The 257,585-nt window shown below is 39.6% G+C and overlaps 4 protein-coding genes and 1 non-coding gene across 8 annotated transcripts; 2 read left to right on the top strand and 3 right to left on the bottom strand.

Annotated features, from left to right (window-relative positions):
* Nucleotides 1-5,518: 5,518 nt before the first annotated feature.
* Nucleotides 5,519-22,048, bottom strand: THAP2 (THAP domain containing 2). The gene is made up of 3 exons (XM_069584011.1): nt 21,322-22,048; nt 14,043-14,238; nt 5,519-9,448 (listed from the first exon to the last, which is right to left on the bottom strand). The coding sequence occupies exons 1-3, from the start codon at nt 21,390-21,392 to the stop codon at nt 9,062-9,064; spliced, it is 654 nt and encodes a 217-aa protein (XP_069440112.1). The 5' UTR covers nt 21,393-22,048; the 3' UTR covers nt 5,519-9,061.
* ZFC3H1 (zinc finger C3H1-type containing) lies at nt 22,032-72,061 on the top strand. 3 transcript variants are annotated; one of them, XM_069584004.1, is made up of 35 exons: nt 22,032-22,903; nt 27,684-28,100; nt 37,463-37,527; nt 39,986-40,181; nt 40,383-40,606; nt 41,914-42,037; nt 43,839-43,936; nt 45,271-45,480; nt 45,672-45,836; nt 46,947-47,084; nt 47,690-47,811; nt 48,209-48,358; nt 49,721-49,895; nt 50,134-50,265; nt 50,623-51,165; nt 51,251-51,360; nt 52,262-52,393; nt 52,502-52,623; nt 53,523-53,624; nt 53,824-53,943; nt 54,744-54,927; nt 56,213-56,399; nt 57,593-57,781; nt 58,347-58,584; nt 61,429-61,534; nt 61,621-61,819; nt 62,374-62,468; nt 66,173-66,283; nt 66,545-66,649; nt 66,766-66,931; nt 68,050-68,150; nt 70,041-70,142; nt 70,685-70,724; nt 70,986-71,048; nt 71,178-72,061. In XM_069584004.1, the coding sequence occupies exons 1-35, from the start codon at nt 22,309-22,311 to the stop codon at nt 71,313-71,315; spliced, it is 5,964 nt and encodes a 1,987-aa protein (XP_069440105.1). In that variant the 5' UTR covers nt 22,032-22,308; the 3' UTR covers nt 71,316-72,061. The 3 variants fall into 3 exon arrangements, with proteins under 3 accessions (XP_069440105.1, XP_069440104.1, XP_069440106.1); XM_069584003.1 differs by having other exon boundaries at nt 39,983-40,181; XM_069584005.1 differs by lacking the exon at nt 66,545-66,649 and having other exon boundaries at nt 39,983-40,181.
* Nucleotides 72,062-88,506: 16,445 nt separating this feature from the next.
* LOC138437186 (small ribosomal subunit protein uS12) lies at nt 88,507-90,238 on the top strand. Its single transcript, XM_069584012.2, has one exon. The coding sequence runs from the start codon at nt 89,792-89,794 to the stop codon at nt 90,221-90,223; it is 432 nt and encodes a 143-aa protein (XP_069440113.1). The 5' UTR covers nt 88,507-89,791; the 3' UTR covers nt 90,224-90,238.
* A 6,350-nt stretch (nt 90,239-96,588) lies between these two features.
* On the bottom strand, nt 96,589-229,643 carry LGR5 (leucine rich repeat containing G protein-coupled receptor 5). 2 transcript variants are annotated; one of them, XM_069584006.1, is made up of 18 exons: nt 228,740-229,643; nt 170,406-170,477; nt 153,288-153,359; nt 143,155-143,226; nt 127,210-127,425; nt 125,410-125,481; nt 121,334-121,402; nt 119,886-119,957; nt 116,546-116,617; nt 116,330-116,398; nt 116,117-116,188; nt 112,525-112,590; nt 110,544-110,615; nt 104,405-104,476; nt 103,356-103,481; nt 102,188-102,333; nt 100,414-100,497; nt 96,589-99,186 (listed from the first exon to the last, which is right to left on the bottom strand). In XM_069584006.1, exons 1-18 carry the CDS (start codon nt 228,949-228,951, stop codon nt 98,099-98,101), a joined length of 2,724 nt encoding a protein of 907 aa, XP_069440107.1. In that variant the 5' UTR covers nt 228,952-229,643; the 3' UTR covers nt 96,589-98,098. The 2 variants fall into 2 exon arrangements, with proteins under 2 accessions (XP_069440107.1, XP_069440108.1); XM_069584007.1 differs by lacking the exon at nt 153,288-153,359.
* On the bottom strand, nt 143,441-143,547 carry LOC138438428 (U6 spliceosomal RNA). The gene has a single exon (XR_011256363.1). It is a non-coding gene; the product is annotated as a U6 spliceosomal RNA (small nuclear RNA).
* Nucleotides 229,644-257,585: the final 27,942 nt, after the last annotated feature.

Below are 257,585 nucleotides of genomic sequence, written 5' to 3'. Positions count from 1 at the left end.
AATGGCTACCCACTCCAGTATTCTTGCCTGGAGAATTCCACAGACAGAGGAACTTGGCGAGAGAGTCCATGAGGTCGCAAAGAGTTGGCCAGGACTGCGCAACTAACACTTTCACTTTCACATATACATGTCAGACCCTGAAGCCTAAAACAAAACACACACACAGCCTTCAAGAAACACAGAAAATGAAAATATATGTGTAGACAATAATAATGAGATGATGACTTTATCCAAGTTATGCATAAAACAGGACTTAAGGAGAGAAGTGCTTATGTTACTTTGATATAGGAAAGTGTCAGAGTGGGAGCATCAGAGCTAATACTTAAAAAGATGATAGCGAGTTTGCTAAATGACAAAGCTAAAGTATAGGCAATATATAAAGATTTAGTGGTTAAAAGCATGAAAACACACGTTCATGAGAATGGAGTATTTTGAGATAACAAGGTCTGAAATAACTAAAGAGCCTCTTGATGAAAGTGAAAGAGGAGAGTGAAAAAGTTGGCTTAAAGCTCAACATTCAAAAAACTAAGACCATGGGATCTGGTCCTATCACTTCATGGCAAATAGATAGGGAAACAATGGAAACAGCGACAGACTTGATTTTCTTGGGCTCCAAAATCACTGCAGACGGTGACTGCAGCCATGAAACTAAAAGATGCTTATTCCTTGGAAGAAAAGTTATGACCAACAAGACAGCATATTAAAAAGCAGAGACATTACTTTGCCAACAAAGGTCCTTCTAGTCAAAGCTATGGTTTTTCCAGTAGTCATCTATGGATGTGAGAGTGGACTATAAAGAAAGCTGAGCACTGAAGAATTGATGCTTTTGAACTGTGGTGTTGGAGAGACTCTTGAGTCCCTTGGACTGCAAGAGGATCCAACCAGTCCATCAAGAGGAAATCAGTCCTGAATATTCATTGGAAGGACTGATGCTGAAACTGAAAATCCAATACTTTGGCCACCTGATGCGAAGAGCTGACTCGTTTGAAAAGACGCTAATGCTGGGAAAGATTGAAAGTGGGAGGAGAAGGGGACAACAGAGGATGAGGTGGTTGGATGGAATCACCGACTCAATGGATATGAGTCTGAGTAAACGCCGGGAGTTGGTGATGGACAGGGAGGCCTGGCGTGCTGCAGTCCATGGGGTGGCAAAGAGTCAGACACGACTGAGAGACTGAACTGAACTGAACTACTTAAATAACTAAACAGAAAAAGACAGGCACATATCTGCTTTCTTGAAGCTGAACCCAAAGTTTCTTTCTTTTTTTGTTTTTACTTTTGGAGCACAAATTTTAAAAGCCTAGGCAGCTAAGGCTGATATGTTGTTTTAGATTCAACTTATTGTAAAAGGGTGATAGGGAGATGGTAAGGCAGGAATAAACAAATAAAATATTCTTTTCCCTACAGACTTGAGGATAGGAATCATGTTCATTATCGTTTGCTTAATGTCTTTTAGTGAATGTTTAAGATAGTGTTTTTAAAATTAAAGTACTAAATAATATTTAATAATCAGAAAAATTAATAAAATAATCTTATTTCCTTGTTATGCAAATAATGCTATAGTAAGCATATCAATTGTGATCCACACAATCAAAGGCTTTGGCATTGTCAATAAAGCACAAATAGATGTTTTTCTGAAACTCTCTTCCTTTTTCCATGATCCAGCGGATGTCGGCAATTTGATTTCTGGTTCCTCTGCCTTTTCTAAAACCAGCTTGAACATCTGGAAGTTCACGGTTCATGTATTGCTGAAGACTGGCTTGGAGAATTTTGAGCATTATTTTACTAGTGTGTGAGACGAGTGCAATTGTCCGGTAGTTTGAGCATTCTTCGGCATTGCCTGTCTTTGGGATTGGAATGAAAACTGACCTTTTCCAGTCCTGTGGCCACTGCTGAGTTTTCCAAACTTGCTGACATACTGACTGTAGCACTATCACAGCATCATCTTCCAGGATTTGAAATAGCTCAACTGGAATTCCATCACCTCCACTAGCTTTGTTCGTAGTGATGCTTTCTAAGGCCCACTTGACTTCACATTCCAGGATGTCTGGCTCTAGGTGAGTGATCACACCATCGTGAATATCTTGGTCGTGAAGATGTTTTTTGTATAGTTCTTCTGTGTATTCTTACCACCTCTTCTTAATATCTTCTGCTTCTCTTAGGTCCATAACATTTCTGTCCTTTATCGAGCTCATCTTTGCATGAAATGTTCCTTTCGTATCTCTAATTGTCTTGACGAGATCTCTAGTCTTTCCCATTCTGTTGTTTACCTCTATTTCTTCGCATTGATTGCTGAGGAAGGCTTTCTTCTCTCTCCTTGCTCTTCTTTGGAACTCTTCATTCAAATGGGTATAGCTTTCCTTTTCACCTCTCTTCTTTTCACAGCTATTTGTAAGGCCTCCTCAGACAGCCATTTTGCTTTTTTGCATTTCTTTTCCACGGGGATGGTCTTGATCCCCGTCTCCTGTACAGTGTCACAAATCTCATTCCATAGTTCATCAGGCACTCTATCTATCAGATCTAGGCCCTTAAATCTATTTCTCACTTCCACTGTATAACCATAAGGGATTTGATTTAGGTCATACCTGAATGGCCTAGCGGTTTTCCCTACTTTCTTCAATTTAAGTCTGAATTTGGTAATAAGGAGTTCATGATTTGAGCCACAGTCAGCTCCCGGTCTTGTTTTTGTTGACTGTATAGAGCTTCTGCATCTTTGGCTGCAAAGAATATAATCAATCTGATTTCGGTGTTGACCATCTGGTGATGTCCATGTGTAGGCTTCTCTTGTGTTGTTGGAAGAGGGTGTTTGCTATAACCAGTGCGTTCTCTTGGCAAAACTATTAGCCTTTGCCCTGCTTCTTTCCATATTCCAAGGCCAAATTGCCTGTTACTCCAGGTGTTTCTTGACTTCCTACTTTTGTATTCCAGTCCCCTATAATGAAAAGGACATCTTTTTTGGGTGTTAGTTCTAAAAGGTCTTGTAGGTCTTCATAGAACTGTTCATCTTCAGCTTCTTCAGTGTTACTGGTTGGGGCACAGGCTTGGATTACTGTGATATTGAATGGTTTGCCTTGAAAACAAACAGAGATCATTCTGTCGTTTTTGAGACTGCATATAAGTACTGCATTTCGGACTCTTTTGTTGACCATGATGGCTACTCTATTTCTTCTAAGGGATTCCTGCCCACAGTAGTAGATACAATGGTCATCTGAGTTAAATTCACCCATTCCAGTCCATTTTAGTTTGCTGATTCCTAGAATGTCTATGTTTAGTCTTGCCATCTCTTGTTTGACCACTTCCAATTTGCCTTGAATCATGGACCTAACATTCCAGGTTCCTATGCAATATCGCTCTTTACAGCATCAGACCTTGCTTCTATCACCAGTCACATCCACAGCTGGGTATTGTTTTTGCTTTGGCTCCATCCCTTCATTCTTTCTGGAGTTATTTCTCCGCTGATCTCCAGTAGGATATCGGGCACCTACCGACCTGGGGAGTACCTCTTTCAGTATCCTGTCATTTTGCCTTTTCATACTGCTGATAGGGTTCTCAAGGCAAGACTACTGAAGTGGTTTGCCCTTCCCTTCTCCAGTGAACCATATTCTGTCAGACCTCTCCACCATGACCTGTCCATCTTGGGTGGCCCCACACGGCATGACTTAGTTTCATTGAGTTAGACAAGGCTGTGGTCCGTGTGATCAGATTGGTAGTTTTCCGTGATTATGGTTTCAGTGTGTCGGCCCTCTGATGTCCTCTCGCAACACCTATCATCTTACTTGGGTTTCTCTTACCTTGGACGTGGAGTATCTCTTCACGGCTACTCCAGCAAAGCGCAGCCGCTGCTCCTTACCTTGGACGAGGGGTATCTCCCCACGGCTGCCCCTCCTGACCTTGAACGTGGAGTAGCTCCTCTCAGCCCTCCTGTGCAGTCGCAGGCACCACTACTTGGATGTGGGGTAGCTCCTCCTAGCCGCTGCCCCTGACCTCGGGTATGGGGTAGCTCCTATTGGCCGCTGCCCCTGACCTTGGGAGATGGGTAGCTCCTCTTGGCCACACTTCTGCGGGGTCTGTCACAGTTGGGGCGCTTCTGTGGAAAATTCTGAAAGAGATGGGAATACCCGACCACATGACCTGCATTTGAGAAACCTGTATGCAGGTCAGGAAGCAACAGTTAGAACTGGACATGGAACAACAAACAGACTGGTTCCAAATAGGAAAAGGAGTACGTCAAGGCTGTATATTGTCACCCTGCTTATTTAACTTCTATGCAGAGTACATCATGAGAAATGCTGGGCTGGACGAAGCACAAGTTGGAATCAAGATTGCCGGGAGAAATATCAATAACCTCAGATATGCAGATGACACCACCCTTATGGCAGAAAGTGAAGAGGAACTAAAAAGTCTCTTGATGAAAATGAAAGAGGAGAGCGAAAAAGTTGGCATAAAGCTCAACATTCAGAAAACGAAGATCATGGCATCTGGTCCCATCACTTCATGGGAAATAGATGGAGAAACAGTGGAAACAGTGGGTGACTTTATTTATGGGGGCTCCAAAGCACTGCAGATGGTGACTGTAGCCATGAAATTAAAAGATGCTTACTCCTTGGAAGGAAAGTTATAACCAACCTAGATTAGCATATTCAAAAGCAGACATTATTTTGCCAACAAAGGTCCATCTAGTCAAGGCTATGGTTTTTCCAGTGGTCATGTATGGATGTGAGAGTTGGACTGTGATGAAAGGTGAGCAATGAAGAATTGATGCTTTTGAACTGTGGTGTTGGAGAAGACTCTTGAGAGTCCCTTGGACAGCAAGGTGCTCCAACCAGTCCATTCTAAAGATCAGTCCTGGGTGTCTTTGGAAGGAATGATGCTAAAGCTGAAACTTCAGTACTTTGGCCACCTCATACGAAGAGCTGACTCACTGGGAAAGACTCTGATGCTGGGAAGGATTGGGAGCAGGAGGAGAAGGGGATGACAGAGGATGAGTTGGCTGGATGGCATCTCTGACTCGATGGACATGAGTTTGAGTGAACTCTGGGAGCTGGTGATGGACAGGGAGGCCTGGTGTGCTGCAGTTCATGGGGTTGCAAAGAGTCAGACACGACTGAGCGACTGAACTGAACTGAAGCATATCTATGGTCTTCCCTGGTTGCTCCAATGGTAAAGAATCTGCTGCAATGCAGGAGACTTAGGTTCAATCCCTGGGTTGTGAAGATACCCTGGAGAAGGGAATGGCTACTCACTCCAGTATTCTTGACTGGAGAATTCTACAGACAGAGGAGCTTGGCAGACTCCAGTCCATGGGGTCGCAAAGAGTCGGACACTACTGAGCAACTTTCACCTTCAAGTTTATCTACAATCTGTGTGTGAGCCTCAAATTATTGAGGAGAGACATAAATTTTTATAGTCCTTCATATTTCTGGTGTAGATTGTATAACCAGTATTTAAAACAGTGAAAATAAACTATAATGTGTTTAGATATAACTTGAGCCATAAAATGAAATGATAATTCCTCTTCTAGGCTTTACATATCTTTATTTTGCTTACAGTTTGCTTCAATTTAAGGAGAGGGACTTCTATTAGTATTTCAGGGGTTCAATTTAAAGGAACAATTTCCACAGAAATGTTTATGTACATATTTTAGAAATAATAGGCATGACAGTAATTTCCTTAGAAAAGCTTTTAGTATGAACATACTCAGAATACATTTTTTTGGTGAAAACAATATGCAGCTGTTTAATATATTATAAATTCCTTAATTTTATAGTTTTCAACTGTCTAAATACTAAAAGAATCCCATAATCTGACATAAAGAGGAACCATTTTCTATATTATACCAAAATTACAATTTACCCGTATTCTAACATTGAGAAGTGAGATTAAAAAAACCCCCAGCATTATAAAGTCTACCTAGAAGGATCAACAATGACTTCATAGACTGTCTTTAGTGTATATCTATGTATCTATCTATATTTATACACACAATATTTTCTTAGTTTTTTGAGACACATGACCTGCCCTATTTTAATGATGTATTTAACAGAGGGTTATAATGTAGAGGTCAGAGAATAGGATTTGGAGGCTGAAGACCAGTGTTCAACCTAGAACTTTCTTGATCACTGCATTTCTACCCTTTGTGCCAGATACATTATAAATGTCTGAATAATTACATTAACAAAGATTTCTTCATCTATAAATTAGAGATAACACCGCCTACCACACAGAATATTTGTAAAGAACAAGTAAGATAACTAATTGTTGCTATAGTGCATTGTTAACTTGAAGACTCTGAGTTAAAACTATTTTTTAAAAAATTTGTGATAGTAGGGCTTGTTGTTTAGTAAAAATATCAAACATCAAATAAACTCCAATCTTTTCTTTGATATAATAATCACTTAGTTATGTTTTCCTTCTAACAAGATGTAAACAACAAATTTGTTCAGTGTTCATTTTAAAAGGAGGAAAGTATTACAATTCATTAAATAAACACTATGTAATTCACACCCATGTTCTACAAAATCTCCTTTGGTAAGTCATTATAAGAAGAAATCCATTTATTTCAAAAGAAAACTATTATAAAAAGGTCTAAAGTTTATATGTTCTCATTAAATTCCAATTTAGTGGCATTTACCAAAGCACCTCACACACACCTCTTTCACAGCATTTACCATATCGTATTATAAATGGTATTTGTTTCTCTCAAAAGACTTTGAGCAACTTAAGGGCAGAAAAATGTCAATATTCATCTTTATACCAAATTCCTAGACTTTGGCTGGTTCTCTGTAAAGGTTAGTGCCTACCAGACACAGCATGAATGATGAACATAAAACAGGATATATGTGTACAGCAGAGGACAAAGAGCTACTATAATTTTGATGAGTTTCATGATATACAGGCTAAGTGATGTTTATCAACAAACTGAGAACAGGATTTTAAAAGATTCCTTTAACTTTTAAAGTAAAACTAAATTCCTTGGATTTTCTCTATGAATGCAAGTAGTTTTAAGGCAGACAGATATATGTTAATGTAACTTGATGCAGACAGAGTTTGTAGCATGTTATCAGAACAGTGACATGAAAATGACACGGGGAAAAAACAGCAAAAAATGTACTGAGTGATAGTTTATTCAGTGCTCTCAAATAATAATGAAGTAAAGTTAATGTGCCAAAAGTTTGTTGTATTTTATAATGGTTCATTTTTGTGATTTACAAAATGTTATATTGAGATATTAAGGTACTATTGTACATGGGAATCAGCCTGCATTGGTGTTTTGTTTTGTATTGGGGAGGGGTGGTGAACCACGTGAGAGTTTATATTTGGAAAACATAGTTTATGTTTAAATGATTATTTGCCCAACTTGTTTTGAAGTATAGAAATGGTCAGTAAGTGTTGATGATTATGTTTGAAACCATATAAAGACAGTTGAAAACATGAAAGGACAATTCCAAGAAGTGACATCCAGTATTAAAGATAACATGACTAATACGGTTTACACTATACACAAAAGGATTTTCTTAAATATTTACTTTAAGTGCCTGATGAAAACTAAATGGGATCCTTCCTACCACTGCTTTTGTAACTCTAGTAGGCACCCCTTATTAAAAGAAAGGGTGCAAATAATGTAAAAAGACTATTGCTAGGATTCAAGCAAATGTTATAAAAATTTTTTTATCATCAAGGAGCCATGACCTTATGGGAAAGATTTACAGTAATATGTGATTATACATATTGTATTTTCATATGGTGTTGTCAGAAACTCAAGTTAGGCCTGGTTAACCTGATTGTACATTAATAAATTTTTATATGATTTGACCAAAGCTGTTTGAAGGGCTCTTACTAAATGTTTATCTGGCAAAATAAGGCAAACCCTTTAATTGTTCAAGTGGAAACTCTAAGAAGAGTTCTGATATTCTGTTGTAAAATAATTAGCACCTGAATAGCTTTAGCACAGACACATGTATTTTTATAGAGATCTACACTTCATTTCCCGTATGCAGTATGGTTACTATACTTTACTCTTACGAAAAGAGATAAAAAGCAAACTGATATCTAAGATAAATTGAGTCCATTTTAGGTTATAAGCTGTGGAGATACAATCTGGTAAGTATTTTTCCATAATTCAATTCTATTATGGGTTTAAGGAAAAAAAGAAAGCTTAAGAATTTTGGTATCAGTACACATGGAGACAGAGAGAGTATTTCTAACATGAAACTTTGTAGCATGTTTGCCTATCAATGCATCAACTTAGAAATTGAAAATGTATTTTTATTTATGAGAAAAACGTGGTATACATTTATCTTTGTGTTCAATTAAAGTAAAAGCTAGATCTCATTCTCCATGTTATTTCATAGTATGTTTTCTCAGAAGGTGACTATAACCAGCTACCAGTTTTTAGTAGTCTGAGGTACTCGGATAACTCAAAGGTACTTCACATTTGAAAACACTATTTTCAAAGTATTTTACAAGATATTGCAAAAGCTAATTTTGTTATGATGGAGGCCATGATTATCTTATTTTACTGATAAGAAGATATACAAAGTTTAAATAAAATAATTTGCCCTGTATTTCAGGGGGTTTTTCCCTATAATTTTTCCCAATCACAGTGCCAATAAAAATAATTCAATAAAAAACTGAACAGTTTTACAGTTACATGTCGGTTAATCCCTACTAGGCAAATTACTTAGAATGTACTATCTCAACTTTGGTACAGGAAAAAATTTTTTTATAATATAAATTAAAAACATTACTTGTAATAGATTGTTCTTTAAAGAGGTTAAAAAAACAAAAACACAAAACATTCTACAAACATTAAGTTTTCTAGCAAAAATTTTAAGTACATAATTCTCACAATAAGGCACTTCTATTCTCATTTAAATGTTTCATAGAAAGTTCTCCATTTTTTTGTAATCAAGTCTTCATAAATTATACAGTAATATTGTTACTTCAAGTAAAACTTTATTAACTACTCAATTTGGGAATTTCTTTAAATGTTTTTACTTGTGAATAGAATGGAGTTTGAGTAACAAATCCTAAATGAACGTACTCTTGGTCTGTTTCAGATTTAGAGAACTGATGTTTTACCCTGTTGATCTTGTTCAAGAATCTTGAAATCTTCCAAAGCAAGACTGTTTAAGGCTGCTGGTAAAATGTATTCTGATGTGCCCTTAGGTAATACATTATTTGTTTCCAGATTCTTCACCAAGCATGCGGCTTTAATCCATCTTCGAGTCGCTCTGCGTTCTTTCTGTAGGCAAGTTTTCATTTTCCTTCTTAAGCTTGCTATCTCCTTTTCCAGTTTAATTATCCTCTTTTTTGCTTCCATAGGATTCCTGAAGGCATAACTGTGTTCAAGTAGTACTTGCTGACTACTAATGCTTGATTTTAAATTAGATGGTCCGGTTGGTGTACAACTGTTGTTTTTCTTCAAAAGATTCCTTGACTTGAGTTTCTGAGCCAAATAAAATTAGAGGGTTGAGCATAAATTATGGAATATCACAAATAAGCAAATTCTGTCCAATTTTGGGTAACAGTACTTAAACTGCTCTTTTTGGAACCAGACAATGCACTTCTCAGGTTTCTGTCAAATAACTGAATATGATTCTGTAGACTTAAAAAATTTATTTGCAATATTCTCACTAAGGCCAATATAGAATTCATTTAGACATTTATTTGTGATACTGATTTGATCTTTTTAAAGAAAATACTATTCTCTCAATTTGATTAATATTTCAGACCTGTGATCCTACCTAATAAAAACATTCCCAAGAATCAAGCTCCTGAATAGTTTACTTATTAATTATGCACAGTTTTATCATACTATCAAGGATTTAAGATGTGGATAGAAAACTTCTGTCCAGATAAGAAATCTGAGGTCCCTTTTTCCCCTTTAAGTTCTTTCATTCAGGTAGTCATCAAGTCCTATTAATTCTACCTCCTAAATATCTCATCAGGATGTTTAGGATCCTCCCATCATTCTTAATGCTACTACCCACATCAGGCCCATTTCATTCATGTCTAGCTTGAATATATTAAAAACTTTATTGATCTCTGGGCTTATTTTAATCCTCATTAATCTATTTCCCTGACCAATAACACTGAAGAGCTGAATTTGAATAGCTCTATGAAGACCTACAAGACCTTTTAGAACTAACACCCAAAAAAGATGTCCTTTTCATTACAGGGGACTGGAATGCAAAAATAGGAAGTCAAGAAACACCTGGAGTAACAGGCAATTTGGCCTTGGAATACGGAAAGAAGCAGGGCAAAGGCTAATAGTTTTGCCAAGAGAACGCACTGGTTATAGCAAACACCCTCTTCCAACAACACAAGAGAAGACTCTACACATGGACATCACCAGATGGTCAACACCAAAATCAGATCGATTATATTCTTTGCAGCCAAAGATGCAGAAGCTTTATACAGTCAACAAAAACAAGATAGGGAGCTAACTGTGGCTCAGATCATGAACTCCTTATTGCCAAATTCAGACTTAAATTGAAGAAAGTAGGGAAAACCGCTAGGCCATTCAGGTATGATCTAAATCAAATCCCTTATGGTTATACAGTGGAAGTGAGAAATACATTTAAGGGACTAGATCTGATAGATAGAGTGCCTGATGAACTATGGAATGAGGTTCGTGACACTGTACAGCAGGCAGGGATCAAGACCATCCCCGTGGAAAAGAAATGCAAAAAAGCAAAATGGCTGTCTGAGGAGGCCTTACAAATAGCTGTGAAAAGAAGAGAGGTGAAAAGCAAAGGAGAAAAGGAAAGCTATACCCGTTTGAATGAAGAGTTCCAAAGAAGAGCAAGGAGAGATAAGAAAGCCTTCCTCAGCAATCAATGCAAAGAAATAGAGGAAAACAGTAGAATGGAAAGACTAGAGAGCTCTTCAAGAAAATTAGAGATACCAAAGGAATATTTCATGCAAAGACGGGCTCAATAAAGGACAGAAATGGTATGGACCTAAGAGAAGCAGAAGATATTAAGAAGAGGTGGCAAGAATACACAGAAGAACTATACAAAAAACATCTTCACGACCCAGATAATCACAAATATGGTGTGATCACTCACCTAGAGCCAGACATCCTGGAATGTGAAGTCAAGTAGGCCTTAGAAAGCATCACTACTAACAAAGCTAGTGGAGGTGATAGAATTCCAGTCGAGCTATTTCAAATCCTGAAAGATGATGCTGTCAAAGTGCTGCACTCAATATGCCAGCAAGTTTGGAAAACTCAGCAGTGGCCACAGGACTGGAAAAGGTCAGTTTTCATTCCCATCCCAAAGAAAGGCAATGCCAAAGAATGTTCAAACTACCACACAATTGCACTCATCTCACATGCTAGTAAAGTAATGCTCAAAATTCTCCAAGCCAGGCTTCAGCAATACATGATCCATGAACTTCTAGATGTTCAAGCCGGTTTTAGAAAAGGCAGAGGAACCAGAGATCAAATTGCCAACATCTGCTGGATCATGGAAAAAGAAGAGAGTTCCAGAAAAACATCTATTTCTGCCTTATTGAGTATGCCAAAGCCTTGGACTATGTGGATCACAATAAACTGTGGAAAATTCTAAAAGAGATGGGAATATTAGACCACCTGACCTGCCTCTTGAGAAACCTGTATGCAGGTTGGGAAGCAATAGTTAGAACTGGACATGGAATAACAGACAGGTTACAAATAGGAAAAGGAGTATGTCAAGGCTGTATATTGTCACCCTGCTCATTTAACTTATATGCAGAGTACATCATAAAAAAGGCTGGGCTGGGAGAAGCACAAGTTAGAATCAAGATTGCTGGGAGAAATATCAATAACCTCAGATATGCAGATGACACCACCCTTACGGCAGAAAGTGAAGAGGAACTAAAGAGCCTCTTGATGAAAGTGAAAGAGGAGAATGAAAAAGTTGGCTTAAAGTTCAGCATTCACAAAACGAAGATCATGGCATCTGGTTCCATCACTTCAGGGCAAATAGATGGGGAAACTGTGGAAACAGTGGGTGACTGGGGGGCTCTAAAGCACTGCAGATGGTGACTGCAGCCATGAAATTAAAAGATGCCTACTCCTTGGAAGGAAAGTTATGACCAATCTAGATAGCATATTAAAAAGTAGAGACGTTACTTTGTCAACAAAGGTCCGTCCAGTCAAAGCTATCGTTTTTCCAGTAGTCATGTATGGATGTGAGAGTTGGACTATAAAGAAAGCTGAGCGCCGAAGAATTGATGCTTTTGAACTATGGTGTTGGAGAAGACTCTTGAGAGTCCCTTGGACTGCAAGGAGATCCAACCAGTCCACTGTAAGGGAGATCAGTTCTGCGTGTTCGTTGGAAGGACTGATGTTGAAGCTGAAACTCCAATTCTTTGGCCACCTGATGCAAAGGGTTGACTCATTTGAAAAGACCCTGATGCTGGGAAAGACTGAGGGCAGGAGGAGAAGGGGACGACAGAGGATGAGATGGATGGATGGCATCACTGACTCAATGGACATGAGTTTGAGTGAACTCCTGGAGTTGGTGATGGACAGGGAGGCCTGGTGTGCTACGGTTCATGGGGTTGCAGAGTTGGACACGACTGAGCGACTGAACTGAATCTATTTTGTGCCACTAGAATAATTTTCTAACAGATTTGATGTTTGAATACTGACTACATTCTTCTTTGCCTCCCTATTTTCTAAAGAACTAAAAAATCTTTACATGGCATACTATACCATTTAGGATCTCACCCCATTCTGCCATTCACCACCCTAATTTTCATTCCAAAAATATTAAAACACTTTTAGTTCCCACATTATCTCATCAATTTCATAACTTTGTGTCTTTCATTCATTCAACAAACATTTATTGAGACAACACAACAGTGAATAAGTAAGATAAATATGGTTCCTGTCGTCATGAAATCTAAAACTGGCATTCTTTCTGCCTAGAGCAATTGGCAGGAGCTCCTTTTCAATCTTTATATTCCCAGCAACTAACTTGGATTTCAACATATGTAAAGCCCAGTAAGTATCTGTTGAAAGAATAAATGATCAGTGTCAAAACCAAGGTATACTTCAAATTCAACAAACATCTGAGTGTGTACTATGTACCAGGCACTATTTGAGGTTCTGAGGATTCAGAAGTGAAATGCTTGCCATCCTGGAGCTTTTCTAATATCTGTGATGTTAATATTAATAATTAGTTTACCACAATCTCCTCTCTCTTCTCTCCCATTCAGATATTAACCATGTAGATTTACATATTTACCCATCAAAAATAACTCAAGAAAGCAGTGGGTTTTTTCCTCTCTCAGAGGAAAAGATATCTGTCGTTTTCAAAGCTAAATTTTTTACTTTTTTTTTGTTGTTGTTCATTCTACCCCTTAACATTTCAGTGATCCTGCCTTCGCAGCTAGCTTTTCTCTTTCTGGTCAGATCTTCCTTGAGTAGATAAAACATTGCTTTAACACATTCATACTATACCTTAAATTTCTCCTTCTTTTTAAATATCACTTACTAATACTTATTTTCCACTCATCCCCCAACTCATTAGTTTTTGTTCTCATCGTACTACTGCAGCTGCCCTGTGCAAGGTTAAGAACTCTCTCCTAAGTCCCAAACTCCAAGCTCAAACCCAGTCTAAATGCCGGAGTTCTACCAAGTTTTCTGTTACGCCTCCCTCTGACCTTATATTCTTTGGTCTGACTCTGGTATTCTTTGGATGTGCTGCCATGAAAGCACTTATCACACATTATTTGTATGTCATCCTAAAACCAGGGCAGAATGATGCTAGAGGTTTCATTAAGATTTTTCAGTTTAACCAATGGGTCAGTTATTGACAATAATTAACAATACTGTAGAATTCCAATATGATAAAAACAGTTTGGATTGGGAAAAGAATAATAGAATCAGGAGATCTGAGCACTAATTCTAGCCTGCATCTTTACTGCAATTTTCCAGTTTCCTTGTACAGTATTATATTTGAATTTCAATAAATTCTGAATCATTCCATTTTACAAACAAAAAAGGATGGATTCTAAAAATGGAGTTAAAGAAAAGTAGCATTACCTACCATGGACTTTATATGGGTACAAAAATCAAAAATGGTTGGAACAGCATCCATTTTAAGTCGTCTAGTTTGTCCTGTTAGGTCAAAACAGGAAGCTTCAAAGTGCTTTGAACAAAGAAAAGTATGTTTTCCTGGCACAAAATTTTTGCGCCTAACCAGGCGAACCCATTCTTTTCTTCTTTTAGGATCCAAAGGAAACCTTAAAAAAAAAAAAAAAAAGGGCAACTCAAATTCCAACTATCACACACTCTGGTTGCACTAAATAGTCAAAAGAAAATTTGAAAAATGACAATTTTAAATGTCTTCCATTTATATAACAAATTAAAAATTTCTAATATCCAAACACTGGAACAGAAACCAATTCATGTTCATTTTTGTAAGTTCTTAAAACGTACAAAAAACTAACTTAAGTGAATCAGTTTTTCAAGGTCTTAAAAAGAGACATCTCTTCCCAAACTAGTCCTTAACAAGGGAGAAAAAATAAGTAAAACTAAATTTGATCTGTATCAAATTTATGTGGAACCACTGTAAGCAGTAATAGTTTCACAATGATTTGATCTACTGTTGACATACAGGGTCAAGACAAGTCAGATAATCCACAGATTGAATTTTATCAAGATAGACTCTGGTATTCCTTCCTCTTTGTTCATTATGATACTTACCACATGCTTTGTAATTTTTTGTTTTAAAAAATTTCCAGTGAAATGAATGATGATCAGTTTCTTGAGGACACAGATCATTGTATCTTTTTATCTATCTTTACCACTTAGGTATTGCCTTGCAAATAGTTGGGACTCAACAAAAATGTGCTTAGTTACTATAAATATAGAATATATAAATTAATACTATACTATACTACTTTCATGAAGTTAAACTGCATATATTTTTGAAAAATGAACTCTTAAGCTACGTAGTACAGTTGAAAGCATAATTACTACAAGAAGTAAAACGCTGATGACAAGCCAGTTGGAATGTTTTTCCTGTTTATTTCAAACATAAAATACAGTGATACCACCCAGTGTACGGCTGTTAAGGAAGATAAAAACATAAGGGGCTTCTAAAAATTCTGACGGTAGCTGTGCTGTGAAGTGAAAGTTGCTTGGTCCCACTCTTTGTGACCCCATCAACTATAGAGTCCATGGCATTCTCCAGGCCAGAATACTGGAGTGGATAGCTGTTCCCTTCTCCAGTGGATCTTCCCAACCCAGGGATTGAACCCAGGTCTCCTGCACTGCAGGTGGATTCTTTACCAGCTGAGCCACCAGGGAAGCCCAAAAATACTGGTGTGGGTGGCCTATCACTTCTCCAGCACATCTTCCCAATCCAGGAATTGAACCAGGGTCTCCTGCATAGCAGCAGATTCCTTAGCAGCTGAGCTATCAGGGAAGCCCGTGTTGACTGACTTGGAAATAGAAGAATCAACTTTTACACACAATAAGTTTGAACTGAACTCGTTAGTTTGACTACCTTATTCTTTAAGTATTAAAGGATACTAGTGCCTAAAAAGAGCCATTAAATTTATGTTAGAAGATCCTGTGGCTCTGAAGCCCGCAGCTGAAGATTCACTAGAACAGCTTTGGCTATATTAGATATACTAGGGTTGCTCAAATTACCAGCAGGGAGGGGCACAGAGATGAAAGCTCAGGTTTACTTATACACCCTGCCATCTCATGTCCCCATTCCCCACAACCTCAAAAACACCCTGATCTGAAGACAACATTTGTATGTTACTCTGCTGCTAAGTCGCTTCAGTCGTGTCCGACTGTGTGACCCCATAGATGGAAGTCCACCAGGCACACCTGTCCCTGGGATTCTCCAGGCAAGAACACTGGAGTGGGTTGCCATTTCCTTCTCCAATGCATGAAAGTGAAAAGTGAAAGTGAAGTCGTTCAGTCGTGTCTGACTGTTAGCTGCCCCATGGACTGCAGCCTACCAGGCTCCTCCATCCATGGGATTTTCCAGGCAAGAGTACTAGAGTGGGGTGCCACTGCCTTCTCCAATGTCACTCTACAGTTCCTGTATTTTCATAAAGTACGTTTACTCTATTTCACTAGACACTTCTGATAGAGAATTAATCTACTCTGTTACCTCTCAGTTCTTAACAATAATGTATTCTCACTTCAAAGCTCTGTTCCAATATTTAATGATCTGAAAATTCTCCAGAGGACTGAGCTAAAAATTAAGCTATTAATTCATAAGCACACTTCTTGTTGGGACCTCAATAAAGGCTCAGAATAAATAAGTACTATCAGTACTATTATATTATCATTTGTATAAGACTCTTCAGATATATAAAGACTGTCAGATATTATTTTTCATACCCACCTTTAGCTCTTTTTTAAATAATGAAATCAATGCCTGCAACTGGACCTTAACTTCATCAAATTCTTCTTTTAAGACTCAGTTTAGGAATCCCATTTTCCTAACAAGTTTTTCATGATCAGAAGACTTGGTTAGATGTTTCTGTATCATATAGTGCTAATATAACTGTATTCTAAGGGTTTACTTTTGTATCTCCACCACTAGATCACAGGTTTTTCCTGGTTAGAAGCTGTTTATTTCACTACTTTATCCTGTTAAGCAAGCATTCAATAAATTTTTCTGCGTGAATCAATGAATATACAAGTTAGTGGAGTTAGTTTGGCATTACTAAATAATCTTCAGATTATCTGTGTTGAAATAAAATAAGAATCATCAACACTTTTATATTTTATTTTGGATAATGTTTTATAAAGTTAACTCTAATTATTTTTTTCACATGTTGTTTGGATTTTTCCCAGCAAATCCAAAGGGTGAGTGAAATAGCCTGTAAGCTGAATTTAAGTAATAATAAATCCTGTAAATATTAGTTTTAAATAAGTGAAGTAGTGTTACTAGATGGATATATTCTTGCCTACACCAAAATAGAAGCATGCTTTCAGAAGCATTAGATGTTCTGGAAAATCACTCAGTATTTTAAACAGTGCTACTTTGCTAGGTTATTTAATAAATAACTGAATGTCTCTAACATTCCAAGCACTGTCCTGGGCACTGAAGACATGGTGGTAAATAAAACTGACCTACCTTTATGATATCCCCCTTTTTTGAGGGTATACTGTAATGAGGAAGGTACAGAATCAAACACCTTGATGTAGCAGAAAAGAGTGGCCGAGAACAGTTTCTCTGGAGTCAAACCAGGTATCAATACTGGATCCTTCACAGAATAGCTGGGTGACTTTAAGAATGTTGTTTAACCTTTTTAGGCCTCAGTTTTAATGGTACCTAGTGGGGTTCTAGGAATTAAACGAGACAATGTGAGTAAATGCTTAGCTCAGTGCGTGTGTGTGTGTGTGTGTGTGTGTGTGTGTGTTAGTTGCTCAGTCCTACCCGACTCTGTGACCCCATGGACTACAGCTTTCCAGGCTCCTCTGTCCATGGGATTCTCCAGGCAAGAATACTGGAGTGGGTTGCCATTCCCTTTTCCAGGGAATCTTCCCAACCAAGGGATTGAACCCAAGCTTCTTGCACTGCGGGCAGTCTCTTTACCATCTGGGCCACCAGAGAAGCCCAGCCCAGTGCAGATTACATGGTAAATGTTAAATAAATAGTTTTTATTATTGGGTTGGCCCAAAAAGTTCATTCGAGCTTTTCCATAGCATCTTATGGAAAAACCTGAATGAACTTTTTGGGCTAACCCAATATTATGAATGTAATTACAAGTGTAATTATATGAACTTAGAAAAGGGTAAGTACAGGATTGCATGGAACCATAATAGGAAGAGCTAATCTCATCAGGAGGCCTTAAGAGAGTATGGGAATTAGCTAGGGAAATGGTAGTAGTGAAGAATGTTAAACAGTATCTTGGGTACAGGGAAGTGTTATAACATGACATGATGATGGAGGGCTTGCTAAGATAACAATGATTTTGAATTTTATCCAAAATGGTATTGGTAAGTCATCAAGGGCCTAATTTAGGTGTGACTGTTTACAGAAAATATTTTAACTAGTTGTTAAACACAGACATGATTAAAAATTATGTAAGTTTGCATTTAAGTAGATTAAAAACAAAGGTAATACATATTAAAAACCCACCACCTAGTTATTTTACTATTATCTACATTTAAGGTTACTTATATGTATGAAACCTGTATGAAATAAGTGATACAGAATAGGGTAGTATTGTACATTTCTTCCCAACTCCAAGATCAGTGATGTCATGTTGGTAGCTTAAAACCAGTTATGGTTGGGAATACTTATATCCTGCAAATTGGACAAACACTACAAATCAGGGTTTTTGCCCTTCCCCGGAGATCCTGTTGTTAAACATTTAGCAACACACCATTTACTACAAAACAGCAGTTAGATGGACATGAATGGAAGCAGTGAACCACTTAAGAAGTTGTTTTAATACTTCAATTGAGAGGGAATGGTGAGAAGTCAAGGGAGGATAACCTCCCAGCTTCTGGGTGGCTGGTGTTTCCTTTTATGAAAAAGGAAATATGGGAAATGTAGTTTTTGGGGAAGGACAAGTTCAAGAGTACAATTTCAGTATGCTGAATGTGAGGAACTGAAGAGATGGGGGATATAATTGAGACACTTCATCTAAAGGTTTAAAACCCATTGGAGATTTGGACTGAAAGTACTGATTTAGGAGGCATCAACAAGTAAATGTTAACCAAGACCGTAGGAACAGCTGCAATCCTTTTGATGAGAATGGGCTAGGTGATAGAGTGGTGGAGACTGAAGTTAGACCAAGGAAGTAAGATGAAAATCACAAAATTAGTGTCAAATAATTCAAAGCAGAGAGTATTTCAGGGAGGAAATGATCACATGCCATGAAGAAAGATGTAAGTGTGACAATTCATGTTAGCAAGAACAGTTTCAAAAGATTACTGGGGAGACAGTCTGGAACGGGCTGAGGAAGAGAGAAGGAAAATGGGGACAATAAGTGTAGGCAACGTAAGCTGTATATGGGGATAAAGAAGTCTACCAATGTCCTAGGAAAGGAGTGAATTAAATGTTAGTTAGGAAATAGGAATTAATTTCATTACGAATAATGCTATTTTAAGGCCTAAACTGCTGAGGTTACACATGAATATGTTAATTTCATAGCAAGCAAATGGTCAAACATGGAAAGGAGGTATGTATGTTCGTGTACCACCACACATCTCCTAAACATTCATTGTTGGTGCCGTGACTCCACCCTCTTCCTCATCTTCCAAATCAAATTACCATATACGATAATTTCTCCTCAAACATTTCTCAAATCTGTCTACTTCTTCCCATCCCTACTCTCAGTACTACTCTAGTCTAGACCACTGAGTCTCCCTTATTTTATTACAGGGTCCTAACTTTTTCCTCTATCAATCTAGGGCTGATTGTGTCAGCATCAGAAGTACACTGTTTAGTTTCACTGAGCTGCATCAGGATCTCCTTGTGAAATAGTAGGTATGTTAACATTCTGTAATAAGCTCCTTTCTTGTCAAATTCATCTCATGATGATGATTAAGCAGCACTTTAGGTAACACTGTAATTCTCCACACTGCTGAAGGCTTTTTAATGTGGAAATCTAATCACTCCATTCTTTGTAAGCCTACTCAAGAACTCACTGGATAAAACAGAAAATCCTTATAAGTATTGTACAGGACCAGATATATGTCATCTTTTGGTCTCATTTGAAATTTCACATCCTTTGAGAAGTGTTATTTGACTTTTCAAGGCTAAATTAGGACGCCCTGAAAGTCTTCTGTGGCATTTAACCATAATTATTTATGTCAGTCTTTCTCATTCCCAGTCCAGGAATTTTCTGGATCCTTAGCACCATGTCAGGTGCTAAGAGCTTGGCACACATTCAGTTCAGTTCAGTCATTCAGTTGTGTCCAACTCTTTGCGGCCCCATGGTGCCACCATGGACTGCAGCATGCCGGGCTTCCCTGTGCATCATCAATTCCCCAAGCTTGCTCGAACTCGTCCATGAGTTGGTAATGCCATCTAACCATCTCATTCTCTGTCCTCCCCTTCTCCTCCTACCTTCAGTCTTTCCCAGCATCAGGGTCTTTTTCAGTGAATCTGTGCTTCGCATCAGGTGACCAAAGTATTGGAGCTTCAGCTTCAGCATTAGTCCTTCCAATGAATATTCAGAACTGATTTCCTTTAGGATTGATTGGTTTGATCTTACAGTCCAAGGAACTCCCAAGAGTCTTTTCCAAAGCCCTGATGCTCCAACAGTTCAAAAGCATCAATTCTTCAGTGCTCAGTTTTCTTTATAGTCCAACTCTCACATCCATACATGACTACTGGAAAAACCATAGCCTTGACTAGACGGACCTTTGTTGGCAAAGTAATGTCTCTGCTTTTTAATACACTAGATGGATCAATGAATCAAGCACTACATTTGCATGACATACATGAAAAACATAAACACCACGAGGATTTTGTTTTTTAGGTGGTAACTTTTAATGGGGAGTGCATTTAGTCACAATGAGGTGGGAAGAAAGGTCAAGGATTTTATTTTCTGAATTCTAAGATCTTATTAAGTTGCAAAGTATATAAATGCCGAACTGTTTGCACTTAACTTTTTAAATGCTTCTTTTCTTCAAGCATACGGCAGGCACTTGCAGAGAAGGCAAATGTTTACCAAGTCATTATTTCATGTAGTATTCAACGTGATTTAACCGAAATCACGTCAACCAAATCAGGTCAACCTGATTTGACCGAATTAAAGACTTTTGACGGCTTTTCGGCAAACGAAAGAAGAACGTAACCTGGGTTCTTTGTATACTACTTTGTTCTAGTAAGAACAGAAAGCTTATCTTTTCCATTTTCATTCACATATTTTAATTCTACTGCTCTTAATGACAATTTCTCCGCAGTTACCGTATGTGACTATCAGAAATCTACGCTTCTCGTGTCAATATAGCTAGTGAGAACTAACTAATTATAACGGGAACGTAGTCGTCTTTTTAGGTGATTGCTGACTTGAAAAAGGAAGATCTCGCTTCCTCTTATGGCGTCATTAACATCAAGACCTGGTCGAATACATAGGAAATAAAAGAGCAGAAAATTAAGGTATCCTCCTGTCGCTTTCTAGAGAAGGACTAATCACTGCACAGAACTTGAGTAAACCTTCCCCGAAGGGAGAGAAAAACTGGACAGATTTGAGAAACACAAAAGGCAAAAATGATGCGTTCCTGCTACTTAATAGCTAAGTTAGAACTAGCAGAATCCTCTTGTTCTTTTCACACAAGTGATACCCAGTGTAGGAACTCCCGTTTCCGTCAGCCCCACTCCCGGCCCAGGTTACCTGTGGAAGCTGATGTTAATGTGCTTGTTGTAGGTAGTAGCACAGCCCGCCGCGGCGCAATTGGTCGGCATTTCCCTTTCCACCTCATTCGGCGCTGTCTTAAGCCTGATTTGAGGCGCGGGATGCTACGCTTCCTTCGGGCGGACCCTAGGCAAAAGAGGCTGGGGAACGGCCCACCGAGCTGAGTTGCCAGAGATGGCTGGGAAGACGGGGTGTGTGTGTGTATGCGTGTGTGCGTGTGTAGCAGGCGGGGGGCGGGAGGGGTCAGCCTGCCCTCTCTCTTTATTAATATGGCGGACTTGAGCCAGCAAAGCCGACGGTCCTGGAGCTCCAGTCGCCCTCGTTTGTCTTCACCAACATGGCGGACGCAACCCGCCCGCTCCCCGGCTCCCGCAAGGGAGTGGGACTATACAGCGTCTCTTTAGCTGCGGGCCACCGAGCAATTAGACGACGTGTGCCCCGCCACCCCCCCTCTTACTATGAAACTCTCTCGAGGCCAAGATTAAAAACAGGCCCGCCTACCCTGCCACGCTCCCCAAACCCCCAAAGGCCAGTCAGGAATAGGTACGAGCCTCAGACTGGAAGGATAACGTCAAAGCGAGCGGCAATTAAAAAAAACACTACAACTCCCAGGCAGCCATCGCGCTGTCCTAATTATTATCGCGTGAACTGGGACTCTTGTTTCCGGCGTGCCGCAGGAAGTGACGGCCGAACAGAGCCACTTCCAGAGCCACTTTCTCGCGAGGCGGAAGAGCTCCGATCGCGGAGGAGCAAGGGGGCGCTAGGGTAGGGAAGTGGGTTGCGACGGTCCGGCGAGAAAGAGCTGGGGTGCGGGGAAGTTGGGGAGCAGAGCCCGTTAGGTCTCCAAACAGGATAAGGCCGCACCGACCGGGTCCGTTAGAAAAGAAGGAAAGCGGAGAGGAGGGCAGTAGTCGGGCGGATCCCCGGATAGAGGGCTAAGGTTGTGTGGAGAGCGCTGCTCCCGGGATGGCGACCGCAGATACTCCGGCCCTGGCTTCCAGTGGCCTCTCGCCCAAGGAAGAAGGGGAGCTTGAAGATGGGGAGATCAGCGACGACGATAATAACAGTCAGATACGGAGCCGGAGCAGCAGCAGCAGCAGTGGCGGCGGGCTGTTACCGTACCCGCGGCGAAGGCCTCTTCACCCGGCCCGGGGCGGTGGATCCGGCGGAGGCGGCGGCTCCTCCTTGTCGTCGTCCTCTTCTCAGCTGCAGCTGAGGAATTTCTCACGCTCGCGGCACGCGTCAGAGCGGGGCCACCTCAGGGGACACAGCAGCTACCGACCCAAAGAGCCATTCCGGTCTCACCCGCCCTCCGTGAGGATGCCTTCCAGCTCACTGTCCGAAAGCAGCCCCCGGCCGTCGTTTTGGGAACGGAGCCACATCGCCTTGGACCGTTTCCGTTTTCGAGGCAGGCCTTACCGGGGTGGGAGTCGCTGGAGTCGGGGACGAGGAGGGGGTGAGCGAGGAGGCAAGCCGGGGGGCAGACCTCTGGGAGGAGGAGCGGGATCCGGATTCGGCAGCAGTCAGAGCTGGCGAGAGCCCTCTCCACCTCGGAAGAGTTGTATCCTTAACGTGGCGGTCTGCCCTGGGTGTGTCACTAAAGTTCCCTTTAGCGTCATTACTAGGTATGAGATGAGTAACTTTTCTGAACCGTCAGAACCGCTTATTTGTCGTTGTGTCAAAATACTTAACGTAGGAGGTTCGTTGGTAAACCCCGTGTGTCAAACTCGCCTTGTGTCTTAAAATTACTTGATTGGGTATATTGCTTTTTTAACAGTAACTTGTTTTTGGATGGGGGCCAAACTAGTGGAATCTAAGTGTAAAATCAGATTTGAAATACTACATCACAAGCCCAGGTTTCAGTAGCCTTTGTTTTTGTTAGTAAACTTTGTTATGTGAAGCTGCTTTAGATTGTTAGAGGGAGAAAAAAGTATTAGCCATAAAAAGTTTGAGGAATACTGTTGCTTATATCATATTACACTGTCACATTGAAGATTATGAAGTTTCATTACACCGAATCCTACTGTTTTTATTTGTGATGATTTTTTTTTTAACCTTTCTTGATTTATTCTTATACATTGCTGCGTTTTAAAGTTGGGGGGGGAAAAGTCCTAGTGTCACCAGTTATTAATTCGGAGGTTTGAGATTCATGGATCTTTGGCAGAAGCTTTACCTCCTTAACTTCTCTATTTCTTATGTTCATATTTTGGGCATTTTATAACTCTTGGTGCTGACAGTTGTGGACTAGAGAGAGAATGAAACCTACCAGCATTTTAATTTTAATACATTGGAAACCGTGGGGGTTTATGGGGAGGTGGAGCTAATGGCGAGGTTAAGGAGGAAAATAGCAAATATCTGATTCTTGTCCCCTCTAATCTTATTCTTAGTTATCTTAAACATTCCTGAGTTTATTCATCTGAGGATTTGCTATTTTAAGATGTGTTTGTAGAACTATCCTTTAAAACAATTTTTTTAAGTTATGTGTTTCAAGATACAGCAAAGTGATGCAGATGTACATATTATAGTAATTATATTAATTTTCTTTTTCAGATTATTTGTAGAACTGTGTCTTGACATACTCCATGATAACTGCCTAAAAATAGTTTATTGAGAATACTTACTGCTGATTGTAACTTCCATGCTGTAATGAGTTTTTAATATATTCACTATATATGAAACCTACATGTAATGACATTTGTTGGGGAGACACTCAACGTTAATTTCACAGAATACTTAAGACCAAATGGTCTTTGCCAGATGTCAGGATAGAAAGAGGACCAGAAATGTAGTTTAGATAAGGAGGAGGAGCTTCTGATGCTGGTGCTCTGAAAAAACTTATGCAACCACAAGTTGGGTCAGGAGCACACAGGATTGTTTCAGGAAAAAAATCACATAGGTATTTAACTTTTAAAAAGAAAATGTTCTTTGAATATCTTAGCCCAAGATATTTTTTTTAACCAAGGATTTGTTAGTTGTCAGTTCGGAGCCTAAGAACAGAAGGGCTGTTTAATTACAGACATGTAAATTATTTAAGAATACAAAAATGAGGTTTGACAGAAGACAACAAAATTCTGTAAAACAATCATCCTTCAATAAAAATTTTTAAAAAGCATAAAAAAGAAATATAAACATGAAACTTGTGTGTTGAAGAGACAAATGTTAATTATATTCAGTGTAAAAAGTTCAAATTGAGGTATGTAAAAAGTACTATGGGAGCTTAAAGTTTTTTCTTAGTTTATTTTATGTTAGAGAAGGAGGTGATGCCATGAACTTGCCTACTTCCTGATTTTGCCTTCTTTCTGTCCATGCATTCGATATCATTTGGCTTCTGCCATATACCTTTATTCGGAGAAGGCAACGGCAACCCACTCCAGTACTCTTGCCTGGAAAATCCCATGGATGGAGGAGCCTGGTAGGCTGCAGTTCATGGGGTCTCGAAGTGGGGCATGACTGAGCGACTTCACTTTCACTTTTCACTTTCATGCATTGGAGAAGGAAATGGCAACTCACTCCAGTGTTCTTGCCTGGAGAATCTCAGGGACGGGGGAGGCTGGTGGGCTGCCCTCTTTGCGGTCCCACAGAGTTGGACACGACTGAAGCGACTTAGCAGCAGCAGCAGCATATACCTTTATTAATTGTTAACCTTAGATGTTTTTATTAATAAACAGGCATATGGTGTTGTGAAACAAGTATGGAAAGTATCCAGTCTGATTTCTATAGTAACTTATCAGAAATGAGCTGTCTTGCTGTTTTTCTTTTCACACATCCTCTACAAGGATGATTGTTTTCTCACTGTTTTCCTTGAGGTGTATCAGTAATCCATCCTAGAGGTGGAATTCTTTATAAGAATTTGTGAAGAGAAACATAGTTCCCAGCCACTTATGTAACCTGAGCAAATAAATTTTGTAATAAAAGATTTTGTTACTTTAAATTCCTTTAATACTGTGGTTATACTAAGTTTAATTTTTATTTCCTCTGTGTGATTGTAACATTTTTATGTTACAAGAGTTGCATTACGAAAGAATAAGAGTTATTCTGTGACTTATTTCCATAATGTAGAAGTGAAGTAGCATGAATACAGGTGGGTATTTTTTTGAACTTTTTCAGTAATAATTAAAATATGCTAGATGCAGCTTTAAAGAAATAGAATAAACCAGATTCTGTTGGAGGTAGTTATTTTCATTCTTGTTCATTTTTAATTTTCCTTATTAATAGGCACTTTGGCAGTCAGTCTTAGCATATGTCTCCTTTGGATGGCTGCTGCTTAAACTTTCAAATCTGGTCATAGCTGACATAAACCAGGTTTCAGTTAGAAACTCCTTGTTGATGAATTTTATATTAAATCATTTAAGTGTTGGTTTCATTCTAACTGTTCTGTGTAGATAGGACACTTCATTTAGCCTTGAAGGAGATTAATTAGTCATAGCTCAATTGATTTTCCTTTTTTTCTGTCCTTTAGTTATTTTATTTTTTGTTAGTGTATTGAATCTTTCCTCTTTCTTAATGTTTCCAAAGACTCTGGTCTTATTTTTTTAGTTGCTGTGACTCCATTGAAAAAGTGAGATTTAAATGTAGATAATTACCCAAGTTTATGTACAGAGTATGTAATGGTGGGGTTGGGGAGCAAGTAATTATCTAGCTTCACATAGCGAGGGGGCTTTTGAATTGGGGTAAATTTGAAGACCAGAAAAACCTAGACAAAGCTATGCATAAATTGTGATAAACATGGAAGAGGTGAGATTGGAAGGGAATCATGAAAGCATTATATGCCATTGTAAGGATTTTGGACTCTATTCTTAGTGAGATTAAAACAAGGGATAAGATTTGTGTTCTGAAAAGATTAACAATAGGATGGAAGATGGCTTGTGGGAGATAGAACCCCAAATATCACCAGGCAGAACTATGGGAGTGCATTAGAATGCTCAAAATGAAAAGAGAGACTAAGTAGGACTCACTGGAGAGCACTGGTGTTGCAGCAGTTGGGAGAGAAAGGTTGTCATTAAAGACCGAAAAAAAAAACCCACCCCAAAACCTAGAGAAACAAAGAAAGAGTGGAGTTACGTAAGCCATGAGAAAGAAGTATTTACAGTGTTTAATGTTGCAAAGAAATCAGATAGAATAAGGTTTGAAAACATGATGGATAAACTCAGCCAGCAGAAGCCAGATTCCATTTGGTTGAGGAGAAAGACAGGTAATGAGAAACTAGTATTATTTCAAGAAACCTAGCTGTAAAAAGGAGATAAGAAAACCAAAGACTTGCTAGAACAATTTTGCTGCAGAACTTTTAAAGATTTTCAGTTGTAGCGATCATTTAGTTTCTAAAATACTTGGTGTTAATTCCCATTCTTAAATTGGTCATTGGAGAAGTTTAAAAATCTTTGCAGATTGTCCAGTAAGTTGTTACACAGAAGAAACTATATTTAGGGAAATGTAGTGTTATGTCCTAGCCAATTTAATGATCTATTAATGCCTTATTGTGTTAAAACCAAATAAAATACTTGTCTTTTATTAATTTCTAAACTGGAGAAGTGAGGTGGAAGTTTTTACATGTGTGAATTATTTTGAATAAAAATTTTAGTTTGGAACTTTGTAGCCACTTCCTACCATGAAGTTATGTTTTATGTATCACTATGTTAAAGAAAAGAAAGACCAAAAATAACAGATTTTAGATATCCTTATTTTCAAGGAAAAATTAGAAGATACATCTTGAATACAACTTAAGGTTTTTGTTTTTTTTAGCTGGTTTCATTGTCTTAGTTGTACCTATTTTGGATGTTAGTATGCTTGATGAGTTCTAAGATTGCTATGTGTTAGGTTTTCAATACAGTGTTTCTTATTCATAACTTACTCTTAAGTATTAACTATCAGTGTTCATTTTTTTATCTCTATTTTTGAAAATTTGAGACACAAGAAGAAACTAAAAGAAACGTCTTGTGATTATTTGAATTGTAAATTATCAACATCTGTGACAAACCATTTAGTTTCTCCCCTCTTCCTTCAGAAACATATTTAACAACCAGCTTATTATGGCCTTTCCTGATACCTGCAGAAAGAGACTGTAAACTAACTAGGTGCTGTATCTGTGGATACTGTGGGTAATAAGTGACACTGGTGATCTTGTAAGTGGACTGTTCATATGAATACTTGTTAAATTTGAAATATGGGCACATAATGAACATGCTTAACACATAACAGCACGTGTATTAAATGGAATGTAGTAATTTAAAAATATCAGTTCATCTTTGAAAAACACAAAGGGCGACAATTCATCTATAACTTAATGTTTTTGTTAAATTAATGGGAAAATTTTTGGCAACTAGTTTCCTTAATACGCTGTTCAGCCAAAAGTTTTGGAAGATCTCCATCAAGAAAACAGAATTATTCATCAAAAAGTGAAAACTGTGGGGAAGAAACTTTTGAAGATTTACTTTTGAAGTATAAGCAAATACAGTTGGAACTAGAGTGCATCAATAAGGATGAAAAACTGGCTTTGAGTAGCAAAGAGGAGAATGTGCAAGAAGATCCTAAAACGTTGAACTTTGAGGACCAAACAAGCACTGATAATGTCAGTATTATAAAAGACTCAAGTAAAGAAGTAGCTCCTGAGGAGAAAACACAGGTCAAAACTTTTCAGGCATTTGAATTAAAACCACTCAGGCAAAAATTGACTTTACCAGGAGATAAGAACCGATTGAAAAAAGTTAAAGATGGAACAAAACAGCTTTCTCTGAAATCTGACACTACTGAATCTAGTCCAGGTAATGGAATTTAAAATTTCAGTTAATGATGAGATTTCCTTTGAAGGGGTAACTTGTTATTTTGGTAGTATACTTCATTGAAATGATTCTAATATTTTGTCTGAATTCTTTTTGCACTGTCTACATAGTCATATTGTTGGATGATGACAAATTCTGTTTCATTTTGGCTTTAAGTGCTGATCGAGGCTAATAATACAATTTTAACATAAGTGGTAATGGGCACTTTTGTTCCCTAACTTACAGGGGATACTTTTGCCATTTACTTTTTTTTTGATTGGAGTTTAGTTGCTTTACAGTGTTGTGTTTCTGCTGTACAGCAGAGTGAGTCCGCCATACATATATATATCCCTTCTTTGCTGTTTACTTTTAAACATAGTGTTAAGTTTATTGTAAGAATTCAGACCTCGATACCATTCCTTGTTGAAATTTTCAGCATGAATGGATGTTGAAGTTTATCGGATATTTTTTATTCATTATGGAGAAGAGCATCTAATTTTTCTTGTTTGTTAATGTAATGGATTATATTAACTGATTTTTATAGAGTTAAACCACTCTTATATGATTGGGATAAACCCAGCTAGTTCATGATACATTATTTTTATACATCATGGATTTGGTTTGTTAATTTTTCTTTTCTCCTTTTATGTGAGTGTATATTTAGATACAGTAAAAATTTATCCACTTAACTGTGTAGTTCTTTGAGTTTTGACGGATGCAAGCAGTTGGGTAATCATTGCCAGCCATCACTATTCAGATATAGAACAGTTCCATTAACTCCTGCCAGTTCCCTCATGCCACCAACCCAACTTGGTAACCGCTGTTTTTCTGACCCTATACTTTTGCCATTTCCAGAATGTCATATAAATAGTCATGTAGAACATTGTTTTTTAATCCTAGCTTCTTTGATTAGTGTGTTTGAAATTGATCCATGTGGTTACATGTATCAGTAGTTCATTCGGTTTTACTGCTGAATGTCCTATTGTATGGCTTTGCTGCAGTTTTTTTATCCATTTCCCACTTGAGGGACATTTGGTTCTTTCAGTTTTGGGCAGTCATGAAACCTTCATAAATAAAGGTTTGCTAATATTTGTTTAGAAATTTTCATCTATGTTCGTAGCCTGTAGCTTTGTTCCTTGTTTTTCCTTACAAGTTTTAGTATAAGGTTGGTAGTGTGTCCAACTCTTTGTGACTCTTAAGAATTGTAGCCTGCCAGGCTCCTCTGTCTGTGGGATTTTTCAGGCAAGAATACTGGAGTGGGTTGCCATTTTTTCCTCCCAGGAATCTTCCCAACCCAGGGATTGAACCTGCCCCTCCTTTATCTCCTGCATTGCAGGCTAATTCTCTACTGGGTGGGGGGAGGGGGAGCCTAGTATAAAATTATGCTGCTCATAATGAGTTAAGGAGTGGTTTTTCCTCTTTCCAATAGGTTTAAGGTTGTAATCATTCCTGGGATATTTGGTAGATCTCGCAGGTAAAATTATCTGGGGCAGGATGGAGTTTTCCTGGGAAGGTTTTAAACTACTATTTTCTATTTTCTATTTCTGGGTAAAGCAGTTTAGGTAAACTGTTTTCTATTTCTGGGTAAAGCAGTTTAGGTAAACTATTTTTCTAGTAATGTGTTAATTTCCCGTGTTGAACAGTTTATACTAAGTTATTCTTAAATGTCTCACCTTTTTATTAACTTTGGCGTTTATAAATTTTATCTCCCCATACCTTTTAAAATTTCCTCAAAAATAAGTTCCCTGCTTGTTAACTCACTAATTCTTAGCCTCTCTCTCTACTGTTGACATCATTTTGTGATATAAAATTCTATTAACCTCATTTTGGGCTATAAATTTTGCTTCTCTGATAGCTCAGTTGGTAAAGAATCCACCTGCAATGCAGGAGACCCCACTTCCATTCCTGGTTGAGAAGATCCCCTGGAGAAGGGAATGGCTACCCACTCCAGTATTCTGGCCTGGAGAATTCCATGGACTGTACAGTCCATGGGTTTGCAAAGACTGAGAAACTTTCACTTGGGCTATAAAATTTCTATTTTAGTTGGTTCTCAGCTTGTGATATGTACATTTTTTTTTCATTCATTTCTGAGTATTTTCTAATTTTTGTTGTTCTTTGGCCTGTAGGCTATTTGAAACTATTTCTTAGCTTCCCAGCATGTAGGTTTTTTAGCTGTTTTTCTGTTATCCACTTGTAAGTCAGTAACATTATCAGAGACCTATGTGGTACCAGTCTTGTGAAATATTTCTAGACACTTGCATTATTGTCTAGCATGTGATCAACTTTTGTAACTTCCTGTGTGTTTGAAAGGAATGTTTAGGTTATTAGGTCAGGCTTTTATGTTCACATCTTAGAAGGAAGATGTAAAGTTTTTTGACCTGCTTCATCTATCAGTTAGTGAGAGGCTTGCTAAAATCTGCCAGTGGTGGTGGTGAATTTCTGGTTTTCAGTTTTTACTTTAAATACATTGAGGCTGGGGAATTATTATTCTTAATACTATGTAGTGACCTCTATGTCTAGTAGTAATTTTGCCTAAAAGATTATTTTGTCTCATATTAATAGCCAGCCACACCATCTTTCTCTTCATAGCAGTGTATGTTTTTTGTATGTTAGTATCTATCCTTTTAGTCTTTCTGTATCTTCTTGTTCCGGAGGTTATTTGCACATTATATGGAGCCAATTTCATTTGTAATTTAACCTGATAATCTTTGTCTTTTAACAAGAACATGTAATTTGTTCACACTTTTTCATGATTACTGATCTTTGTATTTTCTTTTTTTCTTTCTTGCCTCTTTCGTTTTTTTTGTTAAAAAGTTTTTTTTTTCTTTTACTGGTTTGAAAGTTAGATATTAAGTTTTTGGTCTCATTTTGATTCCTTTAAGAATTGTAACATGAATTCTTACCAATGTTTAAAGTTAGTCAAATTATTTACCCTCCTCCTGATACACAAGGACAGTTTTTGCCTACCTTTGGCTGTGTATTTAACTCTTTCTTGACTCACTCTTCTATGTCTAGAATCTCTTATGCTTAAAATACGTTTTTAAGAATTTCCATGTAGTAGTTTGTGTCTACCATATGAAAAAGTTATTTCTGTTTACCCCCCTTTAAAGACACTTTTCCCAGGTTTAGAATTCTAGATTAGTTAATTATATTATCAATATGTTGAAGATACTTTCTGGCTTCCATTGTTAACTTTGGAAAGTCATCTTAACAGTTTTGTCCATCTTAACAGTTTCTTATTTGAAGGTTATCTATCATTTTTCTGTAGTTGCTTTGAAGACCTTGTTTTTGTCTTAATACTCCACAGTTTAACTGTGATGTGTTAATTGTAATTTTTATTTTTATTCAGCTTGGCACCTGTTTTGCTTCTAGTTTTCATTGATTCTGAAAATTGTCATTATCTCTTATATTGTCCCATTCTCTTGTTTTGAACTCTATATTGTATCAGTATGTTTTATTAAATCATCTCACTTTACCTTTCATTTCTCTTAAATTTCCATCTGTAACTGTGTGATACATTCTGGAAAATTTCCTCTGATGTATCTTTCAGTCCACCTAGTTCTCAAATTCTTTACCTCTTGTCTGATTGGCCTTACGCCCACTTATTGAATTTTAAATTTCAGTTACAGTTTTTGTTGTAGTGTTTCATTTTTATTTTGTTCTTTGGTCACTTTTTAAAAATTTTCTTCTGTTTTTCAAATTTATCTTTATGTCTTTAAACATTTTAATTTATGGGCTTGTTTTGATTTTCCTCTTTGCCTACTAGTTTCTGGTATCTAGGTCTAATTTCTAATTTTTGCTATCCCTGCTGGTTCTCATTGTTTGGTACCTTCTTTTCTTGCATGTTTAATTTTTGTTTTTTTAAAGTAAGGTATTCATTTTCCTCTGAATTATTTTGGTGGGGAGTTTTGGTGGCCTGTACAAAGGTGAATTTCCTAGAGAGGATTTGCTTTTGCTGCTGCCAAGGAGCTAAGTAGACTTTTGATTTGGGACTGTGTCATATTTGACATCTTCAGGCAACTCATGTGATGTAAATTTGCTTGCAAACCTGAATGGTGACTGATTCCGGTTACACATTTTTAGGGACATGTTTATTCCTCCTCAGTTTAGCACCATGATTCCAGACAGGCACTTTCGAAGATTATGTATACCCCAGTGGGACAGAGAAGACACATAGACAAATAGGGAATATAATGAGCTATGGATGAAAGCCTGCAGTAATGCAAAGGAAGGATCAAATACCTTCATTTGGATTTAGAAAGTTTTCATTGTGATGGTAATGTGTAATGGTAATGTCTTGGAGGATGTATCTTTTCCACTTGGGAATTCCCATCAGAAGGAACCAAATGAGCAGTTGAAAGCATAAAGAACTTTTAAAGGATATTGAGATTGATCTAATACAGGTGCAATGTGAAATATATGTATGTTTGTTGAGTGGTTGGATATAAATTTATAAAAGTACAGGTTGAGATTGGAATGCAAAGGGCAGTGAATATCTTGCTTAAGGGATTTAGATTTTCTTTAAACCTCAGGTGAGCCATCAAATACTTTTAAACAGAAAAATGATGTGATCAGATGTCTGCCTTAGAAAAGTAACAGGCAGCAGTATAAAAGAGGGATTGGAAGAAAACCGAAAAAGCTAAAATTTATCCGAATCAAGAAATTATATTGATTCGTGTTAAAACACATGTACCCCTTCTCCAGTCTTCAGCAAAGCTTGCTGCTCTGCCATTAAACCTTTTGATTGCTATGGGTCAGCTTTCCCCCCCCAATTTCTCTCTTTTTCAGGCCATTTACTCAACCTTTATCACTATTGTCAGCCTGTGAGCTTGCCTCCTATTTCATATGATCTCACTCAACTTCTGACTTTTCACTTCCTGATTGTAAGCTTGTATGCATATCAGTTTTCATTTCAGTTCTCTGCTCTGAGGAAGTGGTGACCCTCTTCTTGTTGATGACCATTTTGTTTTAACCTGATTCCTGGCTCTGATTTCTCCCACTTTCTCTGGGATCTTACTCCAAAGGTTTTTTATTCTGTTTCTTCTTTAACCACTTTTCTCTCTTAAAGAATACTTACTATAAACAAACTGGTGTTTTCCATCCCCAGATCTGAACAATCCCTCCTCCCCATTCTGCCTTGTTCCTTAATTTCTGTCTTTTCAACCAGACTTCCAGAAAGGCCAGTCTGCGCTGACTCTTCATTTTACCTCTCATTCCTTCTTAACTCAATGCAGTTTGCTTTTCTGCCCCTGCCAGAGTACTGAAACTACTCAGGGCAAGGTTACTTTAACCTAGTTGCAGATTTTACTGTCCATTTTCTTTCATTTTTTATTTCATTCTTCCATTTATTCAAAAGTTAGTTGAGCACTTTGTTCCAGCTTCTTGGGAATACATCAATGAACAAAATAGACAATCATTTATTCCTTCGTGGGCTTTCATTTTAAGAAAAGGAAACAGTAGTTATGATGACTAAATAACAGTTGTAGAGAGAGGAAAAGCACAGCAGTAAGTTAGAATGGAGGCAGTGGGTACAGGCTGCAGTATTAATGAGTGATCAGGAGAGGCCTGAATTTGAAGGTGAGATTTAAACAAAGGCTTTGAAGATGGTGGGGAAATAGCCAAATGTATACCTGTGGGAAAGAGGTTTCCTAGCAAAGAGAATAGATAGCTTAGAGTATTGATTTTTTTAACTGTGGTCCTCAGACCTTCTTTACTTGGAAACTTAATAGAAATGCAAATTCTCAGGCCCTACGCCAGATCTCATTGGAAAAGACCCTGCTGGGAAAGACTGAAGGCAGGAGGAGAAGGGGACAACAAAGGATGAGATGGTTGGATGGCATCATCGACTCAATGGGCATGAGTTTGAGCAAGCTCTGGGAGATAGTGAAGGACAGAGGAGCCTGATACGCTGCAGTCCATGGGGTCACAAAGAGTTGGACACAACTGAGTGACTGAACAACAGCAACCCTAGAGGAAACTCCGGAAATGGGGCCCAGCAGTCTGTATTTACCAAGCCCTCCTGCTGATTCTGATGCCTTTGAGACATCAGAAAACTTTGAGACTCACTGAACTAGAGTAATGGCCCTTAGGCAGAGGGGTGCTGGCACATTTGAGGAATCCAGGGAAGCCAGTGCCACTGAAGAAGAGGGAGTGAGGGGGATGAATAGTGGGAGAGAAGAGGTCAGAGATAGAGGGTGGGACAGGTCATGCAGCGTCTTACAAGAACGTTAGTTTTTATTCTGAGTGAAACAGGAGGTGTTACAGGATTTTGAGCAAAAGATTGGCATAATTTGTATTCTCGAAGGCTCACCCTGGCTGCAATTTTGAGAATATTCTATAGGGAGTAGACACATCTGTTACATTCAATGATAATTTTCTGATTAATCTTGAAATTTCAGGGTTTCAAAGATACCATACACATCAGCAATTTCTTACAACTTCCTTCTGATTTTCCTGTTTTTTTTTTTTAAATAATACTTTTCCTTTATAACTTCTTATCTCTTGATATCTTTGGTGTTCTCTTCTCCTTGGTTGTTCTCATTTGCTACAGGTTTTTTTGTTTATTTTTGGCTGTGCAACCTTTTCTCTGGTTGTGGCGAGTCGGGGCTAAGTTTCCAGTTGGAGTGTGTGGGCCTCTCATTGTGGTGGCTTCTCTTGTTGCGGAGCATGGGCTGTCGGACATGCGGGCTTCAGCAGTTGTGGCTCACAGGCTCTAGAGCACAGCTCAGTAGTTGTGATGCTTGAGGAATCTCCTGGGACCACGGGTCAAACTCGTGTCCTCTGCATTGGCAGGTGGATTTGTAACCACCGAACCACGAGGAAAGTCCAGTTATTACGGTTTCAGCTACCCCCAAATCCTGACTATCTCTTGCTCAGTTTAAAATTTCAGGTAATAATTTAAAAAATACTACATGGCTGCATAAGACCCATTTTCATTTTGGAAGTATTGAGTAAGAATTGATCTAATAATATTGTAAAGACCAATGGCAGTGGGAGGACAAAAGGACCAACCACATATTTGGTCAGTTAAACCACAACCTGCTTTATTACTCTTTGTGTGAAGCTGAATTTACGGTCTGAAGTTGATGGTCTGTGCTTGTTTTTCAGGTCGCGTTGTGCTCATTAGGTATCCGCCAGCTTAGTAGATAGTTGCTTTTACTTCCCTGACAGGGAGGTGCTGCCACTTTTTTTTTTTTAATATAAATTTATTTATTTTAATTGGAGGTTAATTACAGTATTGTATTGGTTTTGCCATACATCAGTATGAATCCGCCACAGGTATACACGTGTTCCCCATCCTGAACCCCCCTCCCTCGTCCCTCCCCATACCATCCCTCTGGGTCATCCCAGTGCGCCAGCCCCAAGCATCCAGTGAGAGCGTCATCAACTAATAGACTTCGCCTAACTTAATGATTTCCTCTCCTGTATGAGGAAAGTTCAGTTCTTTTTACATTTATTATGGAGAGTCTGTCTTTTTTTTTTCCTTGTTAAGTTTTATGTAATAGTTATTACTCTTCTGATATTCTTTAAAGTACGGTCAGTTTTGCTGTAAGGTGACATGCATTCCTGAAAATCACTACACTGTGGAATTACACAATAAAAACCACAGGGTTTATGGGCAGATCATGTTAGGGGGAAAAACACTCAAAAACCTTGTCAGTGGCACATTAAAAAAAAGATTGGAATCTAATAAAAATGGTAGTGCAAGTTTACACATTAAATGGGTAAAAATGCCTGAAGTACTATAATGTCACTTTACCTTGAAAAAGACCTAAAATGTGCTTTTGGAAGCAGCCTACAAGCTACAAGTGGAAGCAGCTCTGCTTACAAGCTACTGGGAGTAGAGCGAGGGAGGTTGTTGAAACTGGACAGTGAACTGTAACACCAGCTGGGGCTGCGTGTGACTCATCACATATGTGCGTGTGTACAGTGGGCTGAAGAGCTGAAGATGGCTCAAGGCCTGTGGGGTTTCTATGTTCCTGCATGGCTCCTACTAGGATCAGCTGGGTGTGGCTTTCCGCATTCTTACAGTGCTTCTTGGACACACACTGCACGTAAGCAAATGTGAAGTTTGTATTGTCCTCAGATTATTTTCTGATATGGCAATCATGTTGCAACAAATTCGTATTTCCAAAACAAGTAATATGGCAGAACTGACCTAACTCAAAGTTTGGTGGCTGCCTTCCATTTACTTTTTTAGGGTAGTTGATTAATTCTACATGTTGAATAAGTTGCCTATTCTTTTACCAGTAGATCTTAAGCAGTCAAGTTAAGATATTTGAAATACTGGCAGTGGTATTACGGAAAAAAACCTAGGCTTGGAGTTTAGTCTTCGTTTGAATCGTAGCTTTGCAAACCCAGTTGTGTCATCTTGAGAGATTTTTTTAGTTTTTAACTTAATCTGTTTTAGCTTATGAAAGAGTCTCTCTACTGTTACGAAGGTACTATAACTTTACTGTGTGATTTGTAGAGCTGTCATAGAGGAGGTAATATCGTTGTTTAGTTGCTAAGTCATCTCTGACTCTGCAACCCCAGACTGTAGCCCCCCAGGCTCCTCTGTCTATGGGTTTTCCCAAGTGAGAATAGTGGAGTGGGTTGCCGTTTCCTTCTCAGGGGATCTTCCCAAGCCCTGGGAAGCCGAACCTGCATCTCCTGCATTTGCAGGTGGATTCTTTAGCACTGAGCCACCAGGGGAGTCCAGATTAGATAATATATAAGTAAGATTTTGTAATAACTTTATCAGAAATACAGGTCCAAGGCTAGAATTCTGGAAAATGTGTGGATGGACTTAATTTTGTTGTCATCTAATCTACTTCTGCAAATACTTTTCTGGATAAGTAGAGAACATTTCTTCTTCTGCCCCCCCCCCCCCTTTTTTTTTTAGTACAGTTTGGCCGCCAGAGAAGTCCTGAGGACATTTCTTTAATAAATCAATACTATCTCTAAATGATTGAATTCATTTCAGCTTCAAAGGTCTGAATTAATCATCACATATTCTTTTTTATGTATTATCTATTTAGTAAGGAAGCTTTGTTTTTTGCCTGTCTACTCTAAATTCTGTTCTTATTTGAAATAATTGCTTTTAATTCAGAAGTCATTTTTTTCATAGTGCAGTTTTAATTTATATTTTAATGTTTTGAATTATTTTTGCCTTTGTAACTTTCAGAAATGAAGCTGATATGGAAAGTTTTTTCAGATTTTCATTCTGGCAACATTCTTTCCTTTTGGTTGAGAAATTGAGAAAATGAAACCCTTTATTGAGACCTTTAAAAATAATTACTAGTATAAATGTCACATAGCATTTTATTTTAAATTGATTGAAGCAGTCTTTTAAAGCATTCAAAGTATGCTGTTTTATTTTAAAGGATTAGAAGATAAGGAACAAAATTTAACCAGAAGAATTAGTGCCTCAGATATTCTATCTGAAAAGGTAAGATAATGCTTTGTGGGATTGGATATCTCTGTAAGACTGATTCTTGTTTTGCTTTACTCTGTTCTCTTGAATGGAAAGTTCTGTCTTGTTTTCACTTTTTTTTTTTCTTTCAATCATTGCTGTACCTCCATTTGGATATAAGCCTTAAAGATAAAATCTGGAGAGAGATCTTGGAATATCAATATCTCCACTGGATTTAATTAGCATATTTAATTGAAATGCTATATGTATCTATAGATGAACTTTCTGCTTGTTTTTTGAAACTTCTAATTTTCTTCCAGACATTTTCTTTTCTTTATTTTGAAGGATTATGCTGTGTGAGAAAGCTTTGAAATTACACCTTGACCTGGTGTCCAGTTCTAGTTCCTCTTAATAGCTGGGTGATCTTGTGTTAGCTGCTTAGGCTTTGCTTGCTTCTGTTTTCTTTCTACAAAATGAGTTTAATGTCATCTGTTCTCTGGATTGTTGTGAGGTTCAGCAGGGTAAAGTGCAAGAGCATCAAGCACTGTGTTTGACATTTAATAAGTATTCACTGGGCCAAGCCTTTTGTTTGCTGAATTAGATATCTGAAATACCTTCGGTTTCTTCTTTTAAGATTTCAGTTTCTTTCTATGAGTAAATTGAAATGAAATGATGAAAACAGCTTAGAAGTTTTAGGAAAGAGATGGTCTTGAATTTGAGGATGATAAAATAACAGATATACCCACAGGCATGCATGCATATATGTATATGTGGTTTTGAATATCCTAACAATATAAGGTAGGTTGACATTATCTCTTACAGAAGAACTAAAGTTCAGATGTGTAGATTAACTGACTTGCTTAAAGTTTTATAAGAATTAGATATCAGAGCAAGGAGTTTGAATGAGCCTCAGTACTCTTCTTACTGATGAAGTAGCTGCTTTGAGTGACAGCATCAGTGGTCTTTTTCATTCCAAAAGGACAAGTAACAAAAGATAATCAAAGACTTTTAGGTCTCTGTGGAACAGTAATGATAGTTTTATTTTAGTTAAACTCTGGATCAGCACTGGCCAATAGAATTTTCTATAATAATGGAAATGTTCTATATGTACCCTCCAGTATGGTAGCTATGAACCACATGTGCCTATTAAGTATTTGGAATGTGACTACTGTGGCTGCGAAACTAAAGTTTTCATTGAAATTTAGTTAAATAGCCACACATGACTTACTGGTTCCATTTTTTTTGATAGCATGACTCTAGATCTTCAGTACCAAGCAGTAGAATTTGATGTTTAAATGACTTAGAGTAAAAAAGACTCGATAATTTTTCAGCTCATTTTTTACATATATTTCCCAAGAAAGCAAAGAGTAACTATATCCTGGTTTGGGTAAACTGAACTACCGAAATATGTGATGGTAGTACAGTTAGGGGTTTATGATAGTCTGTAGAAGGTTAAACCACTGGATAAGACTCTACTGTTTTATGTTTAAGAATTAAATAATTTAATTTGATTTTAAAAGTATAATTACAGTTCACTTACTAGATAAGTGAGCCTTAACTTTTTTGAGTCTTTGCCTCTTTTTAGTTTCTCCTCCTTTTCTATTTATACACATAAGGGAGAAACATGCACAGCCTTGTGTTGAACTTCAAGGAGTGGGGATGCCAAAGGACCCCCTTATTGCCCTCCCTCCAAAGTCTCATGGACTTCAGTCTAACACTCTTGCTTAGGTTGCCTGACATTTTCTGTTACATTTTAGCTAAAATGTACAGAATAGATAATTTTTAAAACTAACCTAAAAGAAATACAGTGAAAAAATAAAGGTTATTTCAATTAGAAAAAAGTTCTCAAATATTTATTCCTAACCTGTTTCCCTGTTTTAGCTTCCCTGAAGAAGTCTTGGGTGTTAAAAATATTGTCAGTACCAGATAAATATCTGTACCTTTAGAACATGGAATGCTCAAATATAAGCAAATCTTTATGTATTTTTTCTTTCAAAACTGATTTGAAGAGTTATAAAATATATTTTTAAAAGTTTGCAAATTTGAATCTTGACATTTCACTGTACCTGTTCTGCGTAGTACTTGTAAGGCTAGTAAACACCCATGATTATGGAACCACTTTGTTCTTTGGTCGTTACTTCCCCTGGGTTAATTTCTTCTTGCATTCACTGCCGTCAGATTTCTATTCTTGTTTGGGAAGCAGTTAAATTCCAATCTCAAACTTTTTTTCATCAGCTGTACCCTCCCCCTCTAACCCTTCTCATATATACATATACCTTCTACAGATTGATTTTCAGTTTGTATTATAGGAACTGAATTAGAGTATAGGGCTATGGTAACTATTCAGTTTCCTTATTTTATTTGTATTTACCATTTAAGTATTTGCCTTAAAATTAACTTTAAATTGTGATCTTATAGCAGCTTTGACTTGGTAATATGTCTAAAGTCAAATAGTAGAATTTTAAAATGGCAACTATTTCTTTTGTTAAAGAAGCTTGGTGAAGATGAAGAGGAGTTATCTGAACTGCAGCTTCGTCTCTTGGCTCTTCAGTCAGCCAGTAAAAAATGGCAACAGAAAGAACAGCAGGTGATGAAAGAAAGTAAAGAAAAGTTGACTAAGACGAAAACTGTACAGCAAAAAGTTAAAACCAGTACGAAAACACATTCAGCCAAAAAAGTTAGCACTACAGGTGATCATTTCTATTAAACTCTTTTAATTGATTTCCTATATCAGTATAGTTTCTAGGTTTTAATTCAGAAAGTTTTGAGTTGGGGAATAAAAGACAGTCCTGTATAAATAGAACTTAATAATTAAAATAGTTATTAAAGCTTTGTTTTCTCTATCTTCTTGAAAATTCTAACTGATGCTGATGTTTCTATATTTTTTAAAGCTAAACAAGCATTGAGGAAGCAGCAAACAAAGGCGTGGAAGAAACTACAACAGCAAAAAGAACAGGAAAGACAGAAAGAAGAGGATCAGCGTAAGCAAGCTGAAGAAGAAGAGAGAAGGAAAAGAGAAGAAGAAATCAGAAAAATTCGAGATCTCTCAAATCAGGAAGAACAGTACAATCGATTTATGAAATTGGTTGGTGGAAAGAGGAGATCAAGGAGTAAAGTAAGGAGTTCAAAAATACAAAATCAAAGTATTACCTAAATTTGAATATCCTTGTATTAGCTCATAAATTCAGTCAACTAGGAAAAAGTATTAAGTTCTTTTGTTAGATAAAGCTTGTTATGTATAAATAATTCCTTTGGGAAGAAGGGAAGATAGGTTATAATTGAGAATGAATTGTTTTTATAGTTATAGATGCTAGAAATAGACTAAAATTATGTTTAGAAAAACTTCTCTTTGGCTTTTGTGTCCTTTTCTATTTAGAAGAAAGAAGCATTCCTGAGTTGCAGTGAGGACTTATTCTTAAAATTATTATTCCCTTTTAGTTTCCCATTGTTTAGTAATGTAGAATTAGAAATGTATCATAATTAGTCGATATGGACTATTTATAAGAAAGTTAAATCATCAAGCATTTGTGAACCTTATTATGTATAAGTCATTGATAATGACTGGATGAGTCATTGCCTTTTATGGCTGGTGTCAGGAAGTAAACTGGAGATTTAATATTGATCTGGTGCTATTAGTAGTGACAAATTTCAGAATTCTGAGCTTTGAGACTATACTTGCAAGGGTATTATTGATACTAAAGAATAGAGGAATATTAAAGAGTAAGAGCTCTTTAATTGTAGGGAGTCAAGGGTTAGATTTGTTTAAGTAAGGAATTTATAACTATTCATACTGTGAGCTTCTGAAAAGTGCTTTGATGAAATCTTATTATAGAAAAGTATTGTACATTATTTGTATCCATTTGGATAGGTTTTGCTAATTTTAAAATTCTTATAAACTGTCTCTGAGTGGAGATTGTAAGAAGTGAAAAAAAAGAAAACATCATACAAGCATATGACCAAGAGTTTCTAGTTTTCAGTTATCATTAATTTATTCGTAACTGAAATGTTAATGGATTATTCAGGCAATATTCTAAATAAAGCTTGATTACATAAAACTTGAATTCATTTATCTGATTTCTTAATTTGCAGAGAGAGACCATTAGTATTTCTGATCTTGGTGTCATCTTACTTTCTAGAGGAATAGCTGATTATTTAGTGGCTCAGCTCACTGGGGGATTTCATCTGTACATGTAGTACTTTCTAGCTTCATTTTCTGTCTGACAGTTATAAAATGTCAGCCACAATGTACCTATCATGTATACTGAATTTCCCAAATCAGATGTGATAGTTCTAACTGGATCATCATGATTTTTGATACTGTTCTATGTAAAAGATAACTATTAATTGTTTTATAATTTTGAGCCTAAGAATAGACTAAGATAGAAAATGTTGTGAAACTAAAAATAAATCTTGTATAATTAGTCTTCAGATCCTGACCTGAGACGATCCTTAGATAAGCAAGCTACTGATAGTGGAGGAGGCATTTATCAATATGATAACTATGAAGAAGTTGCTATGGATACAGATAGTGAAACCAATTCTCCAGGTATGAGCTAAAACTTAAAATATTTGTACATTCACAGTTATTAAGTAGAAAATGGTCAAGAAGCTACCCAAAACATTGAAAGAAATGTATAATGAATTTGCTGGTAGGTTGTACAACCAAAGTGTTTAAATACTTCAAAAGCAAACCTCAAACTGTAGTATTAACCTTTATTTTCTAGTATTTCTTCCTGTATAGTATTTTAATAAAAAAAGGCAGTATTCTGCTGTTAACTGTTTGATCTAAGAAGTGAATATTGTGGGAAAGGCGAGAACACTGCTTTAAAAAACAAATGAACAAATCTTTCTTTATTTTTAAATATCTTTATGTCTAAGGCATTCTTCATTTTAGTCAAAAAAAGAAATCTTTCTTTTGTTCAGGCTTCTTTTCTCCTTTTGCTGATGATACTTTGTAGGAATAGAGAGATGGAAAGTGATACTAGTGGTGCTTTATGATCAGCTGATTATAACTGTTAGGGCTATACCTTAGTCAGAGTGCACAGTTTAGGATGTGGCCATCCTTGAGAGTTAGAGACTTGATTTAGTTGGTTTTCAGGAGTAATGGACTGTGAGGGACCTATCCTCTTACTAATTAAAACACATAAGAATGCAGCAGACAACAGAATGCTGTTAGCGTTCTAGAAACTAGAATACTTACTTGCAAGGTCATATGATTAGTGTTTTTCTTCCAGTGGTTGTATTGTGAGACCTAATGAAACTAGAATTCTACTTTAGTGTGTCTAGAGAGAAGGCAGAATCTATATGATTTGATAATGTTTAGCAAAAGCTCATTTTCAGGTTATAATGTTTAGGTTCACATTTAATAGTCTTGTATTTTCATGTCATAATTCTCTTTGGTCAGCCTTTAATTATTTCTAAGTTCTTGAAAATGATTCATTGTAGTTCTCAAATATTGACATTATTATTACTCTGCAATAATTTTATGATTTACCCTTTAGAAGAATTTTGTAAAAAAATAATATAAAAAATATAATCAAATGGCATCATTTGGGTCACAAATCAGCTCCATGTAAGTCATGTGGTTAATACTTATATTGACTTGAAAGACAGCTGGGGCAACGAAGAAATAATTAAGTTCTCCTAAAGGTTACATAGTTTAGAGGTAGCAAGAGTAATCTTCAAATCTGTCAGATTTCAGTGAGTCTAAAGAAACCACTGAAGGTAAAATAAGCAGTTATTTTTATCTGCTACCAGGGGAAAAATGCTAACAATTTAACTGAGATGCATCAGTAACTATTTCAGAATTACTAAATCTGGAAAAAAATGTATACTTTAATGTTAAATGCAATAGGTAATTATTTTCATTCCTAGTTCTTTTTGCTTTCTCTTCAATTTAGATTGTCCATTTCCTCACTTTTCTTCACATTAAGGGAGGAATGGAGTCACATCACTGTTTTCCTTTGGTTATGATACTTTGAGAGATTCAGGGAAATTTTTTGTTTTATTATTTCTTAAAAAGTATGTTTTTTTTTTTTCTCCAAAAGTGATAAAAGCCTTTCCTGCTTTATTCCCTTTTACCACAAGTAGGTGAAAAGTAGAACAAGATAGAAAAGTTTTCGAGGGACTAAATATCAGCTTAAGTGGATGGCTAACTTTATAGTGATATGAGACTAATTATAAATAGGCAGAGGTAGTCTCATGGAGGTTAAGTATTTTATTGGAGATTAATACAGTCTCACTTGTATTTTACTTAGATGTAGTTGTATGTCTTCAAAAATAGTATAAATTTAGTATATTCCTGTTGAATATATGTTATTAAACTCCTATAAAAATTTTTTTAACAGCTCCTTCACCAGTACAACCACCATTCTTCTCTGAATGTTCATTGGGGTATTTTTCTCCAGCACCATCTATTTCTTTGCCTCCACCACCTCAGGTTTCTGTAAGTGAGGATTGGTATGATTTCTAAGAAAGTTTTGTTGGCTTGTGTCTTTTCTAACTTGTTTTGAAAAGCTGGCATGTAGTTAATAGTTAAGTTTGAGAGCATAAAGTCTGCTTGCCAGAATTAATAGCTATGAAATCTATGGTATATTAGTTAATGGCAGGCTATTGATCTGGTAGATTTTTTTCATAGCTAATTTTTAGTCTCATGTTGGACTTTCTTTCAATATTTAGCATGTTTCCTTCTTTATTTTTGCTCCTCAGAAAATGTATTCTTAAGCAGAATAAGAATTATCTATTTGGATTTTTTTAGAGGGTAATTGGGATTTAAGTGTGAGTTTGAGTGAACTCCAGGAGTTGGTGATGGACAGGGAGGCCTGGCGTGCTGCAGTTCATGGGGTCGCAAAGAGTCAGACACGACTGAGTGATTGAACTGAAGGTGCTTCTAGAAGCTTTTTTGTTTTTCATCTTTTGATTATATAGTTGTTTTTAATTTGAAAATTCAGTAAAGGAAAAGCATTGACTAGTTAAAAGTTAATTTCTTTTCAACCTACTTTTGAAAGAACTGCCAGTCCCCTGTTAAAAAAAGAAAAAAGAAAGTGGGGGAATCACAAAGTGATTTGTAAGTTTTCTCTAGATTGAGAGAACCTGGAGCTCACACTGGTTCTCTCTTAATGGTTAGTAGGAACTTTGCTGTTTTACAGGTGCTAGGCAGAAACCTGGTGTCTTCCTGGGAGGTTTAAGATGAGGGGAATATTAGAGTAGAGAGTGAGAGAAACATTTTTCTTCCTTCCTTGAATCGTTTTAAGTGCCAAGAGAAATATTAGAAGGTCTTTGGAGCAAAAATGTGTGCAAATGCAGGGATTTGGGTAAAATCAACTATCTTTACAGATGCTCTCTAAAAAGCCATTTCACAAGGATTTTATGAGGGTAGTGGTGGTGATTTCTCACATTTAATTCTTGATATACTCTAGACTGTTCCCATCCAGAATCCCTTTGGTTCCTAATTTTTAATTTTTACTTAAATATCTGTTTTCAGGTAGTCATCTAGAGAGATAGATCCTATAAAATTTGATTTCTCTATCATGAAGTTCATAAATTAAATTATAGTTGATTTTAACTTTTTGTAAAAATTATAGTTTTTCTTGGCTGAATATTGAATTTGGGTTAGTTTTGAGATTTCCAGTATATTTAGTTCACTTATTCTTACAGTAAAGTAATAACCTGATGTTTACCTTTTTCTAATTTGATATTGCTATAGCAATAAATGCTTGGAATGAGTAAAATTTGCATGGTAATTATTATTTCTTCTTTTTTTTAAAAAAAAATGGCTAGTCTGTACCACCTCTGAGCCAGCCTTATGTGGAAGGCTTGTGTGTTTCTCTTGACCCTCTACCTCCTCTACCACCTTTACCACCTCTTCCACCTGAAGATCCAGAACAACCTCCAAAGCCGCCTTTTGCAGATGAGGAAGAAGAGGAGGAGATGCTGCTTCGAGAAGAGCTACTTAAATCTCTAGCGAATAAAAGAGCTTTCAAGCCAGAGGTAATTTAGGTACCTGAACCTCTAGGTGGTGCTGTTGAGCTTAGTTTTAGGTAGGGCTACTCTGCTAGTTTGGGATTTATTGGGCTTTTCAGTAAAGTAGGGATAAGTTGGTTAACTAATTTGTTCAATACCTTTAAAGATGACAGGAATTTTATTTAAAATGGCTTCATATCTGTCTTTTCCTTCTTTAGGAAACATCCAGTAATAGTGACCCACCATCACCTCCAGTTCTAAACAATTCACAGCCTATGCCAAGAAGCAATCTGTCCATAGTCAGTATTAATACAGTGTCTCAGCCTAGGATACAAAACCCAAAGTTTCACAGAGGACCTCGTCTTCCACGAACTGTGATCTCGGTAAAAACAAAATAATTAGTCCCTACTCTTACTTACATATCTTGTGGAAAGTTTATGCAGTTTTGCTGTCCTGTTCCCTGCCTCTAGTTTATTATATACAAACATACTTATTTTTATTTATTAATAGTGAAACGGGAGCAGCTTTTTCACTTGAAAACTGGTGGAATTTATGATAATATTTTTGGGAAAGCATTATTTTCATCTGAGGGGTATTCTTTGCCCTGCCATTTCCTCAACTTTTGTTTTATATGAATTGGTCCTTTTAGATTTTTCATCTATTCTAGAGTCGGTTTTAGCAAATTATATATATATATATATAGTTTTATCTATCTTTGCTCATATTTTTTCAGTTAATGACTGTACTATAATGGAAGAATTTATAATGTTTTTCACTGTTTGTTAAGGAGCTTGAAATGACAGTTTCTTTCTACTTTGTTTTCTAATGACTGAAATAAATGTGGAGAAGGAAATGACAACCCACTCGAGTAGTCTTGCCTAGAGAATCCTGTGGACAGAGGAGTCTGGTGGGCTACTGTCCATGGGGTCGCACAGAGTCGGAGACGACTGAAGCGACTTAGTATGCATGTGTGCGTAAAATAAATGAAGCAAAGCCAAGTTGAAATCTTGCCTCTGTTATGTAGAAATATCCTCTGTATGTCCTCTATATACACATGAAAGCCATAAAGTTTTATTAGTAATAATGTGGAATTACTATTTTTTCTCTGACTTTAAAAAGTTAGTCTAGATTGTGTTATGTTTCTTTATAGAAAGTTGATTAAAATAAAACTTAATGAAAAAAATGATGATAGTAGTATCTAGAATATTTCATTTTAGTATATAGAATATAGACTATTTTAAGTTTTTGGTATATCAGTAAAATATAGAATCTTTTATGTTTTTGTGTATCTGTAGAGTGGGACAAAGTTGGTCAATTAACGCAATATAAACAGAAGGAACCATAGACTGTCTGCTTGAAACCGATTATTTTTATGAATTTAAATTCATAGAGATAAAGTGACTTGTTCAGTGTTGTGAAGCTAATTGTGGTAGAGCTAAGAAAGGATAATGATACATTCGTTGTCAAGAATAACAAATATATTGGCTTTGCAGCTTCCAAAGCATAAATCAGTGGTCGTAACACTAAATGATTCCGATGATAGTGAATCTGATGGAGAGGCATCCAAGTCAACTAATAGTGTTTTTGGTGGATTGGAGTCTATGATTAAAGAAGCAAGACGAACTGCTGAGGTAATTAAGTGCAGTAATGAAAGATGGAAAGATTTATTGAGAATTACTAAAATTTGCTTATTTTTCCTAAAAACTAGACTTTGGAGGTTTAGATTTTTTAATATATTGAATTTATGAAAATATTTTTTGTACTTGTATTATTGAGTTTATATAATGAAGTGTGTATAAATTTAGGTAGATTTAACTATTTAAAAACCCCTTTTGTCTCCAGACTAATCCTTCTTTCAAAATAGTAAAATAGTGTGCATAATTGTCCTCTGTACTAAGGAAATTTATTGGTTTGCAGTTGTGTTATATTACCAGAAAATAGTTTTACTGAAGTGTGTGATGTAAGTACAGCTTTTGTCCCTATTTGTAATAGCAGCGTTTGTTTAGATATGAAATAGTTCAGTTATTTTTAAACCATAGGTCTTGACTGCTTAGTGGATTGTACAGTAAACTGGTGGTTAAAGGCCAGCATTGTTTTTTTTTTTTTTGAAAGGAATAGAAAATAATGATGAAGATATTTATTTCTAAATATATAATGTGTACTGGATGACCTAAAATATAGATCTAAGTTGAGGTTGTGAAAGTTTTTGATATGGTTGACTTCAAATGTTTTCTAGCAAGCTTCGAAACCGAAAGTACCCCCAAAATCTGAAAAAGAGAATGATCCCATGCGAACACCTGAAGCTCTGCCTGAAGAAAAGAAGATTGAGTATCGATTATTAAAGGAAGAGATCGCCAAGTAAGCAGTATTTTATGTAGTGTGCTTTAAAGGTGTGTGCTGTTTGCAACACTTAGTCTGGATAGAGTTTATTGGCATTGGGAAATGAAAATGATGTTTTTATCCAAGATGAAGAGTTAATGTTTTTATAAGTTGCACAGAAGGGGGAGCCAGATGATTATCTATAAACCTGAATGCAGTGAGTAATGCACTGAGATAGACAGCCTAGAAATAGATAACTGCTGTTATAAGGAGAACTGACTACACTGCCAGCTTTGCGTGCGTATTGGTCATCGCTGTTATTAGTCAGTGTTAGTCGCTTAATATTTTTACATTATTTTATGAAAAGGAATACACCTTTAAAGAATAATTTAAGTTTTTCAGGGAATAATTTATCAACCTTTATTGATTATTTTAGTCGTGAGAAACAGCGTTTGATTAAATCAGATCAACTGAAGACAAGCTCATCATCCCCAGCAAACTCTGATGTAGAAATTGACGGGATTGGCAGGATAGCATTGGTTACTAAGCAGGTTACAGATGCAGAAGCAAAGCTTAAAAAACATAGGTAAGTCTCATTATCTGGTTATACTGCATGTATCAAAATGTTCTACATCAGAAGGATGTATTTTTGTGCTGTGTCAATAATAAGTACACTGTATGATTACTCAGCCTTTCATACTTGGTAGACCTAGAGAGGCTATCATTTTGTGGAATTGTCCATTTACAGTACATAAAGTAATAGTATTAATATTTAAACAAAAATACCAAGACTTCAAAAGAGTTTTCTTTAGATTTATGTATGGCCTATTCATTGCTAAAATGAAACTCTTTGTTTTGGAATTTTCTTTAAAACCTCTGGCATGTTTTTAGAAATACCTTTACTAGAAGCATATTTTTATTGTTAAAGGTAGACTTAATTGTTTGGAATAAGTCATTGCTTAGTATGTTCAGTAAGACACATAGTCAAATATTGTGTTATTATAAAAACCATGGTATGCAATAACCTTAAGACGTATCCAGAGTGTTATATGCAGTAATACTAAGACGTATTAAGGCTCATAGATGAAATACTGTGGTGACCATAAATCTTTAAGGAAATGGTATGTATATGTATATTTTAAAGGAAATTAAAATAAATTCATTTAGATTCTGTTTCTTTAATAACTTTCATAACAAATGAAAAGATTTTAAAAAATTCTTGCTATTCCCCATCCTCTTTATTACGTATCACATATCCTCTGTCTTTATGATTCATTCTAGATGTCAGTTGTTGTGACTGTTTGAAATATGGTATCTTTCTGGGAAAGATGCTTTTTTTTTTTTAGCATAATATTCAGTAGTTGAAAAGATGGAAATCTTTATCCATAAATTGGTTCTGTCCTGATTTATACTTCTTAAGTTCACACTTGTAAGTTAATTAAATGTGCTTATTTATGTTTACTAGATGTTTATTTGTGTGTTTATTAGGAACATTAGAAATGAAACCAATGTGAGGATTTTCTGTCTTAAGTCCTGGTTTTTCATGAGTTATTTAGGGCTATGTTGAAATTTACTGTTGATAGCTTTTCAGCTATATTCACATTACTCAGACTTGTAAATTCTCTGGTGGTCCAGTGGTTAGAACTCTGTGCTTTTCATTCCTGAGGGCCCAGGTTCAATATCTGCTTTGGATGTGGAACTAAAATCCCACAAACCAAATGGTGGAACCAGGAAAAGATTAACCCTTAGTTGCTTTCATAAAATTTAGCAGTGTGTATCTGAATACTTTCGTGATTGATGAATATGAAAATATTTATCCTTTTAAATATTTACCTCTCTGTATCATGAACATAATTTTAAAAATGAGGTATTACTTTGTAAGTTTTTTATTCTGATGATGTTAGTTCACTAGTTTAGAAAAACATTAATAATTTTATTTCCCAATTAGGATTCTCTTGATGAAAGATGAATCTGTTTTAAAGAATCTAGTACAGCAAGAAGCTAAGAAGAAAGAATCTGTTCGAAATGCTGAAACAAAAATTACAAAACTTACAGAGCAGCTTCAGGCAACAGAGAAAATTCTCAGTGTCAACAGAATGTTTCTGAAGAAGCTTCAGGAACAGGTAGTGTTCTTTTTTAATTCAAATATTGTAGTTTCATGTTTACTACACATTTTTATGGGCCAAATTTTTAATAAACCCATAGACCAAAGCCATCAAAATATATAAACTATATATTGTTCTTCATTGAGACATAATGTTAGCACATTTTAATTTTCAGTTGAATACCCTAAAGCTATTATGTTTAAGAAGATATTGCCTCTCCTAAGATTGACATTTTCAGAATTACCCTTTATTTCAGATTCACAGAGTTCAACAACGCATTACAATTAAGAAAGCTTTGACTCTGAAGTATGGAGAAGAACTTGCTAGGGCAAAGGCAGTGGCTAGTAAAGAAATAGGAAAACGTAAACTGGAACAAGATCGCCTTGGAGTAAGTTGTTGGTAGAAATATTTTATGTTTGAAAAGGAGAAGGTTTTAATAATTCTTTTGGGGGTAAGAGATGCGTGAAAAATTCAAGGTTTTTCCCTGCGTATTCAAAGAGAATAAGATTAAAGGTTTGTTTTTAAATGACATCCACACTTTTGGAAGCTTATTTTTTTATTCTTATTTTTTGTTTTTTATACACCACAAATTAGCAAATCTGTTGGAGGCTTTTGTTAAACTGTTTTGTTCTTGTTATTGACTTAGTTTTATAATGTTGGCATTGTTGGGATAGCACAATTATCTTAACAAAAATTGTTTATAAAATCATAGCAATATGAAGTATTGATATCATTTTCCCCCCAGCCAAACAAAATGATGAGACTGGACAATTCTCCAATATCAAGTCCAAGAAGGCATTCAGCAGAACTAATTGCTATGGAAAAAAGACGGTTACAAAAGCTAGAATATGAATATGCCCTGAAAATTCAGAAACTAAAAGAAGCCAGGGCCCTAAAAGCAAAGGAACAACAAAATATTGCTCCACTTGTGGAAGAAGAACCTGAATTTTCTTTACCTCAACCCTCACTTCATGACCTGACTCAAGATAAATTAAGTCTGGACACTGAAGAAAATGATGTTGATGATGAGATTCTGTCTGGTTCAAACAGAGAAAGAAGAAGATCTTTCTTAGAATCCAATTCTTTTACTAAACCTAACCTTAAGCACACCGATACACCTAACAAAGAATGTATAAACAAACCTACGAAGAATACAGTAGAAAAACCAGAACTTTTTCTAGGGTTAAAAATTGGTGAATTGCAGAAATTATATTCAAAAGCTGACAGCTTAAAACAACTGATTTTAAAAACCACCACAGGCATTTCAGACAAGGTTTTGCATGGTCAGGTAACCGAACATTTCATATTCTTTATGAAATATAGAATTCACCGTAGCCTTATTTGCCTTTTGAAATTGCTGTTTTCTTTTGCAGGAGATTTCTGTGGATGTGGATTTTGTGACAGCACAGAGTAAAACAACAGAAGTGAAGCCATGTCCATTTAGACCCTACCATAGTCCCCTTCTAGTTTTTAAATCTTACAGGTATAGAAAAAAGATTCAGTAAGCTTGAGTTTCAGGATTGCTCCTTGTTCTTAATAATATTTTAATCTTTAATGTTTGATGACAGCGGAAAAAAATTGAATCACAATCACTCAAAAAACGAGCTCATCAATTTTAGGAGATAAAAAGATTTAGGTGCTTTGTTGTAGGACTTGAACCAAACAGGAATTAAGAGTTAACTCACACTTGGGTTTATTAATTCTTATCAAATACTAATTTTTGGCTACTGATGGAATTGTGGAGAATTCTGAATTACTATCTGTTAAGGATTTTAGGAAAAGTAACTGAGAGAGATTCTTACGTGAATTTTTAATTTTGCTTTTTAATTATATTGTTACTTTAAGGAATACATTAGCTAGCTTTCATAAAATTGATTTGACATTTTCAGATGATTAACTTTGGCAGGTTGTTTTTTTTTGAGACTCTTTAGAAGTTGTTTAACTGTTAAATTGATATGGTTTTATTAGAATCTCTGAAACTGTTAAATTGGTATGATTTAATCATAAAATTGCAAAGCACCTACCAGGTAGTATAGATTTTTTCTTTGTTTTTTTTGGTGGCTGGTAATATGTAGAAGAAATACCAGTGTTATATAGCATTTTATTATGTGGTTAAAAAACAAAACAAAACACTACTTTAAAAACACTAGGATATTTTTGTTCTTTGTTTTCTATTTCAGGTAGTTTATGTCCTGAGTGTAGAAGTAGTGTGTCCTTTTGACTTGATATTCTGGTTGTTTTCTAGAGTTAATTTTAGTATTAAGTAATTAAATAAATAGTAAACTCAAAGCATAGACACTTTAATTGAGAAAGAAAAAAAATGAAAAAATTTAAAATTTGCTGAGGACTGTTTATGGAGCATCATAATGTGCCTCTTTTCTTAGATTTAGTCCATACTATCGAACCAAGGAAAAACTTCCCCTAAGCTCAGTATCATATAGTAATATGATCGAACCGGATCAGTGTTTCTGCCGTTTTGATTTAACAGGAACATGTAATGATGATGATTGTCAGTGGTGAGTAGTTTTTATTTGTGAATATTTTATAATTTAAAAACCAATCTTGGTCATTTAGCTTTGATATATATGCATGATTATCTTTTCTGTGTTGTTATTTTATTTTAGGCAGCATACACAAGACTATACACTTAGCCGAAAACAGCTGTTTCAGGACGTTCTGTCATATAATCTGTCTTTGATTGGCTGTTCAGAAGGAAGCACTGATGAAGAAATCGCTGCTGCAGCAGGTTTTAAAGACCTCTTGTTTCCCAAGTGAAAATTGAAATTAGGCAGTTTAAATGTTTTATATTCAGTTGTTGATATCTTTAAACAGCTATAAAAATTCAGTATAGTTATCTGTGACACCTTATCTAGATCTGCTCTGTCCAGTACAGTAGTCACTAAAACAAAAATTCACTTTCTCAGTCACTCTAACCACATGTCAAGTGCTTAGTAGCCACTCTCGAGCTTAGTCTCGAGGTCAGTGGCTTCCCAGTAAGACAGAGCAGATGTGGCACACTTCCATTATTGTAGGAAATTCCTCACAGAGCTCATCCAACTATTTCAGTTTAAAAAGAGTATGTTAACATGGTGGTTAGAACTTTTACTGATGATTTAGAAAGTCTCTATTTTTATTCCTTTTAGAAATAGAGAGGATTGGAAGTTGAGATGACTGTAGGTTCAAATTCTACAATGAAGTAAAAAGAAAGTTTTATACAGTTTGACATTGTAGAAAGTGTAGATTACTGCCAGACATTGTGTGTAAATGTTGTTAAGCTTTTCCCCAGATGTAGTGCCAAATAAGTCTTTTGGAAGTAAGGAAATTGATATTTGTTAAATTCAGTATAATCACAATTCTTAGTGATTGTAACAAAACAATCTGTTTAATCATTCCTAATTAAGGACCTTAATTTTCACTTGTTTAGGTTGCTTACTTTTTTTTCAACCCAAATTGGGGTGCGTGATATGGTAGGGTTTGCTGTATTAGTTGAGATAATGTAGACCTTGCCCTTTAGAAGTCATAGATGTTTTTGACTAGTACCTTTAATTTTTAAACTGTTCTTTTCTTCATACTCTTTAATTAGCCTCATCTCCGTAATCTGTGTTTTTTATACTTTTTATGACGATAACATTGCTCTAATTTCAGAAAAATATGTTGAGAAACTTTTTGGAGTAAACAAAGATCGAATGTCAATGGACCAGATGGCTGTTCTCCTTGTGAGCAATATCAATGAAAGTAAAGGCCATAGTGAGTATATATATCTTTCTCTCACACCAAAGGACCTTATAGTTTATGAGAACAAATTTTTGGCATTATATAAAAAATATATTTATAGTTTCTGAGTAACATGATAGAATAAATTTAGCTCTTTTTGAGCACTGTTTAGTTATTTTTCAGAACTATAAAAGACCAGTTCTGTTAACTAACAGTCTTCTATCTACTTTAGCACCTCCATTTACAACCTACAAAGATAAAAGAAAGTGGAAGCCAAAGTTTTGGAGAAAACCTATTTCAGAGAACAATTTCAGTAGTGATGAGGAACAGTCTACAGGACCAATTAAGTATGGTAAGAAGTAATTTAAGATCCAGAATCATGAAATTGTGGTGTCATTTCTTTGTCTAACATTTTGCTAATCTTTTGGTATAATCTGTGGATGCACGCTCAATTGTTCAGCTGTGTCTGGCTTTGTGACCCCATGGACTATAGCCTGCCAGGCTCTTCTGTCCATGGAATTCTCCAGGCAAGAATACTAGAGTGGGATGCCATTTCCTCCTCCAGGGGATCTTTCTGACTCAGAGATAGAACCTGTGTTTCCTGCATCTCCTGCATTGGCAGGCGGGTTCTTCACCACTAGCTCTACCTGGGAAGCCCCTTGGTATAATCTACTAGCTTTTAAAAGTTTTTCATTTTTAAAAAGCAGTGATGCTGGTTGGTGTTTAAGGCAATTAGTTCTTCCTTATGCAAGACTACCCCTTATGTTGCAGGAATGTTGTTCCATGACCCATGTTCAGTAAATGCAAGGATCACCCTTTGGTAAATGTGAAGGCTTTAAATATTGTTAAACCTATTTGAGTGGGGAGACTGCTTCCATTTGAGAACTACTGCCTGGCCTGTGTCCTTCTTCAGAACAGGCATCCTGTTTTGTTTAATCTTTGAGTCTGTGTTTTCTGACATACAGTAGGCTCACAGAATGAATGAATTAAATGAGTGAACAAAGTAATGTGTGAATGAGTGCTTTACTGTCAAGCACATCTTACATTATAATGTCAGGTTTTCATAATTATGTACTATTTGTAGATTAGAAGATGTGCTCCTTAGATCTGTGGATTAGAGAAATTGTGAGGCTAACTTACTTTTCCTTATAGCTTTCCAGCCAGAGAACCGAATAAATGTTCCAGCTCTGGATACAGTTGTCACTCCGGATGATGTCAGATACTTTACCAATGAGACTGATGACATTGCGAATTTAGAAGCAAGTGTGCTAGAAAATCCTTCTCATGTACAACTTTGGCTCAAGCTTGCATACAAGTACTTGAACCAAAATGAGGGGTAGGTCTCCTTCTAATCTTTGTGTAAGCTGTTGCACTTTTATATTTTTATGTTTGAGGTTTATTTCATCTCTGGTAATCAGGTTTCCCTCCTAGTATCAGTGGAGCCTTTGTTTTTCGACAAAGCGAAAAGTCCTTAATTGTTTAAAAGCTGTTAGAAAAAGTTTAAGATTACATCTTGAGTTATGTGCATGGCTCAGTGTATGGGTAATAACTTAGCTACAATCTTTAACTTAAGTAGGCCACTTCAAAGTAGTATCAGTTAAAACAGTAAATTCTGAGCAGTCCAAGAATTAATCATTGCATTTTTTTAATAAGTCAGGTAGTCATGGTCTCTTAATAAAATTTGGACAGAGTCACAGTGTAACAGGTTAAATTTTATGTTAATTATCATTTAGAGATTTAAAGGTTGTCTAAGAACCTCTAAATTCTGGTGGACTGAGTTTCTGTGTCAGTGTTACATTATGTATATTCACATAAGATAAATATTAATTTATCTCAAAAATGACAACTCCTATTAATTATATTTTCTGACTCCTACTTATTGATAGGGTTGCAGAAATAATCTTTTATGACCAGGAGTAATATTTATTGCTATAATTTTGAAATTATAATAGGTTTTTTTTTTTTAAGGCTGCTTTATCTAAAAACTTTTTTAAGGTAGCAGTACAAAATGCTAGTACATCACACATACCTGAATATGGTGCTTTTTAACTTGCTTTATGTGTCATTTTCATGTTAATGGGATAAGTTAAAGTGTTTTCTCTTCTGACTCATTTACTGAATGAAGGCCCAAAAACTGTACATTGTTTTATGAGCAGGATCATGAGAGACAATTTTCTTCTCCAAGAGACAACAAGCACTTGACTGTTGAAAAGAACTAATATATTGAAAGCCTTGATTATTTTGTGCTGGTAGTAGCTGGCCTTGAGAATTGTTTCCCATTCCCAGGCCACTGTAAATCATGAGATATTGCTGAATGTGGACAGAAAGCACATTTGAAGTTGATGATCTAGTGGTTTTACAACACCATATTTTTATCTGGTAAATGCACATTGAACATGCACTTAAAAAGGAATTGTTGGCTTTATGGGAAAATCAGGACTTTTTTTGGACAAATGTGATATAAAATTTTAATCTACTTCTCTTTATCGTAGAGAATTCTAGCTTCTTGGTAGGTTCTAATAGAAAATGGAATTTAAAAGTTGACTTATTAGACTACAGTGATTTAAAAAGTATTTTCAGGCATTAAAAAAGATGCTCCTCCTTTTCTTTCAAATATGTAGGCTGTGTTCAGAGTCTTTGGATTCTGCTTTAAATGTTCTGGCTCGAGCTTTGGAAAACAACAAAGACAATCCAGAAATTTGGTGCCATTATCTCAGATTGTTCTCAAAAAGAGGAACCAAGGAGGAGGTGCAGGAAATGTGTGAAACAGCTGTTGAATATGCGCCTGATTATCAAAGTTTTTGGACTGTGAGTAGAAACAATAAAGTGGTGTGTGTGTGCATTATCAAATAATTCTTCAGGCCATCTTAAATACTGATGTATAACTTCATAGATTATATGTTTTGTCTGCATGCAGATATAATAATAAGCTTACTTTCACTGTCCAGTAACCTTAAAACCACTTCTCTGGGTCCAGATTAATTTAAACTAAAAAAGAAAACAGTATTTAGTGAAGAGGTGTTTTTATGTTGTTGTTGTTTACTTTATTGGTAATGAAAAAAGATAAACATTTTAAAGCATTTCACACTTACCTATTCATAAGCCATTTTATTTTGGACAAATTAAGTGAATTTTTGCTAAGTATCTGAAAATAATTTAAAAAAACTTTTTATGCTTGTGTAACATTTTCATGAAGGCCAGAAAACGTTTTGGTCTTTTTATTATGTTCTCATTACTTATGAAAATAATCTGTAAATCATACTAATATTGAACCTTGCCAAATTAAAAAGATTTGGTGACAAAGTTTTTCCTCATTCTCTGAGAAAATGGGATGTTGCCTACCTATGTTTAAAATTATAATTACTCTGCTTATAAATATTCATTGATATGTGAAGTTTTACTAGCTGAACTCAGGAATTATTAGACCCAGATAAGCTTTCATATAAGCCTATGGCTGTCAGATCTGTCATTTACTTGCTAACTGGAGTTCAGAACAGACAGACTTGGATGACATGACACCTTTAGTGAATGAACACGCCACTTTCTTATTCCCCCAACTCACTGAACGGATTCAGACAGTGAGAAATGCTTGAGTTTAACCTGAAGCTTTATATCAAAATTAATGCTGTTGATCAACTCAAGTTACAGTGTGTAATGTTTGTCCTGAAGTTGTTTGGTCTTTAAAGGACTTCCTAATTCTTGCAGTTATTTTGTCACTTATTTCTTATATGAATGTTATTCTTGAAATGTTTATACAGTCACACACCTGAGCAGTGCAAATTGTATGTGGTCATAAACACGTGAGCCTCTGTTGTTTTAGTTGTCATCTGATTCCACTATCCAGCTTAGTACTGGAAGATGTGTTTATACATATTTTTAATTATCCTTTTTGCAGAAATTGAATTTTTAATGTATGACATTTTCTTAGTGAAATGTGAAAAATCTTGAGTATGAGATATTCTTATGAAGTAGGACTAATCATATGAAATCCCTTTGGACAGTTTCTGCACCTGGAAAGCACCTTTGAAGAAAAAGATTACGTATGTGAGAGAATGGTGGAGTTTCTCATGGGAGCAGCCAAGAGGGAAGCATCAGATACTCTGTCCTTTCAACTTTTAGAGGCTCTTTTGTTTAGAGTTCAGCTGCACATATTTACTGGAAGATGCCAAAGTGCACTTGCAATTTTACAGGTAAGCATTTATTACAGCATTTAACGACATTCTAAATCTTTGCCACTTTTTAGTAAGTTGTGTGAATTTGGGCAAGTTTGTGACTGTTTCCTCCTTTGCTTATTAGTAGGGATAAAATCTTTAGAACACTCTTTAGAATATTTATGAGGTTTAAATGAAGATAATACTTGTTGAGTACCCACCAGAATAAACTTCAATATTCTGGGGATTCACACCATTAAGGGGATTAGTCCATAGTGAAAACCTTCCATATGGGTGTGGTGGGCTTTTTTGTTTGTCATTTTTATTCTTACTAGATTCTGAATGTTAAGACACTTTATAGATAAATTTAACCTTTTCATTAATTATGTCATAAACCTTAGTATAGTGAAAATTATGCTAATCTGTTACTGATCTCTAAAGAGTTTTTTCATTTAAAAAATTGGTGACTATCAAAAATTGGACTTAGCTGTTTAAGAAACATGCCAAAGAAATAAAACACTTCTAATCTTCTTTGCCTTTGCAGTTGAATCTTATTAGGAATATTTTTAAAAACACCTTCAGATTATTTTTCCATTTTACCTAGAATGCATTGAAATTGGCTAATGATGGAATAGTAGCTGAATACCTTAAAACAAGTGATCGATGTTTGGCATGGCTGGCCTACATACATCTTATTGAATTCAACATTCTTCCTTCAAAATTTTATGATCCATCTAATGCCAATCCTTCAAGAATTGTTAACATAGAACCATTTGTAATGCCGTGGCAAGCAGTTCAAGATGTAAAGACTAATCCTGACATGTTGTTTGCAGTATTTGAAGGTAAGTATAAACGTTTATAAATTATTTAGAACATCAGCTTATTGCTTACTATGATTCTTCATAATAAAGTGAAATAAATTTATGTATTGCAAATTGTAGTTTATTTTTTTTTTAAAGATTTATTTATCTTTATTTTTGGCTGTGGTGGGTCTTTGTTGCTGCACGCAGGCTTTTCTCTAGTTGCAGTGAGTGGGGGCTGCTCTTTCTTGAGGTGTGCGGGCTTCAGTAGTGGTGGCACCTAGGCTTAGTTGCTCCTGCTGCATATGGCATCTTCCTGAAACAGGGATCAAACTGGTGTCCCTTACATTGCAAGGCAGATTCTTAACCACTTGACTACCAGCGAAGCCCCTGTAGTTTTGTTATATAAATGCTTTAAAGATTAAATCAGATAAAGTGAGCATGGTCATGGGTGAAAACCAGGAACTGTACTGCATTACATAGGTTTTCTGACTACGGCAAAGGGTTTCAGCTAAGCATGTAAATAATACAGCATGTTTACGTAGGTTTAATGAGTTGATTGAGTCACAGAACCAAGTAAATTTTGTAAAGCAATCTATCAATGTGAAAGTTAAAAAATAATACCTTATTTTTTCAAGTAGTTAGTATTTTCTCCCTCAGTCAGTTGAGTTTGATTCCTCTCTTTACTAACCAAGGTATCTGCTTTGAAATATAAAGTCTGTTCCCTTCTAATAAGAAGTATATAGCCTAGTCAGAAGATAAAATCTATACATATAACATCAGTCAACATAAGAGAAGTATAACTGTCTCAGCATATAGTCTAAATTCTGTGCTGAGAGAAGAGGCTGGGATCTGTGATTTAGAGAATTACATGGTGCAGGCCATAAACCTAAAGGGAAGAGGTTACTGCAGGTTGGCACGATCAAGTATGTCTCCATAGAACAGTTAGGACTTGGAGCTGCACTTTGAAGGTGGATTGTGATGTGACTGACACAGTGAACGTCATTCTCGAAGCTGGGACTCTGTTTTATTTCTGTTTCTCAAGGGCCTGTAATGTCTGGCTGAGTGCTTAGTAAATGTTCATTGAATAAACTAGGGAAGGAAAAAGTAAAAGAAGGGCGTTCCTATTAGGGGAAGTAAGTAAACAAAAAGCAACAAGTAGATAAGAATTGGTGCAATGTATTTAAAGAGAAATTAGAAGACGGAAGAGTCCTTATCAGAATGAATTGTGATGTTTAGTTGCTAAGTCGTGTCTGACTCTTTTGCAATCCCATGGACTTCAGCCTGCCAGGGCCCCTCTGTCCATGGTATTTCCCAGGCAAGAATACTGGCGTGGCTTGCCATTTCCTTCTCCAATCAAAGGGAGACTTTTGTGATAAAGAATAGTAGGAATTAAGCTAGATATGTGAAATGATACTAGGTTTTCAGAAAGTTTGTGTGGTAGGTTTGATGGCAATAGAGAATCTTTAAGAAAGAAAGAATGTGCTGGAGAGAAATTATACCAAAGGTAGTAAAACCAACCAGAAGCCAATCACCATAACTGAGGCATTAAAGTAACCTGGGAAAGAGTATTTATTGGAGATATCTAAGAGACAGATTAAATATCAGGGAAGAAGAGAAAAAATAGTCAAAGATGATTTCAGGGTTTTGAGTCCAGGAAAAGGAAAGTATGCTAATAGAAAATTGGTGAATTGGAAAGACTGCCAGTCAGAGTGTGAATGATACTTGGTGTGACTGATAATTGGTCACCCAAGTAGAAATACTTGTTGCTAGAAGGAGACAAGGAAGTATACCTTAAATGGACAGTTAATGGAGAGAAATGGATTTGAAAGTTATCAACATAGAAATTATTGTATTAGTATTTTGCAATTTTTAATGTGCTCCCACAGTAAGTTATTTAATAGTTGAATGAGACCAAGAAAAAATACAAACAATCTCTTAGAAGCAGAAGCAAGCAGAAATTAAGAAGAACATTATCATATGCTAATATAAAGATAGATTTGTTTAGATAGGATACTTAAAAGCTAACTTCACAAGTGCTATTTCAGAGTGGCTTTCACTTAGCAAATCTAAGTAGTTTAGCTTAGCAAATCTTCTAAGTTTAACCTAGCAAATCTGAGAAGTCATATCACTATTGGGCAGGAAGGAAATGGTGACAGTGGTGCAGAGTGAAACAATGGAGGACTATTCTCTAAGAAGCAGATCAAGTAAAGGACTCTTTATAAAGGGAAAAGTGTTCTGAAAGAAGAATTGTATAAATCTTGATTATGTTGAATTGGTTCATAGTGCTTTTCAGGTCTTCTGTATCCTTCTATTTGCCTTTATATTCATTCTGTTAGTTTTTGAGAGTTTGGTATTGAAGCTCCTACTAAAAATCTTAATAACTTAAAAAATTATAGTATATAGAACTATATGTAACTCTGTTCTGTATTTTCCAGTTGTCCTGTAAATGTGTTACCATACTTTCATAATTTACAAAAAGAAAAGAAGTTTCAAAAAAAGATAGGGAAAGTGTTAACCATGACAGAAAACTGGGGGAAAAGAAAATCAAGTTTAGAGGCATGTATTTAAATGACTGTAGATTAGCAGAGCAAGTCCTCTTGAAGCAGGTGAGAGAAAGATGAAAAGATAATTGATTCTTTGATTTTCTTGATACAGTTTTTTTAGAATCTAGTATAAATGCAAAGATATATATTTAGATGCAAGAGCTAATAATGGATGTTTTATTCTTAACAGGAAAGTGAGGATAAGAACAGTTTTAGGAGTTTGGAGATAATCTGAAATATCTCTTTTAGATGAAAGCTTTGAGCTTAATAAAGGTGAATAAGATATGGTCAAACAAAAGAAGAAAAATTCATTTTGTATTTGATTCATGTTTTTGGGTAGATGCGGTGAAGGCTTGCACAGATGAGAGCCTTACTGTTGAGGAAAGAGTAGAGACCTGTGTCCCACTTTACACAAACATGATTGTTCTGCACCAGCTTCTTGAGAGGTAAAACTTAATTGACAACCAGTTAATTAACCTCATATTAAAAAATCAGTTTTTCATGTGTTAAGATGTGTGTTTTTCTTGTGAAGGTATGAGGCTGCAGTGGAGCTTTGTAAATGTTTATTGGAATCATGTCCCATGAACTGCCAGTTGTTGGAATCCCTTGCTGCGTTATATTTGAAAATGAATCAGCATGACAAAGCCAGGGCAGTGTGGCTTACTGCATTTGAAAAAAACCCTCAGAATGCAGAAGTTTTTTATTATACATGCAAATTCTTCATCTTACAGGTAAAAAAAAAGAAAAAAATTCTTTGTTTTTCATAATTCTTAAATATGATGTTTTTGTTTCACATTCATTTGTCCTTTAAGATGTTTCAGGCATCAGGCTCTCCGGGATGTTTTACTGATTGTCTGCCCTTTGCAAACTGTATTAGGTATTCCTTCTCTTTCTTCCAGAATACTCCATCCATAGTTCAGCCATTGTATCACATTGTGAATTTGCTTATGGCTACTTTATATTCTATACGAAGAACTCCTAGAGGGAAAAGAGCTCCCCTACTCCTCACCTAGCACAGAGCCAAACATGTAATAGAGCTTAGTGGCTAATTGGTGAAATTGGTGAATGAAATTTGCTTATGGTATATTGGATGTTAAGCTGTTTATTGGTTAATTCAGTTTGAAGATCAAAATACAAAAGTCATCTCTACCTCCACCTACTCAAAAAACCTAATCTACTCATTTTTTGGGGGGTAATGTTGATGGTGGGGCTTTTCCTCCCTTGAAAGATTTTAATTAGACATTGTAAGCCTAATGTATATCTCTCCTCCCTCTTTTAAAAATAGAATCGAGGGGATAATCTTCTTCCATTTTTGCGGAAGTTTATTGCATCCTTCTTTAAACCTGGGTTTGAGAAGTATAGTAACTTGGATCTGTTTCGGTAAGTTTGTAGAAGACTGAGAAATGGTGTAGCTTAGTGGAAAGACTACCAGTTTTTGGTGGATTGATTATATTTTAGGTTAGATTTTTTTTTTAAAGATACTTGAATACCCTCTTATAGATCTGTTATAAGAGCAATAAAATTTAGTAAAAATGGACACAAAATGTAAAATGCTCTATACTCTGTATTAAGAACACTTATAAAGGAAGTTTTGTATTAACACTATGGTGATCCATTCTGTTTTTAATTATTGTCATTGTTAACTTTAGCACTTAATACTGTATCAACAGACTATCCTGAGATAATCTCAGTGATTTATGGAAAAATAAATTTCAAATTATTGGATTGGTGACTTAAAGTGAATCTAAATAAAATGCCTTTTTGAAAAAAAAATTCTGAAGAGGACTGCTTCAACTGCTTCAACTTCTGAAAGGTTGTTGAGTTAGAACCTTCAGCGAATTTTCTTTTCAACCATCACTCTCAGTGGCTTATCGAGAATTCTGTATTTACTGCCTTTATTTGCTTCCCTGTGAGTTCTTGTTCTAACAACAATAAGAGGCCACAGCACATCATAAGGAGTGGGTTTTTTGGAGGCTTTTAAAGAGTTCTCTTTTATTCTTCCTCCTTATCTTTCAGTAGGGATCAGCAGACTTTTTTTCTTAAGGTCCAGATACTAAATATGTTAGACTTGCAAGCCATATGGCCTGTCACTACTAGTCAGCCTTGCTTTCATAACAGGAAAGCAGCTGTAGACAGTATATAAATGAATGAGCATCGCTGTGTTCCAATCAAAGTTTATTTATGACAATGGATTCGTTTGCTGAGCATAAGTGAAATAGCATTGAAAGGAAAATATCGTGATACAGCTTTGTTATTTTACGTTAGGAAGAGCTGGGAAGGAAGGTCTAAGCTGAATGTCTCCTAGAAAGGATTCTTATAGAAACTACTGAGCAGAGGCAAAGTCTTAGATTTATATGTGCAAGTCTGATGCCTACATGCAGTTTTGTTTTCTTAGGTACCCCTCCCTGCATCCTACCCCTCAGTATTATAATGTTATATAAAAACATATTTTCAAAAATAACCCACATTTTGTTAAGTCAGTGGTTTATCTGCTGTAGATTTTGAAATTTGACAAAAAAAGTTTGGGGTCACTATTCTTTACCAGACCTGAGGCTTTTCTTCTGTCCTCTGATGGTTGCCAGTTTATTGACATCATGATTTTAGTGCTCTTCCTAAAGGTCTTTCTGCTTTTCTATACCTAGATTAACATCTTACAGTTAATTACAAAAAAATAATTTGAAAGGCAAATTAAAGATGAGAAATTAAGAGATTATTCAGCTTCCACATGCTGACTTTCTCCCTATTGGAGTTAGATTGCTTTAACATTTCAGAGCACAGGTTAAATTCAAGGCTGAACAAGACTTTTTAAAACTTGACAATTCTGATTTTCCTTTTGGCATGAAGGTAAATATTTTAGCTTTGAAGAAAATGCTGCCAGTTTGTGCCGTGGTCAGAAATGTTGAGATCTTCTTGATGTCAGCCTAATAAAGTAGAAATTTAGTCTGGGTCAATAAAAATTTGAAAGTGGGCTACCTCCAGATAATCTTCTCATTGTTTACTAAGTCATTTTGCTTAATTAATTTGTTACTGTAGAGGCATAATTCACAGTTCACCAAGAATTATGAGGAAAAAATGTCCTGTGCTTAGTTTATATAGACAATTTGAAGTCCTTCTTTACACAGTGCATTTCCGTTAACTGAGGAAATTGTTTTTGAATCAAATATTAAGAGAATGGCAGTAAGTTAGAGAGTGTTCAGCATTGCCATACTTACTGCTGCTGCTAAGTCTCGTCAGTTGTGTCTGACTCTGCGCGACCCCATCCCTGGGATTCTCCAGGCAAGAACACTGGAGTGGGTTGCCATTTCCTTCTCCAGTGCATGAAAGTGAAAAGTGAAAGTGAAGTCTCTCAGTCGTGTCCGACCTTCAGTGACCCCATGGACTGCAGCCTACCAGGTTCCTCCATCCATGGGATTTTCCAGGCAAGAGTACTGGCGTGGGGTGCCATTGCCTTCTCCAGCCATACTTACTAGTATTGATAAAACAAATTTTTTTGGCCACACCACTCAGTATGTGGGAACTTAGCCCCAGACCAGGGATTGAACCCATGCCCTCTGCATTGGAAGCTCAGAGTCTTAACCACTGAACCACCAGGGTAGTCCCTGATACAGATATTTTTAATTATTATAAAAGAGCTAAAGCTTACTAATAGTTGTCAGTGCTCTTAATAGGTTCAAAATATTCTTATTTCATGAGTAGAAATTGTAAAGTACTTAGAACTGTAATATTAGAATTGGAGTCTCGTTTCTCTTTCTGTGTAACATTTAGTATAAATTTTATGCTGTAAAATTTTGCGTGTCAAATTTAGTATAAAAACAGAGCTAGAAGCAGTAATTTTCATGTGTTTCAAATCAATTTGAATATTAGTAGATAACCATAAAAATTAACATGGGGGTTTCATTCACCTTACTGAGGTTAGTAAGGATAATCTTACACAGATGAGAGTTGAGGTTGTCTTCTCTTACTTACCTCAGTTTTGAGGAAAGCTGATACTCTTAGAAGTTCAGTGATTAGCTCATGGTGATACAGCTAGTTATGGCAAAGCTGGGATGATAACTTCTAGATTTACCATTTCTTCCCTGTCTTATGCCTCTCTACTCAACTCTTCCCCACCCCAGACCCCATACAGCCTCTCTAATACATTGAAACGTAGTCCCTTGAAATAATTTTTTAAATCCAATTGGTTGTCCTTGTTGAAATCAGTGTATTTCCTTTAAAAACATTGTTCCTGAAGATGCTGGTAGTGTTATACACACAGATTCAAATATATTGGAAATCTGAATTAGCAAAGTCAAAAAAATAGTTTTTAGTATCCTTTAGTATTGTGGCTTTTTAAGAGCAGAGTTTATTTTTCAGTATTTCTCAGTCTTACTTGATCATAGACCTCTTTTTGACAAGTGTCTTATGGGCCAGTATGTTATAGTATACACTTTGATATGTCTAAAATTAAGTATAGTGGTATTTGTCTGTATGTATGTTATTTGAGGGAGAAACAGTTTTCAGATAGCAGGTTTTGTAACTCAGAATTTTTTCTTTACAAGAATGTACAGATTTTGTGGGTAGTCTCATTTGTTCTCTGTTTTAAATTAGATTTCATTAGATGATTATGGTGGTTTGTTTAATTTGAGCTAAAGATTTTTAAAAATTTGTTTTAGAAGAGTTATTTAAGTAAGTGGTGGTGGTGGTGTAGTCACTGAGTCGTGTTCGACTCTTATGACCCCATGGACTGTAGCCCACCAGACTCTGTCCATGGGATTTCCCAGGCAAGAATACTGGACCGGGTTGCCATTTCCTTCTCCAGAGAGGTTCTTCCCGACCCAGGAATTGAATTTGGGTCTCATGCATTGCAGGGAGATTCTTTACCAACTGAGCTACAAGGGAATCCCATTTAAGTAGGTAGAAGATAATAAATATATGATGCTAGAGATGTGACCAAAATGATATGGTATATACCCCAAAATAAAGTCTCATTACCTGATAAAAATATTTCAAGGAAATTTTAGTTGAAACTGAGGACTTTTAAAAAAGTATTAATAATCCATATATACACAGGCATAATTTTAAAGAGTATGGTTTTCTCCCCTCAGGTATCTCCTGAATATCCCAGGACCACTTGACATTCCAGCCTGTTTATGTAAAGGAAATTTTGATGATGAAATGTTTAACCACCAAGTTCCTTATTTGTGGCTGATATACTGGTGAGACATCTACTGTGGAGAGAAATGTTGCATATGAGGCTTGCACTTGTTATTTACTACTGAACTACACTAAATTAAAATTGACCTGTTGTTAAAATCATTGAAGCAGAATTGAAGGGATGCTAAGGTTTATTCATTATTAAAGAAGATCAAAAGAAGGATTCCATTGTAATAATATCTGTAGTGTTTATACTTTGTCATTCCTTTATCTAATTGAATTGAGCTGTAGACATACAATGTTTTCCTTCATTTTTTAAACAGCCTTTGTCATCCTCTTCAATCAAGTATTAAAGAGACAGTGGAGGCATATGAGGCAGCATTAGGGGTGGCCATGAGATCTGATATAGTGCAGAAGATTTGGATGGAGTAAGTTTAGTTCCTCTTAATAAGAATGGGATTTGAAATAAGGGAAATTGGTTGGGTTTCTTCTTAGAGAATTTCTGGCTTAATTATTCTAAATTATAATATTTTTCTTTTGGCAGTTATCTTGTCTTTGCCAATAATAGAGCTGCTGGATCCAGAAACAAAGTCCAAGAATTCAAATTTTTTACTGATTTAGTGAATAGATGTTTGGTTACAGTCCCTGCCCGATATCCCATTCCTTTTAGCAGTGCTGATTACTGGTCCAACTATGAATTTCATAATAGGGTAAGAGCTTAAAACTTTTTCTCTTTAGATATTTGTACAAAAGAAGGGAACTTAAATGATAGCAAAACTCCTGTTTAATATCAGGAGAGCTTTTCTTAGGACCACTTTGCTAGCATTTACTATTATTCTTGACCTTGTTTTCTATTTATCTCTTCAAAGTCTCAAAACAGAGCCCTTTAAAGTTCAGTTAAGATAAATGTGCATATTAATTATGTTCTACTTAAGCAAATTTAACATTGAAGCACAAGTGAAGTGATATTAAGGTTTAATACATATTTAAAAAGAGAGATCAAAAGAAGTAACTGTAATAATATCAGTAATATTTTTCTTGAGTAACTGGAAATTTTACTGAATGAAAAATTCTGTAACTTTAAAATGAATAATAATGTCCTTACGTGTTGTAACTGCTCTTTGTATCAGTATTTTGTCAAGAAAATATAGGCATACTTGGGACATAAGAAAGCTGAAATCAGATGACGTTTGGAATTTTTAAAGTAGAATCTGAATATTCATATGTTTATAAGGTCATCATCTTACAGGCAGTGAAGCAAAGTGTTCTTTTAAAATTGTTTTGTTTTCAGAGACCCCTATTATTCAGTGCAGTGTAAATTTAAATCTACTCCTGCCTAAAGCTCAGTGTAGACTAAAACATCTCTGTGTTTTATTTTTTTGGTGGGTTGGTTTTGTTGCTAATCAGGATAACCAGTTACTGTGCTTTGTACTTCTATGCCATTCTTTATCCCAGGATCTCAAACCACTTAATGGACATTAAGTCATTTATACATGGGCATTCCTTGAGCAAGATGTGGCAGGTATTACTAGCCCTATGACTTGCCCAGCTATACAGCAAGTAAAGGTAGACTCAGGAATAAAAACCCAGACCCCTGGCCGCTCGTCAGTGTTCTCAGTCCATGGCTGTCCTCACTGGATCATAGTTCCTAATACATACTTGGAAAGTCACTGATATAGTTATTGATAGGAACTGTAACTCACAGCATCATATAGTACTGTAATTTATACATTCATGTCTTAAAGACCATTTTAGTTTTCTCATTAAAACACATAGGTAATTGGATTTCACATTTTGTTGCGTTCCTTTCCCCCCTCAACCTTTACAGGTTATTTTCTTTTATTTGAGCTGTGTTCCAAAGACCCAGCATTCCAAAACCTTGGAACGGTTTTGCTCAATTATGCCAACTAATTCTGGACTTGCACTGAGGTAAGGAAAAATAAAATTCTCAGTTCAATTGTATCGGCTCTTCATATAAAATGATTCTTGAAAACTTAATAAGAATAGTCTCTACTTTCACTATTTCCTCATTCCACTTTAATTTCAGAGCTGTTAAGCAATACGTAGTTTTTCACGTAAAAGTGATTGTAAAAATCTAGTCACTTCAGAAAACTGCAGATTATAAGGGGACAAGAGAGAAAGAGAAAAGCAGCCATCCATATATATTTTAGTTACTATGACTTCATTTAGGTCAGTCATTCTCAAATATTAGCATGCATCAGAATCTCCTGGGATACTCATTTAAAATGCAGTTTCTTGAGTTATAGCTCTCTAATGATATTGGAGAAACACTCATCCACGGATTTCATACATTCAGGTAGATTTTTTTTTTAGAGCATTTGTTTGTAGTTTTTCTGCCCTGATAGAATAAAATCCATTTTAACTGAAGAAATGTGCTTTTTGATTCAAAAAGGTACTCTGCATACTATTGCTCTGGCTTCTACTTGTGCCATCATTTCCACTGCATCAGTTGTGTCTTATGCTTCTAAGCTTGTTTTACGGATTATAAGGTGCCTAAGGACTTCTCAGGTGGCTCAGTGGTAAAGAATCCGTCTGTCGATGCAGGAGACACAGGAGAAGCGGGTTCTATCCCTGGGTTGGGAAGTTCCCCTGGAGGAGGAAATGGCAACTCACTCCAGTATTCTTGCCTGGAAAATCCCATGGACAGAGGAGCCTGGCAGGCTGCATTCCATGGGATGACAGAGTCGGGCACGACTTAGCGACTGAACACGCACTCTCACAAGGTGCCTAAAGTGGTTATCAGAGATTCCTTTATGTTTACATTCCACTTAGCATGTATGTGGAAAAATGGTGTAAGAGACTGAAAAGAATTCAAAAGCCTAAGACTATGACAAAAATAACAACACTACAGTGTTTTATAATAAAAATTCTCAGTAAGCATGCTAATCTACCAAAGTTAATTACAGAAATTTGTATTATAAATCATCATTTTTGGTAAAACATGTGAAATAGAAAATGTAGTGGTATTTGACTAGTTTCTGTAATGGGTGGGTGTTTTGGAATATAGGTAGTTTAATTGTTGGTTTTGTTGGTAAAGCTCCACTTTTGATCATTCTTATTTCCTTCTAGTCATTCCTGTCCTATTTTTTTCAGAATAGAGAACTTAATAATTAGTCAATGTACTTATTACATTTTAGCTCAAGGAAATTAAGTGTACTCTGTTTATTAAAGAAAGAAAAATACTAAGAAATCATATTAATGTATCAGTTCATTATTTTAGAAGACTTGGGGCTTAAAGGAGGGGCATGTAGAGTGTTAATTTGGAGAGGTGCTTTGGTATCCTGTAGGAATACTATTGGAGAATGCAATGGCACCCCACTCCAGTACTCTCGCCTGGAAAATCCCATGGATGGAGGAGCCTGGTGGGCTGTAGTCCATGGAGTCGCGAAGAGTCAGATATGACTGAGCGACTTCACTTTCACTTTTCACTTTCCTGAATTGGAGAAGGAAATGGCAACCCACTCCAGCGTTCTTGCCTGGAGAATCCTAGGGACGGGGGAGCCTGGTGGGCTACCGTCTATGGGGTTGCACAGAGTTGGACACAACTGAAGAGACTTAGCAACAGTAGCAGCAGGAATACTGTTAGTTTGTTGAAGATGGTATGGACCTTTTGCTAGTTTGCATGTTTCTTTCACAGGGTAATTTTAATAAGAGGCTTCCTACAACTACTTGCTGAATAGCCTTGATGGAAGTTAATGGATCAAAAATTATAACTAATCAAACATTCTGCTCATAGAGCACATTTGAGTGCCTCATACTTGCAATGCTTTTGTTCATTCCCCTGAATGTACTTTACAGGCTACTTCAACATGAATGGGAAGAAAGCAACGTTCAGATTCTGAAACTTCAAGCCAAGATGTTTACATATAATATCCCAACATGCCTGGCCACCTGGAAAATGTAATGCAACAATCTTGTACATGTTCTTATAGCAAATGCTTTTATTTATAAGGTTTGCTCCAGACAGGTAAAAATCTGAAATGACATCTGTTTCTCCACGCGGAGAGATCTCTAATTTAGATTAATTTTCCTTGAAGGAGAATATGTGGATAACAATACTGTTATGAAACAGATCTGTTATACACATTTTAAGAGTGTCTCTTTAAAAATGCAGGGTTTTCCCCCTTTTACAATTGGATGTCTTCTTTCTTTTGTACGTGTTAGTGCTAATTATTATTTTTTTACTATCAATTATGAGTATTTTTCATGAACCTTAATTTATGTTCAGAACACTGGTCTGCTTTATTATTGTAAAGTTGATAAAAATTGTTGAATTTTTCTTTTCACTATAGGTTACCCTCCTTGGAAGTTTAGCCTGTTACTTTCAGGAAGTTTTGTTCTCAGATTCCCACAGTCAGTATTCTGCGAGTGGTAGTATTTCATTTTGTTCGAAGATATATAAATTTTTTTTTCCTTTTCTATATTCCTTTTTTTTTTCTTAGAGCCATTGCTGCTGAGATTGTTCTAAAGGGACAAAGAGAGGTAAGCCATGATTATCGATGGGTTGCTTTTTTTTTTTTTTTAAGTAGTTATTCTGCCCTTTTTGTTGACTTCTCAATTTAAAAGGATTAAAGTATGGAAGTTAACATCCTAAGAACTCTACATGTTTGGAAACTCCAAAACCCAATATAACCATTTTGTCTTGAGTGTTATTATATTATGAAGTACCATTCAGATGGTTAGGGTTATGAAGGGGTTTTCACCACATTTCCTGATGCAATTGTATATATATCTGTCTTATAGGTCCACCGTTTATATCAGAGAGCCTTACAGAAGTTACCTCTTTGTGCATCACTGTGGAAAGATGTAATGCTTTTTATCTTTTATTTCATCTTGAAGTTTTCCTATAAATTTTCTGCATGTGCCATATCCATTGATGTGGTAATGCTTAAAATCTAGCTAAGTCTTACTTCTATGCTTCCCTGTCTTTTACAGCAACTCTTGTTTGAAGCATCAGAAGGAGGTAAAACTGATAACCTGAGAAAACTAGTTTCCAAGTGCCAAGAGATTGGAGTCAGCCTAAATGAGCTCTTAAATTTAAACAGTTACAAAACAGAAAGCAAGAATCACTGAACACTGGGTGCAGTCAGTTCTAAGTCCTTTTAATAATTGCCAAAATTATTTGAATGATCCTTCAAGATTAGGCTGATCCCTGGCTAAGGTCTGTGTAAGGCAGACAAGCATTACTGATCATATCAAGTCCCATACAATATCCTATCCTCAAAACCGGAAGCAATGAACATGACCCTCTTCGGTTGGATAAATGAACTTCCTGTTTGGCCTGCTTCTGGGCCCTGCCAGATTCTCTAACATCATGTACGTAAGTATAGTTCCTCAAAGTGACTGACATTTATTTTCATTTTGCTTTGTTTTTGTTTTTATTTTTTACTTTTCCCCCTTCCTTTATGTTGTGCTATTCCTGATTCACTTGACACTCTCTGATGCCTGAGAGATTCTTGTTTGGGATTTAATTTCCAGGGCTGTGTTTACAGTAAAAAGCCGGCAGTCCCTTTTAGTTTTTCCTCTTTAAACCTTTTGAGATTCTTCATTTCAGGATCTAAAACTTAAGCAGTCCATCTTAAGGAAAGTGTAACTGCCATGGCCACAAGTCTGCTAGTTGCACTTGAAAGCTCTAACAGGGTGGTTTATTGCCCTTTCTACGTTCTGGACTCCTTGCCGAGACTGTTTAACTTGAAGATTAAAGAAACTATTGCAAATGCCAGTGCATCAGAACCTAAGAGTGGTCAAATATTATGTGCAATTTTTTTGTAAAGAAATTTTAATTTATAATAAAGTTTAACAGTTTAAAGAACAGTTAATATTTGAACTGCTTTGTATGGCAATACTACTTTGTAGTATTAAAATTGTTTATAAAATATTTTTAATATAAGTTAACTTTTTGAAAAATGTTGCTGTCTTTATTCACTTTTCACACTCCGGTGGGAAAGGGTAGAAGTAGGAGATACGGATATTCACTGTGACTATATCAGTACCTTCTTATCCTGAACATGCTTTCCCATAAAAACATTCCAGTGTCTTTTCAAATTCATGAGAAGGGTGGGTCCTTTTCTGTTTTGAGGACAGTGAACATAGAGGCTTGCACTACTGTTACATTCCTTGTTCTTAAGCCTGTAGTATTTAGAAAGTTTTTCCAACTGTAGTGTGAATGACTTACTTAATGACTTCTATCTTATGTTGAGTATCAATATGACTCCATGCAAAGGAGACTTTTGTTTTGTTATCAGTCTATAGTGGATTGTTTGCACTTGATGAAAAATTGTTAATGACACACACATACTGCCACAAATGTGGTCTTACAGCTACAAGTGCAATCTAATTATTGAAGGCAGAGCAGCAGCCCCTTGAAATACTAGGGAAGTTATACATCTGTACATTTTTATAATGCTTAGTTAAAATAAAGCCATGTTTGAGGCTCTGCTAATGTGCCAACCAGACAGTGCAGATTTCTTCTGTTCGGTGAGGTCAGGAACAGAACCCATTTGGCCAGTGTGTTTCACTAAACCAGTGGTTTAATGGTTTTTGTCTAAAACCAAAGAAACTTGAGTGGAAGATAGTATCTCTGAGGGGTGTTCCTCCAATGTATGCAATTAACTGTTTAACCTTGAAAGTTTTTCCTGCCTGATTATTTGAAAAGCAGTTTGGTGCTTGGAAAAATACTGATTTTTTTCCTCCATATTTCCCCCATATTTTTGGCATTAATTGAATATCTCAGTGTTTTTAGAGACAGTGCTAAAGTTTTGAACTTTGGTTCAAAACCTGTCAATTGCTGCGTTAACAGTTCCATCAGCAGTGACTTTTGCCTCTTTTTTTTTTCCTTCAAAAAGAATACTTTGCGTTGGTGCATGCAGCTGTAACATCCACCCGTGCAGACTGTCTATTGTACCAACTCCAGAGGTCCCAGTTCACATGTGCACATTATGCAGGCTATGACTCAGCATGAGGTCTTAGCATGTGTTAAGCAGCTGTTTAATTTTTAATCATTTGTCATATGGCTACTTAAAATCATGAAGCTATTTTATAGAAATTATACTGCCTTAAAGATAATCCCATGTTTTTTCTCTACCGTTTTATAAACTCTAACCGTCCCCTCAAAATAGTAAACATTGCTTACAGGTGTGGTGTATGTTCCTGTCATCCTTCCATATTCATTTATTGTTTGATGAAGTGCTTTCAACAAGTAATAATTAGAATATTAAAACTTAGGGTTAAAGTTGCTAGAGTTATTGTAGTAACATGAATATAATATTTAACATACTGTATGACTGGAGTCTTTTCTTGGGCAAAGAATATTATACAGGGTGAAGAGGTTAGTCATTGAGAACTGCAGTTCCTTATACTCTCCCACACCCGTCATGGGGGAAAAAACAACAAGAGGGATTTTTTTAGGGTATGGGGTTTTATCTCTGATAAAGGAAGTGGTGTGGCAAATTGCAATGGATTTTTATGTGTTTTTCTTCATTTTAGAGAACAGCCTAATATTTCTATTTACCTTTTAACGGAAAGTGGACCTTGTAACATTGTCACTGGATTATCTAAGGCGGTTTGCTTTCAATTAAAGGGCATATAAACCTATATCATAAAGCAGGCAAGAATCTCCAGGTGCAACATCTAAGAGCTAAAGGCACTAAGCAGACAGCAGAAGGTGATTAAGACTGACAACAAATGTAGAGGGGCTTTATTGAAGGTTGTGGTTCAAATATTTATTTTTCAAGGTTGTTGAAAAAGCAGGAGCCGGTACCCTCGCTTGAGGCTGTCGTGCACTCACAGATGAGTTATAACTGCCTTAAGTCACTTGCTTTCATATCTCTGTTAACATTAGTGCAGGGAAGAATGGGGAATACAACTACGTTACCTTGCAGTTATTGCCTGCCCATATATCATTGCCCCTTAGTACAAATTAACAGTAATTATACAGAGCATTTTGGAACAAGAGCTTTTCAAGAGAAGGTAGGCTTCTAAGGGACATTTTTTGTATTCTTCTTTTGTCCTTCAGAGTTTAACAATTGGGTTTCTGTCTTTCCAAGCTGTGGTGCTTCTTAATGCGGGTGGTATTGCTGAGCTGAAAAGGGAGGACTTTTTAATTTTTTAAAAAATTTTAGGACTGTATTCCATATACCACCAAACAAAACCCATTCGCTTTCTGAGGTGTCCTTCAGATGTGTGCTCGCTGTTCAGGGGCCAGTGAACAGCCACCTGAGCTTGTGTGGCCCCATCCTGTGTTTCATCCCCATCTTCTACCAGCACTCACGTAGCCTTCCTCAGTAATACACTGATAGGATACTTCCTGAATACTGCTTGCTTGAGGTGCGTGCAATAATTGTGAAAAGAGTTTTTCATTTTTTTCTCTGACATATTTGAGGTAGATAATGGAAAGTGGTGTCTGTCTTTTGTAGATGGTACAATGGCTATTGAATTTGTCTCCACTTTCCTTTAGTGATCTTCACAAGAGGGACCCAACAGCATGTTTTCAGAGGACCCGCAGTGAAGAGTCAGGCATTTTTTCCTTCCAGAATCAATTTGAGCGCTGTGGTAGACACTTAGAATACAAGGAGAAATGAAGAGCTCCTTGAGTCTTAACAGAGCGGAAGAGTATATGCCAAGAAAGCATTTCCAAAAAGCCTCCAAATTTGGGGAAGGAGATTGGGAAAGTGTTCCCAGATGGAAGTGGATTATTGGCTAAGTCACAAAACAGGAGGAGGAAAAGTTGAGGCCAGTAATACTATTTTCAAAAAGTATGTACTACTATATACCTTAGTATTAGAAGACAGTTTGCAGTGTTTAGAAAGCTGTTTTTAAAACTTCCTAAAAAACCTCTCTGGCTTTGTGCTGATTCATGCGCAGTTGACAGATTGTTAGACACGATGCAGGTAAGATGTGAAACTCAATAACAACCATGTCGATCTAGAAGAGAGACCTCTTGAGACATGCTGTGCTTCTAAATCCCGATGAGCAAGACTGAGTGGGAGTCAGCCATATCAAGCTCAATTTAAACAGCCTTGACATAGAAAGTTAGATTGGCATTGCAGCTGCTTCAGCTGGTTTTTTTTTTTTTCATTTTTTCCCCTAACTTTGGGTAATATGTGAAAGAAAAAAATGCTACATTGAATATTTATTAGTATTACAACTTGTAGAGCCCTGTTTCATTCCTACTCAAGGCTATAAGATATATTTTGTGACTGTTATGAATCATTTGTATAGAAAAACTACCCGGAGATGGTCCAGCCTTCGATGCTTTAAACTGATTTTTCCAAATGACATATTTTAACCCAATAACAGAAATAATTCAGTTGATAGGAACTCAGTAATGCCAGGAGAAAATTAATATAGTTGGGGAGCAGAAAATTTTGCATGATGTTAAAAGGAATAGGTGCTTCTTGGTTTCAACAGGAAAGCAGAAGATCTGAAATATTTGAGGCCAGTTCGACTGGTCTTAAGTGATGTGCCTACAGTGAGTGCTGGTGGGTCTCAGTGCTTTCCTCTAGTTTAAAGACACAACTATGTGTAGGAGACAATAGAATGTTAACTTGAGTCAATCGTGTCACAAGTACCATGTAGAATTATGAGTATTTTGCTTCTATGTAAGACTCTTCAGTAAATTTTGGAGCCCACCCAAAGATAGAAACAAATATGACTCTTAAAGGCCATCTTCAATAAAGTAAAAGCCTAACTCCAAACATGAAGGCTATTTGCACAACTGTTCTAAAAGAGAATATACTCCATTTGCCCTTTACTGGGTAATTTGAAAGCTTCAAGATTGATTATCATTTCAGCCAAAATCAAAGGTGGGTTTACAATATTGTTTGGTCTACCAAGCAAATTAAATCTTGCAAATGTTCTTACCTAGTGATGTAAGCCTTATGAAATGGAATGATAGCCAACAGCCTAAGGGAACTGAACCAATTAGGAAGGGTGATAGAAGAGTTGGTGCGCTGTCTGCATTAATGGAGATAATCAGGGCATCTACAGCCAAGGCCAAAACACTCAGCTTGGCACAACTTAACGTCCAAATTAGACCGCCTGTGGATGTATTTGGCACTTCATGCTGATTGAAATGGAGCTACAGAAAGATAGTTTTAGGAAATAGAGAAGTGTGAACCAATGTAATAAGCATGTATCTAAAAGATCTGGATGTTAGATTTAGCTCCACCACTAAGTAGCTATGCAGTCATGACAGGCCATTTCACTGCTCCTTGTCTTTTCCTACATATACAACATAGGGAAATACATGTACTTACCTCAGGGGTGTTGAGAGATCATATAGTAGAAATTATCTTAAAAATACTACTTTCCAAAATTTTGAGGGCAAAGGGCTGCTATAAGAGTTTACTTCTTTTGGACATAATTTTATTACCATCAGTTGGAGTGCATAACAATGAGTTAATCGTTGACTTTAATTGAAAAGCACAAGAGATCACTGCCATCTAAATTTAGTGGCTCATTATGGCCTAAAATAACAGATAAGTATCCATGAGAAATAAGTCAGAGGGGTAAACATGAAGATTCTAATTCTGAGGATTCTCAGGACATTGGGTGGGTTTGTTCTTTGATGTAATGGAGGATAAAGACCACTCCTTAACTTAGTACTTGTTGTTCACTTGATGTGTCTAGACCGAGCAATCATTGGTAGTTTTTAAGTGCAAAGAGTAGTCAGTAATCCAAACACTTTCCACACTTTTATTGGAATTGCTTATGAAGGGTGTGGCAATATTGACCAATTTATGCTTCCAGGCAGGAGTAGTAAAATGACCTAATCAGGCAAGAGAGCTTGCATAAAGTTTGTATGATCCACAGCCTGAAGACAACCCTCCAGGAATATGCTTTTAAGAGAATTGCCTTGTTTTCTTTTTAACTATGATTTTACTTTTTACTGTAATAAGGCCAAATCTGGCAGGAGCTCAGGTCTCAGTGGTGGAAAGAGATAAAAATCACAGAGCACAGACAGGATGTAATTGGTAACATTTGCTTTTGGTGAGAGATTAATGCAGTAGTGAGTAAAAGTGTGGTCTGGTGAGGGGCAGAGGAAGGAGAGTCTGAGCACAAATCGTCAAGAGTAGAGCCCGGAACTCCCAGTATGTTGTGAGCGAGATGCCTGTGGTAGAACGGGCAGATGAAAATACCATCGGCTTAGATAACTAACAAGGACCTACTGCATAGCTTAAGAGAACTATACTTAATATTTTTTAGTAACTTAGAATCTGAAAAAGAATATGTGTACATGTTTAATTGAATCATTGCTATACACCTGAAACTAACACAGCATTGTATATCAACTTAAAAAATTACAGAACTTTAAAAAAGTTAAAAATCTATAAACTTTAAAAAGGAGAAGAAAGAAAATAGCAGTGGCTTAAACAAGATAGAAGTTTCCTAAGACCCTGGTAGGTGGATTGGGGCTGGCCGATGTGGCACTGCATGTCTTATTACTCTCCTCTGTGATCTCCTTTCCCAAGAGAGTTGCTGCATGTGGTTTTGCTGGTCATGTCCTGTACCTGGTGGAAAGACTTAAATAGGGGCTGAAATTAAGCCAGTGACCAGCTAGCTTATCAAGCTTCCCAGGGCACTGGTTGAGTCTGTCTGGAGAAAGAAGGGCCTTTTTCTAATTCACGCACAAGGACCCCCTGGACACCTAGTTCTGTAGGGAGAAGGGGCCTTTTTCTGAATCGCACACAGTTTGGTGGTCCTGTTGATTCAAGATGGCTTTTCCAGTCCCAGGTTTTCTGTTCACATTCCAGTTATCAGGAAAGAACAAGGAGAAAGACAAATTTCCTCTATTTTAAAAAAAAATTGTTAATTGGAGGAAAGTTGCTTTACAATGTTGTTTGTTTCTGCCATACAATGTAATTCAGATATAATGATACATTTCCTGCCTTCCTCCGGAGCTTCCCCTGCCCCGACCCTTCTAGGTCATCACAGAGCACCAGGCTGGGCTCCCGGTGTTATATAACAGCTTCTCACAAGCTGTCCGCTCTACACATGGTAGTGTGTTTATGTTGATGCTGCTTTATTCATCCCACTCTCCTTACCCCCACAAACCGCCTCTCTCAAGAGTACTTCCTAGAAGCTGAATATAACCATATCTGCTTTTGTTCCATTCTTCAGACATTGGGCCACTGTGAGGGAGGCTGGGGTATGTAGTCTTTATTTAGGTGGCTATGTGGACAGCAAAAATTCAAGGATGAAGGACAGAATACATATTTGGGGGCAGCTAAACGTCTCAGCCACACCACAATCAAATAGAGTAAACAGACTACAATAAGGTTTGTGGCTTTAACCTAGTTCTGATCTTTAAAACTCTTTAATGGTGAACCACTAAAAGCCCTTCCAGTTTTATAATCCTACTCTGTAAATCTTTTGTTGGAAATAGGAAAACCACATTTCCCAGGTCTATCCTGTATCAGACACTATTCTCAGTACTTGAGGTTTATTAAATTCTTACATCAGCCCTATGAGATGTTAAAATCCCCATTTTATAAATGTTAAACTGAGTCACAAGAGGTTAAGTAACTACTGAGATACAAAGGTAGTAAATGACAAACCCACGAAGTTGACTTCTGAGTGATGCCCTTAATTGGAAACCTAGAACCTTTAAAGTGACTTTAGTTGGTTCACCCAGAAGCAGTTCTGGGGCATTTGAGGGAATATAGAGAAGGGGGCTCTTTATTGCTGTTGTCACTGGACTAGTAGAATGTAAGCCTGGAACCACCTCACCACGGTTCTGTGAAAGCTCGCTGGGAGTGGGGCCAGAGGAAACAAGCTCAGAGGGGGAAAGAGATACATCCTGGTGCTCATGCGATCCACTGTCTGAAATCCCTGGATGTTTCAGGTATTTAAACTTTTTTATTCTCATAAACTACCTCCACCTGCCCCATACACTTTTTTTTTTAAATTGGAGCTTCTGAGATTCAGTATAGTTGTCTTCTGACAGCGCAATAGGTTAACCACGTTCAGTTAAACATTTGTGGATCTATGCCTGAACATAAGTTGCAACACTGATTAAGACACTAAAGACTGAAAATGGAGTAGGTCCTCAGAGCTACCTACTAGACAGGCTTAGGTAGTAACTATGTTGAACTTGAGAGGTATAGGAAAAAGGACAGAGTTGCATATGTAGATAACGTGGTGGTGGGGGCGGGGGTGGCTGAAAAAAAGACAAACTTCAGAGACAATGATAACAATAATGCCTCTTTAATTTGGCTTCAAGGTCTGGTTACATAAGCTTGGGAAAGTTCACTTCACTCCTCTAAGTCAACATTTCTTTCATAATAGGAGATTAAAACTAGCATTTATTTATCTTGCTTGGGGTTCTGAGGCTAATATGGTCATATAGTTTAAGGGCTTAGACCAGTGCCTGGAACACTAAATACTCAATAGCATTAGCCTCCTACAGCAGACATGAGATTATAGAAGCAGTTTGAGGGAAGAAACCACAGAAATGTGGGCTAGGGCAGCATTTCAGTACAACAAGAGAAGGCCTGTGGTTGCTGTGGTGGGGAGGGGTTCTCATTACTTGATAAAATGCCCAAGAATAAATAAGACCTGAAGAACAAGTCGGGACAAAGAGAGTGGAGTAATCAAGTAAGTTAGTTATATATATATATATCAATCTATCTTAGACCTATGTTTATTTGACAAACTTCCAATGAAGGTTTGGAAACAAAATGGTGCTAATGGATGAGAATAGCACTTGCAAAGAGATGAAACTATGGCTTTTTAAAAAGATGGAAATTCCCTACTGTGGGGAATGTACTAAAGAGATTATGGTGATCTAGGCCATTCTCTTCAGTGTGATTCTACCACATCAGGAACATCAGAAACTTCTTAGACCCTCAGAATCTCAGTCCCCACTCCAGACCTACTGAACTGGAATCTGTGTTTTAATCAGATCCCTGAATTATTTGATGCACATTAAAATTTGGGAAGCACTAGTCACCCTGCTTATTTAACTTATATGCGGAGTATATCATGAGAAACGCTGGACTGGAAGAAGCACAAGCTGGAATTAAGATTGCTGGGAGAAATATCAGTAACCTCAGACGTGTAGATGACACCACCCTTGTGGCAGAAAGTGAAGAGGAACTAAAAAGCCTCTTGATGAAAGTGAAAGAGGAGAGTGAAAAAGTTGGCTTAAAGCTCAACATTCAGAAAACGAAGATCATGGCATCTGGTCCTATCACTTCATGGCAAATAGACAGGGAAACAGTGTCAGACTTCATTTTGGGGGGCTCCAAAATCACTGCAGATGGTGACTGCAGCCATGAAATTAAAAGACATTTACTCCTTGGAAGGAAAGTTATGACCAACCTAGATAGCATATTGAAAGCAGAGATATTACTTTGCCCACAAAGGTCCATCTAGTCAAGGCTATGGTTTTTCCTGTGGTCATGTATGGATGTGAGAGTTGGACTGTGAAGAAGGCTGAGCGCCGAAGAATTGATGCTTTTGAACTGTGGTGTTGGCAAAGACTCTTGAGAGTCCCTTGGACTGCAAGGAGATCCAACCAGTCCATTCTGAAGGAGACCAGTCCTGGGTGTTTATTGGAAGGACTGATGCTGAAGCTGAAGCTCCAATACTTTGGCCACCTCATGCAAAGAGTTGACTCATTGGAAAAGACTCTGATGCTGGGAGGTTTGGGGGGCAGGAGGAGAAGGGGACGACAGAGGATAAGATGGCTGGATGGCATCACCAACTCGATGGACGTGAGTTTGAATGAACTCCGGGAGTTGGTGATGAACAAGGAGGCCTGGTGTGCTGTGATTCATGGGGTCACAAAGAGTTGGACACAACTGAGTGACTGAACTGAACTGAACTGAGTCTTAAGGCTAGAGAAAAATACATGGATCTCATTGTTTGAAATTCAAAAGAGTGCAAGAATGTGGTCCCAAATCACTGAACATCTATTTAAATGGGAATACAGTGCTACATGCCACATAATTTTCTTCAGGCTCTGTTTCATGATGAGGTTTATGTCTACCGGGTTTTGGAAATGTAGCACTAACCATTGATATATATCCACATCAGTGTCCTTTACACTAAAACTGATGCTAAGGATTCTGGCTCTTCAAGTTTTAAATATTTAGGTGGTTGTGAAATTTAAGTGCTAACTCCTTGTTTATTCACAGGAGAGTTGGGTTAGTTATGTATCATTGTATAACACATTACCCCAAAACTAAGCAACCTAAAGCCACAGGCTATTCTATCACAGTCTCTGTGGGTCAGGAATCCAGGAGTGGGTTAAATAGGTATTTTCAAAATGTCTTATGAGATTGTATCAAGCTAATTTAAAAAATATTTATTTATTTTCATTTTTTGGCTACTTAGGATCTTAGTTGAGGCATGTGAGATCTTTCGCCGTGGCATGTGAACGTCTCTCTAGTTTGGCGCTCATGAGCTGCAGAGCATATTGGCTCCGTAGTTTGTGGCACATGAGCTTAGTTGCCTTCATAGCACATGGGATCTTAGCTCCCAGAATAGGGATGGAACCCAAGTCCCCTGCATTGGAAAGTGGATTCTTAACCACTGGACTACCAGGGAAGTCCCAGTATGAAGCTATTGACTGGGGCTGCAGTCAGTCATCTGAGGCTTAATATGGACTAAAGGATCTACCTTCAAGCTTGCTCACATAGTTATTTGCAGGCCTGGTTTTCTCACCATAGACTGCATGGGTGGTTTCATGGAGTGGCAGCTGGTTTTACCAGAGTGAATGAGGCAAGAGAGGGGACACTAAAGATGGAAGCTGCAGTCTTTTATAACCTAACAATGGAAATGACATACCATCACTTCTGCCGTATGTTGGTCACACAGACCAACCTTGATACAATGTGACACAAGGATGTGAATATCAGCAGGTGGAGATCACTGACAGACCATCTTAGAGCTGGCTACTCTGGTGTATCTTGTAGAGCTGGGAGTGTCTTTGGTCTCTGTGGTAAGAAGGGAACTGAAACAACCAATGATTTGCAGATCTCATGTGTGTGCGTGTGTAGTTGCTCAGGCTTGTCCAACTCTGTGACTCTGTGGACTGTGGCCCACCAGGATCTTCTGCCCATGGGATTCTCTAGGCAAGAAAACTGAATGGGTTGCCATGTCCTCCTCCAGGAGATTTTCCTGACCCAGGTCTCTTATGTCTCCTGCATTGGCAGGTGGGTTCTTTACCACTAGCACCCCTGGAAAGCCCATCCAGTTGAATTGCCTTTACATTCCAAACAATTGGATGCAGAACATTCTCAGCCATTCTTTAATTCATAATTGCATCAAAGGTAGGGAAGGTCTTTAGACAGATTCATCAAGAAAAACAGAAGAACCAAATCAACAAAAATGAAAAAGGAAAGGTTACAACAGACAATGCAGAGATACAAAGGATTATAAGAGACTATTATGAACAACTATGTGTCAATAAAATGGATAACCTGGAAGAAATGGACAGATTCTTAGGAAAGTTCAATCTTCCAAGACTGAACCAGGAAGAAACAGAAATCATGAACAAGCCAATTACAAGCACTGAAATTGAAGCTGTGATCAAAAATCTCCCAAAAAACCAAAGCCTGGGACCAGATGGCTTCACAGAATTCTATCAAACATTTAGAGAAGAGCTAATGCCTATTGTAAAACTCTTTCAAAAAATTGCAGAGGAAGGAACACTTCCAAACTCATTCTACGAGGCCACCATCACCCTGACATCAAAACCAGACAAAGACAACACACAAAAAGAAAACTGAAGACCAGTATCACTGATGAACATAGATGCAAAAATCCTCAACAAATTTTAGGAAACAGAATTCAGCAACACATCTAAAACCTCATACACCATGATCAAGTTGTGTTTATTCCAGGGATGCAAGGATTCTTCAATATATGGAAATCAATCAATGTGAAACACCATATTAACAAATTGAAAGATAAAAACCATCTGATCATCTCAATAGATGCAGAAAATGCCTTTGACAAAATTCATCACCTATTTATGATTAAAACTCTTCAAACAATGGGCATACAAGGAACCTTCCTCAACATTGCAAAGGCCATATATGATAAACCTACAGCAAACATTATTCTCAATGGTGAAAAATGAAAACATTCTCTCTAAGATCAGGAATAAGGGTGTCCACTTTCACTGCTATTATTCAACATAGTTTTAGAAGTCCTAGCTGCAGCAATCACAGAAGAAAAAGAAATAAAAGGAATCCAGATCACAAAAGAAGTAAAGCGCTCACTGTTTGCAGATAACACGATACTGTACATACAAAACCCTAATGATAGTATCAGAAAATTACTAGAGCTAATCAGTGAATTTAGCAAAGTTGCAGGATACAAAATCAATACCCAAAAAATCGCTTGCATGTCTATATATCAACAATGAAAAATCAGAAAGAGAAATTAAGGAATCAATCACATTCACCATTGCAACAAAAAGAATTAAATATATAGGAATAAACTTAACCTTACATAAGGAGACAACTGTACACAGAAAATTATAAGACACTAATGAAAGAAATCAAAGATGACATAAACAGATGGAGAGATATACCATGCTCCTGGATAGGAAGAATCAATATTGTGAAAATAACTACTACCAAATGCAATCTACAGATTCAGTGTGATCCCTATCAAATTACCAATGGCATTTTTCACAGAACTAGAACAAAAAATTTCACATGGAAACACAAAAGACCCTGAATAGCCAAAGCAGTCTTGAGAAAGAAGAATGGAGCTAGAGGAATTTAAAAAAGCTATAGTCATTAAGACAGTATGGTACTGGCACAAAAACAGAAATATAGACCAATGGAACAATACAGAAAGCCCAGAAATAAACCCATATACCTACAGTAATCTTATTTTTTTTTTTTACAAAGGAGGCAAGAACATACAATGGGGCAAAGAGAGCCTCTTCAATAAATGGTGCTTGGAAAACTGGATAGCTACATTTAAAAGAATGAAATTAGAACACTTCCTAACACCATACACAAAGATAAACTCAAAATGGATGAAAGACCTAAATGTAAGACCAGAAACTGTAAAACTCTTAGATGAAAACATAGGCAGAACACTTGATGACGTAAATCATAGCAAGATCTTCTATGACCCACCTCCTAGAATAACAGAAATAAAAACAAAAGTAAAGAAGTGGGACCTGATTAAACTTAAAAGCTTTTGCACAGCAAATGGAACTATAAGCAAGGTGAAAAGACAACCCTCAGAATGGGAGAAAATAATAGCAAATGAAACAACTGTCAAAGGATTAATTTTCAAAATATACAACCAGCTCATACAACTCAACACCAGAAAAACAAACAACCCGATCAGAAAGTGGAAAAAGACCTAAACAGACATTTCTCCAAAGAAGACATACAGATGGCTAACAAACACATGAAAAGATGCTCAACATCACTCATTATTAGAAAAATACAAATCAAAACTACAATGAGATATCACCTCACACTGGTAAGAATCAGTTCAGTTCAGTTCAGTCACTCAGTTGTGTCCGACTCTTTGCGACCCCATGAATCGCAGCATGCCAAGCCTCCCTGTCCATCACCAACTCCAGGAGTTCACTCAGACTCGCGTCCATTGAGTCAGTGATGCCATCCAGCCATCTCATCCTCTGTCGTCCCCTTCTTCTCCTGCCCCCAATCCCTCCCAGCATCAAAGTCTTTTCCAATGAGTCAACTCTTTGCATGAGGTGGCCAAAGTACTGGAGTTTCAGCTTTAGCATCATTCCTTCCAAAGAAATCCCAGAGTTGATCTCCTTCAGAATGGACTGGTTGGATCTCCTTGCAGTCCAAGGGACTCTCAAGAGTCTTCTCCAACACCACAGTTCAAACGCATCAATTCTTTGGTGCTCAGCCTTCTTCACAGTCCAACTCTCACATCCATACATGACCACAGGAAAAACCATAGCCTTGACTAGACAGACCTTAGTCAGCAAAGTAATGTCTCTGCTTTTGAATATGCTCTCTAGGTTGGTCATAACTTTTCTTCCAAGGAGAAAGCGTCTTTTAATTTCATGGCTGCAATCACCATCTGCAGTGATTTTGGAGCCCAAAAAACCAAAGTCTGACACTGTTTCCACTGTTTCTCCATCTATTTCCCATGAAGTGATGGGATCGGATGCCATGATCTTCATTTTCTGAATGTTGAGCTTTAAGCCAACTTTTTCACTCTCCTCTTTTACTTTCATCAAGAGGCTTGTTAGTTCTTCTTCACTTTCTGCCATCAGGGTGGTGTCATCTGCATATCTGAGGTTATTGATATTTCTCCCGGCAATCTTGATTCTAGCTTGTGCTTCCTCCAGCCCAGCATTTCTCATGATGTACTGTGCATATAAGTTAAATAAGCAGGGTGACAATATACAGCCTTGACATAGTCCTTTTCCTATTTGGAACCAGTCTGTTGTTCCATGTCCAGTTCTAACTGTGGTTTCCTGACCTGCATACGGATTTCTCAAGAGGCAGGTCAGGTGGTCTGGTATTCCCATCTCTTTCAGAATTTTCCACAGTTTATTGTGATCCACATAGTCTAAGGCTTTGGCATAGTCAATAAAGCAGAAATAGATGCTTTTCTGGAACTCTGTTCCTTTTTCCATGATCCAGCAGATGTTGGCAATTTGATCTCTGGTTCCTCTTCCTTTTCTAAAACCAGCTTCAACATCAGGAAGTTCACGGTTCACGTATTGCTGAAGCCTGGCTTGGAGAATTTTGAGCATTACTTTACTAGCGTGTGAGATGAGTGCACTTGTACAGTAGTTTGAGCATTCTTTGGCATTGCCTTTCTTTGGGATTGGAATGAAAACACCTTTTCCAGTCCTGTGGCCACTGCTGAGTTTTCCAAATTTGTTGGCATATTGAGTGCAGCACTTTCACAGCATCATCTTTCAGGATTTGAAATAGCTCAACTGGAATTCCATCACCTCCACTAGCTTTGTTTGTAGTGATGCTTTCTAAGGCCAACTTAATTTCACATTCCAGGATGTCTGGCTCTAGATGAGTGATCACACCGTCATGATTATCTGTGTCATGAAGATGTTTTTTGTATAGTTCTTCTGTGTATTCTTGCCATCTCTTCTTAATATCTTCTGCTTTTGTTAGGTCCATACCATTTCTGTCCATTATCGAGGCCATCTTTGCATGAAATGTTCCCTTGGTATCTCTAATTGTCTTGAAGAGATCTCTAGTCTTTCCCATTCTGTTGTTTTCCTCCATTTCTTTGCATTGATTGCTAAAGAAGGCTTTCTTATCTCTTCTTGCTATTCTTTGGAACTCTACATTCAGATGCTTATATCTTCACTTTTGAATGGCCATCATCAAAAAGTCTACAAACAATAAATGCTGGGGAGGGTGTGGAGAAAAGGGAACACTCTTGCACTGTTGGTGGGAATGTAAATTGATACAGCCACTAGGGAAGACAGTATGGAGAGTCCTTAAAAATCTAGGAATGAAGCAACCATATGACCCAGCAATCCCACTCCTAGGCATATACCCTGAGGAAACCAAAACTGAAAAAGACACATGTATCCCATTGTTCACTTTGGCACTATTTACAATAGCTAGAACATGGAAGCAACCTAGATGTCCATGGACAGATGAATGGATAAAGAAGTTATGGTATATATACACAATGGAATATTACTTGGCCATAAAAAGGAATGCATTTGAGTCAGTTCTGATGAGGTGGATGAACCTAGAACCTATCATACAGAGTGAAGTGAGTCAGAAATAAAAAGATAAATATTATATTCTAACACATATATATGGAATCTAGACGAATGGTACTGAAGAACTTATTTACAGGGCAGAAATGGAGAAACAGAGAATAGACTTATGGCCATGGGGAGAGGGGAGGAGAGGGTGAGATGTATGGAGAGAGTAATATGGAAACTTACATTACCATATGTAAAATAGATAGCCAACGGGAATTTGCTGTATGGCTCAGGAAACTCAAACAGGGGCTCTGTATCAATCTAGAGGGGTGGGATGGGGTGGGAGATGGGAGGGATGTTCAAAAGGGAGGGGATATATGTATACCTCCGGCTGATTCATGTTGAGGTTCGACGAAAACAGCAAAATTCTGTGAGGCAATTATCCTTCAAAAGAAAAACAAAAAATTAAAAAAGAAAAAGTAGGGAAGGGTGTTTTACTTGAAAAAGTCAACTGACTCCTTTAAACAGGCCATACTTGCCAGTCTACTAAGCTTCCTACATCAAAGGTTGGCCACAATGAATGATGAACACAGCCAAATGTTGGGGAAACTTTGCAGCTCCTCTTATAAACAGACCTTCAGACAGTGAAACAAGCTTCTGTCACTTTGGTACCACTTCTCTTTGAAATGAGATGCCATCCTTCTGCTTCATGTGACACCATGTGCTTCAGCTCTGTGCATCTTTATGCAACCTCTCGCTCTGAACCAGGCACGATGAGCCCAACCCATTTTACATCCCGTTGTCTATATAAACTATTAAAATAGAAAAAAAGTGTATAGAAGTGTTACTGTTGTCCATCTACATGGAATTTTGACTGGGACAGATACCTCCAGTTCATACATAAAAAATATTAAGGGACTTCCCTTGTGGTCCAGTGGTTAAGAGTCGGAGGTTTCACTACAGGGAACATGGGTTCATCCAGGGATCTAAGATCCTACATGCCATGCAGTGTGGCTGAAAAAAAGTTTTTAATTTCTTCCTCATTACAAACATATTCAGAGGAAAACCTCTGACTATTCCAGAGATTGTAGCTGGCAAAATCAACTACACAATCTTTTTCTAATTACTGCAACAAAGCAGCATATCAAGAACTCATTTTTCCATTTGAAAATAAAGTTATGTTAATCAGAAACAATGACATTTAGTATACTTATGATCAAAGACTCCTCTATATCCCAGAGGGCCGAATCTGCTGTCGTTAAGACAAAAGACTTGGGTAGAAAGTATAAGCGTTTTTTTTTTTTTCCTTTTACTTCTTGTAGACCAGTTTTCTGTCATTGTTTCCAATAAACCTCTCGGTGGTCAGCAAGTTTTGAACAAAATGTCAAGTAAGATGTTTTTTTCTACTGTGGAATGAAAATTTAAAATTTGAGCAGCAAGTCAGATTAAGTATCAGTTATACATGAACTGCAAATCCGTCCAACAAAAATAAAACCTTTCCTGTAACTTGTATACCTCCATGCCCCTTTACTCTTAATTTTTACATTTAATTGGAAAATGAAATTCGTTGGCAGTACACTGTGGGTGTTTTATTAGCCCTATTTTATAGACGAGCACTCTGAAGAAGTAAGGAAGTCTGCTCAAGCCCAGATGACTAGTAAGTGTTAGGGTGGGGATTTGAACGCAGACCACCTGGCTTCAGAATCTCAGTGCTTAATCACTGTATTATATTCATCTTCAAAGTAACCACTCAGTGCATGTTTACTGAATGATTGAATTAATCTAAATGTGTGCTACACAAATTCTTTGTAGATAAATGTAAACAAAGGATGGAGATGTTTAGAGAGTTTAATAGATATTTCTCCTTGTCAATATGTTAGCCAACATTTTCACTCATTTTTCTTTAATTTGAAATAAATTTTCCCCTCCACAACTCCCCTTTTCTTTACACTCAGGATAGCTACTTTATCTATTGTTTCCTGGTGTCCTTGGCTCTAGGAGTGACAGCTCAATTCCCCCTTAAGACCTGGGTCCCATGGACAGTGAAGTGCAGTCATTCTAAGCTTGAGGCTGCGTTAGAGTCAGCTGCAAGGCCAGTTAAAACACATTGCTGGGCTAACCCCAGTTTCTGATTCAGTAGATCTGAAAAGAGGTCTAACTCAGTAGGTAAAGAATCAGCCTGCAATGTGGGAACACCAGAGACACGGGTTTGATCTCTGGGATGGGAAGATCCCCTGGCGAAGGAAATGGTAACCTACTCTAGTATACTTGTCTGAAAATTCCCATGGACAGAAGAGCCTGGCAGGCTACAGTCCAAAGGGTTGCAAAGAGTCGGACATGACTGAGTGACCGAGCACACACAAGTTCCTGGGGACCACACTTTGAAAATTACAAAGAAATGTCCCTGAGACCCAGCTTCACTATTCATCAGGCAAGTGGTCAAACCTTTGTTTAATCAAACCTTGTGCTACAGCATCCTCATCTACAAAACAGAGATGATAACAGGACTGACCTCATAAACTTGTCTCCTAATTAAATCAAGTATTGTACAGAAAAGCACCTAACACTGCCAGGCATGATCAAGCCTCCAGTAAAGGTTATTATCATGAGCTGGCTTTTCCAGACATGCAACCACTTAATGTATCTAACAGCAAAATAATAGCTATTAGCAATACAAACATATTCATCAGTCTTCATAGTTTCTTCTCAGCAGTGAGAGCTCCATTACTGTTGCTATTCTGGCTTCTTTGCCCACTCACTCACTTCTCCCAGGGGAGTAAGAGTGATAGAGACTATTGATGAGTTTGGGAGAGACATCTGGTCTCCCTGAGTAACCCCTCTTCATCTTCTTTTTAAAATTTGGACCTCTTTCGCTCAGGCCCGTGGCGCCGGCAGGATGGGCAAGTGTCGCGGTCTTCGTACTGCCAGGAAGCTCCGTAGCCACCGACGAGACCAGAAGTGGCATGATAAGCAGTACAAGAAAGCCCATCTGGGCACAGCCCTGAAGGCCAACCCTTTTGGCGGCGCTTCTCACGCCAAGGGAATTGTGCTGGAAAAAGTAGGAGTTGAAGCCAAACAGCCAAATTCTGCTATCAGGAAGTGTGTCAGGGTTCAACTAATCAAGAATGGCAAAAAAATCACTGCTTTTGTACCCAATGATGGTTGCTTGAATTTTATTGAGGAAAATGATGAAGTTCTGGTTGCTGGATTTGGTCGCAAAGGTCATGCTGTTGGTGACATTCCTGGAGTCCGCTTTAAGGTTGTCAAAGTAGCCAATGTCTCTCTTTTGGCTTTGTACAAAGGCAAGAAGGAAAGACCAAGATCATAAATTTTGATGATGAAAGCGCGATAGTAATAAATTTTCCTATACCAAAAAAAAAAAATAATAAAATAAAATAAAATAAAATTTGGACCTAGGCTGTCCACGGAAACCAACAGTTCTACTACTCCACAGGGTAACTGTAGAAAGCCTGGCCTTCATGTAGAAAGACTGTGGTCATCCAATGTAGCCCTTGTCTGGGAAAGAAAATATAGCTAACTTTGGAAAACTCATTTGCCAAGATATTTAAGCTACATTCTGCCCTATTGAGTTTATTATTAGAAAATGTGACAGATTGATCCGTATCTACCTTATTTTTTTCTTGTCACTTCTTTAGAACTCAGGCCAAGAGAAGGGATGCTATTTATTGGAACATTTGAAATCCAATATGAGGTAGAGCCTTCAGCTATGTAGTATGTTGACTTTGGCAGATTACTAAGGTTGACAGAGGTTTGTATCCACAGATGAGTGTATGTCTTTACTCACTCTGCACTGGTCTTAATCAAGTCTGGGGCATTTGAAAGCTGAGAAAAGACTGGGTCTTTGGAGAATATGGCATCAGAAATCCTTTTGGAGATCAAATCTCTTTCCCCAAGTGAATCCAGAAAGATACCTCTAGGAGCTGTTGATGCTTTAGGGGAGTAACTTGTGAAGGTGGGACTAAAATTGCCCAAATACACAGCTGAGAGTCACCTCTAAAGGGACAGCAACGCTTCCAAGTGACCACAGCCCTACTGGTTAAGCCTAGCAGACTAAGTTAAAAGAATACAGCACAGTGAGGTTGCTGCTGCTGCTGCTGCTGAGTTGCTTCAGTCATGTCCAACTCTGTGTGACCCCATAGACTGCAGCCCACTAGGCTTTGCCATCCTTGGGATTCTCCAGGTAAGAACACTGGAGTGGGTTGCCATTTCCTTCTCCAATGCATGAAGGTGAAAAGTGAAAGTGAAGTTGCTCAGTCATCTCCGACTCTTAGCGACCCCATGGATTGCAGCCCACCAGGCTCCTCTGTGCATGGGATTTTCCAGGCAAGAGTACTGGAGCAGGGTGCCATTGCCTTTTCCGCACAGTGAGGTTGAGGGGGATCCTTCCATGTGGAAGGAGCTCTTTAGAGTAACAGTCCTGGCAGTGTTGCACTCTGTCACTGACTTGTCCTGTAGGGAGGATAAGGTGACATAGTTTATTAGAATGTTGGGGAAGAACTTAGTCTTTTTCTTCCCTCTTAGTGCCCTTAAGACATTTACATCTAGTTCTGTTCTTCTGTGCTGTATTTCACAAAAACACACTCCTATGTGTGTGGTGGTCCATGGTGGTTCAATGTTCTCTGTGACTCAGTGGATGAGTCTGCTTAATTCTCTGGTTAAATATTAGGAATCTTACTTGCCTGCAGACGAACGTTCTGTTGTCTTTTATCAGCTTTTCAGTAATAAGGGGGATGTTTGACTTCCAGCTGCCTTACTGTTCGTCCTGGTTTTTCAACAAATTCAGAATGAAGGCTAGGAAAGGAGATTCTATTTATTGGGCTTTCCCAAACAATAGTTAAACACTTATTGAGCACTTATGAAGTATTAAGCACTTTGCACATTAAAACTCAACTACACACTAATAATTTCTCAAGGTAAGTTATGAGATGGATGCCATTATTTTATTCATTTTATAGATGAGCAAACGTCTGTTTAGAGGAACTCAGTGATATGCCTGCGCTACATTAAAAATACACCCACCCAGAATTAAGTAATATGCCAGCCCAGCTGGTAAATGGTGGCGCTGGCATTCAAGCATGAGACGATGTGACCTAGAACCCGGCCATTCTCTTTGTCCAAATTTCCTATTTGAGAGCAAAAAGGGAGTTAAAAATGTAGTCTCAGATTGTAGGTAAAACAATTATATTGTACATCTCACTCAGCAGTGAAAACCTGAAAGCTTTCCTCTAAGATTAGGAACAAAGACATCTGCATTCACCACTGTAACCTGGCAGTAGAAGTCCTAGCCTGAGCAATGAGACAACAGAAAGAGAGAGAAGACATCCAGATTGGAAGGGAAGAAGTCATTACTTGTGGAGGACATGGTTTCATATATAGAAAATTCTAAAGACTTTGCCAAAAAGATCAACCAAACAAACAAAAAAACCTGTTAGAGCTAATAATTGCTTTCGGTAAAGTTGCAGAGTTCAAAATCAATATACAAAACCTGTTGCATTTCTATACAATTTACAATGAACTATCACAAAGAAAAACTAATAACAAGCCTACTTACAATAACATCAAAGATAATAAAATACCTAGAAATAAATTTAACCAGGGAGATGAAAGACCTGTATACTGAAAACTACAAGGCACTGATGAAAGAAACTGAAGAACACACAAATAAAGGAAAGATACTCCATGCTTACAAATAGGAAAATTTAATATTGTTAAAATGTACATATTACCATACCATATCAGAGTTTCAATAGCATTTTTCACTGAAATAGAACATAATCCTAAAATTTATAGAAAACCACAAAAGACCCCAAAATAACCAAAGCAATCTTGAGAAAGAAGAACAAAGCTGGAAGTATCACACTCCCTGGTTTCAAACTGTATTACATAGCTATTGTAATCAGTGTTATGCTAGCATAGAAATAGACACATAGATAAAATGAACAGAGAGCCCAGAAATAAGACCATGCATATATAAACAGCTAATTTATGATAAAGAAGCCAAGACTAAACAGTAGGAAAGAGCCATCTCTTCAGTAAGTGGTGTTGGGACATCCATGTGCAAACGTTTGGCAGAAACCAACACAATACTGTAAAGCAATTATCCTTCAATTAAAAATAAATTTAGAAAAAAGAAACGAATCTTACACTATTATACAAAAATTAACTCAAAGTGGATTAAACACTTGAATATATGACCTGAAACCATAAAATTCCTAGAGGAAAATGCAGGTGCTGAACTCCTTGACATCAATCTTGGTGATGAGCTTTTGGGTCTGACTCCAAAAGCAAAGGCAATAAAAACAAAAATAAACAGTTGGGATGATAGCTAAGATGCTTCTGGACAGCAAAGGAAATTATCAACAAAATGAAAGGCAACCTACTGAATGGGAGAAAATATTTGCAAATTACACATCCGCTAAGGTGTTACTATTCAAAATATACTATTAATAGCAAAACAACAACAACAAACCCCAAGAAATCTGACTTTTTAAAATGGGCAGAGGATCTGAATAGACAGTTTACAAAAAGGCATACAGATGGCCAACAGGCACATAAAAAGTTGCTCAACATTATCAATCATCAGGGAGATACAAATTAAAACTACAATAAGAAATGACCTCACAACTTTAAAAAAAATTATTTATTTATTTGCCTGTGCCAGTTCTTCATTGTGGCATGTGAGAGCTTTCGTTGTGGCAGGTAAGATCTAGTTCCCTGACCAGGGATCGGACTGGGCCTTGCTTTGGGAGCTCAGAGTCTAAGCCACTGGACCACCAAGTAAGTCCCTCACCTCATATCTTTACAATAAGCAAGAAATAAGTGTTGGTGAGGATGTGGACAAAAGGGAACCCTTCACCCCACTCCAGCACTCTTGCCTGGAGAATCCCATGGACGGAGGAGCCTGGAAGGCTGCAGTCCATGGGGTCGCTGAGGGTGGGACACGACTGAGCGACTTCACTTTCACTTTTCACTTTCCTGCTTTGGAGAAGGAAATGGCAACCCACTCCAGTGTTCTTGCCTGGAGAATCCCAGGGACGGAGCCTGGTGGGCTGCTGTCTATGGGGTCGCACAGTGTCGGAGACAACTGAAGTGACTTGGCAGCAGCAGCAGGTGCTGATAATGTATGTACATAGTTAAACTGTAAAATAAGATTTCCAAATGCTGAAGAGCAAGAATGGGGCTTGTGTCGTCACAAGGAGCCCCCTTTATTTATCTAGGACTTACTCTCTTGTTGGTCAGTGGGCCCCTGAGCTAAATGTGATGAAACAACAAAAATAAAAAGACATTGTATTTTTTCAGATGTTAGAGATTTTCTGGTTCTAAGGGAACAAGGTGTAACTAATTTTATTACCTTTTACTACCTGGCCTTTTCTCCTTTGGCCAAAACAAAATGATGTTTCCTATTTTTTGTAAGAATGATTTTCTCCAGTAACAGCTGTGAGAAAAAATTATGTGCAATAACAGCCACCTAATATATTTTTATATTAAAATGTCATTCAAAACAGTTTGTAAGAAGTGATATAAGCTTTATTGACATAAGTGGTTGAACACTAAAGCAAAAGTAACTTCTCCCTAAGATCTTAGCTTAATTCTATTTTTTTGACTGCACTGCACTGCATGTGGTCCCAGACCAGCTATTGAACCCTTATCCCCTGCAGTGGGAAGCGTACAGTCTTAAATGCTGGGTCCCCAGGGAAGCCCCAAGATCTTAGTTAAAATGTGCCTTTCCGAAGAGATTTTCCTTGAGCTCTGCATCCAGAGTAACTTGCCACTCTAGTCATGCTATTTAGCTTCATTCCTTTCATTCAAATTCCTATCATTTATTTCCTTGTTTATATTTGCTTATTTTCTATCTTTCCTCCACTGAAATACAAACTCTAGACCATGTTTTATTACCTCTATGCCTAGAACACTGCACATAGTAAGCACATGGTACTTGTTGACTGAATAAATCCTTTTTGAAAACATAAAAATGTTAACCATTTACTCTAGGCTAGCCCACCAATTTGTGTTCTTTTGTTTTTATTGTAATTCAGCCTGTCAACAGTTTATTATATCTTTCCTCCTCACTGTAGTGTTAGTTGATCAGTCATGTCCAACTCTTTTGCAACCCCATGGACTGTAGCCTGCCAGACTCCTCTGTCCATGGAATTCTCCAGGCAACAATACTGGAGTGGGTTTCCATTTCCTTCTCCAGCGGATCTTATTGACCCAGGGTCCAAACCTGCGTCTCCTGTATTGTACGCATGCTTCTTTACCGCCTGAACCATCAGGGAAGTAGAGTTATTTATTTGTGGATGTGATTCCAGTCATTCTGATTTATTGGATTATAGTGGAGAGCATTTTTCAGACACTTAGCAGAGCAGGGTTTGGTGTGAGGTGTGTTATAACTAGGTTTTGCTAATAAAGTATTAGAGCTCGTGGATTTTTGAAGAACTAAATCAGAGTAGGGTTTTTTCCCCTTTTAGAAAACCATACCACTGACTTGTGTTTTCTGAGTGAAAGAGAAAGGGGTGGACTGCCAGGATGCTTCTAACCCTGGGCCCCCAAAAGCAAGTATGTTGAGAAGATAGACTGTGATCCATCGCTCTAGACTTTTGTATCTGCTGCCTGGACTAGGAGGAGCGAGATTTTGTTATGGCCCTTGTGTCAGTTGCGCTTCCCTGGTGGCTCAGATGGTAAAGAATTTGCATGCAAGACAGGAGACGCTGGTTCTATCCCTGGGTTGGGAAGATCCCCTGGAGAAAGGAATGGCAACCGACCCCAGTCTTCTTGCCTGGAGAATTACATGGACAGAGGAGCCTGGCAGGCTAAAGTCCATAGAGGTGCAAAGAGTTGAACATGACTGAGTGACTAACACTACTACACTACTTGTCTCAGTTGAAGAGAGATTAAGTGTAGAGTGCAAGGTTGGGTTGAAGCATCCATCACCCATGTCTGACAGATGGGTGGGAAACTCAGTGCCAGGTACGCTGGAGGGGCTCAGTTGATATGGGCTCTTTTTCTTATTTTAAACACTTGCACACATAATTTATTGATATGGACTCATCTTAGCGATTCTGCTGAAGCTCCAGCTACTACTTGATGGTTTCATTTTGCAACTTGTACAAGCAGAGCAGGACTTATCACTGAAGCTGGGAGTGTCTGGCACTAGGTGTTTAGAAAAATAATTTCATTTCTTATATTTTGGGGGATAGGAACAAAAGGGGAATAGTGTATTTCTTTGTGCCCTGAGAATCATATGCTTTCTTTTGGCTTTGACATGGTCATAAAATGTTTTCCTTAAAGGAAGAATTTATAGAAAAGCCATGTTCATGTTGAATGATTTTAGGATTGATTTGTTTTTTATACATTTCTTTCTAATTGCGTTTTTGTTTTTACATTGCAAAAGAAGTAGATTCTGGCTATAAAGTCCAAACTGTCACTGGGGACAATGAAATTCACCAAGTCATTTGTTGTGACAAAATAGCTTATCAGTCATAGTTAAAGCAATCCAGGAGTTTGTAAAGATATTTTGACTTGTTCTTGTGAAAGATTTACTTCTTAAAACAAGTCCAGAATACTTAAGATACTCAGATAGCAAATGTACTCTTACATATAAAAAGTCAAAAACATTTAGGAGATCATGTATTTAGGAGTCCATGTATGGACTCAATAAAACACTTGAAAATATTTTGTCTTATAGTCACACATTTTATTACAAATTTATTTTGTATAGAAAAGCAAGTTTGAAATCTATTTACAAGAACTATATACATTTACATATATTATATACAGTTAATGAATGGGCAGAGAAACATAATATATATGAAAGAATATGCCACTGTACATGGTTTATTATCTGGTTCTGAGTGTTACTGAATCTTTATTGTAGTAATAAATACAGTTCTATATTTACACATCTTATAAAACATCTCATAAATGTATTTTTTTCAATTCCAAGTTAAAACATCTGATCAAAATAAACACGCTTATATAAAAATAAATCTACCTAATAGTCTTTTGGTTTGGATTTACTGAAGCTAATGTAGTATAACAGAAATTATGAATTAATCATTTGACCTTTAGTATTTAATAATTTTGCCTCATAATACCTAACACATATTAAACATGGAATAAGCAGAGAAGTCATGTTTTTGACATCAAGTGGATTGACCCAAAGACAACATAGCTAAAACCAAGTCAAATAAACAGGAAAATATGTTACCAAGTTTCTGGTGAGCCAAAACTGGTTTCAGACACTGTTGCCAAAGCTACTAGAGATACGTGTGAGAAGCTATGTTGGTGGATTTAATGTTGTGTCTGCATTTGATTATTACCTTATGATACACATCAGTGTGAATCAAGTGATAAAACCTCCTGTGAAAAATGTGCATTCAACCAAGGTAAAAACAAATCCCAGGTTGCTTTCCATCTTTTCTAAATATATCCATTGCCGGCCATGGACCTTTCTTCTCATCTCTGGGCACCAAGGAGTTAAAATGAATTAGAGAAAACAAACCTTGTCTGTACCTGATTGCTTTCATGGTAACTGAAGAATTTAAGTTCATTTTCCTTTCAAAATATTTGTAAGCAATTTTATTCCACTGAGGGTAGAATCATCTAGTGCTGATTCATAAAATCTAGCATCTCTAAAACTGATGTGAACATGAATGAATGAGTAGTACCTCATGTTATCCATTCACAGGGGGATTGGTGACCTGGAAGGATCCTTTCTGGGAAAAGTGAAGCAGTACAAACATCTCCACACAGTCATTAAGATGAAATCCTATTGGTCACAACCATTACCTAGTAATGTAAGCTATTTAAAATTCTTATTCTCCTGATATCTCCAAGCATATTTTAAGGGATTTTCTGGTTTAAAACCTCTTTTGTAAATGAGTTGAAAAAGAATTCAATTGAAATCATGGAGAATTTTTTGGATATTTCAATCTGCTTTTTAAATATATACGTATTTTAGGCTTACCAGAAAAGTAGGACTATCTACCATAGCTGAACAAATTATATAAGCAGCATTTATACTCATTTTTGACTCTCTAGTATCAACAATTATCAGCTTTTTGACACAGAGACTTTCTTAAAAAATCGAATTTCAACTCAGTTCTTTTTAGTTCCTGCTCTGATGTACTCAACCTCATATTTTTGGGTTTTCAATTTTTGACAGCTTTTTCTCTAATATTAATTAGAGACACGGGACAAATGCCACAGATGAAAGATGACAGCTTTTGGTCATCGGATAAGCTGGTGCTGACCCGGAACCGGAAGGCAGATCGTAGGCTATGCTGGCACTGGTGAAGGTCACCAAGGCTTGGGTTGAGTCACAGGACTGTTTCTCCACATCGTCAGAGTTAATAGACATCAGGCTTGTGTGTTTCGATCTTGTCCAAAAGTGGGTTTGCTTTCCCAGGCTCCCCAGATCCTCCTTAAAATGGGGATTGAAGAGGATGTAGAGAAGGGGATTGAGGCAGGCAGGAAGGGGGACGATCACCAGGAGGATAAACTTAATGACTTCCGGGCTGATGAAGGTGAGGTTCAGTAAAGAGGAGAAGGACAAGAAAGCCATGGGACAGTGCAGGATGCAGTTGGTGAAGAGCAGCAGGGCCACGTGTTTCACCATGGAGCAGTCCCACATGCTCTCCAGGTCTCCCTTTTCCAAGTGACAGTAGAGCCTGGTGTAGGCGACGGTCATCACGAGGAAGCAAAGCGAATTCAGCAAGACGAGGGCCACCATGTAGCCCGTGGCACGCGGCTCCCCGAAGGGCAGCGGCAGGCAGAGCGGGGAGGCGCTGTACTCGCTGCCCCCCAGCAGGGGCACGGCGGCCACGGTCCCCGCCAGCAGCGCGCAGAGCGCTAGGGTCGCTCTCAGGCTGGGGAAGGGAGTTGGCGTTTCGAATTTTGCTGAGCATTTCACCGACCACCCACGCTCCAGGGCTGCCAGGGTGAGCAGGAAAACTGAAGATTCCGAAGCAAAAATGGACAAAAAGCCGACGACCCGGCAGCCGACCGCCTGCTCCCACCAGGCACCGTGTTGCGCAAAGCTGCCGAAAGTGAAGGCGTCCACGCCCGCCAGCACTGCACTGGACACCCCCATGAGCATGTTGACCGCGGCTATTAACCCGATTAACAGTTTTATGGAGGATATGTACACTGCGGCTCTGAACACTGTGGAGGTCACCAAGGCGTTACACGTCAGTGCCAAAACCGCTATGGTCCACACTCCAATTCGGATCAGCCAGCTACCGAACAGGTATTCACAAAGTTTGAAAGGGCCTAGAAGTCCAAAGAAGAGACAAATGGGTGTCAAATGAGGGTTCACGACTTTTGCCACACTCCCCTTTTGGTTTCTCTTATCGGGACACCAAGGGATACAGGCCAGTAACAGCCCTGGGAAAAGACTGTTCTCTTGTGACACACTCCACTTTATTAAGTGGAAAAAAAAAAAGTGTTAGTGGCTGAGTTGAGTCTGACCCCATGGACTATAGCCGACCAGGCTCCTCTGTCTGGGGAATTCTTCAGGCAAGAATACTGGCGTGGGTAGCCATTCCCTTCCAGGGGATCTTCCTGACCCAGGGATCAAAACAGGGTCTCCTGCATTGCAGGCAGATTCTTTGCCTTCTGAGCCACCAGGGAATCCCCTTCACTGAATCACTGTTTAATGTAAAGATGAGTATACCAGGTGCCCCGGTTTTCAACCTATACCCAGAGAAATGGAGCCAGAGAGTTTTTACATTACTGGATTCTGGCTCCCCAAATATAGCGGTGTGGGGGCTAGGTAACAAACCAGATCTCCTGGACTTTTTATTATTAATATGTCTTTCCAGAATGTTTGAAAAATGTTCTGTAAATAGGGAAGCAGAATCCTAGGGATACACTCTGTGATTTCAGAAGAGGAAGTGTGAGTCATATGCATTTCATGAGAATGTCATCTTAGGTTTAGACTGACATTTGCTGTTTAGGAGCAAGGAACCATCAAACTGTTGAAAGTAAAATATCAACCCTCCTCTGCTGTCTTCCTCCTCCCCACCACTGGATTATCCTATTTCAGAGAAAGGGACTAACAATGAAGTAATTAACATACATAGATATTTTTACTTATCTCTAAAACTATTATTATTTGCTTTAACCAGATAGGTTCTCTTTAGAGGGAACCTAAGAAATCACTCTCAAAAATCAGTGATTACATGAAGCAAGACTGTTGCATACCAGTTCAGGCTAAAGAGCTAATATTATCTTAAAAATTACATATACCTCTAACTACATGATTTGTTCTCTAATTTCCATTAATCTGAATCAAAAGTCTCCTATAAAATTCCTATTTATGACTGGAGACCAACTCCAGGGAATGAATATTTGTATTTTAAATGTCTGCATGAGATGGGATACTGATGAGCTGCTAAGATGGCACAGATTTTGCCTTGAGGTGTAGCTGAATGTCACTGACAGCTTCAGCGTTAAGGGTGGGTACTGCTCCTGAGGCTGCTGGGACGCCTTTCTCACCTGGGGAAGGTGAGCACCGCACTGGATGAAGGGCTCTCAGGTCTTCCTCAAAGTCAAGTAGGAAATCTTCAAGATCACGCTCATCTGCAGGAATGAGAAATTCTGGAATGATTAGTTCTCTCTTTAGAGGGACCAACTCCCAGGGAGGAGAGGCCTGGATTGCTCTGGAGAAATGAAGTGTCACAGAGGAAACTGAAGGGCAAACATCCCACTTCTCCCTGGGCTTTCTCTCAAGTCTATGATGTAGTTGCTTTGGGATGTTCCACTCAAGCTGCTCTTTGACAACTATCCCAGCAGAACTGGGGATGAGAGATGGTAACCAACCCCGGGTTCCTTGTCATAATGTTGGCGCTCTCTCATTCTGTTCTTGTTCCCTGAAGCTCACTACGGCCCCAAGTCGCTCCGACCTAAATTAGAGCGCGTGGGTCTCTCCATTCAGTGGAAGAACCGCTTTATCCAGTGTTCTAACGCTTAGATGGCTACAGTGCAGCTGTGCTGGACTGTGCTCTCTGAACACAAGAGGGAGAATTAGTAAGTTTCCATCTTTTGGGGGTATTCTGCTAAACAGAGGACAAATCACATAACTGCTCAGTGCTTGGGTTAGCTACCCGTGAAACAGGAGTTTTTTTAAAAATCTAACACGCTTTCCCCAAAACACTGATTTAATTGGTCTGGTGTGGGGTTCGGGCAGGAGTTTTTAAAAAAACTTTTGTGTGATTTCAGCAGACAGCCCAGGATTGGGAATCACAGTCTCTGAAAATAAACTCCATGAAGAACCTCCTCTCTCTTGTTCACTATGTGTCTCTAGGACCTAGGACAGTGCTTGGCACATTTCAGACATTCGAATTGGTTTTTTTTTTTTTTTTTTGAGGGGGAGGAGGGGTTGGTGAATAAATAAACCAGAAATTAGGGTGAACGAGGCAGGAAAAGCAAAAAGGAAAGCAACAAAGAACAAGAGCAAGACACACGCTATAGCCTGAAACAAAAAAGCCAAGGGCTAGAATACTTGCTCCTTAATCGGATATGTGTGCTGGAAGCCAAGTCAACGAAATGTGCAGACAGAACAAAGCATACTTGCTTGGGAATCAACAAATCATTAACACCCAGAGGAAGAAAAGCCAGTCCGTTTGGACTCTGTGCAAACTTGCAAGGTTGGCAAGAAAAGGAAAGCACCCGCTTGTTACCACAGGTGTGGTTTGAGGTGCATTGTTGTCTATTTAAGTCAGGTCTTACTTCAAGGAAAGCCAAGTGCTTTACAGACATTATCTCATTTCACTTTCCTGACAGATAGCCTTGTGGGGGGTAGGAGATGAAAATGTTTTAGGATTAATTGGGTAAGAAGTTGGATTCCTAAGCTCTTCTGCTGAAATATGGAGGCACCTAAAATGTCCATATCCTCCACTCTACTCGGGTTTAAGAATAAAAATACTTATCTTCTGGAGTAAAAAGCTCAGAAGCATGTTTGAAAAAGGTATCCACAGGGATGAGACCCTCTTAAAAGTTTATGAAAGTACTGAGAATCAGTGTTAATATTTACCCCAGAGGATACTGTATGCTAAAAGGATAAGCATGAAGAATTCACTGACACAAAAGATGACATTTCAGACTGAGTCCTAAAGGAGTTTTCTCTTTCTCTGAGACTCTTTAAAAAATAGGATTGCTTCTCAGCTTGTTGGGGTGATTATATGGAGGTTTGTCTGGAGTTCAGATGATCTGTTTGATGACTTTTCAGGTCCCTTTCTGACAGTTTTGTCAGTGACATAGCTGATCTTACCTTGAACTTGAAATATTCCAGCATCTTTTTTATGAAGGTCTTCTGTACTGCCGTTGTCACCTTTATTCCACTGATTAGAAATTTTATAGACGTTCTCACACACTCCAAATGCACAGCACTGATATGCATAAGGCATTTCTATAACCCTTTGAATGAACAAAACCAAACAAAAACACACACTTAAAGAAACAGATAGCTAAATATAGTGCTCTTCTTTCACTTAATACTTCTGCCTGTGGGTTTTAGCCTTAATAAATAATCTAAGTTATTAAGTATGTGCATAAAGATGTTGGTTACAGTGCTATTCATAATAGCAATGGAGTTAGAAATTATTGTCATGAAATATTGATAGTTACTGAGGTTCAATGATAAATTATTTTTTCTACTTTTGTGCTTGAAAATTTCCATAATAAAAACATAAAAAAAAAAAAGGATTACTGGGGAAATTGTAGCACTGTTAAGTAGTATTTATAGTATCATATAGTGTTAAGTGACAACAATGTGATATAAGTTTGTATACGTACTGTGGTCTAACAATTAAAAATACATTGGAAACCAAATCTGGAAGGAAATAGCAAAATGTTTTTAGAAGTATTTATAGACTTTTTTCCTTTTTTTAATTTCTAAACTGTGTTTTGGGGTTTTAAAATTATATGAAAAGTACTGTGGTTTAATATATATAAAATATTATATATATTCCCTCGGTGGCTCAGTCGTAAAGAATATAAAATTTTTCAAGGGACTTCTTTATTGATAATAAGTGTGACAGGTTTTAAAGAGCATTACTTCTTCAGACAAATATTAATTTAATACATTTTATGAGAACATATACATAAGCAAGATGAATTTTAAAATGTCAACAGGAGTATAACTATGTTATAATGTTATTTAATTACATGTTCTAGTTTCTATCTCATGGATCAATGGTTTTCAAACTCTTTCTATGAACTCTATGTTCCAGGAGGCATCTTTGAGAAACAAAGGAAATGTGGTCAGGAAGACACATTCTCCTACTCCAAGGTTTGTCCTAACAATGCCCCAGGGGTGGGGGACATGAAGGCATGAAATGCAATTCAAAAGAGTCCCATAAATTTTGAAAACCACTATAACATGTCTATTATTTCACATGACCACAAATGTATCTTATTAGCTTTAATGACAAACTCACTTGAGTTCTGGAAAGTTTTCAGATGATATCAAGCTCTGTAAAGCATGGTTTCCTGTTAATTTTAAGTGAGTTAAACCATGTAACCCAGTTACAGGAATAGATGACAGGCGGTTGGATGAGAGGTCCCTGCAAAACATCAAACAACAATTGGCTTTTAGTCTGTGTTAGCATATAACGATTACATTAAAAAAGTAACCTCAAGATTATTAAACTGCTCCATTAAACTGCTCCAAACTGCTTAACCTCTAAGCAGAGTCCTTACTCTGCATGGTAAAAGGAACCATTTTGCTTTTAGCTCCTGACAACTTTTCTGTCTGCAATCAGAATTGCAGAAAGAAAAATGTTTTAATCATATCCAAATTGTCATTTCTACATTCAGCTTGATTTTGCCAGATGTGATGTGCTGTATGTCCGACACTTTTGTGACGCTATGGACTGTAGCCTGCCAGGCTCCCCTGACCATGGGATTCTCCAGGCAAAGATCCTGGAGTGGGCTGCCATGCCTCATTTTTGCTGGAGGGGTGGGGGTGGGACATCTAAAATCCAGCAGAAGGTGCTACATCTAATTTGAAAACGTTGTTTGGGTTTTATTTTCTTCCTCCTCTCTTTAACTTCTGTCTGACCCAATTCCTTCTTTCTCTCTGAGACGGAGTGGAGGAGAGGAAGAAGCAAGGAGTGGAAAGGGAGGATAAAAACGGACAGGAAGCTTTTCTGTTAGTCAATATGGCCAACTGTAAAATGAAAGTCCTTTAGAAATGAACTGATGTCTTATCCCATTCCACCTGATAGCTTGCAAAAATGGAAAATTTCACTTCGATAACCGGAACCAGCTGTCACCCAGATCTTCAATTATAAGGATCCACATGGCTTTGGAGGGGCAGGGAGCAGGATTGCTCCTTTCTGGTTTGATCCAACTCTAGTGTGGAGGACACTGAGGACTCAGCATTCTGTGCCCAGGCTTTTCCAGCAAAACCAACACTCATTTTTAATTCATCAGATAGTGCCCAGTTATCAAAAGACATGCCATAAACAAGTCATGAAATACTCACAGCTTTCTTAGAGATGGCAAGGTGGAAAAGGCATTAGGGTGAATAATGGCAATCTTGTTCCAAGCTAAATTCCTATTTAAAAAAAAAAAATGCAAGTGAGAAGATTATATAAAAGAAGACCTTGTGAAGTTTTACCATATATATTCATTCTTCTAACAAAATTTAACTTCCATTCAGGACACAGTCAATTAACTTTATCAAATCATCCTTCAGATGCAGGTATGGATAGTATAAAATGATTAAAGAGAGAATTTTAAAGCAACCTTGTTTATTAAATCAATCCAGGAAAATCACTCAGGTGGATATTTTAGTTTTTATTTTTTTCTTGATAAAAAGTTGACTTTAACATGATTGTAAAATTTTATTAAGGCATTTCTAAGATGAGTGGGGGTTGGAGAGTTGGGAGAGACAGGAACTTCTGAAGCTCTTCTGATGGGCAAGTAAATTTTAAGTTATAAAATGTCCCCTGATATGTAATGAAACCTGAAAAGAATTTGTGTATATTGTCCATGCATGTCAGACCTTAAGAGAAACAGAGATACTTTCAAAAACATTCCCAGTAAAGAGAATAGACATTTCAATTCTTAACTGGGAAATGAAGAAAAAAAAGGGCTAGTATATGTTAGAAGTAAAATTCTTTGATAACAAAGTCTATAATTTATTGAGAAATTCACTGGCCCCTCTCCTCCACACCTATGTGTAACAACATGTAGGTAATTTACAAGAATAAGAACTTCTACATTTTTAAAAAAGAGCAAGGGACTTAAAATTTGTATTTTCAAAATTCATGACTCAAAAGGGGAGCTAAAGCGTAGACATTTGAGGAAACTGAAAATAACCACTGTCAACTTTTCTCTAATGCAAAGTAATTTATTCATGGTGCTGGGCCCCTAAGTTACCTAGGATAAATGGTATTCACAGAACATTTACATTCTTGTTTGAAAGTACTCCCAAGCTGGGGGAAACTGGAAAGCTTTTTTTTTTTTAAATTGGAGGATAATTGGTTTACAATATTGCATTAGCTTCTGCCATATAGCAACATGAATCAGCCTCAGGTAAGCATATGTTCCCTTCCTCTCGAACCCGCCTTCCACCTCCCACTCTACCCCACACCTCTAAGGTGTCACAGAGCCCTGCTTTACACTCCCTACATCATACAGTAAATCCCCACTGGCTACCTATTTTACATATGGTAATGTATATGTTTCAATGTTACTCTTTCAAATTGTCCCCCATCTCCTTCCCCCACTGTGTCCATAAGTGTGTTCTCTATGTCTGCATCTCCACTGATGCCTTGCAGATAGCTACATCAGACCTGTCTTTAGATTCCATATATGTGAATCAATATATAATATTTGCTTTTCTTTCTGACTTACTTCATTCTGTAAGCAACCTTGCTTCCCCGGTGGCTCAGAGGTTAAAGCATCAGCCTGTAATGCGGGAGACCTGGGTTCGATCCCTGGGTCAGGAAGATCCCCTGGAGAAGGAAATGGCAACCCACTCCAGTACTCTTGCCTGGAGAATTCCATGACGGGAGGAGACAGGTAGGCTACTATTCCATGGGGTCGCAAAGAGTCGGACACGACTGAGTCACTTCACTTTCACTTTCATTCTGTATAATAGGCTCTAGGTTCCTCCACCTCATTCAGTTCAGTCCAGTTGTGTCTGACTCTTTGCAACCCCATGGACTGCAGCACGCCAGGCCTCCCTCTCCATGACCAACTCTCGGAGCTTGCTCAAACTGATGCCCATCGAGTTGGTGATGCCATCCAACCGTCTCATCCTCTGTCGTCCCCTTCTCATCCCGGTTCAACCTTTCCAGCATCAGGGTCTTTTCCAATGAGTCGGCTCTTCACATCAGGTGGCCAAAGTAACAGAGCTTCAGCTTCAGCATCAGTCCTTCCAATGAATATTCAGGACTGATTTCCTTTAGGATGGACTGGTTGAATCTCCTTGCAGTCCAAGGGACTCTCAAGAGTCTTTGCCAACACCACAGTTCAAAAGCATCAATTCTTCAGTGCTCAGCTTTCTTTATAATCCAACTCTCACATCCATACATGACTACTGGAAAAACCATAGCCTTGACTAGATGGACCTTTGCTGGCAAAGTAATGTCTCTTCTTTTTACTATGCTGTCTAGGTTGGTCATAGCTTTTCTTCCAAGGAGCAAACATCTTTTAATCTCATAGCTGCAGTCACCATCTGCAGTGATTTTAGAGCCCCCCAAAATAAAGTCTCTCAGTTTCCATTGTTCCCCTGTCTATTTGCCATGAAGTGATGGGACCAGATGCCATGATCTCAGTTTTTGAATGTTGAGTTTTAAGCCAACTTTTTTACTCTCCTCTTTCACTTTCATCAAGAGGTTCTTTAGTTCTTCTTCGCTTTCTGCCATAAGGGTGGTGTCATCTGCATATCTGAGGTTACTGATATTTCTTCCAGCAGTCTTGATTCCAGCTTGTGCTTCCTCCAGCCCAGCATTTCTCATGATGTACTCTGCATATAAGTTAAATAAGCAGGGTGACAATATATAGCCGTGACTCCTTTTCCTATTTGGAACCAGTCTGTTGTTCCATGTCCAGTTCTAACTGTTGCTTCTTGACCTGCATACAGATTTCTCGGAGGCATGTCAGGTAGCCTGGTATTCCCATCTCTTTAAGAATTTTCCACAGTTTGCTGTGATTCACAGTCAATGAAGCAGAAGTAGATGTTTTTTCTGGAACTCTCTTGCTTTTTCGATGATCCAACAGATGTTGGCAATTTGATCTCTGGTTTCTCTGCCTTTTCTAAATCCAGCTTGAACATCTGAAAGTTCATGGTTTACACACTGAAGGCTGCCTTGGAGAATTTTGAGCATTACTTTGCTAGTGTGTGAGATGAGTTTTGTGCGGTAGTTTGAGCATTCTTTGGCATTGCCTTTCTTTGGGATTGGAATGAAAACTGACCTTTTCCAGTCCTGTGGCTACTGCTGAGTTTTCCAAACTTGCTGGCATATTGAGTGCAGCACTTATATACTCAGAGGACAGTAATTCCATTCCTAGTTATGAACCTGTGCACCCAACAGGTTGCACAGGAGGTTTCCTGTTGGGAATCCTCCCGACAGGCCCAGGGGAGCCAGTTCTCCTCTCCTGCCCTGGTCTCTCAGGGTGCACCTTCAAGGCTCCTCGAGGTTCTCTCTTGGATTCCCAGCGCAAGTCCCTGGAGGAGAGCAGTCGGGGGCTTGCGGTCTGCTCCTCGGCTTCGGAATCTTGGCACAGCTGTGCACTTTCCCAACCACAGCACCCCCTGTCTGTGCCTCAGGGCTTCCTGGGTTTTGCAAACACCCTTTATTCCTCCCTGTCTCTTCAGCCCCCGTCTCCGTCATGCTGCTGGTTTCAACACGCCTGTCCCTTGCTTGCCAATACCTGTGTAGGTGTCCCTCCGCTTGGGCCATCGGGGTGTTTGAGCCTGTGAGAACTGACTCTGATTCCGGTGAGAACTCTCACTTATCTAACCCTAGAAGCATATGTGCTGGTTCTCACCATGACGACAGCGACACTGGCGCACGTTTACTAGGTGCCAGGTGCGGTCACCAGCTTCCTTACACACAAAGTCTCACAACCCTCAACACAGCTCGATGGAGTAAGTATTACCATTAGCCCCGTTTTACTGGTGAGAAATAAAACACAGAGTATTAAGTGACTTGCTTCAAGTCACAGAGTACTCAGCAACTGAGATTCAAATCTAAGCAAACTGGCTCCAGAGTCCCCAATATTTGGCACAGAACTTGTTTGGAATACTTAAACTATTGGGTTGGCCAAAATGTTTGTTCGGGTTTTTCTGTCAATTCAGTTCAGTCGCTCAGTCGTGTCCGACTCTGTGAGCCCGTGAACTGCAGCATGCCAGGCCTCCCTGTCCATTACCATCTCCCGGAGTTCACTCAAACTCATGTCCATTGAGTCAGTGATGCCATCCAGCCATCTCATCCTCTGTCGGCCCCTTCTCCTCCTGCCTCCAATCCCTCACAGCATCAGGGTCTTTTCCAATGAATCAACTCTTTGCATGAGGTGGCCAAAGTATTGGAGTTTCATCGTTAGCATCAGTCCTTCCAATGAACACCCAGGACTGATCTCCTTTAGAATGGACTGGTTGGATCTCCTTGCAGTCCAAGGGACTCTCAAGAGTCTTCTCCAACACCACAGCTCAAAAGCATCAATTCTTCGGTGCTCAGCTTTATAGTCCAGCTCTCGCATTCATATATGACTACTGGAAAAACTAAAGGTTTGTCTAGACAGACCTTTGTTGGCAAAGTAATATTTCTGCTTTTTAACATGCTGTCTAGGTTGGTCATAGCTTTTCTTCCAAGGAGCAAACATCTTTTAATCTCATGGCTGCAGTCACCATCTGCAGTGATTTTGGAGCCACCCCAAAATAAATCTCACTGTTTTCCATTGTTTCCCCACCTATTTGCCATGAAGTGATGGCACTGGATGCCATGATCTTAGTTTTTAAATGTTGAGTTTTAGGCCAACTTTTTCACTGTCCTCTTTCACTTTCATCAAGAGGCTCTTTAGTTCTTCTTTGCTTTCTGCCATAGGGTGGTTGCAGATGGCTCTGCATATCTGAGATTATTGCTATTTCTTATGGCAATCTTGATTTCATCTTGTGCTTCATCCAGCCCAGCATTTCTCATGATGTACTCTGCATATAAATAAGCATGGTGACAGTACATAGCCTTGATATACTCTTTTCCCTATTTGGAACCAGTCTGTTGTTCCATGTCCAGTTCTAACTGTTGCTTCTTGACCTACATACAGATTTCTCAGGAGGCAGGTAAAGGGGTTTGGTAATCCCATCTGTTTAAGAATTTTCCACAGTTTGTTGTGATCCACATGGTCAAAGCCTAGTCAATAAAGCAGAATTTTTTCTGGAACTCTCTTGCTTTTTTGATGATCCAACAGATGTTGGCAATTTGATCTCTGGTTCCTCTGCCTTTTCTAAATCCAGCTTGAACTGGAAGTTCACAGTTCATGTACTGTTGAAGCCTGGCTTGCAGAATTTTGAGCATAACTTTGCTAATATGTGAGATGAGTGCAGTTGTGCAGTAGTTTGATCATTCTTTGGCATTGCCTTTCTTTGGGACTGGAATGAAAACTGACATTTTCCAGTCCTGTGGCCACTGCTGAGTTTTCCAAATTTGCTGGCATATTGAGTGCAGCACTTTCACAGCATCACCTTTTAGGATTTGAAAATAGCCGAACTGAAATTCAATCACCTCCACTAGCTTTGTCTGTAGTGATGCTTCCTAAGGCCCATTTGACTTCACATTCCAGGATGTCTGGCTCTAGGTAAGTGATCACCTAGATGGTCTCTTAAATGTTAAGAAAAACTTTAGGAAAGAAAAGGTTTATGTCCTGCAGTTTAAACATTACATACTGCCATCATTCATCAAAATGACATTGAAATCCAGTTTCAGGATGGAAAAGTTCAATCTTCTTTTAACTGTCTCACACACATAAAAAATCTATTATTAAGTTTTTTAAAAAAAACTTATAGTTAATATGTGGTCTTTTCAATCATAGAATGGAATCTAATATTTACAAATCTTAGTCATCTGAGCAACAGAAGCATTTTCCAGGACAGTTGTGCTCAAACCCTTGTGTACTTGTTAAAATGTAGATTCCCAGGCCCCACTCCAGAGGGTCTAACTCATGAGGCAGGTGAGAGCCTGGACTCTGAATTTTTTTACAGTCACCTCCAGGTGATTCTTATGCACTCAGAGAGACTTGCACTGAAAAACTGACCAGGAAAGAAAAACAGGCAGGAAGAACTGTGTGGTCACCCTGTTTTTTTCATGGCAAACGATCTCTGCCAGTTCCTGGATGAGAATAGAATCACATTTTGCAGGCTATTTAATAGCTTGGCTCCCTTCCTCTTTATCTAAGTCTCATGTCTGCTGACCGGCAAAGAGCTGACTGCAAATTCACTACTTTTGAACTTGTTCCTGGAAATGATCATGAGAAAAATATTTGCCTTATTATGGCAGATACACATACAAAGGCCCAACAGTACCTGCATACATTGAAAAGGAATTGTTAGAGGAAGACCCAAAAGAGATAAAAACTGCTCTATGATGGGGAAAGTACTGGGAGGCGGTACTCACAGAGATCGGAGGCTGAACAACTGCTGGAAAGTGTCAGCTTGAACTTCATAGATTTCATTATGCCGCAGGTCTCTGAAATGACAGGTTCCAGAGATTGACTTCAGAGTCATCGGTTTCAAAGATAAGTCTTCAGAGAAATTTTACAAGTGATTACCTTCCCTCAATCAAGGAACACGTGAACTACGACTGCCAAGTGACTACTGAAAAACATTTTCTTAAAGGGAACCCTCCTACACTGTTGGTGGGAATGCAAACTAGTACAGCCACTATGGCGAACAGTGTGGAGATTCCTTAAAAAATTGCAAATAGAACTCCCTTATGACCCAGCAATCCCACTTCTGGGCATACACACCGAGGAAACCAGAATTGAAAGAGACACATGTACCCCAATGTTCATTGCAGCACTGTTTATAATAGCCAGGACATGGAAACAACCTAGATGTCCATCAGCAGATGAATGGATAAGAAAGCTGTGGTACATATACACAATGGAGTATTACTCAGCCATTAAAAAGAATTCATTTGAATCAGTTCTGATGAGATGGATGAAACTGGAGCCGATTATACAGAGTGAAGTAAGCCAGAAAGAAAAACACCAATACAGTATACTAACACATATATATGGAATTTAGGAAGATGGCAATGACGACCCTGTATGCAAGACAGGGAAAGAGACACAGATGTGTATAACGGACTTTTGGACTCAGAGGGAGAGGGAGAGGGTGGGATGATTTGGGAGAATGACATTCTAACATGTATACTATCATGTGAATTGAATCGCCAGTCTATGTCTGACGCAGGATGCAGCATGCTTGGGGCTGGTGCATGGGGATGACCCAGAAAGATGTTCTGGGGAGGGAGGTGGGAGGGGGGTTCATGTTTGGGAATGCATGTAAGAATTAAAGATTTTAAAATTTAAAAAATAAAAAACTAAAAATTAAAAAAAAAATAAAAAAAAATAAAAAGAACAGGACAATTTATACACTTAAATAAGTATTGCCTCTCTTTCAAACAAATACTTATTATTCCTTTGGGTGAGCATGCTCAGTTGCTTCAGTCGTGTCTGACTCTGTGAGGCTCTATGGACTGCAGCCCACCAGTCTCCTCTGTCCATGGAATTCTCCAGGCAAGAATACTGGAGTGGCTTGCCATGTCCTCGTCCAGGGGGTCTTGCAGACCAGGGATCAAACCCGAGTGTCCTGTATTACAGGTGGATTCTTTACTGCTGAGCCTCGAGCTACATTCCCAATGGAGCATCCTTCAAACACTTTGAGGATGCCTCTCCAGGTTCTGCCTTTTGAGCTTTATATTCCTTGAGGGTCTTCAGGAGTGTCAAATGTTTATCTTCCAAAGATGGCTTTTCCCCCCTCCCTTAATTGCCCAAAGGCATTCAGAGAAAAATTAAGTGGCAAAGGATAGATGGTTAATATTTTTTGATCAAAAACAAAGCATGAAAAAGGCTGATGTCTAATGCAGGAGGCAATTTTAAGAGAGGAATTCTAAAATATTTTATGCAGAAGTAGCATCAGTAGCTCCTGAAATAAGACAAATATGGAATCTCCTCTGAAGGTGATTATCGTGAAGCAAACATACCAATAAACTCAAGTTCCCCAGTTTTCAAAATTAATGCCATACATATGAGTTTCACTTGTGTTCAGGAAAAAAAAAGATACTAATGACACTCATTGAAGGTATAAGTTTAGAAAAAATCCAGAGCTTAAGCAAACCCAGTTCGTTACTATACCAGGTTAGGGAGGAAAAAAACTATAATAAGTGCTTTACTTATCATGTAATGTATGGTAAAGTAATATTATCTATGTTTCCCAACTTTACAGCCATCCTATGCAGTCATGTGCATAAGAAGGGCAAGCTTCACATGTCTCCCCAGTGAACCACAGGGTAAGCAAACCAATGACCCCTGGAAATGTGAGTTTTGGCTCTTGGTTTTCACTTGGTGACTTAGAGGCTCTTACAGACATACATTTTCTGAAGCTTTTTGCAGACTGAAAAACTGGGTAAATCTTCTAGCAGGTTGTAAGAAAGGTCTCTGAAAAACAGAAGGTACAAAAGGGAAAAATCTGTTACATGTTAGTCGTCAGGAAATGTGCTTTTCTCTCCCTTTCCCTTCACGATGCTCCAGCTCCCAAAGGCAGACTCTGAACGTTTCCCCAGCCCTGACATGGAGCAGGTAGTCATAGGCATTATTGGATTAAGCAGTAGACTCAGATGTCAACTGAAATGTAACTGTTATACTTCTTTAATTGATTTAAATAATTTACTTAATGAGTTTATATTTTGTTAGTGATGATCTACAATGTTCTAGCTATTATCTTACAGAAACGAGTACAAATTAAGTTAAATAATTGTGCCTCTGTTTCTATATCTCTACAGCTAAGAGAATCACTGTTGGTTCTTTTCTAATCAACAGAAAAAAAAAATCCATTCAACAATTCAAAACACAGCACTAACTTTGAAATCAATCATTACAAGAGGTGTGTGTGTGTGGGGGGGTGGAAATCTAAGAAAGTCTTCAGCCAAAACTCAACAAATTACAGAATAACAAAAACATCTGGACATATTTATAGTATAATAGAGCTAATCGAAAACAAGCCATGGTAATTTGCAGAAAGCTTAAAAAAAGAAAGCTAGTAGATAAAGTAACAGATAGATATTAAAAAAGTCTTGTCTTATGTTTTAAAAGTTATCTGCTAATCAGCTAACTTATTTTTTTTTTCAGCTAACTTACTTTCATGCCTGATTCTAAATCTTAAAACCAGATCACCACTTATGCAACTTAAAAAATTCATACTGTTTTCTGAGAGTATTTTAAATTATTTTATTCTTGTAATTGATTACTTTTGTTATATTTATTGAATACATGGAATTTAAATAGAAGTACAGTTCAACTTACTACACATGAATAATTCAGATAAAGCTGTGTGGAAACACAAATTTGTAGTTTACACTAGAGATTTAAAAGACCCAACCAAACCAGTGAAAAAAATACTCTGCATCTGTACACAAATAACACTTGATTAACAATGTCGTGTGTATTTTTGAAAAGTAGTGAATGTGATAAAGTGGACACACATAAAAGCTGATAGTAATTTGGTTTGCTCACCTCCACAGACTGCAAGAGGACCAAGCCTTCCTGTGTGACTCTCAGTAGGGGTATATGAAACCTTCTTCTACATAAAGACACAGTGTCACCTCCTACCTACCTTCTACCTAATGATTTTCATGGCTAACATTGATCAAGCACTTCTTATATATAGACACCATGTTTACAGCTTGACCTGAATTATTTTGTTTAATCCTAGTGGTCACCTTATGAGGGAAATATTGTGTTGATTCCCATACAAAGCAAAATGACTTGACTAAGAGCACCAGCTAGTCAATGGGGAAAGCCATGCGTAGCCAAGTCATTCCCATGGGAGGGAAAAATCACTCATGTCCAGTGACACTGCCTCATTCAGCAGGTACTCAGTGGATGATCCAGCCACAGGAAGGGAGCACTCAGACCTATACTTCCAGAACATAAAGCGGACTGGAGTCAAGGTCAAGACCTGTGGTTGTGCTCTCAACTTTAATTCTACTTGGTTGATGTGCTGAATGCAGCATTAATGTCTTTTTCAATTCTTTCCTTAAATGAAAAGATATGGGTTTTTATAAAGAACAAATTAATACTATAGACTGACATATTTTGAAAATAGTAAGATAGGGACTTCCTTGGTTGTTCAGTGGTTAAGACTCCACACTTCCAATAAAGGGGGCTTGAGTCCTATCCTTGGCCAGGAAATCCCACATGCCACATGGCCAAAAAAAAGAAAAAATGAAAAGAGCAAACAAACAAACAAAAACCAAAATAACCCAAAAAACAAAAAAGAAAGTAGCAAGACACTGCCATTCATACAATCGCATTCTTTCAGGCCTTTCAGGGTTTCCACTTAAGGAAAGAATAATGTTGTAAAGGAAGTGAGAAAGATGACGGTAAGTGCTAACACCTGGGCACGCTGGGGGAGTGCTAACACCTGGGCACGCTGACTGTGCTCCAGGTGCTGGGATAAGTGTTGGGCTTGTAGTAACTTACTGAATCCTCATGATGATCCCCTGAAGGAAGTAGATTTTATAGATCTTTTATAGATTGGGAAATGGAGCCCATCTTTTATAGACTGGGAAATGGAGCCCTGGAAGGAATAAATAACTCGCTCAAGATACTAGGATCGCAGACAGAGAGGCCACATTTGAACCGGAAAAATAGACCCCAGAGCCTCTGTTCTTAACCAGCTTGCCAGTCAGCCTCCGTGTAGGCAGCTCTAGACTCAGGTGCTTTACCATTGGTGTGACCGTGTGGAGACAGATGCAGTTTAAATATTGCCTCCCAAAAACAAAACAAAACAAAAAATACTGCCTCCCTACTTATCAGTTACAATGGGTGAAATCCTGGTCCTGTTACTCAGCCAGCTTCCTCAAAACTGAGCATGTGTCCGGGCTGTCTTAGGCATGGCGGGCAGAATTCCAAGATGGCTGCTGAGATTTCCACCTACTGGTGTCTAGATGCTTTATCCCAGTTATTCAGCCCCTGAAAAATGTTCCCATTCTTCCACTTAACATTGTAGAGCTGCTTGCCATTTGCTACTGGACAAAGCTTGTGCTAGAATCACAGCTGCCACAGCAGTCTCCTTTCTGAGAACAGAGCCCTGTGAGGGACCCAGGGTGCTTTCATGACATCCCCGCAATGCTGGAGGAGGTGATAACAGGGCATAGAAGGAGGAGGCTGAAGGAAGGTCAAAACTAGGCTCTCCCAATTCCTATAAACTACGTTTTGTAAAATGTGGAAAGGGCAGAGAACAAAAGTCCCACAGCAACAGAAATAACACACGCAAGTTGTTTACCTGTTAGATGAAACATTAGAACATGGCACCCACAACTATACTGGAAGAATGTTTGGTTGCCTTTATCAAGGTTTGTGTGGGTCTCATAATTTTATTTTGGCATCCATATTGGGTTTCTGATCCATGATTTTTTTTTTCCTGCTTTGCAAAGGATTTAGAGGGAGGTAGGAATGAAGTTATATTGCCTTGTTCATATCCATTTTCTGAAAGGAAATGTGCGCCAGTTGAAATGCTAATGGGAGACTGTTTGGGACTTGAAAACCAGGGGTCCACTGCCATTATTGTTGTTGTTGTTGTTTAGTTGCTAAGTTGTATCTGACACTTTGCGACCCCATGGACTATAGCCCGCCAGACTCTGTCCATGGGATTTCCCAGGCAAGAATACTGGAGAGGGTTGCCATTTCCTTCTCCAGGGGATCTTCCTGACATGGGGATCAAAGCTGCGTCTCCTGCATTGGCTTTTTTTGTTTTAAACCACTGAGCCACCTGGAACATTCCATTGCCATTATTACTAGGGTCATATCCAAGAGCCACTTCCCTGGACCAAGGCAGGCAAAGGAGGCCTGACCTCCTGAAGACCTTCAAGGAAAGAACTTTCTCCTCTTTTAAAGGATTACTGAAATAATGCCTGTCATTTCAGTCCTGTTTACATAATATTATTGCCTTACTGATACGCACAGCACTTGGAGATTAGGTAACTGATCACAGACAGTTTGAGGAAGAGATGAGATCTGTGCTCCAGTTAAAGTCCTGTTGAAACACAAACCAGACATCATTCTTGTATTCAGACATCATACAGGGACATATTTTGATTCATTGATGTTAAGACTGGTCAGGCTTGAAGGGCAGTGGAGACTCAGGGCAAAGTCAAGAGCCTGCTCAAGTACTTACAGACTCTCCAGGCTTGCAGTTCCAGTTAAATCAGGAAATTCAGTTATTTGTGAGGCGCCATTCAAAGTCCTAGAAGGAGGATTACCTGAGTATTACTGGCAGAAAATTCTAGAAAGGGTCATTTTTATGGCCATTTCAAAACACTTAAAATATTCATTTGGTCTTCACAGCAACCTTGCAAAGGGAAAATAATTGGTAAGAGAAATAAACACTTACAGTGTTCTTAGTTCAGGTAAATGTTGAAAAGCAGCTCTCCCAACAAGCTGGATGGGGTTGTCATAGAAATGTCTGAAAAAATCCAAACACCAATGTCTTATTATAAAACTTGCATGACAAATGAATATTCCTTCCAAATTTCAACAAATAAAATTACATTATTTATGTAATTTTGATTATTTGACTTCAGGTAAACTTCAAAACTATTTCACTCACATTATGAGGCTTTTGGTAGGAAATCCATACTATTGAAAATTTCTGACAAGGCAGATATGAATGTTAGCTACTATGGAGAAAAGCAAGTGAACTGGCTGTTTTTTAGTCACTAAGTCGTGTCTGACTCTTTTGCCACCCTATGGACTATAGCCCACCCCTCACCACTGTCACGGGATTCTCTAGGCAAGAATATGGAGTGGGTTGCCATTCTTTCCTCCAAGGGGATATTCCTGACCCAGGGAATGAAGCCGGGTCTCCTGCATTACAGGTGAAATCTTACCAAGAGCCACTTGGGAAGCCTGAACTGACTGTGTAACACTTAAGACTCTTCCTCTACCTCCAATATCTAGAATATCCATCGAGTGGCAAAATGTTATTCAAGGTGCTGGCAGTTATATCATTAGCTAAAGGAAGATGAAATTCTCTATATTTACATGAGGGTCAATATCCTCTGGTCAAATCTTACAGCATACACAAAGGATTCTTCAAATACATTTGAGAGGAAATTTGCTACTCTGGGTTTTGTAACATTAGATTTTAAAAATTTAATTATTGCTCTAAAAGTTAACACATTAATAGAACTGAAAAAATATTTTGTTTTATGGATGTTTTCAATGTAATGATATTTGAACTGCCTGGTAGTTGGGAATTGAAGAGAACTTGGGGGGATGGTCAGGAGGGTTGGCTTGAGCCGTGCGGAAAGCTGAGAATATCGGCAAAACGAGTAGGTGTCTAAGTTAAATAGACAACCCTGACTGTGTTTCATAGCAAGAGAATGACAATACGGATGCTGTGCTTCCAGGGGGATCACTCTGCTAGTGGTAGGGGCAGGGAGGCGAGTCTTAGACTGGTTAAAATCTAGAGGATTTACAGGGGGGAAATGAAGTGGCAGAGGGGATGGAAAGAAGTTATGGTACACTGGGACGACTGTAACTTCTTTCCATCCCCTCTGCCACTTCATTTCCCCCCTCTAAATCCTCTAGATTTTGACCAGTCTAAGACTCGCCTCCCTGCCGCACGTGTATACCTGTGGCAGATACATGTTGATGTATGGCAAAACCAATACAATATTGTAAAGTAATTAACCTCCAATTAAAATAAATAAATTTATATTAAAAAAAGAAGTTATGAATAGGATGGGGTCTACAGAGGTAGAAATTAGCCTAGGTAACCAATGCAACAAGAAAAACAGAGAAATTGAGTCAGGGTGGGGAGCGTGAGTGGGAGTGGCAGTGGCAAGGGCTAGAAACAGAGGTAGAGGCAAGGAGAAAAGTGTTTCCTGGAGAAAACATTCACGGCCATCCTGTAGTGGATAGGAGTGCGAATCAATATTGGGGACTGTTAGTCCCCTTCATGGGTCATTACCATATCAAAAGAGTGATTAAGAAAACCAGTCCTGCGGCTTCAAGAAACAAAAGGGGCAAAGAGAGGCAATACAATCTGCGAACTTTCAGTATGTAAATACTCTCTAATGAGAACTAATGTTTGTTGGCAATAAACTTTAACCCCCTTAGTTTGCCAACAGACTGTCAGAACATTTCAGAAATGATGAATGGTATGTTTTTTCTCAGTTGTCAGGGCTAATTGGGATTCCAGCTCATTTGTGACAAATGCTACCCGGTTCCAGAAAGCCTCTCCGTCAAGTTGGCACAGGACAACGGCTATCTGCCAAGAAGTGCCCCTAAAGTCCTCTTCAGAAGTTATCCTTACTCCCCCTCCTCCATATTTCAGACCTCTCCCCCATGACCTCAGGCCAGTACTATGCCCCAAACCTGCCAGTTGTCTTTTAATTAAGAGCCAGACTAATACTTACATATTTTCACCTTCCTCTATATACCTGCACATGATTAATTTTCTGTTTGTGCTAAATATGAAACACAAAATTAATTATATTTTGAAGCTGTAACTCTATCTTATGCCATTATGGCATATAAATCCTCACATACACATTTCTAGGACACAGGCACCTTTCTAGAATTACACCCTAGTTTATATAAAAGTAACTCAGTGTTTGGACTTAAACATGAATGTGTATAGCGACTTAGCATAAAACAGTAGTTCCCTCATCTCCCCCTCCTTCTTGCAGTAAGGGACCTCCATTGTATGTAATGATATATATATATCTGTTTATATTTTAGCTTACTGAGGTCTAATTGACACACGCTTGTATTATTGTGCATGCTCAGTTGTGTTTGACTCTTTGTGGCCCCATGGACTGTAGCCCACCAGGCTCCTCTGTCCATGGGATTTTTCGGGCAAGAATGCTGGAGTGGGTTGCCATTTCCTTTTCCAGGGGACGTTCCCGACCCAGAGATCGAACCCAAGTCTCCTGCATCTCCTGCATTGGCAGGTGGGTTTTTTTTTTCTTCCCACTGAGCCACCTGAGAAGCCCTAACTGAAACATAATATTGTATATTTAAAATTTACATGGTGGCAACTGATTGTATGTATGTATTGTGAGGGCTTCCCAGTTGGCACAGTGGTAAAGAATCTGCCTGCCAATGCAGGAGAGGCAGGTTCAGTCGCTGGATGAGGAAGATCCCCTGGAGTAGGAAATGGCAACCCACTCCAGTATTCTTGCCTGGAAAATTCCATGGGTAGGGGAGCCTGGTGGGCTACAGTCCAAGGGTCCCAAAGAGTCAGACACAGCTGAGTATGCATACGCACATACATTGGGAACGAATTCCCCCCATGTAGTTATTTATCACACACTTATCTTTTTTGGTGAGAACATTTAATGTAATAAGCTATTTTTCTAGTGTACTTGGGTTCAAGTTCTGAATGACTAGGTGACCTTGACACTGACATTTTAAAAATCAGATTTTTTTTAGAGATAAGCAAAAAAGCATTTCATAAGATGATTGTGAAGTGAGACGCAGCATTTGAAGATACCAAACATAAGGCAACGAATATTTTAGGTCCTAGAAAAAGAATCTTTAATGTAACTTCAGCATTCAGCTAAAATCTAGCGAAACATCTCCACATATACTTCTCTGTATGGATTTTTACAGTGATTGAGACAAAACTTGGGCAAATATAGAACAAAAAAATTGTATTATGCTTAAAAGGACAATGCATGCTATATTGCAGGATAGAGAAATCGAAAAGAACTACGACCACTTACATTGTAATAAGAGAAGGGTTGCCTGCAAAGGCCTTCTCCGGTATCGACTTGATATTGTTGCTATGAAATCCTCTAGAAAGAGAGAAAAGACAGTTTATAGAAAATAACCGGTGGGGTAAAATCATTTCATAGTCCCTTCCCCAAACCTGTGGCAATAATCAGCATTTTTAGTAACCAGAGGATAAGGTTCAATTCCTCCAAGCGTTTTGAAACTTTCACACCCTCACTCTCTAGGAGAAAAGCAAATCACAAGCTGTCATCTTGAATGAGGAATAAGGAATCTGAAAATAATAACCGTGCTTTATGGAAACTTTTAACCTAGTGTTATAAAAAGAAACCATCTATCCATTACTATCCAACAGAGCATCGTGGTCTAACGACTTGAGACAGAGGAAACCATCTTTGGAGAAACGATTATGATCACTCCTCCTGACCCCATTTGCAGCCAGGAGAAGAGAAAATTGACTTAAGCTGCAGTTAAGTGGAGATTTAGGTAATCTCCTTATGAGGACAAAATTTCCTGAGCTGAAGAAAGGTGCCCCAGCTCAGTGAGTCTGTAATAACAAATTGATTCTCATCTATCGCTGTGATGTCATCTGACTGGCAGAGGGGCAGAGTCAGTGGTCTTGGTCTATGTGGGTCTGTGGCTGAAGGAGGTGAGTGGCAGTTTGGGGGCTGCCTGAGCCAGACAGTGATGACTTCTCGGGTAAGCGCCACATGGGCGTCCTGCAGCAGAACCCCACAGAGGCTTTTTCTTATAAACAAGCCCTGCTGTCTACCTCCTTTAGCTGTGTGTCTTATTTCTGTCTGCCGAGAGAAGAGGCTCTGTGTTTATTTTTCTTTCCAAGTGTTAGAACATTACAAAGGTTATTTATGTATTTAGGTATTAAGAACAGTAATTAAATTATAAATATAAAAAGATGATATATGCAACCTAATAGCTGAAAGGTAGCTTTATCATAGTAAAATGGTGGGGTTCTTTAAAAATCAAATAATATTTATGAAGCATTAAAGGAATATGGAATAATGTATAGGAAGGCATCTAACATTATACTAAGCCTGTACACTGTATTCATCTAGTCCTAGACTCATGCAACCTAGAGAAGTTTGTTGCTGGATATGCTCAGCAAATTAGTGAATTCCAATATAGTTCTCTACATACCTATAGAGCACATAGAAATGTTGGAAAAATACAACTTAGGAAAAGATAATGGCTTAGAGAAATACATACTTTTTTTCCTCATAAACACAGAGAAATCCATCATAAATTTTAAAAGATTATCTTCTATTTTTGGTGATAGAATCAAATTAAAATACATTTTAGATGTAGTTAACCATTATTTAGATGACCTTTCAAATTCTTCTTAGTCATATTATATACAGTAGTCAAACACATTTTAAAATACATTCACAAAGAATAGTTCTCCCACTAAATTTGTCCTACTTACAGTTCTTTAAGGTTGGAGAGTGTCCTGACTGCAGTGGGGAATTCATCAAGATTATTATAATTTAAGTCTCTGAAAATAAGTAAATAGCATGTTCAGTTTTCCTTTAAAAATTCATGTACATGACATTTACAAGGAACGTTAACATGATCTTCCCATGGACCAGTATCACTGATAGCAGTTCCTTCTCTTTAAGGAGAGAGACTTTGTTGGCTTGCTGAGCACCATCATTCCACAAGTATCTGCACTGAAATGATCGTTAGACTGATTGTGAGAAATTTCAGAGTCAAGGCTCAATGGCCCTGGGCATTAAAAAAAGGGAAGGAGTTTAGGATGGGCATGTACACACTGCTATATTTTAAAAGGATGACCAACAAGGACCTACTGTGGACAGCACGTGGAACTCTGCTGAAGGTCTTGTGGTAGCCTGGATGGGAGGGGAGAGCTTGGGGGAGGATGGATATATGTACATGTGTGGCTGAGTCCCTTCTCTGTTCCCCCGAAACTATCACAACATTGTTAATTGGCTATACCCTAATACAAAATCAGCACTTTTTTTTTAAAAGGACACGTACAGCATCGTGAATGTCCAAGTATCTAGAACACGTGGCCAGGTGTCTGCGGCTGGCCGATGCCGGTCTTCACCTGAACCTGGCTCACCAAGCTGCCAACGAGTGTGTGCCCTCCTCGACCGCCTCTGCTTTCCTGGCCCTGCCTTAACCCTCTGACTTTGGCCCGTCACTTTTCAGAGGCTCTCCTGAGAGGACCTCTAGGAAGGAGGCTTTATTCCTGACTCAGGTGCAGTAACCGGCCTTTCTCCCAGCCTGAAGTCCAGGGTGATGGCCTGCTTCTGCAGGTGCTGATATGGTACAGGGTGCTCTGAAGAAGGACATCAGGTCTAGACTATCCACATGGTCACAAATGAGGATTCGTTTTCCTGGTCTGTGAGGCAAAGCTCTATCATCCTTCATGCACGGACAGGGAATGACCAGACAATCAATCTCAAGTCATTCGTCTCTCTGTTATGACACAAATGGCTTTTCAATCCCATTACTCACAAGTGCTTTATAGACTTACTCCACGTCTGAGCTACATCTCCATATGAAAAAGTAATTGCCTCCCGATCTCTGGGAAAGGCAGATTTCCCAGATGATGCAGAAAAACCTTTCGGTCAGGCAATCAGATGTGGTTAGATCTTCCTCTGTGGGGAAGAATTGCTATTTAATTTTAAGAGAGAGATAATTTGACCGAGTTAAACATGAATCAAGATTCCTACTTGTCTGGCACAAACCATCCTTAAGCTATACAGCAGGCAGGAAACTTGTGTCTTTTGTGGACATAAATTTTCTTCCTGTTTGTAAGTCTCTCCAGATGCTCTGTTTTGATTAAATGAGGATTGGATCCTTATAAATTACCCGGATTTCTAGTGGAAAGGAAGATGTCGGGAATAAATTGGTTATTTTACCTATCCTCTGGAGCCCTGGGCAAAGTGAGGGAAGAGGGGACATTGAGACTTATATGAATTTGCCCTGAATGAATGAATTGCCTGAATTTGCAATCCTGGGTCCTCATGTCAAACATGGGGGAAAAAAAAAAAGACTATTTATGTAAATAACCTATCAAAGCCCATCTTTGTTTTCTGTTCCTATTGAGTTGAAAAGGACTGGAAGGTGCTTTCCATTGCTAAGATCCCCAGTCCAGCCCTTGTGTAATTAAAGGAGAATTTCTAATTTTTCCAAGCAGCTGATGGGAACAGCTGGCCTGTGCCATTAAACTGACTTCAAAGTCCTGCCTAGACACATTCACCTTTGGCATCTCCACATGAGGATGGTTCCTCCCTTCTCAGAGGAAATGCAGTGACTTAGTAACCCTGGAAGGACAGCCGTTAGGCCCTTCAGGAAATGAGTGAACCCAGGTCCGGTTAGATGCTGTGCTGATCAGGTACATATCACTAAGTTCCATATGCAAATGAACAGCGGGCTCCAAGGCCACAGGAGAGGTGTTCTTTGGTTACAGCCTTCTGCTGTCCAGGTCAGAGCTGGTTTTGTAGCTTCATTGATTCTGTGCGGCTTATTTTGTGTGCATGCTAAGTCACTTCAATCATGACTGACTCTTTGTGACCCTACAGACTGTAGCCCACCAATCTCCTCTGCCCATAGGATTTCCCAGGCAAGAATACTGGAGTGGGTTGCCATTTCCTTCTCCAGGGGATCTTCCTGACCCAGGAATCGAACTCTCGTCTCCTGCATTGGCTGGCAGTTTCTTTATCACTGAACCACCTGGGAAGTCCCAGACATGGATTTTGGAGTCAAATTAGAGAAGGAAGCAAGCCTCAGTTTTGCTGCTAACTGACTATGTCATGTTGATAAATAATTTTCAGTTCAGTTCAGTCGCTCAGTCGTGTCCGACTCTTTGAGACCCCATGAATTGCAGCACGCCAGGCTTCCCTGTCCATCACCAACTCCTGGAGTTCACTCAGACTCACGTCCATCGAGTCAGTGATGCCATCCAGCCATCTCATCCTCTGTTGGCCCCTTCTCCTCCTGTCCCCAATCCCTCCCAGCATCAGAGTCTTTTCCAATGTGTCAACTCTTTGCATGAGGTGGCCAAAGTACTGGAGTTTCAGCTTTAGCATCAGTCCTTCCAAAGAAATCCCAGGGTTGACCTCCTTCAGAATGGACTGGTTGGATCTCCTTGCAGTCCAAGGGACTCTCAAGAGTCTTCTCCAACACCACAGTTCAAAAGCATCAATTCTTCAGCGCTCAGCCTTCTTCACAGTCCAACTCTCACATCCATACATGACCACAGGAAAAACCATAGCCTTGACTAGATGGACCTTTGTTGACAAAGTAATGTCTCTGCTTTTGAATATGCTATCTAGGTTGGTCATAACTTTTCTTCCAAGGAGAAAGCGTCTTTTAATTTCATGGCGGCAATCACCATCTGCAGTGATTTTGGAGCCCCCCGAAAATAAAGTCTGACACTGTTTCCACTGTTTCCCCATCTATTTCCCATGAAGTGACGGGACCAGATGCCATGATCTTCGTTTTCTGAACGTTGAGCTTTAAGCCAACTTTTTCACTCTCCTCTTACACTATCATCAAGAGGCTTTTTAGTTCCTCTTCACTTTCTGCCATAAGGGTGGTGTCATCTGCATATCTGAGGTTATTGATATTTCTCCTGGCAATCTTGATTCCAGCTTGTGTTTCTTCCAGTCCAGCGTTTCTCATGATGTACTCTGCATATAAGTTAAATAAGCAGGGTGATAATATACAGCCTTGATGTACTCCTTTTCCTATTTGGAACCAGTCTGTTAGGCCCTAAAAATGGTTATCTTTTTTTTTTCTCTCTCTTTCTCGCTCTCTTTTTTGGCTGTACCACTCAGAATGAGGAACTTCCCTGACCAGGGATTGAACTTGAGCCCCCCACAATGGAAGTGTGGAGTCTTAACCACTGGTCCCTTAGGGAAGTCCTGGGGCCTAAAAAGGGGTCATAGTACCTTTTTAGTACAACCATAGGATGGTTGTAGGACTGATTTGAAACCATGTGTGCTGAGTGCTCAGTACAATATTTGGTTAGAGATACACTCAATAAAGGGTAGGTGTTATTACGTTTTAGACTTTTGAATTGCTCCTGCAGGAACCTCCACCGTTTGCTGATGAGATGCCTGTTCCTCTTTGATTGGACAGAGTCTGACACTTGCTCGTCTGCATCCTCTCATTCAGTGGGGAGGGCCTAACTCCTGAATGGTGAGCCTGAGTGACAATACTGAACTGATCCCTGACAGAGAGTACACATTCCTGAGCAAACAGTCCCTGCTCAGTAGAGGACATCTCATTTAGCTTCTAATGATTCCAACTAATTTATCACTCTCGTTAGATTAAAATAAAATCTCAGTTTTATTGTTTGGCTCTATAGAGTGTGTATAGGGGCGTAAGATAAAGCCACTGTAAATATCTGTTTAAAGCTCAGGCAATTAACCAAACCAAATAGCAATTTTGACTTTAAGGCTATTTTGATTCCTTCTAAATAGTCATGAAAACACTGAGAAAAGGGCAACAAATAAAAGGTCAACTCACAAAGTCTCTAGGCTGTGGAGCCCATCAAAGCATTTCTTTCCCAGGGAGTGGATTCTATTGTTATGGAGATGTCTGCAGGAGAACATTACAGACAGTCAGGAGGGCGCATTGCACATGGAAAGTGAGGCAAGATGTTTTGATTGCTGAAATCCAAAAACACTTACTCTAGAGAATGCACTAATTATATGTAAGAGATGCTTTGTTTAACATTTCTGTTCGCTTGCTTTAAAGGCTTTATGCCCCATTCACTCTTACCAGAGATGACTCTATACCACAGAATTTAACAGTCACAGTTTTACCTTTTGGGTTTGAGATATCATGGAGTGAATAATAATTGTGGGATTAGCAACAAGGCTGGTATAAGTAAATTCAGGTTGCTCAGTGTGGCTTTGGAATACAGAATGTTAAATAGAGATTCTGACCAACATCGACAAACGGAGGGTGGAGAGGAGGCGGTCTGAGGTGTGCGCAGTTTCCACCAAAGCTGATGGCTTATCCTGGCTGCTTTGCCAGGGTGGGGCCACAGGTTAATAGGAAACAACAATTTCAGCCACAGAGAATGGGGATCAGATTTTTTGACTGCCCAAGGAGATCAGTTATCTTGTTGTATAAATGTGTCTGATTATCATCTTTGGCTCAATGATAAGTCGGTTACGTCAGGGCCAGCGAGAACAGCTGTGTGCATAACCGAAAACTGGACCAAGTCCCAGGGGGATTTTTGGGAAATGGGCTTAAGGGGGCTGGGGGGAGAGAAGAGCTGAATCTCTGTAAATTCATTCCCTCTAGTGGAAGGAAACATTAAGGCACCTACCCAGCTTCTGGTGGAACAGAAGCGTCATCTTTGTATATGAACTACTTCAGGATAGAAATTTGTTAACGTCACCCCACATGTCCGATCCTTTCAGACAAAGGTTGCTATTCTAACAAATATATGCTGGTATCATGTGAGATCTATGTGGCACTTATTGAGGATCTTTTACAGGCAACACATGACGGGAACCTCAAAAGATGGATGAGATGCTGGCCAGCCCTCAAAGGAGTACACACCGCAGGGCAAGAGACTGCCCTATCAACAAGCAAAGTGCAATGACTGAAGCCCGCGGTGGGCTGGGGGCAGGAATGCAGCTAAGGCAGAAACAGTGCAGCAGGCGCTTTCCTCGAAGCAAGCTAATTCTCGAGCCTTTCAAGCAGCTCCTGTTGTCCTCTGTCAGCATTGACTGTATTATATACGTGGGGCATATTGCTGCCCTCTTGAACCGTTTATTTTTCCTACTATTACTTGAGGTCGTTTTAGTTTACTTAAAATAATGAAATCTAGACCTCAAAGGGAAAAGCTTTACAAATGCATAACTTGTTGTTAAGGGTTTGTCCCTTGCTTCTGTTACCTTGGAAGGGGTTCAAGAGGTACTTATTAAATAATAAGAAGGGCATATTTCAATTTGACATGCATTACAAATTAGTATCAGAAATAAGGGATTTTTATTACCGTTGGTCATGGGACTAACTATACAGTGTGGTGATTACTCGTGTAATATACAATAGTTTCCCTGAGAGGTCATATTTTGTTATTTCTGAGTGCCTAGCAGTGCTTAGCAGTTGCCAGGTGCTCAATAAATGTTGTTTAATTCTTTTGCACGATTAGAACATTTCTGAGTTATTTTAGGGGGTTTTCCTCCCTTAAAATGTCCCTCTTCAAAGTCTGAAGGGCTATCATTCTAAGGTCAAGGTCCCACAGAGAATTACAAGATCTTAGTGAATTTAGAAACTGTTGGGGGAGGAGGGGGAATCAACAAAACTTACAGAACCACCAAGCTGGAGAGGTTTCCAAAGGCATAGTCTGGTATGTGGTGTATTTTGTTCAGGGCCAAGGTCATGGCCTGCAGTGCTGATAAGCTTCTGAAAGCCTGGACCGGGATCTCCGTCAGCGCGTTGTCATCCAGCCACAGGTGCCTCAGGGAATGCAGGCCGTTGAAGCAGCTGGGGGGCACGGAGCTGATGCGGTTGGCATCCAGACGCCTGGGGAAGAAAGCGAGAAAGAGTAGAAAGCAGAGAGCAGAGTGCAGGCAGAAGACAGGCTCTGCAGGAGAACCTCCACACACCCGATCAACAAGAGTGAGGCGGGGCTGGGGCCGCAGGAGCCCGGCATCTGGGGCGTCTGCCTCATGGTAGCCTCCGCTCCGGGTGCGAGCAGGACAGCTGCTGTGAGATCCCACATGGCTGTGAGTCTCTTCCAGGTTTGGGAGGACTATGATTTCCGGCAAGGAGGTGGCCTCCCCTGGGCTGTAGTGTTTCAGCTGATGAGCCTTTAGCTTTCCTCTTTGACACCAGGAGAAAAGAAAACCCCTCTGCTCCTTCCCACATCAACCAAGTCAGACAAATGCTGTTGCCTTCCTGGACTGTTTTGAAGACACAAAACATACTTATTTTGGTTCACTGAGCTGTGGGAAAAGATTAGTTCAGCATTTGAAAAGGACTGAGTAATTTTTACAAGGCTAGGTCAGGGGGATTCCCTGGAGGAGGGCATGGCAACCCACTGCAGTATTCTTGCCTGGAGAATCCCATGGACAGAGGAATCTGGCGGGATGCAGTCCATGGGGTCGCAGAGTCGCATACGACTCAAGTGACTTAGCACGCATGCATGAGTAACTTTTACAAGGCTGTTAGAGATATGCTTCAGGGAGGGGGAGGCGCCCCTCGCCCCTTAGTACTCTGCTGCAAAGCCTAAAACAAGCAGGCTTTCTTGTTCATCCTAACCAATGGCATTGAGCAGATGTTTACTTTCCTTGACATTTTAAATGAATAGTAAAATTAATAGCGTTCCCAGTTTTTGCTTGCTTTTTCTACACATCACTTTTTTTTTTAAATGAGGAAATCCATCTAAAAATAGGTCTAGTTAATAAGCTGCTGCAGCTTCAGAGCCAGTAGAGGGAGTGCAATACATTTATTTTACCCTAATCCAGCCTAGAAGTGGCTGTAACAGCAATGCCTTAACTTTTCTTACTGAAGTGACCAGACAGACACAGACTGAAGTCTTCTGTAAAGTGCATGAAACATAGGACCCTCGACATTCAGTTCTGCATCCACCAGCCCTCACTTTTTTTTTTTTCAATCTGTTCTTAAGACTCACACCTTTATTTGCATTTTCAAAGCTAGGATTAAAAAAAGAAGAGTTGCATTTTAAGCAGTGCATGTATTAGGAAGGATTAGAACATCACGAGTGGATTTTGAAAAATGTTTTAGGAAGCATTTAAGACTAAACAGATGCAGGAAGCACTCGAGGATCATGAAATAATCCCCTGCAGACCAAATTTAAACAGCTTAGAAGCAGCATTCTCTGTGGTAGGGAGCACCTCTCCACGAAAAGTGGCTTCCCCACTTTCGGTCACACATGTCATTCCACTCCTGTTCTGGCCCCTGCTTCTCCTGACTGAAGGGAGAAGGCATGCCCTCCAGGCCCCAACCCAAGCTTTTAAATTTAATTTTTTAATCGGGGGAAAATTGCTTTCCAGTGTTGTGCTGGTTTCTGCCATGCCACAATGCAAATCAGCTGTAATTATACCTATAGTACCTCCTTCTCGTGCCTCCCTCCCCTCCCCCACCCACCCCTCTAGGTCAAGTTTTGATGCTGAAATAAGGTCACTCGGAACAAACAAGTCTGATGCCACAGTCCACTCACAATCAAATTCCCAGGAGAATAGCTATCACTGTAGGTAGCAGACTCGCACTTCCAGATATCTCGAGGTGCTGTCTACAAACAGAACAGGAAACATTCAGGCAAACCCAACATGGTCCCTTTCCCTCCGTCCAGCAACAACATGCTCGGCCCATGTTTAAATAAGGTTCACTTTCATCAGAGCATGAGGAGGTGCTTGTTTTTGTTTGACTAGGAGTAAAGCACATATGTAAACTCTCCTTAATGACTGCACTGATTAAAGCATGAAGACGTTATTTAAATGCTATGAATTTCCGAGTTTTTGTTGACATATTGTCTGATGATTGCCAGTGGCTTATGCGGTGAAACTACAAGTGGCTTCTAAGTCCTGAAAAGGACTGACCTTCAAGTTCATTGCAAAGGGGGAGCATGTACAGAAAAGGCTCTCTCTGCATTGAGTCATGGGCTTGTCTTTTTCAATATTTAAGTTACTACTAAAGTTTCTGCAGGATCTCAAGTGATTCTGGCATCAGTTCCCAAAGTTAAAAAGCCCATTTCTCTGGATAAATGTCTTTTATGAATCACTTCTCCCCCCAGTAAAAAGGATGTAATCTGGTTTTCACACCATAATCTTAGAGCAATGTACTATTTGAAACGAAATGAGTAGGACCGGGCAATTGTCCACATTCCAAATTCTAACACACCCAGATCTGTTACTTGGCATCCTGAGTGTGGCACTAAATGTTTCTCTGTCTCAGCAGTTTCTTCATCTAAGAAGCTCCCCATAAATATACTCCTTCTCATTGTAGTGTTTTGAAGTCCATGTCCATCTGGCTGCAGTGGTCCAAATCTATTTCAGAGAGTGGTATATTATTCATGCTCAGAGGTAGTAACTGATTTAATCTTAACAGAAGATCTCAAGACAAAACTGAGTGTGGAATTCATTATTCAGCCACTTGTACAGGTGGTTCTTACAGAACAAGGTTAAGACTGTGGACAAAGCAGGGCAGGGCACAAGTTGTGCCTATTCAGTGAGTAAACAAAGAGCTTATATTATGTCAACCTGGTCTTTAGAGGCAGCTGGACATTGTCCATTCACATACTTGAAAAATGCAATACTGAAGTGCTAGAGTTTAAGGAAAACACCACCACGCGGTACATGAAAACACATGTAGAAATGTCAGGAGCAGCAAAAACAACTATGTATGTAACTCCACTTTTTAAGGCTTTCTTTGTCATCATTCCTATTTCCTGCAAATCACAAGGGATGTGTGTGTGTGTGTGTGTGTGTGTGTGTTCAGTCATCTCAGAATCTGAAAAAGTGAAGAAATTTGGGATGAGAAATTTTGAGTCCAAGTCAAAAATAACAGCTATATGACCATGACCAAGGCAACAGACCTCAGCTTTCACATCCATAAACTGGGGGGAGCCGCTCTACCTAACGGATGGCTTTACGATCAAAGAAAATGATACAACAAGGCTTTGTAAACCATAAAGCCCCTTAATGACTTTACATTATTATTGCTTGAAGTGGGTTAACAGTTGGTGTTTTTGTGCTTTGACATAGAAACCAGTCAGAAAAAAAGAAGAAACTCACATTTTCCCTTAGTCAAACACTGGCTACTTGAGTGTCACCTGTCAGTAAATTTCAGTTCTGAGACAGGCAGACAACTCTTTCATCCCTTGTAACAGAAGCAATGAAGTGGTGTCTGCAAACAGACTTAACAGAAGTCACCCTTGCTTTCCAGCCTCCAGTATTATCACTGGAGGCTGATACACACGTAATTATCACTACGTGTGTGTGTGTGTGTGTGTGTGTGTGTGTGTCAGTATCACAAAGGGCAAATAGTTTTGTTCCTGTTACATTACTGAATAGTACGTCTTCATAGTATTGCCTTCTATGAAGGCAAAGGAGAAGTGATGACATATGGTAGAGGGCACATTGCCAGAGAAAGTTTCTAGCAATGATCTTGGCCTTGAAATATCCATTGATAATATGGCAGAAGCAGCATAAAGCCTGCAAGCAGGCGTAGCAAAATAAAACACTTTAGCATGGCCCCATCTTCTTTCCGACAAACAAACCTCTTAATTATGACCTTGAAATGCAGTATGACATGTATGGAGAGAGTAACATGGAAACTTACATCACCATATGTAAAATAGATAGCCACTGGGAATTTGCTGAGGGGTGGGTTGGGGCGGGAGATGGGAGGGAGGTTCAAAAGGGAGGGGAATATGTATACCTATGGCTGAATCACGTTGAGGTTTGACAGAAAAGAGCAAAATTCTGTAAAGCAATTATCCTTCAATTAAAAAATAAATAAAACAAACAGAAAAGAAAAGTAATGACTATATGGGAAATGACACGCATTGTATGCACCATTTGTTATAACTTACAGAAAATGATAGATAAAATAACACTTCACTCTACTTCTTAAAGTCGCATGGAACCACCTACATAAGGAATGTATGGGAAACTGGAAAGTGCACTGAATTAGGAGAAATAAGACACAGATTTAACTCAAGATTGTCACTTATTAATTCTGAGATCAGGGAGCATCCTGATTAATTTCTCTGAGGGTCAATTTCCATATCTGTAAAGCAGTATCATAACAGGTCACAAAATTATTATGGGAATTAAATGACAAAAATGTATGTGGAAGGATTTTGTAAGAGGTAAATCACTTTACAAATGATAGGCTTTTTATGTGAGAAAAAGTTTCGCATTTAGGAAATGGCATCATTCCCCGCTTTCCCGAAGTTTCTTTTATTTTTTTTTTTCTGAAGGCCTTAATCATTTGTAATGTCAAATATCTCTATAGTAGATTGCCTTTTTTTTGGTCATGTGAACTGGCAGGATGACTGATTTTCCACTCACTGTACATCCTTAAAGTGCATGTTTTGATTGGTGTTATAGGAAGGCTTCCCTCACAGAGAAAAGGAGATACACAGATCTTTTGTGTTACTCCAGCAAAGGTCCAAAAAGGCCTCAAAGGCTAAAGTGGCTGAGGAGAAAGAAGATATCATCTGATGCCAGAACACAATTTTTATTAAGTATGAGCTTTTGCAATGCCACTTAGAGGACCACAGCCGATGAGAAATGGATCTGTTCTGACTTTGGGTGTATGTTGAAACAACTTCTTCTCTGGGGAAGGACTGGAGGGCGGGGGCTCCACAAATGCCTACAGGGGTTTTATTGGACTAACTGCTGGGCCCAGGGGGCTGTTTCTCACCATGTCTTCTCATCACTGGCATCCACTTCAGCCTGATGGTCTTCAGTAACTTTGAATATCCAAGGTAAGCATTTGGAGTCGGGATAACTTCAGTCCCAGGAAGTTTCTGGGTTACTTCCCTGTGAGAAATGTCTTGCCAACACCTCCACCCCCCTCAAGCATTCTTTAAGATCTGTGTAAAAATATTCCTCTGGGGTGGGTGTGTCGTGCTGCCTGCAGAAGACTAGACACACTAATAATGGGTGTGTTGTGGGAAGGTCACGCTGGTAGCTGAGTGCAGGAGGAGCTGGGGGACAGGAAGTGACTAAGGTGGTTGTAGTCATTGGGGTGAGCAAGGATGCGTGCTAGAAAGAAGTGTACAAAGGTGGAGGAAGGCCTGGGATGAAGGACATTAACTGAATAAGTAACCTGGCCAAACAGGGTGACTTGGTAGATATGACCAGAAAGGAAGGCACGGAAGCTACGGTGGCTCAGTGTTCCGGGCAGCTGGGCAGACGGAACTGTGCAGGGGTGAGTGTTAGCCAGTGTTAAATAAATGAAAGACAGAACAGATCTGCATGTTCACTGTGAACACAGGTCTGCAATATCAATGCATGTGAGGTAATGGGCAAGAAAAAAAAATCAATTTTTAATGTCAGGAAAAAGCAAAAAAAAAGTTATTTTCTTACCTGCTCTCTGAAGTTCTTCTCTATAGCTTCCATGCAAAAAAGCTTACTTTTGCAATTTTTCTCTTTTAAAAGGAACATGATGTTAATCTGTTCCACACTCTTGAAAGGAATTTTTGCTTTATAGATGGCATTATGGTAGAGATCAGTGAGTTGATGAGGTCACTCCAGCTACTGTTTCTCTAGAAAATAGACCTTTACATGTATCTTGTATATGCTACCTTGTCCGGTGTATAACACAAATTATATCTTTGAGAATATCTTTGATAAGCCATTAACTACAAGGAAGAAAGCGTTAGTCAAAAGCCATTGATCTTGGCTAATTCTCATCTGAGATGACTGTAATATTGTCAATTATTAACATGGATGACTCGAGGGGAAAAAGGGCAAAGGTGTGAAGAATGTTGCAGCTGCAGCTTTAATGCAGCTTATGGGGACTCTTCCAATAAACAGACCTATGAAGCATAGCATTTGGCATAGCTGTTTTATAGTTGGACGAGCATTTCTCTTCTTTTAAATAAATGATCAACTCTCTTGTACATTTTGTGAGGAGACCACTTTGAACAATTCCTGGGAGTCAAACTAGCATAGTCATTTAGTTCATTTATAACATTTTAAGAAATGGGAGCAGTTTCAATGATTATTCTACTTTTGCTACTAAATGAAAAGTGTATAGTTCTAAGCTTGTATATGATACAATTTGACTAAATCCCTCAAGTCTTTGTTATGGTGAAATTTTACTGCTTAGAAATTTTATTGCATTGGAACCAGTCGGTCATTGGAATCGAATTTGCCAGATCATTTTGATAATAATACTATCAAGATAGAATTTTATCCACATGAACTCTTATAGATTGTATTGATTTATATGAATCTTCATAATCAAATGAGTCACTTTTTGTTATTGTTTTTTAACATTTATGAAGTGATGACAATGTGGAATTCAACTTTCTAGTGAAATTTACCATCTATAACCTAGGAAGATACTAAGCATACGAATTCATATGAACACCATGATTGCTTACATGGGGATTTCTGCTTCTATCTTTCTATTCTCCATCTTATTTACTGATAAACTTAATGTAAACCAGGAAGAAAAATTATTGCTTTAGACTTACCTCTGAAAAGGTAAAAAGGTTTTTTCCATCTCTGCAACTTGGGGAGAGAGAAGGTGTACAGGTTTATGGAGGTATAATAATTTAGAGACGAGTCAGCTGACTTGTCTCTAAAGTGAATGAGACAAGTGATCTCACACCGGATGAATTGTCTAACAGAATCAAGCTTCTGTCTCTCTGGTATCATTGGGAAGTACAAGATTCCAATGAGAAACATATTTTAAAGTCAATTTACATGAAGCTGCTCAGTTTCTTCGGGGAAGGCGATGGCACCCCACTCCAGTACTCTTGCAGCAGCAGCTCAGTTTCTCAGAGGTTACCACTGCTGTGAATTTTTTAACAGGAAGATGACCCAGAATGAAAGCACCATGAGTATTAACTTCTTTTGTTTCACTTTTCTCCATAGAAAACCAAGACCTCTTTTTTGTCAGGGGCATCATTAGTCTCCCAGCTATCAGCAGAGTCTGAAATCTGGGGGTCATCTTCACAGCTCCCATTGCTTTCCAGACAATCATTCTCCAAGGTTTCTCCATTTATCTTCATCTCCAAGATTGTTCACTTCCACTGCCTAGTAAAGTGTCTTATCTCTTCACACCTGCATTATGCAATAGCCTCTAGCTGGTCCTTTTGCCTTTGATCTCTTATCTCTTTGATTAATCCTGAAGGCTGCTGCCAGGTGAGTCCCTAAAATGGGGCTCTTCCCTGTTTTAGGAACCCACAGCTCTTCCACATTGCCATTCCTTTCAAATCCCAATTTTTTGTTCTGATATTCAGAGCGTATCCACCTTATCTGGCCCAAGTTTTTTCTTATTTCTGTGTCCCATTCAAGCCCTTCCTCAGCTCCGCCCTTATTTATTTTTGGCTGTGCTGGCTCTCATTGCTATGCGGGCTTCCCTTTGGTTGAGGAGAGGGGTGCCTTCTCCTGTTGTGGAGCATGGGCTCCAGGGCATGTGGGCTGCGGTCGTTTCAGCACGTGAGCTCAGTGGTTGCGGTTCTGGGCTCAAGAGCGCAGGCTCGGCAGTTGTGGAGCACGGGTTAGTTGCTCTGCAGTATGTGGGATCCTCCTGGACCAGGGACTGAACTCACGTCTCCTGCGTTGGCAGGTGGATTCTTCACCACTGAGCCACCAGGGAAGCTCCCCACAGTGCTTCTGAGCCTTGTCTTCAGAAACAACTTCTACTCCCGCCTATCCAAATCTCCCCAACCTGAGAATTTTATTACTCTTCTCTGAACCCTTCTCTTGAAGTAGGGAGTTCTTGCAGTGGGGTTAAAACAACGGAAACGCTAAATCTTGTAGATCAACTTCTAAACCCTTCAAGGAAACAGTGGGATGTACAGCTCAGGAAGGGCAGCAGGAAAACCAGAGTACAGAGATATGAGTTGGGAGCCAGGGAGACCAGTGAGTGCAGGCCACAGTCAAAGTGGGGAATCAGCTGAGCCTGAGCAGCTGTTTAGAACATCACTTAGAATTTGAGGTGTTGGCTCAGCTCAGCAAATATTTCATGGGGACTTCCTTTGCAGGTACTGTGTGTGGTGCTGGAGATCTGGCAATAAAGCGGGCAGACATGTTGCAGTCTTTATGGAGCATATTTTCTAAAGAGTAGTCAATCAAATCACTACAATAAAGTATTAGGTAACAGGAAATGCATGGTAGAAGGACCTAACTTAAATTTCACTTCTCTTTGAGATCCAGGTCTGGATTTCAAACTGCCTATGTGACGTCTCCGAGTTGTTCCTCTTCAGATAAGACATCTAGTCTTGAAAATGTTCGAGACCAAACTCATCTCCTCAAATATAGTCCTCTACTAGCATTTCTTATCTTAGTGATAAGCTTCATTAAGCATGTGATTACAGAAATCAGAAAGTTAGGAAACATCTTCTACATCTCTTTCTCCTTCATTCTTCATAGTCAATTCATTAGCAAATACTGGTAATGTTATCTAAAATTTTCTCAAATCCACTTTCCTTTTTTCATCTTTACTGCCCCCATCCTGACAAACTTCTCCTTTCTCTCTTAGACTATTTCATTAACACAGGTCCAATCATGCCCTTTCTGGCTCAAAATCTTCCAGTGGATTCTCATTGCTTTTATAATAAAGTCTAAAATCCACGACATGTCCCAGTGTGCTTTCAAGGGGTCTGGACCCCACCTGCCTCACCAGGCTCTGGTTGCACTTCGGCCTTGCTGTTTCAGCTTCAGCCATGCTAATCTTGTCTCTGATTCTCAATGGACCAGTTCCCCTCTCCCCACACCCCCACTACAAACTTTTGCACATGTTGTTCCCTTTGCTGGAAAGTTCTTCCCTCTTGTCTTTGTCTAATCAACTTTTCCCTTTGCAGTAAGGTCAAGTTTCCCTTTCTCACCTATGGTTTCCTTCATCAGGAAAGTGGAGACAAGTTCCACCTCCCAGGTAATGAAGGAACGGACAACCAAATGCTCAGGAAAATACTGAAAAAGCTCTGACTGGCCCACGCATGAATCAATATTGTTCTCTTCCCATCATCAATTTATGGATTTCTTTCCCGAACCTCCACAGCCACATGCCTAAGCGACTATGTGTTCCCATCAGGCTCCTTTCCCTCTTGCTGGCACGTTTTATCGTGTGCTCATTCTCTGCAGGGGATTCTCTTAGGAAGACAGGACAGAATAGTGATGAAATAGTAAGACTTTCGAGGTAGAAAGGCCAGAGGTCTTACCCGATACTCCCCTGTAGCCTGACTCCGTTAAAAGACAAATGACCTTCGGGAGGCTCAGTAACACCTCTGAGCTTTCTCCTCCCTCATCACTAAGGAAGGGGTGACCTCAGATCCTGTCTCATGAGGTTGATTTTAGGGTGAAGTGAGATGATGCAGGTAAGAATTTGAATAAATATGAACAGCTTTTGAGCACTTCTGGTTCTATCTTTGTCTTGTTCCTAAACTTTACTGCTTCTTATGTGCCTTTTCACAATTCATCCAGCCCCCATTATTCCAGAAAAGGGGACACTCTGCCCCATTTACAGTGTGCCTTCCCAGAGTCGGCATCCTTTCAGCTTCTCACTAGTCCAACCTACTTTTCAAAGCTAAACTTTATGTGACACCACGAGATGAAAGAGCTGATTTTACTTCTCATTGCATAACATCTATGTTCTCTTTTAGTTATTTACCTGTCTGATATGATTGTCAAATCTGTGCCTTATAGAACTGGTAGATAACCTGTAATAGCAGTTAACATAGTATTTCACACCTCGGGTCTTGCTTAAAGTGCTCACATTTTGCTTTTGATTTTCATCTGATTCTGAGGCTCCAATTTGAGCTCCCTCTTTCTGTGGAAAAGGGCTTTGCCTTTGAAAATAATTTTCTCCTAATGTTTGTTTTTCTTGACTTCGTGGCATGTGGGATCCTAGTTCCCCCAATCAGGGCTTGAACCGGCACCCTTGCCTTGAAAGCGTGAGGTCTTAATCACTGTACCACCAGGGCAGTCCCCTCTCCCAGTGTTCAAATGGGAGGAGGGGGACAAGGCAAAACCCTTTCTCCTCAGAACAATTCACTGGGTGCTGGTTTGCATGTGGTGTGTGAAATGAACTCCAGATAGCTCAACAGTCAAAAGTCTTAGTCTCCAGAACTTCCCAGTGCTCCTCCATCTCAAGACAGACCTAATGTACTGGCCTTGTGAAAAATGAAACCAAGACCATGGGGGATTTTAATTATGTAAGCTTAAAATTTCTTTCTGGACACTATTTTAGTGGAAGGAATAATGTCACTAACACTAAAACCATTGCTTTTTTTTTTTTTTTTTAACCCTTTTGATCTTTTAATCTTATCCCCTTGGTTACCTCCCTTTACTTCCTTTTCATCTGTTTACACCCCGCTGTCTTCTGTTACTTCCTTTATCCTCAGGCTGAAACCCAAGAGGCTCCTGGCTGTTGACTGGGGGATCTGCTGCTGCTTCTAGGCTTGCCTTCCTTTCTGCTCAGCACTGTGAGCCCTGCCTCTTCTTCCTCACCTCCTCCTCTTGCTGCTGACTCTTTTTGGATTCTTAGTAGCAAAACCCTACTCTGAAGAGTCAAGGGGAAGTTACTGATGTTTCACAGGGTTCAAGGAGGAGGGTGTCTACAGCCCTTAAGGCACTGTCACAGTGAGATGCTCAGGCAGCTCATATTCCAGCAAGAGTTAGATACTCTTCTCAGGTCTTAAAATAATGTGTGTACTCTAAAGATGATTATCAGCTAATTGGAGAGTAGAGACAATATTAAAGACATGTTTAATTCTCCTTTCATTTTCTATTTACCAGCTCATGATTTTTACAATTGTGCATTTTCCACAATTAGTTTCGCTATTGCAGAGTTGGCATGGAAATCAACATATATTAAATAGTATAGTACTTAACACTATTTAATATTAGCCGGACAGACATGAATATGTCATTGTCCTTGATCACCCTGAACTTCCACTAATGACAGGGAGATGCTTGAATATCATTAATGGCTGTCAGCCAATGAAGCAATGATCTTCTGTTTTTTCAGTGATCTCTTTCTTAACAATATATGTGAGGACATGGGAGGGTTAAGTTTTGAGATTCCATCAAATCACTGTAATCTGATCCTAGTCCTCCAGTAACTATAATGCCAAAGGTTTCTTGGTGAAATCCAGTTCACTGTGAATTCTGATTACATTTCCTATTCCTTTCCAAAAAACAGAAAGGAAATTAAGTTATATTTGATTACATTACAAAAAAGTCCAACTGGTGTCTGGGCAGTCACTGCCATGTCAGAAAGCTAGTGTACAAGGCACGTATTATACAGAGGCAGGCTCCGGGCTGCTGGGCTCAGGTACACGGACTTGCCCTCTTACTCTTTAGCTGAACAGTCTGTAAGCATCAGGAGAGCTCAAAGAACACAAATGTGCCTATGTGTTCTCATTGTGAACAAGGCAGACTATTTGCTGTTTACATGGAACCAGTGAAAATCACATCCCTTGAAACATGAGTACAATTTGTTTCTTCCTCGCAGTAGGTTACCAGTTTCCACGTATATCAAGTTTCTTAAGTTCATTCAGTGAAGCCAAGTCTACGTGGGAGGTGCTGATGCTGCTGTTCTATGGGTACATTTGAGAGCAGGGTAATACGCATGTGGCCTCCTCACTTCATCTACCCCAGACTGTCAGTAGGACTAAATAGGGAGATTGAGCTATCTCAAATAAGCACAAACAAGCCAACTTTGTGAATGAAAGGCTCTTGACTTTCATTTCACATTAGTTCATGCGGGCGTGCATGCTAAGTCGCTTCAGTGGTGTCTGACTCCTTGTGACCCCATGGACTGTAGCCCTCCAGGCTCCTCTGTCCATGGGATTCTCCAGGCAAGAGTACTGGAGTGGGTTGCCTCCACTCCAGGTGGGTTCCCCTCCTCCAGGGGAATCTTTGTGACCTGAAGATTGAAGTCTCTTATGTCTCCTGCACTGGCCAGTGGGTTCTTTACCACTAGCGCCACCTGGAAAGCCCTATATTAGTTCCTGTGTGCTATGTGTGTAACTGCGTGTGTGCGAGTGCTAAGTCGCTTTATTCACATCCGATTCTGTGCAAACCTATGGACTGCAGCTCTCCAGACTCCTCTGTCCATGGGATTCTCCAGGCAAGAATACTGGAGTGGGTTGCCATACCCTTCTCCACGGGATCTTCCTGATCCAGGGACCAAACCCATGTCTCTTATGTCTACCTGAATTGGCAGGTGGGTTCTTTACTGGAATGCAAAATATGGGCTTTGTTATTCTTTCAAATTTGAAAAGAGTTCAGGAGGATATTTGCAAATCATCTCAGGACACTCATTTTCCCCAATACTCACTTAAGAACCACTTGACTATATCATTAAACCGGTTAGAAATCACTAATGTTTGGGTCTCCTACAGAGGTTCTGATTTTAATTGGTCTGGGGTGAGCCCTAGGCTCTCAGACTTTCCAGATAATTCTTCACTGCAGCTAAAATCAACAATTCACTTCAGAAGTTTCACAGCCAGGAATGCACAGGGGTGATGCATTCCCAGCCCCTGGGAAGTGCAGAGTGCTTCTTCGAGAGTGAATGAATAACAAGGAAAATAAAAAAGTGGAGAAAAATAGAGTGAATTCAAGAGAGAGAAAAAAGGAACTATTAGAAAAAGGGTGAGGAGGACTTCCCTGGTGGTCCTGTGGCTAAGACTCCATGCTCCAGTGCAGAGGCGCTGGATTCAGTCTCTGGTCAGGGAACTAGATCCCACATGCTGCAACAAAGAGTTCAGCTGCCACAATGAAGATCGGGGCCAAATAAATAAATAGTTTTAAAAACTGTAAGTGGAGGTCTAAGGGTTGACGGTAGTCCAAGAAAAGCTAGACAGGCAGCTGAATGGAAGCCTGCCAGGTGTCATGGATGAGCTAATGTAGCATGGAGGCTGACGTATGCATGGCAGACGAATGGCCAGTGGACAAGGAATGCATGTTTGTAACGACCATTTGATGCGAACCGTTTCTATTTTCTCCTGCTTGAAAGAAGCAGGAGAAATATTATTAAAACACCAACAAAATTCTGTAAAGCAATTATCCTTCAATTAAAAACTAAATAAATTTTTAAAACAACAACAACAAAAGACCATCTTGCCTCTGGGATAATAGTAACACTTTAAAACAGCTCATAGTAGCCCAAATCTCCAAAGTGGGTAAGGGACGCCTTTGGTTGGTTCAGTATTGTGTCTGTGCGGCTGGTGGTTAAAGTTTATAATGCTCTTCTGTCCAATCTTAATGCTTGTATCAAAGTATTACAAAAACTGCGAGACAAGTGTCATAACAGCACACACTGCCAACATCCAACACCTCCATGGTCTGTTGTGTGCTGGGCAAGGGGACCCGGGACAAACAGCACATAACCGGCGGTACAATCCAGCGTGCACTGGGGACCAACCATCCATCTCCATGCCTCAGTTTGGATGTGCCAGCATCCCACTAGAAAGTTAACCCTCAGCTTTTTCGCAGGGAACACATACTTACAAGGTTTCAGACGCCATTGTTTTTGTGAACTGGACACCAAGTGCAAGAGACACCTGGTGAACAGTAAATGGCTAGATGATAAGAAACTAAATCTGAACACCTTGATCAGAGAGGCACCGCGCAGTTCGAGTGAACAAAAGATTCATGGTTCTCACTTTCTCAAAGAGTTCACTTCGGTGTGTATTCTGTTTGTGGTCTTCTTTCAGCTGATGGTGGCTTTTGGTTACAAACCCTTATCCTCCCATCTTCTGCCTGCCTCACAGCTGTTTAAAGTTCCTGTTGGCCTCTGCCATGATCTCGCTTTTCAGTTCACCACTAGACCCTGTGCCCTGACACAGACACCCAGCTCCAGCGCTCTGCTGCTCTGGCCGCTTCTTTCCTTCAGGAAGAGGCTTGTGCAACAAAAGAGGGGGGGATACAGTGATGTCACCACGGAGCTCCTGAAAACGCCACAAAGGGGCTCTTGTGGGCTTGTTTATCTCTAGGCTGGTGAAAACCTAGGAAGTCACTTTGTTAGACTGGAATCAAAAGCTTAAAATGGTCTCCAGCACAGATTTACTTTCATTAAAAAAAGAGATCAAAGGAACAGAGTGTCATCTTAAGTTCCTCCTTCTCTTGAGTCACCTTGGTAAAAGGCATTAAGCAAACTATGTCTAATTATTAACCAATGGATTCTTTACCATGATGTTCAACTCAAGTCTGCAATATTCGTCTTTTTTTTATACATTTATTTCCCTCATCCTTCTAGACCAGAAATCAGTATTCTGTTTGACAGATGAGGACCTTCAGTGTAAGTAAGATGAAAGCATATATTATACATGTGGATACCGGAAATCATGCAATATGTTGTAAACATATACATTCTGATGAGGCGGACATTGACTGATCAGGTACTCATGGTACAGTGTTGTCAAACAGTCACTGTAAACAATTGCTTATAACTCAAGCTCCAAAACATCTAGCTGGTAAGAAAGTCCTATCTGTGAGGAATAACCAATTTTTGTCCATTCAGAGGCTTTAAATGAGAGGAGGGTGGAAACTCCTGATGGGAAACTTGTGGATTCACACTAAGGACCACCAGCACCACTGCGGTGTGGGTTACTGTGCCTGTGTGTGGTGTGTGAATCTGGGTGTGTGTGGTTTTCCGTGGGACTCTCTGAGTTAGTCTGTCTCCCTGTGTGGGGTGGTGAGTTTGCTCTGGTTTGGAGACCTGCCTGGTACGATCTTAAGACATACCATTAGATCTTAGCTTCCTGAATCGAGGCCCCCTGATGCACATATAGAACTGAAAAAATTAAGGATGGAGATTCAAGAGTGAGGGGACAAAAGTACAGCTGTGGTTAGCTGTGTGACAGAAATAAAACCAATGGTGTAAAGCAATCAATCAATTAAAAATAAACTTAAAAAAAATTAAGCCTTTATTTGACTCAGCAAAATTGCATTACAGGGCAGCTCTGATAATCTAAACACAGAATAAACGGATGATGCCAAGCAGTCTAGATTTTGACTCTCATTTTTCTAAATAAAAGGAGAACGTATCATTCCTGATTTGAATTCAGAAACTAAAATATTGTATAGAGGGGGGGATACCAACATATGTGAGTGTGTTCAGTCACTCAGTCGTGTCTGACTCTTTGCCATCCAACGGACTGAGCCCACCAGGCTCCTCTGTCCATGGGGTTTTCCAGGCAAGAATACTGGAGTGGGTTGGCATTTCTTCCTGCAGGAGATCTTCCTGACCCAGGGATCAAACCTGCGTCTCTGTGTCTCCTGCATTGGCAAGAGGATTCTTTACCACTGAGCCACCTGGGAAGCCCTGATATCAACATATAGAACAGGCTTTTCATTTCAGGTCTTCTGATTAAGCCTCTGCCCTGAAACCCCAAACTCCAACACGGGTGTTTTCCATATATATTGTTTAATGAGGGTGCAAAGAACAATTTCGTTGTTGCTCTAATGGAAAGCCTCACTTGCAGCTTATTTAAGCACAGCCCCCAGCCAAGGAATTTACTAAAATGGTCAGTTGGACATTTCAGTGCTCCTTCCCAAACTGACCCAGAGAACATGCTGGAATTTCAGCTATACTTACAGGGACTGAAGGCTTCGCAGGTTCTGTAGCGCCTCTGTGGGCACCTGTCTTAGGTGATTGTTCTGTAGCATACTGCACATCAAAACAAATGGAGAAAATCATTAATGACAGCTAGTAATAATTAACAAAATCTGGCATAACAATGTCAGGTACTGTTCTAGGTGTCAGGGAAACAGCAGAGCATCAGACAAAACCTTGGCCTGTGGGAGCTTAAAGTCCTATGTGGAGAGACAGGTAATCAAAAATTAACAAACGAGTATATTACTTGAGGCAAGTGACAGGTGCCACACACAGAGAACAAAACATAGATTTGGGTATCATCCTTGTGCACAGGCCATGCTAATCTTCTCTGTATTGGGCCAATCTTAGTATACGTGCTATAAGCGTATATACGTGTATAAAGAGAGCACCATGGATTTGGCAAAGATGGTGACAAGGGGGTGAGGGTTTAATTTGAAAGGTGGCAAGAGAAGATCTCTCTGAGGAGGTGATTTTTCAGGAGATACCAGAATGCTGTCAGGGAGCAAAACAATTGAACATCTGGGAAGTTACTGAGGAAGCGAGAAGAGCAAGTGCAAAGACCCTGAGGCTGGAGCTTGCTTGACTTGTTAAAGGAGGAGCAAGGACCAGTGTGACCAGGAGGGATAAGTGAGCACGAGAGACTGGGGCCAAGCTAAGGCTGTCTCGGGAAGGAGTCACAGTGAGAAACTCTCCTTGGATGGTTTACGTGAGTGGAAATGATGTGATCTTATTCATGTTTCTAATGGATCACCATGGTGACAAATAGATTAGACAAGATAGAAGTAAGGATAATAGTGTGCTTTGTTGCTTAGTCATGTCTGACTGTGACCCCCTGGTCTGTAGCCTGCCAGGCTCCTCTGACCATGGGGATTCTCCAGGCAGGAGTACTAGAGTGGGTTGCCACGCCCTTCTCCAGGGGATCTTCCCAACCCAGGGACTGAACTTAGGTCTCCCTCACTGCTGGCAGATTCTTTACCATCTGAGTCACCAGGGAAGGCTAAGAATACTGGAGTGAGTAGCCTATCCCTTCTTCAGGGGAACGTCCCAACCCAGGAATTAAACTGGTTCTCCTGCACTGAAGGCGGATTCTTTACCAGCTGAGCTACCAGGGAAGGATAACAGTAGGAGACTATTGAAGCTATTCCTCCTTCTTACATGTCAGATTTTGATATAAATTAAATGTTTCATGAACTATTGTACTTCTGAACTATTGCAATAGTTCTTTTCAGAACATGGGGACTACAGAATGGAAACACCTGGCAACAAGGAAGTGAAATGTATCACTGCTAGTGGGAAACAGCATGGAAAGAATTTTCATGAGATGTCATACCCTGCTAACTTATTCATAAACCTTTATGACACTAATTTTGCAGGCACTCTGACTCCAAAGCCTGATATACTTTCCACTGGCTCTTGCAGCATTCTCTTGAGGAGTAAATGTATACATTCTCGGGTTGTACGCCTTATACAGTATGATTAAGAGGCTGGGTTCTTGGATCTGACTACCTCTTCCTGCCAGTAGCCCCATGGCCTCAGGGAAATCATTCAATCTCTCCACATCTCAGTGATCAGTAATAATACCCACCCCCAGGGCTTATTGTGATGATCTAATAAGTGAAAGTACATAGAACAATACCTGCTGCCTGGTAAACATTCAATAAAGTTGGCCCTTTTGAATTGTTAAACCTCTTCTCCAAACTAATGATACAGTGAGGCTGTACTGGATGTAACGTTTTAATTAATGAGAAAATTGACCAATAAAAAAACTTCTATGCCTGTGGTTCTCAAATTTAGGGGTCATCAGAATTCATTGAAGACTTGTTGGAACAGTTTGCTGGGCCCCCACCCTCAAAGTTCCTAGTTCAGTAGGTTTGGGTACGGGCCAGGGAATTTTCATTTCCAACAAACTCCCAGATGATGTTGGTGCTGCGAGGCAAAGGCACCACACACAAAGAACCACCCTCTACTCTGCTAAATATTTCTAAGAATATGTTCACCTGAACTTGAGGCTGTCTTGAGCTTGGAGATGAGGTCTAGTTCTGAGTCTTGGAAAACAAACCATTTAACTTTCTTGATTCTTGGTGGTTTTTTTTTTTTAATCTGTACAATGGGAATAGAATGATAATCATCTGATTGATAAGGTGTTTGAAGGTTAAAATATGAGGGCATTTATTATACTTTCATATATGCTAGGGCTTTCCTGGTAGCTTGCATGGTAAAGAATCTGCCTGTAGTCCAGGAGACCCGGGTTCACTCCCTGGGTCAGGAAGACCCCCTGGAGAAGGGAATGGCAACCCACTCCAGTAACCTTGCCTGGAAAATTCCATGGACAGAGGAACTTGGTGGGCTACAGTCCATGAGATTGCAGAGTCAGACACAGCGGAGCAACGAACACTCACTTTTTCATATATGCAAATGTAAGCTCATACCGAATAAGAGGTGAACAATATTTGCTCTGCTTAGTCACTCAGTCGTGTCCGACTCTTTGAGACCCCATGGATTGTAGCCCGCCAGGCTCCTCTGTCCATGGGATTCTCCAGGCAAGAATACTGTAGTGGGTTGCCATGCCCTCCTCCAGGGGATCTTCCCAACCCAGGGATCGAATCCAGGTCTCCTGCATTGCAGGCGGATTCTTTACCATCTGAGCCACTTGGAGATCATAAAATTTATGCTTTTCTTACTGGGACTGAGATTCAGTTTTCTAAGAAATATAATTCTGTCACTTGTAATCTAGTAGTTTTAAACAAGTAATTTCATTATTTAAATCTTGCTTCAATTAACATTTCATAAATCAAAAGTCTCAAAATATATTGGTTCTTTAAGAACAAGGTCAAGATTTAGAGAGACCTCACACTTTAATTACTGATTAGAGAATTGGGAAAATTGTGGCTCAAATGCTGTACTTTGCATAATTTACCTAAATATTAAAAGTTTACATTTCTATGTTATTTTATACCTTTCCAAGCAGTTTTAATATATGATATAATTTTAACTTGACGAAAATGTTTTCTAAATGCCTCATTAATTGTGTGATAAATTTAAATGATAAGATAGAGATAATGGAATTAAATGATGTCTAAGCTTTGTAGGTAAAATGTTACTGGCTCAAAGTATGTATTGAATTGTCCTCCTATGCTTTGCTAACCAAATACTGAAACTTTTATACTGTAGTCTTTCTAAAATATTGGAAAATTGGAGTAGAGGGTAAGAGATATTTAAATAGCTTTTCTTCACTGAATAGTTGCAAACTTTCTTGGTAGTTCGATATATTTGACTTCAGAAAATGGAACTTAAACAAACTTTACTAATGATGACTTTTAAAGCTACCCTGAGCTACCTCCCTGCAATTTAATTTTCTACCATATCTATCAGTAAAACACCAAAAATACAATTTTAAAAAATCACTTAAGTTTTGATCTCTCCCTAAATAAATAACTTTTGTTTAATTACTTTCAAATGACAAAACAAAAATAAATTATCTTCATTATAGACTTACAAGTCTCCAGTGAGCTAATTAGAAAATTCTGTTTTTGTTTAAGATATTCCAGTGGGAGACAAAACAAAGGGTTTATAGCACTATGGAGTACAATTAAAACAGAGTGCATTCACAACACAGCTGCTGATTTCTTTTATAAATAATCCTTTATTCAGCACAGTCAGTATAAGCAGAATTTACCATGAACTGAGTGAGGGCTTAGGTACTTACAACTTCATTTTTATCATTCACATATGGGTAAGAAAAGAAAATGAAACACTTTCTCTAGAGACAAAGGATGACCTCATATTTTCTTAATTTCTTTCCCCTAGGAGTTTTAAAATATTCACAATTACATTATAGCGTCCCCAAACTACTTGAACAATAAATTATCTTTTTTTTGGCCAACAGCACTAAATAAGATCAGGTACAGGTACAGAGATGTAAGAGAGATGAAATTATATGTTGAAAGGGTACTCTGTAATACTGGCTTGATCCTTAGGTATTCTCTCTGCCTACTTGCCCCGTGTTTAGATATCAAGTAGTTTCCAGGCTCTTTTTTTGGAATGAAAGAACTCTGGGTAGTCGTGACACTCTGCTGGCTAGTTTTATCCATTCCGTCCATGTGGCTTTGGTTCTGGTGCTGGTGGCAAAAGAGGACAAGCCATTGCTTGACTGAATGGCTTATACAAGAGAATGAGCCTTTGTTGAGGGGAGCCTGGTTCAGAATTCCACGTGACTGGGTATTTTGCAATACCAAACCAATAATTAATTTTTATGAAGACCTATATTTATAGGAATAGTCATCTTAAATTTTAATGATCTTCCAGAGCTCACAATAACAAGATTTCTGATATAAAACAGCTCTCACCAAGAAGGGTTGTTGGGGTCTTCATTCCCCATCTTCTAGGAGAAGGAAATGGCAACCCACTCCAGTGTTCTTGCCTGGAGAATCCTAGGGACGGGGGAGCCTGGTGGGCTGCCATCTATGGGGTCGCACAGAGTCGGACACCACTGAGGTGACTTAGCAGCAGCAGCAGCAGCAGGACTGAATTACTACTATCTTTCTCCTCCTTTTACCAGCTGCCCTTCTTTTTACCTTCCTTATATTGGTCAGGGCCCGAGATGAATATTACTTGTATATTACCTTTCTCACCATGCCTCAGTATAATCAATTATTTCTTTCTTCCAATGACTTTTGGACTTTATAACTGCTTTGCTCAGCATTTTACCTCTAGCACTGTGGTTTGCAACCTTATTGGACCCAATTTTCCCTTTAAAACCAAATATTTTGTAATGCTTCATCTGTTATGTTAAGATAAAGTTCATAAAAATAGAGCTATCTACACACATCTTTTTAAAGGAAAAGAATCAACATAATATACTGCTTTAACTGCATTATAAAGGAGAAATAGAAGTAATTTATAATAAGGGGATATATGTATCATTGTATATGTGATGCTCAGATGTGACTATCTTAGAAGGTCTTTCTACGAAAGAGTCAGATACTTGCCTCGGTTTTTAATGAAGATGGTTGGAAATGAGAAAAATACATGACCAGAAGTTATTCCATCCAAGAACAGGGAAATGAGAGTAGAGGTCTAAATGGATACTAGACTAAAATCTATAGTTAAGACGTAACAGAATATGCTTACTTTATATTTTATGGGAAAGAAGGAAATAACTTTTATTAAAATAAAGATAAAATAAAGAAAAATAAAGAAAAATAAATAAAATAAAATAAAAATAAAGATAAATAAAGAAGATAAATATAAATAAAGATAAATAAAGATAAAATAAAAATAAATACAATAAAGAAAAATAAAATAAAGATAACATGCCAAGACATATTACATTCTCACAGATGAGCATGGAGATTCTCATGAATGCTTCTTATTGACAACAGTGATATCAAAATAATCCTCTCTCTTTTACAAGATAGGACTGAAATACCACAGAGAACACCCAGCGTATCTCAAAGTTCCAACACATGCTGAGGTGAGCATCTGTTTTTTAGTACTTCAAGAGGCCCTCGAGGGCAAATCCCACCACAGACAACACGGAATTGAGGCTAAATTAGAAAAAAGAAACAGTTATAATACTGCCTTCATAGAAGCTGGGTGGTAGACCCTCCCGGATAGTGGAAGTGTAAGATTAAATATGCAACAGGCCACCCCAAAATTAACCATTATACAGTCATCAAGCATATATTTTGTGTGCTTGTGCTCCCAACATTTTAAAAGGCCATAATGTGAAATGTTTATAAAGCAAATCTTTGTTAATGAAATTCAGTGAGAACCCTATGTTTCACATTTCTCTGCAAATTTACTGATATTTTTAAGAAGATGTTTTACAATTTCACAGTTATATATCTTTAATTTATTTTGTGATTTCTGAGGTAATTCTATTGCACTAATATCATTTTCAAACACATATGTGGGTAGAAATCACAGGATGTACAAACTGTGTTAATTATTCAATGATTTTTGAGAGACTATATTTATTTCATTTCATTTTTCAAGTACAGATTATTACACGTATGCAGAACTTTTGCTAAAACCTCTCAGTATTGTTACATATGACAGCTTTTTCTGTCACTGTTATTTATGTGATTTATTTCTGCCTCGAGGGCCTTTCTCCAGTTGTGGAGTCGGGGCTGCTCTTCAGTCACAGCATGTGGGCTCAGTAGGGCACAGACTCAGTAGTTCTGGCACACAGGCTTAGCTGTTCTGTGCTTGGGGGATCCTCCCAGACCAGGGATTGAACCCGTGTCTCCTCCGCCGGCAGGCAGATTCTTTACCACTGAGCCACCAGGAAGCCTGTGGGAGTGTTACCGATTGATGTCTGGTGTGGAGGGACAGTCAGAAGTCAAAAGGAATGCAGAGGGATTCTTTATGCTGGGCTGAGCGGCACATCGCAGGACAACTGACTACAAACGAGTCATCTGGAAAACTGAAGATGCCTCCCCAGATTTCCAAAACATTCTGTGGCAGGTGTGATGACCGTGGTGGAGAACCACTGCTCTAACACTAAACGTTGGGTTGGCCAAAACATTTGTTTGGGTTTCTTCATTACATCGTATGGGAAAATCCAAATGAATTTTTTGGCCAATCCAATCCTTTCCAAATATTTAACAGCTGAATTTGCTTGTTGTCTTTAAGTTAGTAAAACAAAGGGAAGAGTGAATAGAATTCCTGGTATGGGTCTTGCTCCTTTTGAATCACCCTCACGTTGACAGTGGTCCAGCTGTAGTGCAAAGTTGGAAGCGTCAGTCCTTTGCTTGCATCTCTTTTCTGACTTCTCATCTTGCTCGGAACATAATACTGTCCAAGCTTTTCTGACATGACATACAGGATCCCTGTGACCAGGACCCTTTCTCTTCTTCATTTCCTTTCCACTTTGTCCTGAATGCTCAAGCACCACTTGCTTAGGGCTGGTTGTCCTCGGTTCCTCCTGCCTGTGTCTCTGTGCATATTACTCCTCAATCAGCCACCTAATGCGCTTGGTTAGTCCCTAGTTGTGCTTCAAGGTCTGGGGCCCAGGTCATCTCTTTGGAGAAACATCTCTTTGAGGAAATAGAATCTGAACCATCAAACTAGATAGAGCCCTTTCCTCGCGGTTCCATAGAGCCAGAGCGACCTGTTTCTCTTGGTCACACTGTCTTGATCCCACAATCTACCCCGAGATTGTAAGCTCTCTGAGGGCATGGCCATACTTACTGATCTTTGTATTTCCAGCAATAATTTGTTCAATGACACTTTGAGTGATACGTGTGTGAGCATGTACACACACCCACCCCCCCCCCCCACACACACTCTAGTTCAGTGTATCCAATATGTATTCTGTTAAGTGATTAAAATAATTGATTCCAATATAATTTTAAAAGTCATCAAAATACGTAGTGGTACCTAGCTCAATATAGGAAAAACATCTTAGTTGTTTTATCTAAACTTGATGTATCTAATGCATTTTGAATGGTTCCAAATATTTTGGTGGATTCATGGAAATATAGGCACATTAGAATCAGTGCTACAGCCCTAAATTTTACCTTATGATGAATTAACATAAGGATTTGGTTGTATGACGACTTAAAAATCTTCCTACATAATAGTAAAAATGATTCAAAGGTAGGGAGACCAAACCCAATCACCTAAGTAGATCAAGACTAAATAACAGTTCTGCTTTTAAATTTAACTTTTAACAAAATATTAAGTGTAAATAAAATTGCTTTTTAAAATAGCCTGTGTATCCCTCAGGTCAGTGAAATGCAGTTTCCATTAACCAGAAATATATCAAATGCTTCTTTAGCATTCATAACATTTATCTAAAAGAAAGGAAATAGATGCTTGGGGCTGGTGCACTGAGATGACTCAGAGGGATGGTACGGGGAGGGAGGAGGGAGGAGGGAGAGGGGTTCAGGATGGGGAACACGTGTATACCTGTGGCGGATTCATGTTGATGTATGGCAAAACCAATACAATACTGTAAAGTAATTAACCTCCAATTAAAATAAATAAATTAAAAAATAATAAAAAAAAAGGAAATACAATCAGCTTATTTTCTCTGAAATAAAACTTTCTTGGTAGAGCTTTCAACTCGTGTTATCTATTTCCTCTAAAACGTTCCCTTTTTTCCTACACAGAATAAACTGAAAAATTAAACAATGGGTACTTGAAGAAGAAAGTACCAATAATAAAGAGTTTTCTGATAGAAAATTAGGAAGTTGGACATTAGACAGTAAGAAAGCCCATTTCTTACAAGTCTTAGTGAATTAACATTTTTCAATTAAAAAGCTACTCATTTTTACTATGCATTTACTATACCTTACTACTAGATTTTTCTACATGTATTCACAAGTGGAACATAAACTTGATTTTTTAGCTGATCTTTATTCAGTGATTATAAGGAAACAAATTCTGCAAATGGTTTGAGGCTGTAATCTCATTCTGTCAGCATCAGTTCAGTTCAGTTCAGCCGCTCAGTCGTGTCCGACTCTTTGCGACCCCATGAATCGCAGCACACCAGGCCTCCCTGTCCATCATCAACTCCCGGAGTTCACTCAAACTCACATCCATAGAGTTGGTGATGCCATCCAGCCATCTCATCCTCTGTCGTCCCCTTCTCCTCCTGCCCCCAATCCCTCCCAGCACCAGAGTCTTTTCTAATGAGTCAACTCTTCACATGAGGTGGCCAAAGTACTGGAGTTTGAGCTTTAGCATCGTTTCTTCCAAAGAAATCCCAGGGTTGATCTCCTTCAGAATGGACTGGTTGGATCTCCTTGCAGTCCAAGGGACTCTCAAGAGTCTTCTTCAACACCACAGTTCAAACACATCAATTCTTCAGTGCTCAGCTTTCTCCACAGTCCAACTCTCACATCCATACATGACCACAGGAAAAACCATAGCCTTGACTAGACAGACCTTTGTTGGCAAAGTAATGTCTCTGCTTTTGAATATGCTATCTAGGTTGGTCATAACTTTCCTCCCAAGGAGTAAGTGTCTTTTAATTTCATGGCTGCAGTCATTTTTGCAGTGATTTTGGAGCCCCCCAAAATAAGTCTGACACTGTTTCCACTGTTTCCCCATCTATTTCCCATGGCGTGATGGGACCAGATGCCATGATCTTCGTTTTCTGAATGTTGAGCTTTAAGCCAACTTTTTCACTTTCCTCTTTCACTTTCATCAAGAGGCTCTTTAGTTCTTCTTCACTTTCTGCCATAAGGGTGGTATCATCTGCATATCTGAGGTTGCTGATCATTCTCCCAGCAATCTTGATTCCAGCTTGTGCTTCTTCCAGTCCAGCGTTTCTCATGATGTACTCTGCATAGAAGTTAAATAAGCAGGGTGACAATATACAGCCTTGAGGTACTTCTTTTCCTATTTGGAACCAGTCTGTTGTTCCATGTCCAGTTCTAACTGTTGCTTTCTGACCTGCATATAGGTTTCTCAAGAGGCAGGTCAGGTGGTCTGGTATTCCCATCTCTTGAAGAATTTTCCACAGTTTATTGTGATCCACACATTCAAAGGCTTTGGCATAGTCAGTAAAGCAGAAATAGATGCTTTTCTGGAACTCTCTTGCTTTTTTGATGATCCAGCAGATGCTGGCAATTTGATCTCTGGTTCCTCTGCCTTTTTAAAACCAGCTTGAACATCTGGCAGTTCATGGTTCACGTATTACTGAAGCCTGGCTTGGAGAATTTTGAGCATTACTTTACTAGCATGTAAGATGAGTGCAATTGTGCGGTAGTTTGAGCATTCTTTGGCTTTGCCTTTCTTTGGGATTAGAAGCATAATAATAATTTATTCACTTGAATCAGAATGACTCAAGAAACTCACCCCAACTTCATAGCACAAAAAAGAAAGGGAAATACTCTTTCACAAGTTGGAGCTGATAAGCTGGTTATTTAGGGACAAATACATTTTTGATATTAAGGTAAGAAAAGGAGAAATGAGGTTTTTTGACACATGAACCCAGCCAGATACATGGTTCTATGATACCAATGAAGACAGACTAGAATGTAGATAAATTATCCCATAGCTCTAAATGGTTTATTAGAGGAACTCAGTCCTTACAAATTAATTAGCATCCACTTGACACTAAAGTCAGAACTATAACAAACAATACTCGGTTTACTTACAGAACTTTAAGACTGTAAAGGCCAGCAAATGCTCCCTTGGGAATGTATGTCAGAGCGTTTCCAGCAAGACGTCTGTGGGTTTCAAGCAGAGAGGATAGAGAGTAAGTATGGTTCTCTTCTTATGGAATTCATTTAGCTGTTAAAAATGCAATACGATTATGTTTAGACCATAAATGCCAAAAGCAACTCTAGAGAACCTTGTTTCGTCATGTTTTGCAAAAAACTTCTGTAAATCTCTCATCAAAAAGCAGGCAAAAGAAGAAATATAATAAATTACCTATTTTACAATAAATCATCTAATAGCTTATACTTTGTGTATGCTACACTATACTATGTATACTATTATACTATGTATAAGCTATACTATGTATAAGCTATGTATACACCTCTCTATCCATTCGTCTGTCAGTGGACAGTTAGGTTGCTTCTATGTCTCGGCTATTGGAAATACTGCTGCTGTGAACATAGGGATGCATGTATTTTTTGAATTATGTTTTTCTTGGGATATACACCCAGAAGTGGAATTGCAGGATCATATGGTAGCTCTATTTTTAGTTTTTTGAGGAACTTCCATACTATTCAAAACAGAAACAGACTTACAGACATAGAAAACAAACATGGTTACCAAAAGGTAAAGGTGGGGGGAGGAATAAATTAGCACTACTCCATATGAAATAAAGAATCCACAAGGATCTACCGTCTGCCACAGGGAACTCTATCACTATTCTGTAATAGCTTATACGGGGAAAGAATCTGAAGAATAGATATTTGTATATGCATAACTGACCCACTGCCGTAACCTGAAACTTACGCAATGTTGTGAGTCAACTATACCCCAATATAAAATAAAAATTGAAAAAATTCACCTTAAAATTTTTTTTAATACAAAAGCTAGACAAGGGAGTAGAGGGGGAACCATGGGCAGCGGTTGTCAGGGAGATGGGCCATCACTACAGGTCAGACAGTCAATGGCTGGGCAGACCTCTCTGCTGAGAGGGCATTTCAGCAGAGGGCTGAGCCATGCAGGGACCTATGTGAAGGGAACAGGAGTACACATCACCAAGGAGGGAATGTGCCTGGCGTGGTCCGGAACCTGCCAGAAGGCCAGAGTGACAGGAGTGGAACAACCAAGGGAAGGGAGACAGCAGGTAAGGCTGGAGGGCAGTCCAGGGGCCCACCATGCAGGGCTCTGGAGGCCACAGCAGGGACTCTGACCAGGGGACAGACGCGATCAGCTTTGTGTTTTAAAACGGTCCTTCTGATGGGACCCTCTCGAAGGGGGAATAGACTCTGGGGACAAAGGACATGATTTGTGTAAGACTGAGCCTCCCCAGGTGGTGCTTGTGGTAAAGAACCCACCAGTCAATGCAAGAGACTTGAGACTTGGGTTTGATTCCTGGGTCAGGAAGATCCCTAGGAGGAGGGGAATCCCACAAGGCAACCCACTCCAGTATTCTTGCCTGGAGAATCCCGTGGACTGAGGAGCCTGGTAAGCTACAGTCCATAGCATTGTAAACAGCTGGACATGACTGGAGCTATTTAGCATGCATGCATGTGCTATAAAAGAGTGCTTACTGAGTTAACTGACTCAGAGTGGCTGATGCTCACATGTGGCTTAACTGATCAGACTAAAATTAGCCAGGAACTGTTATTTCAGCCAAAATGTCCTTAACTATCCTGTACACGGTCATAAGCTCACTTCACATGAATTGTTTTTCTTTTCTGGGCAAGGACTTTCAGAACCTCAGACCACATTCTGAACTAATCTGTGGAACCAATGACCTCTGTTATCAGGGGAGTCTGTCTTAAAACAAATGAATTTATGATAGGCTATTAGCTATTTGCTATGCTGGTAGGAGACATATCTCATTGTCAAAAACCACAACTTAAGAAATCATTGCATTCTTCCTCTCATTTCTTTACCATGTGGAATGGTTTTAGCAATTTAAAAATGAAATACATATAAATGAAATACATATAGGAGATCTTTTTTATATAAATGAATACAAAAATAGTGAGAACTATACCAAATCTTTCCTGTGAAGATTTGAACTGACATATTTTTGGGCAACTATGTTCCAATCATAGAGACCCATATACCATTTGGTTGGAAGGTTTAATTTTTCCCTCTGTTTCTAAAATTATTTCATAGAAATGTCTCTTTCATCTCTGTTTCTATAATAGGACACAACTTAACAGGAAAAAACCTTTATATCATTTTATATGATACAAAAATGTTTTTGTCCTTAAAGATATTTCTCCATAAAGAAGATTCACATTATCCTATCACTGTTAGTTTCACTGGCTTAACTGCCACAAAAAGGGAAAATCAATACATTACAGTAGACACATCCATCTTCAAATGTTTATTTAAAGCAGATGTTTTGAAGCAGATGTTTGGGTGCTGTAACAACCAACTAAACTAGTTTTGAGAATGTATGTTTCTTTGACCCTATATAGTAATTTGAGTCCCTGAAAGAATCTAAGTTTGTTTTTGGTAGCTTCATTTTGTAAAAGGGCGGGACAAGAGCAATGCAGTCAGACGTGGGCTGTGATTTCTCCCCTCTGGTTGCTGGTCTGGAGGGAAGAGGTGTGTGTACAAACTTGGGGGAGCACCGAGAGGGAAGGGGTGCCCGAGCCCACTCTCTGATTGGGGCTCTCACGACAATGACTGTGCAGGGAACACGGTCCAACATAGGGCCCCTCGGCTGGGTAGTATTTTCCGAGGTAAGTGAATATGACAATCCTTATGATTTAAAAGAAGACATTTCAGACTACTTAGCAATTTCATTTTGGCTTTTAAGAATTACTGCTTCGTTTTCCAACTTTTACAAAGTACATGAGATCTAGGAGGCATACATTCTATACATGCTGAATTAATTTGTTTCAGAACTTTGGTGAGGGCTAACATCAGGCTTGATGGTAATAGCTCCCCACCCACCCCCTTCCCCACTTCCCCATTCTTAAGATCTGCCTATTTCCAGTTTTCTGGAAATAGTTTTTACTATTTTCCTTCTTTGTGATTTCCAGTATAGTTTCAGTGGCTCTGTTCTTATTTCTGAATTTCTTTTCACTCTTCTGAGTTGTAATTCACCTGAATAATTATAGTTCAGCTATCACTTACACATAAAATTTCTGAGGTGTCAAAATATTCCCACTTGAAAGAAAATATCCTAAAACAAAGTTAATGACTTTGGGTTCCTGTATGTAGAAGCCAAGAGTCTGGGTCACTGAAGAGTTAGACACAAATCGGATGAAAGCCAGTCCAGTGTAATCTCATAACCTTGCCTCTGCTGGCAGAAATGCACCATCGCTGTAACTAAGTCCACCACAGTAAGTTTTCTTTTATAAGACGCCTGTGCTAGTTTGAAAGGCCCAGATACATGTTTCAATGCCATTCTCCGCCCCCCTCCCCAGAAAAAAGAAAGGCCCAGATACGTAGAATTTAACCCTCTGGCATTCATCTGTGGTAACATTTGCTGAAGCTACTCAGAAAACTTGAATACAAGGATTATGACAATCTACCAACTGCTTTTCTTCCCATTGGAGAAAAAAGTATCTTAACATGCCTCAAGAAATTGCCACTTAAAAAACCTCTCCCCCAATAAATTAAGCATATCGAATTGGTCAAATCCAGGCACAAATCACCCCTTCGTTAACTACGCATTGATGAACGGTCCATTTTGTTTTCATTATTGTGTGTGCTCCGTTGTGTCTGACTGTTTGTGACCCCGTGGACTGTAGCCCACCAGGCTCCTCTGTGCTTGGGATTTTCCAGGTGAGAATGCTGGAGTGGGTTTCCATTTTTTCCTCCAAGGCATCTTCCAGACCCAGGGCTCGATCCTGTGTCTTCTGGGTCTTGTGCACGGTAGGCAGATTCTTTACCGCTGCACCAGCTGGGAAGCTCCAGTTTTCATTATTACATGAGATTAAAAAAATCAGATTTCAAGGTTTAAGGGCTGAGGCCACTGGCCTGATACATGGACTCTTCAGGTCAACAGGGATATCCATTTGTAGGTATATGACCCTATAGTTTCTTTAGCCAGAGCATGGTGTGTGTTCAGTTATGTCCAATTCTTTGCGACCCCAGGCCCACCAGACTTCTCTGTCCTTGGAATTACCCAGGCAAAAATACTGGAGTGAATTGCCATTTCCTTCTCCAGGGGATCTTCCCAACCCAGGGACTGAAACTGCATCTTTTGTGTCTCCTGCATTGTGTCTCCAGATTGTGTCTCCTGCAGTGTGTCTTTACCACTAGCACCATCTGGCAAGCCCCCAGAGTATGTGTGTGTGTGTGCTGACTCTTTGCAACCCCGTGGACTGTAGCCTGCCAGGCTCCTCTGTCCACTGAAGCTCAGATTTCAACTCTGTGAAGTATTCCTTAATTACCTCAGCCAACTTCCCTGTAGGTTATATTCTGTACAACACTATCTATAAAGATTCATTTATGTAGTCTACCTGACTTGACTCTTAAGGTCAATAATCTTATCGCCTGTCTAGAGCAGGGAGCTGAATCAATAATTTACTGATGGATTGATCATTTGATCTTGTTTCCAAAGACAGTTGGCTACAGTGCTAGAGTTGCTTCAGGTCTGGTATAACTATTGCAAGATGGCTGGCTAGCCATTACATTACCAGATCAAAAATAGCTGAAGAATATTCCTTCTTCATCATGCATCAGATTTGGACTCAGCACTGTATTTGAGCACTTTTATATGCCACATACAGTCCTTGAGGGCACACAAACAGTACAGACCTTTTGTAAAACCATTTATGAGTTCTAGGCACAATGGAAAGCGTGTTATATACATTGTGTTAATTATTAAACATCACATTAAACAGGTGATAAGATTATTCCCATTTTACAAGGTAACTGAGGCTATGAGAGGTTATTTGCTCATTCTTACATAGAAAAGTTCACACAACTTGGCTCAACCATTGCATTTTGGCTCTGACATTTGAGGTTTTAAACATGACTTTGGTTCAAAGTAGGTTGGTCTGGAGCTTGGGTTAACCAGGAGCAACCAGTCTAAAACAAGAGAAGCGCAAGGACACGACGGGCGCGTCACCTGAGGCACTGGCCGCGGAAAACTGGCGTCCACCGCTTCTCACTCAAAGCTCTCCCGTTGCCCTCTGGACCCCAGTCTGCACGCTTTCTGCTCTCACTATGACTGGTTGTTTCCCTCTCTTCTTGCAAACCCCTCTTTCTTTTAAATTGAAGTATAGTTGATTTACAGTGTTGTGTTAATTTAAGGTGTCCAGCAAAGTGATTCAGTTACACGTGTGTGTGTGTGTGTGTGTGTATATATATTTGTGGTGGTTTAGTTGCTGTCGTGTCCGACTCTCGCAACCCCATGGACTGTAGCCTGCCAGGCTCCTCTGTCAATGGGATTCTCCAGGCAAGAATATTAGAGTGGGTTGCCATTTCCTTCTCCTATATATACATATATATATATACATACACACACACACACACATATATGATGTATATATATGATGTATATATACATACATATATGATGTATATATGATACACACATATATACATATATATATACATATATATACCTATATACAAATATATGTATGTATATATATATGTGTGTGTGTATATATATATGTGTATATAGATATATATGTATTAGTTCAGTTCAGTTCAGGTCAGTCACTTAGTCATGTTCGACTCTTTGCGACCCCATGAACTGCAGCACGCCAGGCCTCCCTGTCCATCACCAACTCCCAGAGTTCACCCAAACTCATGTGCATCGAGTCGGTGATGCCATCCAGTCATCTCACCCTCTGCCGTCCCCTTCTCCTCCTGCCCCCAATCTCTCACAGCATCAGGGTCTTTTCCAATGAGTCAACTCTTCGCATGAGGTGGCCACAAGTACTGGAGTTTCAGCTTCAGCATCATTCCTTCCAATAAACACCCAGGACTGGTCTCCTTTAGGATGGATTGGTTGGATCTCCTTGCAGTCCAAGGAATTCACAAGAGTCTTCTCCAACACCACAGTTCAAAAGCATCAATTCTTTGGGGCTCAGCTTTCTTCACAGTCCAACTCTCACATCCATACATGACCACAGGAAAAACCATAGCCTTGACTAGACGGACCTTTGTTGGCAAAGTAATATCTCTGCTTTTTAATATACTATCTAGGTTGGTCATAATGTCCCTTCCAAGGAGTAAGCGTCTTTTAATTTCATGGCTGCAGTCACCATCTGCAGTGATTTTGGAGCCCCCCAAAATAAAGTCTGAGACTGTTTCCACTGTTTCCCCATCTATTTCCCATGAAGTGATGGGATCGGATGCCATGATCTTCGTTTTCTGAACGCTGAGCTTTAAGCCAACTTTTTCACTCTCCTCTTTCACTTTCATCAAGAGGCTTTTTAGTTCCTCTTCACTTTCTGCCATAAGGGTGGTGTCATCTGCATATCTGAGGTTATTGATATTTCTCTTGGCAATCTTGATTCCAGCTTGTGTTTCTTCCAGCCCAGCGTTTCTCATGATGTACTCTGCATAGAAGTTAAATAAGCAGGGTGACAATATACAGCCTTGATGTACTCCTTTTCCTATTTGGAACCAGTCTGTTGTTCCATGTCCAGTTCTAACTGTTGCTTCCTGACCTGCATACAGATTTCTCAAGAGGCAGGTCAGGTGGTCTGGTATTCTCATCTCTTTCAGAATTTTCCACAGTTTATTGTGATCCACACAGTCAAAGGCTTTGGCATAGTCAGTAAGGCAGAAATAGATGTTTTTCTGGAACTCTCATATATATATATGCTTCCCAGGTGGCACTAGGGGTAAAGAACCTAAGAACCTGCCTGCCAATGTAGGAGGTATGAGAGACTGGGGTTCGGTCCATGGGTCTAGAAGATACCCTGGAGAAGGATATGGCAACCCACTCTAGTATTCTTGCCTGGAGAATCCTATGGACAGAAGAACCTGGTGGGCTATGGTCCATAGGGTCACAAAGAGTCAGACACGACTGAAGCAACATAGCATGCATGCATATGTGTATATATGTAGTCTTTTCAGTTTTTTTCCCTTCTAGATTATTATAAAATATGAACTATAGTTCCCTGTGCTATACAGTAAGACCTTGTTGTTTATCTATTTTTATATATGGTAGTATGTATCTCTTATAATCCCAGACTCCTAATTTTTATCCCCTTCTCCCCTTCTTCCCTATGGTGACCATAAGTTTGCCTTCTGTGTCTGTGAGTCTATTTCTATTTTGCATATAAGTCTATTTGCATCACTTTTTAAAGATTACACAAGTAAATGATGCAATATCATATTTGTCTTTCTCTCTGTTAGCTACTCTTTTAATGCTCATCCTCCAAACATAGAAGTTCTTCAAGTTTCTGTCCTTGCACCTTGTCTTTTTCCTGCTGCATTACATGGAATTGCAAAGAGTGAGACACCACTTAGTGACTGAATGACAGCAACAACAGTAGCACTCACAGTTGGCCATTGCCTTCAGTTCAGTTCAGTTCAGTTCAGTTGCTCAGTCGTGTCCGACTCTCTGTGACCCCATGAATTGCAGCACGCCAGCCCTGCCTGTCCATCACCAACTCCTGGAGTTCACTCAGACTCACGTCCATCGAGTCAGTGATGCCATCCAGCCATCTCATCCTCTGTCGTTCCCTTCTCCTCCTGCCCCCAATCCCTCCCAGCATCAGAGTCTTTTCCAATGAGTCAACTCTTCGCATGAGGTGGCCAAAGTACTGGAGTTTCAGCTTTAGCATCATTCCTTCCAAAGAAATCCCAGGGCTGATTTCCTTTAGAATGGACTAGTTGGATCTCCTTGCAGTCCAAGGGACTCTCAAGAGTCTTCTCCAACACCACAGTTCAAAAGCATCAATTCTTCAGCGCTTAGCCTTCTTCACAGTCCAACTCTCATTGTCTTAGGAGTCATCAAATTTTCAGATCCCCAGGATCTAACTCAGGTTTAGTGAATCAGCGTTTCTGAAGGAAAATGGCTCAGAAATCTGCATTTTAAGAAGCAACCTGGATTATTTTAATATGGGTGGAGACCCAGACTGGGAAGCAAAGCCTCTACCCTCTCTCTCAAGGTCCTCATCTGCCCCAGCACCTTCCATGATCACTTCTTTATAAACAACTCTCCAGTCATCTCTGAAACAGACTCAGCATGCTCCAGACTCACACTCCAGCTTCGTTAGTGACATTTCCATGGGGATGCTCTGCAAGTACCTTGCACTTATATACCCAGACCAGGCAACCTCTCGCCTCCAGAGTATCAGTTTTTCCCTTTGAATTCCCCATTCCACTGACAGTGCCTCACCAGTCTCCTAGTACCTAATGTTATAACCTTACTCAGAGTTATTTCTCACCTTAAGACCTCGTTTCAGTCCCTACATCCAGTGATGAGTGCCTGACTCTTCCTTTGTTGAAAAGCTTCAGCATATCCCAGTGGGTCTTAGCTCCCAAGACAGCTTTAAAAAACTGATGTCAGTGTCTCCATTGAGACCCATTAATCTGTGGGACAATGCCCTGGTAATCAGTAGTTTTAAAAACGCTCTGGGTGTTTCTAATGTCTATGCAACGTGAGAAACTCTGAAATAGTCCTCACAGTTTTAGATTGATAAGATCACCTAGAGACCTTCATGGTCTCCATCCTGGGAGACATGATTCACTTGTTGATTATTGGGAGAGCCAGGAGGGGTGATTAGTTACCAATCTGAACAGTAATCCAGGGAGACAGTAAGAACCTAAAGTAGGTGGCGACGAAACAGAGTGAACAAATGAGAAAGACAACGTGGCATTAAGCGCTTTAGGACTTGGAGACTGACTGATACAGGAGGTGAGAAAGAAGGACAGGTGCCAGAGCAGTGATAGACACTGATCACAACTTTGGATGATAAGAATGCTGATGGCGAGAAGGAAAGGCAGAAAAAGAGCTGGTTTGGAGGGTGATGTGTGCATGAATGAATCTGGTTCTACATTTGCTGAGTTTTAAGGTATTGGTGGGATAGGTGGAGGTGTCACTTGGGAAGTGGAGGATTCTCAAAGTGTGGTCCCTAGATTCACAGTATCAGTATCACCTGGGAATTTGGTATAAATGCAAATTCTTGACATCTTCCCCTTCACTGAAGACACTGTGGTGGGGCCCAGCGATGTGTGTTCTCACCAGCACTGCAGGCAATTCTGACGTCACCACTGGCCTAGGGTAGCAGTGCTTAAACTTCATCATGCTTCAGAATCACCCAGTGAGCCTGTTAAAGGCAAGGTCCTGAGCTCAGAGTTTCCGGTTCTCTAGGCTGGGGTGGGGCACAAGGTCCTGAGCTCAGAGTGTCCGGTTCTCTAGGTTGGGGTGGGGCACAGAGGTTGGGGTTTGCATTCCTCACAAGCTCACATGTGGTGCCAGTGCTGCTGGTATGGGGACCACACTTTGAGAACCACTCAAAGACAAAAGAGATCTGAACTAGAAGCATGGATTTGGGCCTCATCTACATAAGGGAGGTAGTCCAAATCTTGAGTTTCTTTCTCAGACAACTGCAGGTGTCTCCAAATGAGTTTTCAGCCTTCTAACAGGCTTCTCTGTTTCTGTAATTCCTCAATGTATTTTGCATACAGAAATCAGAGAAACTGTTATTAATCTCAAACCCTCTCTGCATACAATCCTTCACAGGCTTCCCATTGCTCTTATTTGAATTCTATACACAGCCTGATCGGTCCTGCATGATCTGGCCTCTGTCTTCCTCCTCAACCTCATCCCCTGTCACCTCCCCTCCGTCTCCTTCTGTTCTGGCCACACTGATCTTTCAGATCCACGAACACGTCACAGTCTTTCCTACCTCAGGGCCTCTGTTCACGCTATTCTCCTACTAGAAGCATTCTATCGTAGGTCCTCAGACCACTGACTCACCTGAACCCTCCTGATCTCAGTTTAGACGTCACTTTCTTTGAGACACTTTCCTTCTTCGTCATCCCTTGTTATTTATTTCTACTTAATTGACCATGTTTGTGTTCTTTATCTCTCCTGTCACAGTCAGCAAGTGTCCTATGTGCTTGTTTCCTGGCTTATCCTCTATCTCCCCCTCTAGATTGTAAGCTCCCCTGGGTGAGGACTTGTCGACTACATGAAATGTAGCAAACCATATGCATTCTTAGGTTCCCATTGGCTCAATAAATACATGTTGAATGAATGAAGAAAACAGACAACGGAGGCAACACAAATAAGCGCAGAAATCTAGGCAATGTCTATATTTCACAGGCATTGTGGGTGGAGGAGAAAGGAAGGCTAAGGAAAAAAAGAAAAGGAAGCAGAGAGGTAGGGCACTTTAAGAACAGTGCCCGAGAACTAAAGAACACCCAATGGGGAACAATACAATAATTGAAGTTAAAAATACACTAGAAGGAATCAATAATAGCAGAATAACCGAGGCAGAGGATCAAATGAGTGAGCTGGAAGACAGAATGGTGGAAATAACTGCCAAGAAGTAGAATAAAAACAAAAGAATGAAAAGAACTGAGGACAGTCTCAGAGGCCTCTGGGACATTAGATGCACTAATCTTCAAATTATAGGGGCCCCAGAAGAACAGAAAGAGAAAGAGCCCCCCCCAAAATATTTGAAGACATTATAGGTGAAAACTTCCCTAATATGGGAAGGGAACATTGTCCTAATTACCATAACAATGGTCTACATACATACACACACATATATATTTACACGTGGACAGATACCTAAATGTCTATACCCATCTATATGAATAGACATTTGGAAGAGAATAAAATAATGCTAGACAAAAAAAGAGATTCAACGAAGCAGCGCTCGCTTTTTTTTTCATTAGCTATATTTTCAGTTCAGTTCAGTTCAGTTCAGTCGCTCAGTTGTGTCCTACTCTTTGCGACCCCATGAATCACAGCACACCAGGCCTCCCTGTCCATCACCATTTCCCGGAGTTCACTCAGACTCACATCCATCGAGTCTGTGATGCCATCCAGCCATCTCATCCTCGGTCGTCCCCTTCTCCTCCTGCCCCCAATCTCTCCCAGCATCAGAGTCTTTTCCAATGAGTCAACCCTTTGCCTGAGGTGTCCAAAGTACTGGAGCTTCAGCTTTAACATCATTCCTTCCAAAGAAATCCCAGGGTTGATCTCCTTCAGAATGGACTGGTTGGATCTCCTTGCAGTCCAAGGGACCCTCAAGAGTCTTCTCCAATACCACAGTTCAAACGCATCAATTCTTCGGCGCTCAGGTTTCTTCACAGTCCAACTCTCACATCCATACATGACCACAGGAAAAACCATAGCCTTGACTAGATGGACCTTAGTCAACAAAGTAATGTCTCTGCTTTTGAATATGCTATCTAGGTTGGTCATAACTTTTCTTCCAAGGAGTATGCGTCTTTTAATTTCATGGCTGCAATCACCATCTGCAGTGATTTTGGAGCCCCCCAAAAATAAAGTCTGACACTGTTTCCACTGTTTCCCCATCTATTTCCCATGAAGTGATGGGACTGGATGCCATGATCTTCGTTTTCTGAATGTTGAGTCTTAAGGCAACTTTTTCGCTCTCCTCTTTCATTTTCATCAAGAGGCTTTCTAGCTCCTCTTCACTTTCTGCCATAAGGGTGGTGTCTGAGGTTCTTGATATTTCTCCTGGCAATCTTGATTCCAGCTTGTGATTCTTCAGGTCCAGCGTTTCTCATGATGTACTGTGCATATAAGTTAAATAAGCAGGGTGACAATATACAGCCTTGTCGTACTACTTTTCCTCTTTTAAATCTTAAAATTTTTTAATATAATTGTAAAAGATAAAGGCAAAAAGGCAGCATTTGTAATCAGTTTCTATGAAGAGGAGAGATGGAACACTCTGATAAGGCTAAGGGTCAGGAAGATTATTTACGGGCAAGGCGGTGTTTTCACTTTACTAACACAATTCAATAGGTGAATTAGAGTTTACCCAAATTCTCTCATCAACCATTCATTTGATCCTCAAATATCTCAAAAGGCAGGCAGGATAGCTCTCGCTATTTTCAGCAATGTGATGATAACAAGTAGAAATAAGCATAGATTGTCCTTTCAGGAAGTTTGGTGGTATTTCTCATTACTAATTTCATCTGAAATAATGGATATCTACTATTTATATGGAGATTCTTCAAGGCCAACCATAATATGATCAAACAGTTCCAGGGAACAATAGTAACTTAAAAACAAACATCCCTAGAGTATCTCAGGTTTCTTTCCTAAACTGAGTATTTGTTTCCAATAGCATTCAAATCTGGGAAGATTTAAATAGCACTTGGAAACAAAGGCCTTTAACTTAGACTGTTTAAAATGGTAACAATTCATTTTTCCTTCTGGTTTAATCAAGCTACTGATCTAAGTTTAAAGGAACATATACCTGTCAGCATTAGGCACAATCTGTTAGTTTCTAAAATCTGAACCACACTCTGATGAACCAAGTGCAGGATCTATTATTTGTCCAAAAAGCAAAAATGAAGTCCTTAGTAGAACTGAAGAAACAGAAGTGGGAGAGAGACATTGGAGAGAAATGCAATTATTGCTCAGGATGTTCAAATTTGGCAAAAAACTATCTGTTTTGATTGCCTACATCCATTAAATCTTATAGTTAGAAAGTGTTTCCTTCACAAATCCTGAATCCCTGGGATTACTGCAAAAACAAGCTCATGAAATAGGAAAGAAAGAAGGGAGAATTTTTTTAAAAGTGTTTTCATTCAGGAACATAACTCAATATGTAAGTTATAGTTTACCAATTCTTCATCATCATTTCCTTTGGTCCTCAGAATCTCAAAATACAGGCAAAGGCTGCACTCACTGTCCTCTCCTGAGGCCCAGGAGGTCAGGTGGGTTGTCAGTTAGTAAGGGGCAAAGTCAGGGCAGGAGTACGGGGCTTGCTTCTGCCGCTCGGTGCTATCCTCTCCTCTCATCACAGCATAGGCTGGCCACACCCAGAACTTTTTTTTTCTTTTAAGAAAAAGGCTCTCTCTCTTCCTTGTGCTATCATGTTGCAATAGCAAGGCGTTTGGCCATGAATGTCTAGTGAACCTTGCAGATTCATAAAACATAAATAATGATTAATAAACAAGACTTGAATGTACCAACACATGAGCCTGTGATACAGGTAGTAAGTATTCCAGAATGTCAGGAGGAAGGGAAGGAGACCACTAGTCGTGATGACTTTAATTCCTCTTAAATGTTTGCTCCACATAGTCACTTTCCCCAGAGTTACAACACTTTAAAAATATGTTAGTCATACCTCTGGGGTTTTATTGATTCTTAGAGGATTTTAAAATATGGCACCAGTGGTAGAGGAGAGATAAATCATGACTGTCTACACAGTTTATAACATAGTTAGATGGATCATATCAGGGAGATAATAATTAGGTGGTTAGAGCTAAGGGCAAGGATGGTAACTTGGCTATCAATAGTGATTTTTTAAAATAACTTGAGTTTTGTGGTGGGAATTTTATTCATATATTATTATTTTATCTATTTATTATATTATTGGGGCTTCCCTGATAGCTCAAATGGTAAAGAATCTACCTGCAATGCAGGAGACCTGGGTTTGATCCCTGGGTTGGGAAGATCCTGGAGAAGGAAATAGCAATCCACTCCAGTATTCTTGCCTGAAAATCCCATAGACAGTGGAGCCTGGTGGGTGACAGTCCATGGAGTCACAAAGAATCGGATACAACTGAGTGACTAACACTTTCATTATATTATTAATATAATAGTCTCAATTATTAATTTAGAATATCAACAGCAGTTTTTGGATGAATGGGTAAAGAATAAAGCATAGAGATAAACTGAGGAAACAGAATGAAAGAATGCTTTCAGGACAGTTTAACATTTCAACAGTCTATCACAACAAAAGACACACACACACAACCACAATGACAGACACCTAAATGTCTATGTCTAGCTGTGTGCATGGTCATTTATTAGTTCAAGAAGAGCACCATATAAAACACGCTGCTTAAATATATGTATGCATATGTAAAAACAATAAGTAAGGCTTTGTTCCTGTTGAGTAATGTGAAATTGGTGAAATTCTGCTCCTGAAATACTTTTTTCAAAGCCAGTATTTGAGGATATTGAATGAATAACCTGAATATCCAATCTCTCCCTGCTGGAGAGATAGATCTTACTTGCTTTCTGTCTTGTTCTTTCTTTTTCATTCCCTCACATATACCCATACACAGACAGATGAACACACCTATCATTATGAAACTCAGTTTAATAACAGTTTGAAGTGTTCAGGTGTTTAAACCACTGTACTAAGTACTATCAGGGAAAACAAATGCACAGATGAATCACCCACAATTCCAAAGTCTCCTGCTTTCCTAGTATGGCTTTGAAAGCGAGTTTGCATTTTAGTTCTGATACTTACATACTCCATTATCTAGGGTAACTTCCTGTTTTCTCTGTACTTTAAAAAAAATCTTGAACTGAGAACAATAATGATATCTACTTACACAGGGTTGTTAAGAGGGCTCAGTGGAATGACATGCGTAAAACATTTTGATCAGTGCCTGTCACAGAGCAAGCTATTATTGTTGTCATTATGTTATTATATAAAAGATTTTACACTTCACAAGAGAATACAGACTTAACCACAGCTAAGCCTAACAGAAATAATCAGCATGTAACGAAAGCATAATCAAAGTGCTCTGCTCCATGGGGGTGCGTGTGCGTGTGCGTGTGTGTGCGTGTGTGTGTGTAAACCCACAGAACCCTCAATTTAGCCTTGGGAAGAAAGGAATAAACTAAGCAGAGTTAATCATTTTTCCAGGTTCTGTAAATATTATCCCTTTTTGCTACTAAATCAATAATGATACCTTCAAAACATCATTTAACTGGAGCATGGAATTATATATGGGAAACTGATCTTGCTTTTAAATTCAGCAAGTTGGCCAGCTCAGCAAAGGGAATTTCAGAACAGGAGGAAATGGAATGAATAGTCTTTGAAGGAGTTCCTCTACTTCTGAAATTCTATGATTCCATAATCAAGATTCTTGATGGAGTTTCCAGAGATATAAAAAAAGACAATTCAGAAAAACAGCCCTTTCCTGTTGTAGTTCCTTCTCCCTTTTACCATAACCCCCCATTTTTTTCTCAACTATCTTTTGAAGAACTGGTCTTAGGTGAGAAATAACATTTACTACATTAAGAAAGGGGGCTTCCCTGGTGGCTCAGCAGTAAAGAATCTGCCTGCAATGCAGGAGACGTGGATTGGATCCCCAAGTCAGGAAGATCCCCTGGAGGAGGACACGGCAACCCACTCCAGTATCTCGCCTGGAGAATCCCATGGACAGAGGAGCCTGGTGGGCGACAGTCCATAGGGTCGCAAAGAGTTGGACACAACAGAAGCAGCTGAGTATGTAGCATGCGTGAAGAAAGAGGAGTTATTCTGAATAAGTTGGGTCATCAAGGGAAGAACTCTATTAAATCCTCGAAGAAGTGGATTATTTACTGATTTGGCTTGTGGTCTAAAGTTGAGCTGTGTGTTGGGGGAGAATGGAAGTCTTTCGCCATTGCATACTATAAAGAAATTAAAGAGAAAAGCACTGGGAATGCATATTTTAGAAATGTGGGGATAAATAAGACTAAGTATCGCATGTAAATTATGGTGATGGAGAGTGGATGAAAAGAATGTAAATAAGAAAAAAACACTGATGTTTGAAATTTACTAAAAAAATCTAAAAATATTGGTTAATGTCAACTAAATCTGTTACTTTTTTCTATGATGGTGAACAAGCAGCTCCTTTTACACGTTTTGCTTTCTCATGAGTTCATTCATTCATCAAAAATGTATTGATTATTTGTTACATACCAGCAAACGAAGAGTAGGACAGATATGGTCCCTGTCCTGATGAGGGTTAATTTTTTAGTAACAGAAATGGCCAGAGAGAAAATAGAAGAGGAAAAAGAAGAGCCTGGACAAGCCAAAGTGAAAATCCATTTTCTGAATAATAAAAACTTGCTGTATAATCTAATAATTTAAGCGTCCCCACCATACCCCTCGATAACAATCAGGGCACATTCAGCTGATTCCAGTAGTAAAACAATAGCATTTGTGAAAAAAGTAATGCCATCAAAAATAAATATAGATCCAGCTCTCAAGGGGAGAAATCTGAGAATACTATCCTCTTGGAAAAATATGATCGATGTACTGTAATCTAGTTGTGATGGATGGTTCTTCAACCTCCCAAGGTAGATGGTGTGGTGTATCAACAATTTAAATTACTCCTCAAATTGGACCCTGACTAGGAATTATAAAGGAAGTATTTTCAAAAGAGGTCACTGCCTAAACAATTCCTTTAATCAACAGTCAGAGGATTTATTTAGCTGATGGTGCCAAACTTTCTTCATGAAGACTACAATGGTACATCCCCCCTAGTTCCCGCCCCTCAAAAGGGCAAGAGGATCAAAAGAATTTTTAAATGCAGATTTTGGTTTACAGAGTTCTTTTTCATCTTCTGGAAAGTGATTACCAGACTTAATCAAGATTCCTCTGTGTATCATTAGCTAATTTTAACTCTCTCTCTCTTTTTTTTTTTACAATGAGTTTGGGAAAGACCACTTTTAAGTCCTCTGTGAATTTCATGTTTTTCTGTTCAAGCCTTCAGGGAAGCTAAATTTAAAAGTAGAAAAATAGTAATTAAAAGTGATTAGAACAAGAAGTTTTGGTGCTATGAGTTGAGGACTCAATTCTCCCTGTCATAAGCTGAACCAAGAGGCAGTTTTTGGTTTTGATTATAGCTTCACTTGCTATTTTAATAAACATGAACCAGTATTCAAACTTCTAATATCCTGCTGCTTACCCATTTCCAAAGAGCCATCCAGCTCTTTTAAACAGCCTTTGTTTTAAAATTTTAATTTGTTTGGCTCAGTCTCACCTTCGAAAGTTGTAGCCTTATGGTAAACTCTTTTATAAGTTGATTTCCAGAATCCTAAGTGATTCTCTCTTTTCCCCTCCCAACTAAGTGTTTCCTCATGGGCCAAAACCGTTGGTGCTGACAGCTTTCTTGCTTTGTTTTATCTGGTTCCCAGAGTAAATATGAGAGACAAATGTGAGAACGTGTCCAGCACTGACTGGACGCACCACGACTCTGGTGATACTTACAGCTCCTCCAGGAAGCGCAGACTGTGGAGAGGACTCGGGGGCAGCTGACTGATGTTGTTCATACTGAGGTCCCTGAGGGAAAAAGAGGCAGCATGTGAGGAGCCGCGTTTGCCACCACAAGGAAATCCAGCTGCTCAGTTCACACATTTTCAAGCAAGACAGCCAAAGGAACTCATTCTTCTGCTTGATGAATGAATTGTTCTTTTGCATCTTAAATATATTCCTTTCCTCCCACATCCCCTCAACATCATGGGCCCTCAAATCAGAGATCCTAGGAGGAGCTTATATGGAATTCAACACGATTTAGACCATTCGTGGGCATGGTTGTAATTCTCCACATTTAAAATGACCTGAGGAGCACAGAAGAGGAACAGACAAAACGCAACGCTAGATGTAACTCAATGTTGTGTACTGCTTTAAATTTTGTGACAAAGAAAAATGTCTTCACCATGCAACGGTGAAAGTCCTGTTTCTCTGGGACTATAAGCACCTTTTAAAAACAAATGTTTTGAATCAAAGAAACTTAAAACAAAACAAGACAAAAAGCCTATTCCCTCCTTCGAACGTGTTCCTTTTGCAGGTTCTCGGATTGCATCAAATAAGTGAAATGAACCATAAAACAAGGGTGTAATACGATCCTGCTCTGTAGCACACTTCCTGCTGGGTCTGCACAGTAGTTCCTGGCACAGGAAACAAGAAGCCACTTTGGGCGGAACTCAATCAATTTTTGTTTTAAGTGAAACTCCGTGTAATTAGATTTTATTCCATTTTTACTTTTCTATTTCTTTACTGTCTTTCACACAATCCTCCAGCATCGCTGGCATATGCCATCTGCATCTCAGAGGCCAAAAGATCAGCTGCTAGACAGAGTCTACTCAGGACAAGCTAAGACCACAAAACAGTCAGCTGAAGGTGGACTTAATCAATGACTTGCTCTAAGGAACAGATTTCGGACTCAGTGGGAGAAGGTGAGGGTGGGACAATTTGGCAGAGTCTCACTGAAACATATACATTACCATGTATAAAACTGATAGGCAGTGGCAGTTTGATGTAGGATGCAGGGCACCCAAAGCTGGTGCTCTGTGACAGCCTGGGATAGGGTGGAGAGAGAGGTGGTGGGCGTTCAGGATGGAGGGGACACGTGTATACCTAGGGCCGATTCATACTGATGAGTGGCAAAAACCATCACAATATGGTAGAGTGATTATCCTCCAATTAAAAATAAATAAATAAACTGAATTTAAAAAATGACTCATTCAAACCTGAAGACTCAGAACTAACACCATTATCGTCTCAGAGCAAGTATACAGACATAAAGTTTCTCTTGAGATAAAATAGCGAGCTTCTTTTTATTGTTTAGAAGTGTTTAATTGATATATAACATTGTATTCATTTTAGTATACAGCATCATGACATATTCATAAATTGTGAAATGATTACCACAATAAGTTAGTGGACATTCATCACCACAGTTACAAAAATTTTTTTCTTGTGGTGAGAATTTCTGTTAGCAACTTTCAAATATACAAGTATATTTGTTATACAAGTATTATAACCATAGCCACTACGCTGTACATTATATCCCCAGGACTTATTTCTCTCATAACTGGAAATTTGTATCTTTTGACCACCTATGCCAATTTTACCCAGGAGCTTTTAAAAGAATCTGAATTATTTTTGTTATTGAAGAGATCACATCCATTGCACCTAACCAGCAGGTTTTAGTATTGATAGCTTGATGCCTTTATCAAATATTAACTTTTAATCAGGGATGCCAAGAATTAAAGGATCTGACTCTATGCCTTTAAAAAACCATGAGCATGTATGGGGAATGTAAAATATTTTGCTAAATGTTTCAGAATATGGCAAAACCCCCAGAATTATTATTTTTAATATGTTAATAACAATGCAGTAGCTGAGTAAGATGCTATATTCTCAAGCAAAACTGAACAATGCTAAAAATATAGACTAAAAATTTATGTTGCCCCTGTATTCAGAATCTGAATATTTTTCCTGACACTGTTTAGATAAGAGAGGCAAATAACTGATCAGCAATTTTAGTTGCCAGTGCAGCTATTTCTCTGAAGTAGGAAGGTGGCTGAGTTCACTGAACAGGCATGTATTAACCTAACCAATACAGTTTCTGAATTCCTTACAACGACTCTATAATCTCTGCAAAGACTTGCTAGTTCTCAGGGCTAGTCACTTACTTTTAACTGACATCCCACTTATTTCCTAAAGGGATTGGGTGATTTGCTTGCCGAGCATGTTTATTTGTAACTTAGATCCAACAGTCTCCAGAAGCTGGTGTGGATGGCAGTGACATTCCTCTCCTTTCGTATTTCCTTGTGTGATGTGCAGATCGGTTAGGGACAAACGTCGAGCTTGTCTATGTGCAGAAAGCTCTAACTAGAACAAGGAAATTTACACATGAAGGAGACTCATAAGCACTCCATATTATTTTACTGTTTATTACCCTATTTCAGGCGCCTGAAAGTGAAGCTTGTATCGGTGTGCATCCTCAGGGCGCCTCCCGGAGCATCTTTTGCGGCGGAGCGGCAGCGTGAAGGCGTAGTTGGAGCACAGTGTCTCGGGTTTGCATCCTGCTTTCCCTGTGCACTAGCTGCACGGTCTGGAGGAAATGAACCTCCCTGAGTAGGCTTCCTCGTATTTAAACCAGGGTGCCCCTACACTGCTTCCCAGCTGTTTCAGTGGTAAAGAATACCCCTGGCAACGCCGGAGACGCGGTTTCGATCCCTCAGTCGGGAAGATCCCCTGGAAGAGGAAATGGAAACCCACTCCAGTTTTCTTGCCTGGAAAATTCCACAGACAAGAGGAGCCCGGCGGGCTGCGGTCCATGAAGTCGTAAAAGAGACAGACACGAGTGAGTACGCACTCAAGTCCCTACGTTAATGGTTTCATACCCAAGGATAGCTGTTTCCAGTCAGGAGGGAGAGCGACTTCATTTGCTTCTTGGAAAGGCGAGTACCCCTCCCTCCCAAGAGGAGCTAATCACTTCTCCCTGTTACCTGACACTGGTTTAGAAAAGGAGCTCATAACAGTCGGCCCTCCATATCTGTGGGTTTGGCAGGGGCAAATTCAGAGGGCCGACGGTTTTCATTGGACCAAACCCTTTAAGAGACGTGAGCATCCTCAGATTTTGGTATCTGCAGGTGTTGCTAGGACCAATCCTCTGAGTACACTGAGCAACCACTGGATTGCTAAAACAGCTCTTTACCACGTGCTTTCTAATACAGACTGTTTTCCTCTAAAGAGCCGCTAAGGATGCAGATAAACCTATAGTAGAAAAAATAATAATGACGATTCAGAGTAAAATGAAATAGGTCTTTAAAATATACATTCAAAGCAGGTAGGGTAAAAATGAACTTGTCAGCATTCACCTTTTCTGTGGGCACCTTTTGCCTTGATGTTCAAATGTAATACTGGCCTGAGTGCTTCCCAAACTATCCATGGTAAAAGACCAACTTAGAAAAGTTCTGGTTTACTGTGGACTTGTATCTTTAGAAAATATTATAAAATTAATTACCAGAGAAGTCAAAAACACAAAGATAAACAAAATATAAGCCTCAATATTTTGTTATGTGACTTGACAGAGATTATTCAATTACTGTGAACATTTCTAAACTTTTACTCTCAAATCCTTATCTGTTGCAGATTGGTAAAAAATAATCCTGTTCTGGGTTAGGGTCTTAGACCTCTCGTTTTGGTGAGCAATGTCTGTGCTTTCCTTCAGGTCAAGAAGGGCAAGGCTTAAATGACTTTTAGCCTGTTCAAGTTAGAGTAAAACATAATAGAATGAGAATGTTTGGCTACTAGAGAGGGCTGGCGCTCACCAGGGCGTGGACACCTGTTTGTAAGGGAAGAAAATGAAGTTCACAGAGGTGACGGGTCTCCAAGTCACAGTGCAGAACTCAGTGGGAAAGCCCCTGGGTTGAAGATTAGATCGATACTTGCCCTAGGACTTTTGCTTTTCCTTTCTTCCTACAAACTTTCCACTCTATGCAGAAATATCCTCTCTCTCACTCTTAAATTATTTTCAAACTCTTCCTTTTATTTTTCTACAGTATCTAGTTTTTCTGACTCACACAAAACACATACAACCATAGCAGAATGAAGAGTTCTTAAAAAGCTTATATCTGTGCCTTCTGTCTGTGTTTATACCTGTCTCATTTTTAAACTATCATTAAAAAGCCCCTATTTCATAGCACATTTGGCCCACAGTTTAGTTTCCTAAAATCAGTGAAGCAATGTAATGCATTTCTTTCCTTTTTTTCATCTTTTGCCAAGATGTTGGAATGAATTTTGAAGAACTGATCACTAGGTAAAAAGATTTCATCAGAAATGGAGGATTCATTGCCACAGGACGATCAAATATGTTAAACTATTCTGCCCTGTCTCTGACCCAGGTCTTGTCTGTGCTGTGTTAATGACCGTATCTGGAAATCTAGAACAGAATTTGCAGAGTTCCATGAAAGCTGGTGACTGTATATTGGAATCATCACAGGAGCTTTAAAAAATATGGATGCCTGGATCCCATCCCCTGAGTTTCTGAGTCAGCTGGTCCAGTATGGGCACTGGAATTTTTAAAAGCTTCTCATGTTATTTGAATATTCAGTCAAGAAATGTGAACATTGCTTAAATAGATGGGGAAACAGTGGAAACAGTGGAAACAGTGTCAGACTTTATTTTTTGGGGCTCCAAAATCAGTGCAGATGGTGACTGCAGCCATGAAATTAAAAGACGCTTACATCTTGGAAGAAAAGTTATGACCAACCTAGATAGCATATTCAAAAGCAGAGACATTACTTTGCCGACTAAGGTCCGTCTAGTCAAGGCTATGGTTTTTCCTGTGGTCATGTATGGATGTGAGAGTTGGACTGTGAAGAAGGCTGAGCGCTGAAGAATTGATTCTTTTGAACTGTGGTGTTGGAGAAGACTCTTGAGAGTCTCTTGGACTGCAAGGAGATCCAACCAGTCCATTCTGAAGGAGATCAGCCCTGGGATTTCTTTGGAGGGAATGATGCTGAAGCTGAAACTCCAGTACTTTGGCCACCTCATGCGAAGAGTTGACTCATTAGAAAAGACTCTGATGCTGGGAGGGATTGGGGGCAGGAGGAGAAGGGGACGACAGAGGATGAGACAGCTGGATGGCATCATGGACTCGATGGACGTGAGTCTGAGTGAACTCTGGGAGTTGGTGATGGACAGGGAGGCCTGGCGTGCTGTGATTCATGGGGTTGCAAAGAGTCGGACACGACTGAGCGACTGAAGTGAACTGAACTGAACTCTTTCTAAATTTCTAGATGGGTGTTCTCAGTTTTACAACTTACTCAAAATTTAATAGGCTTACTGAAGGTACTGTTTCCTCTGGGTAGAGAGTTCCACCTAAGCAGATGGTATCTTTCTCTTGAAAATGTGCTTGTTGCTTGCAACTTTATTATTTTTTCTTCATTTGACAAAATATTGAGCATTGGGGCTTCCCAGGTAGCACAGTGGTAAAGAATTTGTCTGCTGATGTAGGAGATGCAAGAGATAGATTTGATCCCTGGGTCAAGAAGACCCCTTGGAGTAGGAAATGGCAACCCACTCCAGTATTCTTGCCTTGAAAATGCCATGGACAGAGGAACCTGGTGGGCTACAGTCCATGGGGTTGCAAAGAGTTGGACACGACTGAGTGACTAAGCATGCACACACAATTGAGCATTCGCTGTGGTCAGGTCTGGGAACACAGTGGAGAATAAAGGCGAGTCTTTCCCCTTTTCTGCTGTCTCTAAGTTTGTTGTTGTTCAGTAGCCAGGTTGTGTACAACTCTCTGCGACCCCATGAACTGCAGCATGCCAGGCTTCCCTGTCCTTCACTCTCTCCCTGAGTCTGCTCAAATTCATTTCCACTGAGTCAGTAATGCCATCCAGCCATGGTATCCTCTGTTTTCCCTTCACTTGCCCTCACCCAGCATCAGTATCTTTTCCAGTGAGTCGGCTCTTTGCATCAGAGCTGACTATTGCTCTATGCTCCAATACTTTGGAGCTTCAGCTTCAGTCCTTCCAATGAATATTCAGGGTTGATTTCCGTTAGGACTGACCAGTTTGATCTCCTCACAGTCTAAGGGACTCTCAAGAGTCCTCGCCAACACTACAATACAAAAACATCAATTCTTCATCACTCAGCCTTCTTTATGGTCCAACTCTCACATCCGTACATGACTACTGGAAAAGCTATAGCTTTGACTATATGGACTTTTCTTGGTAAAATGATGTCTCTGCTTTTTAATACACTGTCTAGGTTTATCACATTTTTTCTTCCAAGAAGCAAATGTCTTTTAATTTCATGGCTGCAGTCACCGTCTGCAGTGATTTTGGAGCCCAAGAAAAGAAAATCTTTCACTGTTTCCACTTTTTCCCTATGAAGTGTTGGGACCGGATGCCATGGTCTTGGTTTTCTGAATGTAGCTTTAAGCCAGTTTTTTCGCTTTCCTCTTTCACCTTCATCAAGGGGCTCTTTAGTTCTTCACTCTCTGCCATTAAAATGGTATCATCTGCATATCTGAGGTAAGATGCTGAAGGTACTCAATGTTAATTCCGCTACAAAGCTTGCTCTGGATCTAGCCTCTCAGCTCTATCTTTGTCAGGTCCCTGTTCTGGCGATAACTGTTCTGTTCTCCTATGTACGGTGTCTCCTTATTCTAGGTCATCTACACCAGGGCCAGAGAGGTCACCCTGAAAATCCATCCGAGCATGTCACTCCATTCAGCCACTGCTAGCCAATGAGAAAGGCACCCTCTGGGATGATCTGGAGAAGTGTTTCCCCTCCAGGAGGGGAGGGTGGTAAATTAAAGAAAAGATCATTTTCCTCCTGCTCAAGCAGCCACAGAGCGGGCTGAGTGGTTTGGCAAAGAGAGCTTGGCTTGGAGTTCAGCCCACCTTGGACAGTCCCTGTGCTGGGCATGACCTGCACAACCATAGCCAGCTTAGACAGCCCTGTCTGAGAATTTGGACTGACTCCAGGCTTCTTAGAGGAGCCAGTGTCCCAACTTTCTTAGGCCTAAAGCACGTTTCTGCCTTGATCTCATGCTACTTTATGTAACATGTGTTCCAGTTACGCTAAAATTCTCTCTGTTCCTCTTTGCCTCTGTCTTTACACATGTGATTCTCTTTCTTTCAAATGCATTATCCTATTTCCAAATAACTACTCTTGTCTTAACAGACGCCTGTGTTTCAGACATAACCTCTTCTTTTTCCAGCTTATTTGTTCTCTATTTCAACCTCTAGTGCTTTGATACTTCCAAGATCAAAGCCTTGTCTTAACCTAAGATCACACTTCGATCTCCTGGATCACTATCTCACCATCACTCTCAACTGTCTTTTGTTTCACACTCCTGGCAAAGCCCCAGCTCTGGGAGAACACCATAATTCCCCTTCTCTGCTACTATCTCAGTGCGCTGAGTGCTACTACAAAAGGAAGGCTCACAAATGTGGAGATGAATTACTATACATTCATGGGTTTTGTGGGCTCTCAGCACTGCTGCACAGTCCTGATATTTGCCATGGCTCAATTTACTCCTGTGGGGACTGCTGCCAACCTTCCCCACTGGCCTCAAACCTCTTAATCAACAACCACTCCCATCATGGGCACTGTCCCTCTGACTTTGTGGAATTTACTGGGATTCTTTGGACCCAACATGAAATCAGCCAATTTTTGGTTCTCTTTTGCCCCCTGCTTATGATACCCACACCTTTCTCTTGCTCATGGATGAGCACCCTCCACCCTCCACCCTCAGGATGCTACAGCACATTATTTCATGAACAGTTCCTTCTATTTCCTGCATTTTCAGCTTCTTTCTCTTCCCTTCCAGTGTATAAACATAGCCAAGTTTTTTTCTGTGACTAAAACAAACAAGCAAATCCAGATCTTTGGCTCTCCTTCTTCCTCTACCTGCTACCCAATATTGCTCATCCTTTAGGGCTGTTTCTTGTCTCTAATTGTAGCCTCTGCCTCCTATTCCCTTTCTAGCTCACCACACTCAGGCTTCCACCCTTGCACTCCAGTGAAACTGCTCCCACCATAGAAACAACGCCCTCCAGGTTGTCAAATCTAACGAGCACGTGACCGCCTGGACCTCTCCCCTGCACCAGACTCTCTTTCTGGAAGCTCTGTACTCTACAGCTTCCAAGGCATCGTTCTCGCAGGATTCTGTCCATACTTTCCCAGCTTGCTGCTTCATAGACTCTTTGTGGCACTGTCTTCTATTTTCCCCTTCAGTGGCAGGGTTCCCTGGAGCTCTAACCTGGGCCTAGTGCTCTGCAATCCTTACCCTTTCTCCTTGCTGACTGGTATTTACTCTCATCAGTCCTGAATATTCATTGGTAGGACTGATGCTGAAGCTGAAACTCCAATACTTTGGCCACCTGATGCTAAGAGCTGACTCATTTGAAAAGACCCTGACGCTGGGAAAGATTGAGGGCAGGAGGAGAAGGGGACAACAGAGGATGAGATGGTTGAATGGTATCACCGACTCGATGGACATGGGTTTGGGTGAACTCCAGGAGTTGGTGATGGACAGGGAGGCCTGACGTGCTGCAGTTCATGGGGTTGCAAAGAGTTGGACACCTTGAGTGACTGAACTGAACTGAACTGAACTGAACTTACTCTCATGTGTTTAAGTATTACTTAGATGCCTACAACCCTTCCAAGCCATATTCTTCCTCTTCATCTCTCTTCTCCAGAATCATATATCTAATTTCCTTCTGCATATTGCATTTAGCAATGGAATGCACCATGTCTAAAACAGAAATAACTATTTTCTATTCCGAACTCATTTTCCTCCTGTGGGGCCAGTTTCTAGTTAATACCATCACCATATTCCTGTCAAAAAGTCCAAATATTAGATACTATTCAAGCCTTGCCACTTTCTTAATCCTCCCTGCCTATTCCTTTTTCTCTTTTCCAACTCTGCCCTTAGCACCTCAGACCCAGTCATCTGAAACTGTCTCCTAACTCCACAGGAGCCTGCTTCTAGAAGATTCCTATGTCTTACCCTCCAAGTGACAACTAGAGTGAGCTTTCCAAGAATGCAGAATTAGCCACCCTTCTTAAAACTTTTCAATTTCCCTCTCACCTTCCAAATGATATCCACTTTTGTAGCACACCTACCCTTTGCCACTTGGGCATATTGATTATAATTTATCCTTCAAGACTCCAGTTGCGTAGATGTCATCTCCTCCAGGAGATCTGCCTCAGCTCTGAGATCAGGGTAAGTGATCTGCTCTCTGTCATCCTATATCACCCTCACACATTTAACGACCTCTTAGTGAAATGCTGTGATGTCTTGATCTTCTGCAGCTAGGCTGTATTCCTCATAATCAGCGGCCATTATTTTCATCACAGTGCTTCTAATGTCTGGCCCCGTCTTTCTATGTAGGAAGCACTCAGTGAATGTTGAATTGAACCCTCTTCTATTGCAGCTGTCCTATGAGTGGGCAGATGATCTCCCCATCTATTAAAAGCAAGTGTCTCATCCAAGGACTACAGATCTCCTAAGTGTGAGCTATGTAACCCTTCTGGTATAAAACACTTTTGGAAACAAAACCTACTTTGTGTTGTGCCCATCTTCCGTGATGATTTTTGCTCATAGTTTGGGCTGTGGTTTCCCTTTTCAGTTGGTCCTCTCTGTCTTCTGACCTAGGGATTCCTCAGAGATGCTCACCCACTGAAGGCCCCCTTCTACTGTTACACTCAAGCACCTTTATGCTGATGTCTCTCTTCCCCTCCTCTTTCTCTCCTTCTGTTCTTCTGCCTGCCCCCTCCTCATATTTTTCCTCCTCCTTCCTCTTCCCCTCTTCTTCTTCCTTCAACTTTTCCTTTTCTCCTGAAGAATATCTTTCTTATCATTTCCATGGATTCATTGTAGGATGCATGACTACAGCAGGTACCTAGTCCATCATCTTAAAATCCAGCCATACTGTCTCCATTTGAGACCTGATACATGAACCAGTGAACAGAGAGGTCATTCCTTGTAGTGTGACTATTAAACAAAGAAGAAAACGACAACACATGGTTCTTTAATCTCTGCCACACTTGAAGACAAATATTTTCTTCTTTAGCAGAACCACACAATTCCTATTTCTTCTAATGACAATCATACAAAATTTGTTTTGGGAGAGCCAATAACATTTACCTTTTTGCCAGACACCTTTGTGAACTAAGAATCCAGGCTGGAACCATTTTGGCATTTTTAAATTGATCACTTTTTAAATAGGTTTCTAGAGATAAGCCCTCCTATGAACTTCAAAGAGAAAGGTGCAGGCTTGAGTAGCATTTTATGATGGCATGAATAATGTTATGTCCAGATACTTTTCCATATTATTGTCTTTAACTTTAGAACAATGTATCTTTGAAAAATAATTTTTACTGAATTATAACATATATGAGGAAAGGAATAAATCCTAATTGTCCAGCCCACTGAATTTTCACAATGGAAACACACCCTTGTAAACTAGCTCAAATCAAGAACTAATACACTGCCACCACCTCAGAGGCTCACCTTTCCTTTCACCCACTACTCCCCCCAAAAGTAACCAATCTGCTAACTTCTAATACTTTATATTAGTTTTCTTGATTTTATGTTTCTACAAATGGAATTTCAGAGTGCATAGTATTTTTTTAAAGACTTTATGTTTTACAGCATTTTTAGGCTCACAGCATAATTGAAAGTATAGAGATTCCCTATATCTGTCCCTTCTGCCGACAGATGCATAGCCTCCCCCATCATCAACATCCCCCACCAAAGTGGTAAATTTGTTACAGCTGACGGACCTATGCTACACCATAGTCACCCAAAGTCTGCAGCTGACATGAGGGCTCATTCTTGGTGCTTTACAGTCTATGGGTTTGACACGCAGCCACCATTATGATATCATGCGGAGTGTTTTCACTGCCCTAAAAATCCTGTCTGCTCTGTCTAGTCATCCCCCCATCCCCCAACAACTACAGATCTTCTTACTGTCTTCATAAGGTTTGCATTTTCCAGAATGTCAGAGTTAGAATCACAGGTATGTAGCCTTTTCAGATTGACTTCTTTTCACTAAGTATTACAGAACATAGCTTTTTGAGTTTTTTTTCTCTAGTGTCTTTTACTCACTTATGAAATTTATTCATGTGTTGCATGTAGCAATGGTAAATTCCTTCTCAGTGCAATATAGTGTCTCATTATATGGTTATACTACGGTTCATCTACTGGACTATTGACAAACACTTGGTTTTTCCAGTGGTCATGTATGGATGTGAGAGTTGGACTCTGAAGAAAGCTGAGTGCCGAAGAATTGATGCTTTAAACTGTGGTGCTGGAGAAGACACTTGTGAGTCCCTTGGACTGCAAGGAGATCCAACAGTCAATCCTAAAGGAGACCAGTCTTGAGTGTTCATTGGAAGGACTGACGCTGAAGCTGAAACTCCAATACTTTGGCTACCTCATGCGAAGAGTTGACTCATTGGAAAAGACCCTGATGCTGGGAGGGATTGGGGGCAGGAGGAGAAGGGGATGACAGAGGATGAAATGGCTGGATGGCATCACCAACTCGATGCACATGAGTTTGAGTGAACTCTGGGAGTTGGTGATGGACAGGGAGGCCTGGCGTGCTGTGGTTCATGGGGTCGTAAAGAGTCGGACATGACTGAGCGACTGAACTGAACTGAACTGAACTGGGCTCTTTTTAGCCTGTGGCTATTATGAATGATGTTGCTATAAAAATTCTTGAATATGCCTTTAGTTGAACAGATATGCAAGTGCATATCTGTTCAGTATATATCTAGGAGTGGAATATCTGGGTCTTGGTATATATGTATGTTCAGCTTTAATAAACCCTGCCAAATTGTTTCCTAAATTGGCTATCTTGATTCATACTCCTCCAGTAGTGTATGAGAATTCCAGTTGTTTCATATCCAATTGTTTCCATTTGTTACTGCCAAAATTGGTATTATTTTGCTTTAAATCTTAGTCATTTTGGCTAAATGTATATATGATGGTATTTCATTGTGGTTTTAATTATCACTTCCTTCATGTTTAAGAGAGTTGAGTATCTTTTCCTGTGACTCCTGACCATCAAGATACTCTTTTTTTGTGAGGTACCAGAAAAATATCTTTTTTGATGACATTCAAAGTAAAATTAAAACTCAGTTGTTGTTACAAGTGAGACTATGCACTGATGTGTAGGGAAAAAAGCTAATCATTTCCTTACTCCTCTTCTAATAGTATCATTCTTCTGAGGCCTCAAAGTCATTCTCTGAGATAGCTGATGGTGTAACACTTAGGAGCATCTATTTGGGAGCTATTCTGCCTTAGCCCTGGCTTTGCTGTTTGTGAACTTAGTAACCCAGAGCAACTCTGTGCCTCAGTTACCTAATCTGTGAAATAATCTGGACCTAATAAAAGTATCTGCTTTATGGAATTTCTGTGAGAAATCATTGAGCTAATATGTGTAAAGTACTTAGAACAATATCTGACATGTTACAAGTACTATATATTTGCTATCATTATTATTATCACATAGAATCCCTTTTATGGTTTTACAAATGAAAACTCTTACCTGTCCAGATGTATTAAGAGTTGAGGAATGTTAGCTTATTGGTATTTATGATTATCTTGAAAGAAATCTCTTTAAAGTTACTGTTTAGAGATAGTAAGCTTATGTTCTACTGGTCCCTTTGCTTTATTAGCATTAATTCTTAATAGAAGCTTTGAAAAGATGGAGCCTCAGAGCTCTGTCAATAATAAGAGAAGAGATACAGTTTTTTGGGTGGATCACTTACTTAAAAACCTCATGAACTCAGAACATGCCTCCAAATAGAGAACTAAACAAACACAGAACAAAATAAAAACAAATGAACAAAGAAAAAATTACCAACAGCAAATAAAATCTTTTTAACAATCAGAATCAGAAGCCTACAAAGCCAGTGAATGTTTATATACTTTTCTCAAAGGGAAAGGTACCAGTCAGAAAGAAAAGATTCTTTATTTGGACAATCTTGGTTTTTGTTTGTTGGTTTGGCTTGGTTTTGAAATTCACAGTAGCAAATTACCTAGGGGAAGAAGACTCTATGAGGCTGGCCATGATATGGAAAAGCAGATTTAAGAGCTAAAATTACATCATCATCATCAATCACATTGATCTTTGTTCATTTAATGTAATAGTTCTAGATATTCCAAAAGCTTTCAACCAATTTGGAACCAAATTTTCCCCTTAAGTTAGTGAAGAGCTTTATATGTTCTAAAGGATGGTACAAAATCAACAGGAAAGTTTAAGAATCGAGGAATACGCTAAAGTTCTATCTCTTCTACTTCTCTCTAGTCTCTGTGAACAATTCTAGCCTTGAACTTGCACCTGCACTACAGATGTTTGTTTCTAACAGGTTTATATTTGAACTTCTCCATGTGGTTAATTGGTCAGTCACCTAAAACAACGTATTGACTCCTTGTTTTCTCTCTTTTTCCCAACTAGCTTTTCCCGTTGTATTTTCTTATCTTTGGCTTTCCTAAGCTAACATTGGCACTAAGTGGCAGAGCTGGGGTCTGAACCTGGTCCACCAGACTTCAGAGCGTGTGGGATCAGCCCTGTGCAGCTACACCGGGCACTAGAATCCAAGTTCCAGCTTCTGTTCTTGGCTGTCCCAGCTTGAGTCTCTGGTTCAGTCCTGACCCCCTGGATTAGGTTTGTGTGCTGTGTAGGGGCTTCCCAGGTCACAGAGGGGTAAAAGATCTGCCTGCCAATGCAAGACATGCAGGAGACTCGGGTTCAATCCTGAGTCAGGAAGGTCCCCTGGAGGAGGAAATGGCAACCCACTGCAGTATTTTTGCCTGGAAAATTCCATGGACAGAGCAGGCTGGCAGGCTACAGTCCTTGGGTTGCAGAGTCCCTCTAAACCCTTCACACAGTCTATATTCCAGTCACACCAGGGTGGCTTTTATTCTCCTAAGATGTCCTGAAGTTTTGCCCTCTAGATTGACACAAGATATATCTCCAGTGCACTTTCTGGTCAAGGGAAGGGATTTGGAGGAAACTTGTCCTATGATTTCCTATGCCTAGGCTTTGCAGTAGTCATGAAGACCAAAGAACGCGCAAGTCAAGTGCTGGGCACAGGCCCTGTGCAGAGGAAGCTGCCACCACCCCCTCCTAGCCACGCCAGCCCAGCGGTATCCTCCCCATCTGTCATTCCCAAGTGTTCCTCCTCTTCCTGCTTCTACTCCCAGCCCTGCTGTACACGCTCCACATGGTGGCAAAATGGAACTTTGCAAACCAGAAATAGAGAATTCCCTGGGACAGCCTGAAGTTCCCCAGCGCATTCCAGTTTGCTTGTAGGTTAAATCCAAACCCCTTAGCCTGGCTGAAAGGCCCCGGGTGGCCTCCCCCTCCTGACTCACCTCATTCATGCACTTAGCTTATGCCTGTCATGGGGCGGCTCCCCCTAGACCCCAAGCACTCCCCTACACAGATCTCTTCCGTGTGTTCAGGCCCGTGACACTCAACTACACCTCACCCTCCCTTCCGAGGGTTGCTCCTCTTCATTTTGAAGCATCACTTCAGATAAGCCTTCTTGACCTTCCGATCTAGAATAGGTCCTTTCCTGTTTCTGCTTGTTCTTTTCCCACCTCCTTCTACTCCCCTCCTTCCAGAACCACGGGCGCCACTGGCCACCTCCCGCCACAATTCTTTTCACTGAAGAATAGTTGGTGGTCATGTCTTCATTTATTTTCCTGTCCTCCTTTCCTGAATGCCATGGGGGCAGGGGGCTGCTAAATCTCCAGCTTTTTGCATTTCTTTTCCATGGGGATGGTCTTGATCCCTGTCTCCTGCACAATGTCACGAACCTCCGTCCATAGTTCATCAGGCACTCTGTCTATCAGATCTAGGCCCTGAAATCTATTTCCCACTTCCACTGTATAATGGTAAGGGATTTGATTTAGGTCATACCTGATGGTCTAATGGTTTCCCCTACTTTCTTCAATTGACTGAATTTGGCATACATTCTACTAGTTTGCTATTGAATAGTATGTGAGCCTGCATAGACACATCCCCTTCTCTCTAAATTGAAGGCTTTCTCCCATTAAATGAAACAATCTTTACTGTTCTTACCTCAGCTATATGGAGAATGAGAATGCAATGTTTATAAAATGTATTCTGAGATCCTTTGAAGTGCCTACCATATACTTAATCAACTCCTGTCATTTTTGCAATGCTTTAAAGCATTTAACACTCATGACAAAGTAGTAAAAACAGAAATGTAACTCTCCAAAAAGCCAGAATGCTGCAAGGTTTGAATTGAATTAAATTACCCAAGAGTTTGATTTAAACATTCCTTTTCTTTAAACCAAAATAATCCTGTACACTGGCTTGCATTTGAAAGATGAGAGACAAAAATTTCTCCATGTGACAGTGGCACTTTTCAGTTATGCTTTGGGAATAATTGCCTAGTCTTCATTTCAATCTGAGGCTGATACACCAACTCTAAAGAGAAACTATTCAATTTCAGATTAAACTCTTTCCATTCAGTTTAAGCAAGATTCCAGTAGAGGGAGCAAAGTCAACAATTAGAGAAGAGAGACAAAACTCAGATATTCATTCAACAGGGAAAAGACCAAGGACTGAATTAACCTGAGAAATACATAAGATCTAATTTTACCTACCAATAACTTGGCTTACTTTCTAAAGTATTGCTGTCATAAAAGCAATTGTCTGCCTTTCCTTAACAGCTGCTACAGAACATTCGTTAATATGCTTCCAAGCTTCTCAAGAGCCAATAAGTCACTGATGAACTTTTAAAAACAACCAAAGTTGTAATCATTCATTGTTATTGGTTAATAAGTTGCAAAGCTTGAGAAAATGTAAAAATAAGTGTAACAGAGTCTTTTAGATCAAGTCTGACTACATATATAATCAGAAATTCCAAATGTTAGTGTAAGCCCTATCAAATGTACAATTATGAACTGAAAAAATGGAAGAGAAAAGAATGGGGAAATCCTACAAAGGTAAAATCCATGCTTGTATCTTTACATCTTGTGAAGGGAACTGAGCCAGATGCGGGAACACAATGAGGGCATACTGGTGATGAAGCCGGAAGAGCAACGCGTAAGAAAGCGGACCAACTGCGAGGGAGCGCGTTCACAAACCTGACTGCAAGCGGGACGGAAGTAGATGCTGACGCTCGTGGAGACTTGCCGTCAGCGGTCACACTGCCAGTGTCGGCTGCCCTGGAGTCGGGGCATCCACAGCCTACATGCCTGTGCAGGGCAGGCTTACTTACAGGTCCCTGGCAGTTCATCGTCATGACAGGAGGCCGTTATTAAAAAGGAAAATCCCCAGCACCACTTGTGGAATCAATGATCAGTAACGCAAGAAGGATTTTATGAATTAATACAATAGTGTGTAGTTTTAAAGGTGTGCTCACGAATATGAAACTTTTTATTCTTTCACTTTAAATTATAATTACATTTAAATATTATTTTAAATCAAAATGATAACACACACATATATGTTTATGCCTGCATACACACATACACACACACACACACACACACACACACAAAACAACTACAAGCCTTATAAAGAAAAAACCAAATACAAACACAAAACCTAAGCCCGCAGGCCCCTATTGCCCTTTCTGTTCCTGAGTCCCAGTTCTCAGAAGCAACCATTTGCACCTCAGAGTCTCAAGTCTCTCAAGATCACTCTCTTTAAAGTGCAATTTTCCAGTCTTCTGCCAGAGTCACTCCTTGAGGCAGGAGTTTGCATGGTGAGGTTGCAGTTGTCTGACTGTCTAAGCTAAGACGCTGAACAGCTTATTATTAAAAATTTCAGTGAATCTCCCTATTTTCAATAACTTTTGACCTTAAAGGGAACCCTCTTCCAGGGACTTGCCTGCTGGTCCAGTGGTTAAAAACCCACCTGCCCATGCAGGGGACACAGGCTCACTCCCTCGCCCAGGAAGACGGCCCCTGCTGCGGAGCGAATAAGGGCGAGCTGCACCTGCCGAGCCCACACGCTGCAACTGCGGAAGCCGCGCGTCTGAGCCCGGGCTCTGCAACCAGAGAAGCGGCACTTTGAAGAGCCCCTGCACCACAAGCCGGCAACAGCTCTGGCTCACAGCAACAAAGAGCCAGCGCAGCCAAAAACACGCACAAAACAAGAACCTTTTCTAGGAGTTTACACAAGAATTGACTTGCTTCTTGACTTAGTCCATGCCATTTCTCTGCTAATTCACTTCACACATTTGTTAACACATCCTTCCCATTATGATTTTCTCTCCTGTTCTCTTTATTTTTGTAGGTTTATGCATTTTAAATTGCTTTTCTGCCACTTGAAATAAACATGGATTTAATCTCTTTGTGTTTTTGATTTTTTTTTCCCTTAAGCTGAAGCCACATACCAATTATTCAAACATCACTTTTTTCAGGTATAATATTTCACTCTTATAATCCATAACAGCCTGATTTTAAAAATAGTCATGATATATTCTTTTCATGACGTTTCTCCTAGTCATCCGGAGGAACTTTGGTCCCCTAATTTTCTTTATGGATTTTCTTCCCAAATCATTCTAGAAGTCCCAGCCTTGGCTGGGATGACTCATCTGCACGCCAGGAACTAGTTCTTTTGACCATAGTGTGGCATCTACTGTTCACCCCTTCTGCCCTGGCTTGCCATGGTGATATGTGAAAATGCTATCAATGATCACTCAACTGTGCCCCAGATGCTCAACCCAAGTATTTTCCACTTGAGACTAAGAAGTATCTAGGGCTCTATTGGTATCACTGGCCCATGCCACCACCACTGGCAGTGCCACTGCTCTTGACCCAAACTTTTGCAGGTGGGCACAATTCCTTTTACGTTCATCCGTCAAGGGTCTTGGGTCCTCCCTGTGAATAAGCTCTTCCTCAGTTATGCCTGAATCCCAGAGTAGAGACAACTTGGGTGCAAGTTAAGTAACTTACCCAGAGCGATCTTACTTACAAGTCTGTATGCCTCCAAAACACAAGTCTTTTATTTCTACATGTCCATAAAGCTGTCAACACATTTTCAGTTAGTTGGGAGGGCTTCTTGAGGAAGATGAGATTTCAGTAGCTTTTTTTTAGTGTCAAAAGAAAGATAGTAAGGTAAGGTGGGCATTCAGAGGGAATGGCTGGAGTTCCAACAGGTGGGTTTGTGTATCTCCATCGTGTAGGATCTGATTTGGGTGGCTGGACAGTGTTCTATTTTTCTCTCATTAATAAGTGAGCCCCATCTGACCATCTACTCAAAGAGAACAACCTTCCTACACAGAGAAATCTTATGTTTTAATTGTTGACATATTGGTGATTTTTCTATCCTATTAGCTCTTCCAAGCTAACTCTCAAGGTCCCAACGTAGGAGTAAAATGACCAAGGAGGAGGTGAGATATACAGAATAAAAGCTTTTGTTTTAAAGTAAAATTAAAATGTTAAAAGCTTCATAGGCCTATGAATCTAACATAAACCTCCCCATAAAATCTCTCCCAGACCTTAGCTGGTTGGGAATTTATCTCTTCTTTCACCAAACTCTCTAAGAACTTTCTTGTTACTTATATTAAACAGTTGCTGCTGCTGCTGCTGCTGCTAAGTCGCTTCAGTTGTGTCTGACTCTGTGCGACCCCATAGAGGGCAGCCCACCAGGCTCCCCTGGCCCTGGGATTCTCCAGGCAAGAACACTGGAGTGGGTTGCCATTTCCTTCTCCAATGCATGAAAGTGAAAAGTGAAAGTGAAGTCGTTTAGTCGTGTCTGACTCTTAGCGACCCCATGGACTGTAGCCCACTAGGCTCCTCCATCCATGGGATTTTCCAGGCCAATGACATTAAACAGTTAATCATGTTTTTATTATCACAGTTCTCAGAGGCATCCAATGTTTAAACTGAGTCTGAGAGAGATGTGTTGGCTGAGATGAAGGGAGGGGTGAAGAACTTTCTAGGCGAGGATGGCATGCACAAAAGCATCTGGGCATAAGAGAGCAGGCTGCTCTCCAGAAACTACAAACAGGCTGGCGTAGTTGAGTGGAGTGCTTGCAATGCAACATGACCCAACACAAGACCTATGAAGCTTCAAGGGCCAGGACCAGATCAAGCTGGCCTCATCTGTCATGTTGAGAGGCTCAGAGTATCCTGGAGGCTCTGAGAGCCACTGCAGGATTTTAAGCAGAGAAATGACATCATCTTTGGATTTAGTAATTCTCTTGGGTGGTATTTCTTTTTCCTTTATTTAAAGACTTTTAAAGGCAGTGATGCTTTGTTTTTGGAGATCGTGTAGTATATTTTAGTTTATTTTCACTATTTTTTGATAGCACACATTACTATGTTATTTTTTGGTGCATATTCCATATTAATTTCAAATTAAACACACTGACAAGCTTCATTAGAACAGTTCTTCACACGTTCTTGCTTTTGTGGCCAAGCAATCTTCCTAGATGTATTTTTTAAAAAGCCTTACATGTCTCCTAGCTTTAGACAGGCTGTAAGAATCTTCCTGAACTTACGTGCAATTCCAATTAGTCATAGATTAAAACATTAATGTAGACAGATTAAAGCAGAAGCCCTTATGCTTTATTTCCTAATATCATTTGTCTTTGCTTTGAAAATCACACCAATGGAATCTTCTGCATCTGTACACCCCAAATGCAATTTAATCTCCCTTGGCCAACATTAAAGCTTTAAAGTAACTCTATGCTATGATGTATTTTCCTCGTTTTCCAAAGTCAAGCCTTATATAATTCACTTTTTATCAGCCTCATTCTTTAGATGCCCAGTTGCCACATTGTTTCTAGTTTTAACATCATCTAAAAGGAAACCTGAAAGTTTAAAGTTAAGTAAATTGATTTTTCCACACACTGTCATGCGGAACTGAACATAGGCAAGACATAATCTAGAGTGCATTAACCTATGTTGCTTTGTAGTATTTTTTTTTGCTTTGTAGTATTTTTATTAATCCACTAAAAATATTAATATTAATTAAAAATTAATTAATTATAAATTAAAATTAATTAATTTCTATTAATTCCAAAAGATCTTGGAAGTAAACCACTCATTTACAATCCTTAAATGAAAAATGAGCAATTTCTCTCCAGTTTGGATCCATTTTAGAATACATATTCTATTTAGATATGGGTTTCCCACATAAATTGGATCTCATCCTTTAAATTGCCTTTCTAAAATGTTGAAATTTCAGATATAAATCTTAAATTTATAAAAATTCTATAAAGCATTCTTAAGAAGAATTAAATTTTTTCTTGATATTTATGGTTGCTATCATAACGGCAGTCCTTGGGCTGGAATATCTTTTGACTATTGAGTGATGTCTGTAGGATTCCTTCTCTGTACACCAAATGATAGAAGATAGATTTGCTTTATTTGCTGGATCTAATAGTTTTTTTAAAGTTTGTGTGTGGGGGTGGGGGTTGCATTTTAAAGTCTTCATTGAATTTGTTACAATATTGTTTCTGTTTTATGTTTTCGCTTTTTAGCCCTGAGGCATGTGGGAATTTGGCTCACCAACCAGGGTTTGAACCTGCATTGGAAGGAAAAGTCTTATGCAGTGGTCTGCCAGGGAAGTCCCTGGGGGTCTAATTTGGGAGTTTACTTGCTGATATTGATTGGACTATCAGTTGATAAATCTTGCAGTTACCATTGAAAAACAAAAGACGTCTTGGTGTTTAGCTTTTCTGTAATTGCCATTTATATTTAACATGCATTCAGAAGCTAAATGATCGAGCTTATCAAGTTTATATGTAAAAACAACAAATAAGATATGAAAGAGAGCCAAAGCCTCCTTTTTAAAAGAGGCTTTAGTGCATGGGATTTGTACAGTCATATTTGACACTCAAGAGTCACATTACGTTTCTTAGCTCTGTTATAAGTGGCTGAAGTTGGGCCTTATTCATCAGGTTGGTACGACACTGACTCTTGGAGATGAACACAAAGTGCATCACTTCAGGGTCTGAAGTTACATGACTATTTTATAATTACTTTGTTTCACACAATAACACCAGTAATTTTAAAAACTGAGTAATTATACTTTGAAAGTCAAGGGTGACTTCCATTATCATCCCCGATTTACTCTTCTTTTTAAATCAAGTCTTAAAAACAGTTTAAAATGAATTTTAAATGTTTCTTAAAATAAAAAACAGTGTAAATTAGAGGAAAACTTGCTGACTTTTCAGTCTCTTTCTAAAAACTCAGCTTGTCACATTAATTCACTCAAAGTTCATTCATATATCAATCAACAAATTGATAATGAACATTTTTTAAAAGTATTGAATAAATGTTTATTTATCAATACTTTAGCATAATTTCTCCCTAAGTCATAATTCATTCACTCATACATTCATTTATTGACTCAACCAACATTTATTGAGAACCTTTTATATACCAGGACCATGAAAAGTGTGGGAATGCTTTAAGACATCAGTTCAGTTCAGTTCACTCAGTCGTGTCTGACTCTGCGATCCCATGAATCGCAGCATGCCAGGCCTCCCTGTCCATCACCAGCTTCAGTTCACTCATATTCACATCCATCGAGTCTGTGATGCCATCCAGCCATCCCATCCTCTGTCATCCCCTTCTCCTCCTGCCCCCAATCCCTCCCAGCATCAGAGTCTTTTCCAGTGAGTCAACTCTTCGCATGAGGTGGCCAAAGTACTGGAGTTTCACCTCTAGCATCATTCCTTCCAAAGAAATCCCAGGGCTGATCTCCTTCAGAATGGACTGGTTGGATCGCCTTGCAGTCCAAGAGACTCTCAAGAGTCTTCTCCAACACCACAGTTCAAAAGCATCAATTCTTTGGTGCTCAGGTTTCTTCACAGTCCAACTCTCACATCCATACGTGACCACAGGAAAAACCATAGCCTTGACTAGACGGACCTTAGTTGGCAAAGTAATGTCTCTGCTTTTGAATATGCTATTTAGGTTGGTCATAACTTTTCTTCCAAGGAGTAAGCGTCTTTTCATTTCATGGCTGCAGTCACCATCTGCAGTAATTTTGGAGCCCCCCAAAATAAAGTCTGACACTGTTTCTACTGTTTCCCCATCTATTTCCAATGAAGTGATGGGACCAGATGCCATGATCTTCGTTTTCTGAATGTTGAGCTTTAAGCCAACTTTTTTGCTCTCCTCTTCCACTCTCATCAAGAGGATTTTTAGTTCCTCTTCACTTTCTGCCATAAGGGTGGTGTCATCTGCATATCTGAGGTTATTGATATTTCTCCCAGCAATCTTGATTCCAGCTTGTGCTTCTTCCAGTTCAGAGTTTCTCATGATGTACTCTGCATAGAAGTTAAATAAGCAGGGTGACAATATACAGCCTTGAGGTACTCCTTTTCCTATTTGGAACCAGTCTGTTGTTCCATGTACAGTTCTAACTGTTGCTTCCTGACCTGCATATAGGTTTCTCAAGAGGCAGGTCAGGTGGTCTGGTATTCCCATCTCTTTCAGAATTTTCCACAGTTTATTGTGATCCACACAGTCAAAGGCTTTGGCATAGTCAAAACACTGACATAGACACTGTTAAAATCTTTCTGGCTAGATTGTTAATCTCTTTGAAAGCAGAGATTTAGTGAGAAAACGAAAATGTGATTATGTTCAGGTATGAATTATTTATTATATAGTATATTTCATCTGAAGTCTCGACCAATGGATTCACTGAATACTGAACAAGAGAGGGAATTTGACCTGAAGTCATAAAGTTTGCACCCAGATGTTCCAACTGAATTCTGATGTCCACTTAGGATTAGTTTTGCATCATCCTTTTTGATCATAGGATGTACTTCATACACATGCATGCTGCGGTATGCATATGCCATGTGTAACACATTTTTTGCTACTGACTACGATGATTGAAATCAGATGCTATAAGCACTGGGTTAGCCAGTATTCTTAATAGTGTCATAATGCCGGTGTTGAGAGACAAGCGTCTCGCCTGTGTGGTACAGACCCCCCAGGCCTACCTTTCTCAGGTTATATTTGTTTAGCAGCATTCTTGAGACAAAAGCTCTGCCTATTTCCATTTCAAAAGAATATTTCGTATTGTAAAATCTCAGACAAGACAGGAAGGCTTATTGTGGCAGTTTGATGGGGGAGATGTGTTTAAAAAAGGAGAGCATTGTGGAACCTGTCATATCCATTCAGGCAGTTCTGTCTGTAGACAATTACCCTACTTGTGATGTATATATATGTGGGCACACTTGTATATGGGAGAGCCTGGTGACCTGGGGGTCAGATGCCTTCCACTCTACTCCTTACAAGCAAGTTACCCTCAGCCATAAAAAAGAACGAAATAATGTCACTGCAGCAATATGGAAGCACCTAGAGACGGTCATACTGAGTGAAGTAAGTCAGACAGAGAAAGATAAATATCATACGGAATCACTTATATATGGAATCTAAAAAAGGGGTACAAATGAACTTGTCTACAAAATGGAAATAGACTTGTAGCTGTAGAAAACAAAGGCTATAGCCCACCAGGCTCCTCTGTCCATGGGATTTTCCAGGCAAGAGTACTGGAGTGGGTTGCCATTCCCTTCTCCAGGGGATCTTCCCAACCCAGGGATCGAACCCAGGTCTCCCGCATTGCAGGCAGACGCTTTACCATCTGAGCCACCAGGGAAGTAATCCACAGTATAGGGGTTATCAAATGGCAACTTCCTAACCACTCAGAAAAAATCTAAATAAAAATAATTCAGTGAAATGCCAGCAGCAAAGACGTTTTGTTGGGTTTCATCTATGAACTCTTGAAAGGCAGTAATTGCACCTGTCTGGGCCCCTACCCATGGCACCATATCCAGCACACTGTTAGAACTCAATAGAATGAGATAATTTTTTATCCAGCACTGCACCTGGGAAGGCTGGCAGGCTGCCACCAACTAGATGGCCAGTGTACTCGAGTGATGCCTGTGCCTTTATGTAGAAGTAGGAAGTCATGCATTACAGCACCTAGACAGACTGCTCTGAGGATTATCAGGTGAATAGAATCATTTTTTTGTTTGTATTTTTTAATGAAGACAAAATATACTGGTATAATCCTTTATGAATCAAGGGGACAGAATTGAAGGAGCAAAGAGGATTATAAATTTATGTTACTTCTGTATCATCAACTCTGAAAGGGCTTAACATTCCTTCATTTCATTCTAGCAATGTTTTTCTTTTATTAAATGGAGTTTTTAAAATTGCAGGTGTTCTTACTAAGCTTGCAGTAATTCTTCTTGCTGCTAAAATCTTAGGTGGTGTGGAATTGAGGGTATCATGCAGAGAAAAATCATTTTGTGTTGACACCTTTAAACAGGAAGACAATGAAGAAATGGAAAGTAAATGTAGCAGATTAAGCTTTTAAATCATTTGTTTGGTTTGGGGGATAAAAATGAAGTAATACAAAGGATGTTCTGCATCTATGCTTTTTCATGATGATACTATTTTTGCATTTGGGTTACCTGCCAAAAAAAAAAAAAAAGTAGATTCTACATGTGAGTAACAGTTTCCTCTGTCTGCCCTGGCCTCTTATGGGTTGTTATCTAAGAAAGATCTGGGAAATTATAAGGAACTGAAAAGTTAAAAGGCTTTCTTGGTTATCTAAGGTCTGGTTGTCATTTTCAGATTTTCCAAATTTAAGCTGTAACTAAGGTTCTTTGGGGAGCTATTATTTAGTGAAGCTGGCAATATTTCCTCCTTGGAAATACAGAGAATACAACTAATTTTAACATTGCAGTGAATCTTGAGTGATAATGAGAGTTACCAAAATAGTTATTTGAGGCAGGGTCTGAATACTTGGAGGATGAGGAAAGCATAAAGAAAAATAATGTAGACCAGATTTTTTTTTTTAGCAAAAATAGTCACCATTTATGATGTGCCAGACTGCCCCTATGTTATCTTATTTACTCCTGATATTAAACCAGGGAGCTTTGCTGTTTCTGTTCCATAAGTAAATGAATAAAAATAGTTAAATAATTTTCTAAAGTCACAAGCCTAATAAATAGTGGAGAGAGAAATTGAAAATAGGTCTGTCTGATTCCAAAGCCTATGCCTTCCCCAGGACTTCAAGAAGATTTTTCAGATATGAATTTTGTCTTAATGATATCAGCTGTGATGACAATCTTCAGTTGCTTTCAGAAGGCTGAAGTTTCAGTTAACAAAAAAATTACTGTAAAAGGTGGTAAAGGTAACTATATTTGAGAGAGGATAGTTCAAGATTTCACTGGTGTGGCAGTGCCTTTTGGAATGAATTTGCCTGAAGAAGTGGTGGCACAATAAATACCAGGGGACTCAGTACAGAAGATACTGTACATTTCCCATTTGCCATCAGTTTCAACATCTGCATCAGGAATGGCTGGTTGTCATCTCAATTGTGGCTCTGATTATCATGATATTTCCTGGGGTAATCAAAGTGGTTGTGTTTGTTTGACAGTTAATGGTGCTCTTTCTTAAGCAGAGTGTTATCTGCAAGTGAGGTCAGTATAATAAGTAACATCAAAAAATACTTGGGATGAAGATAGAAATCAAAGCTGATATTTTCCACTGGACCTGAAAAAATAGAATAATTGACACCAGTTTGGCAGGTTACGTGAAAATGATGTGCACATAAATTTTAGCTGCCATACTTGTGCCTATAAACTATTCTGTTCACGTCATTTTCATGACAATACTGTAAGTTCTAGAGATCAACCTCAAGTGAAATCCCTAATTAGGTGTACTTTGCATGCTAAGTTGCTTCAGTTGTATCTGACTCTTTGCAACCCTATGGACTCTAGCCTGCCAGGCTCCCCTGTCCACGAGATTTCCTGGGCAAGAATACAGGAGCGGGTTGCCATCAGTCCTCTAGGGGATCTTCCTGACCCAGGGATCGAACCTGCATCTCTTTCATCATCTGCATTGGCAGAAGGGTTCTTTAACACTTGCACCACCTGGGAAGCCCCAGGTGTACTTTAACCTCATAAAAATCCAATGAAGTATTTTGTTCAAACGTGTATAGCACCACTGCATCCAACGATCTCACAGAGTCTTATCTGAATTCTTATTAATTCTCACTGTATTTCTTTAAAATTGAGATAAATACTTTTTAAAATATTATATAAACCAAGGAACATCATGTAATAGTAATGTGTGATAAGCAGATTATTTTTCACCAGGTGTTATTCATTTTTAAAAATGATAATCAAATATTGTTCATGCTTTAGCCTTCATTTATTTTGTTTCTCTGTTTGCTCGCCAGAAGCTGTGCTGTAAATGATGAACTGATAAGTGAGGCAGTACCCAAGACAGGTACACGCAATTTGAGCAAGACCACCGGTGCACATGGAAAAAGAATTGTCTGTTTTAAATAGTAACAGTTGTAAAGTTGTCAATCTAAGGCTTTTATTTGAACTGATTGCGCTAGATAAAAAATAACAAGCTGCGACAGACAGAAAGGCATGATTTCAGTATTCACTAAAGAATGTCTCTACTCAAAGCTCTGCGGCAAAAAGTGTCTTGTTTGGGGCACAATTGCAGAGTTGAAATAACAGTGCATGAATACCCTGGAGAAATGACTATGTACCCAAGGTGAATGCTGAAGCCTCCTGTCTTGAATGAGCCTTTTAATCAAGGCATTATGTAGGCTCTGAAAAAGTTTTCAGTGCTCCTACCTAAAGATTAATGGGGAAAACTGAAACTGAGTTGGCCTATTTGCAGAAACAATTTTAAAGATTTACTGATGGTTGACAAATGCCTTTTAAGCCTTCAAAGTCAGCCATATGCTTTTGGAAAGGATTTAAAGGAAATCCTCCCATTATAGGAGGATCTCTTTGGTAGGCTCTGGTTTTTAGGTGTGTGGATGTGTTGAGTTTTCTCTTTCCTGCCTTTTTCCCCTACATCTTTGCTGAATTGCTACAATATATGGCCCAGAAAAAGAAGACAGTAAGCCTTCTGCTAACATATTCCTATGTCAGTAAGTACCTATATTTCTTTTGTCAGTGAGAATTAGACAAACTTTACTAGGGAATTGTGCAGATAGCGTATCTTTCTCAGTTACCTTTTTATTAATATAGGGCTGTGCATAGCACCCTAGTAGTGAAGGTTTAATGCAACATTGTCCGTGTACACAATTAAAGGTTTTGAAAGATGTTTAGATATTGTTTTTGTATTTATGTTAATGCATAGATTGTTTTAGACTTCTGAAATGTCACAGACACATACATGTTATCAGACTTTCATGAATAGGCTTATCATTGTTTTTCCATATTCATTCTTCTATGCATCTTGCCATTGTATTCAGCCTGAAGAGTTACACATTTCCAAAAAGATTATATTCAAAATGTTTCCCTAACAGGGTAAAAATTTGCATACAGTTTTAAAATACTGCCCAGTCACAGTGTGGATGAGAAGTGGCCCTGCGGTGCACTTGGTTGCCCTTCTTGTGGTCACCGCAGTGAGATCTGAGGGCGGCCGCACAGTCCTCCCATCTTGCTCACGGATCCCCAGCGATGCGGGTGAGCCGCTCCGTGCTGGCCGCCACCTGGCGGGCTCCGTGGCCCTGTCCTGCCCCGGGCACCCAAGGGTTAGAGGCAGCATTCTCTGGCCTTGTCTGCCCATTTGCCCGGGTCGCTGACAGTGATCTGACAGAAAGCGACACTGACACAAAGAAATCGAAAGGGACAGGAGACGCGATGAGATCAAAGCAGAGAAACTGAGAAAACCCAGTGAAGCGGAAGCTGAAAGGCTAAACATGGGAAGGCTCCCCTCAGTGGGCACAGCCGCCTCCCCAGCCCGGTAAGAATCGCTGCCAGCTAACTGCCTCAGTAATAGTCAAAGGCCCAGGGCCCTGAAGAACACTACCGCACAGTTCCACTCATCTCACACGCTAGTAAAGTCATGCTCAAAATTCTCCAAGCCAGGCTTCAGCAATACGTAAACCATGACATTTCAGATGTTCAAGCTGGTTTTAGAAAAGGCAGAGACACCAGAGATCAAATTGCCAACATCTATTGGATCGTCAAAAAAGCAAGAGAGTTCCAGAAAAACATCTATTTCTGCTTTACTGACTATGCCAAAGCCTTTGACTGTGTGGATCACAATGAACTGTGGAAAATTCTGAAAGAGATGGGAATACCAGACCACCTGACCTGCCTCTTGAGAAACCTATATGCAGGTCAGCAAGCAACAGTTAGAACCGGACATGGAACAACAGACTGGTTCCAAATAGGAAAAGGAGTATGTCAAGGCTGCATATTGTCACCCTGCTTATTTAACTTCTATGCAGAGTACATCATGAAAAATGCTGGGCTGGAGGAAGCACAAGCTGGAATCAAGATTGCTGGGAGAAATATCAATAATGTCACATATGCAGATGATACCATCCTTATGGCAGAAAGTGAAGAAGAACTAAAGAGCCTCTTGATGAAAGTGAAAGAGGAGAGTGAAAAAGATGGCTTAAAGCTCAACATTCAGAAAACTAAGATCAGGGCATCCAGTCCCATCACTTCATGGGAAATAGATAGGGAAACAGTGTCAGACTTTATTTTTGGGGGCTCCAAAATCACTGCAGATGGTGACTGCAGCCATGAAATTAAAAGAAGCTTACTCCATGAAAGAAAAGTTATGACCAACCTAGACAGCATTTTAAAAAACAGAGACATTACTTTGTCAACAAAAGTCCGTTTAGTCAAGGCTATGGTTTTTCCAGTGGTCATGTATGGATGTGAGAGCTGGACTATAAAGAAAGCTGAGTGCCAAATAATTGATGCTTTTGAACTGTGGTGTTGGAGAAGACTCTTGAGAGTCCCTTGGACTCTCCAAGGAGATAAGCTGAAACTCCTGTACTTTTACTTTATACTGTGAATTACAGAGATTGCTTGTTTTCTCATATTCAGTTAATCAGTTTATATTACCTGAAAAGGGGTTCTGAGGTAAGTTCCTAATCGAGGAACTGAGAAACATACTTTTGCTGTTATCTGGCAGAAGGCTTACCCAGTGGACCAGGAGAATATAAATGTAGGAAGAGAGGAAGTTTATGCCGCTAATTGGAAGTTGAAGCTAGTCTGGCAGTATTTTGAGGCTCTTGTAATTGTCTGGGGAATCCTAGGGGACAGAGTTTTGTTTAAAAGACAGAGAAAAACCAAAGAGTATAAACATTATTTGGGACGTTAGAAATGTATATATATAGGCTTCCCAGCTAACTCGGCTGGTAAACAATCCGCCTGCAATGCAGGAGACTGTGGTTTGATCCCTGGGTCAGGAAGTTCCCTTGGAGAAAGGATAGGTTGGTTACCCACTCCAGTATTCTTGGGCTTCCCTGGTGGCTCAGATGGTAAAAAATCTGCCTGCCAGTGCAGGAGAGGAGGGTTAAATCCCTGGATCAAGAAGATCCCCTGGAGAAGGGAATGGCTATGCGCTCCAGTATTCTTGCCTGGAGAATTCCATGGACAGAGGAGCCTGGCGATCTACAGCCCATTGGGTTGCAGAGAGTCAGACAAGACTGAATGAGTAACATACAATACAACTGTAACTGTCTGAGGAATCCTAGGAGACAGAGTTTTGTTTAAAAGACAGAGAAAAGCCAAAGAGCATAAACATTATTTGGGACAGTAGAAATGTGTGTGTGTATATATATATATACATACACACACACACACACACACACATATATATGGGCTTCCTGAGTAGCTCAGCTGGTAAAGAATTGGAGACCCCGCATATATATATATATAAAGTAAAAGTCGCTCAGTCGTGTCTGACTCTTTGCAACCCCATGGACTTAGTCCACGGAGTTCTCCAGGCCAGAGTGCTGGAGTGGGTAACCTTTCCCTTCTCCAGGAGATCTTCCCAACTCAGGGATTGAACCAGGGTCTCTTGCATTACAGGTGGATTCTTTACCAACTGAGCTATGAGGAAAGCATATAAGTGATACATATATGTGATTGAGACAGGAAAGGAACTGGCTGAAAAGTTCAAGGAGTCTATGCAAGAGAAGAGAAAGAAAATAAAGAAGGAAGAGAAGGAGAATTAAAGTCTAAAATAATTTCCAAGATCCTATTGAGGGCTGGCTATTCTCAGAGGAGCACTGCCTCACTGTGGTAAGTCAACTCGGATTACTTTGCTGAGAAATATGGCAGCCTGACCTATTCCCTCCCTCTTCTAGACAAAATCTTTCTTGACCAGTTGTAGCGATATTAAGGTGTGCAGCTCAGATGGCCCCCTCCGGACTGAGTTGCTCCTCCAGACAGCTAGAGCTCCCGCTGAGTCACCCTGCTGAGCAATTAAAGTGATCCTCCTTGCCCAAGGTCACAGTCTAGGGGTGAGGAAGGGTTGGAAGGAAGAAACCTACATCTAATAACTGATTGGTGTGAGGTATGAAGGCACACTTCTGAAGGGCCTCCTACCCCAGTGTCAGAGCTCCTGGAGGCTTGGCTAAGGGCTCGCTTACAGCCTCATCTGAGCTCAGCTTCTTCCTCTGCCCAGTCCTGCCTGCACCACTTCCCTTTTTCCCTACAGGGATGGTCCTGAGGGCATGCCCCAGGAAACTTTCTGTACTCAGGTCTCCAGCTCTGAGCCTGCTTGCCAGCAAGTCTTTTCTTTTCTGACTTACACTCTTGTTCTGAACATAAAAACTGTATGCCAATTTTTAATGCTCAGAGAATTTCAAATTAAATATCACTACTAGAATAAATAAAAACAATTATGATATTGAATGTACTTAAACAACAGACATATCCTCAAGCTGCCTGGCCTGTTGAAATTCACTTTAATGTGGGCTTAGGGTGGTTTCTTGCTTGTCTACTTGAGGGCTATAATTGCAACTTATGGAATATAATTCTGATTTTTCTTAATTTGGTTGTTCATTTTTTCATCTCTTTCATTCCATCTTCTGCATCAGTCTGGAGCCCTACTTCTCCTCTATTTATGTTAACCCCTCTGGATAGTCATCATCTTCCTAACGCATTTATTAAGTATACTGGATGGTACATATTTCTGAATATGTCAGATGCCCCTAGCTAGACTGTAAACTTTGAATACTTCACTTGCAGTTCAAAGTTTATTCTGTATATTGCTTCTGGTTCTGTAATAACCACTCTGTGTGGGAATATATAGATTCACTCCTCCATTTCTCCCATCTTCTTTTCTTCCTCTCAGTCAACAAGGCCTATTGATACTCCCTGTGTGGTGGGCACTGTGTTAGGCTCACAGGATATTACACAATTCCTGTCTTTCTAGAAGCTGACATTGAGATATATTTGTCATGAAGCCAGACATTAATCATAATGCAAATAATATTTAATTACAGTTGTAACTGTGAAGCAAAATAAAATATAAAACCATGATAATAATCTTTTTTAAACTAGTATTTAAACTCACTATATAATGATATATTCTGGCAGAGGCATCTGTATCATTTTAGCCAAAGATTTACACTTCAGAGAGCCATCAAGTCACCTCCAATACAGTGCTTTGCTTTTACCTATGGCAACAACGGCATGCAAACACTTTTGGCTTGAAAGCCAGACAAGGTCAAAAACTTTTATATGGTCACAGTGTATTGGAGATTACACACACACATACACACAGACGCACACGCATGCACACATACATATGTATTACAGACACAAAATATAATCCATATAGGCTAAAATGTATTGGAATAACCTACAGAGAAATAATAAGAAATGCAACACAGTTATCCTTTCAAGTTGAGTAATCAAGTAACTTGTGTTACTGTTTCTTTCAGTACTCTTTGAAAGAGCTTTGAATTAGAGATTCGAAGAGAGAGACTTAAAAATCATCACTGTCATCGTCATAACTGACAGTCATTGATCATTCTCCATAAGTTAGTGCTATCCTGAGTACTTTGTCGACTCCATCTAGTCTGTTTTCTTCTAGAGTGATTATTATCATTGCATACAGATGTAGAAACAGGTTTTGAGAGAGAAAGTAATTTGCTCAAAGTCACATATTTAAGTGATAAAGCTAAGATCCTAAGCTTAGTTTTTTTCTCTATTTTTTTAGCTGAAGTATAGTTGATTTACAATGTTGTATATATATATATATATAATATATTCTTTTCAGATCTTTTTCCTTTATAGGTTGCCGTAAGATATTGAATATGGCTCCCTGTGGTATACAGTAGATCCTTGTTATTTATCTATTTTATATACAGTAGTGTGTATATGTTAATCCCAAACTACTAATTTATCCCTAACCTAAATGTTTTGGGGCTTCCCTGGTGGGTTAGACAGTAAAGAATCTGCCTGCAATGAGGGAGACCTGGGTTCAATTCCTGGGTCGGGAAGATCCCCTGGAGAAGGGAATGGCTACACACTCTAGTATTCTTGCCTGGAAAATCCCATGGACAGAGGAGCCTGGCAGGCTTCAGTCCATGGGGTGGACTAACACTTTCACTTAAATGTTTCTGATGCTGAAGTCTGGGTAAAGCTCTTGACTAAGGCTAAGAGAATATGAAGTCAGAACTACGCGAGGTTGTTGCCTAGTGTTCTGTAGCCATGCACTGCACAGTTCCTGGAGGTGTGTGGTCCAGAGATCCTGATAGCATGAGGTCCTGTTCAAAAAGATGCCCAGGTTCATTTTTCAGATCTACTAAACCACAGTTGCGGGGTGGCACCAGAAATGTGGACTTTAAAAAAAAAATCCATGAGTGATTCTAATTTTTGCCCCAGTTATGAACTATTGAACTAGAGTATAAATGCATTCAAATATTTATGGAGTTTTATCTGCTCTATTATTCAGTGGCTTAATTAAGTATGCTACTGCCATAACTCTGTGACCAGATTTTTAATAAAATATCACCACAGTTGCTGTCTTTTTAAGCACAGTTTTGCTTCTTTGCTCATTTTATACTAAGTTGTAAATGCATTATCCTAGTCCATGACATTGAAGATTAAAAATTCAAGCCCCTTACAGCATACTGGCCTCCACATACAACCTCAGCTACATTGGCTTAAGTTTGCCCTGAAGAGTGGTCGACAGATGAGAGGTTTAAAGTTGTCTGGGACATTTTAGTGATGTGTTTTGAAGTCTTGGATAAAGATGTTGGGTTTGAGGCACTGGGCAATGTTAAGGCAATGGTGTGTAAGGAGTGGCACAGACAAAGCTGGCAAGAGGAAGACAGAATTGGCCCAAGCGCAAAGGTGAGACAACGGGGCAGGGGAAATTGTGAAGAGAAAACTGCTGTGGTCCAAGCAGGACTTAACACGAATGCAGTCATGTGCTGTGCTGTGCTTAGTCGCTTCAGTCATGTCCGACTCTTTGCAACCCCTGGACTGTAGCCCTCCAGGCTCCTCTGTCCATGGAATTCTCCAGGCAAGAATACTAGAGTGGATTGCCATGCCCTCCTCCAGGGGATCTTCCCAACCCAGGAATTGAACCCAGGTCTCCTGCCTTGCAGATTCTTTACTCTCTGAGGCACCAGGGAAGCCCATGATAGGAGTGGATAGCCTATCCCTTCTCCAGGGGGCCTTTCCGACCCAGGAATTGAACTGAACTGGGTCTCCTGCATTGCAGGCAGATTCTTTACTAGCTGAGCTATGAGGGAAGACAATGTATTAAAAATGCATCATAAAAGAGAATGACTGGCATCCGTCATGTGGGACAATTATTCCCGGCCACGGAATTGGAGTCAGTGCTTGCAAAGGGCCTGGAAGAAGGGTTTTCACAGTGGAGATGAAGAAACAGCCGATCCAACCAGAAAGACTGGTGGGAGCAGAGGTATGGAGGTAGGCAAACAAGGAGCAAGCAGCAAACAACGGGGTCTGGTCCAACCCGCCTGAAGACAAGGAACAACGGAAAAGTATGGAAAAATAAAGCCACACCCATTAAAGGCAAAATCAGAGAGTGTAGAACTAAGAGGAGCCTCACATTAATCTAATCTTTCAGTTTGCTAATGACACTGGAGACAAAAAGATATTAAATGATATTAAAAAGATATTAAATGAGGGCCAGAAGGAGGCCAGTCTGAGTCCAGGGGACCATCTGCCTCTGCTTGGTCCTGAAGCATTCCTGCAGGTTCCTGCTGTTGGAGCCCACGTGGGCCTGACCGAGCTGCCTGTGGAGATGTCGTGTGCAAGGTGATGGAATCGGAGCTTTCCAGTCTCTGGATGTTGCTGGAGCTTTCTGAACAGGGAAGTTTAGGACGACAAATTTGGCAGTAGCTCATGTATGAGATGAGAGGAAAGTAAGGAGAACAATTAGGAAGCTGTCTGTGTGTGGGCCAGACAGAGATAATAGGCTTTATTAGCCCCATTTTACAGATAAGGAAACTGAGCTTTGGACTGTGGCCAAGCCCAGGCCTGGCAGATTCCAAAATGCATGCATTTGGAGGTTGGAACTGTGGAGAACTTACCCTGCTGGGGGATGGCTGACAGACTCCACTCCAGCAGAGCAGATAGGAAGATTGAAGGCTGAGGAAAGATGAGCTGGATTTGGCAGGAGGAGGCCTGTGGTGGTGTCTCAGAAGGTGATTTCAGTTGAACGGTGGGGGTGACAGGCTGATTTCAAAAGGAATGAAACAGTGAATGGGCAGTAATGAAATGGTGGCGGTGAATAAAGCCTCCTCATTCAAGAATTCTGCCAGTAAGAGGAAGCAGAAAGAAGCGAGAACAGTTTGAGGAAACAGCAGAACAAAGGGAGGAACCCCTCATTCCACCCATAGAAAAGATATATTATAAAACATGTATAGGGGCCAGGTACTGTGCTAGGCGGTGGGGAACATGATGATAAATAGACCGAATAGGGAGAAATAGAGGATACCCTCATCATAACTACCTTAAAGTGGAAATCCTCTTATCAGATAATGTACCCGGTTACCAAATTTAATATAGTATGGAAGAAAACCAACCTTTTTGATTTCAAACTTCCAGAAGAAAATGACCTGATATTGTCTCTATCTTTGTGTTCTTCCAAAGCACATTGCATGGCGCACTCTCAAAAATGTCTGCTCGATAAACAACCCATGCATGGGTCCCAGGAGATAAGACGGAAATCCAAGATGGGGGTAGCTTTGGAAGAGAGGCAGGACATGTCCCTTCTGAGACCTGAAGGAGAGGGAGGTGGAGTGGGGGGGGGGCGGGGGGGGACTCATAGGTCAGCAGAAGTCTGGAGGTCTAGATAAAGCTAAACTGTGGATCGCAGCTGCAGCGCTCATGGCCACAAAAGGTGTCTGAGTTGTGATTATGGCCCCCAGATGAGAACTGATAAGGAGTAGTTCCTGGGGGCAGATCTGTCATCCTGCTTTCAGCAGAGACAACAATGGACTCAGAAGTGGGTGGGGTTAAGTTTCAAGACACAGCAGAGTTGAGAGCATCGTTGAGAAACCATACATCCATTTATTCTTATTTTGGAGAGTGGGAAAAAATGTGGAGAAGCAAGAAAATCATCCCTCTTTAACAACTGGAAACGGAAGCAGAGTCTCAGGCAGATTGGCATGGAAGCCACCGTGTAAGGGAGGAGAAAGGTGTGGAGCCGGATGACTCCTGAGAAAAGAAGCTGATATGGAGAAAGCGCCCCCTCCCCTGCCTCCCCCCATTTGATTCCACTTCTACATTTCCACAGGTTTGTGGACCTTCAATGCCTGTGAATTGAACATGGTTGGGCATTAATTTGCAAGTCAAGCATTCCGTGCTGTACATGAAGTTAACCCAGGCTGATATTTGCACTAAAATGGACATTGGATGGATTCTCTCTTATTTGTTGTTCAGTCGCTCAATCATGTCCGACTCTTTGTGACCCCAGGAATACAGCACACCAGACTTCCCTGTTCTTCACTATCTCCTGGAGTTTGCTCAAACTCACGTCCATTGCATTGATGATGCCATCCAACCATCTCATCCTGTGTTGTCCCCTTCTTCTCCTGCCCTCAAGCTTTCTCAGCATCAGGGATTTTTTTCAGTGAGTTGGCTCTTTGCATTAGGTGGCCAAAGGATTAGAGCATCAGCTTCAGCATCAGTCCTTCCAATGAACATTCAGGGTTGATGTCCTTTAGGACTAACTGGTTTGATCTCCTTGCTGTCCAAGGGACTCTCAACAGTCTGCTCCAACATCATAGTTGGAAAGCATCAATTCTTCAGTGCTCAACCTTTCTTATGGTCCAACTCTCACAATTACACATGACTACTGGAAAAACCATAGCTTTGACTATATGGACCTTTGTCAGCAAAATAATGTCTCTGCTTTTTAATACCCCACCTAGTTTTATCATAGCTTTCTTTTTAAGGAGCAAGTGTCTTTTAACTTCATGGCTGCAGTCACCATCTGCGGTGATTCTGGGGCCCAGGAAAATAAAGTCTGTTACTGTTTCCATTGTTTCCCCATCTATTTGCTATGAAGTGATGGGACCAAATGCCATGATCTTCATTTTCTGAATGTTGAGTTTTAAGCCAGCATTTTCACTCTCCTCTTTCATCTTCATCAAGAGGTTAAGTTCCTCTTTGCTTTCTGTCATTAGGGAGTTATCACCTGCATATCCGAGGTTATTGACATTTCTCCTGGCAATCTTGACTCCAGCCTGTGCTTCACTTCTAGAACGTTAGTTCTAGAAGGTCTTCATTTCATGCACTCCACCAGAGCACTTTCATAATCTTAATAAGATCTACTTAAAGAAGCATTTTCCTAATGTCTGTCTCCTCTGTAAAGGCAGAGATTCTGCTCATCTTGGGCACTGTGATACTCATTTTAGCACAGAATAAGCAATGGGAAATAGATGGGGAAACAGTGGAAACAGTGTCAGACTTTATTTTTTGGGGCTCCAAAATCACTGCAGATGGTGACTGCAGCCATGAAATTAAAAGACGCTTACTCCTTGGAAGAAAAGTTATGACCAACCTAGATAGCATATTCAAAAGCAGAGACATTACTTTGCTGACTAAGGTCCATCGAGTCAAGGCTATGGTTTTTCCTGTGGTCATGTATGGATGTGAGAGTTGGACTATGAAGAAGGCTGAGCGCCGAAGAATTGATGCTTTTGAACTGTGGTGTTGGAGAAGACTCTTGAGAGTTCCTTGGACTGCAAGGAGATCCAACCAGTCCATTCTGAAGGAGATCAGCCCTGGGATTTCTTTGGAAGGAATGATGCTAGAGGTGAAACTCCAGTACTTTGGCCACCTCATGCAAAGAGTTGACTCATTGGAAAAGACTCTGATGCTGGGAGGGATTGGGGGCAGGAGGAGAAGGGGACGACAGAGGATGAGATGGCTGGATGGCATCACGGACTCGATGGACGTGAGTCTGAGTGAACTCCAGGAGTTGGTGATGGACAGGGAGGCCTGGCGTGCTGCAATTCATGGGGTTGCAAAGAGTCGGACACGACTGAGGGACTGAACTGAACTGAAACATTATTTTGTGAGTGAATGAATGAATATGGAGGAACATGTGTGTGTGCTAAATTGCTTAAGTCGAGTCCAGCTCTTTGCAACCCGATGGACCATAGCCCGCCAGGCTCCTCTGTCCGTGGGATTCTCCAGGCGCAACACTGGAGTGCGTTGCCGTGCCCTCCTCTGGGGGATCTTCCTGATCTGGGGGCTGGTTCTTACCATTAGCGCCACCTGAGAAGCCCCGTGGAGGGAACATGAGACAGACACTATTAAGATCTCCTCCACACCGTAGATTGACTTCTTAGTCCTAACAGTTACCCTCTTTTCTAGATCTTGTGATATTTAGCCACAAAGTAAAAACAGACTTGTTTGCATTTTTAAGCAATGCTATTATTAAGAACTTTTATGACAGTGATAGAGAGTTAACATGTTTGCTGACTGTAGCTGTCCAAACTAAGGGGAAGACATGGGAAAGTAAATCAAATGATTTTGAGTAATTTAGAATAGTGCTCTTGTTTTTCAGTTTCCTTTGGAATTGTTCTATAACAATTGTTTCTATATAACTTTGAAACTTGGTGAGCTCCAACCTCACCTAGAGATCCTTTGAAAAAGATCTACTTATTTTATAAGACACAGTGAGCCTGACATGAAATGCATACTGTGGTATCTAAGAACCCTGGCAAAGGAGATTAGTAACCAAAAAAGCAATTAAGTTTACAGTAAGGTTACAGATACCATATCTAGTACAACAGCTTGGAAAAGGAAGTAATGCAAAGGTCACATCAACAAGAGAAAAAGTAACACTAAGTAGTGGATTTTTTTAAAGAAACTAAATCCTATATTCCAAAATCTTTCCTTCTCATCTAATAACTACACGTGTTTGGGTGTTTAGAAAAAAACAGGAGAGGAGGACGTGGCGTTACTGAAGCTGGTAACTGGCACAAAAACCAGTGAACCAGCCTGTGAAATTTAAGCATCTGGGGAGTCAGGTTCCCAAGTAGCTTTTTCAGTTTGATCTCGGATCTCACTCTAGTATATCCAGGATTGCAGGATCCCAAGTAGGTTGTATCTGCATGCTTTAGAGGAGCAGAGCTTTACAGTTCAAATAAACATATCCAACTACTCCAACCACTTAAACAACTTAAATACAGAGCTTTCGGAAAAAATCAACAGTGTTTTCAGGACGAGGCAATAATCCTACCTTTTCACATGAAGGTAAAGGTCTCTTCACAAAAGGACAGGGCTATATGACAGATACCAATTATAAAACACCCTTTGTAATTCTGTTTAGTTACATAGCACTGTAGGCCCCAGGATTTACAATGGTTGTGCAGTCCATGAAACTATTTTTAGCCAGAGTTCCTCTTCTGTGTCAGTATTCTATTTTGAAATAACAATGCTCTCAGATGAACCGAAAAGATGTATTTAGCTCCCACCATTACAATTTCTGATCCTCTTTACTTTAGCTCTTTTGAAATAACATGAAAGCTTTGGCTTGCTAATTACTTTTATCCAGCCCATAGAAAAATTAGTTTATCTTCCTGATCAAAGCAAATTAGGCAGATCATGGCTGATTAGAATGCAACAGTAAAATCGCCATACTTTCTCTTCCATTCCCTTTCTCTCAGAAATAGGGCCTGTGTCAAATATGTAGGTATTTCCCACGGCCAGGCCGGGCTCTGTTACCAACAGGGACTGCAGCTTGGACAATGGTTCTTACACAGACACTAAAGTTCTTTAGTTCAGTCATTGTGTTTGAAAAGAACTAGTCACCCCTTAGCTAGCATTTGATGAAACATCTAGATTTACATATTTCCTTAATTGCATTTTTGAATGTGAGTGAGATTTATCTGACCAGAGTTAAATGCCTCCTTTATTCCCCTTCCTACTCAAGCCAAAATTCAACTCCACGCTCTTAAAGGAAAGTGAGGTGGGGGTGTGTGCATAGGGAATCTCACTCACTTCTGATCTGAATGAATTTTAGGGTTTCCATGAAGCAGGACAAAGGAGTTACATGACCAAAGACAGGAAAGGGAAACTTTTACCTCTCAAAGTGGAGATGTCAATTTCTAAAAGTTTGGCTCTTTTCGAAAACCTATTTTGATTTTTCATAATGAATGTGATCCCTTGTTGCCAAATTCCTCCAGTCAGTAGCTAAAAAGCGCCAAAATTATCGTTTATAATTTCTCACTAAAATTCCTATATGATCATAAAAACCTGAAAGTTGGATTCTATTTTCTTTATTTACTATAAATTAACAGTAAATCTTGTCTTTAGCTCCATTTAAATCTCCCTCTGCAGCTGCCCATTTGAAAATTAAAACGGTTGCCTTCTCTCACTTCAGTGGGCACAATACAAAACATCCATCGAGCTTTCTCTTTATTGCAGCTGCCGATGCCCAGCCGACTTTTAGCAAACCAACCAAGCGGAATCACGACGCAGCTGCAACACTTGATGGTATTTCTGCTGGTTCTCCTTTGAGACTGAAGGTGTTAATTAGGAATCAAAGAACACAACCCTGCCAGCTTTCTTTCACAAACCATACCCTGGTCACTGCAGTTTTCAGAAGAAAATAAATCTAATAAAGGGATAAAAATGTTGTTTGTCACACCAGTAAAGTGTACTTAAGACCCTTTGATCAAAAGCTTTTTATGTAGTCTTGTCAGATGGGCTGGAAATATTGTATTTTTCCCTTTTCTCTCTTTTCTTCATGCAGACCTCTCTGAATTTTGAATTTAAGACTGTCTGGAAGAAAAAAAAAGGATAAGTGTGGTTGTATGGAGGATTCTTTATAGGTGATAACTGGTCTCAGAGAGTAGAATCCTTTTGCTTCTTAGAAAATTATTCATAGTCAACAGTCCATCATGTTACAGCTTCTCACAACACTGGGCCTTCTATTAGAGTATTTACGATATTCTAATTACAGGTTCTCATGCTCACACTTTACATATGCATCTATCAATACCCTGTTTAGTGTAATGATTATTAGGTGAATCTCAGTGTTTTAGAAGATCTTTTTTTACATCATAGAATTGAGTATTTTCATAAGCATATAAACCATATAGCTATACACATACATATGCATGCAAACACATAGAATGTTAGTTCATCAAATAGTTGTCATTTTGTATAGTTTTTCTATGCATCCTGAATATCATGCATTCACATGTAACAGCGTGAAGTCATTACCTTTAATCTTCAGTCAAAGTTAAAAGCTTAAAGTAAGTTTATGAAGTTAGCACTGCTGGGAATTAGTCAAGCCTGCTAGCTCTCTCAGCACGAGGTTCTGCTGTAGATGCACAAATCATGCCAAAATCCATTAATCCTGCTTGAGAGAGGCAGAAAGAAGGTCTGCTTGTTGATTTAATGTTAATGAAATGAATAGGCTCCTGAGGCTACCTACAGAGGCCCTCTAAACTGTAAAACAAATAAAGTCATTTTAAGTAACACTCACTGCGGGAGAGTAAACAATGTTCCCAGATTTGTTGCACAAAATGGGCTTGACTGTGGGTGTGTAGAAACCTCTCATTTTCTACAAGACTGGTACACCTGCCCTAGAACAATACCCTCACATGTCAAACTGATGGATTCATAGAATGATCGAACTAGGAGCAAGCTCTGAGCATGTGCACATTTCTCTTGCTCTACAGATGTGCAAACTGAGGCAGGGAGCTTCTGCCTCTTATGGAGATTCGATGGCTCATGAGTGGGCTAGCTAGACCTAGACCAGGGGTCCTCAAAATTGACTGCCTGTTGCATTTGCCTTGAGTGAGTAAAAGTGATTCAGTCATGTCCAACTCTTGTGACCGACCTCATGGACTGTACTGTACATGGACTGAACTGTACAGGCTCCCCTGTCCATGGGATTCTCCAGTCCAGAATACTGGAGTGGGTTGCCACTTCCTTCACCAGGGGACCTTCCTGACCTAGGAATCGAACCCTCGTCTCCTGCATTGCAGGCAGATTCTTTATGGACTGAGCTATGAGGGAAGCCCAGATTTGCTGCAAAAAATGGCTTTGACTGTGGGTGTGTAGGAACCTCCCGTTTGCCTTGGGGAGTGAAAAATCATTCCAATGCCTAGCTTCTTCCCTTAGAGATTCTGATTGAGCTTAGCTTGGTGTGTGATCTGGGCCTGGAGATGGTTCCCACGAGGTCTCACATGAAGCTGAGCTGTTGACAAGCTTGGGAACCATGGATCTAGACTAATAATCTAGAACACTGCTCCTCTGCAGGCTTCAGGGGTGTTTTCCCTTAATTTATTTTTAATTGAAGGATAATTGCAGTATCGTGTTGGTTTCTGCCATACATCATGGATAAGCCATAGATATACATATGTCCCCTCCCTCTAGCGCCTCCCTCCCAGCCCCCAACCCACGCAACCCCTCTAGGTTGTCACAGAGCCTGGTTTGGGTTGCCTGAGTCATATAGCACATTCCCGTTGTCTCTCTATTTTGAACGTTAGCGTGTGTGTTTCTGAGCTGCTCTCTCCGTGCGTCCTCCTCTCCCGCCCCGTGTCCGTACGTCTGTCTCCTGTCTGTGTCTTCACTGCTGCCCTGCAATAGGCTCATCAGTACCATCTTTCGAGATTCCATCTGTACGCATGAATATGTGATACTCGTTTTCCTCTTTCTGACTTACTTCCCTCTGTATAATAGGCGTTAGGTTCATCTACCTCATTAACACGGACTCAAATGAGTTCCTTTTTATGGCGGAGTAATATACCTCTGTATATATGTACCATGGCCTCTTCATCCGTTCATGTGCTGATGGATATCTAAGTTGCTTCCACGTCCTAGCTATTTTAAACAGTGCTGCAGTGAACATTGGGGTACATGTGTTTTTTCCAATTATGGTCGGCTTTCTTTGGTTTTGCTGCACTGTGATGTTATGAATTCCCAGCTCCTAGCAGTGTGTCAGTTGCCTTCTAGATAGAGTAGATACATGTATTTTGAGATTTGGAGGTTGTTTTCAAAATGAGTGTCCATTGTATAAATGCATAGATGCCCCCATGTATATGTGTGCGTATAGACCCTTGAAGGACCGAATGCTACCCTTTGGCTGAGTCAACCTCACAGCAGAGACAGTAGCCAGGGTCTCTGCAACACTGGGCAGCCCATCCTCTGGTCTCACTTTCCTTGTGATCCTGCAATTCACCTTTGAGTCTCTCTTGCATGTGCATGTTCGGGAGTTCAGTTGTGTCCGATTCTTTGTGATCCCATGGACTGTAGCCCACCAGGCTGCTTTGTCCATGTGATTTTCCTGGCAATAATCCTGGAGTGGGTTGCCATTTCCTTCTCCAGGGGATCTTCCTGACGCAGGGATCAAACCTGTGTCTCTTGTGGCTGCTGCACTGCAGGCAGATTCTTTACCACTGAATCATTTGGAAACCTCACCACTTTAAAAACTCTTTTCTTATTTGCCACAGTTTCCTCTGGACTGTCACTTTCTTCTTATTCCCCCTCCACCTAAAGAACTTTGCTTTACCTAAGATATAGACCCTTCTGACATTTCATTTGAAATTGTTCAAGTTTCGCTGCCTTCTAATCCCCCTTGGTTTAGTGATTATCCGAATTGCTTAATGAAGCGGGGCTGATGGATCCCACTTCTCCAATCTGTGCTGCTGGATACCACGTAGGGTCTGTCTGAAATTCCCTCTCGTTCTGGCTTTGGGGCTGCAAAATACATCAGTTTCTCACTTTAGTGATTCAGTAGACACTCGAGAATTCCAGAATCATCTTTTCACATATTGTAAGAGAGAAAAGTATTCCTACAGGGGAGATTTCCCTTTTTCTTTTCAGACCTGCTCTCTTAATTTCACTGGTCAGGGGTAAAGCAGTTTGCTTCTTCTGCAGAGGGGTACCAAGCATCTGGAGAGATGGAGACACGGGCTCATCCAGCAAAGTTAAAGACTCTCTGGTCCAGTAACCTCCCACCCATCGCCCATCTCCTCTCCCTGCTGCGGATCACTGGGCCTAATTCCAGAGGCCTCCTGCTTAAATACAAGCTTCGTGGTGCTCTGACCCCCTATTTAACCTTGAGTCCCTCCCTCACTCCCAGATTCACATCACTGATATCCAAGAGTCCCTAATAAATAATTTTAGTCTCATTGTTATCACTGACTGCAAAGATCCTTCCTGCAATCAATTGCACTGAATCAATTGCTTCTTCACCAAAGACAACTACTGAAATTCCTCATGAAAGTTCAACTCTTTTGAAGATAATTTCAGGTAGACAAGCATATTCCTTAAATCAGCTTTTATCTCCTTCAGTTCAGTTCTGTTCAGTCGCTCAGTCATGTCTGACTCTTTGCGACCCCATGAATTGCAGCACGCCAGGCCTCCCTGTCCATCACCAACTCCCGGAGTTCACTCAGACTCATGTCCATTGAGTCAGTGATGCAATCCAGCCATCTCATCCTCTGTCATCCCCTTCTCCTCCTGCCCCCAATCCCTCCCAGCATCAGAGTCTTTTCCAATGAGGAGGAAAGGGCTGCGCTTTTGCATGAGGTGGCCAAAGTACTGGAGCTTCAGCTTTAGCATCATTCCTTCCAAAGAAATCCCAGGGTTGATCTCCTTCAGAATGGACTTATTTTTTCTGTTGTTAATATTAAAAAACTCCATGTCCGTTGTGTTGACAATTTGTTTTTTCCCTGAGTGCGTCTTTGGCTCTGAGAAAAGGCGGGGCTCCCCCTCTCCTCCAAGTCCCCTGCAGCCATCATTTCTCCCCTTCTGCCACAGCAAGACCACTGCTGGGATGTGAGCTTCTGAATGTCCAAGAAGTTATCAAACTCCATTTCCCCCACATACTCAGGGAAAATTGGGAGGATGGGTGACAAGAAGGAAGAGGATAAAAGCAACTCAAACCCAGGACCACGAATTGCCATCCATGACATCGTGTTGGAGGACTGCACCCCTCACACTGGGCCACGTGCTCACGTCTGTGACGAAGCCTGCACTCAATGGCCCACCCAGAGGCTCGTGCAGGGTCTACAGCACTCACACACCCGTGAAAATAGGGACGCCATGCAATACACGGAATCTTTTATCTATTTGATACAAAAAATCGGAGCTGAAAGTTAGTATCTTTTTACTTGGGGACTTTCCTGGTGGTCCAGTGGCTAAGACTGAAAGCTCCCAGTGCGGGGGCCAGATTCAATCCGTGGTCGGAGAACTAGATCTCACATGCTGCCAACTGAAGATCGCGAATACTGCTTAGGACTCGGCACAGCCAAATACATAGATACATACATACATAGAAGTCTTTTACCTGAACAGGTGGTGGGTGATGTCTTACTCATTTCAAGCTTCCCCTACTCTTGTATCTAGTAGGCACCTTGTTCTTCTCTTTGTTTTTAACATTAAAAAATATTGTTTAATGAAAACTACAGTTACACTTGTAACATTTTAGGCCCATGGACAGCTATTTTTTTGGGGTGGATAATAATAAGAGGTGACACTGCATATTTGAAAAACATGGGTTTAGTGTTATACCAACTGTACCACTGTGACCAACAAGACCAACAGCACTAATGTTTTATGCACGCGCCAAGGGAGGTACTATGGAAAATTTTTACATATGTTAGTTTATCAGCTGTCACAACAATTCAGTGAGGTAAATGCCATTATCGTTGCCATTTTACAGATGAGAAAACTGAGATCCGGAGTAAGCTGCTAAGGTTATTCAAGATGAGGCTGTGAGCTTTGTCAAAAGATGTTCTCATTTCTAAAATAGGGGTATTCATAACTTTTATGAGACTCATATGAAAACACTGGCGGTTAAGAGTGTTAAAAAGCACTGCAAAAAACATTTTATTCATTCAGCTGCGCCAGGTCTTAGTTGCAGCACTTGGGACCCTCCATCTTCGCTGTAGCAGGCGGAATCTTCAGCTGCGACATGTGGGGTCCTGACCGGGGACTGAACCCAGGCTCCCTGCACTGGGGACTTGGAGTCCCAGCCACTGGGTCACCAGGGAAGTCTCCCCTAAAGAGCCTGTTCTGATTTTTTTTGTTTTCTGTCTTGGGAATTTACAAACAATGCAGTCTGCCAAGTTTAGAGGGAAGGGTTTCCTGGTCACCACATTATAAAATTATACCGGAGATTCTATCAGCTCATCTCCCTGTTACACATTTGGCGGCACCTTAGGCATGGATGACAGACAAGCCTTATGCAGTGTTTAAGGGAATAGGGCGGGTCCCCTAGAGAGAGAAAACTGGGCGGACTCTCCCTCAAGTGCACCGCAGCCGCAGCTGCTTCTGAAGCTGACTAGGCACAGGCATGCAGGGGCAAAGGGGTTTGGAGATGTAGGTTTTTGTGTTATTCGGGTATGGTGTCACCCTTAGAATTCAAGATGACTGCTAGCAAAAGACAGCTTGTCATTCACGGTTGCCAGGCTTCCCCCCTTGGCTCAGGGGCAAAGAATCCATCTGCAGTGTAGGAGACACAGATGTGTGTTCAATCCCTGGGTCAGGAAGATCCCCTCTAGGAGGACATGGCAACCCACTCCAATTCTTGCCTGGTGAATCCCATGGACAGAGGAGCCTAGCGAGCTGCAGTCCATAGCATTGCAGAGTCAGACACGATGGAAGGAACTTAGCATGCACGTTGCCAAGAGCAGGTGGACATATCGGGTCAGGACCACATGGGTGACAGAAAGAGAGGGAAGAAAGCAGGGGCTAGAGCCTTTATTGTGGTTCCCATGGGAAGAGTGAGCAGGATAAGCAGACTTGAAATCGGCTAGTTTGAATAATATCAGTCAGGCTCAAGGTGTAGCTGTGGCCCCGAGTTATCTGGTACCTGGCCCGGGGGGATTAGCGCAGGAAATATTGACCTAGAGGGTAAAATCCCTGCAAGAGCCTGATAAAGAAGGTGGTGGGGTGTGGGCTTGTGTTGCTTGGTTTGCACATGAAAGGCACACTTACAGGGGAGTTGCTGCTGCTATCACCAGGATTAGATAGCCCCTCTGTCCCTCCTGGGTATGCAAGGGCCCAAGATAACAAGCCATCATAAAATACAGAAAATGAAAGCCATGGATGGTACATAGAGAGTCTGTGTTCTAATCTAGGGAGACTCCTTTCTTCTTTGTTCTAAGAGAATCAAGGGGTATATGGAGTCCAGTAGTGAGAACAGATCGAGCACGGTAATCACGAGAGATGTGTGCTGGGATAGGGCTGGGCTCAGCATGATGCGGAAGCCCCAGAGACTGGCGGGTCACGGAAAACTGGAGGAGGTGATGCTTGAATTAAATACGGGAAGACTCACAGAAGCTGTGAAGATGAAGAAGAAGAAAGGCATTCCAAGCAGAGGCAGACACATCTGAGAAGCTGGAGGCCTGAAACAGGGAAACGACAGGATGTAGTTGGATATGGCTGGAGACCAGAGGACATGGGGCTGAAGAGGGGAGGGCTGGCAACAGGCTGTCGGTGGGGGATGAGGCGCGACATGGTGATTCTGTAGGTTAAACTAAGGAGTTAAACTTTACTGTGAAAGCCACGGGAAACCACTAAAGGACTGAATGGAAGGGGGACATGAACAGACTTGCCTCCTGGACAAACTCATGGGGTGGCAGGGAGTGCGTGTGTGTTGTGGGGCTCTATGCAAACCAGCACAGGAGACTGCAATAGTTATCCACACAAAATATCAGGAGAACCTGAATTTGGGGCTAGAGGAGAAAGGGAACAGGCAGGACAAATATGAAGGCAACCTGAATTTGGTCAAATTAAAATCCCAAGTGAAATTTAAATGACAATAAAGACATGTTTACTGACCATGAACTGAAACTTGGGACATTGTTTATTCCTCAAATTAAACGTTTGTTTGTCTCTGCCATACAGGTTTTTAGGTGAGAGAGAACTTTATCTGTGTCTGCAATGCAACAAAATTTTATTGGGTTAAGATTCCAGCACACACCTAGAAATGAACATATATCATGCCTAAACAACAGGATACTTGGCAACATCCAGAGAACTAATGGAGTATTTAGAATTCACCTGGGTGTCTGGCGTTGGCACAAAAACGTGAAAAAAAGAATCATTCAACTGAAGTTTCTGGGAGACCTGGGTTCTAATCCCGTCTTTACCAGCTATGTGATTTGGGGCATGCTGTTTATCTCTTATGAACATGAATTTCATCATCTGTGAAAACGAAGGTGTTGGATTAGGGCAACTCTAAGGTCCTGTGCTTTTTCCAGTAGTCGTGTATGGATGTGAGAGTTGGACTGTGAAGAGAGCTGAGCGCTGAAGAACTAATGCTTTTGAACTGTGGTGTTGGAGAAGACTCTTGAGAGTCCCTTGGACTGCAAGGAGATCCAACCAGTCCATTCTAAAGGAGATCAGTCCTGGGTGTTCTTTGGAAGGAATGATGCTAAAGCTGAAACTCTAGTACTTTGGCCACCTCATGCCAAGAGTTGACTCATTGGAAAAGACTCTGATGCTGGGAGGGATTGGGGGCAGGAGGAGAAGGGGACGACAGAGGATGAGATGGCTGGATGGCATCACTGACTCGATGGATGTGAATTTGTGTGAACTCCGGGAGTTGGTGATGGACAGGGAGGCCTGGTGTGCTGCGATTCATGGGGTCGCAAAGAGTCGGACACGACTGAGCGACTGAACTGAACTGAACTGAAGGTCTTTTTATTCTAAAGCCTATGGTTAGATGTAGCTTTTAACTCCTCAAAAACCTCTGCAATCCATCCAAGTGATTTTAATTCTGTTTATTTGGGCAATTAGGGTAATACTCTAGCAATCATGATTAAATTTCAGTTTTGCCCTATGTAATGTGACCTTAGGTATACAGCTTAGTAATTCTGGTAATTTGTGGATAAAAGATTAATCCTTTTAATTCTTTACAGTAGAACTTACTCTAAATGTAGTTAGCTCAACCTCTGAATTAATTTTACCGTACTTAATATAAATCTCCCCAAATCAGCCTTTCTTTTCCCTTTATACAACTAACTGTGTTCTGAGGAGTTCCTCCTGCTAAGGCAAAGCGGGCTTCAAATTACTATGTAATAGTTATTCGGGACCAGACTGTATCCATCTGACACTTCTCACTGTTACAAGACCTTGGGGCAGTGGACTTTATGCTCAAGGTCAGCAGCTTCAGGGTGGAAGGTGGATCCTGTCAGTTAATCATGTTGCTAAAACTTCTGAGATCTTCAAATGAGATTGGCTTACACCCTGGGAGAATCTGGTTCAACTGGGATTTCCTTTTGTTACTCGAGCTTGAAGACTCAATGAAAAAAAGATCTTGAACTTCCTCCTGGATTCCACTGCACAGAGCCCCAGAGAACAACAGCTGTTGGGGTGTGGGGGTTTCAGTGAGTTCAGGTCTCCCACCAAAGCAACAGTAATGTGGCTTCCTCAATTTAAAATCAAAGACCCCAATTTTGGTGCGCTTAGGGTTGATAACTTTAATCCCCAAGATTCTTCTTCCTAAACTTCCCTTCATCTTGTAGATTGCAGTCCTGGTGGGGAAGAGTGTCTGCATTAAGGGAGATGTGCCCTTCAGTCCTCCTCTGATACTATCTGATAGAGAGGGATGGAGAAGCATCAAGAGAAACCCGAGGGAAGGGTACCATCCAAGGCTGAATGTCTGTCTGGGGCTTGCTGTCTCTCTCTGTTCTGTCTGGGTTGCTTCTTCGAATGGCTAATTTCCCCACTTATTCTTTCCATCTCTCTTGCTATTTTTTTCTAGGTTTTACTCTATTGGGCAGTTAACACCACTAATTATAGAGTACATCCATGGCCAAATGCAGGCAGGTCTAAGGGTCCCTTCAGGACAGGAAATAAGAGAAAATAAAGAGGGAGATTTCTTCTTTCAGTCTTTACTAGAACACTCCAAACTCATCCTGTAGAGTCATTCAACACTCACAGAGAAATAAATGCTTATGGTGAAAACCTTAATTTATACACATAACAGATGATTAAGGAATGTAGCTCCTTCCATGGAAATTTTTATTTGTTTTTTATAGCTAAATAATCTTTTATGTATGTAAAAAGTGAAAGGTTATTTTTATGCTGATAGATTTAAAGACCAATGGATTATGTAAGAGTTCCTTCAAGTAAGTGCCTCACAAGAAAATTTATAACCTAAAACCTTTAAGTGCCATGTGGTGTTTTGTGTGTCGAACCAATAAACTCATTAAAATAACATTGGGTAAACCCAAACACAACACAATGAAAGTTCTAACACAGCCCACATTAACCAACCAACTTTAAAATAATATCTTTGTTATGTGCTAAGGTTAAAAATTCAGCAAATTCTTTATATTTTTTCCACTTGAGATCATGTGTGGTTTTGTACTTTCCTGAGAAGTACACTTTTGTGGCTTTTTTGATCAAAGGAAGGTTATTTTTACAGAGCCATCTTTTGTAGAGGTCCCTGTTCTACTTAATCAAGGTTTCAAAAAAAGAAAAAAAAAGGATCACAAGAATATTTACTAGTTTTTTTTTTTTTTTTAGAGAAACAAAAATTCTTAGATTCTCTTCTTAATGCGGACTTTGGAAAGGAAAGCACGCATGTAAGGTTAGTCATCATTTGGTGTGTATGTGTGTGAGAGAGAGAGACAGACAGAGAGAGGGCAGAAGAGGAGGTGGAGGAGAAAATAAAGGAATTTGGCTGCAAAATTGAGTAACAGTTTGAAACACTTGGCTTCCAGTAGTGAAAGATGAGCAACACTGGGGAAAAGGCTGGACTAACAAGGGACCACTTGAGGAAAGCTTAATCTCAGCTGGCAGGCTGATGAGCAAGGTCAGCTCGGAGCACGCGTTCTCAGCTGGAGCTGGGCTCCCATTGCCAGGACAATTGTCTTCTGCATTTCAGCTTCTGAAGTGAACTGAAGGTGCCTTCACAGGCAGCTCCTCTTCTCTCCCCTGAAAAGGGCTGGCCCTCCACTGCCATGCCATGTCAATGTGTATCATTTCCACCCATTCCACCCAGCAAGTGGCACAAAGGAAACTGTTTCTTATTGGAGTGTTGCTCTGTGTGTGTGTGCGTGTGTGTGTGTGTGTGTAACATGCATGTGAGATGGCTTTCTTTCTCCTTGACCGTCACAGTCTCTGTTAGAAGGTGAGGTCAAACTCCTGTAGCAAAGAAGGACAAAATGAACGTGGAAAAATGTGCATGTTAAAAACGAGACACTTGACAATTAGGGACTGCTGAATAAATTTTTACATCTACATGCTTTTCCATATTCTTTTCCATTATGGTTTATTACAAGATACTGAATATAGCTCCCATGCTATTCAGTAGGATCTTGTTGCTTACCTATCTTATAGGCAGTACATAAGTAGTTTGTATCTGCTATAATTTTAAAATTATTATTGTTCATAGAAAACTGACGTCAAGCATACTGTTGCAAGAGTTTTTAGAGATTGTATCTCAAAGTAACCTAAATTTTCTAAACATCAGTTTTTACTTGAGGAGGTGTTCTTTATGCTGAATATGCTTTATAATTAATTGGTCAACTATTGGTTTTTCATGTCGACTTTATAATATAATAAATGATTAACACATAGGTTTATAGCAGCAAATGAATTGAAGGACTGAAGAAACTAAATGGATAGTTCAGTTCTTCTTTGTTTGAAGGAAGGGACTTTTCTCTGCCTTATCCAGATTTCTAATTTACACAGAAGTCTGTCTCACTGGCTTAATTGTTAAACCATGCAGAGCTTACATAGTGATCTTACAAGTGAGCTTACAAGTAGATAAAACCTTGAAATAATTCTCTATTCTGAACCAAATAAATGATGTCTCAATTCATCTTATCTTACCAGTTTTGAAGGTAAACACAAACTTAAATAAAATTGGCCTATTAAGAACGTTCATGTCTCTTTTTAAAAAATGAATTTTTATTGGAGTACAGTTGCTTTGCAATATTGTGTTAGCTCCTACTGCACAGCAAAGTGAATCAGCTCTATGGATATACCTCTCTCATATCTCTCGGAATTGAGAAATAGTTTCAAAGAAGTTAGCTACTTTATTTGATGCATAGATCTGGTCACAGAAAAAAAGAGTTTCATTTTCAACTTGGAAGTTATTAGTCAGTTGATCACTCTTTATAATACTTGGGCACCACCACAATTTATCTTTGACTTGGAGACCAGAGAAATAGTTTCTGTGGATATAGGAAAAGGTAGCTACTAAACTTAACATATTGGCTCTAAGCTATATAATATTATTCTCATCTTATAAAAAACCAAACATTACATTTCCTAGGATTTCTTGAAGAAATATTTCTCATATAAGGGCTTCATAAGTTATGTTCCTAAGAAGAAAAATGTGCTGAAATATTTCAGCACTAATTACAATTACTGTGAGGCATAACTAAACATTAGAAGGATGGTTTCCTTGTTTTCTGATAAACTAGCCCTAAAGATAATTTCAAAGAGGCCCTAAAACATGTTGAGCCTTGGAAATAGTTTTGCAATAAGCTAACAGGCCACTCGAGACAGGTATGAGAATAGTACCTGTGTCAAAAGGTTGTTGAGGGGCATGGGATTGAGTAAAGTAGCCCCATAATGCCGGGCACTCAGAAAGAATAATATAAATGTCAGCTGTCATATTATAATAATAAAGTAATTTAGACATGTAAATTCTGGTCTGTCTGTTAAACAACTCATAGCATCATTTAAGATAAGTAGAATTTAACTATATTTCCAAGGGGGCTGAGCTGCAATTGTGGGATACCAGCAGATTTGTGTTGTTCTGTTACTTGCAGACAATTGTCATCTTTCTCTGAGCCCTTTTAGCCATTAGGATTTCAGCAGCTGGTTAAGCCAATTCTATTCAATTCAACATTACGAGTATTTACTGCTGCTGCTAAGTCACTTTAGTCGTGTCTGACTCTGTGCGACCCCATGGACTGTAACCTACCAGGCTCCTCCGTCCATAGGATTTTCCAGGCAAGAGTACTGGAGCGGGGTACCATTGCCTTCTCCTCAAGTATTTACTGAACATCTCTTAATTGCCAGGTACTGGTCTGAGCAGTTGGGAAATAAAGTGAAAAATTTCCTAGCCTGGAGGAGCTCACAGTCTAGGGAGGAAGATAAACCCTGAAGGAAAGAGAGCACAGCATTACCTCCTGGAGAATTAATCCATCTGATTTTAAGGAAGATGGTTTCATGGACAATGGATGGTTCTTTTGCATACGTTCAAAGTAAATTCCAGCTTCCTGACCCATATTAAACATTGAGATTTAAATATTGAATAGATAAAACCTTGAACTAATTCTCCATTCTGAATCAAATAAATAATGTGTCAATTCATCTTATCAAATAAATGACGTGTCAATTGATCTTAAATATTGAGAATGAGGATATGAGAAAGGACTCCTGCTTCCAAAGCATCTTAAAAATATTTAGTTAACCCAGTGTGTGGTTAATGGATGCTGGCCAGACTTACTATGGCTATCATATCATGATTTGATACAAATTTGAATCATTACGTTGTACACCTGACACTAATATTATAGATCAATTATATCTCACCTAAAATTAAATATTTTTTAATTAAAAAATTTAATCTTCTAATTCGAACACCCTGTTAACCATCTTTTAGTATTACTACTAGATAACATTATTCCATTTTTTTGAAATAAAATGATTAAAATTCTTTTACCTACTATTTTCAAATAAGATATTTCCACTGGACTCAGTGCAAAAAAAAAAAAATCAACTGGAAGAAGTGGGAAAAAATGCCAGAGATTTCAGAAATGAACCTGCTTCCTACTATGTCATCTATGGAGAAACAATATAATTTTGTATTATTAAGATATTTATGAAACATTCCACCTTATAGCCTACGCAGTGTCTCCTTTTCCCATAGCTAACGAATTCCATGGGTGAAACTGAACATATAGTTGGTATCTATGATGACTGAATAAAACTGTGGATTGAAGCTGATAGAATCTGGGAATCAAAGAGTTGTAGTAGGTTGGAATTCATGGGTAATTTAACAAATGAAATTCTAAGATACTAAAAAATAGCAATAGGACTAAATTACCAGCTTGTTATTTTTGATAAGTAGTCAAATGCCAGTAATCAAATGACTCCAATGCCAGTCTGATTCATCTTTCTACTACAAAATGAGACTGCATAAAGTGAGACATTGCGGCAGGAGTGAGGACGCTGAATCTCCTAGGAAGGAATTTGCCTTCTCATGAAGAATTCAGTTTATCAGAAATATCCACTTGTGGGGTGTTCACAAGGAAATGTTCTGTTTAGCATTATTCTAAATTTATATAAATAAGTGAATAACACCAAGAGAATTACTTGACAAAATTGTTCAATGCAGTGCTCACTACTGTTTTTCATTTCTAACTTATGATATACGATTTGGTTTAATGGGAAACATACTTAAATTTATAGCTAAAACGACTTCCATGTAGAAATTCAATAGAAGAAATATAAAAATGTTTTATTAAAGTAAGTAGATATTAGGTGCCAGTTCAAAACTGTAAATATTCTACAATGTCTTTAATTTATGACAGCTAATTGTTTACTTGGATATTATGTCTATACCTTTGACAGTTACATACTTTGGGAATTAAAAACTATCAAACAGTTCAAAACTTGACTTTGAGAAATTACAGACTAGTTTTGTGTTTCTAAGCTTTTTCAAACACATCCAAGTAGGAATGGTTTCATTATTAAAATATACTTTTATTTAATTACAAAGGTTAGTTTTTGATTCATCTTCTATTAATAACTCATTTGTGATTGCCACGTTTGTTGCTGATCAGAACTCCACCTTTACTTTGAAGAAAATATTTAAAGAGGGAAAGGATTGAGGATCTGAGCTAAGATTATGCTAATTATATGTAAAAATTCAGTATTGTCACACAAACTTTGCCATGTATGTGCTGAACATAGTCAGTAAAATTTTTTTTTGTAAATCTATACCATTAAGATTGCTTGAATTAGAAACATTATCTCAAAAAAAAAAAATCACTCAGACTAACTCAATCAACTAGTTTCAGTAATTATCCCCCATAACAAAAACACTACTAGGAAAACCCAGACATCCTGGAGAAAAAGAAAGAATATTACAATGCAGAAAAGTCACTGATATCATTATATTTTCAATGAATTTTGCAAGTATGTTGTAGAGCACACTATAGTTTGCAACTGACCTAAATTTTAAGACTGTTGTAACAATTAAGGCTTTTGCAACCATCTCTAAAGTACAAAAATTTCCTTCATTTACAATAGTTTTCTTTGCTTGAAGGGAAGTAGAAACATATTAAACAATTTTCATGGAAGATTCTGAAAAGTTTCTTTAAATTTGAAAGTGTATATTAAATGCTTTGAATACATGTATGATACCAGGGCCATCGCTAATTGGTTATAACCGAGATTTTTGACTGGTTTTTATTAAAACTAGTTTTACCAATTGTGTGTAAAATTAAATTTTGTTAGGAAGTTACATATAGAAAAGTAACCAAATTGATAAAATTTTAGAAAAAATTCTTTCTCCTGATAACTTTGTTTCATGTGACATGTATTTGCCTGTGGCTGAAATGTTCATGTTTTTAAGCAATTGCAGGAAAAAACTCAGTTTTCATTTAAAAATAAAATGACTGTGCAAGAAAAGTACATTTACTACATTAGGAAGTTCATTAGGATTTAGTTTTCTATTTGGATACTACACTAACTGGATGAAAGATACATCAAAGTAGTACACGAGCTTATTTCTAAGACCCTATTAGCAAAAATGTCCAATTTGATGCATTGAAACAACTTATCTGTAAGATTAGATACTAGAACTACTTCATTTCTGACAGATCACTACTGGTAGGTTGAGATGTATTAAACACTGGAAACAGTTATTGTCTGTTTTTATGTCTTAATCTTGGTGTGTTCCTTATTTTCTACTAGGTGAACATAATTAGTGGAAGAGAGAATAAGAGAGAGAGGTTAAGGCTGAAAATTTCCAGTGCTTCTACCACGCATGTTCAGTGGCCCAATTACAGATTCACTGGAGAATGCAGTTCAGTAAGAAAAGAGAGTTAATGTTAATGTTTGGACTGGCTTAACGTTTAGCTTTTCTAGGGAAGAAAGATTATAAAACTGTACAAAAATAACTCTAACCTCCTATAAAGAGGTTTAGGAAACTTTCCTTACCTATGGGTTGGACTAGCCAGTTATCAGATTGTGGTAAATCTATTTGCCAAATGTGTACAGCTGCAACTTGCCATCAACAAGCTGTTTGAAGAAAATGGAATGCTTGTTCTCTTCTAGGGAGGGGAGGAAGATTAAGAGATAACATTTTGACTCAGAGAAATGGTGCTAACTTAGTACAAACAATAAGAAATAGTAGTATGGCCTCTCACTCACATTAGTCTTTGCACACAGTAACTTTCTCATCAGAGCTTCATTACCACTGGGCCCTCCGTGGAGCCGGGCTATAACTTCATGTTTCTTTTCAAGAGCAAAAAGAAGTCATCTCTTAAAATAATATAACCAGTAAAATACAAGCTTATTTATTCAGATATGAATAAATAAAGATTTCTCTTTCAGGGTGTGAGTGCACAAGGGGAAATGGTCACTTAACGCTAGGTGTACCCAAAAGAGGGCACCGTCTGCACTTCGTGTCAGCAGAGTTCCTGAGGTTGTCAAAACAAACCCCTCAAGCCCCAAACCCCTCAAGCCACTAAGCCAGAGCGTCCAGTGGCCTCTGGCAGTATGTCTTAGATATGGAGACCAGATTCTAAAATTGCTTATTATGGACAACATCAGTCTGGTTATTTACTTCAGGGTTGACTTCTACATTTAGCCCTCACATTCCCTGAAAAGTTAACCATTAGATACAAGTACTTGGCATTCACTGTGACACTTTTTTTTCACAGGCATGTTGGGTTTTAATAATATATAAAACACTGAGAAATTTCACTTTAGGCCAGATATAGGCTGTCATCAACAGCACAGAGAAAGCTGACAATTACCTTCCTAATGGTATCTTAACTCTGAGGGAGTATCTATAATGATAGCCAGATGGGAAACAGTGGCAGTCAGATCTGCCCAGCACATGGAGGAAGCAGTTAAATGCATTTGAGGTATGAGGGAAATGACTGGAAGTGGTATTTTATGCCAACTTTTAGTAACAGAAGCCTAATAAATGAGAGGAAAAGAAAAAGTCCTGACATTTATTTTCCGTACGCTTAGGGAGTTTTCTAACAACTGTATGGTTTGCATAGAGTTTGAGGGGATTGCACACCTCCCTCGTATATAACTAGTTTCTTCAGGGTGACGGGCAAGAGCAGTTCTAGGCTCTTGAATGCAACTGCCAACCACTAACAGAAATGCACCACGCAGAAGAATATGTGATTCCTGAAACACTAAACTTAGCAGTTAAATCCAGAGACTGGAGGTAAGTAGTACAGACTGCTTTGTAGTACAGAGAGCTGTTTAGGAGGAGGAAATGTGAATTCTTAAGAGAATGATCACTTAGGGGAGTGCATTTCCATTGCTGTAAAAATATCACTGCATCACGCAATAAGTGCCACTGAAGGGAAACCTTGTGGGGAAATAGATTAATTCTATAATCTTTTCAGATAAGGAAAGCAGCCAAAATAGTTTTATGGTAGGTGAGGAGGGGAACTGCCACCTACTAATACTAAACTCTAGCAGGATAATCCCTCCCTTTCAACACAAAATCAAAGCAAGCAAAAAAGATTTTTTTTTTCCTCACTCTGTCTCTAGAAAAAGAATCACTATCTAATGTAAAGCGTTGTGCAAGCCTCTTCATGTTCCTTCCCTCCAGAAAACAACTAAACAGAGGAAAGACCGAGCTCACAAACATTCCAGTTTGCGCCTGCCAAGGTACATCAGAGAAGCCGAAACTGGGACTGCCAGGGTTTGGGGTGGGTTCACCGGCGTGCCTGGAGTTAAAACCCAGACGTGTAACCTTGCGGTCACGAGTGCCTCTTTTCCCGAGTGGTCCCAACCCCTAGTCTCTCTGCCCGAAGGAAGCGAGCCTCAGATGGGGAGATGGACAGTTGTCGCCTCGGTTCCCAAGAATCGGGGTCCCCTTGGGTCATCTCATCCACCCAGCCACCTGTTACCCTCCAGGCCTGGATTTTCCGGAGACAAAATTAAGAAACGAGCCGCTGCCTCGTCTCCGCAACTGGGGCTTTGGAGGCTGTGATGGGGGACGGGAGGGGGGGGGGCGGTGGGGGTGGGAGACGGGGTGGTAGGATCCCCGAGGGATGACAGAGAGCTTCAAGTCTCCACTTGGGTGTGGGCGCCGCTGTTTACCCGCTCCGCCGCCTTAAACCCACTTCCCTTTCCTCCCCGGGAGGAGGAGATGGTTAAAGATTACAAAGTGGCCGCGGGCACTTCAAAGGGCGGCTCGGGCAGCCAAAGGGAAAGATAACGTTCTGGCAGCTCTAATCGGGGTTTGCGGTTGCCACATTTTAATCACTTCATTTAAAAAAGGGGGGTGGAAGGGGTAGAAAGAAGAGAACGGAAAGAAAAAGGTTGCATCACGCGACAGCGCAAAGGATGAAGAGTACGTTCCTTTTGAGCTGGACAAGGTGCAGTTCTCCTTTGGGGAAACTTTTTCCAGCCCATCTCTTCGCGGAACGTGACAGGACAAGGAGGCGGAGGTTGGGGCAGGGACACACTGGGCAGCCTGCCCTTGGGTTCCAGCTTCAGGGGCACAGATGTTCACATCGCAGACAAATGCCTGCAGTCGGAGGAATTCGCGCGGCGACCTGCCTAGATGTGGACAGCAAAGCTGCAGCGCACCAGCGCTTTCCCCAGGGTTGCACTTGGAGCCGCCGTTTCTCTGCAGGGCCCAGAAAGTGTCGGCGCGCTACCGCAAGACACGTGCGTTTCCCAGGGGCCCAAACACGCCTGGCCAAGCCGCCCTTGGCAACCTCGTCCGCCCCCTCCACAGCACGCGGGAGCCGAAGAGCCCCAAAGACGGGGGGAGGGCCCGCCTGCCTCCCTCCCTCTGCTCGCTTCCCGAAGCAGAGCCGGGGCGCACTTACAGGTAGGAAGTGAAGACACTGAGGTTGGAGGGCAGCTCCGAAAGCCCCAGGTCTGAGCAGTCCACCCTGAGCAGCATCCTGCCGTCGGGCTCGCACTGACAGTGCGCGGGGCACCCCCGCAGCAGCGTGCCGGGCCTGGGCGAGCCGCCCCCGGCCGCCAGCTGCAGCAGGACCGGCAAGGACAGGAGAACGCCGACCGAGGAGGTGTCCATGGTGCCCGGGCAGCGGGACCTCGGCGGCGAGAGGGGAGGGTCGGCCGGGCTGCAGACCGTGGCGCGCCAGGCGCGGCTCGGCGGGCTTCTGCGGCTCCGCGGGCGCGGGCAGCGCGGGGCCGCCAAGGAGAAGCGCCCCGGGGCCCTGCCGGGTCCCTGCCGCCGCGCGGGGTCCAGGAGCGGCCCTGGCTGCAGCCGCTGCAGGGCCCGTGAGCGCTGCTGCCGCCGGCGGCCTGCTCGGTGCGGAGCAGCATCTCCGCTCGCACGCTCCAGTTTTAAAGCGCTCCAGCCCGAATCGCGCGCCCGGTGACGTCAGCGCAGCCGGGCCGCCCGGCGGCCCCCGCCCGGCCCCGCGCCCTCCTCCGACCCGCTCCCTCCCTCCCCGGCTCCGCGGCGGGAGGCGGCTGGCGGCGCGCGGTGCGGCGGAGTCCTCAGCGCTCCGGCTCTGCCTCCCCGGCGCGGATCCCGGCGCTCCGCACCTCGTGAGGGACCCGGGACCCCGTTCCCTCCCGACCCCGGCTGCCTCCATTCTCTCTGGCGTGCGGGCCGCCCGGAGCCGAGAGCCGAAAGAGACCTGCTTCAGACCGGTACAGACGGACACGCAGGGGCCGAAGGATGCTGCACGCTTCCCCAAAGCCCACTTCCGAGAATGAAGGGGCTACATGGAGTACCTAAGGGGGAAAAAGAAAAAAAAAAAATCCAATCCAGAAAAATAGTCACACTAACGGGGTAAGGAGGCAAGCGACTCCAGGCAAAAGATGGGTGACCTTCTTGATCCTTAACTCAAGCCGCCCGATCTGGCTCGCCTTTTGCCCTAAAATCGAAACGCTGGGCTAATCGCTAAATAAATATAGCTCGTGAGCAAGCACTGCAATGTTGTCTAACCCATGGGGTTAGATGTGCAAGTGACTTTTTAAAAAGTGATTTAGGATCCTCTGGAAGTCACCTTTAGTGACGCAATGCGGGACAGATGTTTGCTTTTGTTCGGCTGCCTTTTCATCCTAAAATGTCCCAGGGTTTTCTAAATAAGTGCAGTCCCACCCAGATGTGAGAACCATTGCCAGTGCAAATTGCGACCTCTCATACTCTTCAAAAGCGACCTGCAGTGAACCTGCAGGAGCAAGGAGGACAAGGACGCAGGGCTTTCCTGGGAGAAGGCCTCGGTGCAGAACCCATCGACGTCTGCAGACCCCAGTGAGTGGCTGAAAATGTTACGGCCCAAGCCTGCCACTTCAACTCACAAAAATGCAGTTTTCACTCTGGGCACAATGCCTGCTGGTTTCATGAAGACGGAGAACGCTTATGGCTTTGAAGGCCTCTCAGCCTTCTTCCACTTAGTTCATCCTGCTGAGTTTCCCATATAAACTTCTGAATTTTACAGCTGGAAAGATTTTTGTCGTTGTGTGTATTTACTCTCCTTTGTTTAAGAAGTGGTCTGCAAACCTGGCTGACATCCTGTGGAACTTTAAAAAATATCTAGATTCCTGGACCTAAGTCAGTATTCTGAGCATGCTCTTTTCTATCATGAATCTCATCATTAGTGAGTTCTTGAGTCCTTGGATTGGATGGAAGGAGAGAGTGGCTAAGCTTTGTATATGCCCCGTCCTCTTCATTTTGCAGATAAAGACATTGCAGCCCAGAGATTTGGGAACATTTGACAATGGCTGCTGAAAACTGTGAGTGAACCCTGGTTTCTGGATATCAGTGCAGGGCCTACTTCTTTCTCGGTCCTTCACTTGTCTCTTTGCACATCACGACCACTACTGTACCTCTGCTTATTTTTTTTTAATTTTAATTTTATATTGGAGTATAACTGATTAACAATGCTGTGATAGATCTTCTTTATCCAGTCCGCCTTTGCTAATTTTTTTATTCTTGCTTCTCCTAGCCATTCCTTCCACATTTATAGAACGCCTACTGATTACTCATTTTCTTTCCCTTTAAAAAAACTTAGCCCCAGATTACTTATTTTGTAAGAAAGCAATTCAAGACTTACTTTTTCCGTAAAACCTTCTGTAACCATAGTCTATATTAGTCATCAAGCAACAAATCTTTGTAGAACAGCTACAGTTGTGATACAACAGTGGCCCAGTTACCTCTCTTCCATGGAGCTTGCAGTCTAAGGAAGATCACAGACTGCACAGAAATTCTAGGAATCTCATTGAAAGTGTATCTTCTAAATATCACACAACTGAGCCCTAAAATTTTCTTGAATGCACATGTGTTTTGCTTTCCCAACTTTATTGTGATAGCTTTGGAGACAGGGACTAGGGCGCTTGTCTTTATGTGGAGGACTCCTACAATGAACTCACTGTTCAAATGGAATCAGTGGAAACTTAACCAACTTTTACTGACTAACTGATTTATCAATGTAGGCATCCAAATATGATCGTGTCCACCATCTTACTAAGGGTTTTTGTCAATAGTTTCTATGACTTCAGGGTTCCAAAAAGAGTATAGCACTTTGGTCATCGAATGAATCAGGTAGAACTAGACTTGAATCTAGATTCTGACAGTATGACCGGAAGCACAGAATGAGCCTGTATAAGTCTCTGTAAAGAAGGATTCCAGTTCCAAAGAAAGGCAATGCCAAAGAATGCTCAAACTACTGCACAACTGCACTCATCTCACATGCTAGTAAAGTAATGCTCAAAATTCTCCAAGCCAGGCTTCAGCAGTATGTGAACCGTGAACTCCCTGATGTTCAAGCTGGTTTTAGAAAAGGAAGAGGAACCAGAGATCAAATTGCCAACATCCGCTGGATCATGGAAAATGCAAGAGAGTTCCAGAAAAAAAATCTATTTCTGGTTTATTGACTATGCCAAAGCCTTTGACTGTGTGGATCACAATAAACTGTGGAAGATTCTGAAAGAGATGGGAATACCAGACCACCTGACTTGCCTCTTGAGAAATCTGTATGCAGGTCAGGAAGCAACAGTTAGAACTGGACATGGAACAACAGACTGGTTCCAAATAGGAAAAGGAGTACGTCAAGGCTGTATATTGTCACCCTGCTTATTTAACTTCTATGCAGAGTACATCATGAGAAACACTGGACTGGAAGAAACACAAGCTGGAATCAAGATTGCCGGGAGAAATATCAATAACCTCAGATATGCAGATGACACCACCCTTATGGCAGAAAGTGAAGAGGAACTAAAAAGCCTCTTGATGAAAGTGAAAGAGGAGAGTGAAAAAGTTGGCTTAAAGCTCAACATTCAGAAAACGAAGATCATGGCATCTGGTCCCATCACTCCATGGGAAATAGATGGGGAAACCGTGGAAACAGTGTCAGACTTTATTTTTGGGGGCTCCAAAATCACTGCAGATGGTGACTGCAGCCATGAAATTAAAAGATGCTTACTCCTTGGAAGAAAAGTTATGATCAACCTAGATAGCATATTCAAAAGCAGAGGCATTACTTTGCTGACTAAGGTCCGTCTAGTCAAGGCTATGGTTTTTTCTGTGGTCATGTATGGATGTGAGAGTTGGACTATGAGGAAGGCTGAGCGCCGAAGAACTGATGCTTTTGAACTGTGGTGTTGGAGAAGACTCTTGAGAGTCCCTTGGACTGCAAGGAGATCCAACCACTCCATTCTAAAGGAGATCAGTCCTGGGTATTCTTTGGAAGGACTGATGCTAAAGCTAAACCTCCAGTACTTTGGCCACCTAATGCAAAGAGTTGACTCATTGGAAAAGACTCTGATGCTGGGAGGGATTAGGGGCAGGAGAAGGGGACGACAGAGGATGAGATGGCTGGATGGCATCACAGACTCGATGGACGTGAGTCTGAGTGAACTCCGGGAGTTGGTGATGGACAGGGAGGCCTGGCGTGCTGTGATTCATGGGATCGCAAAGAGTTGGACACGACTGAGCGATTGAACTGAACTGAAAGAAGGATTGTTATTCACCTACGGAGTTCTAAACATGGAAATGTCTAAAACTTGGCCTAGAGCAAATTTCCCACCTGTGTCTGTGCCTTTCCTCTTCTGTTCAGGGATTGAAGCTTGTTAACAAATTTATGTAAAGCAGAGGGATTTCTGACTCAGTTACAAAGGGGAAAGACAGCTATTCTGGAAGAAGCCAGGTGTAATGAACATTTTTTTTTCTTTTTTTCCACATGCCCAACATTTCTCCTCTTTCTTTTTTGTTTAATGCATGCCACAGTTTTCCTTTGGGAAACACTTCCCAAACCTTAGGTGACTCTGGTAGAACTGTCGATCATGTGTCCCAGTTTCCTGCCCCTGGGGTAAGTATATGACCCCAGCAGAGCAGTCTGAATCCATCTGAGGGCTTGTCATGAACCCTGGGATAAGAGGGTCTTTTCTGGCTTCATGAGTTCAGGACAAGGAAGCCTGGAGCTCAAGGGAGCCGTCATTCTGCCTTGTGGAGAGAGCTCACCACAAAGTGAACATCAGCTTTAGCGAGGATAAAAGCAAAATCCTAAGGTCCTCTTTTCAATGTCTGATTTTAAAGCTGTTACTACACCATCACCTCCCAATTGGATGAACCAGTCAATTTTATTTTGTCTTGTTGGTTAAGGTAACGAGTAAAGATTTTTCTGTGATCACTTGCAATCAGAGATGCTTAGTAAAAACGTAAAAGTCCAGGAAACATGAATACTTGAGTGTGACCTGATGAAATTCAAAGTCTTGCAGACCTTAAAACATATGAGTTGAAAATAAGGATAGTTCTTTTAATGGTAATTTTGTTGTCTGAATGCACATGTTAATTACTTTACCTTAGCTAATAAAATGAAAATACAGCAAAGCAGATTCCTGTGTACTACAAAGAAAAAAGAAAGTTCTTGTAAGGCCTCTGAGTAGTAGTTTCTAGTAGTGGACAGGAATACTGGAATAGGTTGCCATGACCTTCTCCAGGGGATCTTCCCTACCCAGGGATCAAATTCAAGCTCCTATCTCTTACGTCTCCTGCAGTGGCGGGTGGATTCTTTACTACTAGTGCCACCTTGGAAGCCCCTGTACCTTTTCCCAAATCCCTTGGAAATTCTAAACATACAGAGACTTAAGCTGCGTAGAATCTTAGACTTGTTTTATTGAGAAAAAAATTCACATATTTTGGTAAAGAAGAAAACTAAAGCCTTTTTGGACTGTCACTGGAACCAGTTGGAGCAGAGAATGGTGTGTTTTTATGTGAACAGTAGGGACAAGTATATATTCAACTTTTCCACCTTAATATATATATATATATATATATATATATATATATATATATACACATATTTCTAGTTTCTCTCAACAACCAGTTACACGCATACATACTGGTGATACATCAGAGGAAAACAACTCCACTCCTTACATGTAATAATGTTAGTAGGGTGAAGTAGGTCCATTTGGTGTTTTGTCTGGGTGAGATGTTTGTATTATTCATGATTTTGGAAGGTATCTGACTGTTAATGAGTTGGTGTGTAATGGGAATATCTCAAGCCAGGACTGTAATCCCTTTGTAGTTCTTAGACTAAGTTCCTAAAGTCAATTCTGGTAAAGTACAGTCTGGTACGTGTTTCTGGGCTTGCTAAACAGATGATTTCCTAATTCTTTAATCTTTGATAAAAGTCCACAACTAAAAACATTCGTGTACACCACATGAATTACTAATAAGCTTAGTTGAAGCATGCCAGGATAATTTAAGTTAACAGGTAAGTCAATATTTCTTTTACAAGTATAGTGAAATTGTGTTTACACAACTGGTGGGCTATTATGGACTTATTTAACTTGTTTGAAAGAGTATAGAGTCCATTATTTGTCCTGCTCATTTTACATTCATGATATAATCAGGCTTATGCTGAATTTCTTCACTTCCTTTTACCAACAAAGCCTAATTAATTGAGAAAGGAGGGGGATTTAAGAATAAAGATCTATTTTCTTTCAGAATTATTTATTTAGCAAGAAAGCATTCATTCAGCTAATTCATTACTTTGAAGCAGCCTATTATATAATATCAATCGGATCTGTCTTTGATATTACCCAACATAAAGGAAACCTTTAAATATATCCACATGTTCACAACATGCTAAAAGAAAGGACAATGGTACATGGTATTATAATTCTGTAGCTCATTTTGATTTCCTTGTTTTATTTCGAGTGTGATAGTGAACATAGTCTGCTGGTGGGCCACCTACTTTCTGGGAACATGTGTCCAAACTCACATGTAAATCAGGAGGAGGTTCTCTTTTCAAACTAAGAATAAGATTAATGAGGAAAAATAATAAAACACAATTAAATGATTTTCTTGTTTATTCCTATGCTTTTCAAATTCTGCTAAATATCCCCTTAGTATATGGAGAAGGCAATGGCACCCCACTCCAGTACTCTTGCCTGGAAAATCCCATGGGCAGAGGAGCCTGGTAGGCTGCAGTCCATGGGGTCGCTAAGTCGGGCATGACTGAGCGACTTCACTTTCACCTTTCACTTTCATGCATTGGAGAAGGAAATGGCAACCCACTCCAGTGTTCTTGCCTGGAAAATCCCAGGGACGGGGGAGCCTGGTGGGCTGCCATCTATGGGGTCGCACAGAGTTGGACACGACTGAAGTGACTTAGCAATAGCAATCCCCTTAGTATACAGACAGACTTTTCCTTATACCCATTGTGATGACTCTTTTTATGACTTCTTTAGAACTACACTTTTAGAATTTTTAACCATCTGTCATGTCCACATGCTCAGACAGAGCCCACACCATGCTTCCAAATGATGAGATCCTGGCAGGTTTCCATTGGCAGAGATGCCTCTCCCAAGGCCTCATGCTAGAGTATATTCAGATCTCTGTTCTCTCAACTGCAATGCTGAAACCCAGTGAGCTCTGCAAAAGGAAAGGTTTTTCGAAACAAATTTGGTAGCACAGTGTGAATGGAATGGATGAATTTGTTTATATTTTTCCCCCCATTTCATGTTATTATTTGCTCAGTTTGCTGCAGAAATGTTGATGTGGTTGATTCCAGGCTGCTTCCTCAGACTTGAGTGGGTTTTTATATAATACATGGAGCCATTGGTCTAAATATTTTAGACAATGTATGGGCTATTATTCTCAATTTTAAAATCACCCCATATTCTGCATTTACAGCATCTGTGACCTTGAGATTTTTGGAAAAGGGATTATATACCTATAAATCATCAATAGGCTTTGTAATAGTCATCTCATAAATGATTTTTAGAAGAAAGACAGAAAAAAGGAGCATTGCATGAGGTAAAGGTAGGAAGTTCCATTGCAAGTAAAACCCAAAGCAAAGCGGTCAGCTCAGGGGAGTGAGCACTTGTTACTGGACACACCCCCCTCTGCAGAGTACAGGGCACAGCTTCCTGTTTCTTCCTCTGGGTACACATGTATCTGTAGAGTAGCTGGTAGAGACCATTCTGTATATTAGGAGCTCTCTCTCTCTCAAACACTAGAGGATTAATAATGATTGGGAAACACATTTCAGGAAAGAAAAACCAGAGGTGTTGAACAGATAGTAATAGTAAAAAGTGAGAAGGAACTGTTCAGCTCACTTAGAAGAACAAATTTATGGGTTTTATTTCATGGACATGTCAAATTTACAAAGGAAAGTAAGTAAATTCAGAGCACGCTATTTACCCAATGCTTTATTTTGATAAGTCTGGTGCATTTTAATTGAGTACACATAGTAGCATTTCACCGCAGTTACAGTCTCATAAAGCAGGGCAAATTATATTGCACAAACTTTGTGGCTCAAGTCAATGAGTCATAATAAAACATTGCCCAGATTGCTGCAATTAAAATTTACAGAAACTTTTTGTTGAGTGCTGTTAGGTTTGCGGATTAATAAAAGAGCCTGTTTATTTTAATTTTTCTTTAACAAGGACTAAGATTTTGATTGTAAGTTTCATTGACTTTTCTCCTTTTCATAGATTTTAGATTGTACTTGAAAGAAAAAAATCTCATTGCAGCTTTAAAAATATATTAATATACTAAATACATTTTCTAAGAGGTGATCCCTGTCTTTTTCTTGCCATCCCTTGCTCTCCTTTGTTCACATTCTTTCTGGTTTTTCCTACTCCCATCTTCTCTAACTTCACATCAGGGTCTCTGGGAGTGGGTGGAATGGTGTGAAGGTCATTGGCTAGGACACCAGTGAGAAGGGCCACAGGACATGGCAGCACAGCATAAGTTTTGAGTCCTCACAGGCCAGGGTTCAGATCTCTGCTCTGTCATTTACAAGCTGTGGGATTTGGAGCAACTTCACCTGTGAGCCTAGTTTCTTCATCTGCAAGATGAGGACAGTTGTACCATGTCTGCAGAGCTTGCTAGCAAATGAGACCTGATGTATTACAGGGCCTTCCATGCAGTGAACACTTAATATATGGTAATAATAAGGAGATTTCCATTCTTTTCTTGAAGTTTTCCTTGAGAAAATTTGTTCAACTCTGTGGAGCTAGGAAGATTGAAACAGGCAAATAGACTTTTCACTTTTTTCTTTTCCTAATGACATGGTACTCTGAACATTTACTGTGGTTTCAGAGGAAAGTAGAGAGTTTCATAAAATTTTGAGATTACCTTGGTTAGGGACATTTGCTTGTAAAATAGTCTGAGTTACATTTATTAGGCCTCAGTTTCTACTTTTAATAAATCCTCAATTCCCAGTTTTAATTGTAGCTGTTCATTTGCTGAGTAGTGCCCAACTTCTTTGTGACCCCATGAACTGCAGCACACCAGGCTTCCCTGTCCTTCACTATCTCCCACGGTTTGCTCAAACTCATGTCCATTGAGTTGGTGGTGCTATCTAACCATCTTAACCTCTGCCATCCCCTTCTCCTCTTGCCTTCAATCCTTCCCAGCATCAGGGTCTTTTCCAATGGGTTGGCTCTTCTCATCAGGTGGTCAAAGTATTGGAGCTTCAGCTTCAGCATCAGTCCTTCCAATGAATATTCAGGTTTAATTTTCTTTAGTATTGACTGGTTTGATCTTCTTGTAGCCCAAGGAACTCTCAAGAGTCTTCTCCAGCACCCCAGTTCAAAGGCATCAGTTCTTCAGCACTTGGCCTTTCTTATGGTGCAACTCTCACATGGGTACAGGACTACTGGAAAATTATTAGTTTTAATTAGAATGTATTTATCTGCAGATATCTACTGCACATTCAATAGATGCCAAGCATTGGAAACATGGGGATAAATGCATATGGTGCCTGCTTTCAAGTAATTCACCACTGAGTTGAGAAGACAGACATGGAAAACAGATAAGTAAAATGCAGGATAATAGCAGGGATAAAAAAAAAATGCTGTTAGGGTAATAAGGAGGGAGGAACTAACTCTGCCTCACAGAAAGGCTTCATAGGAAAGGTGATGTCTAAAGCAAGTTCTTGAAAGTTCAACAGGAGTTTGTTAGGCAAGAAGAGTGAAAGGCCATCCCTGGGAGTTTGATGAGGACAAAAGGTAATTCTTAGATGGTGATTAGCCTGGCTCTAGTTTTAGGGTGAAGATGTGTAGGCTTGGGAAACTGGCAGAAAGAGATGCTGGAAAGACACACTAAGAGAGAGATTGTGGAAGAGGTGTGATGTGCCATCTTATTATGCTTGGGCTTGATCCTGGGTACAACAGGGGACCAGGGTGTGTTTAAGCAGGGGAATGATGCTGTCTCATTTTATCTTTGGAAAGAGAGGAACTTTAAAGTCAGCACAGAGCACTGTGGGAGCAGGAGTCGGAAGCTACAACTGATTTGAGTATATGCAGATTTGAGCAAAAGGCGACAGACGCCACAATCAGCGTGGAGCACTGGACGTGGCAAAGTAGTAGCTGTCAGGTTCCTGAGATATTTCAGGGGCAGAATCGGCAGAACTTGGTGTCTGTGGTACCTAGAGGAACTGGAATTCTTGTAATGTCTTTGTTGCTTTTAGCCTCGGAGACTAGGTAGAAGATAATTATTTACCAAAAAATATTTTTTACCGTTTTTGAGTCTTTATTTGTGCCAAGTGCTGTGCTAAATTACTTAAATGCATCTCATAAAATTTATTCCTCTCAACAACTAATAAGGTAAATATAGGGATCCTCTTTTAAACAAACATGGAAAGTGAGGTTCAGAGAAATTAAATAACTTTCCAAAATCTCTTTGCAAGTAACTGACAAAGTTGACATTGTATCTATGGCCTGCTACTGTGGCTAAGTCGCTTCAGTCGTGTCCGACTCTGTGCGACCCCATAGACGGCAGCCCACCAGGCTCTGCCTTACCTGGGCCTATTGGACTCCAAAACTACACTTTTAAGCCCTGGAAGAGGATCAGGTTTTGAAAAGAAGATAACAAATTTAATTTTGGGGCATGTCAGGTTTGCAGTTGAGAAAAATTTTCAAAAGGGTGTTGACTATAACATGAACTTTTGCAGATTCAAATCTTTCTTGATGTGGAGTCTTTGATTTGAGCCAGACATAAATTCATTCTTGATCACAGGCTTAATGCAGAGGCCTCTGTGTTTGTGTTGCGCTCTTTCATTGATAGATCAGATGCTAGGCTCAAAAAACCCCAGACTTAGGAGCTGTGATAATATCCTAATCAATTGTGATGGCAAACATTTTGGCAAGTGATTTCAAAGGTTCTCTATTCTACTTGAACCTTTCCCAGTCACATTATGGCTGCCATTCGATGCATTTTGAAGACAGAGATGCCTTTTCCCCCTTCTGTGAATAATATTACCTAGGTAATTTTTAAAAATTTCCTTTTGTAAACTGTCATTTTTCTTGATCCTTTTTGTATCATCAGGCCTAAAGCATTCTATGGGCTTCTCTGGTGGCCCAGTGGTAGAGAATCTGCCTGCAATGCAGGAGACACAAGAGACACGGGTTCAATCCCTGGGTCAGGAGGACCCCCTGGAGGAGAGAATGGCAACCTACTCCAGTATTCTTGCCGGGAAAATCCTGTGGACAGAGGAGCTTGGTGGGCTACAGTCCATAAGGCTGCAAGGTCAGACACAACTGAAGCAACTAAGCAAGAACAAGACATTTTATAAATGTTTCTCTGCTGGGTCAGTTACAAGAGAAATTCAAAATAGCTGTAGAAATATTGAAAACAAACAATTATAGAACAAAATTAAAACCTGTCTCTTGAAGACAACAGCTATTAACATTTTATCTATTTCATTTCAGTGTTCTAACTGCATATATACTTTTTACCAAATTGTGGTAGTTTTCCACTTAAAATGGGAAAATATTATCCTCCATTAATACTATTTGTTAACACTAGCTTTTTTTTTTTTTTTTTGTCTTCATGATAGTTAATTTTCTCCATCCCACAGGAGAGGAAATTGATACTCAACTTGAAAAACTTCCCTAAGTATGACCCTGTTCAATATACACTTCGTGATCTCTCAATTTGGCAAGGAGACTTCAAGATTTAGACAAAGAACTGTAATAGAATGCAGTCTATGGGAAGTCTGTTAGAAGTTCAGAGGTGATAGGAGTTTGGAGGCAGGAGGGATATGTCTGGCTATTCATAGAATCAGGGAATGCTTTATGGAGCAGCCTGCATCTGAGATGGATCTTAGAGGAAGGGTAGTAATTTGACATTGGAGAAAGACATTCTAAAGCAGGGAACAGTATAAACAAAGGGATGAGGGCAGAAAATCTTAGCACCTATTTGGGAAATTATGATTAATTCAGTTTGTTTTACTTTTGGGCTTTAGGAAGTTCTTTGTGCAAAGTTATAAAACTGAGAGTTAGAAGAGAACTGAAGTTCAGATGCTTTGTAGATGGATGGGTAAGAAAGGAATTATGCCTTAGGAAGCTAACTTTGGCTTCAGGGCCTGGGGCCAATTGAAGGGACAAGGTGGCAGAAAGACTACCAATTCAGTGTATACTTACTGGGCTCTATTACAGGCTGGGTATTCCAGCTAGAAGAATACAACAGACCAAGTATCCAAGCTGATTGGTTGGGAGAAAGGTGGTGCTATTAGAAAAATGAGCAGATTTGGGAAAGAAGAGTTCAGATTTGTGTCTTTTGAATTTGGGTGGCCCAGGGTATTCAGGTTGGTGCTTCAGCGAGGGGAGGGCTGGATAATTCTCATATTATAGTTGAGAATTCTAGTTGATGGGATGGTCATGGCTGATACTGATATTGAAAGGCAATGGATATCAGTATGGTAATTGGGGAAATTATGGAGGAAGTAGTGGTAGATAAATATCTCAAATTTACTGACTATCCATCAGGCAGTGTTCTAAGCATTTTACAAGCTTTATCTCATTTAATCCTCAGAACAACCCTGTGAGATAGATGCTGTTTGCTTCTCCACTTTGTAGATATTCCATATTACTTGGAGATGTGGGTTAAGTTCCAGATGACTGCAATAAAGTAAGTCACACAAATTTCTTGGTTTCCCAGTATATAAAAATTATGTTTATATCATACTATAGTCTATGAAGTGTGCAATAACATTATGTCTAAAAAGCTGATGTACATACCTTAATTAAAAAATACTTTATTGCTAAAAGATGGTAACCATCATCTGAATCTTCAGTGATTCATAATCTTTTTGCTGGTGGAGGATCTTGTCTCAGTGTTGATGGCTTCTAGCTGATCAGGATGGTTTTGCTGAAGGTTGGCATGGCTGTGGAAATTTCTTAAAATAAGACAACAGTGAAGTTTGAAGCATCAATTGTCTCCTCCTTTCACGAACAATGTCACTGTAGCTTGTATTGTTGTTTGCTTATAGCATTTACCCACAAGTAAAGCTTCTTTCAAAAACAGGGATAAATCCTCTCAGATCCTGCTGTTGCTTTGCCAACTAGATTTATGTAATATTCTAAATCCTGTGGTGTTTAACAATCAAGTTCACCTTCTCAAATGGCCATGGTTGATACACCCAAAACAACCACAACAGTAACATCAAAGATCTCTAATTAAACATCACCATAACAAATATAACAATAATGAAAACGTTTGAAATATTGCAAGGATTACCAAAATGTGACACAGAGACATGAAGTGAGCAAATGCTGTAGGAAAAACAGTGCTGATAGACTGGCTTGACATAGAGTTGCCACAAACTTTCATTTTTAAGAAAAAGAAAAAAAAGCAATATCTGCAAAGTGTAATGAAATGAGATATGCCTGTGTAGATGAGGAGGCTGGGTCTCAAGATCACACAGCTGGCGAATGTTCGATCTGGGATTGACCTGTAGCAAGCTGACCCTGAGCCTGTGTAGTCAAGCTCTCCTTCACCCCTGGCCTGGGAAGATTCCACGTGTTGTGGAGCAACTAAGCACCACCACTAGTGAAGCCTGCATGTCCCAGAGACTGTGCTCTGCAACAAGCTAAGTCGTCGCAGTGAGGCGCCTGCGCGCACCGCAGCTGGAGAGAAGCCGTCATTTGCTGCAACTGGAGAAACCCTGCACACAGCAACGAAGACCCAGGGCATCAAAAAATAAATAAGTCTTATAAAAAAGAAGAAAGAGGGCATTGAAAGAAAGCCCAGAGAGGCTGCTACCAGGAGACTGTGTAGCACAGAGTCAAACACTGTAGGCACACGTGTTGACATCATTGTGGGTATGAAGCAGATGTCAGGGAAATAGTGAGGCTGCATCTCTGTGATTGGAAGCATTGTTTGGTTCACTGGCTTAGCCAGAAAGACTATTCAGGAGAAATATGGTTATTGAGCAATTGCTACCTGGTTGGTTAATCATGGTCTGTGTCTACATTTACATATTCTTAGTTTTCAACACTAAGGCTAATCACTTATCAAGGGGAATTTGACATAACCTCACTGTCTAATAATTTTGAATAGCTTGGGGAATAACTCATTTGCAGGAGAGAAAAGTCTGACTCATATGTTTTTTGTTGAAAAGAAATATGTTTACTAATTTAGAGTATGGACAAAAAAGAAAGCTACAACTGGAATTGGGTTTAACAAAATTGCATTGAATTAAGCACATGCCTGAAGGAAGGTTACAGATGACTTATAATTATTATTTCAGTGGTTTTATGGGTAAATTTGCAATTCCAAAACCACCTTCCTTAAGGCTCTCCTCTTAATCTAGTTCAATAAGAATTTATTGACTATTATTACAGATTTAAGCTGTGCCAGGCACCAAGAGTGCTATAAAAGGGATATTTACTTATTTATTGAATAAACATTTACTGAGAAGTTACTGGGTCTGGCACTGTATTTGGTGCTGAGGTTAGAGTGGTGAGTAATGTGGAAACGATCCCTGACCTCCTGGAGCTTATGGTCTAGTGGGAATGACAGACATTGATTAAAAACAGACACACCGCAAATAAAAATTTGTTTACAAACTGACCTGAGAGCCATGAATGATCTTTTCGGGAAACATGATTTACCAATGAGAGAATAAGATAAAATGACAAGCAAAAATTAGCAACCTTGTCTAGAATGATTTTTATGCGTTAATTTATTTAGTAATCTCTCTTTTCATAGACAGATGAAGTAAACACTATTCCGAACACTAATAACATTATTATTCTTCTCATTTAGGAGGACAGTTTTACTTTCATTCACCTTTTTCCTTTAGGCATTTTTTTAATCTCTATTTTTCCTTTGCTTGTAAAGCTGTACAATTGTGGTAGCTTTTTGGCTGAAGATTCATTCATGCTAGTGGCAAACAAAAACAGTGGAAGAGGGGGTCATATTAGTAAGGTCTTTAGCACCTCAATTTCGGGGGTGCTTTGAATGTTGTAAAACTGTGTGTGTCATGGAGACAGGTGGGTATGCGAAGTAGCTGAACTTCCTTAGATACTTACTGACGAAGACTTCAGTTGAAGTCTCTTAGAAGCAAGACCAATGTTTTCTACAATGTTAAAAAATGTCTTGAGTGACTGCTTCATTGCCAAGTCCCCGTGGATAGTCAATTGTTGATCGACATTAATGTTGACTTCCAATGTTGGCTGGTGCTCTGTATTTGTCTACATAAGAAACGTCAGAAGGAATTGTGCTTTTCCATGAAACTCAAACCTGTGAGAATCTGCTTTTCATTTTATTTCCAAATGCTTTTCAACCTTTCATAGCCCAGAACAGAACATGTGGCAAAAATCTGGCAAATCTTTTTCAGAGGAAGAGGCGTCTTAGTTACAAAGAAAGAAAAAGTGAATATCATGGACTTTGGAAATGGAGAAAAACTAAGAGAAGAGATCATTTTGAAAAGAAAAAAAAAGAACCTAGCTTACTGTGACGTATAAATGGAAAATATAATATGATTTCTAAAATTAACTTGTCTTTTCTTAGAAACTATCAAGATAGGCAACTTTTTTCACTAAGTCATTTAAAATGTAGAAGTTTTTGTTTATTTTACATAATGTGGGTAAGACAAAGAAATTTTAAAAATGTTATAGAAAGTCTATGGTGGAAAAGTATTAAAAAAGAGTAGTTCTTTAAGTGGTAAATTTAGAATAGTAAATGAAAACATTTATTGTAGTAATAATATTTAGTTACTGTCTCTAACTAGTAGACCATCTGTCCTTTTGTCAATTGACTGGCTATTGCTCTAAGATGACTTTTTTTTTTTTTTTTTTTACTTTACAATACTGTATTGGTTTTGCCATACATCAACATGAATCTGCCACGGGTGTACATGAGTTCCCAATCCTGAACCCCCTCCTTCCTCCCTCCCCATACCATCTCTCTGGGTCATCCCAGTGCACCAGCCCCAAGCATCCTGTATCCTGCATCAAACCTAGACTGGCAACTCGTTTCTTACATGATATTATACATGTTTCAATGCCATTCTCCCAAATCATCCCACCTTCTCCCTCTCCCACAGAGTCCAAAAGTCTGTTCTATATATCTGTGTCTCTTTTGCCATCTCGCATTCAGGGTTATCGTTACCATCTTTCTACATTCCATATGTATGTCTTAGTATACTGTATTGGTGTTTTTCTTTCTGGCTTACTTCACTGTGTATAATTGGCTCCAGTTTCACCCACCTCATTTGAACTGATTCAAATGTATTCTTTTTAATGGCTGAGTAATACTTCATCGTGTATATGTACCACAGCTTTCTTCTGCTGAGGGACATCTAGGTTGCTTCCATGTCCTGGCTATTATAAACAGTGCTGCAATGAGCATTGGGGTACATGTGTCTCTTTATATTCTGGTTTCCTCGGTGTGTATGCCCAGCAGTGGGAATGCTGGGTCATAAGGCAGTTCTATTTCCAGTTTTTAAAGGAATCTCCATACTGTTCTCCATAGTGGCCGTACTAGTTTGCATTCCCACCAACAGTGTAAGAGGGTTCCCTTTTCTCCACACCCTCTCCAGCATTTATTGCTTGTAGACTTTTGGATCGCAGCCATTCTGACTGGTGTGAAATGGTACCTCATTGTGGTCTTGATTTGCATTTCTCTGATAATGAGTGATGTTGAGCATCTTTTCATGTGTTTGTTAGCCATCTGTATGTCTTCTTTGGAGAAATGTCTATTTAGTTCTTTGGCCCATTTTTTGATTGGGTCGTTTATTTTTCTGGAATTGAGCTGCATAAGTTGCTTGTATATTTTTGAGATTAGTTGTTTGTCAGTTGTTTCATTTGCTATTATTATTTGCTATTATTTTGTCCTATTCCAAAGGCTGTCTTTTCACCTTGCTTATAGTTTTCTTTGTTGTGCAGATGCTTTTAATTTCAATTAGTTCCTATTTGTTTAATCTTGCTTTTATTTCCAGTATTCTGGGAGGTGGATCATAGAGGATCCTGCTGTGATTTATGTCGGAGAGTGTTTTGCCTATGTTCTCCTCTAGGAGTTTTATAGTTTCTGGTCTTACATTTAGATCTTTAATCCATTTTGAGTTCATTTTTGTGTGCAGTGTTAGAAAGTGTTCTAGTTTCATTCGTTTACCAGTTTTCCTAGCACCACTTGTTAAACAGATTGTCTTTAATCCATTGTATATTCTTGCCTCCTTTGTCAAAGATAAGGTGTCCATATGTGTGTGGATTTATCTCTGGGCTTTCTATTTTGTTCCATTGATCTATATTTCTGTCTTTGTGCCAGCACCATACTGTCTTGATGACTGTGGCTTTGTAGTAGAGCCTGAAGTCAGGCAGGTTGATTCTTCCAGTTCCATTCTTCTTTCTCAAGATTGCTTTGGCTATTCGAGGTTTTTTGTATTTTCATACAAATTGTGAAATTATTTGTTCTAGCTCTGTGAAAAATACTGCTGGTAGCTTGATAAGGATTGCATTGAATCTGTAGATTGCTTTGGGTAGTTTACTCATTTTCATTATATTGATTCTTCCAATCCATGAACATGGTATATTTCTCCATCTATTAGTGTCCTCTTTGATTTCTTTCACCAGTGCTTTATAGTTTTCTATATATAGGTCTTTAGTTTCTTTAGGTAGATATATTCCTAAGTATTTTATTTGTTTTGTTGCAATGGTGAATGGAATTGTTTCCTTAATTTCTTTTTCTACTTTCTTATTATTAGTGTATAGGAATGCAAGGGATTTCTGTGTGTTGATTTTATATCCTGAAACTTTACTATATTCATTAATTAGCTCTAGTAATTTTCTGGTGGAGTCTTTAGGGTTTTCTGTGTAGAGGATCATGTCATCTGCAAACAATGAGAGTTTTACTTCTTTTCCAATTTGGATTCATTTATTTCTTTTTCTGCTCTGATTGCTGTGGCCAAAACTTCCAGAACTATGTTGAATAGTAGTGGTGAAAGTGGGCACCCTTGTCTTGTTCCTGACTTTAGGGGAAATGCTTTCAATATTTCACCATTGAGGATAATGTTTGCTGTGGGTTTGTCATATATAGCTTTTATTATGTTGAGGTATGTTCTTTCTATTCCTGATTTCTGGAGAGTTTTTATCATAAATGGATGTTGAATTTTGTCAAAGGCTTTCTCTGCATCTATTGAGATAATCATATGGCTTTTATTTTTCAACTTGTTAATGTGGTGAATTACATTGATTGATTAGTGGATATTGAAGAATCCTTGCATCCCTGGGATAAAGCCCACTTGGTCATGGTGTATGATCTTCTCAATGTGTTATTGGATTCTGATTGCTAGAATTTTGTTACGGATTTTTGCATCTATGTTCATCAGTGATATTGGCCTGTAGTTTTCTTTCCTTGTGGCATCTTTGTCAGGTTTTGGTATTAGGATGATGGCGGTCTCATAGAATGAGTTTGGAAGTTTACCTTCCTCTGCAATTTTCTGGAAGAGTTTGAGTAGGATAGGTGTTAGCTCGTCTCGAAATTTTTGGTAGAATTCAGCTGTGAAGCCGTCTGGACCTGGGCTTTTGTTTCCTGGAAGATTTCTGATTACAGTTTCAATTCCATGCTTGTGATGGGTCTGTTAAGATTTTCTATTCTTCCTGGTCCAGTTTTGGAAAACTGTACTTTTCTAAGAATTTGTCCATTTCTTCCACCTTGTCCATTTTATTGGCATATAATTGCTGATAGTAGTCTCTTATGATCCTTTGTATTTCTGTGTTGTCTGTTGTGATCTCTCCATTTTCATTTCTAATTTTATTGATTTGATTTTTCTCCCTTTGCTTCTTGATGAGTCTGGCTAATGGTTTGTCAATTTTATTTATCCTTTCCAAGAACCAGCTTTTGGCTTTGTTGATTTTTGCTATGGTCTCTTTTGCATTTATTTCTGTCCTAATTTTTAAGATTTCTTTCCTTCTGCTAACCCTGGGGTTATCCATTTCTTCCTTTTCTAGTTGCTTTAGTTGTAGAGTTAGGTTATTTATTTGACTTTTTTCTTGTTTCTTGAGGTATGCCTGTATTGCTATGAACCTTCCCCTTAGCACTGCATTTGCAGTGTCCCACAGGTTTTGGGTTGCTGTGTTTTCATTTTCATTCGTTTTTATGCAAATTTTGATTTCTTTTTTGATTTCTTCTGTGATTTGTTGGTTATTCAGCAGCGTGTTGTTCAACCTCCATTTGCTGGAATTTTTAATAGTTTTTTTTTTTTCTGTAATTGAGATCTAATCTTACTGCATTATGGTCAGAAAAGATGCTTGGAATGATTTTAATTTTTTTGAACTTACCAAGGCTAGATTTATGGCCCAGGATGTGATCTATCCTGGAGAAGGTTCCGTGTACACTTGAGAAAAAGGTGAAATTCATTGTTTTGGGGTGAAATGTCCTATAAATATCAATTAGGTCTAACTGGTCTATTGTATCACTTAAAGTTTGTGTTTCTTTGTTAATTTTCTGTTTAGTTGATCTATCCATAGGTGTGAGTGGGGTATTAAAGTCTCCCACTATTATTGTGTTATTGTTAATTTCCCCTTTCATACTTGTTAGCATTTGTCTTAATATTGTGGTGCTCCTATGTTGGGTGCATATATATTTATAATTGTTATATCTTCTTCTTGGATTGATCCTTTGATCATTATGTATTGTCCTTCTTTGTCTCTTTTCACAGCCTTTGTTTTAAAGTCTATTTTATCTGATATGAGTACTGCTACTCCTGCTTTCTTTTGGTCTCTATTTGCATGGAATATCTTTTTTCCAGCCCTTCACTTTCAGTCCATATGTGTCCTTTGTTTTGAGGTGTGTCTCTTGTAGACAACGTATATAGGGGTCTTGTTTTTGTATTCATTCAGCCAGTCTTTGTCTTTTGGTTGGGGCATTCAATCCATTTACGTTTAAGGTAATTATTGATAAGTATGATCCTGTTGCCATTTACTTTATTGTTTTGGGTTCAGGATTATACACCCTTTTTGTGTTTCCTGTCTAGAGAATATCCTTTAGCATTTGTTGAAGAGCTGGTTTGGTGGTGCTGAAATCTCTCAGCTTTTGCTTGTTCGTGAAGCTTTTGATTTCTCCTTCATATTTGAATGAGATCCTTGCTGGGTACAGTAATCTGGGCTGTAGGTTATTTTCTCTCATCACTTTAAGTATGTCTTGCCATTCCCTCCTGGCCTGAAGAGTTTCTATTGAAAGATTAGCTGTTATCCTTATGGGAATCCCCTTGTGTGTTATTTGTTGTTTTTCCCTTGCTGCTTTTAATATTTGTTCTTTGTGTTTGATTTTTGTTAATTTGATTAATATGTGTCTTGGGGTGTTTCACCTTGGGTTTGTCCTATTTGGACTCTCTGGTTTTCTTGGACTTGGGTGATTATTTCCTTCCCCATTTTAGGGAAGTTTTCAACTATTAGCTCCTCAAGTATTTTCTCATGGTCTTTCTTTTTGTCTTCTTCTTCTGAGATCCTATAATTCGAATGTTGGAGCATTTCATATTTTCCTGGAGGTCTCTTAGATTGTCCTCATTTCTTTTAATTCATTTTCCTTTTTTCCTCTCTGATTCATTTATTTCTACCATTCCATCTTCTATTTCACTAATCCTGTCTTCTGCCTCCAGAAGTAGTTATTCTACTATTTGTTGCCTCCAGAGTGTTTCTGATCTCATTTATTGCATTATTCATTATATATTGACTCTTTTTTATTTCTTCTAGGTCCTTGTTAAACCTTTCTTGCATCTTCTCAATCCTTGTCTCCAGGCTGTTTATCTGTGATTCCATTTTGACTTCAAGATTTTGGATCATTTTCACTATCATTATTCAGAATTCTTTATCAGGTAGATTCCCTATCTCTTCCTCTTTTGTTTGGTTTGGTGGCCATTTCTCCTGTTCCTTTACCTTCTGAGTATCCCTCTGTCTCTTCCTCTTGTTTATATTGCTGTGTTTGGGGTGGCCTTTCTGTATTCTGGCAGTTTGTGGAGTTCTCTTTATTGTGGAGTTTCCTCTCTGTGGGTGGGGTTGTATCAGTGGCTTGTCAAGGTTTCTTGGTTAGGGAAGCTTGTGTCCATGTTCTGGTGGGTGGAGCTGGATTCCTTCTCTCTGGAGTGCAATGAAGTGTCCAATAATGAGTTATGAGATGTCAATGGTTTTGGAGTAACTTTGAGCTGTCTGTATATTGAAACTCAGGGCTGTGTTCCTGTGTTTCTGGAGAATTTGTGTGGTATGTCTTGCTCTGGAACTTGTTGGCCCTTGGGTGGTGCTTGGTTTCAATGTAGGTATGGAGGCATTTGATGAGCTCCTATTAATGTTCCCTGGAGTCAGGAGTTCTCTGATGTTCTCAGGATTTGGATTTAAGCCTCCTGCTTCTGGTTTTCAGTTTTATTTTTACAGTAGTCTCAAGACTTCTCCTTCTATACCACACCATTGATAAAACATCTAGGTTAAAGATGAAAAGCTTCTCCACATTGAGGGACACCCAGAGAAGTTCACAGAGTTACATGGAGAATAGAAGAGGGAGGGGGGAGTTAGAGGTGACCCAAATGAGATGAGGTGGGATCAAAAGAGGAGAGAGCAAGCTAGCCAGTAATCACTTCCTTATGTGCGCTCCACAGTCTGGACTGCTCAGAGATGTTCACAGAGTTATACAGAGAAGAGGAGAGGAAGAAAGGAGACAGAGGTGGCCAGGAGGATAAAAGAGGGGAATGAAAAGGACAGAGACAGATCCAGCCAGTAATGAGTTCCCTAAGTGTTCTCCACCGTCTGGAACACAGAGAGAGTCACAGAGTTGGGTAGAGAAGAGAAGAGGGAGGGAGGAGATAGAGGCGACCTGGTGGAGAAAAAGGAGAGTCCAAAGGAGGAAAGAGCAGTCAAGCCAGTAATCTTGCTCTCAAGTAAAAATGGGTACTGAAGATTGGGATTTTGAAAGTACAAAATTGATAACAAATACCAAAAAGCAAAGATTAAAAATCTAGAGTAGAGGTTGGATTTTCAAAAATACAATATTAAAGAAAAGAAGAAGAAGAAAACAAAGTCACAAGAATTATTATTTAAAAAAGTATATATGAAGTTTGCTTTAAAAATAGTGTCTTTTTTTGAAAAGTAGTAGTAGGTTATAAGAATGAAAATTAAAGGAGAAATAGAGGACTTAAAAATTTAAAAAAAATGTTAAAAAAAGAAGAAAAAACAAACAAAAAAGAATGATTGTAAAAATAGTAAAGATACATTATCTAGGATTTCTCTGGTGTTGTTGTGGGCAGTGTGGGGTCAATTCATTTTCGGATAGTTCCTTGGTCCGGCTTATATTTCTCAAGATCTATAGGCCCGTTCCTATGTAGTTGGTACTAATGACAGAGTTTTAATCTATTGCACTTATCACTTCCAAGGCGGGTCCCTCTGTTTTAGCTTCTTCTGTTTGCTGGTATCTTCAGTGTCTGATTTCTGCCCTGACACAAGGGGGGCAGTGGTGGACACTTTTTTTTTTAGGTTCAATTGTTGAGTCACACTGTGGGGAGGGAGGGATGCTGCAAACAAATAGCGCTGGCATGTGCTCACAGTATCTCAGCCACACTGGACCTGCCCCCACTCACGGTCCACACAGCTCAGGCTCTAGGTTGCTCCACCAGGAACTGTCTGAGGCCGGCCCTGGGCTGCATGCACCTCCCAGGTCTAAGCCGCTCAGGCTCAGGCACTCAGGTAGTCCTCAGAGGTGCAGACTCGGTTGGGCCTGCGTTTTGTGCCCTTCCCAGGTCTGAGTAGCTCAGGTGTTTGGCAAGTGCGGTTGCTGCAACTTATTGCCTGTCCCGTCCCTGCTGCTCAGTTTTCTGGGTGTACAACTGGAGCATCTTCTCAGGTGGATGATGACTGTCCAGAACCCCAAGAAGTCTTAGTTAGCAAAGAAGCCTGTTTGCAGTTTGGTAGTTAATGTCTCTCTGGGGCTGCTATTGCCCTCTTCCAGCCCTTCCGGCTCTGGCTGCCTGTCACTGGAGGAGGGTGGTCTGCAGCTGGCTAATTCTGTTCTGTCCTTTGTTCTGTGTGCATTATGTTAGAGCTTTTCTCGTGGTAGCTATCCCACAGTCTGGTTTGCTAGCCCAAGTTAGTTCGCTCTGGTTACACTTGGGGAATTCGGACCCGATCCTTAAAAAGCAATGCAGCCTGCACCTCCCTGCCCAGCCCCTGCTTGCTAGTGGTGGATGCAGGCATCTGTGCTGCTTCTCCACTGGGGGAGTTACCGTTGGGCTCGTTATCTGTGGATTTTACTTATTTATTTATTTTTCCTCCCTGTTATGTTGCCCTCTGTGCTTCCAAAGCTTGACACAGACTCAGCAGTGACAGTGTTTCCTGGTGTTTGGAAACTTCTCTGTTTTTAAGACTCCCTTCTTGAGACGGCGCTCCCTCCCTACCTCTTTTGTCTTTTTTCTTACCTGTTTTCGAAGACAATGAGCTGCTTTTCTGGGTGCCCGATGTCCTCTGCCGGCATTCAGAAGTTGTTTTGTGAAATTTACTCAGCGTTGAAATGTTCTTTTGATGAATTTGTGTGGGAGAAAGTGGTCTCCCCATCCTATTCCTCCGCCATCTTAGGACCGCCCCCTCCAAGATGACTTTTTATAAGAATCGGGATTGCTTGACATTCTAGAGGGTAGTAAAAATCAAAACCAGACACTAAAACCCTTATAGTGTGATTAACAAAAAAATTGTGAAGGAATTTCACATGTCCTGTTATTTCTTCTCTTGGCTATTTCACTTAGGTTCTAGATTCTAAGATGAAAAATGGATAGTTTTCATTTTATTAAAAACTCTTAGGAGAAACGGGAACTGCTCTCTGACTTCTAATTTAAATTCTTGTGTACACTAACTATAATTCCCCAAAAGTGCTGTTTGGCAAAACACATATTATGTTGTTATGGCAAAGAGAAACAAGGACGGAAATTGTTAAAAGAAAAAGAGCAGCATATTACCAAGATTTAAGTAGTGGTATGATGTGTAAACTAAACTTAGTAAGATGCTGTAAAAGAATGTGTTTGCCTGGTGAATTATATTTATCTATGTATGAATATACATATATGTATATATATATATACATGTGTACCTATATAAATTTATACACAAAGTATACACAAACAGAGGATGTTAAGGGGCCAAAAATTATATATGCTACATCATAGATTTTGTTTCATAAACAAGCTTTTAAATTTAAAATTGATCAACTTAAATGCCAAAAGCCTTAAGACTTCAATTATATTTAGGAGGCTAATATGCACATTCTATCCTTGGCCTTGGAAAACCATCCCTTCATCATTTTCATGTATTCAGTGAATAGTTATTGAGTGCTTGCTATGGCAAGATAGTGTTCTTGGTTCTGGAGGCACAGCAAACAAACAAAATAGACACAGATTCTTGCAACTAACATCCCAGAGTCAGTTTACATTCTGGAGAAGCAGACAATGAGCAAATGGACATATAGAGAATCAGTATATATAGACTGTGTGTGCCTGCATGCTCAGTTGCGTCTGACTCTTTCTGACCCCATGGACTGTAGCCCTCCAGGCTCCTCTGTCCATGGAACTTTCCAGACAAGAATACTGGAGTGGGTTGCCATTTTCTCTAGGGGATTTTCCTGACCCGGGGTTGAATCTGTTTCTCTTGCATCTTCTGCATTGGCAGGCGGATTCTTTACCAGCTGAGCCATCAGGGAAAAGCAGAAAGATATATAGAATATCAGGTGGTAATTTTCAAAAATAAGGCGGGAAGAAAGAAGTAGGGAGTGTAAGGGAAGGGACGGTGAATCGCAGTTTTAAGTAGAATGGCCAGGGGAGGGCTTACTGAGAGAGGCCATCTGAAGAAGACCTGCAGGAGGTAGGAGAGTGGGTCATGCAGGCATCGGTACTTTCTGGGGAGAAGGCCCTTTCTGGGAAGAAGAAACAGCATATGCAAGGCCTCTGAGTGAGTAGGGGCAGGCCCACCATGTCTGAGGGACAGAGAGAAGCCCAGCGTGGCTCCAGTGCCCTGAGGCAGAAGCAAGGCTGCTGTAATCTGAGTGATGGTTTGGGCCAGGAAGTGAGGACAAGTGGCTGGATTAGGAGCTGGATGCTGGAGGTGTTCTTAAAACAGAGATGCCAGGATCTGCTGGTAGATTAGATATGGGGTTTGTGAATTCAAGGTTTTTGACCTGAGCAACTGGAAGGACTGAAGTTGCCATAATTGAGATGGGGCACGTTGTGGGAAAGAAAAAAAGGTTGGAATTGGACATGTTCCTTTTGAGAGCATGTTACATGTCTAAATGAAACATTGAGTTTGTAGTTGAATATATATGTCTGGCATTCAGAGAAGCATTCTAGACTGGACATTTCAAGCTGATACTTGTCAGACCGTCGGAGGCATTAAAAGCCACAAGATGTTTTGAGATAGATCATTAAGGCAGTGAGTGCAGATAGAAGAGGGAAGAGATCTGAAGAGTGAGCTTGACATACTCTGAAACAACCTTATAAAAGCTCTACTATAGAGGTTGGGGTACTGAAGTATTAACAGCAAAGGTTAGGAAAAAGAATGGCCAGCATGGGAGGAGGAAAATCAGGAGAAAACGGTGAGAACACCGAGGTCACAGGAAGAAGACATTTCAAGTGGGAATGAGTGATCAACAGCGAATATGCTACTAATAGATTTAAGATGAAGAGGGAGAATTTGTCTGTTGGGTTTGTCATTGTTCAGATCATTTGTAAATCTTAGCAAGAGCAGTTCTGATTAGTAAATAGGAACAGCCTACTTGGGCTGCATTCATTTATCCTATTTGAAATAGAAAAAGAAGTTATCTATGCAAGAATATCTGAGATAAAACACTCAAAACTATTTTTTGTGCAAAAGACCTAAAACAGGCTTTCAGATATGGAGACAAAAAATAACTGACATTTATTTAGCACCTACTTGTGCCAGGTACTGTGCCAAAGTGCTTTGGAGGAATGATTTTATCTGACTTTCACAATAAATCTATGAATTAGATGCTATTATCTCCATTTCATGAGTGAGGAAATTCAAGTTTGCCAAGTTTAAGGGACTTTCCTAAAGTCATGTAACAAGTAAGTGATAGAGCTCAGGTATTGGAAGTATTTTCATAATGCCCTTAAACTGACCGATGATTTTGTTTCTAAGTTGTATCTATTGCTTTTGGAAATTAATAGCCTCATTCTTTACAAACTATTTTTTTTCATTTTGTTTATTCCATTTATTTCATGTCTTTATTTTTCTAATATCTAGCACTTCTGCAATACTGAAAATTTATAACCAGTTGCTTTGATAATTGTTTGATTTTTTCTTGATGCAGAGAATTACCTAAAACATTTCTGTTTATTGAATTTGATTGATATGGTCAATCAATGTTAAATGTTAAAATATTATTGAAAGCCTATATGGGAAAGAATCTATAAAAGAATGGATATATGTATAACTGATTCACGTTACCGTACATATGAAACACACAACATTGTAAATCAACTATACTCCCATAAAAATTAAAAATACAATAAACCCAGAAATGTTGTTGAAGAGAATGTAATTTTCTAGAATAATGCCCGATTTTTCTAAAAAAGTTTTATTTTGAGGAACTTGATTAAATTTTTGGAAATATACTCTTTTTTAAAATTGAAGGATTGCTATATATAATATTATATGTTACAGTTATTCAGTATAATAATCACATTCTAAAGGTTATATTCAACTTATAGCTATTATCAAATATTTACTATATTCCCTGTGCTGTACAATATTTCCTTGTAGCTTGTTATATACCTAGTAGTTCATAATTCTTAAAGTAATGATATGGAAAGTAGCTGAGCATTGAATTTGCTCATTTCATGTTTATGACCTCTCTGTGAGATGGATATCATTATTATCTACATTTTATACTCAGGGAACCAGAGGTTTGGGGAAGTTGAGTAAATTGCTCAAAGAAACAACTTGTAAGTGGTGGAGTAAGGATTGACCCCATGTCCTCTGAAATTACATTCCATGCTCTTTCACTACAACATGCACGTAAATTTGGTTAATTCCAAAGCTTGGCTTGAAATATTATATCTTTCCTCATCTGTGTAAAATTGATTACCCTCATTTGATGCACCATTGTAATTCTAACAGCTGGTGCAACAAGGGCTCACGATTTTATGAAGCACACATACATGTTTAAATTAGACGTGTTTTTTCTGGGAAACGTGAGTACATCGATTCTTTTCCTTTATTAAGATTGGCTCTACATCATTTCAGAGAGGGAAAAGCAGCATTGCTGTTTGCTTGGATGTGCTTTTTATAGTTGCTGATTCTCATCGAAGGTGTAGCTATGATTGGTGTTGGCAGAGAACTAGGGTACAGAGATTATGCCACAGGTTCTGGACCTTGCCATGAAATGGGCCCGAGGGTCTGCCGTTGTTTTTCTAGAATGCCTCTTAAAACTTCCCACCAGCCCTGACTGTCACATTCCATTCACAACAAAATGGGTGGTTTCTTTCAACTAGCTTGCATCACCTGCTTCTACTTTTGAGACTCTTTAATCAAGTTTCCACTCTATGACCAGAGTGGTCTAATACAAATACAACTCTGACCACCCACTTGTGTGCTTACAATTGTTCAATGGGTCCCATTATATTTAAAGTAAAAGACAACCTCCTTCCTATAGCCCACAGCCTCTTATATGGCCTGGCCCCTGCCCTCCTTTCTAACCTCTTCTAGCACCATGTTCCCTTTGCTCATTAGGCTCCAGTCCAGGCCTTCTTGAAACACCTCCAAGTCTTTTCTTGACTCAAGATGAACGTGGTATTTCCTCCATCTAGAACATTCTTTCATCATCAGTAGAAGTACTAGCTCCTTAGAGACTTCTGACCACCCAATCTAAATTAGACACTCCTGGTATCATTTTTCTAATTACTTTGTGCTTTTTCTTCAAAATACTTACTATAATTTTGGATTAAATATTACTCTTGTTGTTCAGTTGCTCAGTGGTGTCTAACTCTTTGTGACTCCTCGACTGCAGCATGCCAGGCTTCCCTGTCCTTCACCATCTTCTGGAGCTTGCTCAAACTCCTGCTCATGAGTCAGTGATGCCATCCAACCATCTCATCCTATGTGATTCCCTTCTCCTTCTGCCTTCAATCTTTCCCAGCATCAGGGTCTTTTCAAATGAGTCATCTCTTCGCATCAGGTGGACAAAGTACTGGAGCTTCAGCTTTAGCATCAGTCCTTCCAATGAATATTCAGGGTTAATTTCCTTTAGTATTGACTGGTTTGATCTCCTTGCAGTCCAAGGAACTCTTAAGAGTCTTATCCGGCACCACAGTTCAAAAGCACCAATTCTTTAGCACTCAGCCTTCATTATGGTCCAACTCTCACTGGCTACTGGAAAAACCATAGCTTTGACTATACAGACCTTTGTTGGCAAAATATTACTTATATGTTTGTTAAATATTACCTTTACCCCTACCTGAACATAAGTCATGAGGAGTTTCTATACCTGCTTTTCCCCCACCACTGCCTGGCTAATAATAAATATTCGATAAAATTCCTTGAATAAATAAATGCCCTCTCAAAAGCTGTTTTTGTAGCTTAGAATACAACAAAAATAGCTAGCATCTAATTTGCACTAAAACTCTAAGCACTGTGATAATGTTACAGATTCCAGGTCTGGAACAAAGACAAGATGTGCATCTAGGTAATGTGTGATGATGAAGAGGTTTTATGGATATGATGCTTTTTGTTCTTCTGTTGGTTTTCATTGACTGCCTTGAAAGCAAATTACAGGGAAAGAAAACAGAGTATTGGATCAAACATCACAATCTCTATTATAATCTAGATATTCTTGTGTTATGAACAAAACTATGTAATTGAAAAGCTGAGATGTGTAAAAGGATCAACGTGGGATTGTTTTAAACAGGTGAATGTTCAACTTTTCCCTCCTTTTGGTGGGGATAAATAGGGATCAAACTCAACTATCTTTTA

This window comes from Ovis canadensis, chromosome 3 (assembly GCF_042477335.2).
Source record: "Ovis canadensis isolate MfBH-ARS-UI-01 breed Bighorn chromosome 3, ARS-UI_OviCan_v2, whole genome shotgun sequence".
In the NCBI taxonomy this organism is placed as follows: Eukaryota; Metazoa; Chordata; class Mammalia; order Artiodactyla; family Bovidae; genus Ovis; species Ovis canadensis.
This window is presented reverse-complemented; position numbering and strand designations above follow the sequence as displayed.

Bases quoted from the DNA above. Each gene is read 5' to 3' on its own strand.
- THAP2 (XM_069584011.1), bottom strand. From the start codon at position 21,392: ATGCCGACCAATTGCGCCGCGGCGGGCTGTGCTACTACCTACAACAAG. The intron at 14,239-21,321 runs GTAACCTGGGCC...TTTTTTTTTAAG, and splicing joins ATTAACATCAGCTTCCACAG to GTTTCCTTTGGATCCTAAAA. The intron at 9,449-14,042 runs GTAGGTAATGCT...TATTTGGCTCAG, and splicing joins GTACCCATATAAAGTCCATG to AAACTCAAGTCAAGGAATCT.
- ZFC3H1 (XM_069584003.1), top strand. From the start codon at position 22,309: ATGGCGACCGCAGATACTCCGGCCCTGGCTTCCAGTGGCCTCTCGCCC. The intron at 49,896-50,133 runs GTAGTGTTCTTT...CCTTTATTTCAG, and splicing joins TGAAGAAGCTTCAGGAACAG to ATTCACAGAGTTCAACAACG. The intron at 70,725-70,985 runs GTAAGCCATGAT...TCTGTCTTATAG, and splicing joins TTCTAAAGGGACAAAGAGAG to GTCCACCGTTTATATCAGAG.
- LOC138437186 (XM_069584012.2), top strand. From the start codon at position 89,792: ATGGGCAAGTGTCGCGGTCTTCGTACTGCCAGGAAGCTCCGTAGCCAC.
- LGR5 (XM_069584006.1), bottom strand. From the start codon at position 228,951: ATGGACACCTCCTCGGTCGGCGTTCTCCTGTCCTTGCCGGTCCTGCTG. The intron at 143,227-153,287 runs GTAAGTAAACCG...TTTGATGTGCAG, and splicing joins CTTTACAGTCTTAAAGTTCT to TATGCTACAGAACAATCACC. The intron at 116,399-116,545 runs GTAAGTGTTTAT...TCCTCCTTCTAG, and splicing joins TTACCTGAACTAAGAACACT to GACTTTGAATGGCGCCTCAC.